Here is a 288,358-nt window from a genome sequence, read left to right as displayed (position 1 = left end):
CTTTGACCCTTCTAGGGATGTGCCATCTGTGTATGGGAAAATGAGAAACCTTCAGGTTTGAATGGTGCAGGAATGATATATCTACAGGGTGGAACATAGATGTTAGAGTTTTGGTAGAGGGGGGTTATGGAGACAAGATGGAGGATTCAGGCCCTGGTCCCAGGTTCTTCTTTCTTCTTCTTGTCATCCATTTTCTGTGGTGATGTTGGCACTTGTGGATTGGGTCATGGTGAAGGTGCACTTGTTAATAAGGATGAAAGGTATTTGGAATAAAAGGCAAATAAGTTATACGTAGTTTTCACTATAAAAGACACAGCTGCCCTGTTGGCAGGGCAGAGTGCATTGGGCTGCCTTGCTGACCAGACCTTGGCTGGGCAGGCAGAAAACTTTGTAGATAAGAAATAATAACCAAAATCGAAGACAGAAAACTCAAGAGTCCAGATTCGTCCTTTGAAGCGCGACCTGCCCAGAACCACCTTACCCATATTCAAGGCAGAGACAAGTAACAGCAAACCCCGATGCTTGCTGGAAAAAAAAAGTGATGAAAGGAGCATCAAATTTCAATAGAAACTGATAGGGTATATTGGCAATGGAGCTGAACTCAAAGGATTGGACAAATTAATTTTTGCCACAAGACTTGGTCTCTGGCCATTTAAAACAATGTTCTTACATGATTAATAATCCCAATGGCCTCTGATGGTTTGCTATGTTGAAAATGAATAGCCAAAAACTAATTTTTTTTAAAATCCTAAACCAGGAAATTTAACTTATTAAGCATAGGATCAGAATATTTTCCAACAGAGGTGACAAAACCAGATCAGTTTCCATGCACTTGCAGAGTCTGAAGACTCTGATGCTGGTACAGAAAATTTCCTATCAAAAAATAATGCTTGCACAGGGAATTAGATCTCTTGAACAAAATTATTTGTCATTGTTTGGTATGAAAATGAGTCTCAGTTGCAAGCATCCTTGCAATGATGTCTTCAGCTTGATAAGGTGAGTTTCATGAATCACTTTTCTGTTCATTTGTCATAACTCAGTTGGTCATGAGCCTACATTACCAGTCCAGGTCATACATAATTACTTCCTGTAGACTATCTAAACTACATAAAAACGTCTAAATAGCCAACTTATAAGAAAGAGTCATACTTCTATTTACTGTTTATAATTAATTATCTATGCTCTGTTTGACCAATTATGTAGCAAGAGTGGCCTGGGAATTGTTGTTAGACTACAACCAGGATGTTTATCAGTACATTAAAGTATAAAACTTGGAGTAACACAGCAGGACCTACTGCTTAATTTGCCCAATGTTTCTACCTGGAGAACTCCTGTATCGGTCAGTCAAACATTTCTGAAGGTGGTGCAGAGTTCAATCAGTCACCTATTTTTAGGCTGATCTATTGTCTGACACCAGGCCCTTATCTCTGCTAGGCAGATAACTAGCTGGGGAGTTCCTGGACCCCCCAAGGAGTTACTGGCTTGGATGCACTGGCTATACACACAGATGCAATCCTAATGCTCCAGATCAGGGTTGCAATTAAAGAGAAACCTTGAATTTCATGCTCATAAATCACTGGCAGGTTCAGTTCCACACCTTTTGACATTTGTGTGATGTAGGAAATGAATGCTGAGAAGGCTGAACTAAGTGTAGTTTTATAGTTGTGCCTGTAAAGAAACTATGGAGTCAAAGAAACAACAACAGGTATCAGAATATTTACAGTGGGGGATGGGGTCCTTGCAACCCTAAAAAAATCAATAAGTGCTGAAAGGCCTGGGCTTGACTGTGGAGTAATTCAGAGGAAGCCAATAGGAGCCTGGGAACTTAGTGGACCTGGTGACTCTGGTGGATTGTGTTTAAGGACTAGTGATTACCAGGTTTAAGTGAAGTGAAAAACAGAGAACAGACTATGTATCAGCAGCAAAACTTGTGATCTCAAGCTGTCTGACTCAAAGCCAGGGGAAAGCTCCCACGGACTCAGTGACTTTTTAGGCATTCTTTTTTTTTGTTATATAAACAATGAGAGTCTGGTGCTGAGTCCTTGCACACTGCACTGATGAAAATATTTTGTCAAGTACAGCAGTCTGCTTCCATTGCAGTTACAGAAAATTACCCTCATGTTTTTTCTCTCTTTTTGTTCCCATAAAACTTCTTCTGCCTTTAGCTGAAGTGCTTAGGGGAAGCATCTAAATTTGTTAGTGTCATCTAGAAGGAACAGCAAGTGAGAAAAGATGGATTGGTATCCTGCCCACCAGTACAAATGGGAAATGGCTCTCAGTAGCTCATGACTGGGCCCAAAGATATTAAAACAAAACTTGGCCATGTTAAAAACTTCTGGTAAGTACCTGGCAACAATTTTAAAATTATACAGAACTTCAAGAAACTAAATATACTGGCCATCATAGGCAGGCTTCTGTCAGGCTTCCCTGTGCTCCAGACTTACAGCTTGACAAATATAAGTAATATTCACGTGGGGTAGAGGGTTGTCTGAGTCACAGGCATGTGGATGAACCATGTGCTTTTGGTTACCAGCTGACTTGATTTCTGCTATCCAGTTGGCCCATTCTCATTAACAAAAGTTGAATCCTGAATCCTCTGCAACTGAGGACTGAACATCTACATATGTTCCACCTTGTCATGGACAGTAAGAGAAGAAAACAAAGTGCAGTGAAAAATCATATCCAGCAGACATTATTGAATAGGCCTTCTGGCTTTCAGATTCATATGCTATGATTTCCCTAGATCAGAAGTCGAACAGCTTTTAGCATTCTTCAGCAGCATGTCTGTACAAATAAGGGCAAAATTTTTGGTCAGTTGAATTACTTTAACAATGGCAATAGGCAGAAAGAAAAATAACACTGTAATTTGCATTTGTCTACATCAGGAGTTCAAACTGGAGTCATAGTCAACCAACACAGAAGCAGCTGTTATGGACTTAGAGCAACTCCCTTCCCATATGAAGTTTAGGAGTTCCATTTCTAGCACTTGGCTGTGATGTAATATACCTTGGAGTTCTTATCTAGCACAAGAGGTGCTTGCTTGAAGGTCTGTGTCAAATATTGCACACAATTGGACCCCAGGCATTTATGTCATCGTAGCACTGGATGTCCCTGATCCTTGTGCTGACTCTGTGCAGGGGGGATGAATTTCAGAACAGATGAAAACATAAACAAAAAGTGGATGAAAACTGGAGGAATGTGCTGCCTGTTATAAAAAAGCGCTGCAATTTCTTCCGTTTTTTTTTTTAACTTGAAAAAAGCAACATTTTCAAACTGAGAACCAAAACAACTTCTCTTTCTTAATTTTGTCTTAATACCAGCTCTGCAGATTTGTTATTTCTGTAAGTAACTTATATGTGATTTAAACACTGAAAGAACTCTGCCTTTCAGGAATTCTCACTGGTCCTATGAACTCAGTGATTATGTTTAATACTTTTTTTTAGAAAACCAATTTTTTTTTTGACAGGCCTGGCGGCTTGTTCCACATTTTGGATATATTCAGTGCTCCAGAAGGCCTTGATTTGCATGGGTGAAGTGGAGTTGGAGAAATTATATAAACTCATTTTAAAAGAACTTTAAGGAATACTTACAAACTTTGAAGGATTATTATGTAAATTTTTGGCTTTCTCTTTTCAACCATTTAGTTTCTTGCTTAGTTTCCAATAAGTGACACCTATTTTGGATAATTTAAATATTCATATTTATTTATTTTTAAACAATGAAGACAGGGAACTCAAATAAATGTACACAATACCTCATGCATGAAAAAAATTAAAACAAGACTGACAATTTTATTGATTTTCCGTACAAGATCCCACACTACAAAATGAGGATTGCTCTGGAGAGATATTGTTTCTATACACATAGACAAAGAGAGCAAATAAGCTATTTTTTATCCTTTATAAAGGATATTTATCCTTTATAAGAATATTCAGGGAATAAAACTTCTGATACTTGGGTCCAAGCTGTGCTAATTGACTTTTTTGTTCTGGTGCTGTTCAGTAGCTATATTGTATTTGGGTGTCCTTTGTGCTGTCTCCATCTTAGAGATTTCATGCTTATATGAAACTGGATCTCAACTAAAACTTCATACTGAAAGATCCCTTGCTCTATCAACTGCTTCTTTAGCTAGTGGGAGTAGGGGTTACATAAATACTACTTTAACTGTCCATATTTTATCCAGGTCTGTTTCATGTGTTCTTACACCATGAATGCTGCTGCTGATATTGAAAATAAACTGTATTTTGCTAAGCTAAGGCACTAAATAAGGGCACCCTAACATTAAGGCTCATTTACTAAAATAAAACTTGTGACCCTTATTCTGCTTCACATCCTAACATAGAGGTTAGCAGAGTACAAAGTGAGGAGGTGAGGTTTACTTTGAGTTGTTGAGGTGACTGAGGGTTAGAAGAGGTCAGATCATTGTAGTAGGTGTCAGTGTCTATTAGAAAATGGATTATTGCTGAAAGCCCTGTGAGGTGTCTCATTTCTTTGTGCTGTATTTATCCGCTTCCCCCCACCCCAACCTGCAACTAGATCTACATGAGTAATGGAAGTGGGAAAAGAAGGCATGAGCAAACAAAATGGGTAAATATTTTCTAAGACAAAGAGCAGAGTTCTTCTTCTTTAGCCTTTGGGCTAAAGCAGTATAACATAAAAGACTGACCCAGAAAATCTGAAGTGGCTCTCTAGTTATAACTGCCAGTGGAAATGAGCTTCTGTGGATGCAAAGCAGCTTCCTGAATGCTGCCAGCACCCATCTGAGGGTAAGCAGAAATGTCACTTAGAAGTTAAGAGAGATGTTCTCTTTGAATTGAAATTCCCCATTTTAATTTTTTTCCCAGTGTTTTTAGCATGTGTTTGGGTGATGAGAAGCAAAGAAGTCTATGTTTTCAGTTTGTGATGTGTCCTAAATCCTGCTGGCTCAGTGCTACTGTGTATGTGGATAGTGGCAAGACATCAATCACAGCAGCTGTCCTGCACCAGTCATTGACACAAGGAGATATGGGAGGGTGCTGAGATAGACAAGAACAGAGAAACATTGCTTATGCATCCAGCATGAGACCTTCTAGCTCAACAAAGACTGAAATTCAAATGCTGGATGGGTAACTCAGTAATTGCATATTTTATACATACAAAGTGTTTTTAAAGATGTACTGAAAATTTTGGAGATTCTGATTCTGATATTTTCTGGAGAAAAGATCACATATATAACTGTTCAGTAAAAATCAGAATCAGGGAGAAAAAAGTGTTAAGTTGTGTGGAAAAACAGGGGCAAAATCTGTAAATCTGGTATCTGGTCTATGAACTTTGACCTGCTGAGGTAAAATGCAGGGATAAAGGAGAATGTCCCCTCTTTGAGGTGCTGCATGGACTCCTGTGGTCATGGGTTCAAATTGTCTTGTTGCTCTTTTCTCCTGGACCCACAATAGTACGTGACTCAGTGCACTGAGTAAAACGTGGGCAGCCAGGATAGTTCAACAAACAGTTAAGAGGTCTGCTAATGTCACCAAGATCCCTGGATCCCTGGATACACTGGAGATTATGTCTTTTAGAGATATCCACATAAAACCCAAGGATGTGAAGTTAGGAAATAGGTTAAGTTTTGTGTCTGAATTTGTAGATCATAATTTTCTAAAGTGAGAAAAACTTGGTGCAGTGGGTTTTAACAGAGCAGTCTATAAAAAATACCGATTCTTGGCTCTGATAGTTGAAAATCATTCTCAACCAAAAAGACAGGACTATGACATTTATATACCTGGATTTGTTTTGTGTCTCTACTTTAAAGATTTTTAGAATGAATCCTAATTTTTTTTTTTGGCTTCTTTGCGTCTGTCTGCCCATATTTCAGTCTTTTTTCACACTCTGGAACAGAATGGAGTACACTGCCTTCTGTATTCATGCGTGTTGGCTGAGAAGTGTCAATGTCATTTTTCTTATCCCATTGAGACCAGATGAGTTGAACCAGAACTTCCTTAGAATTCTCTTATATCATTGTTCATGTAGGATGGCTGATAATAGAAGTTCCTTTCCAGAAGGACCAAACAGGAAAACAAACCTCTTTGCAATTATGCAATGCTCACATGGGAAAACCAAAGCCCCTCTGTTTGTGCTGCTTCTCAAAGCAAGAAAAAATCCGTCCACTAAGGGGAGATAGAAGTCTCCCAAATTTACATTATTAACCTGAATATTGTTTAAATTAAAAAAAAAGAACTTAAAACCAAAGATTTCTCAGTAAAAATGAAATATTTTTCAGAGAAGTATATGTGCTTTTAGAGAAAACTATTTTTCTGCCAAAATAAAAAAGCCCCACTTAATAAAAATTTCCCACAGCTAATGATTATTCCTTTTTGCTTCACCATCTTCCTAAAGGACTGAAGGACTGGAATGTGTCCATAGGAATAAGCAAATAGTTTCATTATCTTTTAACTGTGTTTTTTCTGCTTCTCATAGGATGCCTTTGAGTTAGAGCAGCAAGAACTAGCCTATCCTTTTGGGGTGAAATTCCCTTTTTTTTTTTTTTTTTTCTAATTCTGAAGTCCACAGGCATTCTGAGGTGCTTAAATTTGCTTTGTCTTTGTGTCTTCATTCAGGTCCCCCCCAGACACAACATAATGATCAGGAGGATGGTGTCAAGTAGGTGTCAAGATGGTGTCAAGTAGGATGGTGTCATTTTCTCCTGTTACGGTGTGGTTGAAAGATGAGGAACCATTTTGTGCTGGATGCATGCTCCAGGGAAAATTCTACATGCTCGCACAGCCTGCGCAGCTACAACATGAAATACTCCTTATGCCTGGAAGCAGATAGCAACCACGTATTTTATAAAGTTCCCATTGTTGTAGGGTCAGAAACACACAGCTGCACTCCTTTCCCTTGAGACCTCTCCAAAAGGAAGGAAAAGCCTGTTTGTTTCACCATGATGGGTATGCAGTGATATATTCCCATTGGTTCCTATAGCTGCAGTATCTGATATCTTTGCAGCAGAACCAGAAAATTCTCACCTAAGCAAAACTGCGACCTACCACTTGTTGAGAACATCTGTGAAATTAAGATAGCAAATAAAAATTCTGGAAGGAGACTAAGATGCAAGAGCAACAAAAGTGTTTGTAAGAGGATTAGAAGCAGATACCACAAGTAATTTCCCCCTTCTCTACAGTGGAGATATTGCTTGAATAGAGTAAATTTAATCATTAAACCTGGCTTTCATTCTTATAAACACTTCAGAATATTTCTAAAAGACTGCTCTTGGAAAGCACTGAAGTATAAACATGGCATCCAGAGCAGATGCACAACAGTATTTTTAAATGTGGACGTATTTGTTTGTGTTGTGAAAAAATGGGGGAACTATATCACTGCTGGATGTAATTTTTCTGCTTTTAGCTTTGGCTACACACAGCTGGCACGGATAGCCTGATCCTGTCTGCTGTCAAAGTCTCAGTCACCCACTGAAGTCAACAGGAGCTAAAGGTGGTGTCAAGGTCTGTCTGAGCAAAATAATAAAGATTATATATTAAAATGTATCTGTCACTATATTTTATTTATATTATATATAGCAAAATATTAAAAATTAAATGTGTTTATTTCCCAGGAAAGCCAATGGGAATTAAGGTGCTGGATAGTTCCTAGATGTTTGCTAAGATTGGTGTTGGGCTCTCTTCCCCTCCACCTCCACTGATCTTAGCAGAACAGAAATTCAGTATTTCCTGGAGTAAGGATGTTTTATTACCCCATATTAATATATGTCTTTAAAAATGGTGGGAAAGCTGAAAGTATTTTCAGCTGTATCAAATTTGAGTAATATCTCATTGCTATGTAGACTATAGGGGAGTTGAACTTGAGCCTGTTGGAGTCAGTGGACAGGCTCCAGCTGAATTAAATGGGCTTTGGGTCAGATCCAGAAAGGCAGTAGGGAATTGCAATCAGACAGCTTAAACTTATCATAAGTTTGTCTTGGAAATTCTACTTAGAAAAGGCTGTCTCATCTGGACACAGAAAGACTCCTGAACTGCTATCTAGTAATAGATGCTCTCATTTTTATAAATATGAGTAGCTTTTGCACTCAGTGTGATCTAGGACCTGCACTAATCCTGCATGTATGGAGTTTGATTAATAACAGCAACATCTTCACTGGTGTAACATTTGCTTTACAGACTCTAAATGGCATTTTGACACACACAGTGGATTTGGAATGGTGAGAGTTTTAAGTAAATGATAATTTAACAGACTTTGTTTCATGCATGTTTACCAAATCTGAACACAGCAGGATCTCTGAGAAAGATAATTACTAATCACCTTTGAAATATTTTCACTCTATCTCTAGTGATGCTATTGGTTTAATCAAACTTGTTTTCAGAATGCTGTATGGATTTCCTCATGCTGTGGAAGTGTGAAAAAAGTGTTGTGTTTTTAAAATGTATAATTCTAAGTTATAGCTACCTTTACTCTCATATTTAACTTAGACATTGTAATACATTGCAAAACAAATGTAGAGAATATTCCCAGTTTTTTTAGTAACTTTACTATGTTTTTCTGAAAGAGGCATGTGCTAAATGTGAATTCTTCCTCTCAGTTCTAATCAGACTGTCTTTTTAAAGGCATTAACTACAGTAGAATCTTTCATAAATATGAAAAAATCAGTTTACTTACTAAAGAAGTAAAGTTTTGACACAATAATAATAATACTAATAATTTACAAAAAGCAATCTTGCTTCAATTAAATTTTGAGTGTATGTAAAGCAAAAGGGAAGGAAGTAAAAAGACAAAAGACAGCATGCATTAAAGAAGTTTTATCATAGTTCAAGATACTAATTTTTTTCCCTATTTAATTTCAACAAAAAAAGAAAATATGTTCTGTCTGGTTTCAATGCTTATTGTGACTCATAAAATAACCTAATATTAGGTAATATGACTGTCTAATATGAAAATAAGAATGGGAAAAGAGTAGAATGGAATAAAGACAGTAACACCAAGTCCAGGTTTAGCAGGGTAATTTTGTCCCAGAATATCTTACATTTATGTAATGTTTATTAACCATAAAGGTATTTTTTACTATTTCACATGAGATATAAGGTTTTAAAATAATTTTCCAAGAGTCTGCATCTATACCACACTATATTGCACACAGAAGGAAGGGTGCTGCAAATATTTCCTGACAGGTATTTAAGACGTGTAAGTGGTGAGACAGGACCTGCATTGCTGATGAAGCAGATGACCTGTGATGATGGACCTCCCTGAGAAGGGAGATTTTGACTCCTGCGCCTTGCCAGCATATTATTCATGGCAGCAGTGCTGGCTTTGCAGACAAGGCAAGTTTGGCATGGCTGGTCTGCGGGATATGCAGTGAGACCACAAAAGATGGGAAGTAGATTTCTAACACTCACTGAAGTAAGCTTTCAGTTGGTGACCCTTGTGAAGGCTTGGTATCTCAATTTTGGTGTCCCTTGCAGGACAAAATTCAGTTCACAGATGCAGTACAGGAGCTTTGGTTTTTTAGCTGGTGTGACGCTTCCAGATGTAGGTCATGGATTTCTGCTAAGTCTCACCTGTCACCCTTTTCACAATGAATCTATTTAAATCTGTTTGCTTATAATTTTTTTTAATTATGTGTTTGATCTTTTCTTGCTTTTTTTGTGTCCAGTAAAACTTTTTCTGCAGTTAAAGCATTCATATCATCTCACTCCCCTTAGATTCTGTTGTCCAGTAAATGGTGAGTTCATTGTGCAGTTTTTACTTCTCTAAGGGTGTTTGTATTCTCCTTAAAGTATACCCAACTGTCTATGCATAAATTTTATACTTTTGAGGTCTTTGTCAATTCTGGTTGAACTGGATCAATGTATTCAAAATTGTTTTTGAGGTTTATGCATATAGAAAGAGATTATGTAATCCTACATTGATGAAAGGGCAGTTAAGATTCTGAGAGAGTTATAGCAATGTTTGCATTCCTTTCTTCATGTAGTTTATAAGAGGCACCCATAGATGCATACAGGTCATCTTGTAGATGTTTATGACAGATAAAAGAAATTCAAAACATTACAACCACATGTCATTATGAGGATTTTTTGTTTCCTTCCTGTTTTTCTTTTCTCCAAATTGTGTGCATTTTAAAATCAACAAGAAAACCACCTTGTCCAGAGGGAGAATTAGCTGCAAGTGAACAGTTTGGGACAGCAAGACCACTTTTACATTGGATGCTTTTCCATTCACAGCATGGGAACACAAATATATGTGGACATCATGAAACAAGCTAACAGATTTTTAACTTCACCATTTGCTTTCATGTGCCCTGCTCTTGTTTAGATGAAGCAGACTGGAAAGCTGTTTTGTACTGTGGATTGTTTTTTCCATTTTTGGGAGACATTCTATGTAATATTCTTGGATGCTGCCACTCATGATGATGCCTGCTTTGAAGTGTCATCACTCCTAAAGCCAGCAGCAGCAGCTTTCCTTTTCCTTTGGAATACAGAAGCTAAGTTCTTTTCCTAAAGACCTTTTATTAGTTCTTCTGTCTCACACAAATACAAAATGTTTTCTCAGATCTCTTTCATTTTCACCACCTATGACATTTTCAGCCCCAAGGCCATGTTAGGGATATTTTTTTCTCCTGACTGTGTAAGACATTGTGGGCCTATCTTTCTAAAAGATGTCTGAGTCTTACTAGAGAGGTAAACCTTTATTGCTAGTCCCTCAAAGCCAATAAGACAAAAAGGGAAACCATGCAAAGATTTTGACTGCAGACCTATTCACTGGATGCAAATGAAGGACAGCTAATGAAAAGGGCTCCTGCTCTTCTGTAGCCACTTCTTATATGTGAGCCAGAGGTAAACACAAATTCTGGAAAGTTTACTGTTATTTCAGGAAATAGAATGCCCAGTCTTAAGTATAAAACACTGTGCCATCACATTGCTGAACTGAGAAGAATTGTGCTCCAGTTTATCACAGTTTAGATAAAAATCCTTGATCCATGTGGCTGCAGGTTATGCATACACCCCAGTAAGCTTACAAGGGACAATGGCCAGCATATTTTTAAAAACTACAGTAACCCTTCTTCACATGTTTGAGTATGGTCTTCAATCCTTTCTCACCTCCCCAAGAGTCTTTTCTAGGCTGACAGCATCATAGCTCCTTGTTTATTTTAAAAATGTGCAGATCACAGCCAGTGCTAATTACAGGCTTTGCAAAACTTATGGAAAGCATGAAGGTCTTTAACTCTTTATTCTAGCATGTCTTCTTGTCAATATAGGTGTGTTTTGCAGAATTTTCGTGTCCAAACAAGCATGCTGAAGTGTGGACTCTTTGCCACTTTTCTTCTGGAGTATTTCAGTACCTCAAATCTCCTTTCAAGGAAGTTGTTCCTGCTATTGTGGTGAATGTAAATATTTATCGAAGTTTCATACCAGCACTTCTGATTCAATTGTTTATATTGGCAGCTTCAGAGATGACTTTGTATTCGAGGAGCTAGTGATCTTGAACAGGCTTTTTCTGCTTGCTGCTTTGGGCACTGTGCTCAGAGCTGGGGCAGCTGCTGCGTGTGGAACTGCAGGTGTGCACTGAGGAGCCCCGGGCGCTGTGCCGGGGGAAGCAGCCTGATCGCTCAGGGGAAGATAGCTGACTCTGCTTGTAATGAGCAAGAGCACTGTGGCATGGGGGAGAAGAGTGACCTCTCAGTGGAGGGAATCTGTGCAGCATGCTGTTGGAAAAACCTCCCTGGATTCTGTGTGGTGCTGCACAAATGAGGAATTCCCAGTATGTGGAGGGATGGAAGATTTTTCACTATCTAGAGTACTATTATTACTCATCTTATGAAAACTGCTTTTGTATTAAGCCGTTTTTTTGTTGGGCCTTTCTTGTTGAGATGCAGAAAGGAGTCTCTCTTTCCCTCCTTATTCCCCCACCACATGCCGAAATCTCTTTTACCACACACATATATTTGCTGACTCTCCATTATACTGCAATTTCATCATTATGTTATAAAAAGAAAAGGGCGTAAAAACTGAAGACTTCTTTGTTTCTAGTATTTTGACCATTTTCTATTTTGAAGACTCTCAGAACTGGTTAACTTTCCTAGAAACCCTTCTTTCCCTGTATGGGGAACAGGTTTGATAATTCAATGCAGTCTGATTTTTTGTTTTCTGTCTCCCTGTCTCATGTTCCAGCAGTGTCTGTTCTCCAAGATTTCCTTTCACTAGTTGAATTATATGTCTATAGTATACCCAGCAAAAACTTCCTGAACTGTTTGACTTTAATCCAGCAATGTGGTTGATGTTAAGAATGCAGCTAATCCTAGCAAAATGAATGGAGCTATTAATGAATTTAATAATGTTTCCAGGTGAAAAGCTGGTATGAATTATCGTGTTGCCGTCATCCCAAGCTACTTGATTGTGCAGGCAAAGCACTATAATGAGCCAGCCCTCCAATGTAAAATTTTATTCACAAAATATTCTAACCATAAGCTAAAAGGGGTGCCAAAAAAGACTTTCAAATATAAGAAAAATAAAGTGAAAAAATGACCCAGGAGGAATGCTGGGACACATTTTTGATATCCATAAAACCGAGAAGCTTAGGGTATTAATAAAATTATCTGAAAAGGCATCTATACCAAATAACAGGGTTTTTTTACATAAGCTCCACCATGTTCCAGATAAAATATTATTTTTATCAAGCTACGTAGTACATTTACCATGAAATATACTGTTTTAAGATGCATGCAGCTAAAGGTGTAACACAGAATCGTAGAATGGCTTGGGTTGGAAGGAACATTAAAGAACAACTAGTTCCAAACACACTGCCTTGAGCAGAGACATTTTCTACTATACTAGGTTGCTCAGCACCCCATCCAACCTGGCTTTGAACAGTTCCAGGGATGAGACATCCACAAATTCTCTGGGCAACCTGTTTACTGGAACCACCTCACCACCCTCACAGTAAAGATTTTCCATCTAGTACCTAATCCAAACCTACCCTCTGTCAGGTTAAGGCCTTTCCCTCCTGGTCCTGTCACTACGTGCCCTTGGAAAAGGCCTTTCTCTAGTGTTATGGTATGTTCAAAGTGTGCTGGGTGAAGGAAAGGATGAAGGGCAGGCAGGGCTCAGAGGGCTATAGTGAATGGGCCTGTCTGGTAATGGGTGACCAGCAGCATTTTTTCAGGTGTCAGTTCTAGGGTCAGTTTTGTTCAATACCTTTAAGCAACAGTCTGGATGCAGAAGTAGAATCTATCATTAACAAGTTCATTGGTGATACCAAACTGGTAGGTGCTGTTGACTCTCTAGAGAGACAAGAGACTTTGCAGAGGGATCAAGATAGTAGGAAGCATTGGGAAATCATTAATGGGATGAAATTTAACAAGAACAAATGCCAGATTCTGCACCTGGGATGGAGTGATGCCAGGCACAAGTGTAATTTGGAAGATGAATAGCTGGAGAGCAGCCTGGCAGACAGGGATCTGGAGGTGCTGGTGGATAGCAGGCTCAGTATGAGTCAGTTGTGAATTTTATTGCATGTCATTACTAGGTGTTATCAGTGTAAGCTGCCATCTGGGGCCTTTACATGAAGAACTAATGAATTTGAAAACCATAACACATGAATTGGGTTAATGAAAACAGAGCTTTTACAAATCTCTCCTACAGACCACATCTTGAGTATATGATTTGTTTGTCACAACTACACAAAATTCTATTTCAATTTCTTTGAGTTTTGTTTTTGTTAAGTGTGACCGATGTCTCTGTCTAAATCATCTTTCAGTCAGAATGTCTAGAAAGAAAAAGTTTTTAGTAGTGGTGAAGAAAGAATAAGTAGGTATTATGTCCTTTGTCTCTTGTGTCTAAAGATGTTTTGCAGGTCTTATTAACAGATGAAGAAAATTTGTGCTAATACAAACATTTTTATGCTATGAGGTAATTTCGTTCTGCAGAATTTTTCTTACTGAGGCTGATTCTAATAAAGTTGATTTTTGTGAAACAGACAGTGTCAGGCAGCCGTAAAAATAAATAATGTACTGTTTGATTCAAATTCTATCTGGATGCAGACTGTTCCCAAATTCTTGTCATAAGTAACACCATCCAAAATACTGGTCCTTGCTTCTAGTCATATTCCAAGTGCTTTGGATGGTGTTGGAGTGAACAGTGGTGACTCATTTCAACATAGAGTCATCAGCTGGACCTGCAATTTAGACTTCAGGAAAGCATCACACACATGCCAAAGCCACATGTTTATTTGATTAATTTATGTTTTAGGAGAGAAGACTTCTTTGGAACCCCAGAGGAATTGTCTTCTCTGTCTTCTCCCCTGCATCCTTGCGGCCCTTGTGGTCCTTCTGGCCAAGAGGAATGGGACACACCTTTTTGAGCTGCTAAACACTTATTAGCCTAGAGCTGGACTCCCTACTGTCCTCAGCCTATCATGAGAAATACTGAAATATGACCCAACAGATTTAAGCACCTTTGAGAAATCTCCATATAAAATAGAGAAAAGTGCCTTCCACAAGTGGAAATGATCTTTCTTTTCTAGCTTGTGAACTGTATTTAGTGGTGTGTTCCTTGCTTCAGGATACTGGTGGAATCTTTATAATCACTGTGAGGATGATATATAAGTGTACACGTGGATAGAGCAGATGGTGATGTTGGAGATCTGCATATTTTGTGTATGCCTCCATACATGAGGCTGTAATAAGATATCCCATCTCCAGTTTATTCATAATTTTGTTTCTGAATGCTGGTGCAATGCATTTGAAAAGCTGTTGTTTTGTGCCACATTCTGGCATTCTATCCATGAAGGGATGAGATTCCATATCCAGCATCACAAGCCACCTAGGCTCTCTCAATTTTCTTTCAAATTGCTGTGAATTACAACTTTGTTTGTATGACAGCCACTTGGCACCCACCCAGACTTATCTGCTCTGGTCTGAAAATAATTTTCAGTAGAAATAATACTTCTAATGAGAAGAGATCTGAGACTTGTAAGGAGCAGTGTATTCATTGGTAACTAAGTATATTTTGGGATTAGTTTAGGGTGAGAAGGATACTGGTATAGGCTTTGATCTTGACTGCATGTTCCATCAGACAGGCATATTTTCCACTTGCCCCCTGATAACCTGACTGGGATTTGTCAGAATTCACACTTGTGATCATGAATACAGAAACTGTAACCTTGGTAAGGCAGTGAATTATGTCCTCTGACTGAATTGTCCTCAGCATAGTACAAAAGAATGTAAAAACTTTTTTTTTTCACTGAGGCAAGTGGCAGCAGACTTGCAGTCTCTTCAAAGTGTTAATTTTTTTAATTGTCCTTTATAGTGCAGAGCCAAACGCTTACATGATACACTGCAAAAATGACAGATGGCCCTACAAAATTTTGCAAGTGCAAAAAAAAAAAGTACATGACACAGTGCTATACCCAAAAATTGCTTCTTAATTAAGACATAAGATTACTGTTTAGTTAAATTCCAGGTGTCCTAGCAAGCTGTGTCTATTAGACATATGTCTTCTATCTAAATTGACTTGAATGCAGATGGAAATTTGGAAACATGGAATTTCTTAGAATACTGTTTTTCAGTTCAAATTATTAGACTGATGTCATTCAGGGCAGACTCAAATACAGAGTATTAAAGTCTCTAAGGAATAGAAGTCTGGCCTTTTCTAGTTAAGACAGTTCTAATCATACCTTCATCAATCATCTAAAATTTATTTCTAGTGAGACTTTTGAAAATGAAATAAAAAATATTTCAGCATACTTAGAAAATGATTTAATAATTTAATGGAGGCATTAAGAACAGCTTGAGCACAAAGGAATGACCATGTGGACTGGAGAAAGAAATAACAGGAATGGGAAGGTGAAATGTGCACATTAGGAAGGTTTGCAGACTCATGGTTGGATTGTGATTTACTTTTCACATCATTTTGAGAGAGGCTAATCTGTAGCAATCTCTTCACTGGCTGCTGGTTGCAGCTGTGTCTGAAAATAAAATCAACATTTATATTTCTACACACAACAATAATAATGAAGCAAAGTTTCAATTCAAAGTTTCATTCTCAAAAATGAAGAGAAATTTCATATGCTGAAGAATAAACTAGAAGCTCTTTATCACTCTCATGGGTGTCAAGGAGTTTTTTTTTTTCATTTTCCTTCTTACAAACATTTATACACTATATATCCTCATAGCTTGTCTTCTGCTTTCCTTATTATAGCTGCTGTTGTTAAGGTGTAGGATTTAAACCTTAACATTACAGTAAAGGTTTTATTAACAATCACTCATTAATTACTTTAGGTACAGCGAAAAAGAAATGCTTAAATTGAGCCTTTAGGCTCAACAGGAAATACGAAAGTTTTGTTACGTTTTGTTACTGAATTTTTTAGTTTGAGTTTGAGTTTTTCTGGAAGATGGCAACAAAAAAATCTGCTTTTCTCTTCTGTGCCAAATTAATTCAAATTGTCTGCAGTGGCAAAAAGAATACAACAAATAATTTATGCAAATCAAATAGTATAAATATAGTTTTAGCTAGCTCATACCTATGCTGTGACACACTGTGACGTTTACTGATTGCTTACCTTGTAGCACAATTGTCCTTTCTTCTGTTCATTATTACTTATTAGGCCTTTGTTTTTATCATTGGTGCAAGTACCACTTTAACTCTATAAGTAGACATAAATCTTCCTATTGTTAGTAATCAATCTATTTCCATTTAAGTATTTATCTTTTTTTACCTTTTAACCTTTTTCTTTTTCCTTCTTCCTTTTCCTTATTTTGTGTCTTCTCGTGTAAATTTAGATAGTCTGTAGACATATAGGCTTAAAAGAAATTCTTTTGCTCTTTAAAAAGAGAAAGAAATTTTTGGTTTCTTTATAAATTGTCACAATTGCATTGTTGAATTTCTTGGAATTCCTCTGCACTCACTGTGCTTGTAAAGAAGCAGAAATAAGAATAGATTTTGTTGATCTAAGTGTAACAATTCCTGTAGATGTATAAGCTGTTTTCCAACAAATGGTCTTTCTAATCCCTCCATAACAATGAAACTTTTTTACAATTTATGTGATAAAAGTATTCCCTGAAAGTTTTCAGGGTCTGTCTGTGTCACCATAAGCTTACAAACTATGAAGAACAGAGACCTACAGACAGCATATTATTTTGTGTAATCTGTTGGAGGAACTGGAAGAGACTTGAAATTTGTTATTGTTGTGTACAACTCAAACAAATAGCAATAGTCCACATTTTTTAATTTTTTAAGTCTGAAAAAACAAAGCTGATAAGCTCTAGCCATGTCTAAACTAGGTACTTTTATTGAATCTTGCAAGTCCCCTGTGGAAAATTTGGCAGCATTTCTATGGTTTGGGAGAAAATCGGCAGGGAACAATTTAAACATTAGCCTGATCGAAAGATGTTCTGGAAATTTTCCAGGAAGTAAAAAATAATAAAAAAAAATCAAGCAATCATGCATAAAATTTGCTAAATTATTTACTGATAGATAAAATTTCTCTAGAGTCTTATTTGATGAAATAAAGCAGTTGTGAGGGCTTGGTCACTTCATCTTATGTGGGGCAGGTGGGAGATTGCTTATAGCTCTGTGAGGAGGTGTCAAGAAATGTAGCTGACTGTGAGGAGGTGTCAAGAAACGTAGCTGACTGCTCAGGTACAAAAAGACAAAGCTCAGACCATTAAATTCTGATGTTCATCTTATGGCTGTGTGTCACATAATTGTGCCTATTGAAGTACAACTCCTACTGCTTATCAGAAAGAACTCTGCTCATAGGTTTTACACCTTTTGAGTCCTAGTGTCATACTCTGATATCTAAAAATATCTTAAAATATCAGTCTTAAAGTGTCTGTGTGGACCTTCAAGGTTCAGATTAGCTTTTCTTTCTCTGTCTGAATATCTTATGCTTTCTATGTAAAAGATTATTCTTGTCAGCAATATCTCTCATTTGAATCTACTTTTAAATTTTTCTTTCAAACAGAGGTTTGATGGGTTACTGAGGTACACATTTAAGAATGGAATACTGAAGTGTTGCCACTCTGATCATTTAGACTTCTATAGCTGGGAGGAAGCCTTCTGTCTTGTTCTATATAACAAGGACAATTGTCATTTTATTATTAACTTAATAGTTTTCAGTCAATATGTAATTATAGTGGTTTTGATAATCTTGGCAAGGCATATTTCCCAGTCTGGCCTTCTTCTCTTTTCTGATATGGTGCTTGTCAGACAATTTGTTTTCTAACATGTTAGCCTGAAATATTCTCCAGAAGGGGTAAACATCATTCTGTTTCAGAGGAGACTGATCTTTTTGAATATATAAAATCAGGACCATACTACAGGGTAATTTTGCTCCATGCCTAGTTATGCCAAATGGTTTGCTTTCTGGGAGACACCATGATTATGAAGTTTCACCCATTTCATACATGGAAATAAACTATTACTCTCTTATTTTCTAATTCTCCAAAATCTTAATGGCTTTCCTTAATACTGGGGAGAATATTATTAGAAAGGTGTTCTAATAGGTTCTAACAGGTGCTGTGCTTGCAGATGTAACCACACACTCAAGGGCACATTTTCCTTCCAGCTGTGGAGTTTGGCTGGCTGGTGTTCTGTCCAGTGAATCTCTATATAAGGCAAACACTGCCTGCACTTTATCAGAGCCGATGTCTCTGTCTCATTTCCTCACTCCGTGCCATGGCTGAAGGGAAAGTGGACCTAAACTTCAACCCAACCAGTGATGGATGCTTTTATCTATTGTGGATTCCTTATGCATTTAAGACATTGTATTTCCACATATGCAAAGTAACAGCCACTCAGTTCTACAGGAAACTACAGAAAAATCACACTACAAAATTTTCTTGATAGTATGTACACAAACTTTGTTAAGTTGACCAGGCTAACTGTTCAACTAGACTTCTAAATTGCTCCAGGGAGTGGCCAAGACAAGGTATTTCAGATGCTGAGTATTTTTAATGTGCAAGTAAGGAAAAATATTTTTTTCTGTCTCTAGCCAATGTAGAGATAACCTTATTCAGTGGATTCTAAAATCTACTCTAAATGCTAAATTCCTATCTAAGGTAAATATTTATGCTCTTACATTAGTCAGCAGAAAAAAAAAATGTAGATGCAGGATATTTTTCTTTACATATGAAAAGAAAAACAAGTGTTATGCACACTTCAAGGTCACACAAGTCATATTCCAGAAATTTATCTCATTTGCTTGCAGAATGATCCTAAATCATTAGCTAGTCCACATATTTACTTTAAGATAACTAGAGCTATGTGAAATTAATATTAAGTGAGCTAATCCTTGGTTAATTATTCTAATCTAGTAATTGGATTAGCACTGAAATTCTGAGTCTGTTAAAACTAAAAAAAGGATTTAATGAAACAGCAGATTACAGAACAGACAGGGAAAGCTTGCTAAGAGGTATTCACAGGGCTTTAATAAAGGTATAATATTGTTGAGGTGGCAAATCCAGCCAGGTATCTTATATAACATTGGAAGACTAAAAAAATTAAAAGAAAAAAAACATCTAAATGAGGGAAATATAATGTTACTGTACAATATATTGCAACAAAAGAAAATGTCTTCCATATTTTGTAGTGAAATGAAAATTAAAATATTTTTCTCACTCACTGTCCTCAGAGTCCCTGGTTAGATCCAAACACAAGAATAGATCTCTGACTTAAAATATTCTTTCATATTTTCTGCCTGTATTCCTTAGGAACTTCTGTTTCTTGAAGATGATACCATAGAGCGCTGTGTGTGTATATAAATCAGAATATAAAATAACTATGATAATTCAGATATCTCTATATGGTAACCATGGATACTCAACATTTTTAGTGGTAGTGACTACTTTATCTCTGGACATCTGTCACAGAGCCAAATTTGGTCCGCAGTTAAGCATGTAGTGTTCCCATTAAAATCAAAGGAGATTTGTCCCTTTAGTGAGACAGAGTTAAAGTGCTAGAAGCTTTACTCTTTCCCTGAGTTTGTCACTGGGATATTTCACAGGGAAGGTGTACATTTTAATAGGTACCCTTTTCCCCTAAAGCACCTCTTCATTCACGGTGACAATCAGGAATTCTAAATTTGGAACCATCTATAAAGAGCTAAGATTTAATTTGGGAGTGTTAGCATTTTGATTCATGATAGTTTCTCCAAATGCTTTTTTTCAGCAGTTGTCTTGAATTTTAGGGAGAAATTGCAGGACTTCTCTGGCAGGGACAATTTGAAAAAGCATTTAACTTGATGCAATCATATCCCTCTGTACAAGGAGCTGAAGGTATCACTGTGTCACCACATTAAGGACCCTGGGAAAGGCAGGAAGTTGGTGGCGCACTCTGACACAATGGATCCTAGCACTGGGACATTGTGTATCCCAAAGTGGAGCCCGTCCTAAAAATGGTGTCTACTACATCATACTTTGTCTTCATTCCCATTAATGAATATAGGCTAAAAAGCTGTATGTGGGTTTCAGAATGGGAAAAGCAGGTTAGGTATGGATATAGATTTTAAATTCATAGTTCATTTGACCTTTCAGCCAAACCATGAAGTGGCAGAGACAGAACATCTCACAAGTAACCAGATAAATCTCTGTAGCTCTTGTCCTGAAATTGAAAAGGACAGTATAGAGAGAATTGCTTCTTCACAGACTAAACCCAGATTCCTGTCTCAAGGCTGAATTAAGCACTAGGTAGACTATAACAAACTATAGAAATCAAAAGAATCATAAAATCATAGAATCATAGAATTATCAAAAGTCTTAGTAATTTGAAAGGAAATTTTAAAGATTACTTAGTCCAAGCCCTTCCTTGGGCAGGGACAGCTTTCACTAGACCAGGTTGCTCAAATCCCCACTGAAACTTTGGCTGTTCCAAAGATGGGGCATCCTCAACTTTTCCAGCCAGGTTTGAAAACCTGTAAGCCAGGCAAAGATACCATGAGACCTGTATGGGTGAACAAGGTGGGATGTTTCAGATGGACATTTCTCAATTTGATAAATATTTTAATAAAAAATTTCACTTGCTCATTTACCCTAATCTTTTGTGTTCTTCTTTATGTAGTGCTGTAGCACAGGGAGCTTTCAAAAATATATGTCAGTTTCAAGGAAAGGCCATAAGAGATTTCTAATTCATTCTTCATTCTCACTACATCAAAGACTAAAAAAAGGTGGACTTTATCACTATGAATAAGTAGAGTGAAAAAAAGACATGTCCAGCCTGGCATGTCTTTTTGACTGGGCTCTCTAGACAACTTGCAAATATCATACTACAGAAAAACCTCAGGACCACTTCTTTTTTACATTCCTATGCAGAGACTGCAAAACTAGATTATGAACTGCTTATTCCACTCTTTTTACTGAGTGTCATGTGTCTTTCTGTAGATTGATTCATCTTTAATAGACACAGGGAAGAGATGACTTTACTCACAGCCTCTCTCTCTAAATTAGCATTTATATCCCTGCAGAGGTCTGGAAACACAGAGTGTGCTAGGCTGCCAGTAATTTCCAGTTTGGCAAGATGAGATTTTTTTTTTTTGTCCATTTGTATTTACCTGTTAGACTGGGCTAAATGCTTAATTTCTGCCACAACTACAAATCACTATATGGTCAGCACATGTCAAGAGTCTTCTCTGGGGGAAACAGGATTGTTTCGTACCTCTTGTAGTTCTTCTTAGAGGAGAAAGAAGGAAGATTCACAGTATCCCTCTGTATTTTCCAAGAGGTCATAAGATGAGTTTGGAACTGTGAGCTCCTAGACTGAGTGACAATTCAAAAGAAAAATATTAGGAAAAAGAAACCATAAGTTTATTCCAATGTGAAGAGACACACACCCTCCTACTGATTTCCCATTCTCACTGCCATCTGCAAGTTGAGATTTTATGAAGTACTAAATCATGAAAAAATATATATCTGACAGGTACACCCTCTTCTAGAAATGAAGGGCCAAATTTTGATAATGAAAAATAGAGTTGCAATATAGACATTTAGACAAAAGCAGTTTAAAGGACATATATTAATGTCTTAGCTTACTTTGAAAAGGAATGTTTTTATGTCTTCAGTGTTACTGCTCTCAGGAAAGAGAGAGAAAAAAAAGAGGAGGCTTATCAGATTATGGGTCTGTTGGGAAAAAAAAACCCTCAGACTTGGCTTGATCAATGTAATGTTTTCCAAACGTGAAGAGATACATCAACTGTGTTTTCAGAAAGATAGTTTTTACTAGGAAAGCAAAAATCTGACTCATAAGTTGGTCTCTTGCATAAGCAGTGGCGATTGCAATTTATATCAAGGATGACATTTACACCTCTCCAGCTGGGTTATCCAACAGCACAGACTCAGTGTCTCACCTGGGAAATTCCCACTTTCATAAATCTGTGGCTGCACACTTGTAGACATTTCTAGGGATACACTTGGACTGTGCTTTATAGAGGCGTAAAATTGTGAGGAAAAAGAAGCTTTCCACTGCTTGAGTAAGCTACATGGGAGTTAAATGCTTTTCTGTCCCATTTTACCCTTAAATTCAAGTGTAAAACACTTTGAAAATGGACTTGCTGTCTCCAAACATATTGTGAGAAGGGGTCGTATTCTGCTTCCTTCAGGAGGTTAAATACTGCTTTGGTGTGTTTGGAAATCCTAGGAAACAGTCTAGTCCCTCCTTCAGGATGGAAACATGATCTTGGAGGCCTTCTGTCCTTGTTGATGCTCCTCTGACTGCTGGCCCAACTCCAGAGCAGGATGGCAGGAACAATATTTTGTTGTATATTTGCAGTATTTTCTAAATTTCAGTAAGGAGTTGTCCTCACTTTGGCTGTTTGCATGTGAGATCCACACACTCTATGTGAATGGCACCAGTAAGGACCCAGAGAAGTTGACTTTAGTCCGAGAGTACTTTATATAACCCTCCCTGCTTACTTGAACCTCAGCTCAGCTGCTGAATGGACAACGATGTCACCACTGTTGGGTGGATGGTGATGCGATGATGATTGTGATATTATTCTTATTCTTATTCTTATTCTTATTCTTATTCTTATTCTTATTCTTATTCTTACTCTTATTTTTATTCTTATCATCTACAGCAAAGTTCATCTTCTGATTAACTTATCTGATTAATTTAATTTATACTATGAGGTTTGATTTATCAGTGGATGGGTTTCCATGAAAGAAAGTGGAAAGCTTTCTCAGCTGCAATATAGAGACATTAAGCAGAAACAAAGCATAGTAGTGGTAGAGTCAATATTCTCTTGTTAAATACCTCCTGAGGTTTAAATAATGAACTGCATGCTGCAAATGAGGGCACTTTCCTTTTGGAGATATGCTATATTATTTAAATAATGAATATTCCTTGGATTAGAGGAATTATTTAGAATTAGTAACTTTGAATTAGTCTCCCCATATATCTGATGACTTGGTTGATCATTGAGATCCTGCCTGGTTTTGGGTTGTGGTCTATACATGTGTAATCAGTACATTTCAAGGGTTTGGGTTGTTCTGTGATACAGAATGAAACTATGCAATCAAACTGAAAACATTCCTTCTTAACCTGACAAAAATGGAGGCATTTTCTTACTTTTATGCAAGTGTTCCTCACTTGTCCCCATGTAACTAGAACCAGGATCTAGCTCTAGAATGAAAATACCAGATGACTAGAAAATCTGAATATCCCCCTTTCCATGGAGATCACCCCAGTGATATCTCACAGACTTTTAAAGATTGAGCTTAGTCCAAGTTCTTGTGCTTTATATTTCATGTAAAAAGCCCTTCACTGAAACTATGCAATGTGGAAAATATGCATTATTTAGGTATACCCTGACATATGAGACTGATTATGGTTATTAGCATATGCACATATTTGCAAGGAAAATGGAGCTTGGCTTCAATGGTACATGTCTTCTGATTTATTTCGTAGGTGTACTTTGATGCTTTTTAATCAAGTATTTATAAAACCAATGATGAATGAATATACTTCACCACTTTAATCATTAATCCAACCAGGACACAGAAAAGCCGATGATTTAGTTTTTTAAGGGAGAATTTTTAGTGGGAATCAGGTTAGGATGTGATTTTTCCAGCACTACACCTATTTATTAGCATAGCAAATGTTTTCACAATCAAGATAGTCTCTCATCAGCAATAATGGAAGCAAGAGAGGCTTTGCCACAAACTTTTCTACAGGTTTCTAGTTTTCTATATAGTTACATCCAGGCTGATACATTTGAAGGTTTATGGCTTAGTGAATCTTTTCAGTCTTTTCTCAGGAGTAGCCAGCAGGTATAGACTGTTACCTTTATTATTCATCATTTATGACAGTGCAGACTAGACTGATAAATATTAAATTAGAAAGGTCTGTTTACATCCTCTATTACTACAGCTGTCTGTATTTAGGAAAACACTCCAGGTAATTTGTCTGATTTCCCTTCATTTTCCCAATTGTTAAAAAGGTCACTCTAAATGAATTATTTTGTCTGGTGGTAAATGTAGGACACACTTCCTCCAGAGCAAATTATTTCAGATAAATGAGAGGAGGTGAATCATTCCACTGACTACTGAGAAAGCCTGAAAAACGAAGTTGGGCAAGACATTTTAATTTTGCTGTATAAATTAGTTTGAATTCTGTTTAGAGAGGAAAGACTATAACTTTCATTAGCCCAGTATTTCTAAAGCGTTGAACACAGAATAAAGCTGTCAATGTGCAAAGTGAAAACTTTGTACTCAGTGTTACTCCACAGTAACTTGCTCCAGAAGAAAAAAAAAAAAACCCAACCCCATCCTTGGGAGTGTAGCTAAAAGTAGCATTTCTATATTTGCACATACTGAAATGGTAGTTTCAGGAGGTGATGTTTCTGCCACACATTTTCCCTTTTGGAGCAGAAGGGTTCTTTTCCTTCTGTAACCTTATGTGTTCATGGTTAAGGACAGTGCACAGGTAACTGCCTAGATGTGACACTGAGTTTATGTGTTGTAGCAAGTTACTTGCTGGTGCTATGGACTTTTTCTTACATTGTTAACTTTTATTTTTACTTTAGTGTGTCAGTTACTGAAATCATGAGAGAATGTTTTAATATGTCTTCTGTGGAATGTCTATTTATTTTTTCAGGGTTTGAGAACCCTAGGTTTAAGCAAATACTGGGTCTATAGAAAAAAGTCACACCTCTCTTTGTCTTACAAAGTCAAACACCTGAAAACACTTTTCATCGGACCCTGAGAAAGAGAAGGCAGATCAAGGTGCCGTGCCAGTCCACAGAGAGGCAAGAAACAATATACTGCTCTTTTATCTCGACACACATCTCTTTGCCTTTCGGTTTCTGTGATTTCCCCAGGATAATTTACTTGCAAAACACCTACACACATTGAGGGGTAGGTTTATGGGAAGAAGAGCAAAGAGATCTTTTATCTTGTTTTGTGCCAGCATGAGCAGAGGTAACACAAGCCTACCTCCCACTTGACTGAAAGTCTGATGGAAATGGGATAGCCCTTCAGCCACATTGTCCCATCATGCACACATACCTTTTCTTGGAGTTGTTGTTGTTGTCTTGTGCTTATGGCTGGATTGTTGTACTGAAGCCATTTCTAAGATTTTACATTTCTCTCTTTTGTGTTCAAAGTGCACACTCTTCAGATATTTTGGCACAAGTTTGCTCCCAAAGCAGTGTTGATCTTCTATTATATTCTATTTAAAATGTAACTGAAACAACTGCATGTCTGAGAAAAATATAGTTCATAAACTTAATTGAAAAATAGGGCCAAACCTGATATTTTCTACAATCCTTGAAAAATTCTGGTTTTGATCACAGTTGTTACATTGTGATAATACCAGTTAGCAAGTATCAAACCTTGTACTCAGTTTTGTTTTTCATGTTTCTGAAGGAAGCTAGTAAGGATGACGAAATGATATGCTACTTCCCAAGTCTAGCTAGAACAAACTGTTTGGATTAAGCTTAATGCCATGATTTAGAAATCCTGTACTGGCATTTCTGTGGGGAAGTTCTAAAGGTACAGCTCTGTAAAAAAATAGCAAAAATTCAATTGCCTGTGACCCTATGGGTCCAGTGCTTTGAGAGGTCAGAAGTCTCAGAGCTGGTTCCTCTCAGTGCTTGCCTATGCCGTCTGTGTGCTGATGAGACCTGTTGCTCTGCCAGAAGAAAATTCCTTTGTCTGAAGGTAGTGCTGGAATTGAAGGTCCAGCCCTAAGCCATCTGCTCATGAATCAGCTTCTCATATTGCTCTGTTGCTCTTTTACCTCGAGCATTATGTTAAGCCTAACACATGTTAAATGGTGATTGAAAGGTTTGTTTTGATCCCGAGTTAATTAACTCCCCTCCAGTGACACTTCTGCTGCAGAGACTTGTTTGTTGTAAGTGTATTATTTGTATGCTGGCTAAAGGAGCACTGCTATTCATTCCCCTCACTGCCTTAATGAGGTAAGGACTTGAATGTGTTTAAACTCAAGGCAAGCCTGAAAATGTTGACAGAAAAGGAAAATAGTTTGAAGAATTCCAGTTCTCAGTAATATTCCTGTTGTATGGAAGAATCTGCCTGCCATTTAGAACGTCAACCACCTGGTCCCATACTGTGGCAAAGGGTTGACCTCACAATACTTGACCTGCCTGCTATCTAAGACATTGTGATAAAAAGATGTTTTTTAAAAAACCATGAAGAAACCACCATCAAAAAACATGGAAAAGCGTTGCAACTCTTTTAAAAATTCCATAGAATCATGAGTTAAATAATGCAGAGCAAAATTATACTTCTACCAAGTTCTGATAAAACACGCCAATATAGAGAGGAAAGGTACAAGCACATGGCTACAAACCAGAATCTTGCAGGAAAAATCAAACTTTGGAAGCCTGTTGATTATTTTTTTTTCTTATTATGAATAACTTTTGCTCCTTTTTTCTATTGCAATGACATGTGAACAGTTTTTTTAACAATTTCCCTCATTGTGGATTCCTTTTTATATGGAATGTAAAAAAAAAAAGCCAAACCACGGCCTATATATATCACTTGGATTTCTACATACAAGGAGAGATGAAGAAAAACCCTCCTATCATGACAGAAGAATCACTCAAGTCAAATTCAAAGACAATTCAAATATACTTTAATTCAAGGATGAAAACTCAATGTATTAAGAGTAATTAAAATGTCCTGCATTCCATTTCTCCTGAAAACGCAGCAGACCACAACTAAAATTTTGATAATAGCTCCTTTTCTTTCCTTATTATAACTTTTGCTACAGTAGGTACTAATAAAGTTTATGTCATGCAAATGCATGTTGAAAAATAAAAAAGTCAACCTTAGTTACACTTAATACTGTTTTTTTCACCATTGTAATCAATAGCCTGAGACGCCTTTGTTATGTTGTATACCAGCTTGTCCATATCACAAAACCCTTAATTATAGTTTTCAGTTGCTGTGAAATATGTGGTAAAGTTTTATGTTTTTAAAATTTATTTTTCTCCCACTTCCAAAGCACACACCTCTAATTATATGTGCTAGTTCATAATTGTAAGAATTTCAAAATTCGTGAATGATGCAAAGATTTTCCTGGCAGCATATGAATAGGTGCCACAGAACAATGCAATAAGGGAAGCAAATGCATTGGTAAAGTCTCTAGGTATGCAGTTTGACATTTTCTTGAAAATCAGAGACTGCTGGGTTTTGTTTTGAACTCGATAATTTAAATATAAAAAAGGAAGTTACAGATTCAGAAAAATATTAATTTAATGCAAGAGTTTTGGCTTTGTTTTTTCTTTTGTTTAAATGGACTTTATTGATCCATGCTGACTACTATCTTCTTGTCCTTGAATTCAGAAATGGCTTTTGAAGGGAACTCATAGATATGCAATGTGGATGATGATGGAGGCAAGACTAAATTAATGACCTCTGTTTTGTCATGTATTCCTGATGTAATTCACATCTTTAGTGTGATTTCAGAAGGACTTTTAAGAAATGTGGGTGTAAAGGTGGTTGTCTTATTTCTGTGTCACAAATGAGGCCAGGAGATAGATTCCTGTTATTACTCCATGTTAAATAGCCAAGTTTCTGGATTCAACTTTCAGCAAGAAAACTATTGTTTGTAAGAAGTTCTAGGTGTATTTCAGACACCTATGGAATTGGGGTGGTTTTTTCCTTCCTTTTTCTTTACTTCATGGCAGAGGTTTTAGTTTGCTTAATTTGAACCTGTTACTCATTTGAAGCACAACCTGGAGGTTTATCCTTGGATCTATGAAATGGCTTCTCAGAGGCATGGAATTTCTGTTTTAGCATACAGAATCACTGAATGTTAGGGACAATTGTGACAAGTATGAACTCTCATAAAAATGTTTTGTCCATGGGCTGATCATATATTTTCCTTCTTGGGGATTTGCCTGTTAAAATAGAAATGGTTTGCAAAGCACAAAATTTAAATCTACTCTCCTCCCATCAGCAAAATTAGAAACATTCTTTGATAAATCCCTAAGTAATTCAATGACACTTAAAAAACAGTTTTATAGGCCACTAAATTGTTTTTAAAATAAAGTACATACAAAATAACCATTTAATTTGATAAATCACCAACACAAATATTAGCTAATTTTCAACTGGTTATTCTAATTAGATCCAGGCTTCTAAAAGCATAGAAAGAACAAATAATACTAATGTAGGATAACACTCTTGTTCAATTACTGAAGAAAAGATATTTCATAGGATAAAAAGTGAGATATTATTTGCTTTTTCCCCCCAATAGTTATTCTAATTTGCCTTTGGTGTTACTTTTCCTATTTATTTTTAGAGCCATTAGAATTTATGCTTTTTTGTTGAAATCTAAAATTAAAGAAAAATTGTATTATAACCTAATTTTCAGGCAAACCTTCATCTGTTTTTATGCTGTGAGCCACATTTACAGAGTATGAGCCCCAGGCATCTGCAGATTTAACAGTCAAAGACCTTGGATTAAAATGTCAAGTAATCTATGTGTTTCACCATCTGAAATGGTAAGAATTTACATGCGAAAAACCTGGCTGATAATTTGATGAAGAGAGCAAAGCTGGATTCAGATGGGTCATCTTTAATGCTCTTTAGTTTTAGTACAATAAGGTGTTTTGGGGAAGAAATAAATATTTCATAAAATTATGCCTGTTTCAATGGTGTCTCATGTGGATGATTCCCCTGAGATCCAAAGGAAAAAGAAAGAGGTAAGAAATCAATGAATAATCTAAATTTATTTTTATGAAGTTGCTTAAAGCATCAAAACTGCTAACTTTTACTTTCACACTTAAATTTAATTGCATTTCACTGAGGATATTGAAGCCATATGTCTCACAACACAAAATTTAAACCACCTGAATATGATGTTGGAAGGAATAATTTAGAAAGGGGGCAGAACTCCAAGTAACCATTCCTGTTAATTTTCAGAAGTGTTTGAGAATAATATTTACATTCTCATTTTTGCAGAACGTGTGAAATGATCCTTAGACATCAAAAACTTGAAGAAGCACCATAGTTCGCAAAGCAATATAGTAAAAAAATCATGGAAATGATCCCCCATCCCTTGTAAACCAAAGCACCAAGAGCGGGCATTACCCCAAAGCAGGTGAATATTTGTAATTTAATTTACTCTTCTATTTTTGCTTATGTTGTAACCTGGAGAAATAAGCAAGTCTCCCTCAAAAAAAAAAAAAAAATTAATTCTGCTTATTGACGACTAAAGCTTGTATGAATTCATTAACAATATTAATAAGAAAAGTTCTTATAATAAATTCATTGCTCTTTCCTTTGAGAGTTGATGCAACATTTTGAGAAAATATGCTTCTGGTGAGCTTACATTGGTTTATAAAAAAACACCCCAATTCTTCTTCCAAAAAAAATTGTAGCATAGTATTTAAAGAAAGAGAAAATTTTGAGAAAATGCTTAAAAAAATAAAATACAATTATCATTTTTCAAGATATATATATATATATATATATATATGATCTATTTTTTTTTCAAGACTCGTTTTTCTTTAGGAGAAAAAGGTCATTTTTTTTTTCTTTGAAAATGAAGATTTTGAATTATAATATGTTTTAGTCCTTACAGAAGTGTTTCTAACCCTGGGTTTATGGGTAGCTGGTGTTATTGTTCCTTTAGCTTGCTCACCAGTCAAGGGATATAAATAAGGACTGTCCATTTTATATGAGAAGATGAATGCCTTGTAAGATACTTCCAGCTGAGACAGAGGAAGACTGCAATGCTAACTAAAACTAATTGTTAGTTGCTAAGCTTTTTTATTCAGATAACCCACACTGGCAGTGTGGTAGAAATGTGCCTAAGAGTGTGTTAGAAAACAATGGCAGCAGCAAATTTTTCATTTTCATCAATGTCAAAATCAAAACATTAAATGGATTTGTTGGACTAGAAGGACTAGAAGGATAACACTTAGAAAGGAAAAGGAGCTCATGCTATAATTTTTAGCTAGTGTGTCTTTCCTGATTGTCAAAGTGAAAAAATATGGGGTTTGTTTCCTTTTATAAAACAATTGAAAAATACAGGTCTAAAAGCAATGGACTCTGCACACTGGGGACAAGTGAACTCATGCTGGTCAAAGTTTTCTGAACTTCTAACTCTAATGGGAATCCACAAGGAAATGAGGGTTTCTTAACCTCTTTGAAGCCAAGTTACACCAGTTACATCGTGGCAAAAATAGGAGTACAAGGCTATCAAAAGACATAATATGAAATACTAAAAAGTCATTCGTTTGGAAAGGAATGAAAACCCTCTTGCCTAGTTTTTAAACCAGTTCTTGAAAGTTCAGAAAATGATGGTACTGTCATCTGTATTTTACCATCTGGAAAACAGAATGGAGTAGAAGTCACTTGTTGCTTAATTATAATAATGGAAGGAATTTTTTAAAAATCATGGTTTTTAAGGCTCTGCAAACAAAGTCTAAGTCTTCCTGCAACTCAGAGTAATTTGCAAACACAAATTGTTAAACAGAAACCTTGCAAAATACAACTCTGAGAGTGGTTTTTCATGCTAATTGTTAGAATTTTATTGTGATCAGTCCTCTGAAAACCTGAGATGCACTGCAACAAGGTCATGTCCTTTTCACATGGATCATGGAATACCAAAAGTCAAAGTATTGTACTGGAATGCTCATGTTATTCTCCAGTTAAGCCCTTTGCGGGGTGTTTATTGTAGATATTTGTATTGGATACTACAGGCAATGTTCTCTTTTCTTCCATCTGTGAATCACAGATGTTGCCTATTTTGCTTTTCAATGTACCATTTTGCTTTTGGGAAATAAGAATACAGAGCATTTCTGGCTTTATGAGAGAGAGCAGTTTTCCAGTAAATGAACAGCACATTGGAAAAAAACAGTATTTCACTTTCTCAATGGATAAGCAACAAGATCTTTCCAAAATTATAGCTTAAATTCACAGAATGTCTTTAAGTTTGCAGAGTGGCTGCTTGCCCTAAGCCATGTTGAGGTAATACCAAATGCCAGAGTACTTATATACTTTGAAATAAAGTCCATATTCAACAGACTGCTGCTCTTTATTTCCATATTTACTTCCAGTTAAACTAACAGAAAGATGGTCTGAAATAAGTTTGGGACCTCAACAATTTGAACATGTCTGAAAAATAGCACTTATCTTATGTAATGGATTTGTTCACATGTTCTTACAACTGTAGAAGTGTATTTTGGATATCACCTTCTGGTTAGGTGGAAAACTTGAGCTGAAGGGTTTTATTTTGGGAAGAACATATTGCAGTTGAAGATACCATTTAATAGCATTGTTAAAAGTCCTTGATGCATATCTCCTGCCAGACTGGCTTAGACAGCTGTTAAAAGATTTGCCCAGTGCCTGTGGAAATGAGTGGAAATAATATCACTGATTTCAGTAAGTTTTGCTGGTTGGCTTCACCATCATGTTATTCAGCAAATGCTCACTTCTGCTCCAGGCACTTCCTCACCTTGCCACATGCTTTATCTTTTCTCTATCACTCCTATGCAACAGAGAAAAAAGAAAGGAGTGTTAAAATAGGGTGGTGAGCTAGGAACGGAAATGAATCATTCAGTGGCCTAGTATTCTACTGTGGAAATGCATTGTGATTGAACACAGTGGAATAATTTGAGTAAGTGGCTATGCCCATGGAAAAGAAATACAGCTGGTCTTTTTTAGCACTTAGGAAAGGCTTTTAAAACAAGCTACTCTGGATTTTTGGCAGTTCAATAGGATTTTGCTGTAAACTTTATTTACATTCCCTCTGCAGTGCATGGAGAGCCTGGAAATAGCCTTTCTAATTGCCAAAAATATGTGAGTATTTGTATGTAGATGTAGTAGACTGAATAACATGTACATTAAAGATTAAATTTAATTCCTGATGAAAACCTAGCTGTACTTGCCTGTGATCACTTGGCTTTTACTCAGTGAGGTTTGTTAATGATTTCCATTGTAATCACACTTCCAGTGGTCCAGCATCCAGTAAAAGAGAGGAGTTACACAATACTGTACTGCAAACAAGGCTTTATCACAGGTTGAGGAAAAACAGATGAGATTTTTCTGTTCTTGATTAGATTGAGAAGAACCTGACTGGAAAAGAGAAGAAAAATGCTCCGGAGGAGCAGAAGGGATGATAGAATAGTTTGAGTTGGAAGGGACCTTCAAAATTGCTCTCCTCCAAACCCTCTGCAATGAGCAGAGACATCTTTAACTGCAATAAGCAGGGACGTCAAAGGTTGCTCAGAGCCCCAGTCCAAGCTGACCTTGCCTATTTCCATGGATGGGCCATCTACTGCTGCTCTGGGCAACCTCTCCCAGTGTTTTACTACCCTCAGAGTAAAAAAAAAAACCCAAATTTCCTTCTTATATCTTACCTAAATAGATCCTCTTTCAGTTTAAAACCATTATCCCTTTTCCCACATGCTCTTGTCAAAAGACCCTCTCCAGCTCTTTCTTAGGCCCCCTTAAAGTACTCGAAGTCTGACATATGAGTTTTATACAACAGAAGACAGTTATCCATGCTTTATAATTGTATATTAGACCTAGGAAGGGAACAAGATAAATCACAACAATAAGAACTATAATATCACTAGGACCATAAAATAATTTTTAAAAAAATGTTTTCCATCCATATATATGTTGGAAAGGGATTTGACAATGGCTGGCTCAAGGGGACAACCATCAAAGAAGTCTTATGTTAATTGAAGAGAATTTACTTAAAAATCTCTAATTATTAACCTATGTATGGAAAGTGAATTGTGTAGGCCTAATTCCAATATTTTCCAGCTTTAAAGCAAGCTTCAAAAAACTTCTTAAATAGAGTTAATTTTAAAAAAAATTGAGATTTCTATATAGACTACGATGTGCAATTTTCCTTTGCATAATTAGTCTACTGGAAAAATAGATGGTTTGATTTGGAACTCACTGAAATAAACCCTTCTTTGTTAGGGCTGGATCTGCTTCTTAGTCACTTCTTCTACAGAAATGAGATTTCTTTTCAAGTGTGACTAATTGGCAGTCTTTGATATTATGATTAATTAAATATCTCATCCAGACCCTTTTAAAGGTAAAACTCAGCAGAGCTTCAGTTAATCTGAGGATGTTGGTGGAGAGTTGCTACAAAACCATTGGGATTATACATTTTCTTTGTGCATAAGCCATCAAGTAGAGTTACAATGATGAGTATATTAAGTAATTTTCTTCTGTACAGACAGATGAGTATTTTGTCTATAGCTATTGGTAATATTGTACAAAAGTTCCACCTTGACTGAATTCCATTTTTATGAATGCAAAACACATTAAGCAAAAACTCATTCAAAGTGAACAAGAAATAATCACACTTTTTGTTTCTTAATTCCAGAAATGCCCCATTTGTTTTGTATACGAGCTGTTTTCAGTCTTAAAGTGAAAGAGCCCATAACTTGGTGCTGGTGCCCAGCTGCTACAACTGCTTTTATTTTGTACCTCAAGACATAAAATAACAAATAGTTAAGGATAAAACATTGTAATCTTCTGTGTTATGGTCAGTTCCATGGGGAAATTACATCTGAAAACAAAAGGCAAAACCTCTATCCTGAAAGATATATCAGTCCTGTTCTATCCCTTCCCCCCATTTGACTAATAGGATGTGACAGTATCTAGAAATCATGTTTCCAACTTTCTCCCACCTGCTTTTCAATCTGATACTTTAGAGTAGGAAAATCTGTCTATTAAAGAGAGCTCAAAAGAATTCTGTAAACCAGGTAACTAAGTATTGAAGAAAAAGGACTGTGAGAAAATACTTTACTATCTATGGTGGGATTTAAAGTTCCTCATAAAGGAATTAATTTAGCTGTCTGTGCTTTGGTGACATGGATATACTTGAAGTGCCATCCCATTAAGTGTTATATTTTTGGCCAAGTGTAAAAAATGTGATTATTTCAGTTATCTCAGATTCATGTTTTGCAGGTTTTGCTGGTTTTTTTTTTCTGGGATGGAGCTAATTTCCTTCACGATAGCTAGGATGGAGTTGTGCTTTGGATTTGTTCTGAAAATAGCATTGAAAACATGAGGATGTTTTAATTATTACTGAGCAGGGTTTACACCTTGTCAAGGCCCTTTCTGCCTCTCACTCCACAGTGAGGGGGCTGGGGTGCACCAGAGGTTGGGATGGGACACAGCTTTGACTGCTGATCCCAACTGACCAAAGACATCCCATATCTTATGGCATCATGCTCAGTGTATAAAGCTGTGGGAAGTAGAAGGAAATGTTTAGAATGATGGAATCTCTCTTCCCACGTGCTTATTACAACAGTGATGGGGCGCTGCTCTCCTGGAGATGGATGAACACCTGTGGTGAATTAATTCCTTCTTTCACTTTGCTTGTGTGCATGGATTTTGCTTTGTCTATTAAACTGTCTTCATCTCAACCCATGAGTTATCCAGTTTTTACCCTTGTGTTTTTTTCCCCCTATCCTGCTGAGGGCAGGAGTGAATGGCTTGGTTGCTGGCTGGGGTTAAATCATGACAAAGGTCCATTCAGGTCATGAGCACTATGGCTGACTGCAGTTATAACTAACCACAGTTTTGCTTTCCTAATCTTTCAAAAACTTTTACATTTTTCCTTCCAACATTCTATAAGCATTATAACTCTAAATATGGTTCTCATGTGACTGTCTTGTTTATGTGTTTCTGCATATCTTCTTATCTGGGTTTGCACAGACCTCTAATGAATTTTTCTTTTCCACCACAACACAAAGCCTCAACATATGTTTGGAGTGGATAAATAATATTGACATATTTCTTTAAAAAAATACAGAGTTAATTTTATTAGTTTTGACGTGGCCATTGTTTAAGAGAGATGTTATTTTTAGTTCTTCCCAGTCTCATGGACCCTGATTTATTCTCTGGTTTACTGGAACATAAACTTGGACATAAACTATAGTAGTACGTGGAAAACCAGATCTTTTCTGAAAAGGATACATAGCTGATTTGTCTCTGGTTAGTGCAATTTTCCATCAAAACTTGAAGTACATAAAAATGTGATGTTGCATATTGACAGAGGATGGATTTTTCTGACCTGCTCAAATATATGAGGTACATCTTCCACTGAAAACAAAATAAAACCCCAAGCCTGTTAATAAAACTTAAAGCATGGTAATGACCCATTTTTAACTCATGTTAATGTTTATTAGACTCATTTATCTCATATTTTTTCTATTATTTTAAGGTGAATACTATCATTCTTTACATCAGCAGCTGAGAAAAGTGATCATGTCAAAGACTGTAGAGGTTGGAGCATTTATTTGCTTAAAGACACAAAGCTGAGAGCAAGGCGAGGAAGTGTCAGTCCTGAAAGCAAAGATGGAAAATTGCTAAAGAGAAAGCCTCTATCAAGCGGCAACTGTATATGTCATCTAATATCAATGCCTCTGTGCTTCACTCATAATTTTTAATAATCAATTTCTTGATGATATTGATAATATGTAAGTCCCTTTATTTCATAAATCATTGAGAAATCAGGTAGGGATTGTTCATTTCTGTATTCCACACTCTTGATAAACTGGGATGAGGGGGAAAGGCACGATCTGTCCAGAAGGCAAATCCTTCTTTGGTGTCAGGTGTAGAATTTTAAAAGAATTTAAGTTGGAAAGGTCTGCCACAGATCATCCATGTTCAGAAGCCTGTGGCTCTGTAGGTTTGGCTTGCAGTTGGCAGGAGAAAGAAGAACCTCACCTCAGCTCTCATCCCCATCCCTCTGGCCCCGAGAGCTCTGTAGCCACTTTTGGTATGATCACATTTGCTCTGTCAGTATCACCAGTACCCATGCTGGTGGTCAGAGAAGAATGGCAGCCCAAAAGCCTCTGCACTCTTTCTTTACCACCCCACATATGGGTTCCTAGCACAAAACACATCTGCAGGACAACAGGTCTAGAACCAAGCTCTATTCCCTGAGCAGGAGTCAAAGGCACACCAAACAAAGCATTCTGCTGTAGCTAGCACAGGCTTATTTCTCAAGAAAAGGTCCAGATCATAGGGTGACTCAATATAAAATGAGATTTTCTTTAGTGCTTGTTCATCTTCTGTCCCCTTTCCTGGTATGCCGCAAAAGAGGTGAGCAAATGTGACCTTTCCATCAGGGGAATATGTCCTTTCCAGTTCCGTTAATACAGAATTTGAAGAAGCATTTTGTGTACAACTGCTTGCTATATACACAAAAGTCTTTGTGTGAATTGCTCTTTTAACGGTGTTTTAAAAGTTGTTGGATTTACAAGAGGAAGAACTGAGACATGCCCACATGGCGTTTGACACATTTTTAGGTAAGAAAAAGTCTGTACATTCAATTTATTTTCCACATGCCAAGAACTTTGATATCTTCATGTAAAATAACAAGAAAGAAATAAAATATAAATTAGTGCAGAAGAATCAACATCTTTGTTTGCTCTCCTCTGGCCCAGAAGTTGACTTAAGTCATCTTTTCCCATTCTTTTTCCATTATAGAAGTTCTACGTGTACACATGTCTCCAAATTTGCTATTGATATTCATGATACTCACATATGGCAGTCATTAACTGCTGCAAAAATGTACCACAGTTGATTTAATTATTTTTCTAGAACATTATTTGAGGAATTCAGGTACAAGAACACGTTCCTAGAGGCACACTCTATACTTTGTACCACCTTCTACTGAGGAAAAATACATACTGAGTTTTGGAAATAAAATTATATACCTGTCATGACTGGCTAAACCACATCTGATTCATTTCTCAATGGAAACATTAAAGGCAGACTCAGTATTTTGCATGCAGACAGATTAAGCTGTAGTCTTGCGAAGAAAATTAGTGAAATATATCAAGGTCAGACAACTAGAGGGGTCTTAACACTTCCTGATTTCAGAACCAGTTCACTGGAACACTATGCTACTAAGAAATGCTCTTTCTTTCTGTCTTTTCACATCGACCATTACTGAATACAGATTAAAATATGGCTTTCCTGACCCATCTCTCTGAATTGTCACCCACAAGATTCGTCTCCATCATGAATTTTAAACATTTTGGTCCATCTTTATGGGTAAAGGTCCTGCAGTTTTTACACTGCAGGACCTTTACCCATGGATCAGTTTCTATGACTTCTACTTCTCTTCCAATGACAACTCCCTTCCCCAGCAAGATCCTCAGGATTACTCTTGCCTATCCTAATATCCTACTTTTCCCCCTGCACCTGGTCCGACCCTGGAACCCAGGAATACTCTTCAGCTGATGCCACAAGACCCTTAGCTAGACTCTAACCCCTCTCTAAACCATGGCAAATCACAGCTATGTAAACAGAAATCAACACTGTAAATAACTCTCCAAGGCCAGTGGGGATTTGGCAGCATGATCAGCCCTTTGGCTGGATAATATTGTGGTCTTCTGTGTAGAGGTTAATTGATACAGAGCAGCAGAATCCAGCCTTATATTTTTATCAATTTGGATTTCTACAAATGTTAAGTTAAATAATGCCTGTACTGATATAGTGTCTCATTATGAAGAACTTCCTTGGTCAAATCTTTGCAAAATTTGGAGATATAAGGTCCATATCACCAAAGTGAGGTAAGAAAACCTTTAAACTTCAATCACCTGCCTCTACAATCTGAACATTAACTCTCTAGTGCAGTCTTGCTGTTTGAGCTCTCTGTGTATTTGTCAGAGAGCAAGAGGTAACTCCAGGATTAATGAGAGATATCATAATTTTCTTTCCTTTTGTATTTCCTTGCCATAAAGCAACTGTCCATACTGACTTGAACAAAACTGAGATGCTGTCATAGTGAAGTTTAATGAAAAAGAATTCATGGATTTTGGTACCTCTCAATGTCATTGTCATTCTGTCGGAAGGGAAATTTATGTGTGCCCGTTAGACACATATATTTATTTATGTCACACTTTCAAAATGGCATCTTTCAGAACTTTTTTCCCCACAATCTTTTTCTCTATTTCAGTTAGTTCTAATAATGGATGCAAAACACAGACAATCCTAGAAAACAAATAATATGACTTTTCAGTTACTGTCTTTAATATACCTAAAATGCTACATATCTGTATAGACATAGATAGATATTTCTATTTGTATCTCTATCTGTATCTATCCTTGATAATTTTTCAACAAAACTAGTTTTTATGATTATCTAAGTGGAAACAAATGTTTATAATGTCCCTGAAAATTCCTGGAAACTGGAAGAATTTTTTTATCCCCTTTAGGGCTGGTAATATAGTTCTGTGAGTTTATAAAATACTTTGTTAGGCCAGTTTACATTTTGAAACTCCCACTTTGTTGCCAAAAGTTATAAAAATAGTTCCTAGTGTAATGTCAATGATTTCATTCATAGCAGCCATGTGAGAGAACACCCACAGCTCATGAGGGCCACTTCATGCAAAATGAGGTCTTGAAGAAAGTACACAGATTGACAGAGGAGTTGTGTGCTGGGAGGGGTGTGTGCTGGGTTGAGGACAAGCTGCTCCACACTGAATGTCAGCTGTGATGAACATCTTATCCAAATCTGCTTTTGTCAAAAAAGAAAAAAAAATATCAATCAACTAGCCTATTATGCTAGAAAAGTTTCTGCACTTCATATGCAACAAAGGAACAATGTGCATGTGAAACACTTTTCCACTCATCGATAATTGGTAGGGCATGAGGTAGTGTAGAATGCATATGTATGTCTGTGTGTATATATATATATATATTGATATAGATATAGATATAGTATAAATTTATAATTATAAATTAATACCACACAGTGTATTAATTAGTAGATTTTACCATATATGAGAAAAAATATAGTTATATCTGGAAAGCTGAATGACCTAAATGGGAACTTCTCCAAGGTTGTAAAAGCCCCTACAGCTTAAATAATAAAAAGGAAACTCTAAATTCACCCTGAGTTGGGTACAGATTGTTGTTTCACTAGTATATCACTACCAATCATGTCATGAAGCGTGTTTATGCAGAGAAGGCATTACTTGTTTGTGTCTCTTCAGTTGCTTTGTCTATTTACTCGGAGTATCACTAATGTTGTGACATGAAATATGTTTAAAACAACAGAAATCACAAATCAGCAACTTTCTAGCTTCTTTTGATAAGCTGTTGCATGTTGCCTCACTTTTTCAGTGAAATGTGCATACTTTGAACTTAAAAAAAAAAAATCATTAGTGCTTCTCTGGGTCAGCCAAGAAGCAGAAGTCTGTGTCCAGCTTTCCTGAGGGTACTGCTATTTATCTTAGAGTTTTACAAATGTGTCCAAAAAACTCCCTTCTTTACAGCACTCCTCAAAACATGCCTGTTGAAACTTTGATTTAGATTTCAGTTTCAAAGTTAGTCTAAAAGCAAACTTAATGCTGGCAGAAAAGTGCAACTGCAAGTTTTCCACTGTTCATGACAAACAGGCTTTGTTTTCCTTAAGAGGCTGCACACGTACACATGGGAAAGAGTTCAGGACTTTCACAAGCAACAAGAACATAACAAAAGGAGGCAGGACACATTGAGAGGTGTTTGTGCTCCACCTTTAGTGTCACAGCCCTTTCTGGAGAGGGGCTGTGTGTTGCTTTCAATGCACCAGCATCCATCCTTGCAGTGACCATGGCTGTAGTCATAGATACCTCATGGAGAAATATGGCATGCTGGAATAGGATTTATGGAGCAGCTCCGCTTATATTTTATCCTTGCTGCTTCCCAAAATATTCAAACTGTATTTTTTTTATTTTCTGCAAGCACATAGAAATTTGTCAGTCATTCACAGGACAGTAAATCTTCAACTTTTTAAATCATGTCCTGCCCCCACCTCCACGCCTGTCTCCTCTGAGGCCTCAGTGGGCTAATGGAGTTAATTGCATACACTGCAGGTTGGACTTGAAATAGTTTGTAAAACCAGATGCTATAGAAATACATAGTGGGGAATATATTTTTTAAATAAGCAGGCCTTCTGCTTGCCATACACTTTTGCCTTAGACAATAAAACTAAAGGAGGTTTACCCATGCACTTTAGAGTAAAACATTTTGATGCTTGTCCCAAAGAAGAGTAGGAACAGCATGAAGGAAGCAGAGGCATTATCTGTAATATTCTTATGTTATCTGCTCACAGGCAATGTAGGGAGACTGAAACAGAAGGAAAAGAAGTATACAAAAATAGGATGTGGTTGACATTAGTCATATTCAGCAATTCTACCATACTGGTAAAAGTTATTTTGCAGATTGCAGTGGTCACACTCTTGAGGGCTGATCATAAAAGAGGAGGAAAGAGAAAGAAGGGGATACACCACTAATGTAGCCAAGTGGGCCAAGACAAGCCAAACAGATTTTTTGAGTTATATAAGGGTTATGTAACTCTTCTGGTTATATAGAAGAGATTTTTTTTTCAACAGTAACAGGAAAACAGTAAATTATTAAATGATGGACTGAGACTGTGAAACCTCAGTCCTCTGTTTACTCCCTTGAATAATGGTTTTGAAGTACTTTAAAAATCCCTGAAACCCTGTCCCATACCTGTGTGTTCTAAAGAGCCTGAATATGCACTCATTTAGCCTGTAAATCCTGGCTGCTGCTGATTATCTAAGAATCTGTTGGTGAGAGTGAACATTAGATCTGATTATAAGAACAGCCCTTTTGTTCTGATTTATTAGCAAAATACGTACAATTACGTTAGCAAAAATAGGCATCAGTGAGGATTGCCAGCAGATTCATGCAGTGGGAGGACTTGCTTAGAAGTTGCTCACGGTGTTTTATAAGTTGTTTGCAAAGCTTTGTGGGCTATTTGTGCTATATGCTAGGTGCATAGGTGGTTGATTTTTTTTTTTTTTTTTTAAATTTGACTTTTCAGAGACTGTGTTTCCATATGTATTTCTTTGGTGACCATACCTGGTTAAGCAATATCTTCCATCCCTCTGCCACGCTTTGCACAACCTCAGAATAAAATGTTTCAAGGACAGTTTTTTAAAGTGTAGTGAGAAGATGATCCAGCTGAAGACAAAACAATATTTCTTCCAAGTTAAATGCATTCTTCATTCCAGTGCAAATTACAGTTCATTAACCAACTCTGCTTGTAAAGTCCTGAGTGAAATGCAAAGAAGAAATGTGCTACACAGGCAAAACCAGCTCAAGCTCTCTAAGGTCATAAATGCATAGCATAGCCCAGGAGGGTTTCACCCCTTTTCCCTTGCCCATAGCCATTTATTCCTTACTCCTCCAGCACTCTGGCAGTCAAGTTAGGCAGATTGGGTGACAGGAGGGCCCAGAAAACTGGAAACCAGCTGAAAAAGTAATGGGCAGTTCCTGATTTGGCTTCACTGGGTTGTAAAGCAGGTGTCAGAGTAGTTTCATTGTAGGACAGACTACATTTAAGATTTAGTGTTAGACTTTGACATCTATGGACTCTTATACTCAAAGCTTATACATGCATCACCTTCTCTCTCTCCCTTTCTTGTCTGAATAAGGCTATAAAACATGAATCCCCAAGCTGCAGGGTTTATGCAGTTTTGAACCTGTCCTAAATTATGCATAATATACCCTGAAAGTCCCCACAGACTAGAAACTTCCTAATTTGACAAATGAAGTAATCTTGGATTCAGGAAAAAATAAGAGGATATTAGAGATGACAGAGTTATATTATTATTGTCTGTGGCCTGTCTCACACAGAAATGCAGAAATACTGGAGGAAAACCGCTAACTGGACTTACACATGTTCTTTAGTCAAGAAACCAAGTAGTTACTGTGTGTTTTGAGGTCAGAAACAGGTTATTTATGGTGATGAACCAATAATAACCCACCTCATGGACATGGATAATTTTCTTGATATTAAAATAAAAAAAGAAAAAAAAAAAAAGAAAAAAAAAAAAAAAAGAAAGGGCAGCATGGTGTGTGGTTTCTTTTTCTAAGGAAATCAATACCCTGCATTTCCAGTATTTCCTAGTGTATAGCTTGTCTCATAACTTAAAGCCATTAAATGCTCTATTTATTACAGTAATGTTAAAATATTTTATTCTTTCTTTTTTCAAATAAACCATGTGTGTATTTCAGCAGTTATTATTCTTTATCCTCTCACAATTGTAGTTCTACAACATTTCCATGCAGGTCAGTCTTTTCAGACCACTTATTCTGCTCTTTTCTAAACATTTGCAATTACCTTCCACGATTACTTTACATGTTTTATGCAATCTCCCACTCCCAATTATGTTTTATCTCAAGGCTAACATTCTTTCTGCTTTGAATATAATGATTCCTCAACACATCTTTTTCAAACTGTACCTCTGCACATATATCCATGTTTTCTTGTAACAACATGGGTGCTCAGTTTGGTAGTTGAATCCTATTTCTCATGCTTTTTTGAATTCATATAAACATGGGTTTTGTTTCCAATCTATATTTCTTGTGTCTGAGTCTTCTATCCCAATGTGCATTTATCCCAATGTGCATTTATTGAATTTCAGTTAGAATTTTCTGAGCATGTTGCCAATTTGTGAACAATATTTCAAATCCTGTCTCTGTTCTCTCCAGTACTGGTAGTATTGCTTATGTTTAGTTAATGTTCCTGAATTCCCTGTTTTACAATCCATGAAAATAACAAAAACAATATGAAGAGTGTCATAACACTTATGTTATGACACTCTTAACTCATAACAAGACAAAATGGTGGTCTACATTTAATGATTCACTGCTTAGATAGTGCGATTGCACTTATGGAAAATTATTAATTAGTCTGGAGACTTGTATTTTCATGAGGACTCCTACATAAATGGAAAACATAAGCACATACTTTGCATGTAGTATCTTAATACTGCCTTAGACAAATGCTCTCTAAGGCCTGGTGGGACAACACATTCATCTTCTGGTCCATGGCATGTCCAGTGACCTGTCAGCAGTGATCTCCCACACAGAGTAGGAGTGGCTTTAAGCCATGCATTTTATTTGTTTGCTTTGGCAATTAAAATACCATCTGCACATCAAAGACACTTTATTACTGTTTGAAATCTCCAAACTTTGATGTGTGGGTAGATATTTAGAGCCAAACCGAAAATGCGCCTGCTTCTAAAGACTGTATAATACAAAATCTATTCTTTGGAATAATGTGGTTTTAAGTTGTGTTTACTTTTGAGAATCTGATCTGCAGGAATGTGGTCTCCTCACATACCTCATGAGAGTTCAGCTTTGTTCAACACATGGCAGGATGTTAATCTCCATCAACATGTACACCCAAAGCTCTTAATCAGTCAGGGTAGTGACAGAAATAATGTGTCATGGTTTTGCCAGCACAGCAGCAAGTACAAATAAAAGTATTCTCATGGTCACAGGAGAAACTTGTCACTGGGGTAAGGATGAATGTAAATTGTAAACACTGGCAACCCAAACAAAAGAAGCCATGTTCCTGCCTGAGTTATAGATGGTTCTAAGATGCTACAGAAATGGGTGCCTGGACATGCTTGGATACTCCATGGCTTCCCCAGAAGATGGTGAATCTGATTCTTAGGTTGAGGCTCTGCTCTCCCTCTTGTCTCCCACTCTTTATTCCACTGATATTTTCAGAAGCAGCTAAGAACCATGCGGGATTTCCAATGGGATTTCAAACTGTCATCACTTCCGCATTACAGAGATCTTACTCCAGCTAAAAATTCAAGCTATTTCAGGAAGTGGGGCCCTGTCTCACACTTTCTCAGCTGTATGTACTACAAGATGTGTGTAACAGCTTTTTACCATCATCGTGCAAGCACAGATAGCCCTCACTCTGTCCGGAGTTCAGAAAATCTGATCCTATTCCTGCAGATTTTTGGTCACAAGTCTTACTCTCATAAATCCATGAAATTAAATTATTTTAAACATATTAATTTTGTGTTATTAAATAAACAAAAAAAAACCCCAAAACATCTGTTCCCCAAACCAATTTTAGGGAAGAAAGCTGAAGTGGAAAACCCACACCTTTATTTTTTTTCAGACTGTTCTCATTTTCCTGTAATACAAATGAAAAAGAATTGCACAAAAAGTCAAATATCACTTTTCTTAGAGAAAGAGACATGATTGGAAATTTTCTTTCCTTCTTAGAAATTGGAGGAAAAATTATGTAGGAGTTAATGAAAAAACCACAATGAAATAGTTGTCTTAGTTAGACAAATAACACTAACCATTGTCTGTGGAGATTTTTTTAAATGGTACCATTAGAAAAGCTTTGCTGTCTGTTAAATTCATTACAATTAAACAATTGTGACTCTGAAAACAACATTTTACATATATTTTACTTGAACATGGATGCACATTACTGTTATTCATTTCAGCAGTAAAACGTTTTCTCAGGTGTGTTGGTCAAGCAACAGTGCCGAAAGACATCATGTGGGGAAAACTTAGGGTAGGCATTTTTAAAAAAAATCTCCTGACATTTTTAAACATCAAAATTTCCCTTAAAGGAAATACGTAGGCATTTTTAAAAAAAATCTCCTGACATTTTTAAACAAAATTTCCCTTAAAGGAAATATAGGCATAGATGGTAGTGGGCATCCTGTAAGAATGAAATTATGTTGATGAAACATAAGTCATTGTCTTAAAATAAAATGTTACTGGTTACATTTGTCTTTTTTCAGTTCTTTCAGTTGAAGCCAATTTTTACCACATTATTACTTGTCTAAAGTAGAAAGAAAGAAAGGTCTGTTTCACGTCTGTAATGGTTTTAAATTTGCTTACTTGTCTGAAAAAACTTTGTGTCTTAAGTAGCTATGTACCCATATTTCTTAAAGAAAAGGAAATCCATTAATTGAAGACACATTTCACTACTGCATTTAACTTGAAATCTAGCTTATAAACGAATGAAGGAAATAACTTTCCCTCTACTATTCAAACTTTACTCTGAAGCAGTAGCCAGGATACTTGCTCTCAGTTAGGTGTAAGCATTGTCAGTTCAGCTGCAGCCTGTGACTTCTTAAACTGTGTGCTGGTGACTTATGACAGATGTAGAGTAGCAAGCAGGTCACAGCTGAAAGCAAGTAATCTAACCTCATCAGTGGATAGTTACCCAGACCTCCTGACAACAAGGATTCAAGATGAAACTGGAGACAGGAAATCCCCTGTATTTTAGCATTTATCAAGAGGCAGGTGGCTGAATTTGGAAAGCTCTAGTTTTTAAAGCTTGAACTTATTGGTTATTAGCTTTAGTTTCTTAATGCCATCATTCCTTGACAAAACACCCAGGTTACTACTGAACTAAGGCATGCAACTATATTATAGTTTTGATTTGGTTTTGCTGATTTCACAAGACTGTTTAAAGAAAAAAAATGGTTGCATAACGTAGTTGTGAGTTTATCCAACTTTAGTTGAGCCTAAGATTTAATTCAGTGGAGAATTACCTCAATGACATACCATGGTTCTGGATTTTAAAACAGCAGAGCTAGAAAAATGGTGCCACCTGAACTGACAAAACTAATGTTCTTAATTTTAGATGAGCACTGAGCAAGGAGGAAATCTGACCAAAAAATCTAACTGGACAGCTAACCTTGCCAAAAAGTGTATCAGGAAAAAGGAGAGGATTTACAAGAAATGTGGGTATGAGTCTTTGAAGTCAGGATATCATAGCATAAATGGAGAAGTACAAATATATATATATAAAATCGCCAATTAAACTTTAAAAAACTGTTAAAATACAGTCCTAGAGATCACCTTGCCATAAAAATTATTGTCTATTTCTGGCACAATGGTGATAGGTAGTAAAGTAACAAATTAGCTGAATCTTTGACTCAATTTTCAAGAGGAAGTATACCATCTATTGGGACGATACACTGGGGAGAGAGGAACAAAAATGTAACAGGTATGGCAAGCGAAGGGAAAAAGGGCTGTGCTGAAGCCCACCCCATTCATCTCCCTGGGGAATGTAAACTCCAGGATTTGCAGTGAAGGTTCATATCACATTTCTGTCTGGCTGCAGGTACATATAGCAGATATAGGGAGAGAGAGCATCATATAAGATTTAAAAGCAGTAGTAATGCTTATAAGCAGAAAAGATGAGGAAAAGATCCAGGCAATTGCCTTTGCTGTCATGGATTATTTCTTTCTCAGCAGCATGAAAAGACTTAGGAAACATCTTGAAAGGGAGAGTAATTAAACCATGAATGTTAAAGGAGATTGTCGTAAAGAGCAGTGCACATTTACCAGAGCTGTATGTGCCAGACTAATCTGAGAACTTTCTCTGATATGAGAGCTTATTTTCTGGAAAAGAAAATGTAATATCTGTGTATCTGTCTGGATTTCTTCAACACATTAGATAGGGTGTTTCTTGAAAAATTACTAGTTGGGTGGAAATGATATGGGTAAGCACAGGAATTTTGAGGTAGGTGATGAGCTAGCTGAAGAGACGATAACCACATAGCATTTTGAGATTTCAAGGCCACTTTCTTATGGCTTACCTTTTGCTATTTCCATTGGCAAACAAATGTTAGAACACATATGCAGGAGACATATTCCTTGTAAAAGAATTCTTTGGGAGGATGTTGAAACTGCAACATCTGGAAAGAAACTGTGGCTAAAATGAAAGTTCATATGCACATAAACCAGTAACAAGAATTTCTAATGTGGGAGTTTGAAAGTTTTCAGAGTACAGTAAAGGGTTTAAATGTTCAATGATCCATCAGCCACTTCTGACTTAGTCAGCAGTGTTATTGTCATGCACTGTGAAGCACTAAGAAGGTTACATTTCATGTCCTGTGGTCAGGTCTGGCTAATGTCTTTTAAAGCAAATGAGGTTAAATTACAACAGTTTAGCAAAGGACCATTAGTGGTACTGGAGGCATGGACAGCCTCTGCAGAGAGCAGACAAAATAACTTGACTTTCATGGGAGAATGAAGGCAGGAATGGGACAGAGTTGTTCTTCATACAAACCAAGGTGGAGTAGAACTACAGGAGCTGAATGAACCATGTCAGTGTAGACTACAGGAGCTGAATGAACCATGTCAGTGTAAGTGACAGAGGATGGCCTGGCTGTGAATTAAGATAGGCTGGGTAACACAAGAGTTTTTGCCTCCAAAAGGAGGAGGTTCTGTGACAGCCTTCTAATAAGAGGGGCCAGTGACTGTCTGCTTGCAAGGTAAGACTTTACAGACTCCTGACAAGTCCTCGTGGAGCAACACCACTCTGTGATGCTCCACGAGGCTGAATTCAGCCTCAATTTGCAGCATTTCCCGTGCCTTCTGACTCTGAAACTTCCTCAGATTTTGGTGCAGATTTACATTAATCTGCAGTATCAACATTTAAAAAGCATTTCTGCATTAACTGGAGTCATCCACTGGTGAGAAAATTCTAAAATATTTTTCAGTATTTTGCTAAATATTTGTCTGAATAATAGTTTTCATATTTTTTTCCTAAGACTCTATAAAAAGCCAGTACTGGAACAGGCCTGATAATAATTAAGGAATTAGCAGAGTGTTACCTGAGGAGCTGCAGGCTTGCACAAAATTATGGAAATATTTATAAGTTTATGTTGGGTTTTGGAAGATATATTTTTGAATTTAAAAAGTGCTATGAGGAAGACGGTGTTTTTAAAAAATACTTAGACAGCTACTGAACAGAAAAGGGGGCTAAAAATAATCACAGTTATTAGAGTGAACTGGAGCTACTTCAATATTTTCTTTATAAAACAGTGTTTGAATAATTGTTGAAGTAACAATATAAGGCATTGATCTATTTTTATTCTTTGTAGGAAAGATAGGAACATAATACTGCTTTTGAAATCTCACATTTATCTTACCCAGACAGTCCTGCAAATACTAAATGACAATTCATGATCACTTTTTAAATTCATAAGGATGAAATCATAATTTTTTAAAATTTTTCCCCAATATTTGTGCATCCAAGATTTTGCAGATCCAGTGTGGGCATGTCCTGAGCAAAATATATCTCAGAACTTTCAGTCTATGATGTGCTCTGAACATTGTTTTCCTCAGTGCTAAAAAAACCACTATGGAAGTGAAGGAATTGAATTTGACTTCATCCTGTGGAAAAATGTTTGGTTTTGACATTTTAACAACATTCATTAAAACAAAATGCTTTTGTTTTTTTAAGATCCACAGATTGTATCAAAATTTGTTGAATGGGCATTGTAAATCTGTATTCAGGTAAATAAACACTACAGAGGCATGTGGGACACACGTGCTTGTCACACTCTGCTATTGCAATGCTTCCTGTAGGGCTTATGGCTTAGGTCAGCCCAAGTCACCCAGGTAAACCAAAACTTGTGGATTGACAAACAACATGTGTCTAGTGACTTTTCCAGTTTGGGACACCCTTAACAATCCATTCAGTTGTGATTCCATACCACTGGAGTAGCATCAATGCCAGAGATTGCCGATCATCCTCCATTTATTGCTCTGGAATTAGCAATTTAAATTTTTTATTGCTCTGTCAGATAAAAGACCTTTACACTTGCAATGGACTAAAGTTCTAACTTCTATTTTCTGTAAGAGGCAGAGTATCTTTTCCTCTGAATTCTGAGAAAACAAAGAATAAAATAATTTCTTTAAATTAGCACCCAAGTACATAGAGTCCCAGACATCTCAACTGCATGAAGTTGCTGCAAATTAGAGGATGCTCCCTAAGTCACTGTAAATTGCACTGTCCTGCTGACTGCAAGGAAAGTATTTCGGCTGATATTATCACAGGATCTGGATAACTCAAAGCATGTAATACATACACCTTTATAAACTTAATACAGATAGTAAGTACTTAATTCTAAGTCTTAAAAAGTATTATTTTGTTTTGTTTTCTTTTGTTTGGCAGTGAATGAGACATAGATACAAGTAGTTGACTGATGGTTGCTTGCAGGATGCCTTATGTCACTGCAAAGCTGGTGTGATCAATTGCTGGTTTTAAATAATATTCACTGAAGGTTAGTCTTTGCTAATTTTACTTAGTTTCTTTCTATGTATACTTTCTTGATTCATTGCAGTGTGAATACACATGCAGGCAGAGACTAAAATGAATTTTCTCTTTTAGGAGCTTTTTAATTCTTAATCAAGACTGAAATACCTGAAGTATTCTGTTTTGCTGGAAACTTTGTTCTGATAGCTCACATGTGGCATAGGAACCACCTCCTCTTAGGGTAAGAGGTACAAACTGGTTACAACTAATATTTGTTTGTCTCGTTTTTGACACACAGGAAAAATAAGTTATTTCGGTATTTCCTTCTTTTTGGATCAGAATTTTACTGCTTCTTTAAGCAACATTTATGAAGTAGAATTTGAGATATTGAAAATCTATTTGGGAGCTATGGCAAACAAATCTCAACTGTATTTCAGGGTGTCTGTGCTAAAATCCCTGTTATCTGGTGTTTTGCCAGTTGCTTCAATGGGCCCGGAATCAACTTTTGCCTTACAGTTCACAGAACAGGGAAGATCAGAAGTTCTAGTACAGCGAGCAAGCTGGTAGAAATTTCAATTCCTTTAACATGTGATAGAAAAAGTAAAAAAATCTTTATTTTCATTTTTTGCCCATGTTTAGTACTTAATGGGGTAAAAATTTGCTGTGTGCTTTTCAGTCCAATAAGTCCTCAAAGTTGGGTACTGCATTGCATCCACTTTCTGCTCCTCTCAGGAAATTGTCTCAGATTCTATGAGGTTTTATGAGGGAGATACAGCTCAGACTGATGAATGTTTGAAATAAATCAGCCAAGAGATTCAAATGATGGAAAAATTGTTTACAGTCATGGTGCTCTCTGTGAGAAGAACAGGAATAGCTCCATCAAGTTTCAAGATGGCATCTGCTGATGGCAGTTTTGTGAAGGAGCAACATTTTGTATAAAATTAAATCTACCAGGGGCTGTGTCCATGGTGTGGTATTGGATTTCAGTTCTCATTGTCTGTATAATCCATGGGCTGGATTAAGAATAATCTGACAAAATAAACACTAAGGTTTTTTTTTTTTGTAATCTGTCTCATTTTCCCTGCCTGAGTCACCGAGCAGCTGCATAGACCATTGCAGCAATACAGAAGCAGCTGCAGGGCAGACACGAGTGAGGAGAGGGAGGAAGGAGGAACCAGGGAGCAATTAAGCAGGTACTGCTGTTGAGTGGAGTTGTTACTCAGGCTCTGGCTCCTAGGAAGGGAAAGGAATTTCTGCCTGGAAGGGCCTGGCAGGATACACTCTCAGCTGACAAGGCCTGGAAACCTGCCGTTCCATGATTCACTCTGTAGTCTCCATTGACTACACCGAGAGCTTGTGTAGCTCTTCAGTGATGGACACCCTCACCAAAACACCTGCAACAAAGTTAAGAGGAGCCTGAATTTCGTACTTCATATTTAGAGAGCCACACTCGGATCTATAACCTGAATCTAAAGGTGAAACATGCTTTGACTTGTGGCCCTTCATTCTTGCCAGTATTAATGGGCTGGAGTTTAGTATTCCTGTCATATGGTATGACAGGAATTGGTAGAACAGTTAGGACGGCTTGCTGGATATACATATTTTCTAATCCTGGCCCCAGTTCCTTGATGCATTTTGTGGGTGCTGGAAATGTATCCATCATTTGTACTCTGCTGCAAAAAAAGTGCAAAAAAGGAAGAGCTCAAAGTGTCTGACAAGAAGGCGGCACACACTGATGGGCAGAGCCATCTCGATACAGAATATCTCAAAATTGAAGGGACCTGCAAGGATCACTGAGTTCACTATTTTATCTTTCAACTTCAGGTGTCATGTTTAGAAATTTTGATATTCTCCAGTGAGACTTGGAATATCTTCCAGCAGAAATCCTGTTTCAAGAAAACAGAGTGCTTTGCCATGTTTCAATCAGCACTCAGTGCAGGAAGTTTGCTTCATGTGCAGAGAAGAGGCTGTAAAGTGGAAGTGCAAATAACTTCATTTATTATCTTAAGTAAGGGAAAATGGTGACAAATTGCAACACACGAAATTCAGATTAAACATGAAGAAAAATGTTCATTTCAGGAGGGAGGCAGAATCTCTATTGTGAGAGATTTTCAAGAATTTATACAAAACCTTGGTTGACCTGGCATGGTCTGAGCTATAATCCCATTTTAAGCAGGAGATTGGATTGTGCCATGCCTAGAGATCTCTTCCAGGCAACATTTCTATGGTCCTGCACTATGTTACTTCACTTCCAATTGCCTGATTTCTCTGACAATATCTGAATATCTTTTTCAGTACCTGTCATAATAATTTGTCTTAATAATTTTGGAGATTTTGATAGATTTTGATGTTAGTGTAGTCCATATGAATAAATATGTTATTTGGGAAAACTTCCTGTAAATTCTACTCTATTGAACAGTTATCTAGAAGTTTTTGATCTACACATGAGCTTTTGAAATGCTATTTGTACATTAAAGTTTGTGTCCTGCTTTATTGCTGGCATACTGTGTGTCTGAAATCCATGAGGTCTTCATCATGTTGAGGAATTGTAGTCTGTGGAAATGAATATCAGTGTTTTTTTTAAAAATTCTGTCTGTATAACCTTGCACCTTGCACACTTCAATTTTTTTTTCTTTACCCATGAGCTTGTGAAATACTTTTCTAAACACTATTTGCACATTAAAATATTTCTGCTTTGAAATCTACTATGCAAATAGTTCCTTTCATAAAATCAAGAAAATAGAATGTTAAATATGTACAGGAATAGTTGCCAGATGGCCAGAGCAACAGTCTGGAGCTACTAAATGGAAAACATTCTTCTTTATTAGTTCAAGGCAAAAACGAATCTGTTAGGCACAGCCCTAAGTCAGGTATTTAGCCATAAAACACCTCCAAGTTCCCTAAGAGACAGTCAGGAAATTACCTTTAATCCTACTGAGCTGAGGCACGTCTGTGGTTAGGTTGAGAGAGAGATGTACCTTCCTCTTTTTCCTATTTCTGCAGCCTAAAGTACAGCATAGTTCCAGAGGGTGGGGAGGTAAAATCTCTGTATATTTAGTCTCAAATTCTCTGGCTTTCTCTTCTAATTTATGGCACCCTTATGTAATAACAAATCAGTAAAAGTTTTTTTTTTTTTTATCTCTCTTTCTTCTTCTTTCTTCATTATTTTGTCCTAAACTTTCAATTGGCTACCTTGAAGCTGTGTCAAGAGAAAGCTATGACAGAAATAATCATGGCATTATTGAATTAATGTACTTTTTTTTAGATCAATGTACATTTTATTTATATCAAATTGTTGCCAACCATGCCAAATCCTTATAAAATGTTCAAAACAGATCATGTGTCTTAGTAAAAAATGGGATAGTCAGATATCTCTTTAAACCTCTTTAGATGGAGAAGATTTAAAATATTTTTCAAAAGCACAGATAATTTTTATGGTGCACCATATATTAACACAGATTTTTTATAGCAAGAATCACTAAAGAAAAATAATCAAAACCTGCCCTGCCCAACTTGTGAGCTACTGAGGACTGTTCATGCACTGTGTAATGCTTTATTGGAGAGAATGTTGCAAGTGAAAGAAGCTGCACAAGTTTGATAATGTAGCTGATTATTTATATATGGTTACTTTTCAATGAGACATACAATAAAAATATTCGGGCACAATTTAATTTTAAGTTGTAATATTCCTTTGAGCAACTCAGCATTGTAGGTTATTCAGTTGTCCTCTGAAATCAGCAGATCATAAACCCCTCCAAAGTGTCTATATTGAAATTAGTGACTAGTCTGCCTCCTCTGAAGGTTCATATAATTTCTTTCTCTTAAGAAGAGCATTATTACTTTTCCTCTTTTTATTTCAGAGCTGCCTCCCAGCTATCTGTACCCTGCACTGTTGCTTGACATTCTGCTCCAAAGACAGATTCTGCTTTTGCTACTCTTCAGTAGGTTTTATCATCTAGAGTAAAATTAACTCTAGATGTATAATTATTTTACAGTAAGTGCATATTTATTAGAGGACTGAAATCAGACAAAACTAATGTGCTCTGAAGGCCATGTCTACATAGCAAATGAAGATGTGGTTGCAATTTGCGCTAGCTTTAATCAAATAAATCCAGGAAAAAATATAACAGTTCTGGTTTCAGCATAGACTAACATACCAATGGGCTTGGACTGACTCTGCAAACATCCTGAGCAACAGGCTATATTCATACATGCATGTAGAAACCTGGGCAGTATGGAATTAATGCATTGCTATGCCTCAAACACCAATGGCCAATCAAGTGAACAACTTAGAACGGGATGTGGCTGGACATGGGGGCTGTACAGAGGTATGGCAGCACCTTTTTGGGGCCAGATTCTCTCTCCTGCTTCATGGTGACTGCAAAACTAAAAGGACAGTGCAAGTGCAGAGGTGGGATCAAGAAGTGGGCATGCACTGAACACCAGAAATCAATCCAGTAGAGGGGGATTGGCACCACCAAAAGACAGCCAACAGCCTATGGCACATGCACAGAAAGGTCCAGAAGAATGGACTGTTCATGCTCACTCATTTGCATGAAGAGGAAGAAACCTAATCCCAAGAGAGGGAAAACTTGCCCTTAGGACCCTGGACACCCTGTTGACGGAATCAATGGACACAGGGCTGGTGATCTTTCCTCTCCTGTCTCACTGTCTGATGTCTTTCACACTCTGCTTATTGCCTCTAACTTTTTATTCTTTTATTTCACCTACTATTAGCAGATAGGCACAAAACATATACCAATTTCCATGCTAAGCGTGTAGTTTGTTAATAAAACTTTGTGATATTGGCTTCTTGGAACCCTTTTGGTTTTTGTGACGCTCTTTTGACCATGGGTCATGGTAATCATGACCATGCATTATTGATGATTCCACTCCTACTGTTCCATGTAGGAGCAGGATGCAAGGTTTTTACTGGTTTCATAGGCAGAATGATATATCATCATTTTCTTGCAGGGACATCCTTAACCTTAGAGTAGTAATGTTTTCATAAACTTTGAGAAATACTGCTTGTGGGTAGATGATATTTGCATACATGCAAAATTTTTTTCTGCCAGATCATTTCCATAGAAGTTTCTCACAGTCACAGAATACTGGATGAGCCCAGTGATTGAAGCGCAGGTTAAAGAAAGAAAGGAAAACACTTCCTCAAATCTCTTTATTGCTACTTTGCAATAAGCCACTTTTTGTTGTATGAAAATTTGTTTATCAATTATCATTGATAAGCACCTTACCTGCTGATTGCCATTTTTGAGGGTTACTTTGCTGATTTACCTTGCTCCTTTTGAGCTTCCAACCATTTGAACCTTCTTCTCGCACCTCAGGTGCAAGTTTCTGCCCCAACACTTAGAGACATAAACAGTTCATTTACAGGCATGGTCTGAGAGAGGGTAGGCAGGAATGGATGCAAATGTAAACCTCCTTCAGGCATTTCTAAAAAGGAAATTCTCTTCAGCAGGAGAAGGAAATCTCTTCTCCTTTTTTGCAATTCGTTTCCACTCCCTTCTCCAGATGTTTATGTCCCTTGGGATGAATATTGAATCAACAATTTGTGTGACTGAACACAGAGTTAGCCACCAACAAAATTCATTTGAAAGAAAGAAAAATAAATATTTGATTAGTCTTACAATGAAAAATAAATAGCCTTCCTCTGAAATGTGGGAGTTGGCTATTCTTTCCAGTGGTTGCTCTCCAGAGTTTAGTACTTTTGCACAAAATCCTGCTAATTTCTAATCCTGGATGAAATTAAGAGTTCAATTATCATCTTAGAAATCAGAGATTTGCATCTTCTGAGGTTGGCTATACGATGGCAATTAATATTAAATATTATATTATATTAAAATAATATTATATATTATGCATTTAATATTGAATTAAAATTGTGCTTTACTTTTTTTTTTTTTTTTTTTTTTTTTTTTTTTTTTTTTTTTTTTTTTTTTTTTTTTTTAATAAGGCTGCTAAGTAAAAGTACCAGGGGCGTGCATTTAGAATGCATCTACCTAATTCATGCCACATTAATTAATTTCACAGTACAAGTTTATTTACTGGGATTACTAACTCACTAGTAAAATAGAAATAGAGAAATACAAACAAAAATAGACAAATATTATAAACAGAAAATCCTCACAAAGTTTCAATACAGGCAGTTGTCAACACTGACACTAAAAAGGATTTTCTGCTGACTTTTTTTGGATATTCAAACAAAAGGAAAATCTGTTGAAGACAAATAAATGAAATGAGAAAAACTAGAACACTGGCATCACAACAAAGGCAATTAGCCGCCACAGATGGCACAGGGAGGTGAAAAAGGCTGGTGTAGGATTTCAATATCACTTCTGCGTAAACTGAGTCCCAGAGCAGAGTGATCTGCTCTGTGATTACACTCAAAAGGAACAGGAAGTCAGAAGGTGGTTTCACAACTCACTTAAAGTGCATTCCCTGACAGTGACTTCATCTTGTAGGACCGGCTGTTGTGGTCCTTGTGGCTTTTTTTCCAGCCCTTGTTTGTTTTCTCATGTCTTTGATGCTTTTCTCAGCAGCAAGAGGATGTATCAATCCAAAGAGTGTCAAGGATGTCGAGAAGGAGAGCACAAGGAACAGCAGCTTGTGTGCTACTGGTACAGCTGAGACAGAATCACAGGCCCCAGCCTTTTAAAGGTGGGCATGGACAGAAAGTCTGTTACAATACCCATAGAAGTTCCAGCGAGTTTAGAGCAATGGCAGATTAAAATACATTAAAGAAACCTTTTGGTTCATCCAGGCATAAGTTTTTTTAGCATATTTATCTCTTAACTTTTGTTTTTAGGGCATTCAATTCGGAAAATAAAAGAAGAAAATGAATCTGTTTTGGTCTGCCTGTTGTGCTAAAGAAGGATCAGCCAGGTCTTTGCTACCTCCATGAAATGGATTCCATGATCTCTGCAGATAGCCTGCTACAGGTCTTTGCTCCCCTGAGAATTACAAAGTCATTTCCTAAATCCATCCTGTGGCTCTGATTGCTAGTGGAACCGGTTGGCATCCTTGCAGTGCCATTACTGCATCTTTCTTTTCTCCCTCCCCTTCCAGCTGCCCCCCTGTCTGTCCTTCTGCATCCTAATCTGCCACTCTTCTTAGTCATGTATCTAATTCCTTCAATGTGTTTTCCAGCCTCGCAGTTTGGTGCAACCCACCAACTTTATAGAAATATTCTATTATCTTCCTCATATTTCAGGAAGTTATTAACCAAACCCAGTAAATGTATTTATGGGATCCTAAGAGAAATGTATCACCACTTCAGAAAAAATAATGACTAATGGTTTTGAGAATCACTCTTCAAACATGTGTACACCTTGTGATGATTTCCTCTATTCCACATTTCCTTGGTTTGAATGTGGTAATTTCACCACAACAATGTCAAAAGACTTATAGAGACATAAAACATGTGTTGGCTTTCCTTTACCATCTACCATGAGAAAGAGGAGAATTATTTCAGTGGCTGAAAAGTATAATGGCAAATATGGTAGCACAATGTAATTATATATATTACACTCTTCATGTTCCATTTTGTCCTGTCATTAGAGGTCTGGGGGTGGATGTTGTCCACATTTCTTAGACATATGGTTTTATTTAACTATGGTAAACCAGCAATTTCAGCTGGAGAACGCATCTTCCTAATCAGGAGTGGCCTGATGCTCTTGCCTAGGCGGCAGGAGAAGACTTTATCCAGTTAATCCTTGTCACTAATGGGAGGCTGCACATGATACTATGAAATTAAGTTAAAATTCACCATGCACATTACAGTAAGAAAAAATAGTAAAAGCAAAGGGCTGTATGAGAGGGTGGAAGGCAGCATTGTTTCACACCTGTAGCTTGGAAAAAGTGAGCGTCTGAAGCATTTGAAGCTGCAGTAAATTTTAAAATAAAAATTAATTTTAACAGCCCTGTCATAATCATAAATAGTCTTGTTTCCTCAGTGTCTACATTATCTACATTATCTTCTCTTGAAAATAATCAGGATTTGCTGAAAGTACATCACACCAAAATTGGGACTTTGGGACAGCAATTTATATTATTTTGTATAAAATTTTCACTGAAATAATTGTGCTGTGCAAATTTCTGTTGCTGTGTTGTTCATGAGCCAAACATTTTTTATTTTACTATATGTTTTTCTGCTTCCTCATCTGTCTCCCAAAGTGTTACAGCATCTGTATTATTCTCTTCAAGAAAAATAAAAGGCAAGACAGGTAATAAGCCCAAAGCCAGCAAAAAGGAGGTCATAAACCTTAAAATATTTTAAAATTAAGCTAAATAGGATCACACTAATGTGTGAACATCTGCTACTTGTTCCCAAAATGCACTCATACACAGTGGTGCATGACAAAGATGAAAAGATGAAAATTTGGAGAAATTTTTTAACCTATAAATCATAGTAGCTACAGAAAATGATGCTATTTAGTGTCTATGACTCCAAAGACAATACAAATACAATGCCAGATATCGTTATGGAAAGTAACATCATGTTCTACAGCACTTTGGAATGCAGCATGAAATGGAAGTTAGGAACACAGCAAGGACATCAAGCTTTTGATCCTCTTCTCCTGCTGCATCCCTTGCCTGAGAGCAGGGAGGCAACTCCCCAGGTTATGTCTTGAAGGGACAACCTCTTAACCATTTGCTGAAGGGCAAGCAAGCCAGTCTTTCTGAATACACTCCAAAGACTCCAAAGATTGCTAGGATTTTTGGACACTCTAACTTGTTAGACACCATGTTGTATCATTTTCCAGAGTGCTTTTCAGCAAAGCCCTCTCCACCAGCAGCAGGGCGTCTTGGCACACTCAGAATCTCTGGGCATGCTTGGCTGCATCTCTGGGTGCTTTGGACATACCTGCATGATGTGGCAGGCTGTGGCTGGGTAAACACAACCTGCCTCTGCTCAGAGGGGTACTGCAGCTGGGCAGGCCAGCTGGGCTGCAGTGGGACACTGCCGCTGATCTGCTAAATCTGACACTGCCTCTCTGAATCTGGCTGGTGTCCAAATATCCACAACTGTGGAACCAACAGGCCAGTTTTTAATCCCATTAGATATAGTTCGAAATACCTCTAAAAATAGGATGTGGGAAGCAAACCCAGTGCTGTTACATGTAAGACTGATCAAATAATAACACTTGAGTATGATTCAGTGTCCAAGGCTATTTCATGTTTCTGCTTAGTGTAAGCTGTCTGTCTGTGGGTTCCATCCACTTGCTGTAGTCACAGTGAAATCATTCTTCATTTACTCTTAATTATCTTTTAAAGAATATTCTTCTAGAATGTAGTTCCTCAAACATGCACAGTGAAGCCTTCAATAATTCTATCTTTCATAAGGGTTTTTTTTTTTTTAATTTAGAAATATTTCTGCTATAATACTACGAGGAACACCTTTCTAGTTAAAACTGAGTTGAACATTTCTTAGCCTTCTTTTCTTAAATATAAGTTTAAAATACAGACTCCCTCTGCTTTCTCACTGGTATGTTGTCCCCAAAGCAATACAAGTCCTCCAACAGAAAACAAATAAGTCTTAATTTAACCCAAGCACAGTCTGCCATCTGGTTTTGTTTTGAACAACAAATATTTTGTATAATTTAATTTTTCTGTCCTTTATATATTCTACTAGTTTGTCTTTAGCTGTAGCCACATTTAAGACTGATGTTTCATATATATTTTTTTATCAACAAAGACACCATTCAGTCTCCAGAGCTTCCTTCTTTCTTTCTGTATCTGTTTTTGACTTTGGAATTAACTTCTACAAGACCCATTAGAAATGTTCCATATTGTTTCAGTACCCCACGTTTCCTTACATCCTACAGAGTTACCAGGTCACTGAATGTTGTTGCTGTTGTTTTTATTAGATGCAGTTTGAGATGCATTCATCTTTCTACTCCATGAGGCCTATAATGTTGATCTTTCTGATTCCAAAACCATATGTATCCAGAGATGGGCTTTTTTTTTGGATGGACTCATACAAGTAATAATTTCAAATCTCTAAATGTCCAGGTACTGATTGGAGCTAAACAGTCATTCTATAAACGTTCTAAATAATATAAGGTTTCTGCTTATCTCCCATTCTGCTGCAGTGTTTCTGCAGTTAAGCAATGGCAGCTGTTTGTGACATGTAATTATCTAATTTTATTATTTACTAAATATTGTTAAAATTCAGAGATCACATTGGACTACAATTTTTGACATACATCTAAGGAAGTGGAATGTGTTTCATGAAAATTTTATTTTCTGCAAATCACCAAAACTTCCATAAATTGGTAAAACTAATAACATTCTGGGGTGTTATTAGGATATGAGGTGACCCAGCACATCCTAGAGGCTGGATACCATACTGAAAGAAGCAAGACGACAAAATATTGGCAGGGAAACTGAGGGTGCTTTGCCCTGGCATCTCTGCCTTACAAAATTAAATTAAAACGTTGTTCATAAAGCTCAGGAAAATTACCTACAATGAGTACAGCAACTGCTTTTGAGGGCATGGGGGCTGGAAGATAACATACCTCTCTGTTTTAATGTATGTGGAAGAGGTGCTGCTTGGCTTCTTGGCTGTCTAAGAACTTCTGTGGCACTGGAGCCAGGTAGGTTGCCAAGAAATGGGAAAACAGCAAGGGCACATTCCTACCACTGAATTCAATACCAGTAGAAGGGAAATCCCTGTGACTGGGTATGAGAAAACCATGTGGGATTAGTGAAATTAGCATGCTATCTGAATTTTGTATGTGAAAGGAACTGGGTCTAATGTACTTAATTTTAGAATTTTCTTATGTATATAGTTTGTACACATGAATATTCTACTACTAGCTTGGGATTTATGGAGTGGATTCCCAGACCCTTTTCAGTTCATAAATTAACACACTGGACTGAGTCCAAGCAAGTGCTCTGTCTGAGTTGAAGCCCAGTGCCTTTAGAGAGCACTCGTCAGATTTCTGGCAGGCACAGCCCTGGCCTCGCACTGCAGTGCTTCCAGGGGTCACTGCTGCAGGGCAGATCACACAAATACACCACCCCATGCTTGCTTTTCTAAACAGAGGCCTTAAGCACAAGGGTACAGAATATTCTGTAATGTGTAATGACTCATGATTTATTCCCCCCTCCTCCTTATTTTTTGAAAACTTAGTATTTTGCAAAAAAGGCTTGAAGAGCTGCTGTACTCCACGAGTATCGGGAGGAACTGTGTAGATCAGTACTGCATTCAGCTGGGAAAGGAAGATTTTCTGCAACCACTCCTTTATTTTTTCCAGGTTATGCTGAATATATGTCCAATGTGTATAAAGTGAACTTAACAGCAAGGACCTGTGTGCAGGACCTAGCCCAGTGGGGTGTTACACTCATGGACTGTCCCAAAGTATTTTCTTTTGCCTGCTCTCTTTCCATCACCCTGTGTACTTTAACACAGTAGATCTTCAAAAGGAAAGGTGCAGAGTGCCTCACTCTAGCAGAGAAAGTCTGATAGAAGCTGCTGATATAAACCTCTGCAGATTGAAGTGAAATCCAGGTCTTCTCTTTCCTTAGTGAGGACAGTTGCTAGGTAAGAGATGGCTGCCCCCATCATAGTCTTCTTTGCCTCCTTCTACAGTTTTTAAATGAAGAAATGTCACTATTCCACCTTAAAATCTTTTAGCCAAAACACATTCATAATTATCAGACCTAATAGATCAGGTTTGTCAGTCAGCTTAAGCAGACGGACATGTGGATTTCAAATGAGTGATAGGATAGGTGTCTCAGTCTATAGTTTACTGAGCTCTGAAGTGTTTCTGGGACTATGAACCCAGATACCTATGATCTTCAAAGTAAAAGAACAAATTCTTTTACAGAACCTGCATACTTTTAGCTTTAGGTGATCTGACCATTGAAATGGCCTTTTCTCAATCACAGCTTGGGATTTATGAAACTAAATTCCATTTAAGTGTCATATTAAATGCATAAGCCTCTTCCTGGATTTTAGCCAGACTCCAGGCTAGGAAGCTATTTGGCCTAGTGGTTTAATGGGTATCTTACTGTGTGAAAGTTATCAGCATGCTGTAAAGCAGAATAAGTAAGCCAAGTTCTCTCAGTTTCACACAAAAATTCCCTTAGCCTCCTGAGGCCGTGTAACATTTACATTGGTGCAACTTGGAATTTTCTCCTGGGAGTTAATTTTCTTTTGCAGGCTAATTTGTAGCATTTATTTGATTAATGGCTAAAGGAGAGCTAATTACTGTATGCTAAGGATGTATATTCATGCTTAATGAAAATGGTAACAGACCAGTTTGAGACTGTGAGAAAGTTATAACGGGGAGGGAAGAGGTAGCTTGTTAATATCCAAAGCTAGTCCCATCATGCTCTGTTTGCATGGCTCTGATGAATGTGTACGTCAGTGATGTGCTGGGTACAAACTGTTACCTCTCGGAGTTTGCTTTCAGTGATGCACTCCAAGGAATGGGAGCCCTGAGCACAGCTGTGTAAAGAAATGGCATGGAAGTGATTTGATTTCTGGGAAAGCACAGATCTTGCTCCTCTGAAATGGGCTGTCTAAAGGTTCTTCTAGTAGAATGTCAGCAGAAAAAGCTTCTGACCTCATCCTTCCATGGAGTTATGATTAGAACATCTGAAGCTCACTATACTGTAGGTAAAAGAGACCAGAGCGGAAGGAGCAGATTCTTAATTGGTGAACTTGTTAAATATGACTAGGGGTGATAAAAGGAAGAAATGTAAAAAACTTGTTTCACTAGCTTGCTGCTTTGCTAAACCTGCTGAAGATTAGTGGTGCTTTTGTGTGATGGAAATACTGAATGAATGTTTTTATATTCTATAAAGTCATGCAGCAGTTTGCAGTGGACTGGCAATCCTGGTAAGTTCGCACAGGTGTGACACCTCCAGACACCTGGGCTCTCTCCAAAGGTATGTTTTTATTTTCTGAACTTGTCAATGTAAGACACCCAGAGTAAACAGGAACAACTTGCATTTACAGTAGGAAATATTCTCTTCTCCAGGCTGAACAGCGCCAACTCTCTCAGACTTTCTTCAGAGAAAAGATGTTGCAGTCCCTTCATCGTCTTCATGGCTCTTTGCTGGAGACTGTCTCCAGTATATCCATTTCTCTTTTAAACTGAGAAGCCCAGCACTGAATCCTGTTTCTCAGATTTGTCTCAATTGTTACAAGGAGAGAAGGTTCACCTCCCCTGACTTGCTGGTGATGCCAATTGTTAAGTAAAAGCTGCAGTTGCCAGGGTATTTTAGAAGGAATTTGGTGTGATGTGTCACATTGACTCAGATGTGTTGGTTCTTTTGGGTGTTTAGAATAATGTTTTGGTGTTTAGATACTGTTACTGTATCACAGTAGAGTCAGCTATGAGACAATTACCTTGCCAAGACTGAGGCATCTTTTGATCAACTCAGAATTTCAAAGGCTGGGGGAATAGTCAATTTGTAAAGCAAAGCATTACTGTGCAGTTTAGCAGCCTCCGATACTTAGCAGGAACTTAGAGTGGAGGTAGGAATGATAACTCTGGATAAAGGGGCCTAGTTTCTGTTCCAGCACCATTTTCCACAAGTGAACACTTATGTAAAAGATGGTTGGTGATTAGTTCAGTGTTACAGGTAAAGTGTGAGCCAGCATAGAGATTTCTGAGTTATATTACTAATGGTTCAGAAAAGGCTGGCAGGCAATGCCAGTAATGTAAATATTGTTCATTACACTGTCATTAGTTCATTCTCATTTGATGGTATTTGGAAAAAGGTAAAAGTTATTTTTATCACTCTTTAAATGGGAAAGGAATTTATTTTCTTGCTAGTAGTACATAGGAAATGTGATAATATTTGTAAAAATACTACCTTATGAAAGGTTAGAATATTTTTAAAGTTTGTGCCTTTGATTTTTTCAATCTAGACATAAATGTTGAATTATAAATCCTGATTTAAAAACCTTCTGGAAAATTGAACCATGTGATTTTATGAATCATTTGTTAAATATTTTTTGTAGATAATTTCTAAAGAGAAAGGATTGTGTCCTTCAGTGAGATGACAATGAAATATCATTGTCTTTGCCAACTCTCTCTGAAAACTTTGATGCTGAGCTGAGGTCAGTGTAATTAAAATGTGTTTACATAGCTTTGCATCCAGAGTTTTGCTCATGCTGTAGGTGAAGTATCAATTAGACTAACTGATGGGACCACCAATGAATTCTTGGGTGAGTGACTGAGTGACTATAGTATATAAAATTGTACTTACTGTCATAGGGTAACATAACTTGATTTTTGTCCCAATAACTATTGGACAAAAAAAATCATTATAATATAATTTTATAGCAGTCAGATCTTATATCAGTTTGTGTAATTGGGTGTATTCTCAAAAAGGTATTATGAAAATGCAGTTACAGCTGTCCTAATCATTAACGTCTGGCTAACAAGCTATGGTAAAAAATTTTTAAGGAATAAATCAATATAAAGAACATACTTTCTTGTTTTCTTTGACAAATGAAAAATTTGAAATAGTAAGTCAAGTTTTATCAAGAGATATCTGATAAGAAAACACTTCACTATATTTTTAGATGTAATTTATTCACATTTTATGCCATTTCATCATTTTTGTTCTGAAATTTTATTTTAAAACACCAACTGAAAGATCCAAAAATGCTGAAATAAATGTTTCTTCCATTTTTATTCAAAATTATTCTGTGAGCTTTACATGGGTTAACATACATGATTAATAAAAATAAAATAACAAGTTTTTGTATCATATATATATTTGTTATTCTTCTGAATATATTTTCCCACATCCATTAAAAATCATTTTATCTTCATTAATTTTGTTCCTTTGAAGTCTCAAGATCTAATCAGTAATGCAAAGATTAGCTGCTCTAACTACAAACACATGGAGATAAGAGATCACAATGTTCATGAAGAATCCTAAACAGCAGTAGGACAAATGACTCATGATGCATTTTATATCTCAACACACTCTAGTATGGAATAAATGAGACAGAATTGTTGGTCTGAGAATTACAATAGGTGACCTGAGATTTTTTGGTACTTTTTTTTAGAAGGCAACCTATATTTCTGAAAATAGTTTTTGAATCCTTATTGCAGTTTATGCTTTCTTAATAATCACCATATTTTCAGTTAAGAAAATTTGGCCTGATGGGCCTCACATGAACCAGATCTAAACCAGTGGTGAAGAAATTCACGTTACATATTAATCTCTTTTCTTTCTTTCATTTTCTTCAACAGCCTGAGCTGGGAGCGTACCACTTAAATTTTATTTTATGAGGTGGACATTGGCTTTTAAGACATTACCCTGCTCTTCAGCTGACAAATAGTCAAGTGATTTGAAAAGTACTTAGGTACCTAAAACTGGAAAAATTTCTGTGGTACTCAGTGCTGCAATGCCTGAAAGACTCGTTCCTGGCTTTGGGGTGAGAAGTCATGACGTTGGACCCTACAGGGGGAGAAGGATCTCTCTGGACCAGGAGGCCTCAGACTGATTTTCTGTTTACCCCATGGAGAGACATAACTTGCAACCTTAGTTTTGAGCTGGACATGGAGGTGCTGGGTGAGCAGGCTCCTCAGCCTGGAAGACATTGCTAATCCCAGCTGTGGTAATTCCGCAGTTACACTGCCCCATGGGATAAGGCAGCTGCCCACCCGGGGCAGGAGAGGGGATCTGCTGAACTTCACACCTGCTCTTTTACTCACCAGGTCCTCTGGCTCTGCAAGTGCTGCAGCTGAAACCTCTTCCTTGAATCTGAGAAACTCCAGGCTCTTTGTGTGATTTATGGGATTATGTGAAGCTATAAATCTTCTGCTACAGCTAAATGCAACAATGATACTGTTTGTATAATAATTTGCGTCAGCTTTGCTTGACCACATCTGTGTCAATGCCGAATTGCTGAAGGACTGAGTAATGGCTGTACAGAGAGCATGACTGAAATAACACCAGGCTCCCTGGCCACCAAAGAGAACTGCTCCAGCTTCCCCTGATTCTCAGGGAATTACCAGAATTAGTATAAACAAATCCACGAGAGCTTCAGTTAACCTCAAACGAGGTGACATCCTTAGAAAAAAACTAAAATAAACCCCCTGAGGTTTAGCTGGCAGAAATGTCTACCAGCAATGTCCAGCTGACCTTTCTGAGTGGAAGAGCTCTTCTCCTCACAGGGTAGAGTATACCCATCCCCATTAGTGTCTGGACCAGAATGCCAGAGAAACATCAAGAGTCCATTCTCTTTCTCTAGTGGCAAAATTAAATTGAAAATTCTTCAGCGCTTTTAAGACTTGAGTTTTTCTTCCTCACTTCTGAGTTTTGGATTGACACCAAAAGAGGAAATACTTGACTGCTGTCAGGTGCTCTATTTAGATTTTCCACAGCTAAGAATAAAACTGCCAGAAAATGTGTAAGAAATATTATACTTTGTGAAATTTACAACCTGTGTCTGTAAACTAATAGACATTTGGATAAATAAAACTTTTGGAAGAGCTTTAGTTTTAGAATAAATGGCTGGCCTTTACAAGGGATGTGTAAGATCTAATGGGAGCATGCTAAGACCAGCCTTTGACACAATCAGCATATTTTCACATGGTTGACGAGCTGCCTGTATAATACCTAATTGCAAAAGCAAAACACTAAGTCTGAGCCTGAATGAATGCAGATTATTTCAAAGACATGTCAATAAAAACTTATCCTCCATAACACATTGTCCTAGGGGTTTTTCTACACTATAGGTGTAACATAGGCAAATTGTTTTCGGAACATTTAGAGAACTTGCAAAAGACTTGTGGAAAGGAGTTTTTTAATATTTCCCTTTCCTTGTATCCAGTAAGTCTGTTACCTAGAAGAGAACCACACATTTTTAACTGGAGTTCTAATTGACCATTCTCTCAATTATGGTTTTCTTTGTTATTTACGTTTACTTACACCAGAATGTTTCCAGGACTGCAGTCCTTTTCTAGGATCATACTGAATGCTATGAAACCAATAGGACTGAAAACTCGTGTTTTCTGTTTTCTCCCTTTTTAGAAACACTTCTTTACATGTTCCTGTATTTCCTTTTTCCAATAAATCAAGGTAATAAGGTAATTTCTTTTTATTCTGAGGTTAGGTCAGTTTATTTTATCTCCTAGAATAGCATTCATCAGATACAACCAATTAAAAACCAAGTATATCCAATTCTCCAAGTATTGTTTTGTTTTGTTTTAGTTTGTTTTGGTTTGTTTTTTTTTTCATTCCACTCTAGAGAAAAACCTTTGCTCTTTGTCACTGGAGTTAATTTTGTGAGCAACTGGTCTGACTTGCCTGGGGAGCACTATTGCAAGGGATTACAGAAAGCAGAAAGCAGAAAGCATCAAGCTTTCTTGGGTTGGCAGTTTTCCCTTTCAGTGTTCTGAAATTATTTTCTTACTGCATTTCCTATTTTTTCAAGATTAGGCGTAATTTGTACTTGTGTTCATCTCTTTATTTCCCTCTATGGTAGTGCCAGCTCTTTTAGGTAATTTTTCACATTTTTATATTTCATTTAACCACATTGCTACTTGTCACTATCCAAATCATGGGAGCAAAAAACTGCTCTGAAGTTATTTAACTTAGACCTTCAAATCTTCAGAGCTTCAGCTGCAGCCCATGGGTTCTATTGTGGTTTTTGACCACATTGGGAATTTTCTTTGAGAAAAGAATAGAAACCCAAGGGGTAAACAAAATTATTGCCAAGAATTTTAAGAGTTAAAATGAAAATCCTAAAGAGTGAAGGATTTATTGGAATGAAATAACACATGGCAACAAACAGGGAAAATGCTTTTAAATGCAATTATTTGACAAAACCCCAAAATAACAATTCAGTAAGCAATTTTCATGACTCAGGGAGCCATGAAACCCAAAACAGGCAGAACAAATGCAACAAAGCATTAAATTGCGGTGTTATTATCTAGCATAATATATTTGCCCTGTATCTTTAAGCCAGCAAATAGACGCACACAGAGGAAGCCAGAAACTGCTGAAAACTGCCAGTTTTGTCTTTTCAAGAAGCTGAAAGATGATGATGAAAGTATGTGAAGTAATGAGAGCTTTTTAAGGACCCAGATGGTGTTTAAAGAGCAGCTGAAGGTACTCATCACATTGCAGAACAGAAGCCTGTACTCCCAAGAAAGATGTATGCAGATGTTTTATGTCACTTATCCTAGAAGTTAGAAGTGTAGAGGCAAGGAAAATAAACTGTGAATGTATGACTTATGAGTCCTGGTGCCTGTGGTTTTCTCCCATTTTTTTTTTTTTCTCTGAATAATCATAGAATCATAGAATTGAAGAATCATAGAATCATGGAATAGCCTGGGTTGGAAGGGACCATAAAATCATCTAGTTATAACCCCTCTTCCATGGACAGGCACAGAGGTCAGAGCTCCATCCAGTTCCTGATAACTAATCAAAACCTATTCTCTTTGAGAATAATTAAATGTTTGAATTCATAACAGAAGAATCACACTGGTGTAGGCCTGCCTGGAGAAGCAAACTGTATGCTTCAATTAAAACACCTTTATTGTTAAAACACTGTGATAAGGAGACTTAATGATTGATTTAAGTAAAAGTCCTAAATAAGAAGTAATGAAGGAAAAGTTTGAAGCAGTAAGAATATTTAGGTCACTGACAAATTTTTGTCTCTTTCCTGAAACTGCATAACTGAATTTTAGGCACTGAAATGCATGTAAATTCATGTTAATAATTTAAAAAAACAAAGCAAAAAACCCCACCAGAACAAATATACAGCTCATAATGTCTCCATGAATCCCAACTTTTAGGCAGATAAATACTTAACCAAAAATCTTTCAGTCCTGTTTTGTTCTCTGACAATGTATGAATAATTCCAGAGAACACTTCAGTGCAGTTCAATGCAGGGTTTTAGAATGTATAATTCTAAAATGTTAAATTACAATAATTTTAAACCAAGTCGTTGCTTTCAAATTCCTTTGGTGGCACGTAAGATCAGAAAACAGGGTTGTTATAAATTTCCCAAAAGGGTCTAAAGATGGACAGGGATTCATTAAACAGAACAGTTGTATCAAAGTGTAAAATTGTTCCACACATGGTGGCAACTTGATTATCTAAAATGCAGGGCACAAATTAGTTTTCTCATAGAAAGTTTCAGTTTCTTTGAGGGGAAAAAAAATTATGAATTCTGCACAAGCCCAAAATATGTTGACTGAAAAGCTCCCATGACAATCTCTCCTGGGAAATGCGTACAGGTACCTCACATGACTGTGCTCCTGACCCAAGGCCAGGAACATAGACTCATACAACTGAAACAACATGGAAACAAAATCCATTTCCATCATCAGTTTTTGATGCCTTCTCAGTGACTACTTTATTGTACATTTCACTGCCACAGAGACACTGCGTGTAGTTATTTATAATGAATTATTCTGCCTGCCATAGCATTTTCTGTCTTCTGCAGTGACAAGGAAAAAGAACCCTGAGGGACCCTATTTTCTGCACATCTTATGGACAAGATAATGGACAGTTGTAGGAAAGTATGGAAATGAGACACTTTAATGACCACAGGAAACTCCAGAGATTCCAGCTATCAGTCCTTGATTGCTAAGAGCTGGGAGGTTTTTATTGGTAGTAGCGGTAGTATTAGTATTAATATTAATCTTGTGATTTTATAAAAAAATATTAATTTTCACATTAAAAATTTATATTTTATGAAAAAGAAGAATTGATCAGCTTCATCATAAAAATCCCACTTAAAAATATGATCTGAGAAAAGAGGTATAAAATAACCTTTTTTGTCTACAGAAATATGATAAAAACTTTATTGGATGAATGTAAACACAGGTTCTTTTCCCTTATATGTGACATATACTCTCTTAGTATGAAGACCTCACTTATTTTGAATAGTTCATCATTTCCTTTAAATAAGAAGGTAAACAGTGTCTTTTACACTTTTCCTCTTTAATGAGATAGGACAATGCAGAAACCAGACATAGTCATAATTTTTCCTCATGTAATGTGTATATGAAGTAGTTGTATCAGTGACATCAAAGCATTTTTTGAGGATTTGAAAATTACTATTATTATAATTATTATACTGAAGGTTATACTCTTAACCAGAAATAGCAGAAACAATACTTTTTAATTATTTATTATTATGTATATACACTTTATTATGTGTTGCTATATTTCTTCATATAATTGAAAATTATAAGCACTCCCTCAAATGTTTGTACATTTTTACAGCTAGTTAAAAATTGAGACTGCCTAAATGTTTTGACAATGAAGTCTAAATACCAAAGATTAATTCTAACACTGGATACCTTAAAAGACTTTAATGAAGATAGCCAAATACTCTGCATGCTATGCATCAGGCTTACGTTCATTACAATGACTCTTCCTTTTTTGGGTGAAGAACACTCAGGCTGAGTGAAACAAAGCAAATTCCCAATTTAGAAACATGAAATATCCCCTGGATAACTCAAGTGTTTTTGTACTTACTGAAAAGGAGACTGAATTCACTATCATGAACTTCACTCTTGCATAGATTTACACATGGCAGAAAGCCTTACTGCCACAAGTTAAAATGCCAGAGACTTTCTTGTCTTCCAGGGTGTCTGTGTATGCAGGCAGAGAATGCCCAGGGTGATTGCACCAGCAGCTGCGCTTCCACCAGCTTGTGGAAATAGGACATTTTGGAGAATGGTTGTGTGAACCCATCTGCAAAACACTAAGAATTAACATTTCAGCCAGCACCACCATCAGTGCATTTTCAGCTGAGACAGCTTGTGCATTGAGTCTCAAATAACTACTGACAAAAACCATAATGATAGGAGCATCCTAAAAAGATTGAGATTGAGATTGAGATTGGGCTGGATAGAGGGAACATGAATCTGTCCCAAGTGAAGGTTGGGGAAGTAGGTGCAGCTTTAGCAATGGGACTTACATCCCATAATATAACCTGCCATAAAGGATGGGGTCACAGCCATAGTTTCTACTTCCTTTGCTTTTGCTCAAGTATTAAAAATTTACCCTGGGGAAAAAAAACCTAAACCAAACCAAATGAAACCAAGAAATCAAAAAAGTAAGTTAGGGTAAATATTATGCCAGAGTTTTCTGCTGCTGTGTTGAAACATTCCCTGTGTGTGAAGAATGTAGTGGATGATCTGTTTGGTCTCTGTACTGAGTGTCTGGCTGGCTACATCATGGTGTGCCTGGAAGTATCCCAGTAATCAAGTGAACATCATGTCTTCATCTCTTCTTCTGAGGACTCATAGGATTCACCTAACTTTAGATCAGGCTCTGGTTACCTAACTTCAGCTATGTCTTACCCCTGAGACCCTTCCTTTTCTGATTTTGTGGGTGGAGAAGAATTTTAACTGTGTGGATGGAATCTTTGCATTTAAAGACTTGTTTCCTTGCTTGTCCACACCAGCTTACTGAATTCAGCACCTCGCTGCCCTTGTGCACATGTACTTGGGTGTTCTTCTCTTGGAAAACCTGAGCTGGTGGGATGATGCTTTCCATAACTGCTACAAATTTGTCCCCAGGTCTGGAAAGAAAAAGCAAGAGAGAGCTCTCATGGCTTCTCCAGTTCAGGCATATGTATGATGTTCTTCAAAGAAAAGCATTTGTTAATTTTATCAGCAGAAATAAGGTCTATAAATGAAAATGTAGAAATGAAAAGTGGCAGGGCAAACATCTATTGTGTTGAAAGCTGTAATAGAGAGAAATGTTTAACCAGGCAGGTCTCCACAGGAGAGTCTGTGTTGCCTTGTGTTCAATTGCTTGAACAGCCTTGTGGCTGCTCTTTTATCAAAGGTGAACACCAGTATTTTCTGAGCCTGTAGCTTTCTGACTCTGCTGATAGCTGGTACCATACATAAGTGGATGAATCTGCTCCAGGGACATCATGCCTTCTGAAGACAGTGATTGTATCCATGCTGTTCACTGTCAACGTCCTTTACAGTGGATTGGCTCATCCACACAAGTGCATGAATCCAAGCCTTCTCTCAACCCTGCAATTCTTTGGTCTGTGCCTGTCCAGAGTGTCAGAAGTAATGCAAAGTCTGTGTTGCAGCCTGGCAGAACAATGCACTGTGAGTTTCCATGGAGAGGTTTCATCCAGTATTTACAAACTGGTAAATTTCCACGTGTGTCCTGTGATTATGTCCCTGTAAATATTGCGCGTTCACTTAAACTTGTACAAAATATTTTTTAAAACTTGGAAGTGATGTACTGCCAAACTGCTATGGATATCTGATGTGACAGAAAGGACGATGATGTTAGGTGGAAAAATAATTCTATGAGTGAATTGGCTTGGGTGGGCCTGCTTCAAGGAACTCCAGAATGCCATTATCCAAAATAGACTCCTTCTTTCTTAGATGCAACATCAGTAAACCAGATTCCCCACTTAAACTTCTGTTTCAGTTAGTCATTCCCTTGAAAAAAACCCCTGAATATGAGTAATTTACATCAAGCTGTGTTTTAACTAACAGCATCTTAGACCATAACCCAGGTGTTCCCTTCTGCACACTGGTATTTGAAGGTAATTTCAGCCCTGATTAAAAGCTTGTGTAGCTGTAAGATTGTTGCACCTATAGCCATTGCCCTGAAAAAATATCTTCTCTTCCTGTAGATTGTTGAACAGACAAGGAGAATAAAAATGAATAGTGGTATCGTAGAAGGAAAGCTAAACAAATTGCAGAAGTAAAATTTATCACATTAAATAGTACCGAGAATTGAACATAGAGCTACGTCTAACTAGGGAAGAGGTTTATTAACTTGATCACAATGTTCTTGTGTGCCCTGAGAGTGCTTCTAAAGTGCAGGGCTTGTGCATGACCTGCCATCACCCTGATGTTCAGCTGAGCCTGGGTCATACAAGGATTTCCCCTCTGCACTGTGGTTTCTCTGAGAAGACATGGGGACCAGAGCAGAGAGCGAAGCCAGACTGGCTTCTAATAGTACCTCATCACCCATTAATGAATAAAAGAGAATTCAGGAATGGACATATAAAAAGTCTGGTTTTTATCTTCAACATTCATTACTACTTATGTGGTAATTTTTCACTGCAAAAATATTTTTAATAGCATTGACACAGAAACCACAAAGAGTTAGCTCATAACCTCCAATTTGATTATATAGCAGTCCAGAATTTTGGACAAGAAGAAAACAGCTTATCCAAAATATCTGTTTAGCAATTGGTCTAGGATCTTAGTGCTAGAAGTGTCAGTGTAGGGCATTTTAATGATTAAAATTATTCAATGATTAAAACAGAATTTACAATTGAACTACTTTTGAGCAGGACAGTCCATGATTAATGGCATGGTTGGCTACTTTAGCACTGTTAAACCACAGGCTCATAGGTAGCATCTGACTCTGCTTGCTTATATAAAATTTAGAGGAGGCTTTTTTTTTCACATGGCAGTTCAGAGTAGCTGGTTGCTGTACTAAGTTAATTTAAACCATAATATAGCTAGGCTGCAAATTTTGACATTTCCCAATTTAAAAATGTGCAAAACTATAGACATGATAAAATAACAGTGACTGTGCATGGCTTATGTGGATGGATGAGACAAGCACATTCTGAAGATTCCCATCAAACAAACTGAAGATGCACAGATAGCTTATTTTCTGTCTATGATCAGCCAATACAGCCTGATTTTCTCTTGTTATGTCAGTTATCTGTGCTCCTGCTCACAGGTAATTCTGGCTTTCTGAACTTTGAAACTCAGGGTCTGCATGCCAAGAGCCAAATGAATTGAAATGGTTTCCTGATTCATGGGCACAGCCCTGGTATCTTGGCTGCCAGTGGATGAAGCCTTTCAGACCAGTAAGATTTTCAATGCTGAAACTGAAAACAATGCTGAATTTTATACTCATCTGCTGTGACACTCCTACTGACATAACTTTATTTGATTCATGAGGAGCGTCAACAATTACACAAAATAATTTTTCATCACATGGTGTTGAAAAAATAGTTTGATTTTGGGACAAGGAGGGAAATACATAGGGGCATTTCTAGTTCATAAGAAATCATTCACAAATGCGACTGAGTCTCTAAATAATTTTTAGAGCTCTAGTTGGCCTCACTGGAGTAGTGGGTTGATGACCTCCAGAGGTCCCTTCTAACCTTAAACATATAGTTCTGTGATTTCATGAACCACACATCCTGAACTTATATGGCATCATATGATGGCAAAAAAAGAGAAAAGTCGCAGACCTATGAGACCATCCACAAACTAAGTCAAAGTCAGTAGTTTGTTCAAAAACAAAATAGTTTTTCTATTGTACAGATGTTTTAGGAAAATATGAGTGAGTGGATTATTGTCATATTAACATAGATGTTTTTCCTTGGTATAGCTAAAACAGTTGTCATTTATGCTGAAAGACTACTTGGTGGAGTATGTCTGCCTTATTTGATGGCAGGTAAGCCAGGAAGGGAAACAAAATATAAGAAAGTGGCTCTGAAGACAGGATGAGAGAATGACTGTGGGAAGGTACCACACATCTGGGTAAAGCATTATGGACTGTAATAGTGGGAAACAATCCAGGCTTGGCAAGTAGACTGATAACATGATCTAATAAGACTTTTCCATCTGTAATGTCTCTGATCTCTAGCTGGAGAAATAACAAATACACATTTGATATGCAACGGTTTTGTTCCAGACTTGCTTCTGTTTGGATTGTTGCATGACATATCCCTGGCTCAAGTTTTTTAGAGTTCTTTCTGAGGACTGGAAGTGAAGGAGAGTATACATTCAGGTATAGTTCCAAAAGAGTTGGAGGCTTTTGTACACATGAAGATCCATTATCTTGGGAATGCTCCTGGGGCTTCTGCAGGTTTGTGCAGGAAGCGAGGGTCTTGCAGTGGTTACATGCAATATTCCTGGGTTCTTGGCATTACGGGATAAGCTTTTCCAAAGATAACCTCATCAATATCCACTTTCATACAAAAATTCAAAATAGAAGCCCAAAAAAAACAGCAATATACTTATTTTTAAAACTTCTGTGCCAGCACTCCTCTTTAAAACTTGTACTTACTGTATTTCCTGTCTCTGTCCAGCTGGGATCCAGAAATGATTTATCCTTCTGCCCTCCCTGGAAAGAACAGACTTTCCCAGTTATGTCTCAACTGCTTTTTTTTTTTCTTGAGATGGAACAAGAGAGCTCAGCAGTCTCCTCACCACTCCATCTATTTCTTCAACCACCATACAAGCACTTTGTAATCGTGATCTTCATAGAAGACAGAAACAAGTCCTATTATGTTGAGGACTCCCCATGTGTGGAGACACAAGGCTTGACTCCATTTCAGAAGGCTGGTTTATTATCTTATGATATATATTATTTAAAATATTACATTAAAACTGTACTAAAAGAACAGAGAGAAAAGATTGATCAGAAGACTACAAAGAACAGGAATAGAACAGAATAACAGAATCTTGTGACTGCTCACAGCCTCGACACAGGTGGCTGTGATTGGTCATCAATTGGAAACAATCCACATGGACCAATGGAAGATGCACCTGTTGCATTCCACAGCAGCAGATAGTTACTGTTTAGATTTCTTTCCTGAGACCCTCAGTGCCTCAGGAGGGGAAAAATCCTAGCACAGGATTTTTCATAAAATATCGTGGTGACACTACTAGGTCCTCCAGACAAATGGACCTAGGTGTCTGTAGACAGATGGATCTGTCTGTCTGGATTTACTGTCTGGATCGTGGTGACAGAGTGACAGGCAGGCACCTGAGCTTTGAGGGGCTGCAGGGACACTGATAACCTTAATAGATCATTTTCTCTGTAGTCAGCAACCTGAAAAGACTGGGGTAGACTTCTGCAAATCATACCCCAAATAACTCCTGTCTATGCCCCTGAAAACATCCCTGTCTCTTGCCAGTACTTTTTGCAGTGATGGATTTTTCTCAATTAAGAAATGTGTTGTTTTAATTCTGTTTAGCATTACAGTCACATCACATGGCTTCAGTGTGCTCTTGACTCAGGTCACATCTTCCACTGCTGAGAAATACAGCTGTTCCATGTGAGAATTATGGCTGCTGGAAAAACTATTATTTCACTAAGAAAAGCATTAAAATACAATAAATTGGACTAGCAATAAGAGGTATAAATGCCTGTGATCCAACCCAGACATGGTTAAAACAGCACTTAAATGTATCAGCAGGAGGTATTCTGAAATGAATTAATATAAAGCAGGCATGCAGAAAGCAGCACTCCTCCTGTCTTAAACATCCAGCACACCAGGACCAGCAGTGTCTTCTATTTCTTATGGCATATCCCTCAGCAAGTTTTCAGATGACTGTGCAGAGCAGGTGACACAACAGAAGGATGGGATGTCATCCAGGGCAACCTGGACAAACCTTAGAACTGGGCGTGTAAGAACCTCATGAGGTTTAACAAGTTTAAGTTCAAGGGCTGCACCTGCATCGGGCGTTAGACTAGGTGGTAAAAGAAGCTGAGGACAAAGTGATGGTAGTGTGAATGAAAGCTGCATGTGCCACTGGATCTAAATACACAAGCAAAATCTCTAGTTATATTTTTACTTAGTAGTATAGATGAAAGATAAAATCAAAACTCAAGAAATCAGAACAGATAGGAGATTCATCAGATCAGAAAGTGAAGCAAGAATGCAACCTGACACATGAGGATTGACAAATATTATGATCCAAAGTTTAAGTGCTGATGCCATTCCTCTGACTTTCACATTCTATCATAGAGGTTACTTTTGTTTAGCAAGGAAAATATCCATAAAATAAAGGTTGATGTCTGTGGTATTTAAAGGATGCTAGTTAAAACAGCAAGGAAAGAAGAATTTTAATCTAGTATGACATTAGGAATAAATTAGTATGGCTATAAAGGAGACTGAAAAGTCTCCTGAATAGAAACTGCTTCTACTTCTCAGTCAATAACATGCTGAGCTCCTAATGGGATATTGTCAGTCTGATCCTAATTACTTGTACCACCCAGTATTATTCTCCCTACATAGAATCTGTAGCTAATTTTCATCTTTTGTGTCTATCACTGAATGTTTTAATGAGTCTTGGTTAAAAAAATATACTGAATCTATTTTTTTCCATATATTAAAAAAGATTAATGTACTGAAAAACAACGCTTGGCAATATTGAGAGGCACACATCTTCATGGGATGCTATAAAAACCATGCATTTGGAGGAAGGGGACACAAAGAGAAGGTGAACTTTTGAAATCTTCACACGTGGGGTTTATGCAGAAGAGAAGGGGAGGCAAATCTTCCTTTAATAAGGGAGCATGAAGCCCTGTGCCACTATAAATCTTAGAAAATCCCACATGATCCAATTACACATCTTATGCTATCACTGAGAAGTCTGGAGCTCAGTACTTAAAGGAATCAGTTCTTCTTACATCTGAGTTGTGCTTAGGCTTTGGAATCCTACTCAGACCTTCCATCTGCAATTGGTTCTGACTTTAGACAGTAAAAGAATTAAATACAATACAACTGATCTCTAAGAACTACTGCTTCCACCCACTATTTTATTAGACTATTTTGTGGACAAAAGTGGAATTTTTTAATTTAGTTTTGCTATTCCAGGTCTTCTGAGAGATGAATGACATGAAAGGGCATACTATGTTTACATTGGAGATGATCACTTGCTTAGCAATTTTCAGTTGTCAAAATGGAAATGGTAAAAAAAAAAATCCTTCCTGTCACTTTTCTTTTTTTTTTTCAAATTTCACACCATTGTCTTTATAAAGGAATCAAACTATTCATTTTATTTTACTTAGATCATCTTTCATGTTTTGTGATCTTGTAGATTATTTATATGCACTTTCTGTTGGCAAAATGGAAAGATTCAGGAACACCAACAGTTCAAAATTCTTCTGAATTAGTTTTCATACAGGATATCAAAGGAAGTAGAAGAAGTGCTTTGAGAATTCCATCACCAGCTCAGCTGGACATTCCTGTTTATAAATACCTGAGAGACTATAAGGAAACACAAAGTAAAGTGAGCGCTCTATTGCTAAAGAGAATTCTAACATGTTAGTATGTTAACCCCCTGTTTAATCACATTACATTAATTTAAATTGCTCTGAGGAGAGGGGAAATACATAGGAGGGCAGGAAAAGTTGTAGATTCTCCAATTGTTCTTTGGTAAAAAACTGTGTTGGCACAGAAATTGCTAAGCATATGAAAAGCAAATAAAAAAATCATGTTGTTTTTCTTTCTCCATTGGGTTGTGGAAAGATTCCTGTTCAGATATCTAGAAAAAGCCACTCCACCAAAAGAAATGCCACTGTTCACTGTAGCTGAGCAGACATCTACTGTGGTCCAAGAAGGACTGAGAGGGATGATGTAGGAGGGAAACTAGTTTTCATGGAAGAGTGCCCTTTATATACTATTGGATTTAACTTGTATTGCATTATATATTACTATTATATTATATATTACTTATTATTAATAGATTATATTGTAGGGTGAAGTACAAAATATATTTTAGTGAATACCAGATGCTTTAAAATGTTAGCAAAGCAGAAAACATACCGAAGTTATGGTATGTCACAAATTCACTAATTTATTCCTAATTGAAAAGGTAAAATTGTGCTGCTACAGGATGGGTCTTAATCAATTATTTGCTACCTTTTACTTTCTTCCCATTTTCTGTCCATTCTTTATCTGTCATTACCATTCAATTTTTTTCCTTACCTCCTAATCTTTTTTGAGGAGAGAACACAGACACATTCTACCCCTAAAATAATTACTGTGAATTAAAATCTTGACTGATAGCTCATGATAACACAGCATTGAAGGAAGAAGTTTAAACCCAGTGATTTAATTACAATCAAATGTTCCAGGGAAAGGTGACAGCTTCACTTTTTAGGTAGTCCTAACAGCTCTGATGTTGACCTAAAAGCTGTCTAGCCCTTGCCAGGGAAAAAAGCTGTCCTTCCATTAAAGCACTATGATAGTAGATACTGAGGTTACCTTAGTGACATGTCTGATGGGCCAGTGAGGCTGCGCAATTTATCAGTGCCATTCTCAGAGAGCTGTGCTGCTCAAGGAGCAGTGTTGAGGGAATGTCATTGTGGAATTAGGGAAGGTTTTTAATTGTTTAAGGAGAATTAGTTTAAGTCCATTAGCATGTGCTAAGTGAGAAGGGGAAGCATCAGTTTGCTTCTGTGAAAGCATATTTTACAATTACAAGTTAAACTAAAAATTTTAAAAATATTTAGAATTTGCTTTGCTATTAAGAAATATTTACAAATGAAAGCAAGCACAGTTCAGCCAAATTCTTATTGAGTATTTGTTTCAAAACAGAAGTAGAAAAGCATGGTAGACAATGCCTCTGATATTTTGGTGAGCAAAATTAAGGAACTTTGAACAAGTTTTTTCTACTCCATGAATAATTGTCTTTCACCTTCTGTTGATAAAAGCAGACAACTTCTATGAGTACAAAATTAGAGTGATAAAATTGACATAATTTACAGAAAACTCCACATTAGTACCAGACATTAGCAAAGCATGTTTTGATACAAAAGCTTTCAGACCCGGCCTCACTTTTAAGACCTTTTTCCATGCTGAGTTAACTGTTTGCATGCATTTTATTTATTGCTTTTATAATCCACTTTAATAATCAAAAGACACATTTAGGAAAAAATGGGAAAACACTCAAGAATCTCAGTATATGTATTGTTATAGGATTCCTTTAATGGGAATGTGATTTCTTATAAATAAAGAAGTCAACATGATCTCTAATACATTGCAAGAAGCTCATAATATTTGGTTTTTTTTCTTTTTTGAAGAGCTTCCATTAGCCAAGTTACTAGAAGGTATTTGGATATGCAATGTAGGACAAAAAAACCCATTATACATTTAATATAAGGCATATTTGTTTGCTTAGAAAAGGTAACATTACTGGTATTACAAATTTAAACACATGATGAACTTTGACTTATAAAAGCATAAAATATTACTGAACCAAAAGTGCTGTGTTAACATCTCATATTTCTTTAGATTACTATAAAAGTCACCTGAGGTGATTATTTTTCTTTTTTCTAGAAATTATCTAATTTCACTTATATTTCCTATTTAGTGGAAATAATAATAATAAAAAAATACACTCTGTATTGTTCCCTGCTCATTTTTAATCCAATCCTGCAAACGCTTACTAACCAGCAGAAGAAGGAATCCTAACAGAAGTTTTTGGCTTCCAGGATCCCACCCTTGATAGTCCTTACTATCAAGAGCAGTAAAAGCACCTCCAATGGACTAGTCCTAGTGAACACTGTGCTGGCAGTTAGTATCTGCAGCTTCACATCTTTTTGTGGATTCATGGTTCAGTTTACATTATGTCATCAAAACAACATCATTTTCTAATGTTCTCAGTTAAAAAAAAAAAACCAAAACCCAAACAGTTCCTCTCAAAGACCATGTTAATTTGTAATTCTGTGAATTCTGTCTTGGAAAGCTTTTAGGAATGATCTAGTCTTGTCCTCCTTCTTGCTCCTCCTCCTGCAAAATAAGGAAAAAGAACTTTAATTATTTTCTGTAATTATATATAACATAGTAAGACTATATACTGTATTTACTTGTGAAACAGACATGTGAAAAGGAAGGATGAAGCCTGGAGCTGAATATTTCTCTCTTGTGCTGGCAGCTGTGAAATTAAACAGATCTTTCAGCTTCTTCATCAATCAAAATAACATAGATTCTAAGAGTTATAAATCTTGCAGTGGAGAATCCCAGCGTGCCATTTTCCCATTGCTAGGACTCCAAAGTCAGACTTCACTTTGATGGCTATAATCTCATCTGAAACACTCTTTCAGAAAACACACAATCTAGATTGTTTTCAGATATCATTAAAAAATAATTATCAACTCCAGATTTTGTTAGTTTTTTTTTTAACAGAAATACAGCTTTTCCTTTTGAAATCTGTATTTTTAAGAGCCTTTTTATTCCCCATCCTGACTCTTAAAATAAGTGAGATAATATTTGATATGTGTTATAATGTTTAAATGTATGGCTTTTTTTTACCTTGTGCCCTCCTGGCTGGTTGTGCTTTCCGTACAGGTGCTTCTAGAAAACAGAAATATTGCATTCAGAAGTTATTTGCTGGAGCCTTTGAATTAAAACTCTTTAGAAATATTGGAAACTCATTGCTGACTTTTGAAGTTTGTTCTTTAAATTTTTCAGTAAATTAAGAATTTTGTTCCAGAAGCATGTTGGCTTGATCACCTGAAATATGAATGCTTATAATACAATTCCCACATGTCTCTCATGTGCAGTCGTTCATTAAATTTTAGGAACATTTTAAAAGTATTTTTGCATTTTAAACATATGAATGAATCCATTATCCACACTGATCTTCTACAGAGGATTTCATGGTGTAAGCAGGTGCCAGGGTGTTTTGCCTGTGCTCTTCACTCATGGAACACCATGTGACACTGTGTCAGTGAAGTACAAGCTCAGGTTAAGGCACAGGACTCAGTCTCAGTTTTTGGCAGCAGATGTCCAGGTCTGTTGCATCGACATTACTTCAGGAATTATTCAAAAGCTAAATTCCTGGAACCATGACGAGATATTGGCCACATTTCCAGCTGTGTTTGGGGCTTGATTTGTAACTGCATTGTGAGTCCACAGTATGATACCACATTTAGGGTTCAGTTACTTATTCATTGGAACTATGGACTTGTTTTCCTTTTTCTCATCAAATCTTGAGACTTTTTTTAACCAGATGTCTCCTCACTGGGTGGAAGAACACATCACAAGCATGAGAAATAGTTATTCTCTTGCTGCCACAGAAATGCTATTGCAGTAATTTTTCCCCCTTTATAACCATGAAGTACTTATATATTCACTTAACAAGCTGCATCCAGTTCTCTTTTCATCCTGATGTACAGGGTATATAAATGCATAGCCCTGAGATGCAGGCTTGACCTCATTTCAGCTGAGACTAAACATTGGGTATCTGCACCACAATGGCAGAAAATTCCAAGATCTGCACTGCCCTGACAAGGACAGAATATGGTCCATCCAAAGTATGCTTTCCATACTTTGGTGCTGTCTGTACAACTGTGCTTTCAGATAAGCCTTGTGTTTGAAGATCACACCCATCTGTCATTTTCAGGCAATAGGAGACTCCCCAACATGCCTTGTACTACTCAGCACTGAAGCTGTACAAACACTATGCATAAACCTCCATTACTTGGCACAGGCTTCAAAATTAAAAAGGCCGAAACACATTTATTTAATTTCATCCTCTAAAAGCCACAATATTTTTTTCCTATGTATTTAGTTCAAAGGCTTACAGAATAGCTTATTCTGCATTATTAGAATTAGAAAAAGACATAAATACAAAGGAAAACCTAAGCAAATTACTTCTTAACTTTGAATGAAGATCATTAAACAATGGTTATTAAACTTGAAGAACAAATTGCCAATATTAAGTCAGAGTGAATTCTAATTGGCTCATTTTGGACCCTTATTCCATTCTGGTTTTTCAAAAGAGCTTCCCTCATTTAACAAGAGGACAGAAGTACAGAAATTCCAAGACCCTGTGAGATATTTGCTCAGCCCCAGAGGTTATATTCCCTGCACCCCACCCACTCCTTCGGAACACTGAAAAACCCTGGCAGCAACAGATCACATTTACATTGACAAGAAATAACTCAAGTTAAAAGCAACTCACGTGGTCTTCTTCTGTATGTGCTGCTTAAAGAAAAGTAAATTCTTTACAGTTCATGTTCCTTCAAACATTTTACCTAAGCTTTGTGGTTAGGCATTTCCTCTTGTCTACTATGCTTGCCAAATCTTTTAGTTACGTTTAGCCACAAGATAAACCTCAACATTTTTCTTTGCATCAGTGAAAGAATTATTTTCCAAAACAATTATAAAACTCTTCTTGCTAAAATGCTGGGTGCAGACCTAATAATTTTTTTAAATAGATACTGTAAAACCTCACCTGGAATGATCACTTTGGACAAAGCAGGTCTTAGTGGTACTTAATTTTTTGACAAACTAACCTTCCAGATGAACTTTCTTGATTTCTCTCTCGATAATCTGTGGCTCTCCCTCAATTACTTTAGTAACCTTGGTGTACTCAGTTCCAGCTATGGTAAGCATCAAAAACAAATGAGTTAAATCTGGCATAGCATTTTTCCATATGCAAGGAGCCCTCAGTGGAAACAATGTAATTTTTGGGCATAGGTGTTGCAGGCTACCATGCTATTCATGCCATAAGGCATGTTATCTCTAAGGATGAGTCATTCATTGCAATCTTGGTTTAAAGTTCTGCTTCAGCAAAGACTGCTAATTGTTTAAGCAGTTCTGGATATTTTATGAGCAGAATTAAAGCCCATATGAAATAATTCCTTTATTTAGACAGTGATAATACATTTGTTTGTGTCAGTACTCAAATTTAAATGAATAGGTAATTTTCATAAAAAAAACCCTTTATGTAGACAAGAGGGCAATAAAGCATTATCACCATTATCACCAACAACCCTAAAGCAGTGTGTGTATCTGCTTTTACTAGCTAAATGTATAGTAAGGTATTATCATGGCAGCCAAGGGTAACTGACTGGATAAATCATGGAAAAGATAGAGCAAAATCAAATTAAAGAAAAAGACAAATCTGCCTACTTGGTCCATTCTGTAAAGCAGGATGCTTTTGCAAACTAACATATAATAGCAAGGAAAACAGCAAGAATTCAAGAGATGATATTGTCTTCTTCAAATTTCCTAGAGAGAAACTATCTCTAGGATACACCTATATGCTCTAAAATGCACCTCTACAGATTACAGCCATTTCATTGTATACCTCTGTATCTGAAGGTGATTACAAGTACAGTTGTAACCGTTAGATTCTGGTATCAGACCAGAATTCTACAGATAAAGTTTGATCCTGCTTCTTGTTGACTGGTTTAAAATAATAGTGCAGTATATACAGGAATTTTCTTGCTGCAAGTTTTTAATTTCCTCCCTTTCTTTTAAATATTCCATCCAGAAATAAGCATCTCCAGAGAGCAAATCTTTTGACATAGCTGGGATTCTTAGGACAAAATGAAAAACCCTCTGGAAGTTTCTGTGTCTGTCCAGTATTATAGGTGAATTCTGGCTTAGGTCTGTAAAACTAAGACTCAGATGCTTGAAACAGAACTGAGTTACAGTCAACAAGAGTCACAGCCATATCTTGGTTTTATGCTACGACTAGCTGTGTTATCAGCTAGCATATTTAAGTTTGGTGGTCAGCTGTTCAGCTGTTCGGCCAACAGGAAATTTTTTACTTGACTGAAGTTTAAGTCACATGCACTCAATAGTGCTTTTGAAAGACAATGAGATTTAGTTCAGTGAACTAAATGTGGCTGTAAGTTACTTTACTGGAATACAACTTTGTAATTTACTGAAAAGTGAACATAAAATTAAATGGATTCATTTAATTTATGTCAAGAGAAGTATCTATCCTTTTTTTGAGCTTCTGACTCAGGTTTAAACTAACATTTACAAAAATCATATCACTTAAATTCTTTTTTTATTACCCATTGCTATTATAGATAGTTTCTCTAATCTACATTAAGCAGAGAACATTCCAAATTCATAGATAAAGATTAATTTCACAAGCAGAAGTTCTTTTACTATTTTCTACAGCTACTGGTTATGTACTGCCAAAACTGTTAGAATTAAGAGAGCAAGAAGGAAAGAAAACCATTTCTTGGGATGCTGTATTTGAAGAGAATTAAAGTTAATGTCTGGATATCCATCACCTGTAAGCTTTCAAAGAAGTTGTTAAACATGCCTTTAATTATTAACTTGAGGGCAATGAACATTCATTTCTCAAGAACTGATAAGTAAGATGAATTTGGCTGGTTACAATATGTTCCATTTCATAAGTGTTTTTCACAGATTTAAATTTGTTAAGGAATATCGGAATAAATCTTCATTGCTCCCCTGGGTTTTAATTAGGTAACCTTTTAAAGACTGAAAAAAACAAAATGAATTTTTTTCTGTGATCAATGGCATTAAAAAATTGATTACTAAACCTTTGAGGCTTACTGCCATTTCACAGATATCTGGCACTAGAATATATTGTTCTATTTTTTCCATTAAAAGTCCACTTCTGCTACATCAGTCTTTAAAATGTTAAGTTCAACATATCGGAGAGGAGTTTCAGTTATCATAACCTGTTGCAAAAATGTTAGTTGTAATTCTCTGAATTACCTCCCTGCAGAAGTCTTTTGATTTCTTCATCTTCCAGTAAATGACCATCACCTTCAATAAATTTGGTCACTTTGGTAACCTCTGATAGGATACAGGTTATGGCAAAAAAATTGATTTACAGAAAGCATTTGGCAATCCCACAAGAGCATATATAATCATGTCATAGCATTGTTCTGAATTTTAAAATTCATGTTATGTTATCAAATTCCACACAAACACTGGAAACACCATATTATATGACAAACATAGCATGCTGTGTATTAGACCCAGGAAGCTTCAGCTCTAGAGCTGACTGAAATATGAAGATCAAGAACTCAAACCAGAATTTTACATTTGAAGCGTTCTGAGGTTTAATCTCTGAGTAAGATTTTACAGTATGAACCTAAATTTTTTTAAACATGGAATATCCATTCAGTAATTACTTAAGTTACATATATATGTGTGTATATTTTTATATATATATATGTTAAAGAAATGAAAGAAATTAAATAAAACAAGCATACTAACCTTCTTCAAGGATTTTCTTTAACTTCTCTTCATTGTCTGAACCCCCTGCAGTAATTCTGGTATATTTTATTTCAGGACCTGGAAAAAATTTTATAAGATAGTGGCTTTTATCAGGTATAAGAGGTTTGTCCTTTAAATTTTATTTTTCTGTTTTTTCTAAATGCCATGGTGATTCCATTGTTAACATGCTGTATTCTGCTTATATGATAACTTTATTTTTTTACCATTTCCAAAATTAAACTGAATGAACATTAAAAACAGTAGTTAGAACTAGTCATGAAAGTAATTACGCAAATTTGTCATAATTAGAATAATTATCTGCTTACATTCTTAGACACAATTTTAAACTCTGCTGTATTAGGTCATAGATCAGATATTTCTGCAGTCCATTATTAGTCTGAATTGACTGTTGCAAATAGACATTTTTGCTTTTATGACTGCTATGAATCACTTGAAGACTTAATATTTGAGATGCCTTTTCAGTTTCTACAGATGGAAAAGGAGATACAGGTCTGAAATTCTGGCATTTTACATTATGTTTACCATTTCAAGTGGGATATTAGTGAATATTTGAATCTGAGAATTGAGAAAATTATATTTTATTTGCCTCCCCTACAATTTTTGCTAGAAAATAGCCCCAGGTTTATTCATAAACCACTAATGCCTTTCATTCAGTTATTTTCATTGTAGTAAAAAGTTGTATGATAATAAGCATGATTTTTTATTTCTGTCTTTCTCAAATGAATTTGGTAGAATTTTAGTATTTTCTAAATACACTGAATATTAGGACTTACAGCTAAGTCAATATGTTGTTATAGCAGTGTCTTTTCCTTACAAGGTCTCTAGCAGACAGAATTTTACTGGCAGCATTCAAGCTGATATTTAAATGAGGTGATCAAAAAGTGTCAACAGAGAACTCCATATATGACCTACTATGCTTAAATATGCCTCACTCCACTCATCTGTTTCTAGGATGCTTAAAGAAATAGCTCTGTAATTGGTCAAATATAATTTAAATTGGCCAAGGAATTTGTGAGCTTTTGTGTGAGAAAATCCAGGGATGCAGATGCATATTGATGTTATCTTACATCAGCAGTATCCAAGTGTCTAACTTGTGGATGTCAGATGAAGTCCCCACCTTACAGAGAAATAGAGATCTTTTCCTGAAATGGCTGTCAAGAGAGTCTGGGATGACATGTAAAAATAGGCATCTACACATTAAATATTTATGTTTAATAAAATGAAACCTTCCTGGGGGTATATAATCCAGAAGTTCAGGGGGAAAAAAAATTTCCTTCTAAAGCAAAGCAGAGTACAAAAATGCAATAAAAGCAGTCTCACTGTGAAAGGATAACAAGAAACTAGCAGAAGTAGACACTTATCAAAATATGAAAATAAAAACAAAAAAAGAAACGTTCATAGTTTTGCATGCTGTTAAAATATTGTTGCCATTTATGTACATGTATGTGTAGGAGACATGGCCAGCCTTACAGAGACAGTGGGAAGTATTAGGGAAAATTCATTTGTCAAGGAAACACAGTTTAGGCACTAGGATAGAACTTAAGATATGTTACTTTAGTATGCAAAGGTGGACTTTACTAAGAATGAATATCTCAGCTTAATTTACCTTGAATAATTCTTTCTTCTGTTACTTTTTTCTCTGTCACTTCCACAGGTCGTCCATCAATGATTTTGGTGTATGTTTTAATAATTGGTTCTACAAGGATTTTTAAATTCAAGGAATTAATCAAGTGATGATCTTTCAAGTGCTCTTTTTGAGATGTGGAAACTGACTGAAGCACAGAAGGAAGTACCACAGAATATTTTATGAAAAAAAAAAGTTTAGAGATCAGCAACTAAATCTACTCACAATTGAGGATGTTCATGTGATTTTTCCTTTAAAACCATCCTAGATGTGAACATCTGGATGCCCCCAGCAAAGAGAACACAAGGTTTACCTCTCTTTCTGTCAAAATTGCCTTTTAATCACAGAATCACATGCTATATGTTTGATTTTAGGACAGCAATGAGCAAGTAATTCTTGACAGAGACATATGTCAGCATGCAGAGTATTTCTAAACTGTCTTGACTGAAGCTATGGAACACAACTAGGGAAAAAAAACCCCAATTTTTTGAAATGCATGAGAACTATAAAGAATATGATGCAATAAAATTGCAGCACTTCACAAAGGTCTTGTTAAAAACAGAACAGCTGTCTAACATAAATCACCTAGATAAAGTATAAACTGATGGGGAATAGTGAATGCTAGTGCAAATTGAGTTGCTGAAAGCATACCAACCTCCATGAATCACTTTAGTTATTGTCTCCCCTTCCCTGACTATTTTGAACTCAGGTTCCCCTTCAATTAATTTAGTGAGCTGTGTGATAGATGGGTCTGTGACATAGGAAAAAAAAACAACAGGTTACAAATAGTCATAAAATACTTGTAGTATTCCAGGGGGTGAGATGAAGTTTGCATTTTGTCCACTCACTCTAGATAAACCAGATTATTGTAATAGAGGGCTGTTTAAATCTGAGAGGGTATTTGTGGCAACATTTACAGTCTTGTGTTTTCTCACACCAGATCTTAAACAAAGATCCTGTTGTACACTTACTCTTTGTTTATTTTGTGTACATGGTATTTTTAACATTTGTTGACAAGTTCCAGGCAATAAATCAGATCGTCAGCTTTTTCTACAGAAAAAGTACGTTCTTGGTGAGAAGGTTACTCTGCATCTTTGCAATATTTTACAGCTATAGCTCCACTAGTGATCAACATGCAAACTATATAGTGAGAGGGGTTTTTTTGTTTTTGTGGTTTTTTTTTTTTTTTGGGTTTTTTGTTTTTGTTTTTGTTATTTGTTGCTTTGGAGTTTCTTTTATTTTTTGCTCTGAGGTTTTTTACATGGCTTTTTTTCCTTTGTGTTTAAGACTTGGCCAGTGGTTACGCAGCTTAAAAAACCCAAAACAACTAAAAAGGAAACTTTTGAGATCAGCTGGAATGACTGTAAGGATATTTATCAGCATTACTGGCTATCATTACTGGGTGAGGTCATCTTGATTACACTGATCCAAATGTATCTCTGTCTGACATGCTAAAGCAGGAGATACTAGATAAATTAGGAACATACCATCAATTAGCAGTAATAATATGGTTCTTCTCTAATGAGTGCTGTGGGACTCCTTCTACTTAGGAAGATACTGTAAAACAAACTTTCTGTATTCCTTTTTCAGGGACAGAAAATTAGCATAATCCATGTTTTTTACTTTCCTTAAAAATCCCTAAAATAGCTTTATATGAATTTTTGTAGAAGTTGATTGTGCATTGATTTTTTATTTCCGTAATTACTGATCAGGATTTAACAACAGCTTTTAAAGATGTGTGCCTCCTTTTAATTGTTGAAAACAGTCAATATAGGCTACCTTCAATAACAAAAAACAAAAATATTTTGTTTGGTTTTTTTTTTCAGTAGCAAATGATTGCATAAATTCTAATTTGGAGGCAAAAATTCATTTATTTGCTGCAGATGAGATGATATGATAGAATCGTAAAAATTCCCTGTTATTATAGACCTCTGTTAATCTACTCTGAGTTCTAAACAGCTGAACAAGCCATCCCTTCTTTTATTTTTAACAAGTCTGAATGAAAAACATTTATAAATATTTTAAAGAAACTGTCTCAGAAGACTCATTCCCTTGCTTCTGTTTTAAATTTAGAGGAATTTTTTGCATGTGGAGAATTAAATTAAATACCAATTTACATTGACATAAGTGATGAATATAAAGAAAATAATGTAAAAGTTGTATTTATGAATGTTTATAAATACTTTATTTTTTTTCATTTCTCAGTAACTGTACCTTTTTGTGTGATGGATACAGCAGATGTGTACAAACCAAAATGTAAAGGCACAGCCAGCTATATTGCCTAGTCTAGGATCAATCCTTTGAATATTTTATCTGTTAAGATTTGGGATTCACTCAAATTTAACTCTTTACATCTGTTTAATCTTTTAGATCCCATACAGGGATGCCCAGGTACAAAAAATGGAAGCACAACACAAGCAGAAAGCACTGAGACAAGAAAAGACACACATTCCCCTCTAAACCTGGGGGGAGAGATGTAATTATTTTTTTAGTAGAAATCGCCCTTGCATCGTGATCTAGTAGAACTTCCTGACAAAATTAGCATTTAACTTTGCCCGATTTTATCTGCAGACTGTTGTGGATTTAAGTGGTTCTGATGGCATCTGCCACTCTCTTTTGTTACTGAGAAAGCTCAGAAGTGAGAGAATTGGTTTTATTTGGTCTATATCTGAAGCAATTATCAGCAGAAAGACTGCACTGGCCAGAGATCTTTCCCTGAAATGTGTCCCAAAGCAGAAATACTGTACTGCAAAAGGAAAGGAGTAGCCCTTCAATACTCACTAACTTTTTTTTTCTCTATTTGGTGACTAAAATGTAGTTCTAAATTTGACTATGCAGTGTTCAGACTTTTAATATTTCAGGAAGTATTTTTAAAAATATTTCATTTTTTCATTTTCATTTTTTCTTTAAAAGACAATTTTATTTCAGTTAATTTTCAACTTCTATACATCCTGTAAATCGCCTAATCTATATACTCTGTCTCTGGGTTTATCAGAGCAGAAGAGGTACTTTCAAAGAGTGATTCACCCTCACAATAGCAAGATTTCTAAAATAGCTTGGATGAATTACCATATAAAATAATCTATCCATTTATATTGCAGTGTGGATCTGATTTAATGATGGAGACTAGGCAACAAAGATCAGCATACATGTTAAATGGCCTCTAATCCTAAATGGGATGAAGTACAGACAAACTCCTGAAAAAGTAACCACTTGTCACTTCTTCTGGAAGGAAATCCTCCCAGAAACACTGATTAAGCAGTCTGGATGAAATTCTTTGCATGACATTTTTAAATGCCTTTCTCAGTTGAGGTAAAACAAATTCCCTTTCAGCATTTTTATTTCAATGCAAAACCTGATCTCATCAGCTTTACTTAAGTTATAAATCACAAGTGGTTTTAGCAGTCCCATCCCCACATTTTTTCTCTTCAGTCCCATCACTAATTTTTAAGTCATGCTTCCATATGGAGAAATAATAAAAGCCAAAAATTGGGCAAATATAATTTTCAGACATCCAACAGATATTGGTAGTTAGAACTGATTGAAAATTATAGGAAAATGAACCATTTTTTTCTTCAAAGTATAAGAAACATATCTTTAAAATATCTGTTTTAATTGAAAAAAAGAGATAAATGGTTTAAAAAAAGATTACTTAAGATATTTTTAAATACCCACAGAAAAAGGAGAAAACTCATGTGGGGAGAAAAAGCATGGATAATCTTTTAATATAAAATATTTCAGTCAGTTCTAATTGCAATATTTGTATCTTTGCTTTTCCAGCAAAGTGCTTAGCATCCTAGAGTTGCTGGGTATAAAATGCATCCCGTTGAAGAAATATATTCAAGATATATTCTGAATATGTATATGAACATATGCAGAAATATATATACCACAGGCCTCATTTACCTTCCTTTGTGATGATAGGCTGGACGTTGCTTTCAATTATGTTAATTTCTGAAAATATAGAAAATGGAATATACAGTGCATTCCATTCTTACAATTTCTTTGAGGCAATGATCAGTTAGATTTGGTCTGCTCATTAAGATGTGGGTAAAATCATAGACATTAACTGGTGGAATAGCAACACAAAAGGATCTAGAGTATGAATCTTGGTTCTGGTTATGAAATGGAGATCCACTCAGGTCACTGCAGACAGAATCTGCTGACATGGTATTTGCCTTTTATGAAACCCACAGGTCATGGTACCCATGATGATGGATGGTACATAACAGAGATGACTTATACAATTACCCACACAAAATTTTGAACAACTCCCTGACATACTTTATGCCTAAATATTGCCCTTTTCATTTGGGAGCTCATGGGACACACACAGGAAACCTTGCATTCAGAACTATAGGTAGAATATCACAGAAAATAAGCCCTTGAGAGATCAAATTGTCTCTCTATACCCAAGCATTCATTGAACACCTCTGATAGTGATTTGACTCATACCCATCCACTGGAGAAGCCCACACTGATGGAGGTTTCAGCATTCCCAGTCTTTCTCTCAACTGAATCTACAGCTACAGCTTTCTAGATGTCCACATTCACCTCTCTAGCTGAGAGAGACATGAATGTGGACCTCAGGCACTGCTTCCTGTGCTACTCTCACTGGCCATGGGAGGTAGAATCACAGAATATCTCAAGCTGGAAGAGATGCATAGGAATCATTAAGTCCAACTTCCTTCTTCTCACAGGAGAAGGAAGACTAAGCCATATGATCAAGGGTTCTGTCCAGAAGCTCCTTGAACTCTGTCAGGCTTGGTGCTGCTGTGATCACTTTCCTGACGCTTGTGTTCCATTGACTGACCACCCTCTGGATAAAGAACCTTTATCTAATGTCCCACCTGAACTTTCCCAAAGGAGCTTCATTCCATTTCCTCGTGTCCTGTCACTGGTCACCATAAAGCAGACCAGCACACCCCCTCCACTGCCCATCTTAGGGAAGGCATGGGTTGAGATGGGGTCACTGCTCAGCAATGATGTCACCCCTCTGCCTATTGTTATCCAAAATGAACAAGCCGAGTGACCTCATCAGCTCCTCAAAAGTCTTGATCTCAAGATCTTTCACCATCTTGATCACCCTTTTCTGGACAATGGGCCCAAAACTGCCCCAGCATTTGAGGTGAGGCTGCCCCAGTGCAGAGGAGAGCGGGACAATTCCCCTCCCTTGCCCAGCTGGTGATGCTGTGCCTGACGCACCCCAGCACACAGTTGGCAACTTTGGCTGCTGGGGCAGTGTTGACTCATATTCTATTTGCCATCAAGGTGAATTACTCCATTTTTTGTTTCAAGGGTTTCTTAACTTCAGTATGTCCATTCCCAATTTTAAAAAGTCTGATGGCATGGTTTCACTTTACACTGTGAAATATGGGTAGGACTCCATCAGAATTTAATAATTTGTCTAAATTCATCTTGCCTCACAAGGTTACAGAAGGAACTCTGTTTTCTAACAGCTTGTTTCAACTTGTTTCAACACATACTCTATAATCAGAAATTAAATGCACACCCTGAGAAAGGCTGCAAGAGAGCTAAAAGGTTTTTTGTTGTTGTTGTTGTTTTTTGTTTTTTTTTTTTCACATGTACTCCCTAAAGAGAAAATATTCTGAACAACTGTCTCCCATTCAAGCCTCATATTTGCACATATGGGAAACAGGGTCAAGAGGTACACTCTGTCCCTCTGGAAACATTTATGAAAAAAACATGTCTCAGCACACAGACAATGCTGCATCTTGGAGAGTACAGTACAATGCTACATCTTAGAGAGAGATACAACTTTGTTATGCACCAAGCACTGAACCTTGGCTAAAAGCTGAAAAACAATCTTTTCCATATGTATCTTTTCTACCCCAAGAGTTTAAACAGCTTACTTCAGGGTTACTTTCCAGTCACACATCTGGAAAGGAAAAAATACAGTAGCACAGCAGCCAGAAACATTGTAGTTTGTGTCTTTATCTTCCTTTTCTTCATTGGCACAAGTTACTTTCCCAGAAATTGCTTTCTTCTTTATTGAAAAAGAGATGTACAATTCCAAACTGGAATTGGCACCACTTAAAAAGCAATATCCAACACAACTGGAAGTACTTAAAATGAACTTACTGTAAAATGTCAGTGGAATCTCTTTGAAGGTACTGTCACGAACAAACTATAAAAACAGAAAAGTAATTTATTTAAATTTTTTTAAAAAGTAGCACTTGCCTTATAGTTTCCCAGTGACTGTGAGTAGGATTCACTTCTTCATTGACCTAAAAGTTAGGTGATGCTATTTGTCTAGGTTCTCTTGTTCATTGTTGAGGGAGAATGCAATCTCAAGAGGATAGCTGAGAGGGATAAGGATGCCTAGTTTTCTTCACAGGTTCTTAATGCTGCTGGTTTTAATAGCATAAGACTTTAGTCAGTCAGTAGAGTGATGAAGTGAACTAAAGAGCAGATTTGGGCCAATTCAAACTGAAGTTATCCAAATGCAAATATACTACAATTATTTGGCCCTGAAAAACGTAACTGTTGAGCGCAGGGTATCATTCATGATTATATTTGGGTAACTGGGAGCTATTGAATGTGTAGTCTGCTGAAGAAAGAAAGGACCAGAGAATCACTTATGACTTATAATGTGCTCATTTTCACAGATCCTGCCAGAAAGACAGAGAGAATTACTGAAAGAATACCTTAATTTGAATGTATTTAATCAACTTCTTCAGTATGGTGAGCAGCTGATCATTTCCAACAGGCAGCTCTGACAAAAGAACAGGCATGTAAGATGAAATACACAACTGTGTGCTTTTTTACTTTGATTTACAATGATCATTCTCAAAGACTCACACAGGCGTGCACTCAATATATATTATTCCATATCAGCAGAAAACGTAGTCTTTGTCTAGTCTTGTCTTTCATATACTTTACTTTCATAAAATTTCAAAATCTTGTCAAGGTTTCAAGCAAGTATCTTCCACAAAATGAGCATTGAGGTAAATTTTCTGTTTCAAATTCCACATAGGAATTGTATCTTTAAATTGATTACTTTTTTAAAGTTATTGCAATTACAAAGCATGTAAACAAATTTAAAAGAGTGGGCACAAATTTCATTAAATAATACTCACCTGCTGGATATAGGAGTTTGTCAATGACGTGAATGACACCATTTGTTGCCATGAGATCAGATTCTCTTGATTTCAGTTCATTAACTAGAAGACTATCATTTACCTGGATCAAAAAGAACCCAAGTTATCAAAGACATTAGAAAACAACCCCAAACCCTATTATAACATTTGGAGAAATGCATGCCATTTTATAATGTGGATAGACATGGAATATCAAATCTCTGTTACAAGGCTGTAGCAGGGAGACATTTTCTATACTTAACTGTTTTCAAGTAGAGTTTGCCTCCTTGGATGGTTTTAAGAATATTTGTTACACCAGGCTCAAAGCCACTTCCGATAAAAACTCCTTGTGTTAAGTGGTAAAGAAGAATATTCCTGAGAGCATTTTTGTCTCCTATGTAAAAATAAAAAAGTAGGAATAAAATTAAATGGTAGGGGATTGTTCTTTGTAGGAATGCTAAGGATTCACATAGACTTGAGCTAGAATGAAACATAATATGTGTGAAAATACCATGAACACATACAAGGGAAAAAGCCCAGCTATATGACAAAAAGATACTCAGAACATAATCACAAAGATCCTATGAGAAATCTTGTACAAAAGAGCATAAAAGTGGTCAACGGAGCAATTAAGAGTACTGAGTTTGTCTGTTCTTATAAAGGACAGAAGCAGCTTGGAGAAGTCAGGCAAGGGGAAACCACCCTATTTTAGGGAAGATTTCCATATTTCAAAGTTTGGCATTCCTATGTGGGATGAAAAGAAAAAAAAAATACTATATTTTCAATACTGTCTTAAAAAAAAAAAAAAAAAAAAAAAAATTTTAAAAAAAGTTTAAAAAAAAAAAAAAAAAAAAAAAAAGTATTCTCTAGCTCAAGTTAATATCCTGATAAGGCTGTCTGGGTCTATGGAGGTTGAGACTCATAGGATGGGCTGCAGAACAGCTATAACATGCCCAGCAGACAGGGTATCAAGCAGAGAAACTTTAAAACACATCTGTTGGCCATTACATGGAATATTGACCATCAATACTAGAATTAAATGCTGATACTAGTTGTTATTAGTAATTCCAGCCTTGATGAAACTGCAATGGGAATCTTGTCTGGTCATATTGTTTTCCTGATGTCTCTTTCAGTGAAAATTTTCTGGTTTTTCCTGTGTTTTGCTCTGATCACTGACACTACTGCAGTTTACTTCACTACTGAAATGCAATTAATTATCTTCTTCTTCCTAGTAAAATTAGCACTGATATTTTGTAACTGGACCATTCATAGGTAGCATTAAGTTCCATAAAAAGCCTAAACATGGCCACTCCCAAGATTTTTGCACAAACTATCGGATTACATTTGTAACTATGCCACTATAGTTACTGGTTAAAATAATTCTTGGTTTGTATCTTTCTTATAGATAAAAAAAGTATTTCTTTATATTGGTTAAAGAACTATATACTTTAAGGTTTAATCTTTATGTAGAAAGCAACATCATAACTTAAAAGAAAACCAAGATAGAATTCTAGAAAACAATCTGGTACAAAAATAAAATCTGCTGTAAAAAAAAAAAAAAATATGAGGGCCAAAAAGCATTAAGTAACTGAATCACAATGATGAAAAAATGGTGTATAAAGACCCTGAAAATGCAGAAGGGCAAATAAAATTGTCTTGTTAACTACAGAATTAGTCCAATATGGCATTGGCCTTGGACAAGTACAAGTTCTGATTTGAAGACAAAAATAATGGAAGGAAGCAACACTATGGAATAAGGTATTGAGAAGCGAAATTTAAACTTAAAAATCGGGTTGGAGATTTTTCCAAAAAGTAATTTTCTCTATGCCCAAGAAGGAAATAATTAAGGGGATTCCTATGACCTGCTCTGTGCAAAAGGCAAACTACTTCAGTAGACAGCTTTTGTGTGAGAGGTGCATTAGTCTCTTTTCCAATCAATTTTAATTTTCTCATAATTCCAGGGGTTTTTTTGTTACTTACTTATCAGTATGTCCTTGTCATCGTCAGTCAAACCTTTAAAGGCATCGTTAGTTGGGACAAACAGAGTCCACTGTCCAGGCCGTGACAGAACATCATCCAAATCTGCAGCTTTCACCAGACTGAGGAAAATGCTGTTTACAGCAAACAGACAAACAACAAATACATGTTGTTGAAATGTGGTATAATTGGGTCCAGGTACATAGTTCTCCCATTTTTATTTCTGATAGTTTCAATTTTCAAACACTTTCACTGTTTCCCAGCAATAAAGATAGTGGAAGAGGAAAATGAGAAAAATAAAAAAGAAGGGAAAAAAGGAAAAGGCAGTCTTAAAAGTAGCAGACAGAGGAAAAACTATTTGAAAAAAAATATATTGGCAACCAGGATCAGAGGAGGATTTGTCAAATACAAATCAGATCATACAGATAAAAGGAGGATGCAAAGGATTGTTCTTGCTCTAGGAGTATTGAGATACTTGCAGGAAAGGGACAGAAATAAGTACTGGAAAGGTAAGCAATCCTACTGCACCCATATGGAATTGTGTCACTCAATAATTAAAACTCCAGAATCCATTACATTTATAGCTCTGGATGTATCACTCAATTCTTTCTGTCTTTTTACTTCTCTCATTCTAGTGTCTTACAAGCTTTTGTGCCATAAGAAAGCATTCTAGCATAGAGTGTGAAAGCCTTTTCAGCATACAGCTGGAGAACATTTTTCTTCTCCCACATTTTTTTTCCTTTTATGTTATTTATGTAGTTAATAAACCCTTCTCTGCCATCCCTGCTCTCAAAACCCCAACAACTCACATGCTCACAGTTCAAAACTTTTTCTCAGACCATCTGTGCTGTATATAACCTCTGCAGGAAAATCTCAGTTCTGTCAGTATTGCTACTCACCTAAAACGCTTATCATTTCTCAGCATTTCATGCAAAGTCTTTTCTGCTGGATTGATGATCTGTCTGAAGACGTGAATGAAACCATTTCTTCCTTCTTTGCTTCCTCTGACCATGCATGAATTTTCAATACATACAGCCTTATTGAAAGAGAAACAAATGTAGTAGCTGTTTACACAATGTTAAAAATAACAACCATATATATTTCCTACAGTCAAATTGTGTGTTCTTACCAGGAAATTTGGCATTGCTTGAGTAAGTAGAAATAGCAAAATCTATAATAAAATAGCATGGTGCAAATATTTTAAAAGTTGATTTTTGTGTGTGTGTGTTTTTCCCTTGAGATTGTTCTTAATTAGTGTTAAAAATGAGGTTCAAAAATTTGTAAGCAACTAAGCACCCACTTCGAAATTCTGTTGCATTTTCCCAAAGAGTTCTCCATGCAAACAAAGCCTGGACTGAGAAAGATCAGATGTTAATTTTTTGCTACCTTAAAATTTGAAGGATTTTTTGCTAGATAGTCATAATGGTAAATGTTGGGGGTTTCATTCAGCTTTGCCTTTTATTAAGTTTTCATAGTGGGATGCATATTTTTAGAAAGACTCATTCACTTACTGTGCGATACACGAAGACTCTGAGTAGTTTTCCTCCAATTGTTTCCAGCTCTTGTCCATTGTACAGTTCATTGAGCCCAACTTTCACTTTTATAATGTGATTCTGCAGGATTGTTTTAAGAAGACGTTGATCCAGCCTTAAGGTGTCATCTACAAAACAAATTAGATATTAATGTACAGTAATTTATATAGTGAATTTTTATTCAAGTATAGTTAAAAGAATCTGGAAATACTGAATCTTTCTTTGAAATGCTTGGGTTAAAGCATGGACAGGTCTGTGTATACAGAAGATAAATTGTTTTGACCATTCCTCAAATTCAGTCAAGAACTTTTGACACAGCCATGATTAATTACTATAACTAATATGTCTGAGGATTTATAGGTGGGCCTGCTCCATCTTCTGAATTATTGCTATATTTTGTATTAGAACTAGTCCTTTCCACATGTGCACCTAAAATCTATAGAAATTTGTTTCCTTAGTAGTGAGACTACACTCTAATTCTTTGAGAAAAGACAAGATATCTGTGTGGTCGCCTCTGCAAATACACAAACAACTGTTTTGTGGTATATTTTTATCAGTTTCTCTCTGCTTTGATGTACTGAGAAATAATAAATTTCTTGTATTTCCTGGGTTTAACTGGGATAGAGTCAAATTTCCTCCTAGCAGGTCCCACAGTGCTGTGTTTTGGGTTTAGTATGAGTATAATGTTGATAACATGCTGATATTTTGGTTGTTGCTGAGCAGTGCTCACCTTAAGCCAGGGACATCTCAGTGTCTCATGTTCTGTGAGTGGCCAGGTGCATGAGAGGCTGGAGGAATCATGTCCAGGAGGTGATCCAAACTTGCCAGAGGGATATTCCAAACCACAGAATGTTGTGCTCAGTATATAAACTGGGGGAACCTGGCTTGGAGGTGCCAGTCAATGGCTGGGCATAGGTCAGGGTAATTGTATCATGCATCACCTACTTCTCTTAGGTTTTAATTATAATTTTAAAATTTATTACTATTACTATTATTATTATTATTATTATTATTTTACTATTAGTCATATTAGTATTATTATTTTACATTGTTAAAGTTATCAAATTGTTCATATCTAAGCCTATGAGGTTTTATTACATTTTTTTTTCCTGATTCTCCTCCCCATCCCAGAGTGGGGGAAAGAGGGGAGTGATCAAGTGGATGTGTGGTATTTAGCTGTTGGCTGGAATTAAACTACTGCATACATTTTCTGAGAATAAATAAGTTTTGAATCTAATGGAAGTAATGTAAGACTAAGAAAACTAGCAGTTTATTAATATCTATTCCTACAATCTTTCTGTGTATATTTTGTATCTTATTTTAGTGCTACTATATCCATTAGCAAATGATATGACTGAAAACAAGCTGTGCAACCTGGTAGTTAGACTTGTTTTGTATTTCTACAAGGTATGTAATCTGAAAGGATGAAGTAATTCTATTCTGCTATGATGCTCTTGCAGTGAGACTTAGAACAAGTACTGGGGGTTAGTTGGAAAACTGTCAGGGTAGCATATATACTTGTTTATTTTGACATCTTTTATTAGGGCTACTAACCTGAGAAAGCACCATTCAGAGGTGCCAGGAGAGTGTATTGGCCTTCTGGCCTTAGAGAAGATGCCAGACCTAGCTGTGCCACCAGGTCCGTAAATGTAGTCTGCTGAGCACCTCCAAGCTCAATGACTTGTTTGGCTGCAAATAAAGAATTAAGAAAAGGTATTTTAACACACAATATCTTCCTGTTCCTGATTTGGATTCTCCATGCTTATCCAGAACTATATATCTGAGGGAATCTGGGTAAAGTTATTGAAAATATCTTCAGTACAATGAATTTTTCATACACATCACTGACCAGAATCAGGAATTAGCACTTGATCAATGAGGTGGATAACGCCATTGCTTCTCACAATATCTTTGCGTTTCACCATTTTCACTCCATTTACAGTCAGACTTTCACCATCACAACCAACTTCAACAGTGTTTCCTTCCAAGGTTTCATAGACAGCTCCACCTGTGATGGCTTCAGAGCACTGGAGAGTGTTTAGTATATGGAATTTCACAAGAGCTGCAGAGAAAAGAACAGGAATTTAACAGATGTAGGTGTTCAGATACATACACATATAGGTATAATTTATATAGGTGTGGAATAAATTATCCCAGCTACACTATTTTTAATTAATTTCACTCACAGATGTTTTATTTAAATGTAATGATACTGTAGGCCTCTAAATCACATTTATGATCAAAACTATTTGGCACCCCTTCTATTATTAAAAATGTATTGGTTATGCTACAATCTGCTGGTGACTGCATAGGATATGCTCCAAAAAGATCTATGAGTACAAAACTCCATAGGTTATGCAAAGGTATTAGAGAATTTCATACTCAGATAGCCCTGAATTTCTAGGAATGGGAATGTCTATCAGACTTATGCAGCTGAACTATTAGAAAGTCAGTGTGCCTATATTTTCACAGTTCCCTTTAAACTGTTTTGGAGATTTTTTCAATGACTTTCTATCCTTAGTCAAATGGAAAAATTAGAGACAGGAGAAATAACTCCTCCTACACACATGACAGTAGAGGTACTTCATTCCAGAGCTATAAGGGTAGTGCATTTTCTGCCTCCTGATCCACTCATACATATTTCTCATTTGCAAAAAAGTTTAAATACCTTCAGAGGCCACCTTGTCGCCCATGATCCTTTCTAAAACTCCCCTTGGAAGTTTCTCAAAAGCTTCATTAGTAGGAGCAAAGATTGTGTAATGACCAGGTCTTCCAAGAATATCCATGACACCTGATGTAATGGCAGGAGCCTAAAATATAATTTTTTCTTTTAATGCTGATTATTTGAAATATTACCAAAATACATTATCTGTCTAATTTTACCTCATGCCTGGAGATACTTGGATGCTAGACTGATATTACAGTGCTTTAAAAAGATAGATCATGAATGTTATAGAAAGATGAAAAAATTAATCGACAGACGAATATTTTTTAAACTGAAAACCAGAAAGTATTGGTTTTTATATTAAGTTTTCTTAAATATATTAAATATTGTGGTTGCCTGCACTGTCATGAACTGGATTTGAGGGATTCAGAGGATCTTCTCCACCTTTACGCCTCTGCATTTATAATACCTTTTTGTATTTATTAAGGAGAAGGAAGATGGAAAAGGACAGCAGTTATCTGCAAACCAATGGCAAACCAATGGCATATTTTTTAAAATACGCAGGATGAAAACCATTACACTGTGCAGACACATTTTTCAGAAGATGGAAAAATTGGAAACTTGAGCAATTTTTAATCATGCTTCGTCTGTGCAAGAAAAATCCTTCTTATGTGCATCTACCGACTCTATGAGTCAGGTTCTGAAATTTATTTGCTGTCTTTATCATTTTTTATTATCCATTTTGAAATTGTTTTTATTTATCTAGCACCAGACTGTAATTTCATGCTCATGTTTCATTTTCTCAGTGCTTGAAGAGAAGACACTTTTTAGGTACAGGGACACATTCTATCCTATTGATGTTGCCTTTTTAAATGATTAGATTTGCAATATTACCTGGAGCTCTTAATTTAATTTATTTCACTCTCTTACTGAGCTAACACCTCTTACTTCCAGGTATCATAAAAAAAAGAATAAAAAAACCCCTCCCTTAAATAAACAGAGAAGAGTTTTTACTTTTGTCCACTTACTCTAAATGAAGAAAGATCATCCTCGAATTCAATGAAATCTTGAATGGTATTTGCAACAGAAGTCAGGACACGATCAATAACGTGGACAACACCATTGGTAGCAATTTGGTTGCCATGGATGATCCTGGCACAGTTAACAGTAACAACCTATATTTGAAGAATCAAATAGTAGAAGATTAAACACTAATTTGATCACAAACTTGGACTCTCACAGACTGGCAATGTAGGCACTGCAAATTGTGTATTCACTGCTGTTATCCCAATTGTTTTTTTCAAAATTTGAAGTAAAGCCTTGTAAGATATGAAAGCTTGACTAAGCTTCCGGAAGGATAGCAGCAGATTTATTCACATTACATTGATTTCATATTCATGTTTAATTTCTTACTGCAATTCTGATTTCTTATCTGGCTAATATGTTTATTGTACTGGGTTTTTAGCAATAAACCCCCTTAGACAAACAAACATTTTGATGCATTTAAGACAACAAAGATGAGTGACTTAACTGGGAGGTTTCTAGCATTTATAATTTTTTTTTGCCTAGCAAATAATGGATGAGTGTTTCCTACAACTTTCAATGCTTCTACCATGCACTCAGATTCAAATATTCAAATAAAAGTTCTGCTTTAATATTATTTAGCAAAACTATAAAAATTAATAGTAGATTTTACTGTCAAATTTATTATGACCATGTATTTGGACAACATAAGGCTTTGTCTTTTATGAAGAAAGTTCATTTTCATTTGCACATTGATTTCTAAACAGCACAATCTTTACTCATCTTTTCTTAGTGATTAGTCTACATAGCAATAAAAGTTCTTCAAGAGAATATTTATTTTTGTCAGTGGCAACTGACTTGGTGGAAGGTAAACTTTTGATAATACACTTTCTTAGTTATATAAGGAAATAAAGGCAACAACTAAATAAATATATTAGGGGGGAAAAGGAGAATAGACTTACCCCATTAGGATAATGGTTAATAAACAATTTCTGGCCATTATACATAGACACCAGGGTCATGCCATTCTTAAGATCTTTTGTCAACATGCGCTTGTTTAACATGTGGTGGTGGAGAGAATTATACAGTTCAATATTTACATTGTCAACCAAATTCCTGTGAGTTTCCTGAAGAAAAAAAGAAATTTAATTAATTACAAGCTTAAAAACATCCTGCCATTCAGAAAGATGTACGTATTGTTTTACCTTAGCATATGCTTTCAACATACTCAGCATCTGTTAGGGAAGATGAATTTGATGCCTATAAATCGGACTCTACTTAAATGATCTTTAAGTCTGATTTGCTCACAAATGGAAGATGAGTCTTCATCACAGTCAAATCATTGGAGGAGCTTTAATTCAATGTTTTTTTTCAATGAAAATCATTACTAAAAGAAGGACACCTGAATTTCTGACAGTGTACAGTCATACATCACGTACCTGCTGGAATTCCTAGGAGTTTCCGCGAAACTATGCTAAAGAAATTACTAATATGTGTCATGCAAGTGCTTAAGAAGCAATTACAGTTGCTTAGTACTCCTGAAAGTATACTCAGCTTCTCTAGCTTCAGAAATGTACATTAAACATGTAGATTATTTCATTATTACCTGCAATATGTCCTTCTATGTCTAAAATCTTGACATTGTTTCCAATCTACTTTATCCCACACTAGCTGCTTCAGCTAAAATGTTTAACTCATGCACATGCACACAGATACACAGACACACAGACATACTGAATCTAGTTGGTCCCAGGCTTCATTGCTTGGCGCAAAGAAAGTGAATGATCCTCGTCCCTCAATCTCTTCTCTCAGCTTTGACATGTCAGAGTAGCGCTGTGTGGTGGTAGCTCCCACAATACCAAGCGTACCATAGACATGATCAATAGGAGCAACTAAAATAAACACAAGGAAAGAATAATGTAAACTCTTCAGTTTATCACAATCAAATTTTCTTTGTGTCTTTTGGATGCATAATAGTTCTGAAACTGTTTAAGTCAGAATTAAACAATATGTTTAGATAAAAGATTTTATTGTCAACATACTCAAAAATCATCTAAACACATCTGCCTGCTATTGCTTTTTTGTGATTTTCTTAATGAAAAATTAGATCAAACAATGTTGAATATTGTAAAGTTTTCTTTAGAGGAGATGGTGTATTTTGTATCAACCCAACATGAAGAAGGGAGGCTATCCCACATAAATTTCAGTGGAGTGGGTCTTATTCGCTCATGATGGACCAGAATTCTTTCTGTGAGGCCTCTTACACTTCTTCGAGTGTCTGGTTTATGCATATACTGATCCATCCAGAGAGTAAGAATGGCCATAGTCTCACAGTTAAAACATGGCTACATGAGAACAGCATTCATCTCTCCTAATTTTAAGCATCTAGAAGTGAGACATTTGCATGCAACCTAATGGTTGTTGGTTCTTTTTATGGTTCTTGAGAAGAACAGGTGATTCTAGTGTGTGACTGATCTCATCCTAATGTCAGCATCTGAAGGGAGATTAATTTATCTAAACAAACTGAAATCTGCATTATTGAACATAAAAGAATTATCTCAGTTATAGGGATCAAAAACTATGAAATGTATTCCTTCTCATATTACTCTTTCCTGCTGTAGTTTTATTTTTACAAAGCAGAATAGCATAAATAGGAAAGTTGAAGAAGTTCTGTCTTCATTTTCTTTCTTTGATAAAGGCAGTAAGACTCTTTAGGTAAATTAGATTCAAATTTTTTCAGAAAAAGGAAAATACAAAATTTAGATATGGTCCACCCTGGGTCCTGCTTTCTGACAGCACCGGTATGCTTCAAACTTGGCAGCTTTGGGAACTGAAGACACTATCAGTTCTCACCAATCCAGAATCTGGAAGGAGCTGGGAAGATCAACCTAGACTTTATGATCAAATTCAGGGCTACCTAATTGTTAATTGTGCTTGCCACATGCAAATGAAACTGTGCATTCTCAGGCAGTACTTCTTAAAAAGAGGTAATCATCTCTCATGATGACCACCTTTGAAACTCTTTGCAATCATAATTCTTTCTGTATGCCAATTTATCAATAAGAAAATAAGCTTGTACCTGCAGGACATCCTCTTGTGCCATCCATCTTCATATAGCCAGGACAGCACTCATATAAGACAGTTCTGTAGGATGTAGACAAAAGCAAAATTAAATAATATGCAGGAGAAATAAACTAATTTTAGCTAAGTATAATTTTATTTCTATTATTAATTTTTCATTGCTAGCACATACTCTCCAGCTTTTCAGCCTTTTTTTGTCATTCAGCCCTTTTTGTATTGATTACAAATTGGTCATATATTGCTAAATGTAAAGTTTTTGAATTTAAAGAATGACTGCCATCATTAAAATAAAATCCTGGTCTAAGGGCTGTAAAGGAAAAAGACAAATTTAAATTAACAGAATAGAAATTAAAGTGACAGAACTACATGTGGTCAGCTACACACTATAGGAATTAACAAGTATTTCAGAGAAGGTCCTGTGTATTGTATGGAGACAAAAAGTGGGATAAGAAAGCCTCTGTTTTCCAAGGAAGAATTTGAAGAAGCTGAGGAATGAGGGAGAGAACTAATTAAGAACAGACATAAAACTGGTTACAGAGAAGGAAGTCACTAAAAACTGGATGGATGGACTCAAGGGAAAGTTCACAGGTAAATGTAGTAAGGATAAAATCCAGAATACAAAAAACCAAACCCAGGGTTTAAAAACTTGTCTTCACAGCACACAGAGATTTTAGCATTGCCAGGGGCCAGGAAATGTTATATAAAATTCTCTCATTCTCAAATACACATAAGCTACACATAACAGCAAACCAGGGCTGAATGCCGATTCTATAATGTAATGTTCATTTTAACATTGTGTTTCTTATAAGATATAATGTCTTCTTAATTAATAGACAGAAATAAGAGTTCTGCCATTGACCTGTCTGAAAAATCTTCCTCTTTTACAGGAAAATGCAAATTCACTAAAGTTATCACTGAAGTAATTTTGGCTCCCTGGAAGAAATTTAATCCATTAAACTTCAGATACTATTTTTCAAATTATGGTACACTGTACAGTATATGGTACACCATAAAGACACCACTACTTTACATAATATATTTATTTTTATAGATGTGGCTGATGTTGTAAGTTCAAAATTTCTGAACAGTCATTCCTTGAAGCTTTTTACTGCATCTTTAACTGCTACAGTTCAGTTTTAATTTGCAGAATCTTTGGTGGCAGTTGAGTACATTTTTCTCACGTTTCATAATTTAAAGCTGACAAAAAGTTAATCACAACCACATTAAAATGAACAGCTTATTCAAAATAAAAAGTTGGACTTAATATCTTCAACATCCAAACTACTTCGAAAGATTTTAAAATAAAGCAGACTGGAAGAAAAATAATAATAAACAGAATGATTGGAAAAGTGAGGATTATCATTCCATAAAAGAGAGTAGATAGTAGAGAGTTGATAGAGGTGGTGAAAATTATTTCTTTTTTAAACACAGTCTTTTATTTCTCCATGCTATGAAAATATTTTTTATCCATTCCTTCACATGCATATATGTACATGACATATTCACCCTTCTGCCATGTGCATATTTTCAACAGAGAAGCCATATATTGAAAGTATTTGTATAGTTTTTTAGTACCTCTCTTTCTTTAAAGCAATTCGTTAAAGGCTATATCTTGGGAATGCATGGATAGCATAGGCTACAGATTTTTAATCTAATGATAAATCTTTTCCTCTTAGTCCTTCTTGCATTCTTGCCAGAAACTAATAATAAAAACATAATAATCTGATTATCTGTTTAAAAAAAAAAAAAACAAACAAGTGTAGCAAAACAGGAATTAAAATGTTCTCCTAACTGTGTGAACTGCTTTGTCATGAGAAAATATTTTTTCCTCCTCTGGAATAGAAAATATTTCCCCCTCATCCCATGGGAAGCTATGAAAGATTGAAGTTTAATTAGCTTTTGGAAAAAGGAAAGAGGCAGCTGAGTTATAAGCATAGAGTAAGACATGGCAAGTTTAATCCTCATACCACATCCAGCTATCATACAATTAATGAAAGACAGAAAATTGGCTGAAGAACATAGGTAAGAAGAAAATTCTTCTTCAGCCAAGCATTACAAGATCAGTGCCTTTTTAACCAAGTTATGCACAGCCCAGGCTTCTTTTCAGTTAGCAAGTTCCTACTTACATTATTCATATTCCCTTACAGTTTTCTGTAGAAGTTAGAAGGTTCTTTAGCTGTGTCCAAAATACAAGAAAGATGAGATGAGAGAAAAGAAGTTTGTATGGAGCATCAGCCCACAATAAGGTCAGAACCAGATAAAATTCAGTGCAAGATGCTGTTCCTCAGTACAACCTGTGTGTAGACGGAGCACACAGGGGAAATACCACCTCAGACCAGACCAGAAATTATCCTCATATACATACTTAGTAGTTCAGTATAAGCCTGTGGCCAAAAGAAGAAAGAAAGCAATTATTCAGCTAAGAAACCAATGATGCATTCTTGAGGTTTTGGTGGGGTTTGCTTCTTTGTCTTTGTTGGGTTTGTTCTTTGTTTGATTGGTTGTTTTTTGTTTTGTTTTGTTTTGTTTGTTTGTTGATTTTTTTTGTTTTCTTTTATTTTCTTTTTTTTTCTTTTTTTTTTTTTTTTTTTTTTTTTTTTTTTTTTTTTTTTAAGTACAACATTGTTCTGACCTCATCCAAAGGAGTATGTTCCAAAGGAAAAAGACAGAACAGCACTACCTTAATCCTTGTTATTCTTGGCTAATAGAGCCAGTTTTCAGTTTATTCAAATCAGCTCTGTGACTCATCTGTTTCTACTTCTTGCTGGCATGGAGATAAAATACTGCTGAAAAACAGTGGAAAGACTTTTGGTCCAACAAATGCTGATTTTAGGAAATTTGCATATTACACTTCCATTGTAAATGGGAATTGCACATAATAAAAACTTTCAACATTTTATAGACATAAGCTAGGGAGGACTTTTTAATGTGGAGATACTGACATGAGATGAGCTGTTGTCCTTACAATTAGTGTTCTTATTGGAGAAGTCTCTTAGGCTTGTCTGTGTTTCTGGGTTTAGTATGCAGAGTATAAAACTCATTAATGGCTAAGACTAAGTTACAACAGATGCTTTATTATGACCACAAAAACCCTTTAAACAACCCTCAGGAGTTCTATGACTCAACTTATTCTCACACACATTCTTTTCCTCATCTAGCCCTGCTCTGTGAGTGCTTGGACCATGGTAGGGGGCGTTAAATTGGAAGGGGAAGGGCAGGTGACAACTTTGTATACACTGTCATGACCAAACCCACCCAGCCCCACCGCTCAATGTCTTCTTCTGGTTGGCTTTATTAGACTTCTTGAGGCCTTGCACAGGATTTGTGAAATGTTTTACAACTAACATTCCTCAAAATTCTAGTCATGAGGAGAGCAAAGTGTCCATGTGACTTCAGTAAGTTTAAACTGCCTATTGCTTCAAACTATTTTTCCTAACACATGAAGTTATCTATTACTGCTTCTGGAGGTTTGCAAAGTAATGAATTCCCTCAGACTCATTCTGAGAGCAGACTTTCTTTCATAGGAAGACATGACATCTATCTAGGAATGAAACCACAGAAGTATGTTGCTTTCCAAAACTGCCTGTGAGAATATTCAAGTTCCTCTCTAAGCATTTTCAGGAAATACCTTTCTTCCCAATATGTCTCCGGTAGAATAAAATTTAGTGCCAAAGTTGTCAGTAGTATGGCAGACTTTACTGAAAAGGTGAAGTATTTTGTATGACTTGCAGTGTGCCCAGAGAAGGAAAGGGGAAGTCAGTATTGCAATGCCACCTGGAGGAGAAGTAAAGATTCTAATATAAACTATAAACAGTTTGTCGGTGAGAAAAGGAGTTTTCTAATAGTACACTTTATTATCTCAGTGGAGAGTAGTTTGGAAGCAGGGCATACTTACGCTTTCTTTCCACAGATGGATTGCTGGTACCAGTTTCTGCAAGTGCTGAAGTATTTCTTTTTTGTTCCCATAACTTGCTGAAGAGCACAGACATTTGGGCTATGGGTGTAATGAGAAACATTTTAAAAAGAAGTTTTCATACATGAAAAATTTTACATTAAATAGTAGCAAATAGTTTTCCTGTCGAGTAAGAAATTAACATCTGGCTTCAGTACCCAGGACAGGTGTGTTTTGAAGTAGCCACAGTGCAAATCCTTGGGACTGCCCAGCTGGATTCCTTGGCAAGTCCACCCTCCCTGCAGCGACAGAAGCTTCCCCTTATTCTGGTTTGACCCTGTATCTCTGATGGGCAGTGATCACCAGCTGTGCCCAGGCAAGTCTCGATATCCATTACTCCCTTCCCCCTGCGAAGTGAATTACCAGCCACCGGGGACTAGTGAACACCATGAGGCTCTTTTCATTAAAGTTTTTGTCTTTTACACATCTGTGCAGCTGAAGGTCATGGGGAGACGGGGAAGAAAAGTGCCTTGTTCTTTATGTAGAAGGAAGCCCTGTCTTCTGTAAATCAATCAGCTATTTTGATTGCCAACCATTTTGAGTACCGCAGGCACCTAAATAAACATTCTGGGAATTACTGGGGACCAAAGGGTAAATTGGCATGTAAATAAAAGGAGTCACAGACTTCAGAGGAGGAATACGTGTTCCTTAGCATGGTGGTGTACAAAGATGAATTTCTTATAGTCAAATTCCATGGAGCAAGGGCATTTCACCCCTTATTTTTATACTTCTGCAATTAAAAAAATTCATCAGTTCAGAAGTTAGAATATATACTTTACATCACTGGGAAGCCAGTGAGCTTCTTTATTTGAAAAGCTAAAAAAAATTTGAAAAGTGTGTGTGTGTAGCAGGCAGTGGGAAGATAGGATGGTAAACAATTCTTATTCACAGAATGTGTTTTGCTTAAGAAGACAAGAGGAAAATATCTTTAGGCACATGTGTTTCCCTGACACCAGCTGCTCAAATTATTTCCATGTCTCCAAGCAGACTGGCTTGTAAGCATTGCCTTTTGGAAGCCCTGCTGAGCAGCGTGCTGCATTGTTTTAGTGGGAACAGAAGTTTCACAAAGGATTCCCAGTATATATTCCCACATTAGGTAACATTTAAATAGAGTCAATGGTTTTCATCAGGATGGAATAAAGAGACAAAATACTGTGGATAGCTATAAACTCAGAAAAAGTTAGGAAACACATTAAAAAATTCTTATCTCCCATTACAATATTTAGGAACTGAAATTAATTTTGGTGATTCTCAATCACACTTTATCCATTTAGAAGAGGTGATTTAGAGTTCTTTCCATTTTAGTAAGTTTAACAGTATTCTGTCTCCTTTTAAAACCCCATGAAAAGGTTTTTAGTAAGGAAAAATTTTTGTAAAATTAATTTTAAAAGAAATTCTACTTGAATGACAGTAAAAATTTATTGAGAAAAATTACATGTAATATAATGCTAGAAGAAAGGGGAGAATAAAAATTAACAAGCTTCCTTTTAAACTAGAAATAAAAGCCAGTTACTTACCCCTGGTCGCGTGCCCTTATTCGACTGTGAGTTAAAATTTTGTCATAGTGAGCATAAGCAGCTGCTTGTTCAAAAGCAGACAACAAAAAAGTAAAAAAAGTGAATAAGAAAAAGATCTTCATCTTTAGTCCTGTGTTGCTTCTGGCAAGTCTAGAAGAGAGAACTGGCAAAGGGTCTGGAGTGCTGACAATTTATATACATGCTAGAAGGTGGTGGGAGGGAACCACAGGATCAACCTGAAACTTTGTACCACCCCCCCTTAGAACAGCAGCTTTTGCTGCCAGCTTCAGTAACCTAAATCAGTACTCTAATTAACCATATAAATAATTTCTTTTAATCCCCAATTGATTAATTTCTTCCTTATTACAGAAGGCTTAACATTTTATTCTGCTGACACAACAACAGAGAGAGTTTGAGAAGTTTAGACTTTGACTTATGGTTTAGTATTTATAGCACTGAGGCATCCAGAGGTCGTGATCACTGCGTGTGGTTTTATTCAAACCCAGAGGAAGATGTTGTCTGTTCCCATAAGAACTGCATTGCTTTCCTTTGTTTTCCATGTCCTCACAGTTATCAGCTGTGAGCTGTTTAACTAGTGAAGTTGATGAAAGTTTCAAATACAGTTGCCAATAACCTGAAACAGCATTTTTGTCTTGAGAAAAAAAAGCCCAATTAACACATATTCTGATTATGAAGTAGTCACTCAATCAAATGTAGTATTAATTTAAATATTCATTTTACTTTTAATGATAACAAGTACTGTTACATAATGCTTTCATTCAGAGCTTTATGTAATATATGATTACATATCATATCAAAATCACAGAGTATCTGAACATTTGCATGTGTATCTTTCTGTACTTATTAGTCAGTCCTTCAAAGCCTCTTGTACAATCGAAAATGTAAAGGAAATGGAAAATCTCATTCTGAGCTGTAACTGAGGAAACTGAGGCAGAAGTGTCAGGCTCAAGTGTACTATGAAGGGAGAGTCTTAAAGCTCCAGGGGCAGCTGGTGAGTGGACTGCAGTCCAGGAGTTTGAAATTTTCATGTCAAAGAAAATATTCTGCCATTTATATAGATGTGTTTGCATAACACTTCATGGTTTCTAAGATTAAGAGCAGAGCCATTTGGTTAAATGTTCTATCATTGGGCTTCTGTTCTATCATGACCTCTATATACCCAACTTGCAAAACACTCAGGAGAGCTTGTGGAAGTGACAGCATCTCTTGATGTATGAGCTCCATGCCTGAAACCTCACTGACAGATCCACTGATGGAGGTGATGGGTCAACTCTGTGATTTCATATTACAAGCTTTAGCAGAATATCAGTGCTGTGCTCTTATTCCTCTCAGAGCTTTTTATTTATTTATGGACTTTTCAGCAAGAAATACTCTGAGAAATAGCGCTTCTTAATTGCCTAGCCGTGATATTTCAAGCTGCTGATTTGCCTTAGTTGAGTAGTCTTTGCAGTTCTCAATTTAAAGGTGAAAAAAATCAGAAGATGCACTGTAAAATTAACTTGAAAAACTTCAGGAAGTCCCAGAACTCTCACAGTAACCTGGCTTCTCAGGAGTCCCTCCCTCATCTCTGAGACCCCAGCATAGCTCGTGCTCTTGTCTTCTACAGGTACCATGTAGCACCAAAAAAAAAAAAAACCTAAACAACAAACTGGCAATTAATGCTGGTGCCTGCATTGAGTTCTTGTTTCCAGAGCTATCCACCACAGTTAATGATGGGGCAATCTGAGCAGGGCAACCATTTTTCTTTCCATGGTTTTCCAGTTTTCTGATTACTGACTCTACCTCAAATCTCAGAGAATACTGTTTGTTCTCTGCATTGAGTACAGTAGATTATAGTCCAACACTTAATAACAAGCCTGTTGACATTGTTATATTATATTTAATGAGGCAAGCATTAGCAAAAAATAGTAAATGCAGAGGTAAACTAAGCTGCCACCATAGTTTTTCCTTCCTTCTGCTAAATGTTTTGTGCTATTATATTTCCTAAGTGATGTGATGTTGAAGTTCCAATTATAAATGTTAATACCTAACTATAAAATCAATTAAAACACCTAATGGATTTGAATTATTATCGTAGTAATAGGAATAATTATTATCCACAACAGAAATAGTATATTCGAAGTAATACCTGGAATAAAAATAAAACAGGTGTTGATTTTCATCTCCCAGGGTATGCAAATAATGTCAAGAGGCAAAGTCGAAGGTATCTGCTTTTCTGAAGAGTTTATTGTATTTCTCTAGAGACCTCTAGTGGAGAGAAATCTGTAAAGTCATTTTCTGAAACCTGTGTTAATTTTTCACACTAAGAATTTATTGTGTGATAAGCAATTAATTTTATTATTCCTAAAGAGGATTAGTTTAACTATATGACACAAATTCTTTGTATTCAAGTATTTAGGGTTGTAAATAACTTCTTTTACATCAAATTGAAGCAACAGAAACATCTGTCTATTACTAATTTGTGCCCAATCCATAAAAATGAAATCTCAACATGATAGCAATATGGTTCAAAAGAAGCCAGTAGTAATTCTGGACTTAATTCTCGCAGGTCATGTACTGCAGGACTTAACAAAAAGGATTCTGCTCCTGAATAGAAATTATTTTTGTTTTAAAGTTTAAATTTCATTTGGCACACATTGTCAATTTTTTTTTTCTCATATTTCCACCTTTTTTCAATAACTAAATTTATTCTATACATTAGTCTCTTTCCAAGTTTTAACAACACAAAGGAGTTTATCAAAATAGCTTCATATTATTTTCCCCATGACATCACCCAGTGAGTGTGTGACATAGCATATATATGTAAACATACATGGGAAATAAATCACAGAAAGCATTGCTAGGTGTAGAAACACGAAGATAGCTCATAGCCACCTGAATTTAGGAGAGAAGAAATGGAAAAAGGAAGAAAGGAAGACTCAAAGTTGTCATTCTGGTGATTCAGAGCTGTAGATACTAATCAATACTTTGGTTCCTTCTATATTGTAAGGAAACATTCATCTTCATATATCCTCAGAAACTGTAAGTATCTGGTTTTAAGCAAGTCAACAGGAGCTGTAAAATCAACCTGATCGCTTAGAATGTGCTATTTTATAGTCAAATTTTGATGGAAGAAGAAATATTCCTCAGTTTTAAAATATCATGTACATACTCCAGTTTCTTGATTTTGAATTTATTCTATCATTTTTATGCCTAATGATTAAGTTTAAAGTGTAGTGTTCCTAGATGTTATTCTAAACTCAGACTTAAAGTATCTTGTATGCCAATTTGTGGATCTGTTTTTCTTTAAGAAACTATGCTTAATGGTGATTTACAAGGGAAAGGATTGATTCTAATCAATCTTTCAAATGATTTTCATTGTATGCACTGATCCTTTTTATGCTATTCGAGAAAAGTACAGCCCCAAACATCAAAATATTCTTCTTTCGCTGTGTCAAAGTGACACTAGAAATCCCAACACATGAACAGTAATGTGCACATGGCAAAATTTTATAAAATATAGCAGTAAAGCATAAGTTATATGGTCTGATTTCTCAGTGCTGGTCTGCATATTCAGCTCAGTTACCCTGAAAAATTAAATAGGGATTAGCTTTACTCCTCAGGAAAAAGGAATGCTGATTTCTCATCCATCAGCAGGTGATGCTGTTGCCATTGGCAAACAGTTGTTTTTTTCCTTAGAGAATGAGCACAAGGCAGCCTGCGATAAAATCCAGCTTGTGCTTGTAAAGCATGTGGCAAGTGTCAGTGCAACACTGAGATAAAAACTGGGGGAGCCAATCAATAGGAGTTAAGAAGTCATTCAGGCGGCAGGAGAATGTTCCAGAGGGTCCCAAAGATGCAGTACAAGCAGCAAGGATGTTTGTGTTGGGCACCACTAATCTTTTAAGGTTGCCCCAGAATTAGATGGTATGAGGATGAACTAGACTGTTGTCTACACTCTCTGTTCTTTACTGCCTAAAGGAAAAAGCACAGACAACCAAACAAAGAAAAATCCTGTGAGTTTGCTAGTGCCATCCAGCGTATTTACTTAGTGAACATGCCTTGGGAAGAGTTTTTTTTGGTTGAGGTTGAAATGACAGCAAATTGTCAGTAATGTGCATCCTAAATGACCCAATGCTTATTTACTCTGCTGGAAAGCTTTTACAAATTTCAAAGCTCATTTAAACTACTCTAGTGCAGGTAAAATTTATCACATTTCTAGTCAATAAAAAGATTATTGATTGCAGTGTCTGTATTGTCGTGAACAGTAAGGAGTGCTCATATCCCCAGGATATGTATACTACACAAATGACAGCAGTTTTATCTGGTTTGAGTTTTGTGATGGCTACTGTCAAGTTAAGGCAAATTTCTTAGCTTCTTGCTATTTGCAGACTGTATAATCCTGAATGCCATGAGTCTATCCTGTAACATCAGACTTCAAAACCTAGAACATACAAGGGCATGAATCAAAACTGTAAGAAAGATGCTGGAATTTATGGATGTGGTGGTATGGTATGTGTGAAGCACGAAAAACATGGGAATAACCATAATTTATGGTGAAAGAGATCTTTTCAGTTAGGGCTTTGATCAATAACACTATAATAATAAAAGACCTATTTTTGCTTTCCACTAAGTGTAATACAAAAACACTTAGGAGTGGCTCGAAGAGAAACAAATACTTTCAGGTTTTATAAAGTTAAACACAAGAAAGACAGCATTCTGGAAGATGTGAACATAAGAATTACCAAAACTGAGGTGTAGTGAAACTTTAAAGCTTAACTTCCTCAGTTTAAGCTTCTGTATGTATGTATGGAAGGGAAATATATTTGACATTAAAAATATTTTTCATTATTGATTTTTTTCACAAGTTTCAAGTGCATATGACATACCAAGATGGAGCTTTTGTTAATTAAAGAATGCAGTAGTGTCAGCTGAATGTGGGCAAAGAGAAAGGTCTAGGCAACTATATGAAGTTTTTTGAGAATTATCAGATTCTCAGAGATTTCAGGGAACAGAATCATTAATATTGTCAGCAAAATCTAAAATTACTTCTTGTTAAGGTATGCAAGATTGATATCTGATAAAATAATGATAAATATTAAAACAGATAAAAGTATTATTAATTGAAAAAATATCAAAAACTAATATAATTCTACTTACAGGGATGACTATAAAACACAGTTTAAAATCTTGAGTTTCAAGAGCTACTGGAAAGCCACAGCTCCCCCTCAATCTGAGCAGGGAGGGACTTGACCCTGGTTTCCCACATGGTGTAAAATATCAGGCTCTCTATTTGTCTGACATTCAAGTTTGTTTACTGCACAGAGCTGAACTGAAAGTCAGGGAACAATTCTAGACATGACAAGACATATTGCCTTCCTCCTTGCATCTACATTCCTATATATCCTGTCTGGAGACTGGGCAATTGTCTGGTGTCTCTTTCCTACAAACAGCTATAGTACATAGCACAAATTTTAGGCACAAATTTTAGTGTGGGATTAGGCTACAGTATTGTAAATATGGGGGAAAAAAACCCAGGATAGGTTCTAAATCAAGGATTCTCAATGTAAATATTCACTACGAAAAAGTAGTTTCTTTCAGTTGGAGAAGTTTAAGACAGGTTAACTTTTCTAGGAAACAAAATACTTCTTCCAGGAATTGAAGCATTTAAGGTTTTAAGTTTTAAAAAATTATGAGTTCTCTTAATATAATCAATAAATAGCTCTACTAAGAAGAACTCAATGCTGGGGTATTGTCTTATATCAGTGAGACTCTGCACAGTGCATAAAACAAAGGACAATGAATAAGACCTCAAAAGCGGCCAGATTTTAATTTTCATATACAATGTGTCAAGGTCAAAACTTAAATGTTTTTATGACAAAAAACATGTGACTGTTTTCACTATGAATATTTCAAAATACACAAGTTGTCTTCTCAAGGGCTAAGACAGCATGAAAATATGAGTGTTACCTTTCTAAAGCAGATCATGCAAACCAGCTTGAAGAAAAACAAACCTGTTTTTAACTGGATTTCATATAGATTCACACTTAAAGAAAAAGAGTGTTGCCCAGTAGATGGGCAACATTATTAGATTTCAAAATTTAGATTTCAATTCATCAAGTCATGTGAGCACATTTGTTGCATTTCACAATTTTCAAAGCATGTACAGTCAGATTTGATCTGTGTGCATCTGGATGCAGGTTTTTTGCACATTTGCACTTCAGTTTTATTTTAGGTCCTTTCTAGAATACAGGAGTTTTCATAAGTGACACCTCCTGTAGCTTTTTTTATTACACTGAAACTTTGTTTGGTTTAGACATCATGAATTGCAAGGCAAAATTACTCAAACAAAATCATGCAGAATATAATCTCCCTTGAAAAATTAGTACATCTAATTCTTCAAGGTTAGAGAAAATTGATTTTCTCCTTGACATGGGTAGAGATTTGAGAAAAAGATTAAGGCTATCAGTATTGTGTTTTGGAGAGAAAATCAAACATTTATGTGTAATGTCAGGCACACAATTATTATTTCACTGGTTCAGTGAGTTACCATAGCAATACAATCCAGTGGCTTTTGAAACAACTTATCTTAGTCACTGAGGGGAGGGGTTATTTTATTCAGAATCAAGCTGAATCAAAATGAGAAAATATTTTTTTCACCACAATTACAATGAACAGCCCATAGCTTCACAAAATAAGCTTATTGATTAGAGATCTGTCTTTTGAAATCAGCCTCACTTCTATAGTTAATGCATGAATGTACTGTGATGAGTCAAGAGTAAATCACTTGAGGGGTCACTTTTCATGTTGTAAGGACCGTGACTTTGAGTGAGTCTTACTTACTTTGTCATGTCTGTAGAACACTAGAAATTGTAATTAAATGACACAGCTCATTGTTATGTGCTGGTATCAACACTGGTGTCAAACCAGAGATAAAAAGTGCAATAGGTAAACTCAGACCTTGTCTAATACAACTTTCAATAACATGGCTTACTTGTTGAGCAGGCAGCATTACAAGCAAACACTTCACCATCTCACTATCAGATGAGCTCTTGCTATATTAAAGATCAATTAATAGGAACTGAACTGTAACACTGACTTTTAAAAGTAAAAACCATGGAATAAAAATAGAACCATGGAAAAAAACAAGAATCCATGTCATCAGAAGATCAGAAATGTAGCAAGATAAAAATCACGTTAATTGAAGCTCTATGGAAAGATCTGTTTATAAAATGACTGGATTTTTTTATACTGATGAACAGAATTACTGTTTGATTATTCTGTACCTCAAAAAGGATAAATTTCATGATTTCTCATATCATGTAAAATTGTAAAATATAAGCCCAAATGCCATACTATAGATCTTGGATGCTATATCTTCCCTAAAGATAATGATTGCAGAAAGAGACCTACTTTTTTTTTGAGGAATTGATTTTCCTTTTCAATTGTACATAAAAATTTGTACTAGATTTTTTGAGTGATTAGTTGCATCTATACATTTTGCAGTACAGACTATACTGATAAATTACATGCTACAGATGGTACCAATCTTTCAGATCATTAAACAAATTTTAATTTATTAAAATTAAATAAAATAAATATCACTAAATATGCTGATTTTTAATGAAATTATATCTAATGAACTATTAAACACATGGCAGCCAGCTCCTTAAATACCTATACTGTGATTTTTCTCACTTCTTAGCTACTGAGTGCTGTAGAGTGTCAATATCAGGAAAATAAAATATTATAAGTCTGAATGATCCTGAGGCTATCCAAGAAAATAACCAGTGCCTACAGTTAATATAAAACTCAGACTGCTAACATTGCTTAGTTTTTGGTGTGGAAAAGATTAAGTTTTTAGACTCCACTAATACAAAGAGAAATCAGTTTATGGATCTAGTTATAACTGCCAACATAACAGGGACAAAATAAAAATTAATGTATTCCACTAATTTTCAATGGACACCCATTTATAAATCACTGAGTGACAAATTTGGTAAAGTTCTTTAGTAAATTAGAGGATGCATTCTCACACCTGGGGATAATTCCACCTACAATTCTTTGCATCTTTAAATTATTTTGTAGTGTAATGTTTGTCAAGTATACAGTGCAGAAAAAATGTCTAATTTGAGAGAGGTTATCTTAGATGGAATTTTTGGGGGTTTTTGCTTTTGTTTCTCCATTTTTGGGGGAAAATTCTCTATTGAGCTATATGATCTTGATAAAGCCTGACAAATATAGGGATTACTCCAATCCAAGAGAACATGTGATATGTATCATATACCCCCCCTGCCAGTGGGAATGAGGCTTATTACTTTTTTTTAGACATCTATATTTGACACAATTATTCCTTGATATGAACACGTCGCAAAAGATATATGGAGCAATACTTGGTCAATATTATGTCTTATATTACTTCACAGTGAATAATAATCCCCAGTTCTAGCTTGAGTAATACTAGCTAATTCTAGCATGAGTAATCATCACTTCGAAGGTTTCTTTTCTAGCACTAGTGTGTCTAAACTAATTTAGAGTTTCTTCCTATGTTCTACTCGCACAGGCCTTAATTTGGATATGATAATTCTCCCATCTGTAATTAAATCCTGGAGTTAAAGAGCATAATAAGCAAAAAATGGGAGAACAGCCCTGGGGATATTAAGACTGATCTTTCTTTTTAACAGATGGTATAAGCATGGAGTTTAATACTGAAAAGCATAATGCTTTACTCTGTCATTTTTAGCAGTGCTTCCAAATGCTTTGACCTTTGCCACACCATTGATAAAAGGCACTTAAGTCTTCCTTCTGTTTCATATAGCTCCCTCTGGCAGAATAAGGATCACTGAAGTGACAAGGCAATAAATCTATATGAACTTTAGGGAAAACTGTAAGACTTCCAGAGTAAAGTAAGAAAAAAGACATACAATTGAGAATGAGGCTCTCAGAATAAATTATAATCAGTCCATATTGCATTTAAGGTTGATAGCAGACTTTTAAACATACTGCTCACATTTAATGAGAGATGTGACTACACGTGGGGTTTTTTGCCATTGCAGAGCAACAGCGCATTCATGTTGATGTCTTACCCAGACTTGCCTTGAAGTTCTGGCTGATATCATCAAAGCTGGAGGGAAAAAACCCCTGAAGTCTTGAAGTGGGTATAGACATAAGATATGTGACAGGGGGCATGACCCAGCAGCTGAAGCCCTGTGTTCTGGGGGCCATGTGCATACTGAGTTTAGGAAACTCCTCATTGCAGAAGGTACTACCAGCCATAGCTTCTGACTTTGGTCTGGGTCTTGGAAATTCACACTGAATGGCACTTCCAAAGTCTAATACCTGTCTGCAGAATCCCCCTGCACAGCTAATAGCTCAGGTAGAGGTTTAAGAGAACTGGGTGCTGAATAACTAAGCTCATACACAGCACATTGCTGCCCTTCATCTCCAGAAGGAACATCCTCGGGCAGAAGTGATCAAATAACAGTGGATATCGGATTACGGACCTGCAGGATGGGCAGTGCCTTCTGCCAATCACAGCTGTTTCCAGCTGGCTTCAAACAGCAGCAGAAAAAACCCAGGCCTTAAAAACCTGTTCAGCAAGGTAAAGGTTGGGATATGTTGTGCATCCTTTTTTTCTTCTTGAACATTCATGGTGAACTGTCAAAATTTGTGTAGTATTACTTGTCTAAAAAATTATATTTAATACCATGAGAAGAATCTGAAGTTTTAGTCTTTCTTTTAATTATTTGTGTTTGAAGGCAAGAGTGGTTTTCTTTGGATAAATATCAAGATGTCTTAAGGGTTTTTCTTCTACATAAGATTTTGATTAATTTTAGTTTCTCAGACCAGAGGTTCTGATGAAGTATCTTTTCAGCAGCTGCCCTAGAGCTGTAAAGTTTATGAAATGAAAAATAAAACAGGTCCATGTATTTCAGTAAATAGGTCAATCAAGATATGGTGCATATTTAGTTCCCAAAGATTGCTTTATTTATTTTCCTATCAGAAGATTTCTTTTACTTTCATGAAATGAAGAACTTCCTTTCATGAAAGGAAATGTAATCTTGAAAATGGAGAAGAAAGTCTCACAAACACTCTGGAAGGGAGTGTTTTGGAAAACAAATATGATAAAAAACCCAAAATTTGGAAATGCAGTGACTACAAGCAAATGGATGAAATGAGGTGAATTGAAAAAAGAACTGAAACTTACCAAAATTAACTACTGAAATCCCCAAATCAGGAAATGAAGTCAAATGAAAAGACAGGAGAAGAAACTGATGAAATGAAATGGAGAAAAAAAATTTAAAAAATTATGCAGAAAAAAAAATCTCATGTGAAGTGAAAACAAGAAAAGCCACTGGGATGACATGAAGTTCAGGAATATGGACCAAAGCTCGCCCAATTGATCCTTTTTGAAATCAGAGGACAGAGTTGAACAAACACTCCAGAAAGGAGATATGGTCGATCAAAAACAAAATTGAAAATTCCAGAAAATTTGAAATGGAGAAACTACAACAAATGTACTGAGTTGAAATGAGGTGCAGTGAAATAGACCAAAACTTAACATGAAAACAAGAAAAGCTAATGGATGACATGAGGTGCAGGAACATGGAGCAAAGCTTGCTGAAGTGATCTTCATTGAAGTTGCAAGATTTCATTCCCTTTCCTGAAAGGAAACTCTTCCATTCAGGAAAGGGAATAAAATCTTGAAACTGGAGGACAGAGTTGAACAAACACTCCAGAAAGGAGAAATGGTCAATCAAATATGAAATTGAAAAAAAACCAGATAATTTCAAATGTGCTGACTACAATCAACTGTACTGAGATGAATGAGGGGTACTGAAATAGATCAAAATTTCTCAAAATAATTTATTTTAAATCCCTAATATCAGGGGAAAATCTAAAGAAAATGACAGGGATAAATGTGAATTCATGAAATGGAAAAAAAACCTGAAACGAAAGCAAGAAAAGAAAATAGACTGATATGAAGTGCAAGTAAATGGACCAAACTTTTCTGTATTTATTCTCATTGAAATCCCAAGATTTCTATTGTTTTCAGGAAATGAAGAATTTCCTTTCGGGCAAGGAAATGAAATTTTGAACACAGAGATGAAACTCTCAGATATGCACTGGAAAGGAAATATTATCAATTAAATGCAAGTACAAAAATGGCAGAAAATTTAGAAGTGTCTTGACCACAACCAAATGTACTGAGAATAAATTATGAGTAGAGAAAGTGCCTGAAACTTGCTAAAATTTTACTTAATGAGAAAACCAAGTAAAGTCAGACAAAGAAAGTGAACAAATTAAATGTGTGCAAAAAATCCTGCACAGAAGTGAAAACAGTAAAATGGCATGGGATGACATGAAGTGCAGGGAAACAGACAAAGCCTTTCTAAACTGGCTATTTTCAGGGGTAGGGAGGGGCTTTCTCTGGCCTTGGGAGGTGTGTGATTTTGGTGACCTGAAGTGGGTAACAAGGTTGTGGCATGTCTTTGAGGGCGTGGCATGTCTATTTGTTTTCTTTTTTTTTTTTTTTTTTTTTTTTTTTTTTTTTTTTCTTGCAGCAGCAGCAGTTCATGCAGGCAGGGTTAGTCATCCTCCTCTTAGTGGGGTTTTTATTTTATGTTGGTGTTTGGTTAGTTTTGGTTTTTTTTCAGCAATAGTCACCAAATGATCAAAAGCTATATCTAGTAAAAGCGCACCAACGCAAACAGAAGCTCCCAAGAAGGATGTGTCTGTCCAGATCACCTCCTGTAAGGAGTGTTTAAGGCTGTCAGTGGTAACAGGGGATAGTGCAAAAGACAACTGCATGAGGTGCAAACAGGTGAATTATCTGTCCGGTGGCCAAGCTTAAGGAGCAAATAGAAAGATTGGAGTATTAGGGAAATAGACTGGTGGAGTTTCACCCTTCCATCCCTGAGAGAAGCCCATCAGGAGTCAGAGGACTCCCATGCCTCCTACTATCAGGCAGAAGGAAGAGACTTAATAGATAAAGAAGAGTGGAAATGTGTCCCTACTTGGAGAGTTAATAAAAGTTCCTCCTGATCCCCATCACCTACCCAGGTACCACTTCAGAATAGGTATGAGACTTTGGACCCAGAGGGTCTGCCAGATGACATTGAAGAAAACAATCTGTCCAGTGAGCTTCCCAGTTACACTTTGTCTGCCAGACAGGTTACTACCTCTAGCATTAAAAAGAAAAGAAGGGTAGTTGTAGTAGATGACTCCCTTCTGAGTGGAACAGAGGGTCCTGTATGCCACCTGGACCCATCCCACAGGGAAGTCTGCTGGGGCCTGGGTACAAGGAGAGTCCCAGAGGTGATTCAACCCTCTGATTTTTACCCACTGATAATATTCCAGGCTGGTGGTGATGAGACTGAAAAGAAGAGCACCAGGGCAATTTAAGGGCACTTCAGGGCTCTCAGTTGGGTGGTTGATGGGGAAGGAGCACAGGTGTTGTTCTGCACAGTCCCTTCAGTGGCAGGGAGAAATGATGAAAGGAACAGGCCTCATTATCAAGAAGTGGCTTAAGGGCTAGTGCCATTGGCAGAAGTTTGGGTTCTTTGAGCGGGGGGCAACTTTTCAGCATCTGGCCTGCTGGAACTGGATGGGCTCCTTCTTTCTATTAAGGGCAAAAGTATTCTAGTCCATGAATCGGCAGGACTCATTGAGAGGGCTTTAAACTAGATTCAGAGGGGGAAGGATATGCAACTAAGCTCTCCAGCAGCAAGCCCAAATGTGGTGAGCCAGAGTCAGGGGTGCAATCAGCAGCCCAGTTGAAGTGCATATACACTAATGTACACAGCATGGGTAACAAACAAGGAGCTGGAAGCCATGGTGCCGCAGGAAAGCTATGACATAGTCACCATCACAGCAACGTGGTGGGATGACTCACATAGCTGGAGTGCTGCAATGGATGGCTGCAAGCTCTTCAGAAGATAAAAGAGAGGGCAAAGAGGTGGAGGGGTGACCCTTTATATTATGAACACTCTTGATGCCGTGGAAATTGAGACTAATGATGATAAAGTGGCATGCCTATGGGTAAGAATCAGAGGAAGGCCAACAAACCTGATATCCAGGTAAGAGTCTGTTATAGACCACCCAACCAGGAAGAAGAGGTGGATAACTTATTCTACAAGCAGCTGGAGGATGTTTCAATATCAACAGCCCTTTTTCTTGTAGGTGACTTGAACCTGCCAGATCTCTCCTGGGAACTCAACACAGCAGAGAAAAGCTAATCTGGGAGGTTCTTGAACAAGAAGTTCTTTCTGCAGCTGCTGATTGAGCCTACCAGGGGAGGGACTATGCCAGACCTGCTGTTTGCAAACAGAGGTGGGCTGATGAGAAATGTGGTGGTTGGAGGCCACTGGGGGCACAGTAATCATTAAATTATAGAGTCCTCAATATTTGGTGAAACAAGGAGGGGCAATAAAACAATAAAGCTTCCACTCTGGACTTCCAGAGGGCAGACTTTGGCCTATTGAAGAGACTTATTTGGAGAGTTCCTTGGGAAGCAGCCCTTAAAAACAAAGAAGTACAGGAAGGATGGGCATGTTTCAAAACAGAAATCTTGAAGGCACAGGAAAAGACTGTCCCTGAGTGCTAAAAGATCAGCTGATGAGCAAAATGACTGACCTTGATGGAGAAGGAACTAAGAGAACAAAAAGAGGGTCTATCACCTTTAGAAGCAGGGTCAGGTATCTCAGGAAATGCTTAAGAGAATTGTTAGGTCATGTAGGAAAAAAATTACAGAGGCAGAAGCCCAATCTGACCTTTTCTGTAAAGGACAATAAAAATAGTATTATAAATGCATTAATGGCAAAAGGAAGGGCAAGGGCAACCTCAATTCTCTATTAGAGAATTAGGGGGGAAATTTAGTAACTAAAGATGAGGAAAAGGCAGAGGTACTTAACACCTTCTTTGTCTCAGTTTTCAACAGAAAGACAGGTTACCTTCAGGACAACTGTCCTCCTGGCCTGGTAGATGGGGTCAGGGAGCAGAATGGTCCCCTTGTTATCCATGAGGAAGCAGTCAGAGACCTGCTGAGTCACTTAGTGTGATGAGAGAGCTGCTAGATGAACTTTCCAAGCCACTCTCCATCAGTCCTGGCTTACCAGGGAGGCCCCAGATGACTGGAACTTGTCCAATGTGACACCCACCCACAAGAAGGGCCGGAAGGAGGATCTGGGAAACTACAGGCCAGTCAGCCTGATCTTTGTGCCTAGCAAGGTTATGGAACAGATCATTTTGAGTGCCATCACACAGCACCTACAGGATGGCTGGGGGATCAGACCCAGCCAGCATGGATTTAGGAGGGGCAGGTTGTCCTTGACCTGATCTCCTTTTATGAACAGGTGACCCACCTTGTGGATGAGGGGAAGGCTGTAGGGGTTGTCTGCCTGGAATTCAGCAAGGCCTTTGACACTGTCTCCTGCAGCACACTCCTGGAAAAGCTGGCCGCCCACAGCTTAGACAGGAGCACTCTTTGCTGGGTTAAGAACTGCCTGGATGTCTGGGCCCAGAGAGTGCTGGTGAACCATGCTCCATCCACTTGGTGGTCAGTCACCAGTGGAATCCCCCAGGGATCAGTTTGACCCTGTCTTGTTTAATATCTTTGTTGTTGATCTGGATGAGGGGATTGGGTCCACCATCAGTAAATTTGCAGATGACACTAATCTGGGAGCATGTGTCAATCTGTTGGAAAGTAGGAGGGCTCTGCAAAGGGACCTGGACATGGACAGGCTGGATAGATGAGCCAAGCCCAACAACATGAAGTTTGACAAGTCCAAGTGCTGGACGTGGCACTCAGTGTCATGGTTTAGTTGATGATGAGATGTTAAGTTAGGTCATAGGTTGGACTAGATGATCTCAAATGGCTTTTCCAACCTTGTTCCTCCTGTGATTCTGTGATTTTGTCAGAATCAGCGGGTAAGTCAATAGTGTTACGCTCCCTTGGCAGTGGTGACAATGTCACAGAAGATCAATAAGAAAATCCCAGGTGACTAATGAAAATACTTTAAATAGTATTTTAACACTGTCTTTATGTGGGAAATAGATTTCCCATGGAAATTGTTTATTTTCTAGTTTATTGTAAAGAATTTCGTCTTTTGCAGTACTAGCTTCTTGTTTCAGGTTTATAATTACTTTTATTTGGTCTTTCATCACTTACTTCTCTTGACCATGCTGGGTAAATCTTGGCTCAGTATCATACATCTGGTTCTCTCTTCATCAGCTCCAGTGTGTGAGTGTGTGGGAATATTTGAGTTTTCAGAAGTTATTCATGTTCTGCAGAAATAGAAAACAAGCAAACAAGCAAAGAAAGAAGTAGCTTCCAAAATGAAGTGCTCTTTCCCCACCATACATGGTCCTTAATGAATAAACTTTCTCAGTATTTATTTCTCTGGGGAAATATGAGCCAGATTTGGGTTGGCGTTTGACTTCCTAAAACTCTGGGTGTTTGGACTGATGTTTTTGGGTTCTTAAACAGAATGAACTCCAAAACAGCTTGTTCTGTTTTAGACGGGCTTAAATATTGAAATAATTTCTCACATATATTTCATATTTATGTGGGTTTTTTTTATTTTTTGTGTTATTGTTACTCTTGTTTAGATATGACTGTCAAAGGCTCTATATCACATCCTCTGATTGGTTAAACAAATCATTATTATAAACTCTTAAAAATCAGCAGAGCACCTTTCTCTGTGACTGAAATCCTGATGTTTTCTCCATGTGGATCTGATTTCAGATCAGAGCTGCACAATTCAAGGAAAATAAATTCACTTGGGAAATGGTCAGAGAGTTTTAGATCTTGGGAAGTTACAATCCTACAAAAATAATAACAGTAGAACCAGTCCTCAGAGGAGGTCTCTCAAAATCTCTCCTGATTTACAATCTCTCAGGTAATGAAATTCTTAATAATTAACAAATAAAATTCTGGGTGTCTTGCAAAACAACCCACAGAAGCAATGGTATAATTTAAAAAAAAAGAAATGCTGAAATAAATGTCCTTCTAATTTTACTTAATAAAAGTGAAGGGAATTAAGAATGCTGATATTCGCTACTCTGACTTCATAAAAATTGGTGTCTTTCAATTTTCTTTTCTCTGCTTCTTTTTCTTGATGTAAAACTGGATTCTGTTAAATTAGTCATATTGAAAAAATATTTACATGCTTTTCTAGCTGCATTCATTTTGGATGCGGCTGAACAAAAATATACCTGAATACCACATGTACTCATCCAAATAAAATTGTTTCTAGATTCCTTAGTAAAATATATTTTAATCCTGTGGACACAAGGTCAAAAGCAACATTGCATTCTTTGGTCTTACTTTCTACTTTTAGAAGCAGGTAGCAGAAAAATATAAGACATTTATTTTTTATTAGTGGAGTTACACATTCTCTGTAAGAACAAAGTATTAGATAGGTAAGATAAGCTGAGGGAAAAGGGATAAAAATTATTGCACTAATGAGCATCTGTATAGGACTTTCTTATTTTTTCTGAATATCTTGAATGCTTATTGTATTTGAGGCAAGTTGACAGTTTCAGAGATGATGCATCACCCATCCTTTAAACTCCATTTTGTATGCTGAAAGCATAAATCATTAACCAGAACGAGTTATTTTGCAGCTGACATTCTCACTTGGCTGCATTTAAGGACCAGTCTGTGCTGTCCATTGAATTTATGAAAGATTAGCTCAATGCTTTCAGATTTTCTTAGAGTCCTAATTATACTACAAAACCTCATGAATCTATAAAAACGGAAAAATCTCTGTGTTGTTTTTTTGTTTGTTTGGGGTTTTTTTTTGGGTTCTTTAGGGGGTGGGGTTGTAGGGTTTTGGTTTGTTCCTTTTTAAATGGAGTGGAGCTCAGGAATACAGTATTTGCTATTACAGGGGAAAAAAAGTCTTTTTACTAGCCTGTTAAATTGAAACACATGGATTCCTAGAACATTATTTTATCTTACTCACTAACCATGGACTTTTATTGCCTGTTTAAACATTTATGGAATAATTTTATTGTGAATTTAAAAGCTGATCATAGAAAGCAAATATAAATGGGGCTATTCCTCCTTTTTCAGCTCCATTGAATAAAGGATGCCAGCTCTTATGAATTAACTCTTGACTCCATGGAGTGGAAGAGTTTGCCATGAGTTTTTCATGTGTGAAATTCTCTTAGCAAGCTTCAGAGTAGAGCCAGCCTTTCTGGAAACACCTGCTTTACATCTTGAACATTTTCTTTGTCTGCACTGCAAGCATGGCTTTCATACTCTTGGAATGCAACACTGAGTGTTTTGCCATAAAGAGACTTATTTTTGAACAAGGAAATCCCCAACTGTATTGTCAAAGAAGAAAAGTGAGAGAAAAGATACTGAAGAAGCACCATGCTGAACTGGTATTCTTTTCAATTGTCAGCTATTGGAAACAGGTTTCTAGATATAGAACTCCCTCTTAAATGTACAAAAGAGGCAAGGATCTCTGTCAATTATCCTGATTTTAAGTGTCTGAAATTAAAAGTTGCATTGGCCCTTGAGCGCATCAATGTGGTATCATGGTGGAAATGTAGTAGCTTACAAAGAGCTAAAGGCCAGAATGAAAAGGCCACAGCAGTAATGAGCAGTGCGATACCTACTGCTGCACAGCACTCAGTTGTGACTGTGACAGTCAGCAAAGGAGAGCAGAAAGTTTAATTGAAATGAAAATAGCATAACTGGTTTAGATTACAGCCAAAGAAGCCCAAGACTGAAGGGGGATGAGCACAGTCAGAGCAAACAGTAGTCAGAAAAATATTATATAATTAAAAGATAGTGGCTGCCCAAAAGTACAAATATAAACAGTTGAAATGATTCATGTGTATAAACATTTCATAGTTATATTTAGCAACAGCAGAGGATTTGATTAATTTAGGAAGAGAATTACGTGTTGGAGGGACCTGTGATGAAATTGTATGATGAAATTCTCTTACAGTTTTAAATTCATGACAGTTGAAGTTGCAAGCGTTTTTGCTGTTTTATATTAATGAGAAATCACCTCTGTTTCATTTACACTTATACAAATAAAGCAACTTCTCAAGTACTAAAGCAGTGGTTACTGAACTTGGTTTGATGTAGTTCAATGAGTTCAACTTCTTTTACATATCTGGAGGATTGAAATTCATCCTTGACTGCAGCAATTTATTTTGGAGTATATCCAACTACTTAGCCATAAACTGTCTCAAAGGATCTCTAATCTGCTCCTGCTGCAGTGAATGTAGGGTTGATAATTAAAACTTCAGCTAGTGAAAGAGTTTAAACACAAAGTAACATTTTTTCAACAGAGAATAGAGTGCCTGTGTTGGAAGACAGATGTTCCCAAGGACAGTTTACTGGTATTATCAAATGGTTGCTTGGTATGGAAAACAGGAAAACTTTGAGCAGGGATTAGAAATGGGGAGTTCCCCCTTCTCAGGGGTAAATACATAGTATTGCTATTGTTGCATGTACATTTACTAGTACTACTGCACTCACTATCACTATCATTACCAGCACTATTATTGACTATTACTATTTATCAGTATTATTATTTTTAGTAATACCCTACTCACTAAAGCTTTTGGTATCTCTAATGAGACTTTAAAATGAAGATGGATTATGTTGTTTACCAACTTGTATGCTGTATTACCCGAAGAATACTTGATACCAAATATTTTGAACTGTGTTCAAAAGTTCATTGCCTCTTCACAATATTTAAGTATGCTTTTCTTCTTTTCTCTTTCTTTTCCTGCTTCTCAGAATATGATGAAATATTTGAGATTTTAAGAGTAAATGGAGTGTTATAGCTTGCAATATACATATAGCATTTAGGAAGAACATACATTAATTTCTTTGTGTCTTTTTTCTATGCTTTATTCCAATAAGGAAGCTAAGTAAAAAATTTCCCCCTCAAAGATCAGTCAAAGGATGCCATTAAAGAAGACATTCTAGTATGAAATATACTTTTAAAAAATTTTAAGTGTCTAAATACCAGAAATTTCACCTTTTACAGCTCCCAACAGCTATAACTATAGATATGCATTCTCCTGGAACTAGGTACTGTTTATTAACCAAAAAACCCTCATATTGAGAAAGTCATAGAAATTCTCATTAAATCCTGATCTATCAAAAAGAAAGTGCTGTGTGATGTGTTTAGCTTACACCACTCAATGTAATGGCTCAATGGTCTCAACCTATGAAAGAAGAAAACAAGATTAAAACCAGCTGCAGAGCTGTGGTTACCCGTGGCAGATGCATCTACGTGGCTTGGTCTCTAGTAATATTGTACCACGTGCAAATATAGCTGTGGCCTGCAGCTGGCCCACAGGAATAGTCTGAATCCCATAGTCTGAATCCTCTAATGTTCTCACTTCTGCAGTGCCCTTGAGGGCCACTGAAGCATGGAGAGTCAGAAGGAGCTTTTGCAATTTTGTCTTGAAGGTAAGCATGCAGTACTTGCATCCCTGGCCTCTGACTGTGAATCAATGTGAAGCACTATTTTGAATGAGTTCAAGCTGCCTCCTGTCCAGCTATACCAAAGTAGCAAAGTCCTGCTGGACTGTCTGTACTCTATTTTTCCAGGAGCTGAAAAATGGAAAAAAAAAAAAAAAAAAAAAAAAAAAAAAAAAAAAAAAAAAAAAAAAAAAAAAAGCTGAAAAACAAAGGGCAGTCAGGTTTTGTCCTTATAAAAATAAAAAGATAAAATTAAAAAAAAAAGTTTTCTCAACATTCTAAGAAACCTAATATTGGTATTAAACCCCTTTGTACTTAGTTTTCTAGCTGCATGAAACATTTTATGATTTTAAGCTCTGCTTCAAAAAAACTGTGATTTATAGGGATTCATATCCAGGTCCATTTGTATTCCTCCTATATTGATGCTAATGGAAGCTGCAGGAAGGGACAGGTAGGTTAGAAATTTTTAATTTCTTCTGGGCAGAAAGTATGCTAAGATTTGCAAAGCTTAATAATGCCTCTGCTGTGGCATTACAAGCATTGCTCTGTGCATATCTTGATATTTCTTGGCACAGGCATCCTCTCAGAGGCATCCAGTGAGAACGGAGGTTTTTTTTGGCTGTCTGCAAAGCAGTAAAAGTCCATCACCATTTCAGTTTTGGATATATTTTGGGCTCATCTGTTGTCACAGAATGAAGTGCTTATTTGGCACTACTTTTAAGTTCCATCAGGTCCTAATTACATCAGGTCCTTATTACTGTCAAGCTCTGATGCCTAAGAATAACATAAAAATAGAGCAAATGTTGATTTTAAGCATGCTTTATTTATTAGACCTATGTTTCAGTATTTGGATGTAAGAAAAAAAAAAGGCACCAAAAGACTGACCATCTCTTGCTATGCAATAAATTGTGTCCCTGTGGTTAAGTATCTGTCCACCTGCACTGTCTCTGCTGTTTTGTCTCGCATCCACTCCACAGTGGACTTAGTGTGATGCCCAGCACATGGGGTCATGATGTGATGGTGTGGCTGATATTTCACTTTACTGTGTTAGGAACTTTATGCACAGGAGGAACAGGCTCTTATGATGCCAGAATAATATGCACAACTCTTAGACCTGCTGTAGTTAACTTGTTCTGATATTGGTGATGTTTGCAATACAAATACCGTGCTCAGGCACTTTCTCTCTGGAGTGAAACCATGTGGCTGGAATGTGTTGAAAGCTCTTTTGAGCAAGCACTGTCTATTTTGAATTTGGCTAGTGTAAAGGGAGTAAGCTTAGGACTCAAAGGCATTACAAACCATGATGAAGAATGAGAAACTGAATGCAGTAGTGGGGAAGTACTGTCAAGCACAATATAGAAAATTTTGTGACAATATGACACATTGGATTTATGGCATCTTTGGCAAAAATGTTACAGTACAAAAAAGAACTCTCTAAAAGAGTTAACCTAATACAAATGATATGAGGGTATTTCACCATTATTATTATTTATTTCTTTTTATACTTGTAATAATTCAGGTGCTTTCCAGACAGAAAAGCTGAAGGCTCTGCCCCAAGGAGCTTACAATCTAAAGGTGGACAAGGAGAGAGATGTGAAGGAGAGAGGGTCTACAGAGCAGTCAAGAAGCCAAGATGGAAACTAACCAAACAAATATGATTTGAACACATTGTTGCAAAACTATACAAACTATTTTCCAATTATGACTCATATTTTCCATTTTGGTTTAACTGTATCTGCCATGACACAAACAGGTGCGGAGGAAGGAAGCTTTCAACATGTGACATCAGAGAGAGTAGCACATGTGTAAAGTAGAGCTGGAAAACTTACCTTAAAGTATAGAGATGAAAGGGGTTTGCCTGCATTTCCAAGACACAGTTCAGTACCAGGACAATTTAGATCCAGAATGACATGGCTTTAGATCAGGCCCTACAGGTTTACATGGGATAGATTCTATCAGAAATGTAAATTCACTCTATGCATCTGGAAGTTCCTTAATACATCCTAATATGAACTATAAAATCTACCATGACAAGGCTGGAGAAGTTAAGAATGAAATAACAACATTTTTATGTTGTATTCAGTGGGGGAAAGAATGGTGTTGAAAGCTGGGGGTAGTTATTCTTATGGCAGTTGTAAAATGTAATTCTTAATAATGTAGGACACCAGCCAACAATTAAAAAACCCCACAATGTTTAATTTTAAAAATACTGGTTTTAACTAAGACAGAAAGTCACTCATAAGTTATGAAAAATACTATTAGGTTTTCTTTATATATTTAGGTATCTATTATAAAACACCCAATCAGGTTCCCCCAAACTGCAAAATTGTCAAAGAAACTCCCTTAAGGCGTACCTTCTAAAACTTCTCAACAAATTGCCATATTTATTCAAGTACTCATGGGAATCACTATATGCTTTTTTATTCCTGAAGTATCTTTCCCTTAGCAAATCCAAGTGTATTGTAAAGGCAGAAGCTAATAAGCAGCTGAATATTAAAGTGCATAGGTTGTCCACATGAGGAAAAATAGATGGTTGAAGAAGCAGTAGCTGTGGTGATAAAGGATTCTTGGGGAATAATCCATCATCAATTTTGAGTAAGCCACAGATATTTCTTTTCCGATAAGAATCATTTCTACAGTCTTCAAAACTTGCAAATGCATTTCTAACAATGGTATCAGGACAGTCACACTCCTCTTGCTGTGAGGGAAAAGTTGTAATGAAATAATCAAATAGACCTATTTTTCATAATTTACAGGTATTCATATTCCTTCAATAAATAAAAGAATATAATTTATCTTCTGATTCTGTATAGATCTCGACACAAGTTTCTAGCAATTTAAACAAATTATTCTAATAGCTTGACATGAATTATGCTGGCAGGAGCCACATATGATTATTATGGTGCACAGAATCTTTAAGAACCTACAAAGTTAAATAAAAGCTTACAAGTCTCTTAAGCTACTTTTTATTTGCATAGAAAAATATTTATCATAGGAGTCAACTATCATATGAGAGAAATTCCATTTGTTGTAATTGAAAAAGATAGCTAAAAAGTTTCTGTGGGTTATTGCAACAGTACAAGAATACAAGATGCTTCCATTTATTAAAAAATGTAAAACAAATCGTGAAAGCTAAAGCAGGCTACAAAACAGAAGGTCCTCATATTTTCTTTCTCTTGACTACTATGTTACAAGATCATGTGCCACAGTTGAGTACTATAAAGTGTAATTCTGCATTAGCTAATATAATTCTTAAAACATTCCCCCCCAAAAGCACTATGCAAAATATATATATTTGTAAATACTTCCTCCTGTAAGCATCACAACCTTGTTATCACATAGTCACCCTGAACAATTGTTTCCTGTTTCCCATCAGAGTCAATGCTAATGTCCAATGCCTTGTCCAGCTGATCCTGTGGAGTGGCAGGTTCTGAGTTCTGTAACTCCATTTTCTCTGTTTCTAAAGGACAAATACTGCCCCCTTCCTGTGAATCCAAAGACTCACTGGTATTTTTTGATTCATCTAACATGCATTTTTTGCCAGGATTTCGGAAGTTTAATTCACAGTTCATGATCAATTCTCCCTCTTCCAGTTCATCAGTTTTCTCACATTGTTCTTCTGCCTGTTGACGGGAAACTTCTTCAGAAACGGTGTATATTTTATTTGTACTCTGCCCCACAGAGTTTGTTTTTGATCGTCTGTGAAACAACCCAAAATTTTTTATGTCTGTTACAAAATTCACACGCTTTTGTTTCTCCTGAGTGGACTCTGACACCATCATTGCTGAGCCATTGCTTACATTATGACCTTCAGAGGCAATATTGGCTGATCGTGGGTGAATCATTGTTGTTATGTCAAAAAGGCTGAAGGGTTTCTTCTTTCCTTTCTTGTTTCCTTCGCTCTCACTATTTTCTTCATTTTCTGACAGAGAGGCAGTGTCTTTGCTCATCTTCCCAGTCTGCAAATTAGACAGCTTGCTTCCTTTTAACAAACCCAGGACTTCAAAGCGAAAACTGGAAATATCTTGTTTTAACTCCTAAAAAACAGGAAAAAAAGATGAAATGTCATAACATCAAAGCTAATTTGACTTTCCTTTTGAAATAAAAAGAAAAAAAAAAGGGAAAAAAAGGGCTTATGTTGGGGTGAGTAATAAAATTTATTCTCTCGATGTTGGCATACCTGGCATCTTCAAGGTTGAAGATCTTGCTTTAGGAAGCAAGTTTTATGCTACCTGAATAACTGAGTGTTAGAAATATGCTTCACAGTTTTAAAATATCTTACTAAATTACTAAAACACCTATAAACATAAAAATAAACACATACCTTAAAATTTTCTTCTGTCAATCCTTCTTCAGTTTTGGCATCTCTTATCATTGCCGCAACATACCTTTTAACCAGATTTCTCATAACTTCCTAAAAAATATAAAGCATTGTGTTAGCTTTATTAGTTAGTAAACCTACACTCACAGACTCTGCTTGGGTTTTTTCATGCTTTATAAACATGACAAAAATGATACAAACCTGTTTGAAAATTCATTTTGCTATTTGATGGAAACTACTAATGTTTATTATCCTGAGGAGGGATATGCTGGGTTTGACCCAAGGTATGTTTCCTGCCAGTAATATCCAACCTGGCAGCGAGCAGTTGCTGATTCCTCATGAGGAGAGCAAGTTTGTTGTGGTTGTACAACTTCATTTCCAACTATTCTCTCTCAAGCTTCCTGAGCTGTGAGATACAGTAAGTCTCTGAACAAAAATGATAGTTCTAGGTTTAATTGGCTGTGACGGGATTTCTTATGCATTTTGAAGTAATATAAACTTTCAGCATTCAAAAATCTTCTGCCAATGAATTCCACAGTATGGAGTAAGATTCTATTTCGGGGTTTTATTTTTAACCTTCGGTCTGGTAGTTTCCATTGTTGTCTCCAAAGAATCCTAGAAATTATTTAGGTTGAAATAGATACCTGGAGGCTGTCTGAGTCATCTCAGGGCTGTGCCCAGTCAAGTGCTGAATACCTGCATGGGTGGAAATGCTGCAACCTCCCTGAGCAACACTTTCCATTTCTTTACTACCCTCACTGTGAAGATAATTCTCCTTACATTACAGAATTTCGCTTCCTTGAACTTGTGCCCATTTTGTCTTTTGCATTGTATCTCAAAGAAAAATCTGGCTCCTTCTCTCTAACCACCCACTACGTTATTTAAGGCAGCAGTTATATTCCCCCTAACCTACTCCAGGCTGAAATCTGAGCTGCTTATATGACAGTCCTCTAACCATCTTGGTGCCCCCTTGCTGGTTCTCTTCCAGTTTGCTAACATCTCAGTTATAGTGTGGGGCCCAGACATGACATACTGCTCTAGATACAGTCCCACAAGTCAGGGCTGGAGGAGAAAAATCACTTCCCTCAAAAGGCTGTGTATACAGCCTCACTAATGCAATACATTAGTGAGTAAACTTACATGTGTGGTATTCAGTTCATAAATAAATGGCAAACCACTGTTCTGTGTTCACCTTCCTCATGATTCTACAGATCCCTGTTATACTTCCCACAGATTCCTCTTCTTCAGGTTGGAAAAGTCCCAGTTTACCTAGCTACTTCCCATATGAGATTCATTAACTACCAAGCCTACAGCTCACACCTTGTTTAATTTTTACATGACAAAAATTCAAAATAAAGCTCAAAATTATTCATTGTGAAATAATAATCTTAAAAAAAAAAGTAGAAACTGAAGAAGGCAGGATGAAAAAGAATTGCTTACATACAGGGAATCTAGGCAGAGGGGTTATTAAGGAAGGTGTTTATGGGAGATTAAAGCTGGAGAGATGAAGAGCAGGTTCTGATGGAGCATGTCACTTCACTGTACATTTGGTCCTGATGATTTCTGACAGGCAGGAATTTGCTTTTTTTAAAGGCAATGAATGTTACAATGGGCGAAATACTGGATAGCGTGTTATTGCTCTAGAAAATATCCTTTTGCTCCAAAAACAAGATAATTGTATTCTCAAATGCTTTTGAACATCAAAAATACTAAGCTTGTTTGCTGAAGAGGAAATAAGTACAGATTCTATGTTTTTTCCATTTATTTTCCTTTTCCACTTTCTCATTAAATTCTTCAATTTTTTTTTTTTTCCTCATGAAAACATTCTGAAGGCACAGAAAAACAATTGCCCAAAGAATAAACCTAGGCCTGTACCTGGTATTGATGATGTCTCCTCAAATTGTCAGCTGCACGTCTCTGAAAAATAGAAAAGAATAAAAAAATATTAATCTCTGTGTGGAAGTAAAGTATTTACTTTAAGAGAAAACAACAGGCCTGTGCATTATACAGTATCTAGCAAGCTGAGAGAAGAGGTTCAAAATCTGCCGAAAAATGACAGTGTTTGAAAAAAAGCCTATCATTTGCTTTATATAAAGGGGAAGGCTGCTGTAGGGAAGGCAAAGTGGATTTTCTACATTTTTGTCAAAATGCTTTTATTCCTGCATTAGCATGGATGCGGTGGGGCAGGTTGCAGAGTCCCATGGTCAGCGATCTGAGATGGAAGTGGAGCAATGGATCATGTCACTCACTTGCACAGACTGAAGCATATTTTACTCAATTGAAAAAAGCTTGACTCACATCAAGTTAGATTTTTCTTGGAGGTATGCAGTGAAAGAACAGGAGTCAATGGACATGAGTTACAGAAGAGAAATTCTGCATGGAAAATCAACACGGTGGGACTCGTAAAGCCATGGTGTAAGCAAGACACTTGCTATGGCTCCTGATGTCTCATTTAAGGTAAAGCTAATCAAAACCTGCACTATAAAACTGTGTTAATGAGAAAGCTCCCCCCTAGCTCTCTGTTAAAAACACTTAGTCATAGAGAGGTGTATGGAAGAAAGAAACAGCTTTCAACACAGTTTGGTGTTGATAGGGAGGGAGAGTAAAAGGGACAGTAACTCTGAAGAGGAGCAGCAAAAAGAAGTGTGGTAGGATGAAAGAATAGCCCAGGTTTCAAGCAGATGTATTCAATTAAACTGCCATATCTAAGGGCTGTCCAGAAGAAGAGGGGGAAGAAAGGTCAGATTTATTTTTTCCCTTGATTTCCTTTTGTCCTCAATGGCATAATGAGTAACATATCCCCATCCTCTACAATTATTCCTAACTGGTGAAAGAAACACAGCTTTAACTTAGACTCTCATATCTGCTGCTGAGAAGAAATTAATGTGTCTGACACTGATTGTATCTCTACAAAACAGAACACTTAACAGCGGTTTAAAATGGGGAAAGGACATCCAAGGGACTTGTTAAAATTGACCTCAGTTGCATACTAAGGCAGGCACAGCAAGTTATTTCATCTCTTTTTTTTTTTTTTACTTGAAAGAAATGATGAACCTTTTCCCTGTACTTGGAGTCAATTTACACTTCAGAGTTGATTTCTTGTTTGCAACTAATTTAGGGATGCAGTGACTTCGTGGCTGGGCTAGCAAAAAATAAAAGAAAGAGGGAAAATCATTATTTCCTAATCAGTCTGAAGAGCCACAGTGGTGTACGCCTTTGTACATGAGAATGCTTTCTTCAGTATTTTCCAGATTGTGTTTCTCCATTTACGTCTTGTAAAAGAGAAAATGGATATTTCTTATTTTAAGGATGGAGGGATGGGCGAGCTTGCCCATCACCAGGGCCAGAGGGGACAGTGCAGCCGCGGGAAGGCTCATACCCTCACAATACCGGAACTTAGCCGGTTTTTAGAAAAAAAATTCAGCTTTCTTGCAGTTGGCCACATGGTGGAGATGTTTTATTCTGCCGAGAGTGCACTAAGGGAGACCATGGCTAGAGAGCTCTCAAGAGCAGATCTGACTCACAGGTGAAGGGAAAAACAATTTAGAGTGTAATTGAAACACACTTCAGGAAAAGTGAATAACTCCTAAGTAAAAAAAAAAAAAAGCCGATTCTTGTCTTGCACAGTACTTCTACAGCTGCTGTCTATTCTGCTTTATTTTACAGTGAAATGTGAAATAAATGCATAGGTTCAATCCTGTATCTGTAACAAAAGCTACCTAGATAACATTTATCCTTTTTTTTGAAGCCAATTTGGAAACTCCCAGAAACAGAGGCCATGGCTTTTCCCCTTAATGTAATGCCAACAAGTACAATTTAGGATAACTATGTGAAAAGATTTGTGTAATAATGTGTCAGAACTATTCTACTGCACTTAATTGTTTTCAATTCATACCACCAAAAAGCTGAAAGAAAATGAATTTAATTGTATGTTTTCATGCACATCTACATACCTACTCCACTGGGAATTACACATAACCTACCAAATTTATTATCACTAAACAGTTCTCTATCTCTCATTTAAATGTTTAGGATCCATCTCTAGTTCCTCATCATCTTTCGCTTCCTTTTGAAAGAAAAATGAATCTTTGCCTAAACACATCTGAAAACCAGGCTATTCACTAGAAATAAAATGTGATTAACATTTGTATTGTCCTTATTTAGTTCTCAGCTGGCCTGCTTTTCTCTACTTGGTTATAGTCTAATTTATGGTTCAAAATTTGTTTCAAGTAACCATTGTTCTGTGTGCATGAAAAGGCTGAAAATTACGATTGGCAAAACAATGAATGTTTAATTTGACTAAAAATAGTAATAGGGTGGGAAACACGGTTCAGCATGTTGAAAGCAATGGAGAAATTTAGGGGGATGCTGTTGGCACTTTCCAAAAGGGGGCACTAATATCCTTTAGAAAGCTTTAATAGTAGATCTACTAGTAGTGATAATTGTTCTGATCCTCCTGTTTATGCCATTACTAGCAATTTACACTGTTTGGAAAAAAGATCTCTTTAGCAGTCAAAAATTTAATAAAATTATATTACTTATTTTGATGTGTTTTATTAAAATGATATCTTTCATAGAGCAGGAATTCAAATCCAATGCCTGCACTTGATCTTAAACTGCTTAGTGATAAAGAAAATTGAACTATTGTCTGAAGTTGTGGGATATATTCCTCATCTTGACTAGAAGCATCACCTTTAAAGGATTAGAACTTATCTGTTGACAGAGAGGCTTCTCCATGAAATGATTCTTGGCTCTACAAGGAATACTCCAGATTATTGATTTCCACACCAGATGGAAGGTATTATTTCTTTGCTCAACTTTCAATAACAGCCATTACAGAGAAAATACAAAATGCTTATGCTGACTTAGAAATTGCATCATTTTCCACTAGGTGAAAAAAGAATAGGAGAAGGGAAAGGAGATTTTCTGTGAAAAATGATAACAAAATCATGTGGGTTGCTCAGAAAATGGCATAAAATTCTGTATAGCTAGAGAAGAGGTAACTGTTTATCTAAACATCAGATAAAAAAAAAAAAAAAAAAAAAAAAAAAAAAAAAAAAAAAAAAAAAAAAAAAAGAAAAAGAAATTCTAAAGCTTCCCTGGCAATCCTCTCCATTTTCACTCCTGAAATACTTAAAATTATAGACAAAACATTTTTGGCGACTGATCAGATGTAAAGTAGAATGTAATTTGAGGAAAACGGTACCATTTTTTCTGGTGGGACTAAGATTTCTTTTCCCATATATCTTTTTTTTCTAAAATACAGATGGTCAACAGGATTATCCTTGACACACCCATGAGCCTTGTGCAGTCAGGAAAACCTCAGCCTAATTAATAGAATTATATTACTAATCTGGCTTTTGCAAAGGTAAGCTAACAAAATTAATAGAACTGATACAGATATAGATATAGATGATACGGATATATGAAAAGAGCAGCACACAAGCACACACTTATTTCAGAATTTTAATGCAGGAGATGACTGATAATAGCTGAAGAAAATGCTGCATACCTGGGATATGTCAAAATGACAGAATAAAAAAATGTGCTGAACTCTGAATGGTAGAAGAGGTCTGTCTGATTCATAGCAGAGCTGAAGTATCAGTAAATCATATGTGCTTTCCTGGCCTTCCTTCAGCTGAAGCTGTGTCTAGAGAAGTTGCCATCAGCATGGCTGGGAACCGTGTTGCTTTGGAGAAAAAGCCTCTCCCTCGAAAAACCTCCCCTTGACTTCACCACCCACTGCTTCAGCTGTTCCACTACAACAAAGAAGAGCCACTGAACTGACTTCCAAGGAGATGCAAATTATTTTCAGAGGCACCTCACAATGCTACAGACCATGCTCTTGCCCATGATAATTCTTTATAAACAGCAATGTAGATGATCTTCTCAAACAACGATCTCAAACAAGATGATCTTCTCCTAGTTAATTTTACTGGCATTTCTCTTCTTCCTATGGGGCAGATAAATCATTTCACTAGAATGTGTGCTGTAAACTATCCTGACCCTCAACCCTTTCTTTACACATTCCACCTGCATATACTAAACTCTTAACTGTACACATATATAAATTTTACAGTGGATTCTTGATACATTTGATTTGATCCTTGACTCAGTCCCTGTTCATGATTCCTGGCTTTTTGTTACTGACGACTTTTTGCAGAGATCATGCATAATCCTTGCCAGCTTCTTTCTGTCTATTATCTATTTCGTATCCTCTAGCACTGACTCACTCTTTAGATGCACATTATTGCTTTTTCTGCTGGAAAACACCATAGTACGTCACTGCTAATTAGTGCTTCCTAATAGGGAAGTTAACATTTAGAGATTTCAGAACAGAATGTTTTGAAATCTGAGGTCTGCCTTACAGACAATGTGGCATCCATCCATCCATATAGACAATGTAAGAAAATCATGTTATAGCATTTTTTTACTCTCCCAGACCTGGTTTTAGGGAAGGAGACAGAGTTTATAATGCAGGATTCAGTGAAAAAGAGTAGATCCCAACAAAGCTTATCTTGCAGCTCAGAGGCCAAAGTTATTACAGAGCAGATACGAGTGAGCTGAAGTCCTCTGAGATCCTTGAACAAAAGGCAAAGAAAACTCTTCATTAACTTTTGGTTGAAAGGGCATAGAGGTCCTAAATTTAATTTGTTTTGTAGCTTGTTGGGACAATTGAAAAAGTTCTAGGAAATCAAGGCTGAGCTGTGGGTGATGGGAAGTTTGTCAGAACCAGAAAGAAGTGCTCTCCCTCAGGACAAACTATGAGATCACCGTGGTGTGCCCATTTGTTGACTGATGATTTAACCTCTTGGAGGACGTCCAGTTAACAGAACCTATCTGGTGGTTTGCATCTATCCAATGCGGAAATCAGAGCACAGAGTGCATATGCACATCTTACTCCATCTTGGAGCTTGGGTGAATAACTGGGCCTGGAAATTGCAAAATGTTCCAAATTCACATAAACCTAATGGGACTTGTGTTTGCTGAGCAATTAGCTGAAGAACTTTGTAGTTTTATGAGATGCCCCTATAGTGGACTGGGTCTGCTTGGTCAGCCACAGCCACTCACTTTTTTTCAGGCAGCTGGAAGTGTGGTTGCCATGATGGCTCTGCTGGTAAGCTCTCTGCTTCAGAGGGGTTTCAGCTCTAATTCAACTAAGAATAGTTCAACTAAGAATGTAAGATTCAAATAAGAATCTATTCTGCAGGGGAAACCAGTGATTTATATGGCCCTACTGTCCTACACACTTTCAAATAATTAAAAAAAAAATTACAGGAATCAACTACAAATGTCCCACATCTCTCCCTCATTGATGTCCTCCATCTCAAACAGTTCAGTAATTAGTGGTTCATATTCAAATCATAAGGAAGCTTGGTTCAGCTCCTTCTGTTCTCCCAAGAGAGCACTTTAACCCCTGCAGTATCTTAAAGATCTTGAGAAGGAAATTTCTGTTGTCATAGCTTTTATGCTTGCGGTAAATAATTAGATATCCACTGGAGAACAGAAGTAAATCTGGGTCTCCTCAGCCCAAGATATTTGCTTTAAATATTTGCACCTGCTCCTTTCTCCAAACAGAAATTTCATCCTGAAGCTGAAAAGTCTTTCCCAACAAAAGCTTATTTGAAACTGAAATATATTAATTAAAAAGTTTGGTGTTTAGAGATTTTGGGGGATTTTAACTTAAAAACCAAAAAAAATTCTATTTGGAAAAATTCTCGAGTAGCTTGGTGCATAGACTCCCTACCCTTTCACCTTTTGCTGCACCAGTTTTCCCAAATCTAAGACGTGGGTTTCTTGTAGGTGGTATTTATGTACCCTAGCAGGAGGTAGGTACGGAAGCAGGAAGTAGACATGATCTTTCTGAATCCCCTTCCTCATCACGCCATTCAGCATAGGGCTGGGAGCACCCTGTATCTTTTTTATTATTCTGCTTGTCCAGGAATGAGTTTACTCCCAAATCTGCAGTTTGAGAGGGTAAGAAAAAGGGAAAAAATATTTCCTTATCCCAGATGGAAGGTCTGACAAGAAATATTGTCCTAAAAGTTCAGCTGGGCTATATAAGGTTTTTCTGTATCTGTCTCAGTCAAACTGAAATATTGTGTTAATCAACCCTCTGCTATACACTGGCATGATACCATTAATTTTAATATCATTCTCTCAGTTTACACTAGCTAATCATCCTTACCAAATGTTTAACAAATGCCTAGAAGCATTGCCCACTCTCCCACACACACAAGTACATCACTCTCTCTCTTGACTTTTTCTTTCTAACAACATCTCACAGTTTCTCCTTCTGGTGGTCTCTGCATTTACTTTTTTCACTTCCTATATTACACAGAGATGTTTTACTCTTAAGATTATTCACCATTCATGCTAGTTCATATTCTCTTTAAAATTTCTATATGAATCATTGTAAGTTTCTTAACTCAATGGTTTTTTTTTTTTTTTTTCAGTGTGTTTCTTGTCATCCATTACTGCTTTGTTTCAATGCCACCCTCATGTTTATTAGATTTTTTCCCTGGATGTTTCTTTCCTGTATGTACAAAAATGACATCAAAGTGAAACAGTTTTGCTTTCACAATTTAGATACTGGTCAACAATATCAGTGTATTGTAATAAGCCTTATTTGAAGCTTTCTACAAAGAGGAAAAAATCCATTTATCAGCATAGAAATTGTGAATTAGTTTTACATGTCACTTTTCCTTAATACCATATATCTGTACATGCATGTGAACTTGTTCCTCCAAGTACTTCTAGAGATTAAATGGCATTTCAGGTTATGACAGCAGAATAGGTAGGAAAAACTTATTACTCACCTATCAAGAAATAGGGAAGAAATACAAAGAAAAGGTTGATATAGTAATGGTCCATCAAATGCTTGTATCATACCCCCTAACTTATTTGAAATGGATGGAATTTTTTTAAATAAGAATCAATAGCACAAGGATCTTATCCCTTTATTTCCCCCCTTACCCACATTTGATTCTCATACTCCCACTTAATGCTTGGCTATCTGAGTTCCAAACAGACTTGAAACTTTTATATTCATCAAATTGCTACGGTATAGAGAAAATGCCATTATCCACATCTTATCCCAAATAGCCTTCTTCATGCTAGAGCTGGCTGAATTCCACCTAGTTACTGAGGTACTGACTAACTTATGGGAAATAAAGAAAACATAACTAAAGAGAATTAGTTGTTGATGGGTTTGGATGTTGCCTGAATATTTGCACTGACAGTATAGAAAAAGTGTGTCGCTGACTAAGGTATCTCAAGTAGATGAAGTTAGAAGGGAAAAGTTCAAATCTGCTTTAGCCACTGCATCTACCAGAGAAAGTAAGTAGATGAGATATTACACAGGCATCTGCTGAATCCAGGTGCAAGACTATTCTTGGTCTCGTGTGTCTTTTCCCCTCTTTTTTTTTTCCCCTTAGAAATGTCACTGCTAATCAGCAGTATCAGAATATGGTAAGATTTCAGTATGGGATTCTGAAATAGCTCTACCTTTAAATTCAAGAAAACAAGTCCAAGTAAATGCTGTCACCTTTGAAATTCTTTTTTTTTTTTTTTTTTAATGGGAACAGCTTTTGGTAAAAATGCTTTTATGGTAAACTCATTTCATTACATGTAGAGAGACAGAGACACAGAGAATATCCCATGATGAATACTTCATACATGAGTCTCTGGTTCATGGTATTCAATTATACCTGAACTGTAATACTTGAGCTAGGGATTAGTAACCAACAATTCTGACACTGACAGACAAGTATACACATTTGATCTCTTGTATTTTTCATTGCTCTTAAACTTTCTTGCACTATCTGTAGATGAAGCACAGTCACAATTCATACTGTTATTGTACAGGGATATGATGATGCTTTCTCTTCAAATACATTGACATGAATGTAAAAAGTAAACACACTCTGCTAGAATTATTGTCTAACTCATATACACATTATTTGACAAGTTAGACACTATAAACCTGAGAAAAAGTCATCCACATAGCAAAGAGGAGGACTATAGACAGAGTAAACCACATGACTTACCCCTATTGTTCCAAAACTTTCAGGCTTTCTTCTAATTTTCTTCTTGCAAAGGTGTCTCCATAACCATTTGATCAGATACCACAAAGACTTTGGGCTTGGTATGACATTAAAAGGAGTGGGCAGAGTTCCTCCTTCTTCAAAGTAACTCATCCAGAGTTTTGTTCGAGCAAACTTCCACTCAATGTCTGCATGATCCTGCACCCAAGAAACATATCATCAACATAGATATTGCTGTAATTAAGGAGGGGAAATAAACCTCTACAAAAATCTGAAAAAACTAAAGCTAGAACAACCTTGAAATCCTAATGAATTTTCTTTTTAAAATACTGCCATCTTTTGACAGAAGGTCTTTAACACAAAGCAAATCTAAGCTGCTTTACCTTAGTAAGGAGATGTTCGATATGTACATATCTACTTATAAGCACTTCTTTCCCTGTTACAAGCTGTTAAATTATTGAAAATCTCTCAAAAACAGAAAAGGTGATTACAAGCAGAGAAATACTACATTTCTAGAAGAAACATTTTGTTATAATAGCAGATCACTATTATTCCGCATAGATCAGTCTACTTATGCTGCTCTGCAGCAGCTGCAACAAGTCAGCAGGGCTCATGCATTTTCTTAGAAATTACCAGTCCCCAAAATTCACAAACAGGTTATCCAAAAAAATCATGAGGCTGCTAAAAATATTGAGTCAAGTATCTTTTTTTCCCCTACTACTTCAGAATTCTATATTTGGGATAGGTTGCGGTGAGTTTTTTAATTTTTATTTGAAATTTCATTTCTTTTGGAACCTATATAGTATTGTATAATTATGAATTTTTGGGAAAATGAAAGCTAAAGGCCATGGAAAGATGTCTAAATCCTAGCAGCTGAATAAGTTTAAATGACTAATGTTAGATTTGAATAACCAAGAACGTCAGCTACAGATCTAGTCCTGGCCATACAGTAACAAAAGCAACGATTTAGAACTTGTAGCAGGAAAAGTATACTACCTGTGGACCAAGTTTTGGTGAGTGGTACTATGTTGTGATATGGTTGACTAGACTCTGACAACTAGAGTTACACAAACACAGGTGGTCAGTTTTTCTTTTGTGGAAACACTTGTAATTTCCAGATTGGAATAAAAGACACATTTTAAAATCTTAAGACTGTGAAGCTTTCTTTTGTTTGCTTTCTGCATGATCATATTTCAATTATCATATGATGAATCAGTGTTTATTTTTCTTAGTCTCCTTAATATACAGTTTAGAAATAAAACTATGCCCATTACTCTAGTAATGACAAAGACAGTTTTCATTGAAGGAGGAAACAGGACACTGTTGAATGAGAAGATATGACTTTTTGTTTGAATAGCTAGTGTCCTTGGAATAGGGACACCCAATTTCTGTTAACTGTATATCCATGTCAGATAGAAAAAAATAAAATAGCAGTCTTTCAAATGCTAATAAATATAATATATTAAAAATGTATCAGCAACAGAGCAATTCTGGGCAGTCTTTTTCTAAGAAGAGGTCCTGCACAGTGCAGCTTGGGCAGGGCTGTAGCCCATGTCACTTGCCAGAAGCATCAGGACACCCTCCTCAACCCACAAGCTGGCTTCTTCACCTCTTCCCCATTTGGTGTTGTGGGGAAATTTTACCCTACCCAGTCCAGCTTGGGTCTTGTTTCTTTGTCCTTCCAGAACAGTGCAAAAGAATCAGAGTAAATTGCAATATTTGTCCCAATGTCCTGTCTTGTGCTGTCTGTGAAATGTTTTACTGCCAGGAAAATCCAGAAAAATTGAATGTAGGAACAGAGAGAGGGAATATATTATAAATGATCTAAAAACAAGAAAAAACTTACAGCAATGAGTTGGTAAGAGTTATTCATCATGGCTATTAGCATGTTGAGTAGAACAACCAGAGATATTACATTATAGGTACCAAACATGGTGGCCCCAACAAATTCAGTGAATTCATGCCTCGCTTTCACGTTGGTCACATAGAGATTGATGAGTCCAAATATAGACCAGAATAATGACTGCAGCGTTTCAAATAACCTGAAAAACAAAACCCAGAAGGAATAGCTGTATAATAACTACACATTTAGTTTTCAGATTGTTCAGTTTCTCCCAAAATACACAAAAGTTCTTGACTTGACTGAGATGAATGACACTTATCACTATATTGCAAACATAGAGGGAATATCTTTCTAGTGAAACAATGGCCTAGTCTTTCAAACCTGGGCCTCTAGAGATACAATACAGAATCTATAAATAAACCTGCAATCAAAAGGCTGATTTTGTTCAAACTTCAGAGACATAACTATAGTTGCAGAGATCTTATGCTGGACACCTTCTTTTGAAGTACTTTGACCCTTTGCTTTAACTATAAGGGGTAGAATTAGGATCCAAAAGTAACTCAAGTATGGTTGTGAAAGCAATGATTGTGCCTCGCCAGGATGTTGAAAGAAATATCGTATCCTCATATATTGCAATTCTGGTTTGTTGAAAGCCACTGAGATAAAAGGAGTCAAATAGTTAGAAGGACATTATTATCATTAGCATATGTTTTGTTTCATAAAGAAAGGAAACAAAAAAGACAAGCATGCTGCTCTCAAAAGAAACTTGTGTTTTTATACCTTGTGTTTTTATATTATATTCCCTTAGAGAAATTTGTACAACATCTAGGAAGTTAGTCACAATGATGAACTTTAAAAAATAATCCTCTGCAGCTAGATAGATTGAAAAATTTTCCCTTTTGTTCAGCTACACCGTAGTGTGATATGAACAGTCCTGGTTAGACTGCTCCTTGAAAGTATGGAGCACATAAAGTGTCACATTTTGCCATGACATCATCTTCTGACACTAGTACCAGTACTCCCCACTATTTCCCAGATGAATACTGCTTCCCTCAATGCTGAGCTCTGAAAAATTTCTGTGTGTTTTTCTGTTCAGATCACATAAAGTTTTGAGCTGCATAGGTGTTATTTATACAAAACATAAATGTGCTGTGCCTGAGAAAAGTTACTTGATTAAGATGATAAAAAGGCTGCTATTTTTATAAAATTATTTCCTCTAAGAAGGAAGCCATTAGTAATAAATATATTTTTAAAAAAGCCTAGATACACAGAAGTTAATAGGGAATGGACATTTATAGCAGTAGTTTGATGCAGGTTGGAAGGTGAAAGACAAGAGAATTAGTATTCATTTGGTAGTGTTTGGTACTATACAAGAACTAAAAACTATAATGAAGTAAAATTGATTTAAAGTGAAAGAAAAAGAAACAGTTTATAACAGAAATTAGAAATCTGATTCTGTGGACTACAGTCAGTAGAATCTTGGACTGAATATTTTTTTTACAGCCTATCACATTTGCAAGGAACCTTCATGTTTTAGAACACCAGACTTATTTAATGTCCACAGGTAGACATGGAAGAAATGCAGAGTGACAGCTGCCTGGATGAGCCAGGCCTGAACTGGTGACCTTATGCAACTTCTAATCTCTTTTATCTTCCTCTTATCTATATTTTACCTTTTATCTTTTGAGATATCTTGAATTGTACAAGCTTTACTGTGGTATGAGGTGAACATTATTAGAGTGATGAAATTGATGAAATTTTTTTTTTTTTTTTAATTGTTTTGATGTGTTTGTCAGGACACCACTGTAATACCATCAGGGGTTCTTTTCTGTAGACAGCATCTAAGTCATTAAAATATTTGGGGAGAGGGGGAGGATAGAAATAAATAGCTACTTACGTTGAAAATGCATTATTCTGCTTTTCACATCGTATTCCTTTGCAGTTGCCAGGTTCATTTGTCTCATAGTAGAAGTACAGCTGGTTCAATCCATTTGCAAAAGCGAGCAGCACAAGGCAGTATATGAAGAGAAACTTCAAAATGTCCAGCAACATTCTTCCTAGAGATATCTGCAGAGGTCCCAGGTGAGAATTTGCAGTGAATAACGAGATCAAGCGCAGGGAGCTAAAGATGTTTGCAATTGCAAACAGGGCCTCAGCCACCAGGGTTGGATGCCACATGTCCCAGCTCTCCCGTGGAACTAACCCACTATACTGGAAACAAGCAGAAGGGAAGAAATTACTCCTCTGTTTTCATGCGTAAACAAGCATGTCAGTTTCTTTACAAGCTGCTCAATTAATTTGCAGATATCACAATAAATTTTCACAGTAGCAAAAATTTTCACAGTTTACGAATTCTGACACTGTAAAAGGAACAGTTTTGAGCACCTTGCTTTTTAGAATTATAGAAATTTCCAGCTGTACAAGCAGGTAAATTAGTTCTTTGAATAAAAGTGTAGGGCTGACAGTGATGGAGAGAAACCCCCAAAAGCTCTGGCAAGTAGGAAGAAAACATTCAATCACCAAGTAAGTATATAAATTAATCACTAATACTGGATCAATGATGAAAAAGATGTTTATTAATGAACCATGGCAAACTGCTTATGTGTCTCATTATCAAAGAGTCTGACCCCTGAAACTGTGACTTCTGTTCATGCTCTAACAAAAAAAAAAAAAAATTAAATTATTGAAAATGAAAGATATTTGAACTGAAGATTAACTGCTATAGCAGACTCATTATTATTTATTTAGTCTCAATAATCTGTTTTATAGAACATATCAGAGGAGAGAATCTATGCTAGGAAGCTCTCTAAAAAGGGTATAATATAATAGAAAGCAGATGTCAAAGGGGGACTATGGTGCTATCTGTATTTACCTGTTCTAGACCACACAGATGCACCTTCAGAGCTGCTGGGCATGCCCTGAGCAGTAAGGAAAGGGATTCCATGTGTCACTGGGGCCATATGATACAACATAAACAGACATCACAGCATTTCACCACACTCACCTTACAAAGAAAGAGTGGTTCAGAAACAACTGAGTAACTTGAACATACATTAAGCCTGCAGGACATGATCAGATACATCCCAGAAAGCTAAAGGAACTGGCTGATGTAGTTTTCAAGCTGCTTGTCAATATATTTGAAAACTCCTGTGAGTCAGGTGAAGTCCTCAGTGATGGGAAAGAGGAAAACATTGCACCCATTTTTAAAAAGGGGAGAAATTAAAACCTTGGGAACAACCAACCTGTCAGCCTCCCCTCTGTGCCTGGGAAGGCCATGGAACAGATCCTCCTAGAAGCTGTGCTAAGGAACACGGAGGACAGGGACACGATTTCAAGCACCAGCACAATTTCAGCACGGGAAATTTTTACGGGTTGGTCAGTCCTTCCTGACCAACCAAGTGGTGTTCTACGATGGAGTGACTACATCAGTGGACAAGGGAAGGGTTGCAGGTGTCATCTGTCTGGACTTGTGTAAGGCTTTTGACACGGTCCCTTGCGACAGCCTTCTCTCTAAACTGGTGAGAGATGGTTGATATCCACTGTTCAGTGGATAAAGAACTGGCTGGACGAGTGCATCCATAGAGACATGATCAACAGCTTGATGTCCAAATGGACGTCAGTGACAAGCAGCATCCCTCAGGGATCTGTACAGAGACTGGGACTGTTTAACATTAGTGACCGATGGATTGAGTGCACACTCAGCACAGATGACACCTAGCTGAGTGGTGTGGTTGACATGCCTGAAGGACAGGATGCCATCCAGAGGGACTGGACAAGCTCAAGAAGTGGCCCCATGGGAACACCATGGGGTTTAACAAGACTAAGTAAAAGGTGCTGCAACTTGCTCAGTGCAGCTCCCAGTATCAAGACAATCTGGGGAGTAAAGGGATTTGAAGGAGATGGAGTTGAGGTACTGGTAGGTGCGTGCTCACAGCCCAGAAACCCAACCATATCCTGGGCTATACAAGAAGTGGGGCCAGAAGGCCAAGGGAGGGGTTTCTGTCCCTCTACTCCACTCTGGTGAGACCCCATCCAGAGTGCTGTATCCAGCTCCAGCATCCCCCATACAGGAAAGACATGGACTGCTGGAGCTGGTTCAGAGGCATGCAGTGAAAATGGTCACAAACCTGGAGCACCTCTCTTCTGAGGAAAGGCTGAGAGGGCTGGGGCTGTTCAGTGTGGAGAAAAGGTGATCTTATGGCCTTCCAGTACCTAAAAGGGTCTCATAGCAAAGATGGAGATAGACTTTTTATTGGGCCTGTAGCAATAGCAATGAGCTAATGGTTTAAAACTAAAAAAGGGTAGATTTGGACTAGATGTAAGTAAGAAATTTTTTATTATGAGGGTGGTGAAACATTGGAACTGGTTTCCTAGAGAGGTGGTAGATAATTCCTGGAAACATTCAAGGCCACGCTGGATGAGGCTCTGAGCAGCCTGATCTAGTTGAAGATGTCTGCTTATTGCAGAGACACTCGACTACATGACCTTTAAAGATCCTTTCCAACTCATTCCATCCTATGACTCTGTGATTCTGCAATCCAAATTGTGAAAGGGAACTGGGCATTGTTTTGGACACTAACAATTGGCACAGGCCCCACACCAGGGTTTCTCTAACCAACTAGTAGTGCATGTGAAACTGTCCCAGTGCCCGACAGCAATCCCTGGCACAATGCCATTTACTAATATACAAGCAGCCATAGCAGCTGACAGGTTTGTGGATTTGGGGATGAGAACTGAAAAACTGAAAAATAGGTCATTAAAGAATTTAGAATTATTCAGCCTTACATTTTGTTCACCTGTGATATTTGTTCTCTACAGAGCAGTGAATTAAATCTAGACCTGCTGGAATCATAGATCAGAACTCTCTTCATTAGACTATCCTCTCCCTAATGATTATGCTCATCTGCCCCATCCACTATGGCTGCTTAATCCAGTTCTGATTGATTCAAGATCAGTGATGAAAAACAGGCAGCAGAAAACAGAATGTAGTTACCGGAGACAACACCGAAGAGATAAAACAAGAAGACAAAGCAGAAGAAAATATTTTCAGTGTTTTTGAGAAGAGAGTCAAAAACTCCTCAGCATGGTTCCTATAATGGCTTTCTTTTTTTTACTGCACATTATGAGCAAATTATTTTTGAGCAAATTATCATGGTACTTTACAACCCTCACAGCTGAAAACTTGCACCTTTTAAATAACCAGGAATAATTGTCCATACAAGCAAAGGTTAGTACTGGACAGTGCAGTAGATACTCAGATTAGGGAAAAGTACACAAGGTGTCTTGGGGCAATAAAGTAAAATACAGTAATGGACAAATGTAAAGAACATTCATGAAACTAGGAAGAGATGGAGTTTTTGGTAGAGAATCAAAAGCATCAAACTGCAGACATATTTTAGGTGAGGGCAAGTAGTGGCAGATTCCAGGGAAGTTACAGATGTGGGGAAGTTGGGAGAAATCTAAGAAAGTACCCTTCTGAGAAACACCTGGAACTACAGGACACTGAAAAAGTATAGCACATGATATACCACGACAAGAAGAATCAAGTTTAACAAGTCAGGTGTGGATAGCCATAACTGCACTCTGACACCTACTCTTACGGTCAGCAAAGAGAAATGAGAATTTCTAGAGTAGTGGGAAAGCAAACATCCCACATAGGTGAGTTGCTCTTTAACTTTCTCATTTTATCCTCATTGATTGTTGGGGAAGGGGATAGACTGTCTTACAGCTGTAGTCTGGCAAGATGTGTCCAATGTCACATTTTCTAGAAGAAATGATGTTAAGCAGAAAGGTGAGGAAAAAAGGACTTCATCTATGATATCCTGGATAAAGACACAAAACTGATTTCTTCGAACATTCAGAAAAGATCAAATGACCTTTAATTTGTGAAAGGGAAATCAGAGGCTATGATATTTCAGTGTAACTAACTCTTCCTTTTCTGGGCCCAAGTGGTTCCTGCATGTTGGATAGAATTCAAGAGGTGTCACTGTTGTAAGCAGAGAGTGATGGCTGTTATTTTAGTGTTGAAGAAACATAATTTAAAAGACTGTAAATACTTGGCAGAAAAAAGTGAGAAAGGTGAAGGTCTGAGAGACAAGTTTGGAAATTGTCTGTGAAATATACTAACTGCAAGAAGACAGCAAACAATATAAAGAAAATTATAAGAGGTCTCTAACAACAAACCCCTATTGATTACACTAACCAGAGAAGAGGATGCTGAAAAGGAATCTAGAAATATTTAAAAAAACCTAGAGAACAAAGCAGCTTTCATGTGAAAAGGAAAATAAAGAAGAGTAGCAAAAAGAATAGGTATACTAAAACCAGGAACAGTGAAAAAGAATAAAAAATATATCTTAGAGTCAAACCACCTAGAATTGAGGTATTTTTTCTCTCAGTCATGTTTGTTGAAGTCCTTCTGTTCTACACAGGATAAATAAATTATTATTGTTCTAAGGAGTGGAAAATGGTAAGAGAAAAAATAGCAACACTGAGTTTGCTGTAAATCATGATGTTGATACCCTGCAGTCCTCTATTTGGTGACACTGATGAATTTCTGTCCCCCCTGGAAATGCAAACACGACCTTTTGACATGTAACAAAACTAACCATCACTTAATTTGATTAAATAACACCCATTACTGGCTCTGTGGTTGAAGGAAATTTACATGGCACATCAATTGAAAATTAAGAAGAGCAGAAAACAAATAGAACAGCATATAAACAGTAGAGTTTCAAGGTAAATATATGATGCTTTTGCGGTATCAGCCAGGGAATACAAAGTAATAATCCTTGATCCTTACTCAAAGGAATTAAAATGCAAATTCAATATCTGAACCATTTGTGAGAAAAAAAAAGCTGAGTGATCACTGTTTTCCCATTAAAAGAAAAGACATGAACTCTTGATGTCTTGGAAGTACCACGAGAGATCCAATAGAAATGCAGATCAGGCTGCCTGAATGTTTAATGAGCTGTTGGACCTTAGTCTAAGATAACCCCTTGTTTCTGGTCACAATGAGACAAGTTAAAAAATATCCATTGCAGGAAAAGTCATATGTAAATGTGAACTTTTCCTATTTTAAAATGTATGTACCAATCTTTGCATTCATTATGTGGAATTTCAAAGCAGCACTAGGAAGGGAGCAGGGGGATGGCCTAGCAGAGAGCTTTAGAATGGTAATTACACTGAGGAATAAGGTCCATAATTTCTCAGGGGTGGAGAGGTGTTAATCTGCCTGTGCAAATGGACATTTAGTCTGTGAATCTGATAAAATATCTATCAAAACAATTTAACAATGCAAACATGTAAGAATATGTTAGCTTTTGCGGAACTGGTGGCAGAAGAGATATATAATCTTATTTACTCCTAAAAAAAGTAGACCTGACACTGTGATCATTAAGCCAGTAAATGTTGAGACAAATAATGTACTTTAGCTACTTTTCAGAGTTCTTGCCCTGAATAGGAATTTGTTTCTCTACTAGCTCTTCACATCAGTAGCTGAGGCATGCTATCAGCAATATGATTGCATGTGATTTTTAGCAGAATTGGAAACAAGCAGCACTAGGTCCAATGCTCAGGTTTAACAAGTATTTAAGAGAAACCAAGCAGATTCTGCACACATGTTGGCACTGCACTTTACATATCAAAACAAAATAAATTATATTCAAAAAAACATAAAAGGAACCATTTTTTCTTAGCGCACCTAAAAACCCTCCAAAAAAACAAATGCGTTGCTTAAAATCTGTCATCTTGTACTTAAAAAAAATATATGACAGTGTGGTATAGATTATGATATTTTATGGAGAGAGAGAGCATTTTCAATGGATATACTGGATAATTTAGGAAGGCCCAACATGTTGATACAGAGGCAATAAACCATAGACCATTGAAAATTATAAGATGTCCTTATTTTATTTGAATACTGGCAATGAAACCAGTTACCTTGATTTATCTTATCAGTTCTCTCATCCTGAAATGATATGCTTTGGTGAATTTTACATTACCCCATCAGCTACTCTAGATAATATCCATCTACTTAACTACTGCATCAGTAAGAGCCTTAAATGGGCAATAAACACTATATTTTACTCTGGGAATATTTATCACACAGGAGAGTAGCATGGAGACACTCATAATTTTATTCAAGGGAGTTGGTTAAAATGTTTTTTTGGGTGGCTGGAACTGATCCATAGAAGATAAAATAAATCTAAGAGCTGACCTTATATATTTGGTTCAATAAAGACAGAAGAGATGTAACTTATAAAAACCTGACTCACAATGCTTAGGAAAAGAAAATAAAAGCTTCACATTAAAACACACTGGTTACATTTGGCATCCTCTCAATCTCATCTGGCATAGTGGCAAGGAACTCTGTTGTAGGCATTGGAAGGAATGTGGCAGGGTATTAAATCACACTTATATGCCTCTGTTCATTGCTTCATCATGTGTTTCAGTTGACTAGCACAGCTTTTGTAAGCACTGTATTCATTATGATTAAAACATACACACTAATTTGGAAAGTAATGGATGCATATTATCCCAGATACTGTCACCTTGGAATCTGACTACTGTAAGCAGAAGCCATTTCAGAGATGAAAGGATTATAATGTCTTCTAATCAATATTATTCTGAACTGAATAACTGGCCATCTCCAATGCTTTGGAAACATCTATTTTAAATGAACTTTAAAATAGTGTGCTTTGTTTCAAGGGACAGTGAAATGACTATTTATTTTCTAGTCACTTTATTATAAGGCATCTTTGTTTGAAAAAAGGCATTTCATTAGCTTTTAAATGACAGTTCACCACTCTTTAGAGCACCTTTGTCTTTCAGGCTCCAAATTTCTTCGAGTAAGACTTCCAAAGGTTTGCAGCCAGAGATCCAGCATGTCAGAAACCTTTTGTCAAAGAAGGCTGATGTGTCAACACATGACCCGGGGGTCTTTGTTCATCCCTGCTCCTGACTGGCTGACACACGAACCTTTGTGACCAGACACAAGATGATATAAATTAGAGTTCCTATGCTCCTCTCTGCCTGTGGCAGGGCTGCAGCAAGAACAGCTGCTGTTTGAGGAGAGGAAGTCATCACTGGCTACTTGATGGCTCTCTCCTTGTCCCAGTCAAAAGTATCTTGGCAGAGGAGGGACTCTCCTTCCATGCACACAGAGTAGTAGTATTGCAACTGTAAATTATCGCTCACAGCAGGGAACTTGAAAAAGCTGAAGTACAATGCTGATCCCCGTGGCCAGTAAAAATGGGCTTATCTCTACATGGATGTGATAAGAACTCTATGATAAATGCTAAAAAATGCTTTAATTTCCTTTCATATCTGGTTTCCTTGCACTTGAGAACATTTGCTATTCAAAATATCTCATTTTATGAGGAATTTCTCTCATATTATATATTCATGTGGAACACATACAAAATGTCCACACAACATGTTCTCTGCCTTTGGAAAGAAGGGCTGTTCTGCTGGAAGATTCTTAAAACAGAGGAAATATAAGACTTTCACATCAAGTCCATGAAAATAATGTAAAAATGAACATACCCAGTCTCATTTTATCTCATTCAGTTATACTTTTTTATGTTGCACTTACAATAAATTTTAAAAAGAAATTAAAATCTTACTGTTTAGTTCCCACCACTAATTTTGACTACATTTTTTGGCAGTAGACCTGTCTGAAAGTTGTGTAAAATTGTCTTAGGGGCAATAATTTCTCACCTAAAAATCAAGGATTAACATAAAAGGCAAGCATTATAAAATATTACAGGTAATTTTCATTTCTCAAGAATTTAACAGTATGACAGTTCAGGACAAAATAAGAAAAGATTGCCAAGGCCAAGAAGGAAAAAAACATAAAACCCAATATTTTGTTTGCTCTTATACTTGTCTAGTTTCCTGTCATTGCTGCAGAAGATTCACAGAACACATCATACATCTTTAGAATTGCTAAGCCTCAGGACCTCCAAACACAGATAAAAGATTGAAGAAGACTGATTTAATTTATCTTTAAAATGTTGCTGATTTTTTTTTTTACAGTTTACCTTTGAAAATGCAACGATTTTCAAGGAGATTGTTGCCAGGTACAAGGAGTTCATTACAAAATCCATGAGGTTCCACCAATCATGAATGTAGTCCTGTAGTCCACCATCCCACATCTGTTTAATTTCACCCCAGATAAAACCTGTAAATAGAACATAATTCATTAGGCATGAATACTAAGTTAAAAAAGACTCTGAATATCCTAGACACTTAACTCATGATAGATTTATTCTCCTTACATCTAGTGTAAAGGAAGGTGGATAAGTGTTCAAATTTACACATCTAGATAGGTGAAATTTCATCTTTTCACTATTTCAAGAATTAATTTGTCACACAAAACCCCCACAAAAATATCTGCTTCTACAAGGACAATTCCTTTGGTTTTCTTCTCACTGTATCTCTTTCTCATTGTATCCTAAAAAGTATGAAAAGGGTCTTAAAATAAGTTACCAGTGTCAACTCAGTCCTTGGCAACTGATGCAATGTATTTCAGACTGGAAAATTTATGACTGCAGGTCAGTCCAACACAATTTATTTTGAATGGAATCCACACAATAAGAAAGAGAATTTCTATTGTTATTGTCAATGCTGAGCTAAAGTCTCCCTTTTCCATATGAAAGAGTAGTGTCTCCAGAAGAAAGTCTTTTGTTGACACCTTCCTTTGGGACATGAAGGAATTGAAACTGTTTTCAGGTGTGCAGAGCACACATTGTGCTAGACACAGTGAAACAGAAATATTCAATCCAAGTGGAAAATCTTGCAAGTTGTCTGACATGAACTTGGTTTAACAGCTTCAGAGACAACTGTGTGGGGAGTCTTTAATGCTATAAAAATTAAAACCACTCTGAAGAAGATACTCCACATAACTGTATAATATGTTAATAAGACAACACAGTACATTTAGATGCACATTTCACGTTATTATCTACAGATTTTTTGATAACAATACCATTACAACTTTTAATTTTCCCAGTTAATTATTTCTTGTAGGAATTTCTTACTTTGTGCTCATTAGAAAGGCAGAAATAATGCCAATCTCTCATATACTGATGTTGAGTTACAGTAAATTCAACATGACTTTTTTTAACCTGCTCTTTTAGAAAATGATAAACAGATTTCGTGCAGGGGCCTATAGAGTTCTGCATTTCCTTACTATAAGCTTAATTTAAACTTTAACATTTTGTCGCAGTGGGTCTTCTGGTTGACTGGATGGAAAACTTGTGATTTTTCTCAAACATGATCTGTATGAAGTAATCTCTGGCCTACTCTTGTTTGTGCCAGGTAGGTTTTTGAGGTAGGTTATTACAATTTAATTTCCTAGTGTATTACCTTAGTTTTTCTGTGTCCTGAATGTTTTCAAAAGGAAAAGTCCCCTTCCTCACTAACTTCACCATCAAACCTCAGACACCCATCTTGTTTCTGTGTGTCATCACCAATAATCACAAGCCTCAGGAGCATCTGAATCATCTGATTGATCCAGCAATTTTTATTTTCACAAGATTAATTTTCAGTCATGCTGCCATCACCATTTCAGCATTCTGCAGACCTGGGGCAATGCCCTCTGAGGAAGGACCTCGCTGGGAACTGTAGACGGGAAAGTGGAATAGGCCCATTTTACTGCCTGCCTACAACCACCTAGACAGGCTGACTGCAACTCTATCTGTAGTGCTTCAGATAAAACTAACCCAGAAAATATAGCACTGTTACAAAGTGAACACTTATTTTAAAGATGCAATCAACTGCGCTGCGTAGCAGTGACAGAACAGCTGAACATGACTGCATGGCAGGCGTCAATATCCTCTAACAGCACACCCTGGTGCACTGCTGTTACCTGCCCAAGTGCCATCACAAAGGCAACACACCTTCACAAAGCTACCAGGGCAGGCTCCTGCATGCCTGTCCATTTCAGCCAGTGAAATGATTTAATCACTTACTCTTCAAAGACCCGGTCACTTGTGACACGCAGTATGAACGTGATGACAGCAGATCTCCCTCCCCCTTCTCTCCACAGTCCTCTCCAACCTTCATCACACAGTCCATGAACTTGCAAATTGTCCCTGCTTGCTCTTTCACTGCCTTTTGGGCATAACTTGTTAAGACCTTGCCATCATCGGGTCATAAAAGCAGCTGCTCTGTGTGCTGCTATATCCCCTTCACATTTCAGACACTGCTCTGAATCACTGCTGCTCCACCTGCATTATAGCACATAAAAATCACCAGTGCAGGAGAAGACCTGGCTCCAGGCTCCGAAGTCTATGTAATACAGATATGGCCCCTAAGTCTCAGTGTCGCACAACAGTGCCTTGCTCTTTTTCACGTAAGAAATTTTCACTTAAAAGTCACAGGATCTTGACATTGGCAAGACTGCCATGGCACAGAAAGCAAACAGCTTCATTGACAGAAGATCCCCAAATAAAAAGACTTTGCAGAAATCAATACACACATTCATAGAATTAAATAAACTTTTTTGTGACTCATTAGAGTTAAGGAATGTCTTTAAAATATGCTTTGAAAAGATAGCAGTAACAGGTTGGGTGCAAAATAAGATGAATGCTTTAACAAGAGGATTTATGTTAATTGAAGTCTTCTGCCAAGATATTCTATGGTTCACAATCAGCCAAAAATGTGAACTGACACAGACTGCAGTGGGGCTGTTCTATGTAAGACTGTTGCTCAGTATTGTATGCTTTGGCAGCACTGCCTAAAATGTAATGGGATTATGTACAGATTGAAAAAGAAATGCTGACTAATGCTGCTGCACTTGATCTGTTCTGTGAGTGAAAAGCCAGACTGTTTTTCCAAGCACTTCCTGGGCTTCAGAAAATGAAATGTAATTTTAAAGTTGACATTAACAGAGAAACACTGACCTATTATAAAATAGTGAAGAGAGTATATGAGTTATAAATTTGATCATTTTGAATTAGAAACACAATTAATCCAAGTTACCAGCAATTTGGAAGTCATTTGGCAGCTGAAGGTTCTGAGTATACTTTGATATTTTAAAGGTAGTGGTTCTAAATTTTATTTTTGTTTCAAGACAACTTTTATGTTCATTCTGATGCATGTTCTTTTTAAGCAAATAGTAATGGAAAACTGTAAACCCCATATTTTTGCTGGTTGTAAGAGAGATGTCATAGTTTGCTCTTCTTGCCAGCCAAAGCATCTAAGTACAAACTCAATATATAAATACAGTTAGTGAGATCCTACGTGACTGCAGAGAACTTGAAACTACGCTGATGGACAGATGGATTCTACGTTTGTGAAAGACACACGGCCCACATATGCTCAGGAGAGCTGCCCACACATGCATTTTTGAAAGCAAATCTTGGTACCTATCATGTCCTAAGTCTGATTGCTCAGATTCACAATTCTAGGGCAGCCCTTACCATGACAGCTGTGATCAGTCTTTGCACTCACCAGGTCTCCCTGACTAGGGATTCTTAGCAGGGATCACCTGGAGCAATGAATGCTGGAAGAACTGGACTCTCTAGAGTTCTCTAAATCCTCCCAAGTGTGCTTGAAGGGCTATCCTAGAAAAGTGTACTCTGAAATCCCAGAGCCTTTACACAAGGCAGAAGATTTCTCTAAGGCCTGGTGAGCTTACATGATGAAGGTATTCAGAAGAGCAAACCTCAGGGATTCCCAGCTGTGCTGTTTAGGTTTAATTTATGGCAGCCAGAGGCCTTGAAATTTTTTGGAGAACAGAACTGTATCTTTTACAAGAAGGAAGTGTCCGGGGGAAAGAAGTCAGACCACTGTTACCTCCACAGTCTCTGGAGGTAATGCCAATTTTCTTTGGTTACATTAATTGGGAGAATCAGGAAAAGACTTGGAAAATGTATGGGGGTTTTTTGGTTGGATTTTTTTTTTTTTTTTTTTTTTTAAAGAAAAACACATCCAGAGATCAGAGAAGAATTATCTCTGTGACCTTGTACACTTTTCTACTTGGAAGACTAATGGATAGCTGGATAGTACCTGATTTTATTGTGAAAGGAGTCTTTAGGGCATTTACAACCATGACCTGACATGATAGAAGATATGCAGTGAAAAGACTGTCTAGCAGAGGCACTTCTACAGGTAGGAAAGAGATAGAGAGTCCAGGCACAGCCTGATTATTAATGTGCCAAAGCAGCAACATTGCTGCAAACTGACAGAGCTCATGTCAGAACTACACTTTCAGCAGCAAGAAAGCTGACATCTCAACAAAACAGAGGGGACACTGCCAGCCTGCACACAGGTATTGGGGAAAAACTGCTAAGAGAAACCAGCCAAAGACAGGGAGCAGACCTAAAAGCAAGAGCGTTTTAGGCAGTCAGGTTGGGGACAAGTTGTTTGACCAAAGCCATCTTTAGCTCCCTGGGAGGAAACAAGAATCTCGAAAGCAATAATCCTGTCATCTGCAGGTGTGTCAGTCTTCCCACTGGCTGAAAAGGAAGCCATGGAGGATCAGGCTTAATTAAAACAGATGTCTAACTTCCAGATGCCTGCATTTAGCTGAAATAATTCCACTCAGAGCAGATTTCACTATTTTAGCTGGATATTCTTTGCTATATTTTGTTTGTCTCTTTGCTCTAACTGTGTCTTTCCTATCTCTTCACACCAGTCAGATTTAACACCTGCCTCTTAGATCCTCACCTATCCATTCCATGCTGTTATAATTTATCGCCACTTACAAGGAAATTATAAACATTATGCAGCTCTTCCACCTCATTAATCAAGAATTTTAATTAAAAAGTTGAGGGTAAGACTTTCAAATACTTGCCGCATTGTTTATACCCACATATTGGAGCAGTAAAAGAGGAATAACAGCATGGATATTTTGAAACAGCCTGAAATGACAGAGGAAAATTTTATAAATGTCTATGGTTTTAATAGGATGAAATAGATAAATTCAGGGCAGGAATCCCACAGACCACATAGGGCCCTGGGAATGACAGACACCATGGAGAGGTTTTGTAAAGCATTGTGAATTATTATACATGCAAGCTGATCACTTGCAACCATTTGACTGAAGTCCAGTTTGTCTGAAGCAAGAAAGTAACTAAATTGATCAGATAAAATGAATTCAGAGAAATGAAATGAATTTGTAAACTAAACATTTTTTTTTAGCAAAATTTTCTGAACATTAATAAAAAAAGCTGTTTCTTCTGAAATAAACCCCACATATCGTAAAATAAGTTAAACAGAGTACGTTTTAGTGCTGGAAGACAACTTCTGGATAGAAAACATTTTGTTTCTATCCTGTTTGATCCTTTATAACTACCTAGAGCTGTAATTTTGCTCTTAAGGAACACATCTCTTCGTCTCATGCAGAAGAAACAAAGAAATAACTTCCCTCTGAAATCCATTCAGAGGTGTTTTAGGTTCTAAGAAAAAAACTTAACACAGCCTGTCTAAATTCCTATGTTGTACTGAAATTTGAGCAACTGCAAAAAAAATTTCCAGCAACTGTGGAAATTCACAAAGATTTATGTCATCTCTACAACATTGTCTTTTGTGGTTTATAATTATAATTGTGGTTAAAGTCTCACTGTGAACAATAACATCAAAATTTATCAGAGAGAAATATGAAAGGCAATATCCTGAACTATGTTTGGGGTCAAAAAGTTTTGTGGATCCCTTAATAACTTTGGCCTTACCTTTCCCACAAAAGGTTGGTTGCTCTGTGCTATTTTTGTTCCTTATCATTAAGTGATGGGAAGCAAGAAGTTCCTCAGGGTCAATCTTTTCATGCCAAGATCAACAACTGCCTTTTAGCATGTTTCTTGGAGAACATATTTTTTCTGGGCTGTGAAACTATTTAACTAACAAAATCAACTTTGCTCTGTTATGTGATGTAGAGTTTTTCGTGGAAACAAGAAATGAGACAAGCTGCTAATGATCTAAAGCTCAGTGAAGCAAAGGAAAGTCCTTCCAGGGAATTCAGTGAGTGTTGATGAGGATTGATAAAGCTCTTCTGTTTTACACCTGGGCTGATGAAATGATCTGTGCTGAAGTTATATGAAGGTAACAAGAGGCATCCTGGCATAATTCAGGGGCTTCCACTCTCTGGGGTGTATTTTATTAACAGAATACAATTATTTCAAGAGAGCATGGACAAAATCAAACACACACCTCTGGCTTTCCCATGGGTAAATGCTTGTTTGTGAGGGGAACAACTGTGCAGTGTCTGGGTCCTGTGTTAGGTCAGGTAAAAAAGTGAGAATGACATGGCAAGAGGCACAATTAAAAGTAATTCCCAAGGAAAAGGCCTTTTTTTAACAATAGAAACAAAACATTTTTCTTTGGCTTCCATTTTGAAAATAACAAGACCATTCTAGACCAAGTCTTGAAGTACAAAGAGCCACATATCAGCCAACATCACCAACAACCAAAGAATAAATAAAATAGTCTATATAGAAAATATTTACCTTAAATACTTTCAACTTGAGTTAAGGTCATTGAGTAAAAGATGATATTATGGCAAGATACAGGCATTCTGAAGAAGAAGTGGCTCTCCTGATGTTTGAATAAGTAATTTAATTACTGAGTCCAGTTTTGGAATACTTAGCAAAGAAGAGGTATTAACTGGCAGAAGTGAACTTAATAGAAGCACACCAAGGTAATTGGGATCTGGACCACCTGATGTATAAGAAGAGGTTGAGGGAGCTGATTTTGTTCAGGCTAAAGAAGACAGCACTAACATGAGCCAAACAGTCTCAAAGCTGAGCTGATTAGAGCATGGTACTAACACTGACAGGGTTGTAAGTTTGATCCCTATATGGGCCATTCACTTAGGAGATGGTCCTTGTGGGTCCCTTCCAACTCAGAAAGTTCTGTGATTCTGTAATGCTGTTGCCATCCACTATTGAAATAGCTGGTTCCACAGAGCTGGAGCCAGACTTGTTCTAGAGGTGCACATTGGAAGGCTGAGAGATATTGGTTGCATGTTGTGGCATGGGATATTGCTACTAGTATCAGGAAAAAAGTTTTCCAGTTGCTAGACACAGGCACTGTGAGAGAAAGGCTGTGAAATATTCATCCTTGGGGAAATTAAAATCTGACTGCACAGGAACCTGAACAATGTGACCTGTCTTTGCAGTTAGCCTGTGTTTAGCAGTAGTTTGGAATTAATGGCCTTTTGCAGTCATTATGTGCATTATCCTTCCTTAAAAAAAAGTTGTGTCCTGCTTTGTCTGGGGTTGTTTTTCTCCTCTGTGCTATATATGTCACTATTGGTTATGTACTGTTTCATCCTGCCAGCCATATTACCCTCCATATCTGCTCCCTGAAACATGTCAGTTCATACTAAGTGTTTAATTTTTTACACAACACTTTCTTGACCTAATTTAGAAGATGATGCACACTGTACTTGCCCCCTCTATGATCAATTATTCTGAAGTGTCTTGTTTGCCATCAATTTGGATGCACATTGTGCTAAGGACAGACAAGACTGTACATCCCGCCAGCAGTTTGCTAACCACAAGTGTTTGCAATTTTGTACAGTTCCCAAACATCCACATTCTCTATAGATTCATGTACTCCAATAGTATAAACAATTCCAACAGAAAGGATGGGGAACAAGTTGTTCAAGAGATACAGTAAGGCTGTATTCCTGCTCCAGGCAGGCTTTTGAACAATGCAATTAAAAAGAACATTTAAATATGACCATAAAAGAGCAAAAAACTCATCCAAATAATTTCTCTAAAAAAAATCTCCTTTGCTAAATTCACCCTGAAAAACTGGCAGGGAGCTTTTTAACCACAACTACTGACCATTAAATTTTTCTGGTTGATGCCTTTCTCCTCTGAATTTCATAGCATTTGCTGGTGAAGCAAATGGCCACTGTGAGGACACTTAGTACCGTCACTGTTAGGTTTGAGGCCATGGTTTAGGACAGAAGACCAGCTATGACAAATGTACATCCTTGCATGAGCTGCAGTCAAGGCACACAGAGGGTGAAGTAGGGTCTTGTTGGATTTCCCCTCTGAATTACTGCTATAATGCTCAGAGGACACAGCAACTGAATGGGGAATATGATGATAGAAAAAGCTGTTCCTCCTTCTTTTTTTCCCAAGATGATATTCTTGATTTTCCTGTTCATTTTTCAATGGTGATGGATTCTCAAGTATAATAAATAGGCCTATGTTTCTGTAGTGTGAACCAACAGCCAGTAATAAGATGACAATTAATTTTCTTTATGAGCCAAAGCTTGTTTGCTATTTGTTTAAGTGCAAGGACAGGAGATTCTGACTCTTCTTACTGAGAATTTTTTCCACAACTACTTCTTAAGGTTATGACAGCTTGTAACACTGACTTACTGTTCCACAGATAATCACCACATACTGGAGCATCACTTGTGTAATCATCTAATCATGTAAAGACAAAATTAATGCAGAAGTTTCCTCAAGAGACTTTTAAAATGTAAAGTTGATAGTCTCCATGGAAATGTAGGCCAATACAAGTTTCTCCTCTGAGCCTCCTACTCTAGTGACACTTTTAATTATGTGCTAATTATGCACAATCAGCCTTCTATTACATAGTAGTTGGCAAATGCTAATTACTATTTGCTCACTAGAGAGCTTAGGTTACTATGGACAGTCTTGAAACTTCTTAAGTTGCATGAAATATTTGTGTCCTGAAGTTCATGTTGATGAGAAAGTTGCAACAGTGAGCTCTTCTTCCTCTCTGAATAATAAGAGAGATTGCATTAAAATGCAAATTACAACCAGAGCTATTTGAACTACAAAAAACCAAAAAAAAATTCTATTGTTTAAAATATGAATAGTTTTGACATGCAGTTGCTGCTCCAGGATATCCTTTCCCGCGGAAGTATTTACTTGGTCATGTTGCAGGTTTCAGAGAAGAACTATAACCCTAGAGCCACACTAGTTTTGACTTAAATAACAAAATGTTTTTTGTTTCCATCCAGAAAACACAAAAGTATATCTATGTACCTCAGATATAGTCTCCCTTGAAGAGTGCTTCATTTACTCTCTTTAAGGCTACTGCACAATTTTATGGTTTAAAGAGATGAGACAACAAACTAAATTGCAGCCCGGAAACAAACCTTAGCTTATTGATAAGGACTTAAGAAAAATATTTAGTTTATTAAAAGATGACTAGACTACAGTTCGATGTATGTGAATCGGAAAAGAGCAGGGCTTGACTGAGATTCATTCCTTTAGAAAAACAACCACCACCACTGAAAAAAACAACCAAACAAAAATCCATCAAAACAAAATGAACAAAAACAACCCCCTCAGCAAAAAGCAACCAAACAGAAAAACACGACATGAAAAAGACCTAAATATACAAACAAAAAAGCTGAAATAGACATGTTTCATTCCATGCTGTGAGCTGGAACGTCCTGTGGAGATGTGTGTCTCCTTCTGTGGTACGGGGAAATCAGGTGGCAAATGAATTGCCTTCAATTATGATGGGCGAATCTCAGGCCTCATTATTTGGCTGGGCTAAGGCACTACAGCAACCAAAGCCTGAAAGCTGAACATAGAAAATGTGAAACTAGAACAGGAAACTGCTAGTTAGGGAACGCTAGAGATCAGTGTGCAAAATGCATCAATTTGGATGCAAGAGATATTGGAAGGCACGGCTTTTCTGAACAGCACAGTCTAGACTGACTGACTACAAGCTATTTAACCAATTATGTCAATTTATTGATCTTCATCCATGCTCATGAACTTTTGTTTATGGAAGTGGCTCCCTTGACTTGACCTGTACTGCTTGCAGATGAAGGGCGTGTTCAGCGCAGGCATAATCCAGCCATATGAGTCTATACTGAAAATATTAATGTTGCTTTTAGAAGTGATAGTCATCTTAAACACCATAATTCTCAGGGTTAATGGCTTCTTCAAACAAGTGCTTTGGCATGCTGAGTTACTTAAACATCTTCTTAAGTAAACAACTGTGTCAGAGGTTGAGGGCATTAGAGGTTCTTCCTCTTCCCACTGAGTGTTTTCTGGAAAGGAGCTGGTCAAAATTTTTGAATTGCCTTTACTACAGAAACTAGCTCTCACCCTTCTCAAATTGTGCCTCTTTCTTTCAGCTCTACTGAAAGACAGGTTAATGACAAAATCCACTTAGGCATGTCAAGGTCTATGTGTTAGCTGTGCATTTGTTCTTTTTATCCTTTAGCCTCAGGATACTGTGACAGCTGAATAGATACTGACCACCTGCTACTTTGGAAGGCCAGAGAGAAAAGATACTAATATCTCCTCTGGGCATGGCACAGCACAGAAGAGTCTCCTGCTCCTCCTCAGCATTGTAGCATTTATTTCTAAGGAGGTAATATATAAAGATAATAGGCTTTATATTAGTTTATAATTTTTTGATGGTAAAAAAGTGGGAAAATTAACTGGGGGAAATTTTTCTTTTAATATTTAAATGTGAATCTTGCTTACAGAATTTAGTCTGACTTGTCTGTAAGACGTACCAGTCTAGACAACCTCCCAGATTGAACAATTTCTTTCAATAATCTCAGATTTTGGCTTTCTTTAAAGTATTAAAAATACATTTGACTTTACCCAGCCAAGGAAAACACACCTCACAGTGAAGGCTGGCGGTGAGCACTGCTGGGCTACCTGTGGAAGGCAGGTCCTTCTGACAGGTACCTGACAAATAAGTGTGGACAGGTTTTCAGTCATGCCCGCTTGTTTTTATAAATGAAAAGCAGGTGTACACCTGCTTTCTGCTTCCCACAGTGCTCTTCCAAGGTACATACAGAGGAAAAGCCACTGAATTATTGTTCTCCAGAACATCAGGCACAGTCAACCAGTGTATTACAAATTCAACACTGTGTAGTACATGATATAGGATCAATGGGGCCAAAAGCCTTGACAGTTATATTGCTCTGAAGAAACCCACATGTTTGGGAAAAATGGCAGATACAATATCTTAATGAGAAGCTCTGGGAGAAGTTATGGTATCAAAATTCCACCAAAGTTTCAGAAATTTTTGTGCAGGTACCTGTCTATGTGATGACAATTTTAACGAATATATCAAACCTAAATTCTTGAAGTCAAGACTACTAAGTCCCTCCTTCTATAATTTTATTTTGGACAAAAGGAAGGATCATGATTAAGGATGATATGGGCCACACAAAGTAGGCTTTCAATAATCCCAGACCAAAATTTTTATTTTAAACTATGAGGATAGAGAGGTAAGGGTTTTTTTTTTTTTTTCTATTTTAAAAATGCTACAGAATTTTCCTATTCTTTCTGATATAGGATATTCGGTTTGAACGGAGTGACAAGTTCTTGCACTGAAAAAATACTCTGTGCACATATTTTAATGAAAATACTCCCTTGAAAATGCTTATCATCACTATTTGCAATAGGTGCATCTGTAATTTAGAAAGAAGCATACTATAGGTAAATAAGGTTAGTAATAACACTACAGAAATTGTATTATGCCTCATTTCCCTACATGAAAAATAATTCTTGTAGCAAAGGGATTCTTTTTAAAAGTAGATTAGGAGATTAAAAAAATAGACATAAGAACTGGAACAATTTCTGGTCTGGAGAAAATAGATATTAAAAAGAAAAATAATGTATGTTTCATGGCATTGAGTAATTGAAGGAAGGAATCCTTGATATCTTTTGTTTTTCCGCATGGTAGTCTATCAGATGGTGACACTTTGGATTTTCATACTCTACTGTTTGTCTACATTGTCAACTACTCTTGCTAAGCACTGGAGGAGCTGGAGCATCTGCCTGCTTTGGTAAGTCCATAATTCATGACAGAACTCTGCTGTACCCTGCCTCAGGAATGCCTGGCAAAACCACAGTGCTCAAAATACTTTTCACTGTATTTTCTTTAGTAATACATTTACCCAGGACCCACGGTAAAATCATCCACTCGACGATGGTTGGAGGGGGTCCCTGCATGCTGAGGTCTGACCTGTCGATGTGCTGAGAGGCAAGCAACAGCAGGAACAGAAAAGTCAAGTATGATGCTGTATGGCAGATAAATTTGATAAATGGCTTTCTGATGAACAGCCCCAATGGGCTTTTGGGAGCTATCAGGTAGCACACAGAGAAGACTGGGAAAAGGAGTCCTATCACAACACATGTCAACATCTTCACTGCCCAGTGTCGCCTCCGCCATCCAGGGAACTCGTCGTACCAGCGGGATGCGAGCAGCTGCTGGCAGTTGGGTTGAGCAACAAACTACAGAGAGAAGAAAGGAAGAGAGTTAGTTTCTTGCTACCTCTGTAAAATTTTTTCATTCTATGTATCTTTAGTAGATCGAGATTAAAAACATTAAAATAAACCCACAGCCTGTGCAAGCCTACTCATACTGATTGTACCAGTGAGACAGGGCTGGGTAAGCCTGCCTTTCCTTCAATGCCAAAAGTATAGTGCACAGAAACAAACATTTACTTTTCACAATAAATCTTCACTTCTGCACTGGTTGAGTACACAAGGAGACAACAGACAGCTAAACACATGGACTTCAAAACCTGACTTGAAATTGAAAAGCAAGCTCACAGATACTTCTTATTTAATCAGCAATATTTGTGTAGAATTCACAGAACATGAGGTCTGTGAATGAACATGGAACCAAGGAGCACAACTGAGGTCTGCAAACAATGAAACTGAATTCCACAGCCATGAACAAACTGTTCTCAGTATGTTCCCTGCTAATTCTCTAAAAATCAGGTTTACATGCTTTAATACTGACAAAACTCTTACAGATGTGTTACAAAATGCTTACACAATGTGAACTAAGCACTAGCATTCCCCAGTGTTTCACTAACCCTTGTCAGGATAAACACCTATCCTGTGCAATACTTTATGGTCTATCTGTTACCATGATGAGATTTATGTTTTGGAACATGATCCTTAAAACTGAATTCCACCAAAACAAAGTAAATACTAAATATTTTTCACAGAATACTTAATATCTTTTCAAAGAAGTATATATATCAAAGTTTCATGTCATACTTTTCTTTGATCACTAGTTCCCTATTTCCCCATTGTTTTCTTTTATAAGGGTGACAGAGTAGCAGCACACAAGAGTTGATATAAAAGGCATAGAATAGAAGCAAATATAATATGTATCAAAGAGGGCCAGAGTTGCATTAAAAAAAAAAAAAGGAAAGAAAATAAGCATTTTCCACTTGTTACTCTGGTGGTTTGACGCTGGCTGGATGCCTGGTGCCCAGCAAAGCTGCCCTATCACTCCACTCCTCAGCAGGGGAGGGGAAAGAGAAAAGATAAAAGGAAAGGCTTGTGGGTCAAGATAAGGACAGGGAGAGATCACTCACCAATTACCATCATGGGCAAAATAGACTCAACTTGGGGCAATTAATTTATTACCCATCAAACCAGAGTAGAATAATCAGAAATAAAATCTTAAAACCCCCTTTCTCTCACCCCTTCCTTTTTCCTAGGCTCAACTTCACTCCCGAATTCTCTATCTCTACCCCCACATGATGCAGGGAGATGGGAATGGGGGCTGTGGTCAGTTCCTCACATTGTCTCTGCCACTCCTTTCTCCTCGGGGGAGGATTTATTGCACTCTTCCCCTACGCCACTGTGGGCTTCCTTCCATAGGAGACAATTCTCCACAACTTTCTACAACATGACTCCTTCCCATGGGCTGCAGTTCTTCATGAGCTGCTGCAACATGGGTCCCTTCCTTGGGGTGCCGTTCCTCAGGAGCAGACTGCTCCAGCATGGGTTCTCCATGGAGTCAGAAGTCCTGCCAGCAAACCTGCTCCACTTGGACTCCTCTCTCCACAGAACCACAGGTCCTTCTAGGAGCTTGGTGCAGTACAGGGTTTCCAGTGGGTCACAGTCCCACTATGTTCCAATGAGGAGTTACCCAGGGGTGCAGGTGGATCCCTGCTCCAGCATGGACCTCCATGGACAACCGGCCATACCATGGTCTTCCTTACCAGCTTCAGAGGAGTCTCTGCTCTGGTGCCTGGAACACCTCCTCCCCTTCCTTCTCCATTGACCTGGGTGCAGATTTGTGTTGTTCACACATTCTCACTCACTTGTACCCTGTCTGAAATTGTTCCTGTGTATTATCTTCTTTCCTCTTCTTAAATCTGCTATCCCAGAGGCACTACCATCACCAGTGATGGGATCAACTTTGGCCAGAAGCATGTCCATCTTGGAGTATCTGGCATTGTACATAGGAGAAAGGGGGCAATCTTCTAGCAGCATCTCAGTTAAGCAGCCCAGCTATCAAAATCTTGCCATGCAAACTGAGTACACTTACACACGTATGAGTGTATTACAAACATACAGTGGATTAAATAATTTGCTGAATACTTAGTAAAGCTATGCAGGAACTTTTTTCTCTTATTACAAAACTGTATTTTTTCACAAAATAATTTCAGATTTGAACTTGAATTAAATGCACCTATTTTGGGATCTTACATTATTTTGATAAACTTATAACCACATGAGCCAAGTTCCTTTGGGGATGAAAAACAGGTAACTTCTCAAACTGTTTCTAAAATCATTGGGATTATTACTAGTAAAAAATGCTCTTTAGATTGGAATGAAATGAGAGTCAGCATGCATCTTTCTATATATGTCTGGATCTTGTCAGAATTGTTTACCCCAGCCACATTCAAACCTGGTGTACATTAATGAAATGTCAGAGTCTTTAGTAGAGACAAATTTGCCTACCAGACACCAGCAGTGAAGCTGCCTCTGACTGTTGTGAAAGACAAGAAAATTTTTTCCTACTGTAAGGATCTTGAAAATAGCCTTAAAGAAGAGCAACAGAATGTACTCCTCCTTTAGAAAAATGCATTCTCAAGGTTTCAGGTTGTTTCAAGGTACTAATGTCTGGAATAATAGTGTACATGGTCAGAGCAGATGGTTTCAAAGTTATGCTTTTGCCAAGTTTATTTTCTCTAAAGCATTTTTTCAACTTAATTAGCTTGAGTCGATAGAGCTAGGTGCTTTGCTTGACTAGTGAAAAAGTGTGAGTCATTCCTCAATAAAGCATTTTTGTCTTTTTGCCCCAGAGAGTGCCAGGTCCATGTGCCTTCCTCCTCTTCATGATATCTTTCCATTACTAAAGAATGGGAAGATATTATGAAAGAAATTACAAATTCCCTCACCTAAAGTAATCAGTGCCTAAGTCTTGCCTGTGCCCCCTTTCTAAACACTCTTTGCCACCCTCACAGTGTTGGGGAGCTATGTGAAGGAACAGCTGACAGCAGCTAGCAAAGCCTGGTGACAGATGTAGGGGACCTACTCCTTGCCAAGCATGGCTAAAAGGGAATTAATTTTCCTGTTTGCAATGTAGAGAAAATTAGGTAAAAGGTAGGAGTTTTTCCAATGTCCAAATACTGGGCTGCCCTGGGACTGGGCAGACCAGAACTGATGCAGAGGTACCTCATGCCATGAGGAGATCCTTGCTGAATGTACCATCTGGAGGATGCTCCCCAGTGGGGTGGGCACTGCATTGCTTAGTTCTAATCTTTAAACAGACTAATATGCAAGCCTTAATCGCATATTAACACTTAACATCAGTGTTAATGGAGAAAGCATTTCTGAGCAGGCCTCGTCTTCTAATACCCATATTAGATTTTATAGTATTGGGGCTGTTTGGCTAAGGTACAATGTGTCAAGGATGGTGTTCTGAGCCACAGGAAGTTTTTCAGTAAGTGCAGAAAATTTTCAAATCCCAGACACTGAAGAGACAATTTTTTAAGTAATAATTTCACAAGAAATCAGCAATAACTTTTCTTCAAAATATGACCATGACAAGAGAATTCTAGCAGTGGTTGGATCCTCTAAATACAGAAGAAAACTTGCATAGACTATGCATTTGGTATGGCTGGAGTCAGAGAAAGCAGCCTTAGTAACATGCTATCAATTACTTGTTTGACACACAACACATAAGAAACAACTAAGAAATAACTAGTATGGAAAGGAGCAAGAATAAAAAATACTCCGTCTGCATTTAAAGAGCTGTATTGCATTTGGAAGCAGTTCTAGTGCCACAGGCAAAAAGGTCTGTAACAGAAAACACAACACAGTGTGTTTATCTACAGATGATATAATGCATTTCTGAAAGGTCCAAATATTCATGCCGGTGTTTTTTAACAGCAAATTGGCAAGGTTGGTTAGCAATGTCCTGAAACAACAAAAATATCTGTCTCTTCACTGAAGACTTTTCTTTATGGTTCTGAGCTTCATTTGCCTTATAATATTAACTACAAACCAATCCAAAGTATTTTTCAGATATTTGGAAAATTATCCTAAGTCTCTTGCTGAAATTTCTGTTAAAGTTTAATTTATCAATGAACTGTATGACATTATTAAAAATGTCGATACTAATTCTCACAGATTTGACTATTTATTTCATTTTTGTAGTCAAGAGATTGTCTTCATATGCTGCAAAATATGATCAGTAGTTATAGCTACATGTATTACATTAGCTAAAAATTGAGGGAAGGTTTTGAACAGGGAAAAGTTATACCCTGATGGAAGAAAAGTGTGCTTTGTGGTGAGCCCTGAAGTCTTGTTCTTCAGCAGCACAGGAAAGGTGAGTTTGTCCCTTCTGGTCCTTGTGGAGAACCAGAAGAAATGAGAGGAAGGTGCTGTTTTCATGCATCATAAGTACGTATTTGAGAGCATACAGGAACGGGGGGCAGGGAAACCTTCCTGGGACTCACAGTGGAAATGCTGCCCATGTAGTCTGTCTCACAGACATTACTCACAGGTAACAGTTAAATAGATCAAATAATTCAATCTGTTATTAATATATTTTATGACTGATTTCAAATTCTTATTATACTTTTATCCACTGAAAAGCCCTTCTCTACATTAAAAAAATAAGGTAAAGGTCTTAATAACAAATTTCTCTGGTCAATTCACATTTATACTATAACCATTAGAAACTTTTCTATTAGAAAGGACGAGTAAAAGTGGATGGAAGAAAGACATGCTCCAGCACAGGACAATTCCTGTATAAATGGACGGCATTACATATAAGATGATCACATATTAAAGCTAAATATACATGTAAATCCCCTGATGAACTTGGAGATTAAAAAAAATTAAAAACTATTTTACAGAAGTGTTTTGTGACTAGCAGAAATAGAAATACTCCGTGACATTAATTTGCCAGTTTTGCATTGCCTATGCCAAAATATTTTCACTGTAGTATAATTTTCTTCCTTAATTGGAGAGATTGGAGGTATTCTTTTACTATTTTTGAGTATCTTTTGTACTGCCAATATTATGTTATTTGACTTTGATATTGTCTCCATATAATTAGCAATCAGCAAGTTTATATTTTCACATTATGATGGCTTCCAGCAGTTTGTAATTACACAAGGGATTTTGCTACATGATTATTCCCGATTTCAGATCTTTAGCTCCTTCATAGAGTCTGCCCATATGAAAATGTTCTGGTATTCACTCTCTTAGCTGTCATGCTGGGAATTGGCTCTTCCCTGAGACCGTTGAAAAACAGAAATTCACAGCACCAACAAAAAGAATCTGGTATAAATAATAGCACAGCCTGATTCTAGTGTTATCCAAGCACATACATAGCACAGAATTTAATTTTCACTTCTGATTAAATCTGGTTTTGCTAGAATACATCTCTCAGTCAATGAAATTATGAAGAAATAACACAACTGATACTATTAACTATATATGGTCTTTAAAGAAATAATAATTTCATAAATAATGTATCATCAGAATACATTGTTAGCTCTTTACCATACCACAATGTTACCTTCAAGTATTTTTTCATTGTACTACAAAATACAAAAAGATATTAAAAAAACTCCACTTGTAACAAGGTGCTCATTTTTACATTTATAAAAGCAGTCTTACAAAATCTGAGGTCCAAATTAAATTCTCATTCTGACAGCAATAGGTGGTTGAGTATGTTATATAAAAAAGGATGCAATTTGTCATCTAGAAATGAAAGCTGTCAAAGAAAATTTGTTTCCTTTCTGACATATACAAGGGAGTTATGCTGTATGACAAAGAACTATCTTGGATAGCATTCTCTAATAGATTAATTATATTAATGACTTTTTTTGAGAAAGAAACAGCCAAAATCATTTATCATAGACTTTCTTATTAATACTTTTTGGAACTCATAGCCAGATTCTCTGTTGTGCTGTGCTGTAGTGCCATTACAGACACACTGGTAGGAAAGGTTTGCTCTGGGGTCTGCTGCTTTGTCACACGCACTTCCCAATGACTGTGCTCCCATTTGACAAGACTCAAGCTCAATTGCTGTTTCTTTCTCTAGAATACTTTACTTCTCATATTTTACAAATTTTCACAGATATTTAATGAAAACTTAAGTTTGTCTATTTAGTTTACTTTCAAATTCACATGTCAGTATTTTCTATCTATTGGTTGTGAAAAGCATTGGCACTAATGACAGATTCAAATCCCAATCTCACTAAGAAGACTCCTAAATTTGATAGATTGTTTCTCCCTTTAGAGATGTCACTGCATATTCTTTTCTATATCTTCCCCCAAAGGATGTAATTGAGAATTTCAGCGCTTACTCTGTGAGGACTGCTTCATTAAGACAAACAACATTTAATTGCAATTTAAATGCTTTAATGTTATTGACTAGATCAGCTCTACATTTTCCTTTCCAAAAGCTAGGAAAGCTTCTGGAATCCATATTCTGGATTCCTTTGGGTACAGTTATACTGAGTGCTTTCTGCCTCAGGCCTGAAACGCTGATTCCTGCACCAAATCCTATTCTCAGGTCCTTCCCATCTAAATGTTGTGCCAGATGGAGCAGACCATCTCAATAATCGTGATTTGTGCTGCATGCAAACCACTGGTCAACTTTTACTCAGCTCTGTCTGCAGCTGTGTCCTTAAAGGCACCAGTAAGCTCACGCGGTGTCATGGTTTAACCCCCAGCAGGCAACAAAATACCACAGAGCTGCTCACTCACCACTCCATTCCTCTCAGTGGGATGGGGGAGAGAATTGGAAAAAAGTAAAAAACATGGGTTGAAATAAGAACAGGTGAACAATTGAACTAAAGTAATATAAAACAACAACAACAATGATGATAAAGAAAAAGAGAGAGAGGAATAAAACCCAAGAGAGACAGATGATGCACAATATCTTTTTGGTCAGTTTGGGTCACCTGCCCTGGCCATGCTCCCTCCCAGCCTCTCGTTCAGCTGGCCATTGGCAGAGCATGGGACATTGAGATGTCCTTGGCTTAGGGTGAGCAGTGCTCATCAGCAACCAAAACATCAGCACGTTATCAACATTATGGTCATACTAAACTCAAAACACAGCACTGCACCAGCTGCTAAGATGAACATTAACTCTATTCCAGCCAAAACCAGGACACATGGGATCAGGGCACCAGATGACACCACCTTGTATGTGATCAGGGCAACCTGAGTCACATCAGATCCCTGTAGCAGAGAAAATTCATGATGAAATTTTATGATGAAGGCAGCACAGATGCCTTCATCATAAAATCCAGAGTTTACATTCCTCTCACCAAGAACAGAATACAATTCCAGGAGTTTTTATTGTAATTATTCTATTTTGTAACTTTAAAGGAAAAACTGAAATGCTTTGTTAAAAGGATTAATGACATTGCAACTTTGAGCATTTAAATTTCTCATTTTCTACATCAACACAAGCAGAAGCTCTTACTTTGATTCATTACTCCTTCTCAGTAAAATGAATCCGTATAGAAAAAAAACCCATTAAATATCTATTAAATAAGCCAAGACTTATCTATAATTGCAGTGATTATGATTAATTGCTTAGAAAAGGCAATGGCAACTGAAACTAGAATGCAGTTGTTAGGAACCAGCTGTGCATGAATAGTTTTGTTAGACTTCCCAGTGGTAAAGGAAAATGAATCAGTTATTGGGCTTTGGGATGATTGTGTAAAATAGCTCAAAACTTCAGAATTGTGATGTTGGTATAATACTTCTAGATCCCACTCTGGGAAAGTGTTAGAACCACCATAATTCAAGACATTTTTTGTAGGGAAAAACAATTACAGAAGCCTTGTAAGTATCTGAAAATAAAATATAAACTTACTTCTCTTATACTGGATACTTGTTCTAGCATACCTAGCTGGTGCATTTCCATGCACAGAAAGCAAACAATAAAACTGGTATTTCTGTGTAAAGTCCTGCATTTGCGACAGAATAACCCTGCGCAACAGTGCAAGCTAGAATTCATGGTCTAGGGAGTAACTTTGCAGAAAACACCTGGGGACACCAGTAAGCAAGAAGACAAATATGAATGGGCACATATTTGCTTAAGTCTCTATCATTTCAATCCTATTACTCCCAAGGCACTCTTCATATACCTCTGACACCAAGTTTCCTGTCTGTACCAATAGTTTCTACAAAATACACTACCTCATAAAAGAATAGAACTAGTGGCTGATCATTCTCTCACTATTTATTCTAACACTGAATAAATTGAGACTATAAACATGTTTTGTTTATAATCTCAGAAGTTCAAGTTCATTTTACAAGAGCAAAATCAATATGTGTTCTAAAAAACTTCGTATACCAGCACAGGGAATGTAAAGAAGAAAAACACACCTCTGGACCAGTGAGCAAATAAAGTTCCTTTCCAGCCCAATCATTCTACGACTCTAGTTTTTTTATGACTCAAGTTGGTTTTGTGTCCTGTATTAGTAAGGCTTCCAAGCATCAGCTGGTCAGCCAGAAGGGGTTAGGATCCAAGTTAGTTACAATTCCACTACATGACCAGTGAGTTCCCTCACATCCAGAACATTCTACCACTTTGTCTGCTCCTGCAGCTGCCATATCGCTGGAAGGAAAAGCTGCAAATTAATAAACCAACCTGTCAAAATTCATGAGGGAGCTGCAAATATGTTGAAGAAAACTAAAGCACAGAACACAGTGAGAGTTTAATTGGAGAAAAATAGCTAAGAAAAGCTTTGAGTGAAGGATGGGTAGGAAAACAACCAGAACAGCTAGGTTCTTCCTCTGGGAATTGCCTGCTCATGTGAGAATTTCTATTGGCATCACTGGAGATCGCCCTGTTCCTCATTTGCTCAGCTTGTTGCAGAGGCCAAAACAAGCTAGAGAGTCATTCTTAGTTCCACTTTCCTTTGTTGACTGTCCTTTCAGATTGGAGCACGGTATTGACCTAATTGAAAGAAACCTGAGCACAAAAATTTCAATGCCTTCTTTTCCTTATTTTCAGGTTCTTTGACTGTTTCTGTGAAGAGAAACTTTGGATCAGTGATATTTTGTTGCACTATTAAATATTTTCTGTAAAAACAATGGTAATCACCTCCCATTAGTGCCAGGCAAATTTAGATTTTATTAAGTTAGCTTAGCATCATGAGGTGCCATCCTGAATCCTTATGTGATAAATGGATATTAAGCCTAACTTTCTTGACTCTGTGCTTATACTGTTCTAGCCAAGAGGTAAGAGAGTTGAATTCCAAGGTTTCCCAGTTTCTTTAGAAGTGACTGTTTACGATGTGAAGCTAGTGTGGAACTGAAGAGGCCAAAGTTCCCCAAAATCACTGGGAATCCAGTTCCTGGAAAGCATAACACTCATTTGAAGGCTGGCTGAATACAAAATTAGAGGGAGAAGGGAAAAAATAATAACACAGACTGATTTCAAAAGCATTCAAGATAAATAAAGCAATAAACAGCAAATTTTTTTCTGTTGAAAGTTCTTTATTAATGTCCAGATCTGGCTTTGCAGGTTCACAAATACTTAGGAACAGAATGTATGTAGTCACTTATCTGCTTTTCTTTCTCTTCAAGCACTTTAATGTTTTTTATCTTTAGATTCCTCTTGTTTAACTTGGCTGTGTTTTTATCTAGGAATGTTGAGAGCTGAGAAATCAGATTAATCACCCAGTTCTTGCACAAAGACTAAACTTAATAAAAGAAATATCTTTGGCAAGGATGCTCCATGAGCATTATTCTGAGACCATTTTCAGGAGAAACACATGTAAATCTCTAACCGATGCATCAGTTTTATCAGTCAAGTGCAGCCATGTGCAGCTTCTGCAGTTTAAACACAAAATATTAATCTTGGAAAGTATTTCAGGGGAGTATAATTGCTTGCTCCAATGTCTTGCTTTCCAAAAGCTCTTTTGCACCTAACAATAGGTTGTGATTGAAGAAAAATGACTTCTCTTGGGAACAGACCTAAGAAATACTGTGCTTTCGTGTAATGGAAGATACCTACTACAGCCATTAATGAAAATCTGTATATCCAGCATCTGCCAGCCTGGATAAATAAGTACAGCCTTGGATAGTTCTTTCCTCTTAAGAAGCTCTGCAATTTGTGGCAAAACATTAGAGTTCGGTATCTCAAATAAAAACCTGGAGTTACTCTCACTGTTGTTGTAAAGATGTCTGAACACTGCTGGTTTCTTTCACTGTGAAGAACCAGAGTGTGCAAGGAATCAATAAAGAGTCCATTTTAATGGATAAGCATAATTTAATTGACATAAGCATCACTTTTAAGGATGTTCAGGCCTCATCTACACTGAAAAAATCAGTGGCTGAGTCTGAGCTTTTGACCCCAGTAATCCCCACTATCCATTTTCTCTTGCCTGGCTCAATTTTTTATTTCTCCACACAGGTCTGTGCAAAGCAAATGTGCAATTTTTTGAAGTCTGAATACAAATCCCTTAGAATCACTCAGTCATCCCATCAGGCTATGGTCTGCTTGCATTTAGCAGTACAGACAACCTTTCAAAGACCAGTTCCTCGCTCAATATTTTATTGATTTTTACATTATACATTTCTGTGTTAGTCTGGTATTTCTAAAACTTACTGCATGCTTCTAGTAACTGGATAACTCAGGGGATGTTTTTGTTTGGCCAGATTCCATAGCATTCTCTTATCGAGATAGGGCATAATACATCCGCTTGTACTTCCAGGTAAAGGAATATATTTTCTTTTAAAGTTTGGAAGAAAATGACCATTTGTGAAAGCTAGAGGTGGAAGAAGAATACGTGGAAGGATACAAACAAAGTTTTTTTCAGTCTCTGAAGGTTTGAGGCTACATTCTTCCTCAACAAATCAAAGGCAATTTGTTCACTGTCAGAGAAATCTACTTCATAGGCTGTTGTCACTGCCTGTATGACATACATGCCCTGGCCTCTGCTCCAGCAAGTCATAAAGGGTACATTTCTAAGAAGGAGCCACTTTTTAATCGTTGTGAAAGATACTAGTACTCTGAAGAAATATTTTCTTTTGCTTTTTTTTTCGCTCTTCTGTGATGTTTCCCGCTCATATGCATGAAAGTGTGATTCTTTAAACAGAAATTTATTTGAGAGTCAGTGATACATTACAATTAAGAAAAAGAAACTTATTGTATAATAAAACATAAGTGATTATAGAGAGGAGAAAGCCCAAGTTAACATACAAAAAACTCTGAAGCTCCTATGTGACATGCAATTATATTTAGATCACATGCACCTTTATCATTCTATGTATAACATACAGGATTTAACAAAATCAGCTGGGTCAAAGAATTCTGCTGTGGTCCACAGAGGCCATTCTGGCCTCCAAAGAGGCCATTCCCGAGCTAGGAACATCCTGAGCTAATGTTATTGTCAGTCATCTTTTTCTCCACAAAATCCAGCCTGCATCTGTAAAGGTCTCTTACTAATATCATCAAACACTGTAGCCAGGATGCAAAACACCTTCTGTATTCAGGATGCAAAACATCTTCTGTATCACACAACCCTTTTAAATTTACACCCAAAATACCTACTTGCTGAGGTTGTGGTGATGAGACTCCAGTTTCTCTTTATTACTTACTGCTGCCTACTCTGTGCCAGTCACTACCAACCCTGACAGAATCCATAGCTCTCCCAAATCCAGCCTCTATCTACACAAAAAAAAGGTGAATTCTTCAGCATCCAAATGTTTCAGTGAGAGGTTGAGAGGCATGGCAGCCAAAAAACTCCATACTTCATAACTAAACTATATAGTAAACTAAATTATATTGTAATTGTGCAGGGAAACAGCTGCAGCATGCTCTAAGATTTAACTGCAAGCTCCTTTATTGCTTCATTCTAGAACTTCAAAGATAATCCAACACCAGTGTTTTTCTCTGGGGAATTTTAGAAACTCCAACAAGGAATCTGACACACAAACCCCTTAATTCTCTAACCTTGACAGCTCACAAAGGTAAAAACTCACCTCCTATTTGGAAAAAGAAGACTTGACGGCAGATGTATTATCACTACTGCTTGGGGAAAATGTTTTTCTTTCTATGAAGTACTGAGCCTGCTAAGCTTGTTACAAACCCCTTTTCCATAGAAACTGAGGGAGGATAGAAGCCAAAGGACCCAAGGCTGAGAGAATAATATTTATGGTTTTTTTTATTGGCAGAGTATTATATTGGCAGTGTTATGATGGGTCAATTTACATTCATTGCATTTGTGAAGGAAGGAAAGCAGTAAAGAAAGGAACTTTTTTCTGTCATTTTCTTTTTGAAAATTATAGGACAATAATTTTAACCTAAATGCTTTGAAGTGAATCATCATGTCTGTTGAAAAGTTGGTATAGGAAGAACTGCTAAATAGTTCATTGTTTAATTATGTTGGTTTCACTACTTTTCTAACATAAGTATTTGTGTTTTGTTCTTGTGAAAAGAATATCTGTAAACTGAACAGGTTGTCGTTCTATCTTCTGATGTAATAAATGATTTTATAGTGATCCAACCTTTTCCTTCCTCAGTCACTTGAAAATTCATATTGCTTGATTACTCGAAACTCATTGAGCTACTTGGGAAGTTAAATATCCCTGGAGTACTACTGCAATATTAATAAGAAAAAAAATACTGTTTCCGAGCCCTTAAATTCTATTTAGAGTTTTTCTTTATGCTTTCAGCAGAGATGCCAGGTTATATACTGGCAAACACATATGAGAAAGACTAAGGTGGCCAGATTCCTTAACACCATAGGAGAAGAGAGACAAGTATGTGTCATCCTCGGTACACCTGATGACAGAGACTTCCCAGCACACCAGCTACAGTGCGTATGTGCCCTCAGCTCCTGCCATCAGATCACAGAAAACCCAGTCTAGAAGGGATCTCAGTGGGGAGTGAGTTCCTTCTTTTGCTTTGCATGCATGGCTGGCTTCTGCTTATTTTGTTAAACTGCCTTTATCTTAACCCATGAGTTTTCTCAATTTTACTCTTCTGATTCTCTCCCCTACGCCACTGGGGCAGAGTGAGCAAGCAGTTCTGTGGTGCTTACTTGTCAGATGGGGTGAAATCACAATAGGTATGTTTACTCCAGCTGAAAGTTGCACCAGAAAAGCAGGAAAATCTCAAACCAATATAGCCCTAAGTATTGATAAGGTCCTGTTTGACCATCATTCATGCACTGTAATTTGCAGATCATACCTGGAAAGATCAGTCTGAAAAGAAGTGCTCCTCTTGCCAGGCTACTTTTGTCAAGGTTTAGTAGAGAACAAGGTTTTTTTCATAACCAGGTTAGGAAGATATAACCTTAATTTACTGTGAAAATTATTATTTCTCCTCATTTAATTGTTATTATGCTACTTACCTTTAATGTGATTTACTAACACATTTTTATTGAGAATAAGGCTACATGCAGTGAAAGAAAATATTTTTTCACTGTATATAAAAGCTTTATTCTTTATTACAGGATTTTGACTGATTTTGAATAAATTCACTAGAGGTTTCAGCATTGGAAATAATGATGGAGAAGAGTCTCAACACAAGTGCAGTCTTGCAGGCTGTCATAACTCTAACAGTTCTCTCTTGCAAAACTTTCCATCTGATCTTCACCATCTTTATGTAAAATTGAGGACTTTTCCCTCAGACAAAACTGAAAAGCAGCTTTGCATCATGCTTACTTCTCGGGGCAGACCCTTAAATCACACAATGCACTAGAAGGGATTCCTGTAAACAGGTTCACCATTTCATCTTAAAGGCCATTTCTGGGTCTCAGAGAAACAGAATACCAAGACTTTAAAAACCAGTCACTGTTAGTTATTTTCCAGAAATTATATGCTATTCTTTTTAGCCTGTATAACACATCTAGCTGTCCTTTGTCACCTTTAAAATAATTGTAAGCACCATAGGTAGTGACAAAAATTATTTTGTTCTCGGATGGCCCGAGTTGCCTGGAAATGTCTGTCTCTTCCCATCAATGATGAAGGAACCCAAGGCTGGGCTGTTGACACAGGTACTGTAGTTAAAAACCTGAGGTAATGTGGAATGAGTCAGAAACTCACAGCTCAAGCACACTACAGGAATGTCTTTTTCTAGTTTCTTTCTGTGTGCTAAGAAGGCAGAAACAACCACCTGAACTAATTTTATTAATAATGTGTCAAACCATTTTTACATGATGCTACACTTTCCGCTTATGTCAAATGCCATGTAACCGAGTCATGCCTTTTGTGAACCATAACAGGGCTGCTAAGAAAGCCCTTAAGGTCAACTATTTAGAACAACCCCTAATTTAAACAACTGCATTACCCTGATAATTAAACACTATTGTCTTTTATGCTCAGCAGGCAAAGTAAAACGTCCTCTTCATCCACCTAAAAAACCTAACAAGCAAGACCTTGTATTTGACCAAAAAGCACAGGCATGTTGTACTTTGTAGACCTTCAGTAATTTTTACTTTCTCAAGATCTGCATTGTTCTTTCTCTCCCATCTATGTTAAAGATCCTCCTATTTATCCAATACTACTCAGTAATGAAACACAATGAAAGAATAAAAGCCATGATTTGATGCAATAATGTAATAACATGGCAGATGATGTTCAACTCAGGATTTCTTTCTTCTCCTATTCATATGCATTCACCTTAGCTTTTCCCTGTTCTCTGAAACATTCTGCAAAATCCTTCCTTACCAAGTCCTTCCTAGTTTGCAAGTGCTCACGGACAAGTGAGACTATTTTCTCCATAATAAAAGAGTTTTCAATTTCTTGAAATCTTTTCTTAAAATGTCTTATTTATGTAAAATGGGATCTCAAGAACCAACATATTTCAACCCTGAAGAATATCATCCTATTACTTATAGAAGAAAGCCAAGTGTCTCTGCAAGAAGGACTTGTTGATAGTTTTGTGTAAACATTTTTCTTCCTCTTTGAAAAATACCCTACAAGTTTGAATGCCAGCACTAAAAATTAAACCCTATATAACTTTCAAAATGCAAGTTTCACTTTGTCAATCCACAGCCATATTGAACACCTCTCTTAATTTTTCTATTTTAGTTCCTAGAGCTAGAAAGTTTAGAAATTAATATTCTCTGCTCAACTAAATACATATATAGATCCGATCTCTTTGCAGGCACAAGAGTGAGTTCATCTAACAAGCATCTGTTTTTCTCATCAACCTTTTGTTTGACAATGTGTGCACATATTGATGGAGGCAATGGATGAAGACGCCCTTTGCTATTTTAATCTTGATAGCTAAGTCTTACACTAAATCAAGGAAGGGGTAAGGAAGGAAGTGAATATTTCTCTGTGAACATCTGGTGGAACAAAGAGAAGACAGATCAAAAGAATGAGCACACCGGCTTAAAACAAGTTTGCTTTGGCTGTCTTGTTTTATTGTTCAATAAACACTCAACGGAGAGAGCCAGGCAATGGAAAAAATGGCACTGCAACAGGATGTAGAAGCTTCAGTGTCAGCATGTCCAAATGTGCCTCAGTCGCTCTTATTTTAGGCCTGTCAGATCTAGCACAGGCATGGATTAGTTAGTTTTTGGACAGAAGGACAGAACACTTTGTGATATTGTCCTAAATCTACTCCAGGTTTGTAGGGAAGCTTGTGGGTGCATTAGCAGGGACTCCTTCAAACCAACTTCTGCTGCTGCCAATCTCAACAGAAGGGTTGTGCACTGCTGGTTAGGGATTTGCACTACTGGTTTTCCTGTTTGAGGCAGATATCCCAGCAACATTTCTTATAATGAAGATGCAGAAAAGCAATTGAAATGAGAGATTTCCATTGTACTTCATTAACAGAAAGTTTTGTCTTTGAGTTAATTACTTCTATCAAGTGTTTGAAATAAAAAGTCACTGATCTTAGTTCATGAATAGTTTAACTAGTACTGTGATGAGAGGGTTGCAACCTGTGTGTAGCATACAGCATTTAAAGGTTATTGATGACTTCTGAGACATCATTAACTACTTGTTGATGAAATTAATTTCCACTTACGTGGGCTCTGTGCCTCCAGAATTCAAAGCCTCTGTTACCACAGGGTAGAAATTGCAGTTGATGCTGTAAATTGTCTAATTTACTTCTACATTTTCAATGCCTAGTGAAGTAATTCTTCTAAATGAAGCACACTGCTTCCTTATCCAGCCACATAATGAGAGAGAGATGTCTCTGGAATGAATTTAGACGTCTTATCTTAAACAGACAGGATCTCCCTCTGTGCATACCTCTGTCTATTGACTGTATAAGGAATTTGTTCACATATTCTAGGAAAATTGTTTCACCACAACTAAATGCTGTATTAAGCAGATGTGACCTGTGATTTAGGAACATTTTTTCCTAGCAGCAATAAGTACACCTTCCACAGGACACCTACATCTCATTTGGTCCTGCCTGACTAAGTGACTTCTACAACAAGATGACCTGAATGAGGGAAGGCTGTTGATATTGGCCACCTGGACTTTAGAAAAGCCTTTGACACCATTTCCCACAGTGTTCCTGCTGGAGAAACTGGAAGGTCATGGCCTGGATGGGAATACTTAAAAAAACCTTTCGGATGACTGGGCCCAGAGAATGGTGGTGAATTGCATTACATCCAGTTGGTAGCTGGTCACTAATGGTGACCCCAGTGCTCAGTGTTGGGGCCAGTCCTGTTTAATATGTTCATCAATGATCTGGATGAGGGTATTAACTGCACCCTCAGTCAGTTTGCAGAAGACACCAAGCTGGGAAAGAGTGTTGTTCTGCTGGAGAATAGGAAGGTTCTCCAGAGGGATCTGTAAAAGCTGGATGGATGGATGGATGAAGGCCAGCAGCATGTGGTTCAACAAGGCCAAGTGCCAGGTCTTGTACACGTGTCATAACAACCCCAGGCAGCACTATAGGATGGGGGCAGAGTGGCTGGGAAACTTCCCAGTGGGAAAGGACCTTTGGGGGCTGTTCAACAGCAGTTGAACACGAGCCATGTGAGTGCCCAGGTGGCCAAGAGGGCTTTGGCCTGTATCAGCAGTAGTGTGGCCAGCAGGACAGGGCTGTGATTGACTGCCCCCTGTACTCAGCACTGATGAGGCCTTGAATCTTATGCTCAGTTTTGAGTCCCTCACTACAAGAAGGACATTGAGGTGCTGGAGTGTGTCCAAAGAAGGGAAACAGAGCAGGAGAAGGTTGTGAAACAAAAGTCTCATCAAGAGTGGCTGAGTGAACTGGGTTTGTTTAGCCTGGAGAGTAGGAGGTTATGGTGAGGTGGAGGTCAGTCTCTTCTTCTAAGTAATGAGTGATAGAATGAGAGGGAATTAACTCAAATTGCACTGGGGAGGTTTAGATTGGATGTTGGGAAAAATTTCTTCACCAAAAGGCTAGTCAAGAACAGGATGCTCAGGGAAATGCTTGAGTGACTATCCCTGGAAGTATTCAAAAGACATGTATATGTGACACTGAGGGACATGGTTTAGTGGTGAACTCAGGCAGTGCTGGGTTAATAGTTGGAATTAAGGGTTTTTTCCAACTGAAAGGATTCTATAACCAACTAGAAGAAGGCTTCTTATGTGTAGCAGACAATCTACTCACCTAATTCATACTATTTAACAATCTGTGGATTCCTTATCTATAAACATGGAGACTTTTACATGATTTACAAAGCAAACATATGACCTAGTTTAGAGTACCTGACTCTAGCATGGAAAAATGTTTGTCAAATTTTTTGATTACTATAGCTGAGAGTCTGCAGAAATGGGTCTTCTGGAGACATGGACCCAAACGTGTATATATCACTCCTCCCAGTTATGTGATTCATAGACTAAACATGTCTTCCTTTGGTGTCAAAAATGTCCAAATATTATCAGAGTCTGGTTTTTGTGAGGTTTTGTTATTTTTTACATGGAGACTTCTGAGTGCACCTTTGCAGCCTTTTGACAAATACTCATATACACAGTGACTTGCCACACATGGCCACTGTGTTTCTGCTTACGTTTCAGGTGTGGGTTAATTTTAAACACAGAACAATCCTTAAGATGTTGTTTTTCCAAAGTCATTCCTGCTTACAGAGTCAGCAGTTCATGTTTTTGCATCTGAAAGACTTTTAATGAGCAATTCATTACAAATAAACATTAAAAACATTATTAAGAACATAGCAACTTTTCATTTCAGTAGTTTAAAATTATTTTCTCTAGGAATTGCTAAAATAGTTTTGAAAATCAGTAATTCTTGCTTTCTATCATGCCTATACTGGTTTCTGTACAAACATGATATGGATGATATTAGCTACACGAATTTAATTGGCAAACATGTTAAAGTGGATTTGCAAGTAACTGCAGACAAACAAAATTCTTTATCATTGAAATTAAGTGTTTAGACACTGACATGAAATAACAGATTTGAAATTATTAGGCATGTTTTCATTGAAAATTTCACTGAATTTTTGACATTATTGTGAAACATTTTCATTTCACTGAGGCTGTATTTTGCTTAGAAAACTAGGAAGAACTAATGATCCCCTTTTAAAAAGTCGTCTTTTGAGCAAAAGCAAACAGATGGTTTTTATTATCAAAACCAAACAACTTTTTTTTTTTTTTTTTTTTTTTTAATCTTTCAGTATCATTTTCCTAGAAACATTGAACTGATCCAGGAAATCTGAATATCACATTATTTTGTATTTAGTATTTAATTTAGTTTGAAGCTGATTTCCCTGAAACATTTTCCCTGAAATTCATTATAATAAGAACTGAACTCTTGTTAATTCTTTAAATACATCAAATTGTTAAACCACTCCCTTTTTCACTCAGCCTTTTGCTAGTACATGTTCTGCAGCTGCTCACAACTCAGAAAAACATGTCTTGCTCCTGGGAAGAGAGAGCATCTAGAGGTCCAGCTAGAGGTATTTGGGAGAGTTTTAGTAGTTAAGCAGCTGCATGTCTAATAAACAGGGAGAGAAAGTAAAATTTAGTAATTTTTTAATCAAACCTTTAAAAAAGTTAATTCAGTATCAGAAAAACTTTAAAACTTAGTTTTGGCTTCTTTGGGTAGGTCTCAACATGACACATAACACTGGATGGAAGCTAAATAAACTACGCATTTACTTCAGGTTTTTTAAGATAAAAGCAGAAAAAAGCTCATTAAAATCTCTCCAGACTGCTAATTTGAAATAGGCAGAATTTAACCTCTTTACATCCTATTTACAATATAAGGTATTCCAAATTTACAAGAGATTGTGTATTTGTCGAGGAAGAGAAAGATGATCAACATAACCCAAGAATGGAAAAGACAAAAAAAAGAAAAAAAAGTGAACCCAAACCAAACCAGCCAGTGCTCATTCAAGAAGTGAGAGAGAAAAGCTCAACAGTTACATACTTAAAAATTCCTATTTCTTCTGTTTTGATATGAGAATGTCTAATAACAAAGCAAAATGAGGCAGTACTACCAATAACTATAACCTCATCCTGTTACTGTATTTGAGCTTATACAGCCATAGCTTAAATGAAATGGGACATTTAGCATGAGGCAAAAATGAAACAGAGATATAAAAGACTAGTATAAGTATTTAAATCACACTGGTTAAACTTACAGTGGAACCAGATTATATTGATTCAGCCTATTAATCTCCCTTTCTTTATTTCACATGTAAGGGAAAATTAGTAAGCATTGTAGTACGCACTTTTTCAAATTTTTGTAGCTATATGCTTAATACCTAAACAGAACCAAAGCTAAAACAAAGCTAACTGAACAGTAAGAAAAACTAGGTTTTTGCTGTGACATCTCTGTTGAAAACTCTGAATATATGTAACATGAAAAGACATATTTTGCAATGAGTGAAAAAGATGACTATTTACTAATCAATAAAGAGAGCTACTATTCTCTTCTACTTAACTGCATTGCTGCAGTTCAAATTAATTGCAAATTAATTTGAACTCAGATTTGCTTGTGAACCACATACAGGGTTTGGGATTTGCCTTCTACATCCTTACGTGGAGCTGCAGTTGATTCAGATAATATTTTCATTTCGTTCAGAAACCAGGGAAACTTATTTCTCACTACTCATTGTGTGCTTAGAATCTACCACAATGAACTTATGGTGGCCTTCATAAAACCAAACTCTCCCTTACTTGAGACAATATTAAACAGCAGGTAACTGGACAACAAAATGTCTGTGCCCAGTGCAGGGTGGCAGTGTGACTTCAGGGAACCTCTCTTGTTTGCTGTTGTTTGTAGCCCAGGCAACAGTAGGTGTCAGAAACAGGCACCACAAGCGTCTTTGTTTGCACTCAAACGGCACCAATGGTGCAAAATGAACAGAAAAAAAAAAGTAGCACCTTGGATGTTCTGTCCCATGGGATATGCTACAAAACACCACATATTCTGGCAGATACTCTCCTGGTTCAGCCTCATAACTCTGAACAGATATTATCCACAGTCTTGCCAGAAATTATCCTGCAAGATAAACTTGAGACTATAAATCTTTCAACCTCATTAGTTATTAATAAAGAAGATGCATGATTTTATCAGTGAAGTTTCTTTCTTGATAATACACTGTAGGTTACCTCTGACCTGACTCCATGGACTGAGAATTGATATCACTGAGAGGCCTTTGGATAGCACATGAATGTGAATCACAGTATTATGGCAAGTGTGAAAGGAATGGAAATACAGAGATGAGCAACTTTCAGTGTGGAGAACCTCAAATCCAGTGGGAATAATGTTCCTGGTTTGTGGAAGGTCCTCTTCAACAGCAAAATGGAGAACATAGAGAGCTCCAAAAATGAATGTACTTTCTCAATTTCCACAAACACAGGGTGATACCAGGGGCTTGCAGACCACTACACAAAGCACAGCTTAATCATCTGAATTTCAAGGGACTTTCTCTGTTCATTACAAGGCATTTCTAGATCTACATTTCAAGCATCATGTAATTTTGGAAAGTCCTCAAAAACTCTGAGCTTGGTAATTTTCTTTACTCATGTTTGTCAATTTTCATTTCTTTACACAATGAAAATTCGTCACCATCCACTTGTTTGCTTTCACAAGTACCCTAAATCTGCTGTTCTACACCATCCTCTGTTTTGAGATTAAACCAAGTTATATTATCCAAAGACTACTGCACCCCTTCACAAGACTTAGTTCTATTATGTTTGCTTGCTTAAAATGCCAAAATGAATTATTGCTAATAAGTTTTGGTATTATTTTCAATTTGAAAGGAAAAAAGTAATACTTACTCCTGAGCACTTAATCATAATAACAATGTAAAAGGACACATGCCTAATTATTTTGTCACTTTTAGCTGTAATTTTTGGACTGAGACTGGCCATTCGGGACAACCAGATCTGATTTCTTACTTGTGGAGCTCTGACCTCAGCCCCAGTATGGCATTCCAATGTTCTTTGGTAATAACATGAATAAAGGTTGAGCTTTTAGGGATGGATTGTAAGATAAGAGGGGAAGACAATGCATTCTTATCTGTTTTGCTGTTTTGTTGCAGGAGAGGCATTTAAAGAAACAGAAATAGTTGTCGTTAAGTCTGGTGCAGTACCATCTGAAAATAATTTATAAAAACAGTGAATACAGTGCCTAAAATACTGTACTGTCAAGAGCTCCTGGCTCCCTGAATCCCCTGACCCTGGAGGCTGCTGGATTCAGACAGAGGCTGTGTCTCCAGTAACATCCTTAACACAAGAAATAGAAAGACCCTGATGGTGTATTTTTATCATGATCTATATGGACCAGGACAGCTAGAATCCAAGCAATAGTTATGCCTGAGGTAAGATTCTTGCTCTTAGCGCTGCACCTACCAGAATACTGTAGTAATAATCAGAAATAAAATAACTGAACAGCTACAGAGGCTACTGTTTGCTTCAGCAACCAATATGGAAAACATTTTGGAATGCAACTATAAAAAAACATTTCACCCTACATATGCCAATCCCTGTCTCTATCTCAAATTAAAAAAAAAAAAAAAAATCAAGCTTTGTGTTACGGTTTAAAAAAAACTAAACAATGAGAGGTCAGAATTTTATTTCCGTGCATGAATCCTTGACAAAACAGAAGTCCAAGCTTCAGCTTCTTATATGACTGTAAGATAGGACTGGCATTTAAAGAAATAGAAATAGTGGCTGTTAAATCTGGCAAAGTACAATCAGAAAATAATTGATGAAGGCAGTGAATATGTTGCCTGAAACATTATACTATAAAACATAAAATTATGCAATACATTTTTCTGAAGGAAAAAAATGCTTATTAGAAGACTTCTGAAGTGAGAGACCAATTGAGGTTTTTTTTCATCAGTACTTCAGTTCCTTCCCTCCACAGTAGCTTCTTAGGATTACTAAATTATATTCAAATGAACAAAAGAATCATTAAATGTTTGGTTATTATTTCTTCAAACCTTTCTAACATACTTAATAACTTAACACATTTACTATTATGTTTTGCTTTACAGAGATTTAGCAGTGATACAATTTAACATGGAAATTTTCTAAGCATTTGCTGTAATGAATATGAACAAATACTAAATACTTACATTTGTCTTGCCTATAAACTTCCATAGTTCAGCTGACTTGGTATGTACTGTTTCCTAATAAGATAACACAACATATTCTGACATGATGATGTGCAGGGATTAGGTGAAGGTTTGGAAATATCATGGGAACTGTCTTCCCAACTCATTTTTGTGTCTCGCTTCTTTTGCTTTTGCATGCACAAAAGAACCTGAGTAATTTAAAAAATATATGCAGACATCCTCTGATTCCAACTGAATGTACACATTGGTGAAGCAAATGTATGAAATTTTAACTGCCATGGACACCAGTACCCAGGTATTTCCATTTTGAATTCTATATGAAAGAGAAACTGAATGTCAACATTTTTGGGAGTCATGCATGGCTATGAAACTTCTGTTTCAGTATCTTTAATAGATACTTTTTGAAGAAAGGTCTCTACAGAGGTACCTCTAGTGTGTATTTAAACACAGCTGCGTCTTTCTGTCAGACACAGTCCAAGTTAATTTAAAGTATGCTTTATACATTTCTCACCCTATTACTGAAGAGCACTTCAGAGCACAACTACTGAAGACTACATCTATTCAGGTGTAAAAGAAAAAAGTTTCATAGAATCTGTGCTAGGAGAGAACATTTTGAATTCTGATACTACCAAACTATAACAACTATTCAAATTCATCTAATTAAAACTATAAAAAGAGCAGAAACCTAGTAGGACAAAAAAAAAAAAAAAAAAAAAAAGATAAGCAGAAACTTGTCTCAGTTCAAAAGGATGTATTTCAGGCTCTTATCTATCACATTATTACTACTGAATATGCTCAAATATTCTCCAGCACACTCACCTCTTTTTGACGGTACTTAATTGCCAGTTTCAATCTTGCAAGATCATTACCACTTTGTTCTTCTATCAAGCTATTATCATCTCTGTAATTAAGAATAATTTCCAATTCCCTGGAACTCCGTGTCTGATCCAGGAGATCTTTTGCAAATTGCTTGCATTGCCGTGACAGTTCCTCATACTCTGACTTAAACTCATTTTCGACTTTACTCAGTTCCTGCAGCTCCCAGCTCAGTTGAAAAGCAGTAAGGAAAGGATCCTCACTGGACAAAGCAATCAAGGATGGGCTCGCCAGAGCCTTGTAGATATTGAGTCTGGACCGAGAGTGGCGGAGGCTGTCCACATCTGAGCTTGAGACACATTCGACACAGTTACAGCGCACCTCGTGTGGCCTGGGCACAGACACCCCTTTCTGCACAAGGAGCTTTATGATTTCATAATTGTTGGTGTGGGCAGCCAGAATAATAGGGGTGATATCCGGTGTAAATTCTGAAAACTGCTTGTCCAGAAGCACTGGTGGTACCTGTGAAAGAAGGCAAAAACCCTTACAGGCCTTCTCATTGAACAAGAATTATAGAAAATTAAGCTAGAAATGGTTTACCAGGTAATACACTTACTGATAGATCTTTATTTCTGTCCAGAGTTGAAGGAAATTCTTTAAATATAACAATTCAATTTGCTAAGATAGTGTTTTTCCAGTTAATTAATTGCAATAAACAGGGTGTGATCTTTCATAGAACCTGTTTATATATAATCAACCCAAGGACAGTGATTTATTAGAACAAATTATTAGATAAACAAGGATGAGTTAGACACAAATGCTCCTCCCCAACCCCTTGAAGTGAGCAGGATTGAAATTGTTTATTGTCTCTCACTGGTTTATCTCAGTTTCACAGGGAAGAAAATGCATGGGGGACATAACTGTGAATCTCTGAAGAAAGCAATGACCAGCACATATGCAAGTTAGATTTAGAAAATAAAATGGTCAAGTAAATGAGAAGAGTAAATGAGAAGAAAATGAGTAAATGAGAAGAAAATACGTGTTTTCTTAAAGAGAATGTTGAAAGTAAGGCTGTGTGGAGAAACAAAAATACTTGCCACAAAGAGCTTAATGTCATAAGGCTCAGTTCTACATTCACCTGCACAAAGAAACACATTTTGTTTATAGGAAAACAGGGGAGTTAGTAGAAAAAATGTTCCCAGAGACCATTTTTAAAGCCTTTTCTGAGATGTATTTCTGTTTTGTCAGTCTGCTTTATCAACAGACTGTAAAGTTTTTCATTTTAAGCTTGTTTCTTTATTTTACACTACCAGACTCTAAAGCCTTTCAGAGGTCAAGACAATTAATTTGATTTGTATGACTATGAATGTGAGTTCAATTAGCCAATGTCAACCAAAAAAATTATATTTGCATCATCACTTACAGACTGACTTTTGTCCACAGCTCAATAAACAAGTACAAACTCAATCCACAGAGCACTACAGAGAGGCACTCTGAGAGATGCTCTTTCAGGAGGAAGAAAAAAGGAAAAGATTTGACTCAAAGTTATCTGAGGTCTAGAGAAACAGATGGCCATTGCAGGGAGGAAAAAATTTTTGATGCAAGCCTCACACAAGTGGAGTGGGAATGGTAAAATGTGACTGGAAAGTCAAGACTGGGGATCTGGTATTCAGGACTGCAATCACACATCCCTAGGGAAGCAAAACCTGCCTGGCCACAGTGTATTACTGACCTTAAGTCACTGCGCCAGATTCTGAGAAGGGATGTGGAGTCAACAAGTAGAAACCCCTTTTCTCCCCTCTCATGCACTCAGACATGCACGCTTGGCTCGGCACTGAGCCAGGCTGGCACTGAGTTTGTTTAGCACAGGACTGTGGGCTGACTGAGCTGGCACACCCACCCTCATGGTCCTGTGCAGAGGGTGCAGCCATCCTCACCGGTGGGTGCTCACAACCAGTGGTTCTGAGCAAGAAACTTCACTTCTGCTTGCTTTATTCTGAGGTACAAACAGCGTAGCATGTGCAGAGAAACATGGGTTAAATATTACTCATGAGGTAAGGAACCCAGCTGAGAATATACTGAAGGTACATATGGATGGAGGGAACACTTGGGTGCAAGGAAAAACAGAAGCTCTGTGTGCTGCGCCTGGTCTCAGGTGAAAAACCACAACTGTGGACATATGACTTCCCAGAGGACTCTGTGGCTCTGCCCATGCTGCTCTGTCAGGTCTCTTCCAGGGCACCTCTGTGACGTCTGTCACCTCCTGGCTGGACACTGCACAGAGCCCAGCTGGGGATGCCCAGGTGCCCCCATCACACCATTATTCCTGTCCAGTGTGAGCTGGGCTTGAAATCCATGCATGTTTTCTCTCCTGTCTTTGGTGTCAGTGGGGGAAGTGAGACCTGTTTCCTACCCCAATTCTCACAGGTTATTGCAGTCTTAGATTTGACTTCTCTTTCACTTACATGTTATATAGAAAAAAAGAGACCACTGCATGCACACCAACACACTTGTCATGTTCTCTAAACTGCAACTGGGCCAGCGCTTTTGAGACTAGAACAGCATGAAAATGGTGGTAGAGATTCAAACCTTGCATTAGTAGAAATGAGATTTTGGTGATCATAGAGCTGAAAAAGGTTTACAGAGAGGCATGTGTTGTGTTCTGACAGTGTCTGCTACAAGCAGTGAGATTCACTCTTGGCCTCAGGTTTAGGGTACCGGGAGTGAAGAAGAGAGCTGCAAGGGCAGAAAACTCAAGGTCAGAAAGCTGTAACTTCAAACTCACTGACTGCTCAGAGTATAACTCTGTCACTTCACATGTCGCTGGTTTTTTACTGTCTGACAGTACTGAAGTAACACTTGCTTCAAGCCCTGCCAGAACTGAGGGCTGTCTTAAACATATCATCAGCTGCAAGCTCTGAAAAATTAAGACACAGCTTCAAACAACATGGCATTACAGCGACTGACTTGTACATGGGGTCCATTTCCTTACAAGCTGCTTGCTTTTTCTCATAGCTTATCAAAACCTTTCATCTTAAGCTAACTCAGATTCAAGGCTAATGCACACATTTTGGAATTCATCGCATCAGAATTTACCCAAACACAGAAGTATTTATTAAATCTTTTTAGCCTTAACTGACAGAAAAAAATTCAGCTTAAAGGATAAACCCTAAGACTTCAACTTTAATTACATCACTACTTTAACCCCTGATCCTTTACCTCCTATTTTAAGATTTTATGCTAATTTAAATGACAATATCGAAGTAATAGGGTCAAATTATTCCCTCATCTGAAGCAAAATGAAGTACTTATCTTTGAAGTACTGAGTGCTCTCATGGAATTCAGAAAATTTCAACATCTAACAGTTGACCCAGAGTATTTGCTCTTAAGTTATCAGATTTACAATGAATTTTACTTTCAAACTGCTAAAAATAATTATCTTTAAAGAGAACCAAGCCAAATAACCCGTACACACTGATATTAGCCACACATTTGGAAGCCTCGACAGAACACTCACAGAAAACATTCTAGTCTGCCTTAAATCCTGAAGGATGGAAAGATACTAGGTCTTACAGTCACTGACTGTGACTTCCCAAGTCTCAGCAGTAGTGTAACTGTGTTTACATTTTGGAGTTGTTGTGCTAAGTTTGAGGCTGCTTAAACTTGGCAAAGTCAAATAATTTTTGCCTTCTTACATTTTGTGAACACTATTTACAGAGCTGATGAAGAAGTTTTGTGACTACGTATATTTGTTATGAATGTCTATGTGATTAGTAGACAAAAAAAAAAGACAAAAAAAAAAAACCAAATCAGAAAATAAAGGATAGCTCAAAGTCTGAACACTTTAGTGCTCAAGGGCATGAGATTTTTTTTGTCACATTTCTTTTCCCTGCACTCACTGTAAGTGGGAATGAGTCAGTCTGGTTTGGATATCTAACAATTCTTTTAGATACCAAATGGAATGGTCCTCTTCAATGTGTTTATATTCCATGTACGGTCTGTGTGAAGACAAGCTCTTTTGCTATGACAGGAAGAGAAATCTAGGTTAAATTAATGCCAGTCAGGACTGAGATGTTTTCCTGTCCCTATGACATCAAAGGAGAGACCAATTGTTGTTGATCTCTTAGACATCCAGGAAACAGAAAAACAGTCAGTTTGGAAAACAAAAAACATAAACTCTATGTCTTTCCTTTTCTCCATCTAGATTTCTCATAATAGCATTCATTACTGCAATATCTCAACAGAGAGACTGAAAACTGCAGAGTCCATTTACCTGCTATTTAAGTGCAAGAGCTCAGAATCTATGGAAATCTATTTCCTTGGGCAAACAGACAGGTTCCTTGGCTCTTGTCCTTGTTTATTAATTTGCAATTATTTTGTCTTTTGTTTGTAAATGAAAAAAAATCGCACTTGGTTTTAGGCAGCTAGGGGAATGAAATTCTGAGTCATGTCCATCATGACTGCATGATTGGAGGAAAAACCTAAAGCAAAAGCAAAAAGAGAATATATGACAGATAAGATGAATACATACGTCATGAAGTACAGGTTATATAAGGAAATTTTTATTATTAAAGTGTGTCATCAAAGTCTCGCTGCTTTATCACTAATTCTCTACAAGTCAAACACCTTGAAAATTCTTACCTCTACATTTCTATACAGCCCACAGCACAAGAGTTATCCCTATGCATACATAGTTCCGTGCTTAACATTGTGGTTCGTTGAGTTCTTCTCTTCTTTGGTTTGCTATTATTAAGTCATTATTGTATCACCTGAAATACATCCAGGTTAAGACAATGGAAGTAGTTGCCCTTGGAAGGGTTCAAAAACTCCTCCTTACTGCAACTCCTTTGCCGTGGACTAAGTCACCAATAAACATCCAGATATTCTGAATAACTTAGAGATATCATGTCAGGATAACTTGAAATCAGTTGTCACAGCACCAGAGGGGTCCTGAGACTCATGTTGAAACTATTCTCACAAGACCACACAAACAGCAGGACTGCAGTGGTAGCTCCTGATTGTCTCAAAGTGCTTTTTCCCACCCCAGGGTGCTCACTGTGTGGTGTACAGCTGGATGTAAGGCAGTTGGACATCAAGGATGTAAGGCAGGCAAATGGATGGAAGTGGCCAAGCTGAGCTCAGGGACAGCATCGTTTCTGGGCAGCGTGTGTGACACCAGCCATGCAACACCCATCAGGTACACTGTCATTGTCTGCTTTCCAGGGCAACTTCCCCGGCCTCCCTGAGAAGGATTCTACCTGTTTATTGTCCTTGAACTCATTACATTTCCTAATGATAAGTACCACACTCTTAATCTGCTACTGAAGTGTCATCTTTCATTGGTTAGAATTCTACCACCATGTCTAGTTTTTTTCTTTTTTATAGGAAATAGACACGTAACAGATGTAAAAAACTGGGTCTTAGGCACTGTAACCTGACTAATAACAGTCTAAGGACTAAATGCAAATGCTTTAGTAATATTGTAACTTCTAAAGAATGCATACTTTTATAAGATTTAATTACAAATTCTGTCCTTTAACATTTTCATATGTACATTTTACCTCAGGACTGTCAAGGTGTTTAATGCTTGACTTCCAGATTTCTTTTCTCTGGAGTTTAGTGTAAATCCCATTATGAATTAAAACCAGGTAGGTATAGCAAAAAAAAAAAAAAAAATTAAAAATCAGATACTTTTGTGTAGACATTTTTTTACCAAAGTATTCCAGATATTATTTTTTCATTTATCTTGAAAATTCCTTTATTCCAGTATTTCCCTATAATCTAACAATAAGAAGGGGCAATCCCACATTTTTTCCATATAAAATTATCATGATTATACTATTTGATTATCAAAATTCAAAATATTAATTTTACAAAATGTCCCTAATATTTTCCTGTGAAAATATTATATTTTGTGTAATGCAAGAAAGATGCCTAGCAGAGAGGAGCTCTGATAAGCAACCCAAGATATATATCTAATTTTATATAGCTGAAATCGGGCAAACACTCCCCTTAGCATGGAGCTCAACATAATTTATTCTTCAGACACAAGCCATGTGCTAACTAGCTTAAAACTTGATTGCTGTGCTCATGCTGGTACTGACCCTCAGGTAGCCATGGCTTGTGTCTCTTAACCTGCACTGCTGGGATACAAGACAGGTATTTTCCAAAAGTACTGCATTCATAATTTTGGCCAGCTCTCCAGGATGTGTGAAAAGAGGGTATGAACAGTTAATGCTGAATGTGTTACCTTAGGAGCTGGCTTTTAGTCTGTCTCCTCCTGGTAAGGGGGGAAAAGGCGACATTCTTGCCTCTGTGTAAACTCTTCTCAATGTACATCACGTGTCATAATATATTTCCAAGGCTCAGGCCTAAATGCCCTCATTTGGTGGTAATATGAATCACTGTTAGCAAAGGATATCTTCCTCCCACTTAGAATATTGTTTTATGTAATATAATGTCCATTTATTTTACTGAAAATTTACTTTCAGCTTTGCTGGGACATGACTGGAACAGGGATGTTTGTAGTAACACAAAATCCCTGTCATATTTAAGGAGGCTTCAGTGCTTGCCTTTTTACAAGTCTGTGAATTTTGGACAGTTAAATGTACAAGTTTGAGTTATGTTCATCCATTTTTTCTTCCAAGCACAAGCTGAGTTTACCAAACCTTGGATGTGGGGTTTTTTTTAAGTTACACTTAACCTCCCCAAAGATGTGAGCTTTCTAATGCTTGTTCATGCTCATCTTATTACAGCTGAACCAATTTGTGTGTCACAAGTGTCACATCATGGACTGATCACTTCCAGTCTCCATGACAGCCACACTGCACAAAAAGCATTAATGTAACACATTAAGGAAAAGAATTTGACCAATCTGTTTCTGAAGCTCTGCAGTGGTGGGTGGATATGTCACACCATTTCCTCACAATGTTTCTGATACTTCATATGCTCTACCTTTGTGCAGTTTAAGCCCATAAACTCTAGTTCTATGAAATGTGAATTCAGAGAATACTTCATTTGTTTGCTTAGTTTCTGTTTTCTAAGTTTTCATTCAGACTTTCCTTATGGGGGCAGGAACAGGATAGGTCCCTTCCAGCTTCTCATGCTTTAAGGTCCCTTTTAGTTCAGGCCATTCTGTGATTGTACAATTCTATGATCTGTGCTCATTCTGATGTCACCAAATGTGATTCTGACTTTTGAACAGTAAAATGGTATTGTCCAGTCTTTTTGTGTTAGTCTTGTTTTAATATTCCCTGCAGAACTGTTTTCTTAATTGTTTTCAATTCCAAGACATACTTGGTTGGTTATTTCTGCTCCACTTAGAACCTTACATTTTTTCTTACTGAACTCTTTTATTTTTCACAGAAATAATTACTTGCTTGCCAAAACCTGAATTCTGATTGTGTCCTGCAACAGCCTTGAGATCCCCCCACATTGTCAGTTCTCTATAGAATTAAAAAACCCTCTGCTTCACCTAAAATGTCATGAATAATTGCACTGATAGGGACAGACCCCTGCAGGACTGCTCATTTCACCCCTCTGTTGAATTCATATGTCCTGTTTGACCAACTACTGTGGGCACCTCCTGTGAGTGTGGTTTTCTTAGACTGTCTTTTGAGTGACAGTTTATGAAATTTTACGAATCTCAAGCTATATGATATGTACTGCTTTTCCCCAACATACAGAACTTGCTATCTGGTGATGAATGATAATTATATTGTTATGACAAGCTTTGTTCCTGACTAATCTTGGTAGACTGTTATTCATGTCTATATTTTCTCCAGGTGCTTACAAGCAGAATGTTTGACTATTTTCTTCAGGATAGTCTATTGCTGTAAAAAACTATAGTTTTATTTGAAAAAAGAGAATATGGAATGGAAAGGGAATGCTGTAAAATTAATTGATAACAGTTTCCAGTCAGAGCAGAGAAAAAGACATTGGATTTGATACATTTAGACATGAATTTTTTGAGTGGAACTGATGTCAAAGGACTTCAGTGCTTTATTTCTCTCTTTTTTTTTTAAACTATTTTTTATTTTGTCCTCCCTGTATCTCTGAAACAACTCTAATCCAAAATACTGCCTGTACATCAAACTGCTCATTTCCACTTAATGTTTCCCTGCGAGCATTATGAGTGAATGGATGTGCTGTTTCATCAGACAATGACAGTGGCCTGAGCAAGGGCAGGAAATTGCTTAAAAAGTAGACACTCAACAGAAGACTGTGAGAATATTTAGAATTTGTTTTCAGCTATGGAATTTACACTTGCTCTCTCCACATACAATTTTTGAACAGGTAAAGGAGTGTTTCTAGTAGGAGTTCTGGGCATTGCTTGACTCCTCATAATGAGGAGTGACAAGCAAAAGTTGTTTTCACTAAAGGGACAGTGAAAGAAGAAAAGTAAAATGGTTTGGAAAAAAACCATGAGAGCTGAGAAAGAAGAAAGATCTTATTATGGAAAAGATTAAATGGGAACTTGAATTATTTATTTCCATCATGATAAAGCACATATATACCTCTTTCGGAGTTTGCATGATGAGTAAAGTCAATACTGAAATGTCCTGCATGTCCAAAGTAGATCTACGGGGGCCTTCCCATTTGAATTTGTTAAATGGATGCATAAATAATTTTCCCAAACACAAAATGGTTCATAAAGACAAAATCATTTTAATGAACCTTACGTCTGATATTCCATTTCCTGAGAAACTGTGTCTCTGGTCTGATTACTAAAATGTGGAGAAGCTCTTGCTTTTCCCTGTTCATTTTTCTTGTCCCAAAATGGTTCCAACAATCAGCTAGAGAGATGGAAAGAAATTGGATCGCTTCGACTATGTATTTTTCAGAGAAATGTCAGAACAAAGGAGTTCTAAGAATCTTAAGCAGAATCCTTTGTTTATCCCTGAGCTTCCTAGATCTAGAAACAAGAAAAGCCATCCCACTGGCTATGGAATTATAAAGATTGTTTCTGAAAAGGAGCTTTTGCAGAAAAGACAATAACAGATCGGTGGCCTCCCTTGGTATCAACAAACTGTTTAGGAGATACAAGTGTCTCAGAGGGTGGGAATTAGCTAAATGTCTCTGCAGCTGATTGCAATTATTTAACTTTGCAAAGCAATTTGTAATACCTTCATGGCTGGGAAATAAATTTAATGTTTGAGAAAATTAAAAGGATTGTACTCACAAAGAACAAAGTGGGAAACAGGCAAATTCACAAAAAACAGAAAAATATTTTCTCTATAAAAAAAAAAAAAATTAAGAGAAAGGAATACAAAATATTATGGCAGAGACAAAGATCCTCTGAATCTTAAGGGGATGCAGAGGAACTTCATAATAAGCTGTTTTACAAGTACATTATTCCCAGTATGCTTTTCAATGGTCTGTTATTTAACAGCAGCTCTACATTTTGATCCATACTCTAAATTTCCCATATTTCACAGATGCAAAACAGAACATTTTTTCTGAAGTATACAGAGGCTCACACAACTATGCTAGGATATGCTGGGAATGAAAGATGTACTTGAGAGGCAAAGGATTGAAAACTGAATTTTATTGCAGGTTGATGATACTCTCAGCTGGATTCAATTCCTTAACAATAGACACGTTAAGATCCTCCTTGCATACAAGAATCAACTGAACAATTCTCCTGCTTAAGAGGTTTTGGAAACATGTAAGTAAACAAGAGAAGATTGCTAGAAATAAAAATATTCCCTTTGAATTCCCACTGCAAAGAGGAGAAATGGGAGAGACATGCATTATTATAACCTGCCCTACACAGTGAGGGATCAGGTGCAGAAGAGTTAGTCAGAGGTATTTAAGGATACATTGCTGGAAGGAAACCTTTGAAAATGATGCCAAGGGGAATGGATTGGTTCAAACCCCTTAATACTCCTTGTTTCAAGTTACCTCTTCAGTTCACCAGTTGGTTGGATCTTGATCTGCACAGATCTTACACGCACAGAGAATCTATGCATGAAGAGGTATTCTTAATGTGCTTTAGGATATGGAAATGTGGGATTTTTTTTTTTGACTGTATGGAAGTATATTTCTGCTAAATTCAGGGCATGGTAGTGACCAAAGACTTAATAGGTAAAGGTCTAAATGAGCAAGGAGCAGGGAAGAGAAATTTAATCTTATCAGCCAGATGGCTTGTACTTACAGTAAATGTCATAAAGTAAGTTGGTAGCAAATAAAATAGTGGTAGACTTTTGCATTTTTCTGAACATATTCAGCTGTATCTCAGCAGTACATATTATAAAAATATACACTTTGAGTGTAGATATTTCAAGTTTCTTTTTTTTTTTTTTCCCTGCCAGAAGGCCTCATACACTCTGACAAGCCTGCAAACTTAGATAATATTTTATTACCGACTCTGTAGTGTTTTAGTAGCTGAGTTGAAAGTGGAACTAATTTTGCCTCCTGCCAATCTGGGGTGAAGATATGGAAGATAAGGATCCTGGTACAGGCACATGTACAATTAAAACACTTCTGTCAGTGCAGTATGTGACATACATATCCTCTATCCAGAAAACAGTTGGTAAATTGACAAGCTAAATTGACAAGCCTCCCAAGACAAGTATGCCCCTGTTGTCACATTAATGGGCTTTGCCAGCCAGTCCATTGTGACTTTTGAATTTGTTGGATTGCTCCAGCTGGGAGTTAACATGAAGAAATATTAGAAATACTAAATTCCTTCAAGTTTCCCAAAAGATATGGATGTTTGAGATCTGAAGAAAACTGTGAAGTATAAATGCAGCTATGTTGCTAGACACCAGAAAATTAATAAAAACCAGGATATTATGAGTGTATCAGCCTCTTCAAAAGCTTTGATGAATGCTCGTAACATCAAAAAGAGGAAATTCCATCATGATACATATAGTTAGGGTGAAATCATAATATAATCATAGGTTTCATAAATTTCACTGCTGACAGCAAAATTTTACAAGATATGCCTTGTGACACAAGGAAAGATAATGGTGGGGTGTGAAAGACCATATATGGTCTTCTAAAAGCTTCTTGACAGTGGTGTGTTTCTGTTTTATAAATTTTCCTAGGGTTTTCCCATGGCTAAAGGTTTGAAAAGACATTTGTTTTATAGATTATTATGTATGATGCATGCTTGACTCACAAAGACTAATGCTCACTTTGAAAAACTGTGAAATTCTACTCTTGCATTATTTAGGAAGTATCTCTACAGGCAAGTTCAAGGCAACTGCATATGAGGAAGGTGGATCCTCACAGACAGAACTCTAAAATGGTGGCTCTTCAAAAATATTTTTCAGTGGACCACTGTTCAGCATTGGATTGCCTGGATGTTTTTTTCCATCAGAAACTGCTGTGCCTTGAGCTTCTTTCAACAGTAGATGATCCTGTTCCTAAAATATTTCCTGGGTTTCTGCACAGGGCACTGTCAGAAAGAGGATATGTTGCAGAAGAATGTACAGGAGGGTGTTTATCTTCATTTTTAGCTCTGTATCTGAATTATGTTTTTAAGCTCCTATTAAACACAGAAAAATCTGGGGCTCATCTCAGTTGCCCACAGGTTCTGTGACATAACTGCAAGGCCACAACACATGTCTCACACATATTCTAAGATGCTGCATATTTCAATTACCCACTACATATGGGCTACTGAGCTGGGCCCCTGGTTGGTGTTGTAAGCGGAGTCCAGTGAAGTCTTTTTCTTAGCTTACAGCAGACACTTGGTATTTGGTCAGCAAATCCTCTTGCTCATCACTGACCTTACTGGCTGCTCATCTATCTGGCTTATAGGTGAGCAGTCCAGTAAATGGACTGATTCAAACAGCATCTTACAGCTTAAGACACTCTAGAGAATGAGAGAGACTTACACAAACATGACATGAGATCTACTGAAGGGTCTCCGTCCTTTGCAGCACTGAGCTCCACTGCTGCCTTCCCTTCACTGTCAGGCATCTGAGTGGGGGAGACTGATTTCCACCCCTTACATACATGTATCTGTATACATATATTTACATATAATATATATTTATACAGAGCACAGATCTCAGTCTGCTGTATCAAGGGCCAAAAAATTAACTACTCCCTGAGAGGCTGCTCTAAACAGAAAAGATACTGGATTTTTTAAAATCACTCCTTTAATGCTTCTTTAAATTTGTTAACTTCCTAACTTAAACTGCATTGCCCAAATGTACAAATGATTGGCAATGGGGATTTCCTGACTTTAGAAGACAAGACTACCTCAATCAAAAAAGGTTCTGTTGGTTGAACCTCTCACTCTTAACAAACTTATACTACTGGCCTCAAAGCTGATTCTTAACATTTTTTCAGGCACTGAAAGACTGTTAAAATCTTTGGATTTTAACTGCAATCTTTGGAGTTGATGAGCTGTCAGAAAGTGAAGGCAGGTGGGTTTGGCAAAAAGGATGTCCAGCATGGAGGCTTGTGGAGATGACAGTACAGAACCACTGACTGTAGAAGGTAGAAATTTTTGATATCTTCTTTTTTAATTTACTGTTCTGTCCCTATTCTGATTGTAAGTTTGGCTGAGTGCTGTAAAGAGGGGCTCAAGAACATGAAAAGAAAGAAAAAGAAATCAGCACAGAAAATGTGACTTCTTGAAGAGAAATCTGACTTTTACACAGACCTTATTTTTTAATTACCTTTCTAAAGATTTGGAGTTTCTTTTTTTCTAAAGGGTTTGATTTATTCTAGACTTTCAAATATTTTTGATAATCTGCACTCATCTCCTCATGGTAGGAAAGTACTTCCATTTCTAGCATGAGCTTTGAACAAGAAATATGAAAATGGCAGCAAATAATGACAGAAAAGTACTGTCATTTTTTCTGAATCTGTAACACTTCAAGGTGGAATTTTGGTTCACCAGCTGTCTTTAAAATAAATCTTTATTTGTCATCACCAAAATTCTCTGGAGTTCTGCAAACTGCTAAACCAGAGGAATAGACTAATAGCTGGGAAAAGTCATTCTCAATAATACTACCTTCCAGGATCTATAAGGATCCTGATAGTCAGAATTTCTCGTTATGTTGCCAATAAAAATTGGCTCATCATTTTGTATAGGTCAGGAAACTGTCACATTTCCCCCTGTTTTGTCATTTGTCTTATGGTATTGCTTGAACCGTGGAATATGATGATTTAGCATTTGTTACAAGGTGATGAATGCATATTGTAGAACACATTGCCTACCTCAATATTCAAATTGCTAGCAGCTCTGTTGGATGGCACAGGCATACCAGCTTCTGGAGTATTTCCTTAGTAATTGTCACAGGTTTTTCTACTCATCCACCCACCTTAGCTCTGATGCATATAAACACAGACAGTTTGGATTTATTGCCAAGACATAATGGCATTTATGTGCAGCTTTTTTTGAACTTGAAAACAGCCAGCAACCTTCTTCAAACCCAAGAACAAAACTTCTGTAAATTCTTATCTCCATCTCATATTATTCAGCTCCACCCTTACAGTGCACCTGTGCTACATGTTGTTTTCATGTGCCCAAATGGTTCTATGAAAGACTGAATATGCAGATATCGGATTTATCCATATAATGAAATATCCCCTACACAGCCTCTCTCATTCATCCGTTTATCAATATGTCAGAAAATTCTAACTAATCAGACGCCACTGGGAAAAAATACTCAGCTACCCACTCAGGCAGCCAGCAGTGGAAAGAAACAACATTTTGGCCTCACGTTCCACTTCAAGAAAGTGTACTTTAAGCCCGACAAAGAATCTCTGCAACGCCTCCTCCATACTCATTACTAGCTAGACTGTCATTAATCACAACATTCAAAAAAGACATTTAGTTCATAAACTTCTGTGGGAGAATTTTCAAAACAAAAATGATGCTTGAATCTCAACAGACAAAGAATATCCCACAAGAGATTGTGACTGGTATTTTGCAAAGTTACTGGAGAAAGAAGTTGAGATTAGCAAACTACCAGGCATCATGCAGCGATCATAAAATCTTTCTTTCTGCCTCCTCTTGACCAATATAACTCCCAGTTCAGTTACCAGGGGAAAATTAGACGGAGAATTAAAAAAAATGTAAGGTTTAACATTTATGTAAAGTCCATTGCAGGCATGCTGGGCCTACAACCTGTATACATTCCCTTGTCTTCTCCATCAGGACCCACTATCACCAGGAGGAAGTACAACCCTGACATAGGACCTTTTCTCACATACACACCATTGGGCTGTGTGGCAATGCAGGACTGGGCAAATTATATCCATGAGACTTGGAAAGAAATGGTCCAAAGCTGCCTAAATGCTCTGCACACAGTAAGGGAGACTGAGACTGAAGCTGGGTTACAAGTGCAGCTCCAAAGCAGAGCACTGGATTCATCTCAGGACCCTGAGACTCCTGAAAGGTCAATTTCAAGAAGTCTAAAAATATGGAGAGACATTAAAAGAACAGAGTGGATGATGTGGCTGCTCGTAGGAAATCTCCTAGAAGATAGGAACTCTGTCAGGCCTGATAGGAGCTCTGTCAGAAGAGCAGCATCTAAGCTGCCAGTATTTCAGGAATGGAAAATGACTCTTCAGCCTCTGTGCTACTTTCATGCTGCTTCCTGACTTTTCACTTTTAGACTTTTTCTCTGTTTCTGGGAATGCTGCCGGACTGAAGGCACTTTGCCTGCAAAGCTGTCTAGCCTTGTTGTCCACATCCCTTCCCAGATAGCTTAGGTGAGTGCCTGAACATCCATAGAGGAGTCTGTTTCACTGGCCTAGAAACTATACTGTACAACATCCTTAACACTTCCTCACACAGGACCATTCCTTCATCCTGGCTGTTCTTTTGCAGTCTTTCATTCTCTCCAGAACTACTTAGCAACTGATTAAAAAAACCCCCAAACATCAAACGCTGAGACATATTTTGGCATAAGATCAGTCACTCTTTTTCTTCTGATGAGAATTGCATCAGTAGATTCAAGCAAAAGACAACTTGTATTGTTGTCCTCTTCCACCTTCCCACACTCCAAATAATTATCAATCAGATACATGAGTGAAAATTGATGAAATATAACTTTAGCCTTTGACAGTAAAACAACGCCCTTTCTCTCCCTACCTCCCAAAAAGTCCCACTAGCAAGCTTTCCTACCAATCACCTGATAACTCCTCCTGTCCAAGAGTTCACAATGGCTGCTAGCACACTGAATTCAGCATTCCTGAATTCACATCTAGTTTGCCAGACATCAGAGCTGCCATCTTCTTACACATGAATTCTCACCTCAGCCATCTCTTCCAGATGCCATTCCTTGTAACAGCAGAAAACCACAACTTGCTGTGGTTACCTCTGCCAGAAAACATTTACCTCCTTCCTTTCATTTCTTTCCCTACAGAAAAAAGCTGCAACATATCATACCTAAAGTCTATCATGACCAGAGAGAATACTAGAGTGCCCTCCATACTGATGAAGAAGGATTGCTCACAATCTGTCTAAAGAGAAAATGGTAACCTAAATGCTGAATCTTTCAGTCCTTCAGAAATGTCTCTATATTTAAAATTTCAGAGATTTGGGGTTTTGTCTCTTTTAATAAATATTTTTCCCAAATATTTAGACAACAGATTGAACTCACCCTTCCTTGGGCCTTTGAGAAATTGCCAGGAAAATCCATGAATCCCAACCAAAAAAAGTTGTATATGCTATGGACTTGCACGTATAGAGGCTGACACATTGACAAGCTGGCTTCCTGGCTTGGCTTTGGCAGACTAAGTAGAGGCAGGGCTTTTGCATAAAGTAGTTTATGATGTGACTTTACTGCTTGTCCTGGGACAAAACCAAAAGGTCTCTGAGTGTTCCAGCGTTTGGATATAGTTTATTTTCAGCTTCCTACCTCCAGCACTATGCCAGTGATTTCTACTTTTCTCTGCATGTGAGCCAGGCACATATCACAGTGATCACATCCCTCCCTGTCCCAAAGTTCTCCTTCCTCAAGCAATTCCCTTGTATTTGCAAATGCCAGTCTGGCATTAGCTCAGTATTTTTTTCAGACATCTGCACATCTATCTCTAGAGTGTCCACCCATTAAAAATACCCTCAAGTATCACAAAACTGACATATAAGAGTGAACAGAAGACATAAAAGTACTGTCATGTGCTTTTTTCTGCTAGTCAGACAATGCTGTAAGCACTGCAGTCATGTTTCCAAGCCCTAAAGCAAGTCTGTCAGCTAATAAAATGCTACATGGATTCAAGTCTAGTAACTGAGATTTCAGCTTCACTTAGGTGATTTGCAGCATTCTTAGAAGGCAGCTATACCTCTGCTTCAGTCTACACTGAATGTACACAAATATCTAGATGGCCAACTGCTCAGCTAATGAGCAATGCCTGGGTTCCTTAAGCAGTAGAACACACTGTGATTTAGATAAAGGTATTAATTTTTTATGCTGCCTAGCCCCCTGCCCATCTGTGGATGCTGCATGCAATTTAAAAGACAAAAATGCTTTCTGCAGATACAAAATTTAAGATAACAACTTTTTTTCCCCCTCCCTCTTAATTTGGCATTCAGCTATCCGTCAGGGTAAGCAACAAGTCACTTGGCAGATAATTCAGGACATATGGCTTTGAGGAATGGTAATTTAAAAGTACTTGGACAAGTTTCCTCAACTCATTCACATTAATTTGTGCTATTCTCTTTTACTTGTGCTCTAGCAGCTGGTACAGCTAAAAAAGTATAGAAAATATAATGAATATAATGCAAGTGGCAAAAAACTACTATTCATGAGTTGGATTAATGTACAGTGCAAAAACCTGTCTCAAAAACTGAGAAACAGAAGGAGTTCAAAGACAATTCAGAACTGTTAAACCTACATGCCTCATCTGTAGTCACCAGGTGGCACCAGATATATCCATATATTGGTAATTAGGTTAAAACCATTGCAACCTATGTGGTCTTTGAAATGCTGAGCCCATCACACACGGCTATTAGGCAGAGCTGGCAGCTGAATGATCAATAGACTAGAGAGTTTAGATCTAACTTCAATGAGATCTGAACATATATAGTTTGGAGGTTTGGCAGGTGGGTCTGTGGGTTTGTTTTATTGGGGTTTCCTTAGGGTTTTTTTGGTATTGGAGTGGTTTTTTGGGTCTGTTTTGTTTTGGTGGGGTTTTTTGTTTGGTTTTTCTTTTGTGTTGTTTTGTTTCTTTTAGGAGAAAGTGTAAATTAAGATCAGTGGCATCTCCTAATTTGGAGATGTTGCTTATAAACCTTTTCCAAAAATGTGAAAACAGATTACATTAACTAAATGCCTTGATTCCTGGTCAGAATTAACATATTGTTACATTTTTCTCCTTTTCTTTTGCAACACTCAAAATGTTTAAAGCATTAAATTTTGGAGGATAACCAGTTCTTTAAAAAGATACATTCCAGCAGTCCTGAAGAATTGTAGTCTTCTGTTGATACAAGAGGACATTTTCTTCTACCTTTCTGACACTGACAATGAGAACTTGAATTATATAAGAAATTCTATGCTTAAAAGTTATTTCGTTTTACAAATATAGCTACATTATTGTACGAGGTGAAGCTGAAATTAGCTATGCATCATACATAGGATATTATCTCATGAATATAAAAAAAATAATGAGAGCTAATTCATTTACTTGTGAATCATATCAGTTTTTTTCCAGAAATTCAATGTTCATAACTTTACAACTGATGAAATACTTGGGAAACTGTTTCTTGTGCTTGGAAGTATTTAACAAGGTGCTTTTCGTTCCGTTATTAACTGTCTTCTGTAGAAATAAAACTTTTCATCAGGGACAAAAAAAAAAACCAAAAAAAACCCAAAAACCACCCCAGCAGAAAAGGGTTGACCTCATTGAATCAATGGCAAAACTCCCACTAACTTCAAGGGACCAGGACTTTACCACATATGACCAGATTTATTCAAAGAAGGAAAACCAAACAGCCAAAGATATCATGTTACTAAAAGCACAGAGTCTAAAAATGAATCATTATCTAAACAATATATCAAATATTTACAAATACCAGTAATCAAAAAGTAGAGCTGTAATTTGAAATAGTTTCAAAAGAAACTTGAAGGGGGAAAACAACTTGAAGGAAGAAAAAAGTATATAACAAAAGTACATAATTCTGAGTATTCAGATTTTATCTCTTTATCACATTGGAATGATTTTTCAGCCAGAAGGTACTTTTTTATTATACTACATTCATTGTGGCATTACTGCAAAAATGCCATTGGCATTTATATTCTCTTCAGCATACCATGTTCCTAAAAATGAACCAGTGTGATTATCAGTGTATTATTACACACCTGACACTCGCAGAAACTTAATTGTTGTTGGGATCCCCAGTGCATATAACAGTGAACATGCGTAAGCAACCCATGAGTTAAAAAGCCATTTTTATAAGCACTGGCTTGCAATCAGTGCTTGCAGCAGCAATGGGCAAACCTAGCCTTCTACAGACACAAAAGGAGATGTCTCTGTTCAAATGATTCATTATTATTCTTCACACTTTACAGTAAGACCCCTAGCAAGCGCAACCAGGGAAACAAAGAAATCGTAGCAGGAGCAGCACTCTTCACACCAGCCAGCAGTGGACTCTTGGCACTGAAACAACATGCTTAAGCTTCACCACAGAGAAGGATCCTCTAGACTGGAGCAAAGAAGTTTGTGGATAATTTAACATGGTAGTATTTACACAAAAAGAAAGCTTATCTTTTGTCTGCTATACCATGAAGCCCGCCGAATACAAGTTTTACTGTTTGTATTCAAGCATTTTCATTACAGCAGCTGCGGCACATACAAAAATGCAGTCCTGAAAGTCTGATGAACAGTCTGAAGTTTAGGCAGCTATTGTAAAGTGAATTTGTAGACTCCCAATACCAAAAAGTGATTTTTTATTCTGTCTTAAAAAAAGTAACTGATAAAGACAGCAGGAGGAGATCTCCAGGGATCTCCATTTCTCTCCATTGCCAAGGGGAGCCCAGGGAGCCAGACCAGAGACGAAACACACCTTTGGATGGCTACCGTCAAATGGCATGAACTCTGCCCTGCAAGTGGCAACTTCCACTATAGAGGCTGCATAATGGAGACACAGGGGTTTTAACTGGTTTGGGATGGGGCTGTGCACTGATCCTTCAGGGTCCTGGTACACTGCACTGAGAAATTCCTATGTGCTGTATTCTCATCTGCACTATCAGTTCAGGAATCATGAAATGAGACAAACATGTGAATATAGTTTTCTTCCCTTTCTCTGACATAAATCTGTTGTCATTTTACAGGAGCTCTGCTTTTACTATCTAGAAGAAAAAGCAGGCACACACATTTGCAGGAAGACCTAGTATATCTCTTTCCATAACAAAGAAGCATAGAATTAATGTTATTTTATCAGCAAAAATTATACTTCTTACCTATTACCTGCAATTCTATCCATGGCAAGTACATTATACTGTAATTTAAGTATATTATATGTATTATCTGTAAAAGGGTTGTAATAATTTCAACATACTATTCATTGAAATACATTAATAGCATACCTATACCACACAAAACTTGAAATTGATGAAAATAGAATACAATAGTATAACTACTTTTAAGGTTTTTCTTCCTAGAAGACTCCTAGGAATGCCAGAATTTATGGGCTATGTTATCCTGTCTCCACTATTTTCTTAAAATAAGAAAGATTTGCAAGAGACTAGATAATTCCCAGAGATGTCACAAAGCAGTTCAAGGGAAAGCAGAGTAGGTATCAGATCATGAATGAGACTATATGTAATGATTTTTTCCTTTGAGAGAAGGGAGGAAAGTTTGCAGCTTTTTAGTTGTCCTTCATAGGCTGGATGACTACTTGAGACAGGACTGAAGTTCTGATCAACTGGGTCATGTCCACCACGATGTTTTCCTTTCTGAGTTGGGATATGATGACCTCTACATGGATGGGTTAAAACATTCATTGACTTTCATGGGAGTTTCATAATTAATTCAAATGGCCTACATATTCTCACTACTATTCTCTTTTGAATTATTTGTTTCTTTGAATGATTAAAGATTTTCCAGCCATATCTGCAGGAATTATATTATGATTATACAGAGGGGAGTTACGGGAAAGACAAAGAGAGACTTTTAACCAAGGCCTGTAGTGACAGGAAAAGAGGCAATAGTTTTAAACTGAAAGAGGGTAGGTTTAGAATGGACAGAAGGAAGACATGTTTTACAGTTAGGGTGGTGAGACACAGGATAAGGCTGCCCAGAGAAGTTCAGGGTGTCCTGTCCCTGGAAGTGTTCATGATCAGGTTGGATAGAGCTTTGAGCAACTTTGTTTAAGGAAAGATATTTCTGCCCATGACAGGATGTTGGAACAAGACTTGAAGGTCTTTCTGATTCAAAACAACTTCTGACTGCATGATGTATAAAGACAGATGAATACAATGCATTCAGCATTAAAGTAATTGATTTTCTGGTTTTATACTGTGTGCAAGGATGATGTTTTGTTTTTCTTTTTCTTACCCCCTCTGTACAATTCTTCTCTTTAAATTAGACCAGATTACAAACTCAGAAAATCCTGCACATACCTGCTTCTCTCCACTGGGTTTCTTGTGATTTAAGAGCAGCTCCACGGCTCCAACCACCTCCTTCCGTATGGCATGCAACAGAGCATCTCCCACATACACATTAAAACTTAAGAGCAGCTCAATGAGCTCAAGGTTCTCATTTTCAATTGCAATAAGGAGTGCAGTTCTTCCCAGGGGATCAATGCAGTTAATATTGATCTTGAAATATATTTCTGCCTCCTCCAAAGCTTTCTTTACACTGGCGTAATCTCCTTTCTCCACGGCATTCAGGTAGGCTTTCTCTGAATGAGACAGTTCGGATTCTGCCCGTACAATGCGAAGAGGGATACGATCTCTGTAGGGAGCATTGACACTTCTTTTGTAGTAGAACTGGGCCATATTTTATGCCATGCTAATACTTTGTCTCTGCAACATGAAAATAAAGACAAAATCAATAATTGAGCTGGGGGGTATGGTGCACCAAATTAATATTTGCTGTATGTAAATATTTAAAACTCATACTAGAAAGTGATGTTGCATCATTTTTTATCAATAGAAGATGTAAGCAAAAGTGGAAGCCAAAACACTGCTTATTTGTAACTTACCAGGTAAAAGCATATCTGTCAGAATACCATTTGGTTATATGCTTTTTATAAATCTGTGGCAAAAGAAATTATATGATACAACATAGTTTACCACCAAAAGTGTAGCTTCACTTCATCCTTAATTTTCGTCATTCAGTTCTGCAAGGACTTAAAGAGCACAGTTACCTGTCAAAAAAACACTGTAAAGTCCACAGAAAGACTTTGCCATGGGAAAAGCACAGAAGGGAGCAACAGGATGATGACCACCCCAAATCTGACAGAGATCTGGTTAGCACATCCTGGTAGGTGCATCCGGACAAAACTTTCCCACTGCAGCAAACTGTGTAGAGAAGCAACTGCTCATACACATATCACTGGTCAAACAAAGATCACCCCAAGTTATGGGAAAAATTGCATGTACGACCACCAATGGTCATTAAAGCCTCCCTCCACCCCTCAAATATGCCTCTGTGGGTAATTTGAACTTGGACTGTAGGATAAACCACTACTGCAGGGACCTGAGATGAGTTAAAGGTGGCACTTTTGTCCAAGTGTTGTCTCAGACCTAGGGGGAGGTTAACAAAGCCTGGGGAGAAGAATGGATCACTGCTGATGGACATAAAGAATGTAGAATTTATGGGTCACAAGGAAAAGCAATTCAAAAACTGTGCTGAAATCAACTCCAACTGGGTAAAAGTAATTCCAATGGAGAGATCTTCTCTGACATCCTACAATAACCTATGTGTTGCTTGAGGATTGTGTGTGGACAGCTAAATACAGCTTTTACATCTTTTCAGTTCTGCTCAAATACCCTGACTTTTCTGTGGCAGGCGCAGACTGCACAGTTCAGTGGTGAGCTTCCCTACCAAGATTTTGATTCAATCTCATATGCTGTTAGAAAAACATTCACATAAATTGTTTTTCCAACCAGAGCTTACTAACTTATAAATTAAAACACAGAACCTAAAAGGAAAAACAAATCCATAGGAGATAATTTCTAAGGACTGGTAGATAATAGTCACAGTTTTGATTCTGAACTACTCAGTTCTAAACTAGAATACTGAAACATAACAGCTACAAAACAACGCTAAAGCCTTACTTATAGTCAAGCATATAATGTCTGTGCTTTTATTCTGTATACTTCATTAGATGACTTTGCAAAAAAAAATCCTTCTAACAAAATTATTTTCTCCTGGTTCTATCCTCTACCTGGGGAAAAACAAAACAAACAAACAAACAAACAAAAAAACCAAACAAAAAACAAAACAAACAAAAAAAAAAAAGATAAAAGAAAAAAAAGATAAAAGAAAAAAAAGGGGAAAGAGGAAAAAGGGAAGAGAAAAAAATTGACCTCAAAGAACAAGGCCCACAAAAAATATTTCCGTCTGCTGTTCAACTGAAGGTTGAACACCTTATTAAAGAAAGAACTACAGCTTCTTTTCTTTTCCCAGCTGATAATGCAAGCTGCATTAACTCACTGCCTTTTCCTCCATTTTTTTCAGTAATTAAAACAAAATCTCTCTTGAGATTCTACAGCAAGCTATCATACATATTTTTATTATTGTGAGGTTTTCATTCGTCAAAAAAAAGTCACTTAACATAGTGAGGAACATAGTAATTAATCTGCTCCCCCTTTTCTTAAGCAGTGCAATGAGAGATATGTACAAAGGCTGTTACTGAGCTGTTTTCTTTATTTTCCAGAGCAGATCAACCCAGCTTGACATAGACAGGAAAAGGTAAAGAAGACATACGAGAAAGAACTCTCTTCCACATGCATATACAGGAGCTGAGGAACTGCAATCCTTTGCAAGATGTTTCCCAGTTTTCCCTACAGGATGGCATCAGTCTACAGTCTGGGCTACCAGAGGTTGCTCAGTCTGTGGATTGTGTTCTGTTAATCTCACTCTAAGTAAAACAAAGTTCATATCCATTGCACAGTTTTGTACCCCTGGGACAGATATCACGTTCTTAATGCGCTGTATTTTATCACTTTGCTTCTCGTTTTTTCATTTCATAACTGGAAGCTCAGTTCAGGAAGGTGAAAATTTTTATGTTCAGATCCAAATTAACATCCACAAATGTAGTTCACAAGAAGGCATCTCCAAGAAAGGTGGACTGCCATATTCCATGGACAGGCACCAGCACTTTGAGTTTCATACCCATGTTCCCAAACTCAAGCAGATTGGATGCTGGATGTGGAAGGGCGTCCTGCCTGACTCCAGCTGCCACCTGACAAAGACCTGGGTCTCAACACAGGCTCCATTTCATATCTGCCAGGCAGACGTCAAGTTAACTCACAACAATGTACACACATTCTTCAGTTTTTTACTATTTACAGAGTTCCCCACGACCCCTGAAGAAAACTGAGGGACTGCAACTGGGGGGTTAATGCTAAAGGCTTCTCTCTCTTGAAAGCACAAGAATAAAAAGATCACTGTCTCCACATTTATTGTGAGAAAAACCATGAATTAACTTGTATCAATGAAACTGGGTATCAGAGATCTTTACTTTAGAAGAGTACAGTCACCTACAGATGGGATCTATCATGATTTCATGAGAATGATTTGGGGGTTTCTTGTTTCTTTGTTTTCATTTTAGGTCTGATGAAGATCTTTTGTTACTTCGCTGTAAGCCATAATGAAAATACGTGTTCTAACCTTTTTTGTCTACCTTTTCATCATTCTTGAGAAGTAGATCTAAATTTAGTTTGTCTCTTTTAGAAGAGACATAATAAACACACATTTTCATTCCTTTAAATAACTGTTCCCCACTAATCTCTACTTGTTGCCTGCACCAATTCCTGAAAATAATTACCCATAAATGAAGTTTTGTCATAAGTAAAAGTCCATGTTTACATGCAATTAGAAACTAGAGATTGATTGCTGATACAGTACGGTCCTGGAAGGTGATACATCAAAGACAATGGTTCCATGAGTGTTAACAAAAAAAACCTGTTTATTTTATCTACAGGTAGATAGTATTGTGTAACAACTGTTACTGGGCTGTCACATGTAAATGCAAGCATATGACATTTACATGAAGCTGTAAGACCTAGAAACAGACAGCAGCAGTACAAAAGTCTCCAATTGCTTTGAACATCTCTGCAAGAATATATCTAAAGAAACAAGAGGTCAAATACAAAGGGCCAGTGTGAGCCGAATGAAATAAAAAAATTATGGTATGAACTTATGAAAAGTGTATATATATTTTATACAGTTTATAATAAAAATACTTCAGAGAAGAAATATAGACAAAATTGCATTATATGGTGTTTCCCACCATTTCCATGTCATGGAAATATCAGCAGCACCTGAACAGGAGAAATAGATTAAAAAAGGAAATCATAATACTTTGACAGAAAAGTGATTCTTATGAGAAAACATTTTTTTCTTAACAGGCAGTTTTGTTTGCACGTGCAACAGACCACTATTTCAAATTATATGGGACTGTTTTTTTCATATGTTGTTTTTCAGGGAGGAATGGTAACATTCCACCTTCTTTGCAAACCTTTACCATTTCCACTCTATTATTATTTAATAATTGCATATGTCTTAAGAAAAGGCATAAATAAATAAAAAAATTGGATTTTTTTCTGCTGCTGTATCATTGTGTATATGTACATACACACGCATATTATAATCACAGGCACACAGATATTTCCCCATCAAAGCTCAAGGAAACTGCAATTAGATTTTCTTGGCATTTATTCAATCATATTTGCTTCCTCTACATATATGATCATATTCTCCCTATTTTTCCAGAGGACCTTGACTTGCACTTCCTTTGCTCACTGCCCCCCTACCCCAAAACCAGGTGCAAGAGGAAAACTGGAGTGAGCCACCAGCAGGCACCAAAGGTCTTGGTGACAAGCTGTTGTATCGTGCTTTTTGTTTTATCAGTGGGTCTATGGTTTGATTTGTGATTTAATGTTTTTCCTTGGTGCTGGTTTTTTCTTTTGTCTCCACCCTTTTCCCAGAAATGTCGTCAGCTAGTTCCTAGTTTCTATTTCTCCAAATTTTACCCATTTCCTAAAACTGTTTTTCTTCCTTGGAAGTTTATTGGTTCACTCCTGTTATTCCCTGCCTGGGTTTTTACTCCCAACTCTCCTGATTTGTTGGAAGTTGTGTCTGCCCCGGCCTTTCCCCTGAGATGTAAGTCTTTGTTGGCCCCTTCATCGGGGCCCAGGAACAAAGAGGGGAAGAAACACCATCAAATAAAGTTTCCCTGGGACCCCTGTGCGCTGCCTGTGTTTTATACTGCGCCAAAACAACTGACAACTGGGATTCAAGGAGCTCCAGGGGGAAAACTGCTGCCCCTCACTCTCACATCAGCTAGCGGGGGAAGAGAAGCGGCAACAAGCCACCTGTATTACTGCTCACAGACGTACTGCAAACCTTCCAGAGACACAGAGAGACCCCAGGGAGGACACATCTCCTTCAGCAGACGGGGCATCGGGAGGGAAGGATACAGATGTGCTTCTTAGTATCCACATGCGTAACTTCTGACAGTCTCACTGACACAACCCTTCTAAAGATATTCCATTTCCAACACTGACCACTGTTACTATAGCATTACAGTATATATAGATAGATAATTCTAGCATTGTCCTATATAGCTTCTTCTATATCATCAAAAGCACGCTTCTGATTTTGCTCGAGTTTGTTTTGCAGACTATTTCCATTTAAAAAAAAAAAAAAAGAAAAAAAAAAAAAAGTGAAACTTCACTAGCAACTATGGCATCACTTTGCTCAGAACCAGAGCATTCATGACAAGTGAATAACATGCTGATTTCTCTGTGATCTTCTGAAACTATTTTATATGCATTTTTCATGGCAAAGTAAAGTTTCTGACATTTTCTAGGTTCACGAAAGTATGACATTTTTCTTTCAAAAATAGTTCTGTGACATACCAGCTTTAATCTGACACAGAACACTATATGATACACAGTAAAAATGATGTTCAAAGAGAATTTTGGAACATGAGACTAGCTCTGATAAATCCCAGTCCAGATGAAGCATAAAGTTCCTTCTCTGTCAGTCACCAGAACAGACTGTTTCATTTCAACGAGAACAACAGAAATGCAGATAAGCTTTTGATTTCTGAACCCAGCATTAGTCCAGATACTGCCTTATAACCAAACACCTAGACAGCAACTTTAACATGCACTAGCACTGGGGTCAACTGGATAGGCTGTGTCCATACAACATGCTTCACCCCAAAACAGGATAGCTGAATGAGAACTGCCTAGTGGAGATAATTTGGGGTCCATGCTAACTCCTACACTGTGCCTGGAAAGTGTGTAGGAAGACATAATTGTATTGAGCCAGCAGCTGGATTGATTCCAGGGACTGCTCGAACAACTTTGGCTGCAGGTGATGGAGTTTCACTGATCATGCCTGCCTTCTAGCACTGTTTATTTACAACTGTTATAGCTGGCAATACTGTATGTGGGGTCTTCACCTGAAAGTATTTTTTCATTGCTATAACTACAGTCAGTTTCAGATTTGAAAGCTAACAATAGCAGAAGTAACAATTTGGACTTTAACACCGATTTACACATGCAGGACGTAAACTGAATAACTCAGTATAGTGTACATTCCCTACAAGGCTGTTAATTTGGAAAAGAGCCAAAACTCTTGGTTTTGCTCTGGTTTAAAATGCCCTATAATCAAAGTTTCAGTAAAGCAAAGAACATGACCTAGTACACAGCTGTAGTGGATGATGAGAAGCAGGCTGCCATGTCATCTGCTTACAGGTGTTCTGGCTTCACAGTCAGGAATGCGGGACATCATCTACAAAGAACAACTTCGTGCATCCAAGGTATAATGGTTATATGGTGGATTAAACTCCACCAGCATTTTAAGTCAGCATCTTAACAGATCAAGACCTAGGAAAGTCTGAGTCTGAGACACTGAAAGCTTTACACTGTGTAAACCTTTGATGAGGTGACACAGATTACTCTATTTTGACGTTTTTTGTAAGAGAGAGGATGCAATTTCATAGCATTGTTTGGGGAGAGTTTAAACCATGGTGCTTCACATATAGCATAAATATGCTCTGTAAATTTACTTAATGCCAAATGGGAGGAAACTTTTACCTTCTAGGGCTGATGTTACACCAAATCTTAGTTGAGAATGACAGATTCTTATAACAGTGACCTTTAAAGTCTACAAGACTACTATCAGACTGGAGTTTGAGAAATATCAAAATATAAATAAAGGACCATTGAAAGACATTAGATATTACTACCAGATCTTAGAGGGGTAAGATGATTTGGGGTCATTGCAAATCTGTTTATTTTTTCAAATAAGAGATATTTGAGAATTTGGTTCTTCAAATACACCTGAAACTGAGCTTCATTTCATTTACCCTATGGGCAAAAACCTGATAGCTCACCCATGAGAAAAAAAAAATAAAAGAGCATCACTAGGTCACAGAAGTATCATTCAATGACAATATTAAATTAGTTCATCTTCCCAGTTTATTTAAATTGAAAAAAAGGCACTCTTCAGAAAAATACAAGATGCATGGTTACCTCTTGCTGATGGGTAGTAGTGCGCAAATGTCCTCAGGAATCTGTGGGAATGACCTTGGAGCTTGAACTATTTGTTCTTGTCCAGAGGGAAATAGTGACGTGTTTAAACCTCCTACCAGAGTAAAGCAGAGAAAGACTACTTTCCACTGACTGACATGAACTTGTTCTTTGAAATGATGGAGCATGAATGATGCCAGTCCAGCCTACCAGTTTAGGGTGGGAAGGACAGGGAAGGCAATAACACAGATAATGATCTTAATGAGTGACTGCAACATCCAGCTGAGTTGACCTTCCTGTCTCCTTGGCTGGTGTTATTCTCCTGGGTAAATTCAAGGAGCTCTCCAAAATAGTTTTCAAGATAAAAGTACTTCAGTGTCATCTGGCTATACAGGAGGCTGCCTTCCAGCATTTCCAAGAGTAGCACTGACCTAATCCTCTGTGGATGTACCCCTGCAGCAGCCACACAGTACAGCAACATTTCTCAGGGGACATGGGGAGTGGGCTGTCCCTGCTCACGGAAAGGGTGGGTGGTCTTTCTCCAAATGAGAAGAGGTAGAAGAAACCTATACACAATCTGTTGAGAAAAGGGTTGGGCACAAAAGGTCTGACTGAGCAAGTTCACTTGAGGAGGAAAAGATGCAGATTAGGTTGGGAAATACAGGACAGGAGCATTACTTGTGGGAATTATGCTACACGTAGCAATGACTTTGCTAAGTTTCAAGGTATGTTTTCAGACAGAACCACATGTCTTCCCATGCTTCCTATGACGAAGTACAAGGCAGCATGCACTTTGGCTAGAAAAGGGAGAGTTTGGGCAGACTGCCCAAATACTTTTAGTAAAGACTTGCTAATAAAAACACTCCTCTGTGGGTCCATTTTCAGATGTACAAGCTAAGCCAGCCTGAGAATAAGTTAAAACACTTTTCAAGTATTTAGGGCCAATAGAGAGCCAGCTGTGAAGAGATTTGTGTTCATACATATATCCTCATATAAGCATTTTAGTACTGGCTGCTGCCCTCAGACTGGTATGTGTATTTTTGTGGGGAGCCTTGAAAGAGGCTGAACCTAAAAAAAAACCAAGAAAAAATCTGCCAATAAATAAAGGCTAGTTAGGGAAAACTGTTCAAGTTTTGGAATTTATTGGTCGTTTTCCACCCACATCCTTAGTGGTTCCACCCTCACACTGTTTAGAGACACTTTAGTTGGTGTATTTTAATAATTTTACTAAAAGACTTCACGAAAATAAAATCAGGAAAATTTATTACCTGAGCTCACATACCATAGTAATCCAAACACTCAAGTAAAAAGAATTATAATGTTCAATTAAACTGAAATCAAACTGACATCAAAGCAAACCATTTAAACTCAATAGCAAAGAATGTTCCACAATTTTGTTAGTTAGACAACACAAATGTAGTTATACAAGTCTATAAGAAGATCACCCATTGGTAATAAACCCCAGTGAAAGAATTTGATTGAAATAAGTCAAATGTATAATTTAGTTGGTTAACTTGTCTAACAGAGAAACCTATTTACTATCTTGACCAAAGCCTGACAAAAACAACAGCATTTTTTTTTCCTCAAGAAGTTGCACACTTATGTGATGACTAACCCCTTCATGCCCTTATAGCAATAAAGACTTCAAAGTGACAAGCCCTATTTCCCAGAAGTCATAAAATGACAGTTTCATGTCACTCAGGACCTTTAAATGTATAGTACAGAACATGCCCTAATGAATAACTTGACAAGGTATTACATAAGGCTTCTAAAACCTAGAGTAACATTTCTTTCCAGAAATCTGCCTGCATGGCCAAATTGTCATTTATACGTATGTCCAAATAACAATTCAGGATTAATAGTCTCCAGCTAAATTACTACAAGAGTGACAAATATAAATAGTAACAATAAGAGAATTCCCATTGCTAGGGAGTGATGGCACTAGAAAGCTGTCATACGGATTCCCTGGCTGACAAAAACATGTCTATTACAGTGCTTTACAGATCTGTGACCCAGCAGCAATTATGAGAGATCGGTAATAGCTCAAATACTTTGAGCACCCTTCAGGAAGTTTGTATATTCTTGTGTGGGAGAATGTCAGAAGAAGGTACATCATTGCATTACAACACAAAAACTTTAAAAATAGATCACCTGAAAATCTGAACAACAAATCTATATTCTCAACACTTCCTTATGAACTGCTTTCTGAAGGATTATATAACATCTCTTCTCCTCAATAATGAATCTGCTCCCAGGCATATAACAATTTCAGCATCTTATTCATAGAAAAAATACATTTGACTGATAATAAAATAGGAAATAGTTGATACAGAAAACTTTCACTGTGAAAAATGCATCTTGTCAATATTTCCAATTGGCAGAAGATTAATTCTGCACTCTTTTAGCCAAGGTTTTTACTCATCTACTTTAAAAAAATAATCATCCAGACTTATGTCTGGAAATAGTGAGTAAACAACTTCATTTTGAAGCACCTGTGTTATGCTTTCTTCATCTTAAGCCAGAGGGTACAAGTTCATCTAAACACAAGCCAGCCTAACTTGGATTCTCATTGTAGGAATACCTCCTTGGCAAGACAACTAAATAAAAGCTGAAGAGAACAGTAAGTAACAATACTTCAGGAAAATGATAGTTGATTATCAGAAACCCTTTGAAACAATATTTTAACTACCAAGAAGCTCAGATGTTTGAGAGATTCACAAACTTAAGCATTACTATAAATACCTCATCTGAACTCTGACATAAGGCAGGTTGAGGGAAAATCAGCATGGCTTCCTGGTCCTGAAAAACCTGAACTGGAAAAGGCTTCCTGAGCCACCAAATCCAGCCTCTCACACAGGCAACTTTCACCAACAATCTGACTGTGTAAAGATCAGAGTCCTTGTCAGAAGTAGCTGGGATCCCCCTGCTTGACCCACTGCTTCTGTGAGTGGCGGTGGACAGAGACTCATTCCTCCAGCATGACAATTGCCTCAGTCCTAAATAATGTTGAGCTGTTAAGGACTGCTGACAAGATTATCTTTCTTCCAGCATAGTTGGAGAAAAAGCTATCCCTCTTTAGACTTCATGTGGCCAGGCTGCATAAATATGTCTCCTTTATAACTCCAGCCTATTCCTTGCACATTGGTGCCACCTGAAACACCCCAGGATGCCCTATCTGTACCCAGCTGCTCTCCTGAAAAGGCACAGGTCCCCTCTAGCTCTTATGTCACACCCCAAACCCCTCAGGCATTTAACTAGAAACAGATGTCTCTAAGTGGTCGGCTGAACTGAACCTTCAGACTCCTGTGTTTGCACTACTCCTTTGCCACACCACTTTTTCTGAGTGACCAAAGTACACTTGGTACTCCAAGACACACTTTCCTGCCTTATATGATTTCAATAATTCTCTGTCTCATGTTCGGATATTTTAATTGATTAAGTTCCAGACCTACATCACCTTGTTTGAGACTACATCATAATCATCAATCTTTAATCTGCTGATAACCCTTTTTTTTTTTTTCCTTTGCTATTTTCAGTCAAAAACTTCTGGTAAAAGGAAAAAAATATCCTTTTTTTAAATTATTCTGTAAACACTAAGTCATTTGCACTTTTAACTAGATTAGAATAACCTTTTGTACTCTGCCTCCCACAATAGTAGAATAACTGGTCTCAAGGGCAAAGCAAAAGAAAGCTCATAATGCATGTAGCTAATTCTGCAATGATGCATATATACAAGAACTACTCCCAGTAATCATCTTTCTCCCCAGAGCTTGAGCTTTAGTCAGTTTTCTCTACTTAGATGTATTACACAGGTCTCTGCCTCTGTTTGTTAGCAGCCAGTAAGTCATTGACTCCATGACCCCTTGTAGTAAAGAATGTCAAATGTTCCCTGTGAACATCATGAACTTTGTATTTGAAAACTTTGTTCTAAATATACCCACCACCATTTTATTTTATAAGACAGGTGGAATATAAATATGAGAGTTTCTTTTCCTTCCTTCCTTCCTTCCTTCCTTCCTTCCTTCTTTCCTCCCTTCCTCCCTTCCTCCCTTCCTCTCATATTTGCCTATAAGGCAAAACAAAGGCAATTATCAAGTGGCTAAAAAGAGAAGTTTTTACTGTTTACTCTTTTTCCCAAGACAGTTGAATGACATTCGCCCCTGCTTCTTACTAGTGAATGTAAGGGGTAAACATTTTAGGTAAACATTTTAGATATAAACCACATTCAGTAGTGCCATCCCTCAATGCAACCTACCTAAATTTAGACAGCATACTAAGGTTTCTAAGCTGGAATGTATTTGTCTTGGTCTCCTTCTAGAGCTAGCAGAAAAAGAGAAGGAAAATCCTCCTGCAAGCAATTCAATCAAATCTCCATTTCTTTCTTTTGACTGACACAGCTGGGTAAGAATCTAGGCCTGAGCATGTGCATTTGAGGAATTCTCTGAACCAAAGATGTTCAGAAAGATCATTTTGAAAAGAAAAAACCTGAAAATAAGAAATTGCTTTGGTCAAAACCAAATCAATACAAATGTACAAAGGAAGACAGACCCTACCCTGATTAGAAATATCAGGAAATCTCCTGATATGCAGGTGCCTAACACTATTGTAAGCCAGATACAGCAATAGTGCCTGTTATGCCTGAAATAATGCAGATTATGAGGCAAATTTATTTTGGAAAGGGTTCTCTTTGCAGGAAATTTATTTCTTGCTCTAATACCCTTCTAAGCAAGACTACAAATACTGGCACATAAAGGAGTGCACCATGAGTTGTGGCACAAGTTCCCTTTCAGATGCTGTGCTATATAACAATGTATCAAACCACTGCAAGCCACTAGAAATCTCATTAAATGTCCTGAGATATTAAAGAAGATCACAGATATTCTAGGGGGATATATATGCACAACTCACTATAACTGGCAGGGGAAGTAACATCTACTTTTTTTTCTCCTTTAAACTGGTTTTCTGAGAGATGAAACTGACCCCAAGCTACACAAAGAAGTTGAGCCTCAACTAGATACGTGGAAGCTGTTAACATTATTCCTCATTGTGCAGTGTATCCTACACTCTCTGCGATCCCCAGCATGCTGACACTGCAGTTACACACTGAGTGTGGGAACTTCTTTCAAACTCAGGTGCTAGTGATGGAGCTTCCATTTGCAATTCTGTTTTTTCTTCCAAAGATGAGAGTATATACAAAGCTGAGCATAACCCAAAGATAAAACCAGCTGCTAGTAACAAGGCCATGTACTTCTAGTAACCAATTTTGATGTTCTGGTTTGAAAGTAATTCTTTTATTGGCTCCATGCATCTACAAGAGTATCATTGCAAAATACACTGTTTAGATACTAATTTTCAGTCTAAAATTATTTATAGTTGATACTCTAGCAGATGCATGGAATCAAAAACAATGCTGGAAATCTAACGATGACTGTTAGAAATTCCATGCACAGGAGGTGCATTAACTAAATAAGCAACGGGTTATTTTGGACTGACAGTAAGATCTTTACTAAAAAAAATCAGCCTAACACACGTTCTTAGAGCAACATCCCCTCCAGCCATTGCTTCCCTGCCACTGCAGTGGTGTCCTCAGCAGGGAGCTCCACTGGTCCCTGTGGGCCGTGCTGCCCCCAAGAGCTCACACTAGCTGCCAGGCCACCCACAGCCAGCTGGACACCGCTCACTGGGTTAGTGCCCTGATCTTCTGGGCACTACAAACACCAGTTTCTATTCAAGGAAATCTAAAATTATGGCATTCTTTCCATTGGGAGTTACAGCTTCAGACATGAAATAACCCTTAACAAATAATCAGAAACTGTTAACATAATACCATCCATCATAAAAAGAGTTGGTAGCATTTTACCAGTGCTCTGAGGAGAAAAGTCAGACAAACAACTGAAAATAATCCCATTCAAAATTAATTTTTGTGAATAGAAAGAAGAGTACTTTTAGGAATGAATAAGAATCAAAATATTCAAAGCTTTTCTTACAGCAGCAAAAACTTCAGATTGTAAGATATCAGGGATCGAATGTTACTGAAACATGGATCCCTCAGTTCTCTACACTCACTGCTTGGAACAAGGGGAAAATTAAATTGCTATTGGTACATAATGTGCTTGAGTGCTCACTTACTGTTGGTTGTATAAGGAGCAGCTGACTGAGGTTTTAATATTGTTCACAGTAACAATTCTCATGGTAAGCAAGCTATTTGTTTTCCAGAGGTAGAACTGTTTCTAGACTAATCACCCTTATTTGCTTAACTAGTAAGAAAAATGGGACTAATTCAAGGGTAGTATAATTTAGACATTGCCTTTACAGAGTAGTCCCAAAGCTCATTGCACAGTGGCATGTCAGTGAGAACTTAATCAAGCTAATTGTCTCAAAACATAAGGTCAACCTCAAGGTAGAAATACCAGCTGTTAATAAAATTCTTCTCAGAAACAATTACTCAGTTTGACTGAACAAGAGTATCTGGATCCTGCATTTTACAGATAGCAGTAAGAGTGAAAAATGTCCACCATTTTTAGCAATGGCTTAATAACTTATGGGACCTGGCTAGAAAAGAAATTGTAACATAAAAACAACAAGAGATGGGCAGTGGATCACACAACAGAATGTGTCCATTGGAATATGGTAAATAACACAGAATTGAGAATTACAGCCAGTGGCAGTGGACCCTGAAAGTATACTCTCATTTATTTCTGAAAAGCAACCAACTGTTTGGATGAGAGCTGTGTCAAAGTGCTGTATATATTTGACAATCATTTACTGGCAAGTTTTTGGCAAGTTTTTGCTTTAGGCAATCTCATGTCCTTAGACTACTTCTTTTGGGAGAATAAAACTGTGGGTGGCATTCAGTTCAGGGTTAAGACACCTACGTTAAATGTCTAAATGTAGATGTTGGCATTTGAGATAAGTCCCCAAACTCCCTCTGTTGCCAGTGGATAACCAGGATGGGATTCGTTTTCTAAACAGAGAATGACCTTTAAGATATCCTACAAGCCTGAGACCTAAACAAATAGAAAATACCCTTCTCTGTCCACGGGTAGTATCCAAGAAGGCTGCAATGTCTGATGTCACTAGACACACACCTTTTACCCAACTTTATCACAGCTTTAGTCAGTAAAAGTAGCAGCACTTGCAAAGTGCTACGACTTGCCTTAGGGATTGACAACGCCAGTCAGCTCCAAGAGGTCACAGACTGTTTTTCACCCAGCACACTTATGGACACCTGCAAGACTACCCTGTGTGGGCCTGGATACAAATCCCATATGGTGAGCAGAATTCAGTTGCCTGAATATTGTTTGTAGGGCCAAAAGTTGATACACTGAGGTTACAGATGTGATCTGGGTCAGGTGAAAGTCATGACAGGCAGGGAAAGGGCTGCCTCTAGGGCAGCTATCATCTGCCAGGTTATGCACTAGGAGGATCCCAGGAGCACAATGAATTTAGATGTCTGCTGGGGAAGGAAGAATGCAGACCATCTGCTTTAAGGCAGATGCAGTACTAGGGGGATGCTGTCAAACTGCTCCCTGGCTGTACAGTCTGTAGAAAAGCCATGCACAGGGGCAGAGAGACAGAAAGGAGCACATCTCTTCTTCCCGTGGTGTCAGAGGGTCAGCAAAAACTGAGACTTCAAGGCTGCTGGCAACACCCAGCAATGGATGGGAGATGCTGTGCAGCTTCTCCTCACTGCATGAGTGGAGTTTGCCATGCAAATTTTTTGCTACTAATAGAAAAATCAAGAACGTCTCCCATTAAATCAATATCTGAAGAGAAAATGAAGATACATTACATTAGCAGCCATCATTTGGCACAGATGAGGCTGTTGCAGGCACTGCTCCATTTTTGGGGCAATCAAAGTTTTTGCCTTGACACAAAGTGCTAACAGGCAACCCAGGTGTTATCATCCCACAGCTTGATACCCTGTTACTCCACATTTGAGCAAACGTCAGAGCCCTTCTGGGCTGCCATCTGCTTATTTCCAATCTATGATATTTGGCTCACTACTTGCCCCACTAGAGATATATATTGCTAGGGTTAAACCAGGGTTGCCAAGATTTCCCAATAATTTTCATAGATACATGATTATCATATCACATTAGAAAGGCAAAACAGCACAGAATATAAATGATGGACACATATGCCTGTATTTCAACACTAGGAGAGAATGTTTCACAGTCCAACACACTTCACTATTCAAAATGCTTTCCAGATATTTCACTGGTATTTCACTTTGCTATCTCACACCCCATTACTTCTAATTATACTCAACCCTGACCTATTTAAGCAAATTTTCCTAACAGCCTGCTTATTGACAACGACTCATCCAAGTTGTTTTCATTTATGACATCTATCAACTAGAAAGATTTGAGGTGAACTGGCTGTATGTTTGTCTTTTGCTATGGGACAATGGGCAAAGCTTTCTACTGCAGTCACGACTTCTTGCTGTCACATTTTCGGGGGTGACAGCATCAGATGGCTTCAATATCATGTCACATCCCTGAAGCAAGTCTTTATCCTAACCTTTTCCTTCATATTCTTCTATCACCTTATTTTATCCACAACTCTCCTCAAAAAACAAAACAAAACAAAACAAAACAAAACAAAAAAAAAAAAAAAAACCACAAAAAAACGGAACCCCCTTTCCCCCCATCCAAAATCAAACCAGACTAAACCAAAAACAGGAAGTATAAAGGAAATTAAGCCAGCCTTCTTGAGAACACTGTTCGTAGGCTATCTGCAAAGCTTCAACTTGTGTCAGGTGAGAAGGTAGAAGTGAGGAATTGAATTGGCTGGTGACCAGCTCTACTTCTACAAGTCCAGTCTGATTTGATGAGAGCAGATGAGCGACTGCTAAAATAGCTAATCTCTGCCACATTGCTTTTAACTGTGCAAAGCAAGGCTGATCAAGAGCAACCACCAAAGAGGAAGCAGGAGCAGGTGTACCTGTGCCTGTGTGACACGAGCCCTGCTGTCTCAGCTATATTCAGAAAACCACCTGCTACAACACAGATCTGCATGTGATAGAACCAAGGCATAAGGAAGGCATTAATCTGCTTATTGAGACTTGCTTTGTGTTCTTCAAAAGCATGTGCAAAACCTGAGTGGGTCATGACAGCACACTGGATCTTGAGCATTATTTTTTCATGCTGTCATTCCTATAGGAATAGATAAGACTGCATCTGCCTCAGCAAATATCACAGAGCAGTAGGAGCAGAGCTCCTTGCTGAGAACCGTATTTCAGGTGATTTCCCTCAGATCAGTTCTATCCTGAACCAGCAATCTGAGCAGTAATAGCTGGAATGTGGCAGGAACACAGCTATAGTGTGGCAGGAACACACCTGAGTCAATGATCTGTCTTTGGATCCTGCAGAAGAATCCAGTCCACAGGCTCCAGGCCTCTGGACTGGAGTGCCAAACAAAGCTTGGTAGGACGGGGAAAAGAAGGATGGAAAAATCACTTCAGATGGTACTTTGATGTTATGATACTAGACTAATGTAGATGCATCTACAATAATTCAATCTCTTGTTTCCAGTTTAGAAACTTTGGTGCTGACATAAATTGCTCTGATCATTAAATACCTAAGAAAGCTCTGCCCAGCACACTGGTATTTGACAGTATTGCAGTTATTTCCAAGCGTCCTGGTGGATGGTACATGAAGTTAATTTTTTTTAAGACGCACCTAACATAATCAAGGGAAGGGCTCAGTTACCTACAGGACAGCATGGTCTTTAGTGCATGACTAAGTTCTCTCTGTGTTGAGTCCCTCACAACCCAAACTGTTCTATGATTCTATGATTTAAACTCCACTTCTTTTGTGAAAAGACTGCTGCCCCCAACCCATCACCCCCCACTTTACAGATCTAGAGGAAATTGTATTCAAGTAAGACACTCAGTCTTTCTCTTGAAAGTAAAAATATTATAATCCATTTTTTAGATAAATTACCTTGGATCACTGCTTTCAAACCAGAAAGACATGTTATTCTTGATGTTCATAGAATGGTTCAGTGTTCAGAGAACTTAGTCAAATCTTGAACAAACCATTCTGAGATTGTTTACAGCCATATATTCTAATCTCGATGTTGTTCTGAAACATAATAGTTTTCAGTATTTCTGAATTTTTCCATTGAAAAAGAAATTCAAAATTGACTGCAATAGGGAGAAGGGACAAGACCATGATGACAAAGACTGGTGCTTAGAGCACTTGCCTGAAAGAGCCAGTGCTCAGTGCTCAAGAGCCTGCATTCAGGACTGGCTAGAAATAAAGGCACAAGAAATAAAATATAAACTTTCTGGTAGGCCTTTCACCAAACACAAAGTTAGAATCACAACAGAGGATTTTAATGAGAGTATGCTCAAATCTATTACATGGTCTACAAATTGAGCATATGAACTGAAAATTACAAAGTAATTTTTACCCTATTAACTTTTTGATTATCATTTGCCATAGCAAAATGTTGTTTTGACAGTGCATAATGTTAATTTTCAACATGCATTGAAAGGAATTTAGACTTATGTTTTCTATAGTACTGATCAAGTAAGCAGAATACGATAATTAAAAAAAGAAAAGTCATTGTATTTTGGATGCCACTACAGACTTCCAAAATTATAGGTCTTAAATTCTATCCATGTTTTGTACTGACCTCAACAAGTCAAGAATGATTTGTCTCCAGCTACTTCTTTTTTTTTTTTTTTTCCTTCTTGATTGAACATAAACCTCTGCGGCTGTTTTTCTAATTTTGTAACAATTATATATAATGGACCAACAAGTGAAGAATACTATGGGCTTTTTAAGTATTCATCAGAAATTCTGCAAGACAACCTTGATAGTGAAATATTTCTTCATATAACAGGACAAAATCAAATGATTTTACACTTAAAAATATATGTGGAGAAGACTCCTAGGAACAATAGTTGAGGGATTTCCAATTTCTTATGTTCATCTGCAAGTCAGAATCACCACAGTCATCTAGGAAATTGTGAGAATTCCTGAATTAATTACTATGTATCCTTTTTAGAAGCAAATCTGCTTAACTGTTATCACTATGCTGAGTTTGAATAAAAATGCTTTGTATATTCTTTTTCCTAAGACAATGTTCTCCACACACCACCCAAAAATGCCTAAATAGAGCTACAGTGTATTTTAAGTCTATTTCTGATTATTACTAAAAGAAATCTAAAAAAAGCTCCTCACATGAGAGAGAGCTTTGTTCTTCCCAAATCCTTGCTTCAGGAGACATGGCAATATGCTAAATTGCAAGGATCATTTGGACCAAACACATCTCCATCATGGATGTTCCCTCTGAAAATACATTCATAGGACTTGGATCTTCTACTTGCATATTTTACAAAATGTGGGTGGAGAATTGTGACAAAGATGTCAGATAAAGGGGATCTGAGATATTTCCTGCTGCTTAAATAACCTTCAAAGTGAATCCAGTTATGACTTTTTAAAATAGTTGGATTTTTGCAGAATAATCAAACTTCAAGACTATTTCATCACACTTTCAATATAAAGTTAAAGGGAAAAGGCTGTCAAGTTGCAGCAAGTTAATGCACTACAAATAATCACCACCATCACTCTCTAGCTCAAACAAGTCAGTTGCCAAGTGCAAAGTTCTAAGCTTTTGTCAGCCAACTGGTAAATAGTTCCAACTCCTCCACCCCAAGCTTATAAATAAAAAAAAAAAAAATGTTGCTAAAATAAGATGTTCTGAATTACAACTTCTGCCATGCTCTAGCCAACAAATAAAACATACCTCCTTACTTTTACAATTGATTTTGTTGGAATACCTAGAAGATAACACCTGAAACACGAAGCAACTATAGTGGCTGCTGTACAAGATCCTTTGGAATGTAATAGAAGATGTAAGGAAAAGCAAACGAAACTACAAGTGCCCTGTATCACACGCTCTGCCAGAAACATATTTGGAAAAAAGCTGAGACTTTTTTCTGTACTCTTCCTGCCCTCTGGCCATTAATTCACACTCAAATGTACCCCGGGCCACAGAGTTTAAGAGCATAACCAACTCATTTGTTAATATATTTCAATCAGAGTGAGAGGACACAGGGAAAGAAAAAAAATCTAATCATGAAAAGATGACAGTGCAATAAGTATCAGTAAGTTTGAAAGCGAAATGCATGAGAAACAAAGTGGCTAAGGCCAGTAGCTTCTCAAGACAGACAAAAAATCAGGCAATTGTGAAAGCTTCCCATGTCCTGATACTATGTCTTCACTTTCACCAAGACACAGCTTCATCTTTGCCCACAACAGTGAGATCATTTCTAACTGGCATGCAAACTGTTGTGGAGGAATTCCTCCCACCTAAGTTTAGTTGTCTAAATTTAGTTGTCCACAGTAGTCTTAGTTAAATTTAGTTGATTAACTAAGGGGAGTCCTCCTTTACAGTCAGTGTAGTGTAGCAGGCTGCTACAGATTCCTCATATGTACGTCTTAGACACTTTCTTTAGGATCAGATTAATTCTTCCTGGAGACCTTGTGGCCTAGCTGACACTGATTTGTTTTAATTTAGACATGTGTAAATGAATTAGAAAGACTTTTAGTATGTCATCCAGAAAATGGATTTAGCTTACCAATTCTTTCCATGTGGGGCACATGAGTTATGAAAGGCAGCAGGAGACAGTTTAATCATGTATTGAACAGTGTTTGGATAGATGGTAATTTAGATCTGTAGTTCACATATTTCTAGATTCAGAGTTGTCTTGCACAATGGAATTAATATTAACCTTTATAACAACTTCAGCAATTATATTTGTAAAATATAAATAAATTTGTACATTTGATAAATTATTTGTAACTTAAAATTTAAATAAAATAGGTCTTAGTTTAATTCATCTTTTAAAGTAGGTACTCTGAAGCTTGACACATTTTATCAGTTTTGTGAGACTATAATATAGTTTCTTCAAGAAAACTTTATTTTTATCTTCATCTATTATAAAATTAATTTATATTAACAACTTTGAGTGAATACCCTGTAGCCATTTATGTTATGACTCTGGAAACTTATTTTTCCCTTTCTTGTTAGGTGAACATAATGTCCTTAGTACAACATGTAACTTAAAAATTACAGCATCACCATATGACAATGTCAGGCACATTGGAGAACTCAGATCTAAAAGGGTACAATTCTTGGATTTTAAATCTTTCATTCATGCCACTGTGAAGGTCAGATGTCGATGTTTTGAGTTGGTTAAGGACCGTGGAATGTTTTGCTTCTCAGCTTAGAATATTCTTCCCAAGCAGCCGCAGGGTTTGTTCCTGGGCCTAAATCAAGATTCAAAACATTCCACAACCCTTTGCCTTGTAAACTGAAACATCGATGTCTGCCCCACATACGACCCCTCCAGAAAGAGGGCACAGGGGATGAAACATCATCACAAGTATTCTTACACATTATTTAGGAAGAGCCACCTCCCACCACCACAGAACTTTTAAATAATTAATTAGATTTTAAAACTCCATACTTTTATTGATAGGGTTTTCAGCTGGCCTGGCTTAGAAAGAACAAATTCCAGATGTCAGGTTCTGCAAATTTTGCTTTAATTTTTCAAATAATTTGGTCATGAGATCAGCCAGAAAGCAGGATTCTCCAATCTTTCTGCTGCAATTGAGTGTGCACTACATCTTTCAAAACCTGGTAGAGGGAAACTCTGATTTACAGCCTTTAATTTCACATTATTTTATACAGTTTGTCCAGGACACTTATCTTAGTGGAGACAGAAGAAATAAGTTGTTACTAGAAACAAATACTTCACTAGTATTTCTATCATCATTTCCTATTTTTAACAATTATATTTATCATTAGGTTTTGTACTTCAGATTGTTGCTTATGTTCAGAACTATTTCTTTTCTATTTTTGGATCTGATCCTTCAGAACGAAACATTTCATTCCCACACCACTGCCTTAAAGAGACAGTAAGAACACACAGGAAACTACAAAAATAAATGTTTTGAAACAGCTAACCTTGCAGCATGTACACAAAGTGTAGCTGCCATGTAACAGAACCTCAACACCTCTAATATATCAAAGCTTCTTTCTTGGGGATCCAAACAAAGATCATGGTCAACCACGTGCCATGTATCCTTGACAATAAACTGTGAAAACAGCTGCTTAGTACTTAGTCCACTGCATATTTCCTGTTTGGTTTTAAGCACAGAAATCTCTTCCACAGACAGCCAATTCATTGTGAGAAGTATCTACCTCTGTTAAAGCAGGAAAACACCATCATTGATTTTATGATGAAATTCTACTGAGTTTAAATTAAAAGATAGCCAGTAATGGATTGAGATCATTGATCAACAATAAGGATGAGACCAGATCGAGACAAAGGAAATGTGCTCATATGGGAAGATGTCACTAATTCAGGACTGCAAGGGGTCAGAGAGTGATCCAGACCTTCAGAGAGGGTAATCATGTGATCCACTACAATAGCATGGGAAGCACCCAAGAAAACCAGCTGCAGAAATCTGACAGAGAAAGGGTGTAATCCACTGCAGGCTGGAGAAAGCGTGGAGAAAGAAAGCCTTCACTACCAGGAAGGCAGAGTACAGTGGTTTTGGAGGAGAGCACCAGAGCCATCACCAATTCCCTTCAGAATATTGCACCCTGGACAAATTATGCTTCATAAAGCATGTCATGTGGGATAAGTCTCATGCATCAGGGGACTCTCCAAAATAATTCCAGTAACCCCCCACAATGATGTAATCTATACCAACAAAAGCACTTGTCCATTACCACAGCATTTTTAAAAGTATACTGTGTTTACTGGTGAGTATGGCCTCTCTCATCCAGCTAAATGACCTAAGTATTTGAGGAAAATATTTGAAAGACATCTCTCCAAGGCTAAGCAAGAATGCGGAATGTGTGGAATCACTGAAGGCTTCTAATTAACTAAAGGTTTTCTTCCCTCTTTGAACCATGCCAAAATTCTTTGCTTCTAGTTTTTATTAGAGATTTTTGTGGGTTTTTTTTTAATGAATCACTGACTGCACATTGTAGATCATCTCCAAATGCTCCAGTACTTATATACCACCTCTACTTCAACAGAAGAGAATCAGAGGTTGGTAAAGTTACTGGGAAAACAATAACCTGAAAGCCAGATGGTGTGGAAATATCTAATTAAAGTTGGAGCAATAATCTCTGCTTTGCTGATTTCCTTTGTATGATGGAAGAGAAACCCAGCAATTATGATCTAAAATAAATAGCACTCCCTGTAGCCTTTCTGAATGAAGACACTGAAGTTGTGCTGGTAGGCTAAGAGAGGATTCAGTCCTTCATTAATGTCAGGAATCACCTACTGTCCTCATGTTGGGTGTTGGGAATGCCAGCACACAGCTGTCCAGCTCTTTCTCAGGGATCCTACCAGTGCCTATGTAGTATATGCAGATGTCATGTGAACAGTGTGTCAACACACATCTTCTTCTCTCCTCTGTATTTTGGTCAGACCTATGTTTGCTGCTGGATTTATTTGCTGTTATTGAACCAAACATGACCTCCAGCTTGTGATATGAATATGTAGCTCCTCACAGTGTGGAGCAGGATCCAGCCAGCTTGAAAAGAAATGGTGGAAATAAAGGGTAATTATAAACACAATTCCAGCTCACAGAGACCATAGCTGAGACACAATGTTGTCAAACCTGCCAATAAAAATAAACTTCTTCCTTGGTATTTTTTTCTCTCTTTTTCCTTTTTGGGCTTTGAAGATGGTGAAGGGCCTTGAGGGGAAGCTGAATGAGGGGTGGCTGAGGTCACTTGGTCTGTTCAGCCTCTAGGAGATTGAGGGGAGACCTTACTGCAGTTACAACTTCCTCATAAGGGCAAGAGGAGGGGTCAGCACCGATTTCTTCTCTGTGGTGACAGAACTCAAGGGAATGGCCTGAAGATATGTCAGGAGAGGTTTAGGTTGTATATTAGAAAAATATACAACCCAGCCCCAGAGGGGCCTGGACACTGGAACAGGCTGCCCAGGGATGTGGTCACAGCACCAGCCTGACACAGTTAAGAAACATTTAGACAATGGTCTTGGGCATAGGAGGACACAGGACTCTTGGGGATGGTCCTGTGCAGGGCCAGAATCTGGACTTTGATGATCCCAGTGGGACCTTTCCAACTCAGAATATTCTGTGATTCTATGATTCTTCATATTATTTCAAAATTAAAGTTTCATTAGATGCTTTGTTCTTACATTTCCCAGTGTAGCTACTTGTTCCACCTTGGTGTAGCTCCAGGCATGGAATATTGCTGCAGACAGAGCTGCAGGAGCTATTTAATTTAACCTCTCTAAGAGATGAGAGAGTGTATAACAGATAAATTGTACTAGCTAATCTCTGCTGTCTTACCCAGCACAGAAACAACCCAAGGAAACACTCAAGAAAATAAAGCTAATGTGAACAGGCTGCTGCCTGGGTACTTTCTTTCTCTCCTCCTCTCAGTACAGAAAACTTTCAACTCAGAGGCACAGAGCCCTGGGTATTCAATTTCCTTGAAAACTCATGCAAATTTAGAGCAATTTGCATTCAGTTTGACTCTCACTACTCTGTTTATCTTTTCTATTATTTATCACAAAGTAATTTTGCAGGAAAATTTAATAACATGGAAAGACTGCCAGAGGTGGCAACTTTGCTTCAGCTGCCCAGAAAGCCAGGCTGAAATATGCAATACTTGAAACAGCTGGTTAGTCTGAGTATTACTTGGCTCATCTCTTCTTCACAGACTTCCATACTTAACATGTTTTATGTCAATAACTCATAATTCAAATTACATTAAAAATCTGTCATCATATAAACAATTCAAACAGCTAATGAATGTGCTAATCATCTCCTACTAGATAAAAACTACTAAACAATGTGGTGCCAAAAAAAGAAAGGATGAAATCTGCATGCTGAAAGACTAAAAAAGTCTTTTAGTTTGGGGTCATTATTTAATGACAGACTGAGGCTTTGCAAAGGATCAAAATGACATTCTAAAATGGATTTCAAAGTTTTAAATGTAACTGTGTTCCAAATGAGACTATTTCAATATAACTCAAGAAGATAAAATGCTAAGAGATGGAAGCATTTGAAGGTGTGGGAAGAGAATACATTCACGATTCAAAAATTATTTTAAAAATTACAATTTTGACATTAATAGTACATTTAAATAATTTTAGAATTAAATAAAAAAATCAAATAACTAACACTTTCTGAGACATTGTTCCAAAGATAACTAAATTATTATTTCAGCATTCTGGAATAATAATCCCCCCCTGAAGCTTTCATCCAAAAAAAATTCTAATTTTTTCTGCTAAATGCTGGATGCAATTTTAATCTGTCTTATTTTTAGTATCTCTTGGTTTTACTGACTTTTATTTACACTGAATGAAAACTCAAGAATCTCATTAGCAGAATTAATTACGTTCACTATTTTTTAACTTCAGATTTCAGATGCAGTGAGGTAAACTTTTTTAACTCTTCAGTTCTAAGCACACAATATCAAATCTATGGACACAGAACAAACTGTAATATGAACTACCTGAAAAAATGTGATCACTGAAAATGCTTATATTATACAACAGGTCTGCATTCCTACTAGAGTATTTATATTTTTTATATTTATATTTGAATACTTATCAATATATTTTATATATATTATGCAAAATGATGACATTTCTGTTATGGATTACATATTTAAAGGCAAAAATCAATTTCAATTATGTTATAAAAGATTAGAATGGAGACATTAAATAGATTTCTGGATCAGAACATAAATTTACAAATACAGTGTATGTGATTTCATTAAAAGCACTGACATAGGCATTAATTCCCACAGATACCAAATTATATTAAAAGAAATTCCCATCCCTCACGTATTTCCTCACTAGCTCTTGCAAGGAAGAACTTCATATTTTTTTGATAAAGTTAGAGAAATGCCACATAGAGATTGAAGGTTCTTCACATGAAATATGCAAATGGCAGCTATAAAAGATTAAGGTGATCTGCATAAAGCACCCTCAGGCAAGGTTCATTGCACCTTAATGGAACCAGAATTAATTTTTTTAAAGTCCCATGTGCTCAGGTTTAACTGAAGCCTGAAGTAAACCAAGAGCCAAACCACCCAACACTGATTCACTTCCTCAGTAGCTGTTTTGCTCATGTAAAGAACCTCACACAGAAGACAAAATTAGCAAGAACCCAGATGCACTGCAAAAGACACCACAGCAGCATCACTAAATGATCTCCAAAGCACAAGAAATGTTGGTTCAGGCCTTATTTAGGAGTTTACTGATTCTTGCTATGCCCTAACTGTGCAGGTCTGCCACCATCCTTGCTGACTGTGAACATCTGCCAACCATCCTGTGCTGCTCACTGCAAAATGCTTTCACAGGTGATGCTGCACCCTCTTAAGGGAAGAGAGAGCCTCCGACCCATTGAGGCCACGCTCATGCCTTGAGAGAATTCAGCCAGTGCTGGACTGTTCCACTCATACGTGCTGAGAGGTTGGAGTGAAACCATTTGCAACCTCCTCTTAAGTCCTGGGCTCCAGGCACAGAAACAAAGACAGAACTGGGGACCACACTGCCCAGGTTTGGCCAGACATGGCTTGTGGCCAACTGCATTTCTGCTTGCCCAGTAGTTCTATACATGCAAGCCATTGCATGTCTTGTCCTCCCTGGGTATCTTGACCTCTACAATACAAATGATCTTCCTTCCTGTTTCTTGTCTACAGAGGTGGGTAAAAAATATGCTTCAGCTGTATTCAACCTTGTACTGAGGTAAGACAGCCATAACATTTATGTATTATTTTCTCTGTCTTTGGATATCTTTTCTCTATCTTTTGGGCAGAGACGCAACCACTGGGACACATCTAGAGTAGAATAGAATAGAATAGAATAGAATAGAATAGAACAGGAATATTTGAAAGAGATCTCCAACAATCATCTAGTCCAACTATCTGAACACTCCAGGGCTGACCAAACGTTGAACTATGTTATTAAGGACATTGTGCAAATGCCTCTAAACATTGCCCACCAGCAGGAATGCACACCACAAATTGCCAAGCATATTGAACTGAGAACAACTTTTTCACACAGTTTTTGCTGACAGCTGGGTGTGAATACTACTTTTTGTTTGGTTGTGTGGTTTTGGTTCACTTGGTAAAAATTTACCTCAGTTGTACTTTGGTTTTCATTGCCTGAAAGACAGATGAGGCTGCAGGATGATGCGAATTACAAATCAGATAAATGAAAGCAGGAATAATAAACAGTCTCTGTAAATTCAAAAGTATTTTCACAGAGAACATGCCAGCAAAAGACAGAAGTTTTTTCTCACAGTTATTGTGAAGAATGTTAACATGTAATTACACAGTTACACACCTTATCTAACAGTAAAGTTAATTAGGAATGACATGGTTTTATGTTACATATCGAGGATTAATCACAGAGAAGAGAGAGAAGAGCAAATCAAGAAATATTGAATAAAACTTGCTACATTTTCCTTATTTTTTCCTAATTTGCTCCAATATTGCAGATCAAATAAAGATAAGATTCTAATATTTTTAATCACATGATACTTATTGGAAACACTTTGCACTAATAAGTAACATTAGAAAAGGCACAAGCTAGATGCTTGAAAGGGAAAACTGTAGCATTCATTTTAATTTCATTCCTATTATCTTGATTGACAGGAAATTACTTTCCTGTTTGTGATATATGGCAGTGACACTCATAAACACACCAAAGTAACGTGACAGTGATGACTTCAAAGTACAGTCATTGCAAGATATAAATTCAGCAAGGTTCTACAGTCTGCTGTTACTATTCATGAAAACATGATAAATAATGAAAGAATTATAGTTCTTTGTTTTCTAGCAAGTACAATTCTGGACTTCACAGCTCCTGTGAGAAGTCTTAGAAAAGAGCTGTAAATAGAAACAACAAACATGCTTAATTTCAGGTCTGTTTTCAAGTGTATGGCACTGTGTCACTGCTACAGGAGAACCAGTGGGACATCACACCCTCCCCAGAGAGGCATATCGCTGACAGCAAACCTCACCTGAAACTGTTCCCTGACTCAGGGATTATCTCTCTTTTACAGATGAAGTCTGGGGCTGAATTTTTATTGACTTGCACAGTGGCACCAAGGCAGCTAATGGTTCAGGGAGTGAGACTGAAGTCCTGTCTCTGCTGTCTGTCTCAGTGCAAATGTGAAAGGGAAGATTAGCTTTTGTTTGACTGAAAGTGTTGGTCGCCATTCAGATGAAGAGTCCCTCATGCATTCTCTGTGTGGACAAGGAAAGCTGTCAAGCCACAGAGCTGCCCATCAACAGCTCTGAGACCCCATGCTTCTTGTCATCCCATGAAAGGGGCCCTGTCTCTTCTCTTCTCTTCTCTTCTCTTCTCTTCTCTTCTCTTCTCTTCTCTTCTCTTCTCTTCTCTTCTCTTCTCTTCTCTTCTCTTCTCTTCCTCCCTCATCCCTGCGGAATCTCACAAATCACATCTCCACAAGGAGTCACAGCCCTTTTGGCTCCCTTCAATCTCGAAGCCTACAAGATATTGATAAGGCTATTTTGCTGTATTTGGTTGCATTTAAGATCTATGCCAAGACACACTTGAGCATGCAGTGACAGAAAAAAACAATTTAATACTAGCAGCAATAACAAAGAAAAGTAACTGTTATCTGGGAAGATCTGTTTTTCCAACTTTAAAGACCAAATTATATTTTATTACAAAACTGCACCAGCCACACTAGATGAAATTTGCCAAACACATCATCATCCTACAAAAGGCAGCAATTCCACAGCTATCACTAAACAAGATTATGTAGTCCAGACAGTGCTAAAGCAGATTCAGAAAGAGAACATAAAAACAGAATTCTCCAGACTTACCAGTTACGGAAGAATTTAAAACTGCATATTTAAGACCTGTGCTTAGAATAAATATCCACCTCTCTGGGACTTCAGATGGAACATGATTTTATGAATTTTCATTATGTCTGTGCTGACGTGCCAAAATGAACTTGGGAACCATCCCTGGTTGGCTCGGAGGGGACACACTAGTTCTGGTGGGCAGGGGAAAAGGGTTCTCATGGCTGTGTGTGCTGCAGAGAGGAGCAGATGTGCTTGGGATACAACGTCAGTGTGGAAAACACCAAGCATGGTGGACCAGAGCATTTTTTTTTCCCTGATAAAAGAACATGGAAGACTACCAGACAGCTACCAACTCAGATGCTAAAAGCTGTTACTCATCATACTCAGTCAGGCTCGCATCTCTTCAAGTTTCCATGACCACAGTGCCCACGACAATTTAGCGAACAGCCACAGCACTGTCCAGAGACAAATTCTGCAAATGATCTGTAGTGAAGGAGCTGAGTTTTGGATCACGATGCAGGGAAACAGTCAAAGACTGAACAAGTCGTGAAAAGCTGTCCAACCATGGAGCTCCCTAGGACTCCTCAAAAAGTAATTATGCAGCTATGCCAACAGCATTTGATCCTACATTAACTAGAATTTCGTCCAAAAAAGCCAAATGGCATCCTAGGAGACTGTCCTACCAAGCACAATTTCCTCAGCTGCTAAAAACGCTGACTGAAGAAAGCAACAGAAGGAAATCCCCTCCCAACAGGGAAACATTCCTTCCTCCAGTTGTCCCAAAAAGGAAAAAAAGAAAACTACATCCTTTTTCAGGCCAGTAAGCCTTATGTTTGCCAGAGCATTTGTATGTTTCCTATTTTATCTAAACTGTGTCTGTCAAAGTGAAGGACAGGTTTTGAAGAGGAGCATGGCACAAAGAGCCAGAGCCTTCTACTGCCTGTATGCTTGAGGTAAGAATGGCACACAGATACCAGTTGTCTTTCTGAGATTCACACACAGGCAGATCTCTGCCCTGAGCGAGTTACCTCAGTGCAATCTTGTGGGGCAGTGTTCATGAGACTTTGGGGAGAAATGCCAAGGGACAGTCGAACTGAATCATTGCTGGGGACACCACAGAAAACACTCTTACTTTGTTCTTCTCCAATATCTCTTCATTTGCTCGCACATGGCTGCTATAAGTAGGGCCAGTGATTTTTTTTTTTGGTCTAAAATGGCACCTGTGATAAATTAAATTTAGAGGAGGGACATCAGTATGACTGTAAATAGTAAATGTATTTTCACAAAAACAGTCCTACAGACAGAGCTAGAAGACTATCTTTGATTCAACAAGCACTCCAGCACTTACTTAAATCTCACTGCAGTTTAATGGGGTTTAACAGTACTCTGAAGACTTTGTCCTACACAGCCTTCTAAGTGATGTTGTGAATGCACAGGGCATATAAAAAATTGAATGTATCTGGCTTATGGAAGGTTTACCATCTTGCCTGGAGTTGTACCATTTTACATGAAGCAAACCTCAAAGGAGACCATTATTTCAGGTCATTTTGTTGGCTACATCTTACAAACTTTCTGTTTCATTTCTACATTACACCCTGCCCTACACAAGGATCTCAGACTGAATAATACATTCCAGAATGTAGGTACAAAATTATGTACAAGATGTCAAGAAATGTGCCACATTTTCAGATCCTTGAATGCTAAGTGATATAAAGTATTCAGTGGAGAATTTCTTCTTGTGCATGTGGAGATTTCTTATTTTTGTAAGCCACCATATAAAAGCAATTTCTAATATAAATAAAAGCTAATCTCATCTAAATGCAAGCAGTGAGTGCAATTAAAAGCAAATAAATGCGTAGTCAGTGAATCTAACTTTGGCATCTCTCAAAAAAAAATTGTGGAATTGTTGAACTTACAGATCACATTACAACATCTTATTTTTTCCTCCTCCTTAAGACATTCATCCTGAACTATTAAAAGTAAAGGAGCCTCTGAGATCACTGTGTACATAAAATAACTCCCAAGCACCTGTTTAGGAATGAAAAATATGTTTTATTTACAGAAGAATGGCTCATACCCTCTTCACCTCCATTCAAAGGGCCAAAAAGCCACAGATATTCAAAACTGAGTAAGAGAACTCTTGCAAGCAGCTCCACATCACAGAACTATATTCGCACTCATATACAGCCACAGCTGTTCCTGTGCTGGTGAGAACATGCTTATATAACATGCTTGGGAGCGACTCTTAGGAAACAAAAGGGGAACAAAAGATTTCAGAATAGCTGTACTTCTGTTCAGTTACCTGGTGAGCAAAGCATCGGTCTGGAACTCAAGATACCACTGGGTGATACTGGGTGAGTCACATTGCCCAGTGACTCACAGAATTAGGATTGTGAAACTGATTTTACCTGGGACAAGAGCTGCATACAGAAGACATTTTACTCTCATTCCTGCTGGTGGAAAATATGCCAGTATTGCCCTTGCTGAACTTTATGAAGAAGCTGCAGACTGACCTGATTCAAAACTCAAATGGGAAGTCAACATTCACAAATTAAATAGCTTTTAGGACGAAGCCATTTGACCTACTCACATATACATCCAAAATACACATGAACATGCTGGTCTGGATCAAAAATACTCATGCTAACTATTAAAAAAAAAAAAAAGGTGAGCTCTACAAATCATATCTACTGTTACTTATCAAAGTTTGATGCTTCTGTTCAGCTATGAATGTTTGTGGTCGTATGACCCACTGTGGCCACTTCAGAAGGCAGCATTTTGCTCTGAAACACTGCATAAATAGTGAGGCATATGTAAATACCACTGAAACCTCACCCTGAGTGCTGCATCCAACTCTGGCATCCCTGGCACAGGATCTGCTAGAGCAGGTCTGGAACAGGGCTATCAAGACAATCAGAGTGGTGGAGCTCTCATCTGTGAAGACAGGCTGAGAGAGTTGGGATTGTTCAGCCTGGAGAAGAGGAGGCTTAGGGTTGACCTTTTTGCAGCCTTCCAGTACTTAAAGAGAGTTTAAAAAAAAGCTGGAGAGTGATTTTTACATGGGCAGATAGCCACAGGACAAGAAGTGATGACTTTAAACTACAGGACGGTACATTTAGATTGGGTATTAGGAAGAAATTCTTCACTACAAGGTTGAGGCACTGGAACAGGTTGCTCAGACAATCTGTGGGTGCCCCACCCCTGGACATCTTAAAGGCCAGGCTTAGATCAACCTGGACTAATAGGAAGGTGTCCTGCCCAATGGCAGTGGGGTTGGAACTAGATCTTTAAGGTTCCTTCCAAACCAAACCATTCTCTGATTCTATCGTTATATGAATTAAACAAAAAACACACAGAAATTTTCAAAATTACAGACCAGATGCTCTTACGAAATGTTTGAAACAATTCTGGATGTTTAGCAAAAACACTCAGTGATAAACAAATACTGGGAGGTAACTCCATACAAGAAAAATGCAGGCCTTCTGTAACAATTGTTAATGAAATGAAGCTCTACACAAAATTAATGTCTTCTCCCAGACTGCTTGGATGGTATCAATTTCATAAGCCAGCACTTTCCTTAGGAAAATAATTTCAATTAAAAAATAATTCCTTTTTTTTAACGAAAAATTAGGAGATGTGTTCTGGTACTTAGTATCACCTGTATGAATAGCACAGATGTGATTATTTTCAAATAAAGCTGAGTAAATTTTTAAACTTTTTCTCATTGCAAGCAATTTTTTCCCACATATTTAAATATGCCTTGGGCAAAAAGATCTAGAAATTTTGTCCATAAAAAGTAATTGTCTAATGTTAGATTCTTTAGCTATGAACAACAAGCAGTGTAGTACAATTTCTAAAAGTTGGCTTCTTGGTTACACTATGACAACCATTTTGCAATTTTAAGTATTCTTTCTTAAGCAAAAGTGAATAGTATTTATTGCCTATAAATGTCAGAAGTAGCACCACCCACATACTACAGCGCTTATTATACAGTTCACTGCAGTAAGTCTGCTAAAGTCTCTGCTTTGGAAGTAACTCCTGGCAGTATTTTTTTATATATATGGTCTCTCAGTTCTTAATTTTTCTGACCACATACCAAAAGCACCACAAAAAATCCAAATTACAGACTCATGGAAGATGAGATCATTGAGTCCCACCATTAACTCAGCATGGGTTATGACTCTTCCTTTTGGCATTTTTTTCTTGTTACTGCCAGCTACATGAAATGTGCAGTCCTACCACACTCATCTGCAGTTTTTATGTCCTTTTATAAAGTATGATAAGCTTTTCCAAGACAGTAGTTATTATTTACACCTTGCAAATGCATAGTCTCATAATGAGAATGAGATACAGGCTCAGTATCATAAGCAGTCCATTTCAGGAAGAATGACTTACTCCACGTTCTGCCACTGTTATGAGTCCTGCTGGTTTTCCTGCCCTCTTCTTCCCTCTGCTCATACAGTCATAGCATTAACATTTATGATGAGTGTAAACAGACCATACTTGGCAATTTCAGGATCTAGATTCCTTGCTTGGGAATATATTTCCAATGTCTGCCTTTGTGCTTGTTCCTTCATTAGATGTGCTTCTAGCAGTACTAATGAAGCAAAGAGGTCTATTTAGTCTGGCTGATAGGAACTCTCTTTTCCCGTTTCTTTATGACTCAGTCTTGATTCTCATGCACAAGCTAATAACTTATATTGATAATCTAAAATATATGTGTAAATACTTTTTCATCCCAAGCAACCTTAAAATGAAAAAATGCTTACTTTTAATTTTACACCAATGAATAACTAAAAATTTTGGATGTCTATTTCTTTATTCATGTTCATAAAACTAGATAAGATGTAACTAATCACTGACTGATCCCTCTGTTATAATATGCTTTTATTAATAATAACAACTATGCCATTAGAAAATGTGATTCTTCAGGAAAAACAACATCTGATTTGGATCATAGCAGGCAGGTACAGGAACATCAAGAAGAAAAGGAAGAAACTGGTTAATCAGCACTGAGACCTTTTAACTGGAGATACGCTAAGATGCAATGTAAGAAATGCAGGTTTTGAACTAGCATTATGAGTTATGGGGAGCCTTGGGCTGTAGTGGGTTTGCATGACAAGATTTTCATGGCGGTGAGGGGAAACCGCTGGGGTTGCTTCTGTGAGAAGCTGCCAGAAACTTCCCTCATGCCCTACAGAGCCAGTGCCAGCCAGTCCCAAGACAGACCCACTGCTGGCCAAGGCCAAGCCCATCAGTGACAGTGGTAACATCTCTGTGAGAATATATTTAGGAAGGGGAAGAATGGCTGCACCACAGCAGCTGGATAGAGGAGTGAGAAGCACAGCCCTGCAGACACCAAGGTCAGTGAAGAGGAGGGGGAAGAGGTGCTCCAGGTACTGGATCAGAGATGCCCCTGCAGCCAGTGGTGCAGACCACGGGGAAGCAGCTGTGCTCCACACCCAGAGAGGTCCATCAGGGTGCAAGAGACCCACCTGCAGTCCATGGAATAGACCCACACTGGGGTGGGTGGATGTGCCCAAAGGGGGCTGTGACACTGGGGGAAGCCTGCACTGGAGCAGGCTCCTGGCAGGACCTGTGATCCCATGAAGAGGTGAGACCACACTGGAGAAGATTTTCGGGCGGACTTGTTACCCTGTGAGGGACCCACACTGGAGCAGCCTTTTCCTGTAGGACTGCACCCCAGGGACCCACGCTGGGGTAGTACATGAAGGACTGCAGCCCGGGTAAGGACCCAAGGGAACCAATGCAGGCTGAGTCTTTTTCTTCCTGAAAGAGTAATGCAAATGTGTGACATCCCCAGGGTTTGCACAGTTGTCAGAGGGTGTGATCTATGTCAGTAAGATCAAGATGCTGAGCACTGCTGGAATCAAGTGAATATTTCAATCCGATATCAAAACACATCAAGAGCAGAATAAGCTTTTCAGTGCAGTTGCTGAGCAAAGAACCCAGCAACACGACAAAATAAAAAACACAAAGTGGTGCTCTGTTCAGATTATATAGTGACATGAGATACAGACTTTGTGGCAATTCTGAACTACAAAATTATCATCTCTAATGCTCTGTCACAGAGAAGCACGACAATCAAATTATTTTTGTATTGCTTATAATTAAAAATCCATTCTAATACAGTGAAACAACTTCAAGTTTAATAGTTCCTCAAAGTTTGGAAATGTTTTGACCACGGGCTTTCTGCCTACTCAGGCTTCCCTCCACTTTGGCTGTTCATGCACAATAACAAAGATAACACCTTTCAGTGCTAAGGAATTGACATCACCCTTTGGCATGAGCTTTCAAACATTACTCTGGTGAAAATGAGAACTGTTCGAGCCCATGGCTGGGTTATGTTTCTGTCACTGCCAGCTGAGGGGAACCTGATTATAAATGCATAATTATAAATTGTAAATTTTCAGGTAGATGTGATAGAGATGAGATTAAAAGATGGCTCCTTTTCCCAACAGACAAACTGGAAATACAACTGAACAGTTGATCTTTTGCTAAAGAATCTGTTATTTATTTTCTTCGGATGTCTTGAAGAGAAACACATACAATTAAATAATAAAATTCAAGTCTGAAGAAAAAGAGGGATTTTTACTTTGTGATATGTGTAATTACAGTGCAAAAGACAGAAAAGAGCAGTGGATTCTGCACGGCTCAGTGAGTAGTCTCCCAACTCTTATTTTCAGTATTATATGACTCAGTAAATTCTTATTCTCTTAAATTCTACAGTTCCACAGCCTGAGACACATTTTTAACAAACTCAGAACAACAAGTTCAGCTGGGCAGAGACTGTGAAAATTCAAGAGAATAACAAAAGTTATTCTACAATTTCCATTAGATCCATATGCTACAGTGAGTAATAAGCAGAATTTTAACACATGTACAGGAACTAAAGGACTGATTACTAGCATTAGCAAGCATTTCTACAAGATAATGATTCAGGTTTTGCAGCACTGTTTGATCTTCATTTCAATTAGCAGAATAAAAGTTATGCTCCCAGCACTGAAACAGACTGACATAAACAAATCACAAGACATTTTATAAATCTTCCTTTCTTGTCTATGCATAAGTGAGTTATAACCAGTTACATGCCTCAGCTACCTCTGCCAAGTTGGCTTCAGGAAAAGAAAAGAAGTACTCTGCAACTCTTCTTTTATAAAAAGGGACAAGGCAACTACTTTGGAGTCATGGTTCCCAAAAGCTGAGATGAATTTTCTCTAATTACTATGCCCATTTCCTGTCAAACAGAATTTGCTTCACTCACACCATTGCAAATGTGTATGTGTCTGTAGTTTCAGAGGGGCATGCAGGATTGAACATGCACTTCTAGGCTCCTTATCTCAAAAAAAGGAGCCAGTAGTACTGGAAAACCATCAGGCAAGAGCAGCAGAATGATTAAAGGTCCAGAAGACCTTCCACAAGCCGAATGACTAAATAAGGTAAGAATTTTCACTCCATGAAAGGAGAACCCATGGAAGGTGTAATGCAGGTCTGTGTAATTATTGTCAAGAAAAGGACAGATATGGATTATTTGTTCATTGGCTTTTCAGGTATGAGATTCAGAGGCAATCAAACAGGCATTAAGAGTCAGGTTCAAGTAAAAGAAAGAGCTGATAAGACTTCAAGCAATTACTTGAGGAATAAATTGCTGAAGGATTGCGAAGATGCTAAAATTTTCTGTGGGCTACATAGAAGATTGGATGAGTTGGTGAAACAGAAACCCACAGAGGACTGCAAAACACAGAGAAACTGTATCTAGCAAAGAAAGACCCTGCCGAGTACTACAGCAAGTGAAGGTACTCTGTTACTGTACTCCTGTCTATAGAGACACCTTTTTTGCCACTGTTAAACACATGCTACAGGACTTAAAAAAATCTTAGGCAGTAAGACTGTGACTGTATTCAAATCAGTTGAAAAATTTCCCAAAATGTCAACACAGCTTATTTTCTTCGTTTATTATTCTCCAGACTGTAATCCACTACAGATTACAAGTTCATTGTGTTACTTCTCACAAGTAATGAGATTTATGTATCTGATACTCAAGAAATCAACACTTTTTCTAGAGGAAGCACCAACACAATTTTTACAGAAAAATACACAAATTATCAAGATCACTTGACAGTTCAAATGGTAGTCTTTCACTTTCAATTGATTTCATTTACGAAGAAAAAAAAAAAGAAAAAAAATTACATTGTTTTCATTGCCTAGCTCCATCTATTTGTTCCAGTGCCGTATATTCATTTTCAGGGATCTGTTCCAACTCTTCCTTTGTTTGGAGTCTCTCCTACTTGAGTGCCAAGACACCGTGTAGCTCTTGGTCTGTGTTGCCTCTTATTCAACAGCTAGAGAAAATTAAATACCCTTAAGAATCTTATACCACCCAAATACATGAGTCATTTGATTCTCAAAAGCTGCCAGGACTGCTACAGTTCAGCAATTACATCCACAATACTACATAGCTGACTTTTGGTGTCACTCAGATAGTGTTATTTAAGGCTCCAGTGGTATTATCATATTTTGTTTGCTCTGTGCTTTCCCAGGAAATTTTAAGCACATTCTCATGTCCCCTTTGATTTCTTTCATGTGAAGTCTACAAAATAGTATATGGTAAAATGTTCCATCCTCTACTGCCAACACCCCAGCAAGGCTGTTTGTCCCACCACTCACAGTGTCCCTCTTCACTGTTGTTAAAATATCAAAGGCATTACAACTACTCAGTAGTTTAAGTAATAGCTGAAAGTCAGTGGCATAGCAAACTTTGACTTAGCTAGGTAGGCTGGGGTTAAGGAAATGATAAATAAATTAATTACTATAGGATTTCTGTTTAAATGTGCCAGATAATATAGGTCAGAAAGCAATGAAGAATTAACATGTATAAGTACAATGCTACTGCTTACACTACAGGTGCAATAGCTCTACTTATTGTATAGCCTGAAAACTACTATTTCTCAAATTACTAGTACCTCTTTAACTAAGTGGCACTAGGAAATGACAGAGAAAGTGATTTTTGTACCTTTTTGAATCACTGTAATAGAGTTTTACTGTACTATTCAATCTTAAATCTTCTACTTGTAATGATCCCTTTCCCCTTCAGCAAACCACAGTTTTATCTACTCCTAAAACATCTTGGAAATCTTTCCAGTACTCTTCTATTCCCTGGTGTGCTTCTTCCTAGTCTGTGTGTTTTACTTGAACAGTTTCTTAATTTTTTGTAATTAAACAGCTGTTAAACCTTCTTTCAAACAGGTGTTAATTACTATTGTTTTCTGATCGCATCTCTAATTCAGTTTATATCTTTAATGCTGTAGCAGCTTCTTTCCTTTTTCTAATATTTTTAAAATAAAAAAAATCATACCTATCTTGAAATAGGTATTTTGGATATGTTCTCTCCTTGGTTTTAGCATTATAGCAAAATTGCAGTCATGTTTCTGACCACTACTGAAACCCCATAAGGCAAAGGAGGAAAATGGGAAAGATGAGGGTTTCAGTTGCTACAATTTTTGAAACTTCATCCCTCTAACTAGGAACAAATCCATTGTCAGCAGTACAGAGATAATAAGGTATGATGAATCAGGATCTTTTGCCTAATAAAAGACTTTCAGAGGTTGTTACAGTCTCTTGTATACTTGAAAAAAGTTATTTACCTGAAGAGGACTATTCAGTTTATTTGTACTGGCATTCAAGGCTTAGACACCTGTAGAAGAAACACCATCGCCCTCAGGTTTGTCTATCATCCAGCACTAGGACAGATCTTGTATAGTTTAGGGGGTTTTGCACAACACAGAAAATAGTTATGATTATTAAAATTGAATATATTATTATGAAATAACAAGGAGATAAGCACAAGGCTGTTAAGGGATAGAACTGTAAAAACATGTCTGTGAAAATCCAACACCCAAGCAATGAAGAAATGAGCTGCTTTATGGACCTCAGCAAATGTGAGTGTGGACTGGGTGCATATCCCAGGGCAACTGAAACTGTCAGGCCAGGATAACATTTTCTACATTGGTTTAGATGATATACACTGCTTACCCTGAAACCCCTTTTTCACTGTGACAGTATCCTCCTCCTCTATTCTCACAATGGTTCTCACACTCAGATGAGAAGATCACAAAACACAATCGGGTCCCAGACTTCTCCTACTGCACTGACTCCTTGTGAAACATCCAGCAGGATCCTGAGGGATCACATCACAGAATCATAAAAAGGTTTGGCTTGGAAGGGATATCAAAGATTATCTAGTTCCAACCCCTCTGCCATGGACAGAGGATGACACTCAGGTTGCTCAAAGCCCCATCAAACTCAAACACTTCCTGGGATTGGGCAGACACAGCTGCTCTGGGCTATGTTTGTTTTTTTTTTTTTTTGGTTTTTTTTTTTTTTTTTTTTTTTTTTTGTTTTTTTTTGGTTTTTTTTTTTTTTTTTTTTTTTTTTTTTTTTTTTTTTTTTTTTTTTTTTTGTTTTTTTTTTTTTTTTTTTTTTTTGGTTTTTTTTGGTTTTTTTTTTTTTTTTTTGGTTTTGGTTTTTTTTTTTTTTTTTGGTTTTTTTTGGTTTTTTTTGGTTTTTTGTTTTTTTTTTTTTTATATATTATGCACACTTGGTCTCCACAATGAAAATCAGGTTTCAAAGGAGGCTTAGAAACCGTGTAGCACAAGAATATTCTGCCTCCTTTCAGATGCTTTCCCTGCCATGTGCAGTTCACCTAAGGATCAGTTAAAAATGTTATTGTTAGACTTTCATGAATCTGATTAATAGACTGCTGTGCTTTTAATTGCATGAGTTATAACATCTACAATAGTCTACAATAGTAGTGTACAAAAAAAAAAAAAATCCTTCTGGATAATAAACAAAATGAAAGATAATAGATCAGTCCTAGTCAAGCTGTATTTGCTACCAGAGAAAAAAATTCCTTTATAGGAGCTGCGTCTAAGTTTGCATAGTGTCAGAGCTGTCAGCTCCACGGACAGAAGTTGCAGGCTATTAAGAAGCCTCCACTTCCTAGGAGTCTCTAAATTCACAAGAAAAGTAACTGCCTCTAAACTTTCCATGTCCTGGTAGGTTGCCATTAAGTTAAGAACTCATCTCTGTTTGGTGTGGCAAAGAAGCCATACTTGGCCAAGAGCTGGACTCAGTCACTTAGTTTTTAAATCTTATGAACAAGTATAGAGAGATAAATACTCCCAGGCAACGAGATACTGATATAACTCTGTGAGTGCTCACACAAGACAGGGACTTTAATAGGCTATATCAGGCTGTATCAGGCTGTATTCCTGAACTCTGGGTACCTCTGCTCTTTCACTCACCAGAGAAAATATTAACTTTTCATGTGTGTCAGTTAGACAGTGCACATAAATATTTCTCTCTACATGTAAATAAACATGTGTTCTTCTCTTACGTGTGTGTATAAAACTCTATATGCATATACATACAAAACTGTAAGGATCTATAAACGTTGAGTACTTTGGCACAAATACAAATGGAGCATCCATAATCTTGGAAAATACTCCATCATACTATAAAGTCTGGTTTCACAGTTGACATAAGTAGGTAAAATGTTAAACCCATGTTACCTTATGTTCAGTGAAATTTATGGGATTTACTGGAAGTAGGAATAACAGCTTGAACATACTAAATATATAATTGTACACTAGAGTTCTGCTTATAGTAGAGACTTTCAAGACTGACATTTTTTCATTTGATGTGCCATAGCCTTGAAATAGAAATTGGTTTTTGGCAGTTCTATAAAATCCTGTTCAGAATGGCTCCTGAATGTTTTACAAAAGATTAAAAAAGAAGTTTGGTTTAAAAACTGTACATGTCATTCCCTACTTGATTTTCACTCTTAAAAGTCAATTTCCGAGCAATGGAAAGATGCAGGAATTCTTATAATCAGACACAGTGAATTTCAGATCTTGTCAACTATAGCAGTATATTTAAAACAAAGATTCACTGCCTCCCTCCATCAATATTCCATATATATGAGTCTGTAAACTGCAACAGAAAAAAGTATTTAGACAGAGAATGGAAAAATTTTATATTACACCGGACAGATGCTGGCTGCAACCATGGCAATAATTGCAAACAGATTCATGTTTCAGGACTACATATTTTTCTAAAATACTCAACAATGAAAAGATTTTGGATTAGATTCTCCACAACTTGTAATTGCATTGACTGCATTAGAGTGGAAAAGTAAACACAATGTATTTTTCATAAACTGCTAAATTATTGAGAAGAAACAAGAAGCTGCGAGAGCACTGTAATTCTCTTGAAACTAAGGGGACAAATTTTCTAAAATTACATCATCTTCAGATATGTAGGATTGATGAGAAGGCACAATTGTTTTATTTTGTATTTTGTGAAATTTCACATAAGAGTCATGTAATTTTGAATTACTTTGACCATTATCACCATCTTAAATTCACTTGTGGTCTTAATATGTCCCTAAAACCAAAGCGCACACATAGTTGCAATGTCCGTCAAATAAATGCAAAAATAAATGAAAAAGCACAAAGCTTTTGGGATTTTAGGGACATTTACAATATGCAAAAGCGACTGAAGGAGTTTTTGAACATGGCATCTTTGGCTACAAAATTACCTTCTTGAATGACAGCTACTTATATAACAAAAGTATGTCATAAAAGGAGTTTTCTCAGGGAGATATGGTAAAGGAATGGGAGAAATTTTGAACAATGAGTTAAACATCTGAACCAAAGTCATACTTCCAAGGGAGAATGCAAACATGCGAAGTATAAACATCTTTATATATTTCTAACACCTGAGAAATTGCTAAAGAGATGTTAGTTTGTGCATTATTGATATTTTTCTTTGTTTTCATATATAAAATGTTCACCTGAACTTTCAAATTGTACTCTTAAACCTGTATTAAGGAAAATGTGAAAATGTTTCATACTGAGAAGAGGAATGAAGTCAATGCTTAACAGGAAGCACCTTCTGAACCTGCTTTCAGCTGAACACCAGAAATTCTTTACGCTTGAATACTTTCTTGAATTAAATTTAATTAGAAGGAAGCATCTTATTTTTTAAAATGAATTCCATCGTGAGCTGGCCATAAAGCTTTGCTATCATGAGTGGTGTATTGGTTTAAGTAATTTTTATTATAGGCTTTGCTCTTCAGCAATGGGTTAAAGTAAAGAGTGTTAAAATAACAGTAAGTAGGCAATTCAGTAAGAAAACACTAATGGAGTAAGATGACTAAAGTGTCACGTTGCCTCAGTACACATGTCAACCAAGCCATCATGTTTCCAAAAGAAAATCAAGCCCTTAAAGACGTCTATTATCTAACTGTCACTGGGAGTATCATGGGGAAGATGAGCATGAGCTGACCTACTTGAGTGTGCTAATATCTCCCAAGAGTCATGGTCTTCATTGTCCTTTATTTCCCTGATTACTCTGAAATGGCAACACTTACTTTTTGTTTTGAAATGTCACCTTATTTCTATTCTCCTCAAAGTCCCACTCTTTCTCTTGCTAATTTTCCCAAATTCAGCAAACCTTGGTTTTAGCAAAAGCCTGGTTGTATATTAATGTAGGAACCCATCTCTCTGGGTGCCCTGGATGGCTCAAAGCCCTGGCAGGGGTTCGGAGACCCTGGCAGGAAGCCAAAGACACCTGGAAATTCGATCTCAACCCATGGAGCAAATTACCAACTTCATATGAAGAATTACAGGTCACAAAAGTTTAAGTAGCATAGTAGTAGCAATCACAGGGTGAAGGGAAAAATTTTGGAGCGGTGGGTTTTGAACCTTGTACAGGGGGGTTTGGAATTTTGTACATGGGGGTCAGGGGTTCCAAGATGGAGGGATTTGGGCGTGCCCTGTCCTTCTTCTTTCTTCTCCCTGGCATCCATGTTCAGGATGATATTGGCATTCACAGATTGGTTTAGAGTAGAAAGTCACTGTCTAACATAGGTGATAGGTATTGGAACATAATTGTAAACACAGTATATGTAGTTTTTAGTATAAAAGATAGCACCAGCCTGAGAGGTGGAGTGTGTGCCTCAGACCGACCTGCAGAACAGACCTTGGCAGGCCAGACAGAAAATGTTTGGGATAAATAATAAACAACCTTGAGAACGTGAACCAAAGACTTCCTGACTCCTCCTTCTTACGCTGCTGGGTTGGGGAAAAGAGATTTTTAACAGAGACACACCTCGGGATCTTCCCAATCACACCAACCAGACCAGACCAGAAGAGATCCCGAGAGATTATCACTGAGAAGAATCGCTAATCAGCAATGATTTTTTTCTGAAAATAAGGACCCTGACATGTGGAGTTAGGGTAGTGAAGACACTATGTCCTGAATTACTTGTGTCTTGGGTGTTAATAGCAATGCCCTGAAGAACTTCAAAGGCTCTGAACACTAACCAGAAAAAAGAGTTCCTTGAACACACCTCATCACACAGACCAACGGACCCACACGCAGGTACTGCTGGCCCAAACCTCTCCTCAGGGACAGCTGATTGCTTCTTTCCCACAGAACTTGGTGCCATCAAAGCCAAATGAAATCCTCTTCAGTCTAAGCCAGAGCTCACTTACAACTTTGAGACTTAATGTACTGAGCAAGTGAGTGGGAAATCTGAAGTTAATAAGGGACATGGGTGAATGCACAGGAGCACATCAACTAAGGAGACATGGGTAAAACCCCTCACGAAGGGTGCTAAGCAAGGAAATACCCTGCTATGAGAGTATATTTCATTAACAAAATAAAATGACAGAACAGATAGATGACATACATCCAGATCCTCTGCACTGGAGAATCTTTTTAACTATAAAAACCTCTCCAGCTAAACCCTGTCTGCACTTAATCCAAAGGAATTCTTCAGATGGAAAAAAGACCCCACTTGGCTTAAAGCCAGCACAAGCAGTAGCAAAAGAAGGGTGGTTTCTAGGACGTGAGTGCACAGTGGGGATGAATGAGAAATCCTCCTTTGATCCTAACCCATCCTTATAAAATCCAGCTTGTGCAGTCAAGCTAGTTCAGTCAGTGCAGGACTAGTGGCCAAGAACTGAAATACAATCCAGCTCACTGAGCATTCCCTGCTTCCCTCCTCTGTGGGGAAAATTACACTGAAAAGAAGGGACTTTCAAAGCCCTGTTCAGTCTGCTTGGTTTAAGTATTTTGAAAAAAGAAAATTTTAATCACAAAAAAACCCCTCAAACCAGAAAAAGTTATGGGTATAAAGTATAAATACACTGCAGCAAAATAAATGTAATGTGTCTCAAGTCACATCAGTATTTGGTACAACTGGCCTCAGTGCATAGACAAATATGCTCAAAGTTAATATCACTAAGCTAAACAATCATGAATAAAGTATTTTTATGTAAGTGGACAGACCAAAGTATTATTTTGCAATTGCTCTGTAGGAAGCATGATGCCTTTTATAAGAAAATACAAGACTAGTTACAGACTAGGAGTTAGTGCAAACACCTGCCTATGTCATCAAGCTGAAATGTCATCTCTGTGCCATAGGTACCAAGTTCCTTAAAAAAAAATAATTAGTTCTTTAAAAAAAATTAGTGCAAAACATTCTTCATATTAGATTTTGGAAACTTTATTAATCATTATGTGACACAAAAAAGTACTTCAATTTAAAACATGTGAAAAATAAAGCCGAGACACATATTCCCTAAGCCAGGAATCCAAAACACTGACATCCAAGCCTCGTTTGTCATCCCAATTTTCCTTCATTACAAACGGGAATAAATGCACTCCCTGCAGAGGGCAATTAATTTCCTTCAAGATATGTCTTATGAATCACCCCGTGAAGTTACCAAGTTCTTCTAAAGGCTATACAGACTCAGAGATCTGATGCTACGGTGTCTAGATAAATTCAAAGACAAACAGTTAGTTACAGCCTTTGGAATGACAGTTTTGTAGCTAAGAGGCTTAAGGCAAATTAGAGAACTGTTCCGTAGGCAACTTGTATTTGGTTTTATTCATGGCCAAAATTCCTGCTGTAGGGTATCTGCTAGCTAGTTAAAGCCACCAAAGGGAAAGCACATGTGGTGTTGCAGGTAGAAATGCACTACGGAACACACCAAATTTGAAAAACAAGCTCACTGTGCCAGCATAAACAAATCCAAGGGATTGACTGCACCTCTCATAACTTTAAATCATTACTGCCAGAAAGGAATGGCCAGTACCTCTCTCAACCTAAAAAATAAAAAGTTGTCAATATAAACAAACCGCAAGTGGGATATTTCACCTATTTTTCAGTGGAAGATAGGCAGGATCCATTCAGCAATCAGTGCTGAAGAGCAGCAGAAGGATTGCTTTTGAAGTATTTAATAATTATGAGCATATCCACATGAACATCAGTTAAAACTATTTCATCACTGAGAGATAATTTCTGTATTCAGTGGATTAAGGTACACTACGGCACTGGCAACACTGAGAACATCTGAAGAAAGAATCTGTGCTTGCTTTCCCTTGCTCCACAGATACAACTTGTTCTCTCTGGAAAAAAGTCACCTTGCTCTTGGAGAAGGCAGGATGTGAGCACGCAGAACTGTCTGTTCTTCCTTTGCAAGAGTCCAGCTGACACTCCCATTTCCCTTGGCACAACTAGAAGCTGTATTTCAGCTACCCAAACCATTCACAAACTCCTAAAAATTTTGACAACAAACAGGATATTTAAATTATGTTGCAGACATCTGTTATTGTTATGATGTCAGCGTCAGTATCAGAAATGTCAACAGGATCTTAAGATGCCTTAGAAGAAAATCAGTGTCTATTTATTGCCTCCTTTGAAACTGTTTTGTTTGTTCGGGTTTTTTGACACCACTAGGTTTATCTTGCCTTACTTCACCTGTGTGAAATCAAACAACAATCAGCAACAATAAATACCTGATTTCTTTCCACTCTATGTCAGGTATAAATTGGATGGATCAGTTTGCTTATGGGAGGTTTCTGTCTCTCTACAGGGACTCTATAAAGAATGTAGGTGGTTGGTGTTCACAACCACAATCAAGTTTGTGGGACCTAGGTGAAAAAAAACCCACAGGCCTTCACTGCAAAAATCCCTTTTTAGACCTTTTCAAAATGTGCCATTAAAGTGTTTTTTGATTGAAATTAGTATATAGGAATGTATTAGGGGTAATCTTAAATCAGACACAATATGACCATCTTCTACTATAATCCTATTGTTCATTCCTTTATTCAATGGAAGTAAATTGGTCTGGCTTACTTTTTATAATAGAAATGAAAGTAGCAAATCAATGCACAGAATAGAGTATTTATTGGCAAAGATAAATTTAAAGTATATGAATTTTTAGAAGAAAAAAATATAGAAGAAAATATAGTTTTCACAGAATGTAAATTTGGTGTTCAATCTTCTTAGTCCAGTACTCTCTGGCCTGACATCAAACTGCTAATCATTTAAAAACATCTGCATGCTAGGGAATAGTACATATTTCATCTTCAAATCTTTGATATTCTTCCCCTTATTTAGGGCACTACAGAAGGATCACTGCTGAAAGTTTATCCATTAATTTAACAAACACAGGACAGCATGGTTTCTACTAGAACGGATAACCTAGCGCCCTGGGTACTATATTCAGTTCTAGTAGAATCCATGTGGGTGAGTGATACCCAGTGAGTGGGTACTTTAAGTAAATGATAGTTAGAAGAAGAAATTTAAATTCTCAGTGAATCTCATAAGGAGTTGACTGCAGGAAGGTCCTTACTGGCAGAATGCCTCCATCTCTCTACGAGATGTGAGATGTAACAAGGAGTGAGGCCAGGCCAACTTCTCACCATGCATTTTGGGCTGGATACAAAGCTGCATTAATGCCCCATTCATGTTTCATTACCTGGGTTAATAATCACCCCCACTATTTAACCATCACTAAGAGAGTTTCTGGGTTTTTGGCAGCAGCTGCCTCTCTCTGACAGACATGACAACCAGACACCTGAGCTGAAAAGTGACAAAAATTTTAGTTATTAAGTAGTTATAATTTAAGTAGTTATTATAGAGAGTTTGCATAAGACTCTATGTTTTGAAAAATTCTGTGGAAGGAAGCTGGATTGCAGAGGTGGCAGCTGGCAAACTTCCAGAAGATATGAGTTCATGCTGTTTACAGATTTTTTAAAAGTTAGCACAGCAGCTTGGAGCACATGCATGTGTATGAATGGTTTTGGTTTTTTGGTTTTTCTTTTTTTTTAATGTACATTTTAGGCTGATTATAGCAGCCGTTTATCCTGTATCTACTGATCTCTGTGTTTATTCAACCTTTATGAAGTACTACCACAGCCTGCTCTGAACAGCTGGGATTCAGCAAATCTATCTTAAGAAGGAAGGTTCCTTGTCTTGGCATTTGCTGCATGGTTAACAGAGAGGCAGTCACCTGTGGAGGAGGCTTGCTCTTTTACAAAAGAGATGACAAAATACAGAGGATGGTTTGCACTCTGCTTCAGTCCTTCTCTTTCCAGGAAAGGAAGAGAGACACTCCAGGTTCACCCTGACAGGTGGCAAACAGGTATTCCATGTCAGTTCAGGGTTATCAAATGTAGCCACAACAGGTCAGCCTGCGTGCTACAAGATCTGGAGTCCTCCTAGGTGCCAGCTCTCAGTCAACTGATCTGTGCTTTGTCTGACTAGCTGGCACCTTCTATACCAGTGTTAAGGATGTGAGGAGCCCAGGACTTCTTCTGCCAGTAGGGTCTTGGGTATAAACACAGGTAGCATAATCTTTCTGATTCTCTAAGCCAAGGAAGGATGTACTTGTGCTCCTTAACACTGGTATCAGAATTGCTCTAAAAAACCAAAACTAAATTGAAAGATCTTTTTTAGCATGGAAAATCAGCGTATGCTGAGCTAGGACTGGAAGAGCTTAAGGGCACCACCACATGGCTTGGCTGCCCAGGGACTGCCCCTGAACCAGTGGTGGAATGGAGGCCTTTGCCTCCTGAGGAAAGGCTGCTTGATCTTGATTCCAATTATATGTACGGAAAGCATCTCCAGAAGAATCCCATAATCTCTTTCCCTGAAAAGCCCAGTGAAAAGTCTTTCTCCATTTAATGTTCCCCTTTCTACCCACTGCATAATATACCAGATAATATAATCACAACATTCAAATGCTTCATCTGACACGCACAAGTATGTTCAATATATTTGAAATTAATATATCGAGCACAGACTCAGTGGCCAAGAAATTGCAGAAACTGTCACAAACTTCAGAGATTAGATTTGACTGGTTCATAATCCTAGACAAACACACAATTCACTCAAATTTAAGGAACTTCTCCTGTCCCACTTCAGCCCACATTTGCTGAAAAATACCTTAGCTGTAAAAAAAAGTAATTTTTATCCAAGGTTCTTTTCAGTTTCTGTCTCACACCAGTCAATACCTAAACTAGAAGTGTAGTTGTAAAACAGTGGAAGAAGTAATTTCAGAATATAAACCAAAACAGACCTTTGAAGGTAGAAGAAAAACCTCAAATGAAACCAAAACAGCCCACAACTCCAAGAAGAACATGATACGATAGCAAAGTCATTTACTGGCCACTTTAGTCATTGTGGCATACTAAAAACCTTTTAATTCCTTTGAGAACTTCACTGTACAAAGAAATTGTCTTATTTTTAGTTGCTCCTCTTTTGAAAGTCTTAAATTCTGTTTGACTGAAATATAATGCCCCTTTGAAGGGCTTCTGCATGCATATCTGTTACAGAAAGATTTAATTTGCTCAGCCTTCCCTTGTATTCACTTAATAAAACTATATTAATTAATATGTATTTAGTCAGGGTTTTTGGTTTTTTTTCCAGCAACAAATCACAGTGGACAGGAGGATCCTGGCACCATTGTTGCTGGTGTTACACACACACACTATGCCATACTACTTAAAACAGTGCCAGTGCAATAAAGCAAGGGGAAATTTGGCTTATCCTTCCCAATGATTCAGGACTTCTAAAACAGATGGTTTCTGGAATTTTGTTTCATCACAAAACATGGTGATGGAAGACTGATTTACACACAAAGTTTTACCTTCAACCTTCCTTCAGTAATTAAGAACATAATATTTGAGAAAGTAACAACAACATAACCCAACACAACTTAAAACTGAATAGAAAAAGTAATGATAAATCTGACAATCATAAAGTCATTAAATGTCTGAATAGAACAATGCTCCATCTATTTATCTGCTTTTTCTTAAAACAGATTATAACAGAGTCTTTTCTTCCTGCTTTTATTCTGCCTTTCAGTAAGATAAGTTAAGGGGACTTAGTCATCGTTTTCAAAATTAATTCAGTCCCTTTTAAAACTGACTACCAGCACCACCAGAGGCAAGCAGAGACGCCACAGGATTTTCCTTGTTGGTTTTGCTATCTCACTCCAGTGAATCAAATCCCAGAAAAAGCTGACAGATTAAACAGTGTAGTGGTATGGAGACAGGTCTCAGGTCTTTGGAGGAGCAGTCGTGCACATTTTTCCTTGTCAATTACGTCAAGCAATAAACACACACACACACACACAGACAAAGGTGAAAGCTAATCCCTTAACTGCTTTCTCTATGTGTGTCCTTCAATATACACTTGGTGGTCTCTCCATGCTGAAGAAATGCAAGCCCAATGTCACCAAGAGAAGAACCACATTGGTCAGGACCCAACATTTTCAGTAGATAAGCAAAGATATCTCAAAAAGATAATCAAAATCATACCAGATCTGTAGTGACCTCAATTTCACTTAAATTTCAGCTAGCAGTATTTGCCTTTAAATAGCATGAGATAAGAAGAAATGGAATTTTTTTCTGGAGCTATTTTAAGGGCAATGACTGCTATACATAGAGTCAGAGTAAGTGGTTGAAGTTAAATTTAAAAGACAGACATATTTTTGTTTTCCTGTTTCCAAATAGAGTCTCATCTGTTCCTAAGTTGGAATAACAGAAGCAAAAAGAGAAAAAAAAAAAAAAACAAAAACACAGTAAAGAATGCCATCCTCCTGAAAACAAGACCAAGGCTTTTCAGTGTAGAAGGCAACACCAAAGGAAAACCATGTTTGGCTTCAGCTATTTTGATATTGAAGGATAGAGCTTATTTCTGAGTCTTGTCTAAAAAATGGGCGTAAATTCAGGTCTTCCAGAATTTCTGCTAATCTGTAACAGGTCTAAAGTGCCTGGCTTCCCTAATGTACACAAAAGTATTGCTTAAGGCTGATTTATGGAAAATTCAGTATGCTTGCACAGAAAACCTTGCTAAGCTATCCAGGTGTGGGCTTTGAAGCAAGTAACATAAACACTGAAATGTTCCATGTCACTGCAATACAATCAAATTTGAAATTTCAAGCAAACTGGACTTAAAAGTACTGTAATGTTGATACTTAGCATGCAGAACTTAAACTATTTCCCACTCTGTCTACTCTGCATTCTAAAGAAAAGCTCTACGTGCACTGTTTCTTAGAACTACTTAGTTCTCAGATGAAACCAATATGCATCTCTGTTACCTATATTTTTTCCCTTTTTGCTTGTGAAGTACCCATTATCTATAACAAAAACACATAATAGAAGGTGTTTTTATTTACTTCCACCTGAAAGGTGTTGTAATGTTGGAAGAGCCATCTCACAAGTCATGCGTAGAGAAATCTAAAATTCGGTTGCCATGCTAACAGGAAGTCACTCAACTAAGTCCAGTAAAACAAAAGTGCATAAATGATGCCTTCTGGTAAAAACTGAGAAATATTCGATTAACAAGTCTGTAGGTTTTGACAACTGTAGCCACAACTACAGCTGTGTGACTCGGTAGAGTGCTGAATTTCTCTCGGCATTTAAACCTCCAGAGCATCAGCTGCTTCTTCCCATCAGGACCACAGCTTCTCTGCCACCACCTCAGGCGTCAGGGCCGTGCCGTGTAAACGCCACACGGGGATGAACCCACCAGCCCCTTCCTCTGCTCCAGGAGCCGTCCCATGGCCCACTTCACCCTGCTCCGCTCCTGCCGCCTGCACCTCTCCAGGTCCCTCCTGGGGGCTGGCAGTACTCCCGCTTTCCCTGGAGGGTTCCTGCAGACTGCGCCGGCGGCGAGCGAGTCCCCTCGTGGAGAGACCCTGCGGGGACACCGCAGCTGCGGCCGCCACTACCATGGGGACCAGGGCCGGTCCGCGGCGCGGCTCCCGCACGCACCCGTGTGCGCGACATGTGAACTCCCGTCCGGAGCTGCCGGGGCCGCGGCGCTCTCAGCTACGGGGGCGAGCGTGGAGCGGGTGCGGAGCGCGGGTGGCGGATGCGGAGCCTCCTCCTGCCCCGCGGAGCGGCCCCCTGGGCGCTCCGCTGTGCCGCAGGTGTCACCCAGCGACCGAAGGAGATGCCGCTCCCCCCGGCAGCGGCTGCCAGGGAAAAATACGTTTATTACATACGAGAGGAAGGAAGAGATCCTAATACTCCTCTGGACTATCACCAAGGGCCAGCACGATGTCGCTTTAGGCTGCTTGCGTCGGCGCAAAAAGTTACCTTTAGACAGTCATAGGCACTTCTTTTTGCAGAGGGTCAAAAAGGTAATCAAAGGCTCAGAAAGAGGACAGGTCAAAGTTGATGAGAACTTACTTGGTTTAGGTGCTTGCGTTGACAGCCGGCATCTTCCGACAGCAGTTCTAACAGGTCACATTTTCCCATGGAAGTTGTACCCTTCTCAATCCCGCTTGCAAATTAAATCCCTTCAGAATGCGTTTGCTTTGTTTCACTGGCTGCCGTCCATCTCAGGCACTATCCACATTTTTTACTTTATTTTCTCCATATTTGCCACACATGCAGGCACTCTCGGACGCACGCCACGAGTCAGCGGGTGCCCAGCACCTCCGGCCGGGGGGACCGCGCCTGCCGCCGGGTTCCGCTGCAACAGAGAGGCAGGTTCTTCCCCGGTTGCTTAGCGCGGCGTCTCCTTGTTCCCCCGGGAAGCCTCATGCCGGCTGCAAAAAGTAACAGCTCCTCCCGACGCGGCGGTCCCCTCCGGAGCGCGGGCTACGCTGCGCGGGGAGGAAGGAAAGACACCCCAAAACGGGCAGAAGGAGCGCGGACGGGCACACGCCGGGTTTCTCCGTCCTCGCCGCTGCGCTCTCTCCTGAGCCGGCCGCAGGCTGTGCCTCGGCGGGCGCCGTCTCGCCGCCCCCCGCCCGCCCGGCCGCCCTCCGCGGCGCTCAGCGGCTGCCGCGCCGCGCTCGGGGAGGAGCGAGAAGGCGCCCGGCGGGCGCTGCAGCGGGGCTCGTCGGCGAGGCGAGAACGCGCGCCGCCCGGCACCGCTCGGAGGCAGACGCACCAAGGAGCAGCCTCGACTCCGCAGAAAGTTCGCTGTTACATCGCTCCGCATCTGGGAAAGCCCTGACCCGCTCCATGCAGCCGCGGTGGGGCTCTGTGAGTCCGCCTCCGCGGGGGCCTCGCCCGGCGCGCTCCGAGCCCGAAGCCGAGGTTCGCTCCAGGTAGCTCGCCCGACGCTCCTTCCCGAGGCGCTGCCCTGGCTGCGCCACTCGGTGCAGCCTCTAGCCGGGTGGTCCCTCGCCCCTGCGCCGCCCCAGCCTCGGGTCAGCCCGGCCTGGACGTTAACGGGACCGAGCCGCGGCCAAGACTGGTAATAGAGGAGCAGAGGGAATGAGGCTGCTCAACCTCCAATTCCTCGCTTTTACTTTTCATTTCCCTAACAATTTGTGACAGAAGTTAAATGCATGAGCTTAGAAATAGTAGGAAAAAGATAGAACGTGCAGAGACAGGGATGCATAACAGAATTTGGACACGGATGTTTGTTTGTTTGTTTGTTTTGGGGGGTAATATAATAATAATACAAAACAAGAACAACAATAACATTATTTGCGGTCTGTTTGGACTCAGCCCCGCGTTGGGGTCTGGACGCGATGCGCGCAAGGGGCCAGAGCATCAGTGCCCGGAAGAACATCCCTCAGCTCCGGCCCACTCCTGCCCCCCCGGGAGGCTGGCTCCCACCTGGCACCGCCGGGCAGCATGCCACCGGTTTCGCGCTTTGCCCGTCTCTTTGGATGAATAGCTTCCACCTTGGGGGCTTCGAGAGAGAAGCGGGGTGAAATACGCCCGGGGCAGCACCGGGCAGGGCCGAGTCTCAGCGGGCGTGCAGTGTCGCGGTCAAAAGCCCCTTCGCTTCCTGCACCGCCGGGACGGGAATGTCCCTCGAGCTGGGTTTCACCTGCCTCCCTGCAGAACACCGAGGAGTGAAGTGCTTGCCAAAGCAGGCGAGCCTGAAAATGTCACGACAGCAAATGTGAAGGAAGTGCCAGCAGCCGCAGCATGCTCAAAGACAACTGTGGGCACCAGACCACCAGACCTCCACGGGCAGCAGAGGTGATGCAATTAATTTGCATTAAGCTGTGCAGTGAAAATGCCGGATGGATTCTCCTCTGGGACTTCCATGGTTGCAGCATCAGGTCTCTGCATCGGACTGCTGTGTGAACCACTGTCATATGTATTTTAGATGTGCCCCAAGTGAGGCACTGCTGGGATTTCAGCAGAAACGTACTGCCTTTGGGGACCTGCTCGGAAAGCAGCCTCGTCCCACTGAGCAGTGTGCAGTACAGACAGGCTGTAACAGGTCTCTGCGGGTCTCTTCCTAAGAGACGTCAATGGAACGTGTGATATCAGCTCATGTCAGTTCAAATACAGATCAAATACCAAAAGCAGTTGCTTGGAAAGCTGAGCCAGTCATTCTAATAAGCATATATACATGTATGCAGATATTTGTGTAGACCCATACATGCATATCCACGCAAAGGCAAGGAGAGAGAGCTGGGTAAATAGAGGCACACTTGAGGGCCAGAGAGCCTGCAATGGCTGCTCCATCAGATTTCATTGGAATTGGCAATGTGAGCACATCAAAATGTTATTGGAACATTTGTACCTCTCGTGCAGGCTACCAACAGCACTGGTATTGCTCTGTGTTGCTACAGATTGGAAGTGTAATAACAGCTTACTTTCAGAGTCATTTCCCAGAGCAGAGTGTTTTTTCCCCCATATATTTCCTTATTAGATCATGAGAAGCCAACTTCTGAGTGTAATATTTAATTTTTCACAAGTAAATACCTCTATAATTAACAGTATTTCCTGTGCCTTTTTATGCATATTGTGACATTTCTACTCTGCAGGGGTGAGCGCAACATGGCACTATCAATGTGTTTTACGTTTTCTGGCATTTTACGTATCATAACCCATTAGCAATCTCCCGTGGGTCTTCCCAAGCTTATAATTCCTTATTAAACTAATGTTCAGATAAAATCTCTGTGCTATTACTCAGATGAGAATTAAGTAAACAGAATTTTACCTCTGTTTCAGGATGGTGGAGTCAGGATTCTTGCAACATTTTGAGTGAATGCTAGTACGTTTTATTCCTAACATGTAGCTAGCTGCCAAATGTTTGTCAGCAGTAAATACTGTGGCCAGGAGAGAGAAGTAAAGGGGAAAATTAAACATTCTGTGAAACCCATATCACATATTGAGGTTTTAGGGGTGATAAACAGCATGATTGGGCCTTCCTTTAATCTGCTCATAGTGTCACACCAAAATAAGTTCCCCTTAGGACATTTCTGCATTTCTACCTCACATGTTACATCCTCCTCAGAATATCTACTGACACGTGCCCAGGTGCTGATCATTTTCAATTCAGCCAAATCTCATATATCCAAAAAACCAAGCAGACTGGGATTTTCCCTTCTCTCTGCAGTTTGTGCAAATATCAGTAGGATACATCTCTTGGTTTTATTTCATGAACGGAAAAATACAAGATTAAAGACAGCTTGAAAAAGAAGATAGAGTTGGAGAATTTAGGAAATACTAATTGATTTCAGCTTCTAGTACTAGTGAGTACAGGTGAGAGCAACTGCAGCAGCTATGATTCAGTATAACTTTACCCACATCAGGTAAGCTGGCTTGGCTCATTATCTTTAAAGAAGAAAGGAAAAAGCAATGCAGAAATTTTAACCATATTTGCTCATTCAGTACCAGTTAAAAGGTATTTTTATGTCTCAGCTCCTTTTCTTTATGTGCTCATGAAAACTTTTCTTACAAGCATGGACATTTAAGAGATTATGAAATCTTCTCCAAGATGGAGATTTATATGTGAAAGAAGGAATCTTATACTAATTATTTAAAATAATTGTATTCAGTTTATTGAAAATTATTTGTATTTCTTATTCATTTGGAATAATGGAAGAAGATTTTTCTCAGACTTCTTATTATTTAATTTTAAATATGCTTCTACCAATCTGTTGCTCATTAGCAATGATGTGAAATCACACAGTATAATAGTATCTCTTGTTGCAGTTTAGATTTTTTTTCTATGTTTGTTTTGGAGACTACACTTGTACACACAATAAGTCTTATTTTTTTTTTCTCTGTATTAATCTAATTTATGAAATCTGTAAAAAGTTAATTCATTAATTCTATTGTTACAGACCCTGCAGTTCTCCCAGACAGAACTCTGCAAGTGGCAAATGGTTCTTGCCAGCCCACACCAAGCATTCCATATGATTAAATCTTTCCTTCCACATAACTCAGTGTATTACCATTTATGTACTTAAATACCATTAGACAAAACTCAAATTTCTGAGACTGGAGAAGGAGAGATTCTATTTATTGACTGATAGAAGAATGTGGATTCTGTGAAAGAAGGTGGGGAATCCTGGTCAGAATCTTTCATTTTCTATGAAACCTTTATTGGCAGAGATACCATTCTTGTGAAGGTTTAGTGGGGCAAATGTGTGAGTGAAGAGAGAGACAGGAGCATGCAAGGGAGAGAAGTAGAGGAAAAGATTGATTCAGGGATGTTTCTTTTAAACAAGCAAGTACTGACCTCAGATGCAGGACTCTTTCACTCAGGTTGTTTTTCTGTGCCAGACTAGGATCTTGAAGTATATTTCTTTAGTGTTTGTCTTTGGTTGGTTTGTTGTTTTGGAGTGGTTTTTTGGTTTTGTTTGTTTGTTTCCATTAAAAGGTAAAAATAGAAAAACAGAATAAGTCAAACACAAGTGAACAACTAGAAAAAATGTACAATACTAATATTTGGTATTTTCTCAACCTTAATTTCAGGTCATGACAAGCAGGTTCATGTCAGACTTTTTCTCAAGACTTTCAAATTATTCAGGTAAGAAGATATTTGGGGTTTGTATTTTAATACAGGGAAGAAAGTGGCTTAGGTTTATTGACAGTTAAATTGCTGTTTAATTTTATTATTGCAGTTTACATTGGAAGTATGCAGAATTCTATGTAGATTCCCATTTTATTACTACTTAAATCTCAACAATTCATATTTTTAGTGGAAAGCAAGCAATTGAACTTATTTTATCTGCCTACATTTGTCAGTTTCACAGAATTCACATGTTATTTTTACTGACATGCTACAAGCTCTTTCTCCTTTCTTCTAACCAGAGTTTTTGAATGATTTAAGCTTGTTTTTCTTACATCAGAGAGTGGAACTTGGTGCAATAAGGTTCACTGCTTTTTTTTTGCAGTTTTTTAATGAATAGTAGAACAACATCACTAAAGTTTTTGATGTCTTTTAAGTAATTTAATTTTTGTCCTCTGTGATTGTTTTCATCTCTGTGCTTCCCAGTAAGCACTTACTTTCTGTCAGAATACTCGGCTGTTACATTTTGAGGTTTTTCTGGCACAATCTTTCAGTGTCAGGGTTTTAGGAAGGAAAGGACTAATGAATCAAACCCTGTGCTGGAGTGGGATGTGGCTCCAGACTAGAGATATCTATATTAGGGGTACACATTTGAATTACTAATTCAAAGTCTTAAGCTCCCTGTAGAGCCAATGAAAATTTATTCAATACAGTGATGGGTTCATAGAGAAAAGTTCAGCTTTGAATGTGCATTTTGACTTCTGGGTGAGCTAAATCCTATCTAAGCATTCTACTGAGCAGGACAAACCCCAAAGCAGAGGTGCCTTTGCTGTTTGAGGTTCCTAAGACTATCCAAGATGCCTGCAAAAGGTGAACAGATAGTTTTTGTCCTGCCTTGAATTGCCTTGCCAAGGAAATTGCCTTGTAGGTGACCTGTATGTTTCTGTATGTTAGACCAAATATTCTGTGAAATTTTACAGGTTTTGGACATGTATGCACAGCAACCTGAATCCACACTACATCCCTTTTGGCTCTAACTGGAGATGAAATCTCACATATAAACACTAGCATGATAGACACACAGAATCAGATGTTTGAATCTTCATCCTTAGAATAACACAGCAAAAGCCTTAAGACAGCAAAGTTTGCTGAAAAAGAGTAGGAAGTAAACCTAAGGAATTATCTCTTTCTCATTTTTCTGGAAAAGCTGAAACCTTTACCTGTTTTTGTGGGGGTGGTACCCTGGTAAAGGACCTGAAATCCTGGTGGCATATTTGAATCAGGAGAAAAGAAAACCAGAGGCAGGATTCCAGGGCAGCTAGCCAGACGTTTTAGGTATCTTTAAGTAGGTGGAATAAACAGAAAGAACGAAATGTCTTGCTACACAAACAAAGCTATTACTTAATCAGCAAGACAGAGACTTTGTAGGATAAATCAAAGGATTGGAGTGTTGCTAGAGAGTGGTACAGGCTGTTCAAGAAAGAAAGGCTGGGAAAAGGGGAAGACAGTATTGCATTACCAAGAACATGTTTATGATTTGTTAAAAGAGAAGGCAGATACATCAAACGTCTCTAAAGGAACCAAAAACAAGGTTTCAAAAGATTGATCTACCTCAAATCAATGTGGAGAAGAGATGATTTAACATCTTAAACACACATGAAAAGGATACATTTCTTGGACTTGTGGAGCTGCTGTTTTACATCCTTAAGTGGTAGAGTTTATACCTAGATTTTATTTGCTCTTAATGGTGTGAAACAGCTGAGAAATACAAGATGAAGGCCTCTAAATCTGGTAAAAAAGAATTTGAAATAACAGAGAACAGCAGAGAACAGCACTTCAAAAAAAGAAGGTGGTGGCACACTTAGATGACTGGTAGGAAAAGTCTGATGATTTTAATTGAACACACCCAGAGAGAGAGAGAGAGAGTCAGCCATGAGAAGCCAAGCTGTTACCAAAAAAAAAAAAAAAAAAAAAAAAAACCCCAAAAAAAAAAAAAAAAAAAAAAAAAAAAAAAAACTAGCAATATTGGGAAGAAAGCTAGTAGACATTCAGAATGTATTACCAGGGTACCAGGGTGTAACATGTGAGAGACTGTTGTTTTGCTCGAGGTGAGCAGGAGTTTACATCAACTTCAAACCTCATGTTTGACAGAGGTGTAAAAAAGAACCTCCTGCAGAGAGCCTAGAGATCAGCATCACGGATAATAGGGTAAGAGATCAGCATCATGGCTAATGAGGTCATGTGATCTTTCAGGAATATTTCAGCTAGGCTTGTTCTGCCTAAGAAAAGATACCTTGATACATTCAAGTTATTTCATATAGTTTATAGTTGTGAAAAAGGGAGTACTAAAGAGACATCTAACATATTCATGAGAAGTAGAAGTAGTAATCAATTTTTTAGCTTAGCAAGGAATACCTAAACTACACATAAGTAGGATGTTCCTAACTATAAAAAGAGTTAAATACTGGGAAATTTCACATCTCCCGGTTGTGGAAAGGTGTGGGATCCATATCTTTGAAACATATGAACCTTTTTCTAAAAGTAGGGGTTTTTCCTACTTAAGGATTCTCTAAGTGTCTGAAATGAGATATTTTTTCTCCAAAACTTAGTGTACCCCTTTTTATCAATGACATTCTGGGAAACTGAGTTTTCATGCTGTTAAGAAAGACATGCAGCCAATCTGTTTGCACTCTCAGATGCCATTTGAACAGCATGATTCAACTTTGGAAGCATATGTAGCGTAAGAGACCAAATACAATTTCTCTCCTGGCCTTTACATCTGAAAAGGGTGAATTCTTCCCTTTGGACAGAGTTCTGTAAAAGCCAGGAGGGTACCAGTGCATTCCTGTGCAGGAATTTTTCTTGTGTCCATTGAGGTTTGAAGCAATGGACCTCAAATGAGGAATTCAACTGCCATTCATAGACAATCTTTTAGATTTCTTAGCATACCTCAGTACCTCAAAGGTTTAAGTAGGTGTAACCCCAGCCTAACAGCAGGTCTGCACCCACCCAAAGAGCAGGAGGGATATTCTGCTGTCCAGGAGCTTCACAGAGCCTAAAAAGACACCAGGAAACTGACTCCTGTCCTGAAGGTGCTTTTTGGTAGTTTTATCGCTTCCATATTTGCTTTCAACAAGCATTGTGATAAAGCATATATATTTTTTTCCTTAACCTCTACTTGGAACTCTGTTTTAAATTCAAATCACAGATTAATTACCTAAGCTTTCAAAAAAACATAATTAGTCTTCTCTCTCCATCAGACAAATACATCAGTAATGCTTTTAACATTTGAGAAAGGGAGAAGTTTTTTAAATTGTGTGGCTTTTACAGTATATTAGTGATCTGGCTCATAAAATGGCAGAATGACAACAGTTCAGCTTGGTGGTGGGTTGTGTTGAAAGTGTGTAGAACCTGAGAGCATATGAAATTCACTCATTTTGCAGACAGGCTCTAGAGCAGGCAGGGGATGGCAGATAGTCAGGCTTGAGTCATCACTTCTCTTCCTGCCTTGTAAATACTTCTTTTGTGCTGTTCCTGAGACTCAGTTTTCTTCCTTTTGATATGGCAACCCTCTTTCTTTATCACTCCATTATGATTATGCACTCAGGATCCCGGAAGAAATCACAAATATCTGTAAAACCATTAAAGACCCTGTAAGTAGGAACAACATGTTACCATAAGAGGTTTGTTTAGAATGGATGCTGCACTGGTTCTGCATTTTGGATAAAAATATTTAATCTATTTTTTAAAAATTTTCATTAATGTAGAGTGCTGGAAGTGGATTATTTATATATGTAAAAGATTGCTTGTAATAAGACTTGCTGTGCATATTGAGACTCACTAATAAGAATAATGGCTATGTATATTTGTTATGGTGTGTTGATGACATTGAGAGAGGCAAAGGGTATCAAAAAGATATCAAAGGACGTTTCAAGATTGAAGTAGCTTCAATCCTTTAATAGTTGAAAACAATTTCCATACCTTGCCATACCTTTTATGTTTTTATATAGCTAGGAAAAAAATAAAGAGAATTGACTCATGTTTTTATTGTTTCCATTTTAGAGGGCTCTGGTAGCTTTCTGATTTTTTTTTTCTTTTGTCTGTGTGACAGCACAGTATGAAACTGGCTTCCTGGATTTTAAAGTGCTTAATGCCGTCTTTAGCTACATTGTTATTATTACATTCTCCAAGTGATGCTAAACTATGACAGAAACTTACTTCACATTTGATTATGTGTAACAGAAATGCCAGATAATTTGTTGCATAGATTTCCAGAACATTGCTTAATGATTACTTTTGAGAGACCAAGCTTCTGTTTATCCTAAAAGAAATAGATACCGTTATATTCCTATGTTATTCCAGAGTGTTGTGCCCATAGTTATCAGCTGAAGAGAAGTGGCAGAAGCAGGGCAGGGCAGAAGGAAGGGCAAGCACGCCGAGGATATGGCTATGTTGCTGTACACTTCAGCCCTGAGGTGTGGAGTTTTGGGGAGCAGGTTTTCTGCAGTGTTTTCCAGCCAAGAAAAAGCCACTGGATGGTGCTGTGGAGACGATTTGCAGTCATGGCACAGACCTGCAAGGTAGGCTTCTGTGTGAGGCATGAGAGAGGTTCACACAAAGAATTAAATTTACCCTTCCCTTTCTTTTATTTCTTTTCTGACACGCTTTATAGAACTCCATGGTAAATTGTAAGTCAACGAATAACAGTCGGCTGCAATCTTATTTCAAAACGTGCATTCTATTTTTGAGTGCCTGTGTATGAACTTTTTATTGAAGGAAACTGGTCAAGACTTTATGTTGGTGCAGTAGCTTTTTCTGACACCACACTCACAATAATATAGCCATAAAATTGTTTGATTTATTTGGTGGTAGTAGAGCATGTCATCTCTCTGGGCATTTTATGCCGGTACGTATTTGTGCAGGGAGCTTTATCCTTTTATCACTTGATGACTGACTCCATGGGAGGGAGGGGAAACAGCTTTGCTCTGTCTGTGCCCTGCCTCTGGTCACTGCTGCCCTTGCTGTGGGCCCGGTGATTGATCTACAGATTGATCTACACAAGAAGAATTTCCTTTCCATCAGTGCTACGGTGGGACCACTATGGGGGAACAAGAAAGTAGAGATCTGTTACAGTCAGACCCCAAAACCTCTGTACCGCAAGATAATTCAACACTTGCTGCTTAGATCGTGCTTTAAAGAGTGCCTTCTATGCAGGTTCTAAGAACTCCAGTGAGATCAACATCAGCAGGTGTTAAACACTACAGTACAAGTGCCTGTATGAGATACTTTCTTACATATTGCCACACTGCAGCCGATGTAGACAAAATGCTTGGGCAAAGTCTGTTCACAGATGGGATTCATCTCGCCGTAGGAATGCCATTTTCTCCTCAATCCGAACGCGGCCCTTTGCCTTCTGTAAACGACTGCAGAGAATCTCATCCTCATAGCCCACAGAGACACAACTGGCCATGGCCTTCAGGGAAAGGGCATGTAAGCAATATTGCAGTTTGGAAGGAGGAATTTACAAACATTATGTCCATGAGCATATGAAACAAACTGAGTTATATCATCTCAGCTGCATCCTTGAATTCAAGTTTGCTCAATAAGCTAATTTTCTAAGTGTCACAATCACTACTGCTCAGATATCAGAGGGAGAGAGAAAAATATTGAAAGAGCTATTTTATTTCTTTGAAAAATATTGAAATAGGTATTTAATTTCTTTGAAATTAATTGTTTGTTTAAGATAAGTTCCTTAATGTTTCCCTGCACTAGCTCCAGTTCCTTCCAGATCACTCTTGAGTATTTAGATTTTGCACATACTCCATTGCATTCTGTTAAATTCACCAAATCTCTGAAAATTTATAACTATGAATACGATAAGTGGAATGATCATGCAGATAAACACACAGAAGGATGATACATTTTATTTATCAGAAGAGAGATAATGAGGATGTATTTCTAATAGTCATTCAACTTTACTCATGATGTTTCTCTAGAGGAGAGAATATTTGGAACAGCTGGCCAGATAATATAAAGTAGAGCTTAAAAATTATTAGCAATGCTACTGAAGTTATACATGTTTCTGGTGTAAAAAAATGGTAATAAATAAGTGCATTTAGTGATATTAGGACATTTTGTGCAATAGAATAGTGTGTATTTATGTAAACAAGCACAAAACTCTTGACAATATTCACTCATAAAATCTAACAATGATTTTGCCCAGTAGGACTTAATGGAAAAGAACTTACAGACATGGGAAAATATGAATATGAAAATCCAAAAGATTTATCAATAATTGCTTTCTGGATTTTGGTTGACAACATATTCATTTTAAAATACAATCTAATGCTGGGCCTTTTCACTGAGATTATACACTTTTCACCACTGCTACCCAATGACTTTGCCTAAATACAAAATATAGTATTTAGTGACTTGCTAGAAATCTTTTTTCCCCACACTGTCTTAGATAATTTTGTGGGTGGAAATACTTCTTTATGTAATTGTATTATTTGCGCTAGTGACTGTCAAGATTTTTCAGAATTTTTAGGTTTATTATGCATGTTAAAATTTATGAATAGTTTTTCAAAACTAATGAGATTGCTTGGAAAAAATCAGATTTTCTAATCACTGAGATCCTGTGACTGTTAGACCATTTTCTTCCATGTAATAATTTTATGTCTATAGAGACCTTTCTCTCTGCTAAAATATTTGTATTTGTCATCATTTAATTTTAATGTCAAATCACTTTATAATTTAAGGACCATTTCATCTGTCACTCCTGTGCTTTCTTACTTCACACATGAATAAAGAACATTTTTCATGCTTTGTCTCCTAAACAATGGTTGCCAAAACAGTCAATATCAACAATCTGAAATGTTAAGTTTGAAAGTAATTTTTAAAAAATAATTATAATGATGCTCTAGCATCTTATTTCTATCTGGAAAAAAAAATGCCAAGGTCTGATGGCTCATGAAATTAATATATTTAATTCAGAGGAAGTAAATCATTAAAAAGTAGCCTGCTGCATTATTAGTCTTAATAAATTACTGTTAGTGAATGTGTAGAGTAAAAGGGAAAACACAACACCATTATCGTTAAATAGACAGATTTAGTAAAGAATATATGGTTAGATTATTTTTGGCCATTGAAGAAATCCTACAGGAGGGGAATGGTGTAGCAATTCTTTTCATGGAGCACAGCCATACATCTCCCACTTACTCTTCCCCATGAGAAGACAGCGCTGGTGCCAGGTAGCACTGATTTTGATTTATGGTGTAGATAGAAAACAAGACCACACTGATGAGAAAGTGTCCTTAACTATTTTCCTGACATGGCAGGCATCACTGGCTTCATTACTGTTTTTCAGCCATGAGCAAGGGCTGATGGAGCCAGGAGGTGTGTGACAGCCCCAAGCAGCAAGGAGAAATGATGCCTCAGGTTTTAGGGTTTATATTTTTCAGATTCTGTGCTGCTTTGGTTTGTACTTCTGCGCTTCATATTAGGGGATAGTAAGCTCTCTTCACAGAGTAGGTAGACAAAACAATTCCTTCTGTAGCTGGGGGCCAAGGACAAATGATCCAAATTTCAGGCCCAAGAGCATGAACAACGGCAGAATAAAGAGATAAAAACAAGAAGGATGGGACTTCATAATCTAAAGCTGTAATTGGACAACTAACTCAAATATGCTGATGGACCACAGCTTATGAATGTGAGAGATCTCGTGACTGGTTGTCCATTTTGTGACCATTTTGGGTTCATCTTGGGTATGGCCCTGGCTGGCTCTTGTGCCACCCAAGGTATATCCATTGAGACCTTCTAATAAATACCTGCTTTATTATTTAGCTCCATCTAGCCTCTGTTCTAGGTCAGCCTTCACAAGGCATCAGATGAATATTCTTCATTGTTATCTGACCAAGTTATATACTTCCATTAATATAAGTCAGTTCAAGCATTGCTTGTATCTTCATAAGGATGGGGGTTTTTTGGGTAACAATTGTCTCTTGTGTTGATATGCAGGCAGCCTGAGATATTCAAGAGGGTTCTCCTTTGACTCTTTTTTATCTCATGTTCAGACAGACTTTACATCAGCTTAATGGCACAGATAGAGTTGTAGCTCTGCTCCCTTGAAGCATGCTCAAACATTGCCAGTCATCATCCAAGCACCAGGAAGTGACAGTCAAACAGCTGAAAGGGTCTGAAATAATTTCTGGATCCCTCAGGATTCCTGTATGGCAGCACATACCCACAGAAGCCATGCCAGCTCAGCAGGGTAGGCTTCTCCATCCACAACCCACAGCCTTGCTAGCAGCAGGTGCCTGTCACTTTGGGGGCCCTGAGGGCAGGCATGGGCACAGGGACCTCCTGCTTGAGTCCCTCCCTCCCTCCCTCCCTCCCTCCCTCTCCAGCATTCCCAGACAGCTCTCAGCTCAGTGTGGGGCTCCCACACAGACCACCATCCAATCTACACCCTCCTAACAACTATTGCAGAGAAAGTATCCTCTATGTATAGAATTCATCCAAATTTCCCTCTATTTCCATCTTCTAATTCTAAAAAAAACCCCTCATGCACTGTGGGCAGTGTATGCCATACTGTAGTTGCTTTTCCACCAAAAGATGCTAGAAACAATTTTAGAAGACAATCTTTTATTAATAACCCTGTTAGGAGCACTAAATGATGTGACGTGCCTGAACTTCCCTGTGTGTTTAATTCTGGATTTAAACATTATATGGAGAACTATTTTTTAAAGGAATTATTATTTTTTTTCTTTGCAGTCATATCCTCTCTCACAATTTATCTGAATTGTACTAAAAATATAAAAGCTGTTTAGATGAAGAAATTTTTTCAGCAGAAGCAGAACCAGTAATTCTGGAAATCAAACTCAGCTGACCCTCCTAGGTATGCTCCAAAAATGCTCTTTAATTTTGCTTTGTTTGACATGTTGCTTTGAAGTATTCTTTCAGTTATATTTCAGAAATCTTTTTCAAAGCTAATAAAGCTAACATAAAGGTTTGGAGGAAGTTAGCTTAATACAGAATTACCTCCCATAGAAAATTAACCCCATATTGCCCATGGATTTTTAAAATTTTTTATTTCTTGGCAAAAAATGGCCTCAGTTGCCATCTGCTGCGCCTTGCCAGATTCATATGAGAAATAAATCTTCTGTGATAGCAGGACTTGATTGGCAATTTTCTGTCTATTGCCTGTAAAATCATGTGGCTAATAAAAGAGGGATCCATCTCAGAAAATGACAGAAGCTGAAGAAAAAAGAGATAGTTTTCTTTTCTGTGATTAATGACTCAACATAATAATGAGACAGTGTTTCAATTGCAGCCTTTTATCTAACGTCTTGGTGTCTCATATGAAATATTCCAGTTAAAAGCAATAAATGGATATGCTTTTATTTTCTCCCTACTTTCTATCTTTTTCTCATTAATCTTCATTAGGGAACCTCTAACACATGATTTAGAAATACCCAGACACTAAAAATTGTGTTTCCCAGACTAGTACCAAATCTGCTTGAACACATGGGTGGCATCAAACTACTTGTAATGGTCTTGCTCACAAATAGCCTTGTCTTTATAGTGGCGTTTGGTGAGGTTTCATCTTATGTCAATAAAGACACACAGAGTGGATCTGCATTCTAAACCAGAGGACACAGTCACAGAATCTGTGCATATACTGGCAAACCTAAACTATGGTAATTGGATTTTTTACTTGTTTGGGGTTTGGTTTAGTTCTGAGGTTTTAGTTTGTTTTTTTCTTATTTGTCATCTTCCCCTTCCATCTTCCATACAAAGCATCAAAAACATTCAAAGGACTGTGCCACAGTACTATTTTCTTTTATAGCAAGAAGCAGAGGTGTAAAATGAATACCCAGGGGTGTGACATGAAATCGTGGGTGGCTGCAGACCAATCTCCCAGACCATGCTGGGACAGTGTCAGTGAGGGGGTGAGGAGGCCAGGACAGGTGTCACCACACCTGCCCTGCCATGCTGAGTTTTGCTGTGGGAGGAACATACAGAAAAGAAACTCCAACACAAAATAGCTTTAATGCTCTATGTCAAATATGTGGGGAGACTCCCAGGAGTGTAATAAAGGGCTAAATTTTTTGACTGTGCAGAAAGAGCCAGAGCTTCACAGCTGGTATGTAAAAGCTGCTATGTCTTTTCCTCCTATTGTTTTTAAAGCCATATAACCATGGTGCAAAATACACTAAATTAAGAAAGTAAGGGAATGGACATCAAGCATTCACACATTTTATAGCTTTCCAGACTCTTCTAGTCAGATATGAAACAAGCAACACCAAATGCCTCTGGGTGTTTATTGACCCTCTCACTTGCATATTCAATTTTGTATTCTTTGCAGGGAAGTGCCTATTGTAAGAAAGCTATTTTTATGTTGATCTATTACAGCAATATGAGATGAATAAATGAATTTTCTTGGTGTGAATGAGCACAGTTTGGCTATAATAACAATGTTTATATGCTCTACAGTGTATATTTACTGATACTAATTTTCTTACAATCATTTGCTCTTGTTCTTTTTTGGACTTGATTAGTGCTGAAATTTCTTGATTCAGAATATATTTTAATGCTCATTTATTGAAATTCAGAACAAATGTATTGGTTGTTTCTTTCTTAATAGTTTTTTTTTTTTTTTTTCCTGGAGGGATAATTCTACTAGTCACTTGACAAATATGCTTTAAAAAAAGTCATGGAAATGTCTCATTTTCCTGAAAATAGATTTTATAAGACTCTAGAGAGCCAACAGTAAACTTCATTTATTTCATGTTAGAGTCAACAATATCTACTGCAAGATATTTGTATAGATCTATTTTTGCATAAGTAATCTTTATCCACATGAAAGTAATTGCTAACATTTTAAATCACATTTTAGTCTATGATTAGCTGGTTTTTTATATCCTACTTTGTGTAGCTTAATATTCAGATTTTATACATTTAAAATCTTTGATTTATTTTTAAATTATTTTAAGATTAAAGTAATTCAGATCAGACTTTGTGCGTCACGTTCATGCGTTATTAAGTGGTGATTTTAAGTATTTACACAGAATTGTGTTAAATTATTTATTATTTATAAAGCTACCTATCATATTCATTATAGCTTTGTAAGAGAGGCCTAGGGCTGCCACAGAAGCCCTGTGCACTCCTGCAGACCTTCTGGTCTCATCATCTGTGTATTTGGGGAGTAATGACAGTTTAAAAATACCAATGAAAGACAGGAGGATAAAATAAACTGGAAAAGCTGCGCAGCAGTCAGCATGTCAGCAACTGGGTGAAATTAGAGCCTTGCTGAGGGCAGTGAGGAGGCTGATGCAATATCTCCTAACTACAAATGCTATTATTTGCTCTACACAGAGGGAACTGAGGCCTTTGACTCAAACGTAGTAGCAAGCAAAATCCAGTAGCTCTTAATAATTTATTTAGCTCAGCACAAAGAACAAACATTATGACAGAAACTTGGAAGGAATAAGTGATCATCATCTAGCCCCAGGCAAATTGTATAGAACACAACAGGGCTGTCTGGCAGACAATATCAGCCCCAAGGCTGTTTCAGGGAAACAGTGAAAACTACAGTAAATAACATATTGAGAAAGAGAAAAAGAAAAGAAGACACCAGTGACACCATACAAAACCAAGAATGGATAAAAACTAGAGTTTCTGGTCAATGTTTTATTAAACAGAACTACATATCATAATAATAAAAATTTTAAAGGTTTTTCTTAAATGATGAAGATTTCTAATGAAATAGAAACAAGTTCTTTCTCAGATGGACAGGCAAGCAGCTTGCTCGAGGATGAAACGGTAACCAGCACTGTGAGAAAGACTCTAAATTTTATAGCTGAGATGCTCTCAGGAATAATATTTCTTTTGTTTTTTAGTCATTTTCTTGATGTGAAATAATTCATAATTTTGTAGAATTGCGGAGTTGAGTTCTATTTTCTTCTAACACTCAGCTTTTCAAAAATTTCTAGAGATGAAAATTTGGAGCACTGATAGCAGTAACAAGAGGCCTTGCCTCTATTTGTCAAAGATTGTTAACTGCAGGGGCTGAGGTGAGATCTGGGTGGTATCTTTTAAGAAACAGAAAGCAATCCTCTTATTCAAAGCTTTTTACGTACAAATGGTCATCACCCATAAACTTAAGCCTGCATGCAGTTGTGAGACAGCATCTCAATACATATTTAGAATGAAATTTTTGAAGGCAATCAGCCAAACCTGAAGGGCACATCACAGTGAAGATGGTTTCTCTCTAGGTAAATCATGACCAGAGTTTAATGTTCTCCCCAGTGCCTTGTGCAGCCCCAGACACATGGCACTGGCCTGTCCTCATGGCACTGGCCTGCCCTTTGTGGATCAGGTTGTTTCCTAATGAATATATTTTTGCCATTGACCCAAGCATGAGTTACACCAGTGTGTTAACTCTGTTTCTAGTCTGCTGACTGGTGAAGCACAGTGCTTTTCATTCGGATACAGGCAGGGCGCTGCCATGAACTATAGCCCTGAAGACTTCTGGTGAATATCATATTCAAATAATCTCTGTGGCTGTTTTACTAAAGATTTCTGGAAATGCATTGTATCTTTCAAAATATTGGGGCTACGTGTTTTGCTATTGCCATGGGCAAGGATCTCTGCAGAAACTAATTTCTAGTTCAGTACCTCTTTGAAGAAAAAAAAATTAAAGATCTTAACACATCTATGACTGTAGCTGTTTTTTTGGCCTTCTGCCCCTTTAGTCTAAAAGAAATATGAGAATAATGAATTAAGGAATACATTAATTTATTAAGCATGATTTTCATCCTTCCATTTGAAAGCATTTGCTTACCACCACTCTGTTTATTTAAAGGACAGACATTACTGAACACTGTCTTTTTTTTAAAAAAAAATTACTTTTATTGTATATTTGGTGAAAAATTCCAGAACTAAATATAACAATGTTAATTGAAGAATAAAACACCCTTCATTTACAAAGGTGGGGGGAGGGAAGCAAAACAAAGCAACAAAATACTCTGTTTTATCTTTCATAAAAAATTTACTGCTTTCACATGTTAATGAAATTCATGCTTCTGGACAAAAATTCACTGAGGAAAAAAAAACAATTTTTTGTTTTTATTTCTTACCAATAAAATAGAAATGTCTGTATTGAAAACAGGAGCTAAACAGTCATTAAACAGAACATAACAGTAATATGCTACTGAGTAAGGTGAGGATTCAACTGAACCTCAAAGATATTTGTGGTATGCACAAGGCAATTATCCAATCAGGTCTATCATCCCACTGCTATGAACAGTTCCACTGATGGGAGTTTTTACAACAGCGCACCCTACACCTGGTTGTTTTTCAAACAATGGTGCTTTCTCTCCATAAACCAGCAGGAATTGATCTTCACATCTGTGTGATGTGAGGTTCCTTTTCCCATCTCTGATACTCCAAAGTATCCTGTGAGCTGTGGAGCTCATAGAGTATTCTATGAGCTGTGTGCCTGTTGCATGGTAGAAAAACCAAAACCTCTTCTTATGAAGGTAATTATGGCTCATCAAAAAAAAATTGTAATGATTCAGGATCCACTGGTGGTGCTCCTCATCCAAGAGAATGGTGAAGGCAAAAGCTGCTTTATTTACCCCATCTGAAAGTTTTCCTAAATTGCAGTAGTGTTACACATTCCCAAAGATAAAAAGAATTTGTATGATGGTTAGAAATTTGGGTATTCAAATTTTCACAAAATGGGTTCTTTGCTAGTGACAGAAGACACAGAAGCCAATTAATTAAGTTTGCTTGCAACAAAAGTCCTCTCCAAATTTGCTCGTCTGAGTTTCTGAAGGAAAAGTAAGACCAAGGGAAAAAAGACAGATCACACATGCAGCGTTAAAATACTGGAATAATTGGAATTCTGCGCTCCTCTTTCCAACGCTAATGATACCAATGGAAAATACATGTGAACTGGCAGAAACTGGTTCTCACCCAAGGTCTTCAATACTTCAGTACTCATTACCAGACTTGTGTGACAATCATCAAGTAACTTCCTAAACTTCATGTAAAATTTTTCTTTTGTTCCTCAGGCTCACTCTGGGAGTTTTTGCTTCATAAAGCTCTTTACACTCAAAGGAAAACATAGGGTAATATTTTATGTTCCCATATAAAACTACAGAGCTTTGTAAGGTTTGCAGTGGAAACAACAATGCCTCCCTGGCATATCCACCCCTGATAGCAGCAGGTGTCATATTTTGTGGATTATTTAAATTGCATTGGAAGGTTATAGTTAGGACCCAGCATGAGCACAGACAAAATGAGCAAAAGAGTTTCAATAACTTATCAAAACTGCTATTTCAACTTATACACAGAAAAGAAAAAAACAACTCCTCAGTAACTATTGGCAAGTCAATGCACTTTAATAGAGATCAACAAAGCACCTTGTTGTATTCTGTCACTTACTGACAGAGAAGTTGTTACTATGCTGGTAATAATTATTATGACTTCATCTTACTGACTGTGGTAGGTAACATTAAATATTCTATTCCTAAATTTGCAGTCAAATGACAGGAGCGTATATTTGAATTGGTGATAGAAGTATATCTCAATATCAGAGACAGTGACTTAGAAATCTAGTTCCTTCCTGAGAGTCATTATTAAAAAAAACCCAAAACAACCGCTCAGGACTTCTCTGTCATTCGGTCTTGATTTTGTTTGGTCTGTGAAAGGTTGAAGTGTCAGATTCTTCCCTGCTCTGGTGTTCCCCTCTGCTGTTGACAAAACAGCAGGGGAGGAAAAGACTAATGAAAGAACAAATCCTAAATCATTGGAATAATTATTTTATTTCTTATTATGAAATTAGGTGGTCCTCATTTCATTCAGAATACTGTGAATAAGGAATACAAATGTTCCTCAGATCTCCAAGAAGAATGTTTACCTACTAGGAGACAGGCAGAATAAATAATCATAATACTGAGAAGTGTATATATTTTGCATTTAATTCGTATCAAACCCAAAGTCAAAATGATATTATTTTTCCTGCCCATGTTATGTCTTATCAGGAGCTACACCAGTTATCTAGCTGACTACATTAGCATGAATCCACATAAGTAATTTGACATTTAGGTCATTGTTTCGTAGCTGGGGAAAAGTTTGATGTTGAAGCTCAATACATATATAGCAATAAAAATGGAGGACTAGGAAGCTCTGCAAGAGGCACTGCAATTCATCTTAGATTGTAAGAGAGAGTTAAGTATAAACTATGATGATGCCCTTCAAAATGTTTGCTTAATTAGTTCTTGAAAACCCAGTTTTATTTGAATTTTTGATGCAGTTTGCTTAAGTGCTTTAGCTAGCCTAAATCAGAAAGATTTTTTATAATTTTAATAATATTTCTTCTAAATCAGATTCACTGCGAAGTAAATTGGTACAGCTCATCATGACCATAAGGAACACAACAGATGGAATAACCCATCATCATTTTCTCTTCAAAGACATATTCATGTCTTCTGGTTGTTTTTCCAAGCCACACAAAATTACAACCCATCCGTGCTTTGTTCAGGTATCTTGCTTTCTTACCTATTTTTCTTTTCTCTTTCTGTGTCTTGTTTGTCTTCCTTATCAAGAGACCTATGCCTTTCTAATATATTTTTGTTCACCTTGTAATTTTATATGATTCTTTGCATATTTCATTATGTACTTAATTTTTCCTTGATTTTCTCACAACAGGTTTTTCTGTGCAGCCTTAGGACTCTCTCAGTAGACTGACACCAAACTTGACAAAACTGGTAACACATTAGCAAAGGGTGGGGATGCTGCTGGTGTGTGACCCTGAAGAGATTTAGCCAAACCACCCTGGGATTCACTGGGCTGTTCAGTGGGGTCCCCACAGCAGGGCACTGGTTGGGTGTAAGGGTCTTGACCTCCCGGGGGGTGTGTGGGGGGGGGGGCACCAATAAATTGATCAAATATAAAATATAAAGAGTTCAAGGAAACTCCTCCCTTTGACATGACTCTTCCCATCAAAATCGGCTTGGTCACCTGAACCATCTTGTCCTTTGGAACACCATCTCAGGCGCTCTCCCCATTTTCTTGAGCTTTTGGAAAATTGCTGTTCAGAGGTTTCTTTCTCCTTGTTCACAATCCCAAACAGTTCTGCTGGAGTTTCTTTCATGTGAATTGCTTTCCATCTTCATATTCTTAAACACTTCCTCAGAATCAGATATGAACCAGCAAAAGCCTGATCCATTTTTTCAGCTTCTGTATGGAGTGTCTTGTCCAGCCGTTTAGAGAAGGTTTTGGCTCATTCTGTTGCAAGTGTTGATGGTCATAAGTATTTTAGCCCCCTCACATTCAGATACAATCAACTACCATCCTACCCTGAAATAAAAATAATGTATTTGCAAAGGTATCGAATACAGTAGTTTTATTAAAATAAGCTTTTCTTTCTATTACATTTGTGCTAGGAATATCTACAACACCATACTTTATGTAGAGTCTGATACAAAGACCACAGAGACTAACAGACTATTTTACTGACACAAATGTTCTTGAAGTAGATTCAGGACTACACTACGGACTAGCTTTTTCACTATTCTGTAAAAATGCTTATATTCCACTAACTAATAGAAAAATCAGTGTTCTAACAGTCAGAGGAATAAGCAACAATGGTAAGAGCTGCAGTTAGCAAAGCAGGAGAATAATACTTTTTGTGTACTCATCACTTGAATGAGTGTGAGTTCCATAATATTGGCTTATAACTAGCAATCTGATATTTTCAAATTAATGACAAAACAGTGTGAAAATGTGTTCCTAATTGTTTTGTTAAATTAATAAAAAATTAAAAAATAAAATGATGACAAAAACCCAATGAAAATCACACTGTTTGAGTCTAAAAATACCTTCCTTAAATTAAATTGATTCAAAGCTCATATATGATTTTATAATTTTTTTGTTGGATTTTTGTTTTGTTTTGGTTTTGGTTTTTTTTTTTGTTTTTGTTTTTTGTTTGTTTGTTTGTTTTTGTTTTTGGTTTTTTGGGTTTTTTGGTTTTGTTGTGTTTTTTTTTTTTTTTTTTGGGTTTCTTTTCTTTTTGGGGGAGAAGTAGAAAGCATTGGTATGGAACATCTCTTGCAGGTCTTTTGAAACTCTTGGGGGCTTTTTATAATTCCAAATACTTGAAAGTTATGACCATAAAAACCTGCAAGGTCCTATCTCTCTTAGAATAGTGAAGAAGCTAAAGAAGGGATTTCATGCCCTGTAGGATTTGTGGAAGCACAACTGAGGATGTAGAACGTATTGGAAATAAGTTGCCATGGAAAGGAGATTCAGGTAAGTGTGAAAAAGAATGGTTTATGCTTGTTCTGCCTCTGCAAAAGTACTCTGCATAGTTCAGCAAATTTCAATTCTGCTCTGTTTTCTCCTTGAATTCTACATCTAGATTTTGTAGTTGAAAAACAAACCTGAACAACCAAACCCTACATCTTCCTAGTGGAAACTGATGTTTGACTAAGTTTATTTTTCTTAAAACCAGACATGATTCCATTAAAAGTTTTAATTAGAAAACTGGAGTTCTACACATAGGAATATCATGCAAACTCATTGAAAACTTAGGTTTCCATTTAGAAATGCTTCTGTCCTAGAAGACACAGCAATTTCCTGCTATCACTGCTTTCTCCTTCTGGTTACATTCACCAGTCAGACTCAGCCTTCAATGATTCACTAAAGATAGAAGTCCCAGGAGCAGGAGGCAACAGTGCATTACAGAAAAACGCATTCTAGCCAGGGAATCTGTCATATGGAGGATGGCACTAACAGAAAGCATTTGAACTGCTTTTACTATCTGTCTGGGGTAAAAGCTGTCACAATCTTTCTGTATAAAAACGTCTGTTTTCAAATTTTTAAGTATTTTCATAATTTGATTTTCTAGTTAAATGTAAATAGTTGTTATGAGGGGGAACAACAGCTGTCATCAATATCTGCTGAAACAAAATTTCTACGTTTGAATGTTTTATCCATGCAGGAATGAATGAAGCCCAAATATATAGCAGCTATAGTAATCCGGCTCTAATTATATGTTTTAGAAGGCAAGGGAATATTTTTCAGATAGCATGTCATTGTCATCTAAGTTGAAATCCAGGCATTACAAAGCAGAATGTCAAAGCAGACATTTCTCTAGGTAGCTGAGAGGTGATTTTTCCATTTGAATTAGTACTTCATATTGATAGCCATGAGATTTAGAAGTCAGGAGAAGCATATTTAACTTTCCAAACTGTGCAACAGCTGCCATAAACCAAAATTACAGCCAAAGAGCCCATGCTGAGAGCTTTTTAATGACCCTGTAAAGCCAGTATGTTTACCTGTTTATAATAACAATGTGAAATATGAACCTAAAATGTGTCTGATTAAATTGAGTTGAAAACACGGTAAAATTCCTTAAGAGGGGATCTGTTAATATACTCTAACTGAGGAGCTTTGTCTAAGCCTGATTTTAGAAACCTTATAAAAAACAGGCCATAGCAAAATTATTGGTGGAAAATGATTGGTGGAAAATGATAGCCAAGATAAAAAGTCCCTCTTGGACTTAGAATGTGAAATAGGAGTAACATGGTCTGGTTTCCCCTACTTTGATGGGGAATACTTTAAGTTTCTAGTACATTAAGTGTCACTTCAGCACTTCAGTTATAAACCAAATATCTGTTTTATTTGTTGACCTCCATGAAAGAGAGTAATAATGATGGAGAGCAGCTCCCAACAAAGAAAGAGCCTTATAATTTAAAGCTGGTGGCACAGGATCATTAACTACATGTTTTCAAAGTATAAGCAACAAGGATGCGGGAAAAGGACAGATACATCTATATCTGCTTTGCTTTTTCAGTCTGCAAACTGTGTAATTTGCATGTTGTCAAGGCCATTGTTAGAATAGCAGTAAAACAAATAGCAAATTTTAGTTCCAATACTGCTTAAACAGATGCCATTCAGAAACCTCGTGTCAGAGACAGCTCCAGGGGTTTCTGAAACTGCTGTCAGGAGGCTATAATAAAATGAAAAGCTCTATTGATTATTTCCCTCTAGTCTGACAGTGCTACCCTGCTGCCCTTGGGGTGGATTTACATTGTTACCTTTCTTGATTACAAGATTACATCTTCATGTACTTAGTAGTAGCAGTGATGCTCGTAGTAGTATTGTGATTCCTAGAGGTCCAAACTAGATTCTCTGCTGATGTCTAAGGAATTGATTGCCTCTGTCTTGAAGACTGACTAGAGATTATATTCACAGTGGAGCAAAACACACAATTATGCTTCATTTTGTCATAACAAGGTCCACCTCAATAGAACTAGTGCTCAAAACAACAGCAATAATGATGTTCATTATTGATTTCAGCATGCACTAGCAGTGTAGGCTTGTATCCAGGACTCTTGCTATGCTTCTAGAGATTTCACTGATGTCTGTGCCATCATGCCTATATCAAAGTTGACTGGAGTATGGCTTCCTGAACACAGGTAGATAAATCAAATTAATATGGAGAATACAAGAGTGAATAAATATTAACTCATCAGCATGATGAAAGTGATTATAGAAAACCTGTTAACTAGATTTTCTCATTTTGGCAGATGGTATTTTGGGGAGGGATCTAGGAAGACTAATAAAGCAGTGTGATTGCATGCAGCTTGATTGTTATTCAGACTGTCTTTTTTTGCACTGTGACATCTGTAGGAGCCCTGTATACAACAATATGTAACAAAAAACCCCAAAACTACAGTAAAGCTTAAATAATTGAGTATGGAAAAATAATTTCTTTAACAATGATGTTTCAAATTATGTCTAAAGCAAAATATGGGGTTTTGCCTGTTACTGACACAAGGAGTCCTCTCAGTGAGACATTCACTCTTGCAAGGAGAAAAACAGGAAAGCATACACAATGCTTTAAAATCTTATTCTCGGTATACAATAGAAGTAAATGTACATTTCATCGGCAGAAGACAAAATGTAATGATTCATTATCCCCTGCTGTTTCTGAGAAGTACAAATAAAAGTCTGATCTCATCAGCTATGTCTCTAAATCAAATATATTGCTATAGCCTCTTGGTTTTTCCTTCTCTACATTCAGTTTCTTCTGAAGCAGATTTATTCTCTTTATTTCTACAATTTAATCAAGCTGTGTAGAAAGAAATTCCATCTCAAAATGCTTGCAAATGTAGACTGACCTTCAGCAATAATCCATTGAAAGAATAACTCTTTCCATATCATGATACTGTGTTCTCCTAATATTGATGCTTATCTGTGTTTTCCCTTTAAAACTGCCGAGCAGCCTGAGGTTTATCACATCTCCCATATGCAGTGAAAAATAAATTTGGAGCAAGAAGTTGAGCCTCTCTTTTATTTGTAGCAGGTGTTGGCTCACTAGCACTTTTAAATTTAGTCCATCCTGAGTATGAGAACAAAATGTTTCAAATTGGCCTGGTTCTGATTTTAAAAGCACTGTATACATCTGAGTTAGGAGATAAAACCAAGGGGTTTTACAACTTTAAAATTAAAGTAGTGGCCTTAAAAGGTTTCAGGAAGGTATCTTCTAAGGCAATACTCATATGTCAATGGCCCTGTGCTGGGAAAATTATTGAACACAGATGGTTGTATTTCTCAGCCCATTAAAACTTTCAAGACTTTAAAAACATTCCCATTCCTCATCCAGTTTAAAAAAAAAAAAAAAAAGAAAAGAAAAAAAAAGAAAAGATTTTTATCTACAAGTTTTTCACAAAGAAGTCGATATGAACTGAGTCATAAGTGCCCAAATAATGTCTTTACCATTAGATTCATTGGTGTTCAGGGCTTGATTTTCCTTCCTTCCTTCCTTCCTTCCTTCCTTCCTTCCTTCCTTCCTTCCTTCCTTCCTTGCTTCCTTGTCTCTTCCTCCCCTACAGCTTTAAAATGTCAGCCCAAACCTGATGGATACAGCGTTTGTTAAATCACTGCTTTATCACGAGAAATCTTAGAACAGAAAACAGTGAAAGGAATTCCTGAGTGTATGTGCATCATAAAGCAGGCAGGGCTGGGGTGTGGTTAGCACCTTGTCTATAGGTCACCTTACCCAGGCAGGAGTCAGCCTGCTCCCTGCTTTGATGGCATCCCATACCAGCTGGCATTGTCTCAGTCTCAGCTAATTTTTCCTGGCAACCCTGGACAAAAAAGATTTAGTTAGGGCAGTGCCTTGCTGACAGGGCTCACGTAGGACCTAGCCAATCAGTAAAGCTGAAAGTCCTAGCAAAACATCTTGGAGGGAAATGTTGTAAGGAAATGTCATGTAAGAGCAGGACACCTGCTCCACATGGATGCACTTGTACATCAACAGAGATTAAGTTAGGTCACACAGCCTGCCATAATTTTTTCACAACGTACAGGCTCATCTTTTTCAGTGTCAATCCAGTTAAAAAGGTAACCAACCATATCCCATTGCGTTTACTTCAGTTTCCTGATTGTCTATCTGTTGGGGAAGGAGGGGGAAGGAAGATTCAGCGATGCACTGACTCAGCACATGTGTATTGGTACCCACCTGTTTCAAGGAGAAACCTTTGAGAGAAGTTCTTCTCAGAGAGGGGGGCTGAGATTATGGTGGTAAAGTGGATACCTCATTCCACCCTCTGGTTGGTAAACTTCCTAAGAAAGCTGACTTAATGAAGAAAATCTGTTGAAAGAGGCACTTAGGGAATGAAATGGGTGCAGTACTAGCTGCAACTATCACTAATGGTTAACAGGAATGGGTCAAATTTGGGCCTTCCTATCTCTACCTCTGGACATCCCGACTTCTTATTTCTGCCACCATTTGGTAAAGAAGGACAGCCATGCTCCTACAAATGAGGAGAAATGTTTTACTTAGATCTCAGAAGGGTAAAGCTCAACAGCTCTTGTGTAGGCTGGCATGGTGCTTGTAAGAGGCAAGCTGTGATGTGGGCAAAACACTTCTAGTCTTTTCTTTATTCTTTAGACCTTTTTTTCAGAGCTTTAAAGAAATTTATAGATTTGTCAAGATCTGTTCTCCAAACAGTGTGCTGTATTGTCACAGTGCAATATACTATTACTATAATGCTGTTCTATACTATGAGTTATGGTATACAGCATGATAGCT

At 37.4% G+C, this 288,358-nt stretch overlaps 2 protein-coding genes across 9 annotated transcripts; both read right to left on the bottom strand.

Annotated features, from left to right (window-relative positions):
- Nucleotides 1–78,934: 78,934 nt before the first annotated feature.
- POSTN (periostin) lies at nt 78,935–109,683 on the bottom strand. Of its 8 annotated transcripts, XM_041407321.1 has the most exons (24): nt 109,462–109,682; nt 107,888–107,986; nt 103,991–104,055; nt 102,646–102,803; nt 101,874–102,038; nt 100,917–101,063; nt 99,892–100,033; nt 99,073–99,285; nt 98,778–98,912; nt 97,203–97,351; nt 96,591–96,727; nt 95,695–95,825; nt 93,978–94,108; nt 93,715–93,817; nt 93,283–93,350; nt 92,717–92,762; nt 90,521–90,568; nt 87,270–87,365; nt 86,597–86,686; nt 84,970–85,047; nt 84,463–84,543; nt 82,269–82,355; nt 80,281–80,322; nt 78,935–79,758 (listed from the first exon to the last, which is right to left on the bottom strand). In XM_041407321.1, exons 1-24 carry the CDS (start codon nt 109,581–109,583, stop codon nt 79,718–79,720), a joined length of 2,574 nt encoding a protein of 857 aa, XP_041263255.1. In that variant the 5' UTR covers nt 109,584–109,682; the 3' UTR covers nt 78,935–79,717. The 8 variants fall into 8 exon arrangements, with proteins under 8 accessions (XP_041263255.1, XP_041263256.1, XP_041263248.1 ...); XM_041407322.1 differs by lacking the exon at nt 90,521–90,568 and having other exon boundaries at nt 109,462–109,683; XM_041407314.1 differs by lacking the exon at nt 82,269–82,355 and having other exon boundaries at nt 109,462–109,681.
- A 20,730-nt stretch (nt 109,684–130,413) lies between these two features.
- TRPC4 (transient receptor potential cation channel subfamily C member 4) lies at nt 130,414–262,277 on the bottom strand. The gene is made up of 11 exons (XM_041407398.1): nt 261,717–262,277; nt 211,179–211,583; nt 190,648–191,166; nt 166,999–167,335; nt 155,171–155,310; nt 147,028–147,341; nt 145,134–145,329; nt 143,291–143,485; nt 135,117–135,158; nt 133,245–133,334; nt 130,414–132,957 (listed from the first exon to the last, which is right to left on the bottom strand). Exons 2-11 carry the CDS (start codon nt 211,554–211,556, stop codon nt 132,241–132,243), a joined length of 2,928 nt encoding a protein of 975 aa, XP_041263332.1. The 5' UTR covers nt 211,557–211,583; nt 261,717–262,277; the 3' UTR covers nt 130,414–132,240.
- Between the last annotated feature and the right edge of the window lie 26,081 nt (nt 262,278–288,358).

The sequence above is a fragment of the Onychostruthus taczanowskii genome, unplaced genomic scaffold (assembly GCF_017590055.1).
Source record: "Onychostruthus taczanowskii isolate IOZ18803 unplaced genomic scaffold, ASM1759005v1 scaffold26, whole genome shotgun sequence".
In the NCBI taxonomy this organism is placed as follows: Eukaryota; Metazoa; Chordata; class Aves; order Passeriformes; family Passeridae; genus Onychostruthus; species Onychostruthus taczanowskii.
This window is presented reverse-complemented; position numbering and strand designations above follow the sequence as displayed.

Excerpts from the sequence above, each read along its gene's own strand:
- POSTN (XM_041407321.1), bottom strand. The coding sequence starts at position 109,583 with ATGAAGATCTTTTTCTTATTCACTTTTTTTACTTTTTTGTTGTCTGCT. Across the intron at positions 102,804-103,990 it reads CACAAGAGGATGTCCTGCAG|TTGCTCCTATTGATCATGTC; the intron begins GTACAAGCTTAT and ends TGTTTATTTTAG. Across the intron at positions 92,763-93,282 it reads TTAAATACATTCAAATTAAG|TTTGTTCGTGACAGTACCTT; the intron begins GTATTCTTTCAG and ends CTGTTTTTATAG.
- TRPC4 (XM_041407398.1), bottom strand. The coding sequence starts at position 211,556 with ATGGCCCAGTTCTACTACAAAAGAAGTGTCAATGCTCCCTACAGAGAT. Across the intron at positions 143,486-145,133 it reads ACTCTTACCAACTCATTGCT|GATCATGCAGACATTGAGTG; the intron begins GTAAGTTTTTTC and ends TCTTGGGTGCAG. Across the intron at positions 133,335-135,116 it reads GGAGACATCATCAATACCAG|GAAGTTATGAGAAATCTGGT; the intron begins GTACAGGCCTAG and ends TATATTTTTTAG.